Consider the following 288,358-nt stretch of genomic DNA (forward strand, 5'->3'; position numbering starts at 1 on the left):
CTCGGGTGAATGCAACCCAAAGCATATTTTTATTGTTTAGATCATGGTCTGTGAGGCTGAGGAGCATTTTCATGATTTCCGACCGCTCGATCACCGCTTGTCAAGTATATTTAATATTTTAGTGAAATCTGATTGTACTGGAATAGCGAATATTACTAAATACAATATGTTACTTTTGATTAACGTATAATTGTTTATTATTGACGGCATAACATTTCTCTAAAAACGTTTGAATTCTAAGTGGCCTATAACTAGTATTGCTTCTAATGCCCAGTCACTTTGGTGTTATTACTTGTATACCTTTGTGTAACCTTGTTTGGTACGTAGGCAATTCTGGCAAATGTTAAGGCTGGGCCTGAAGTGCATAAACATATTTAAGACTGCCTTCTGTACAAACTTGGCATTCCCGTTCTTCTCGCTCGCTCGTAATCTGCACAATGTAAAGACCATATTTAGATTCTTGCTTGTTAAATTTTGATTCAGTCAACATATAAAAAGTCTCTCATCTTGTGGAGTATTTATATTTCTCCCACCTCAGATAAGTAGATCCAATTATTTAACTAGGCTAGAAATTCTTATCTTGCCCACTGGCGAAGATAAAATGCCCGTATGGAATTCCTTTTTAACGGTCAACACAATGTAATTACCTCCCTTGTTGAAGACTGTCGTCATGGAAACCTGGTCTTGTGGCAATATTTAGAACGCTAGTTAACTATTTCTCGCTTCAAATGTCACCATAAAACAGTTTTCACGCACCTTTCAAGAAATAATGCGTCACTCTCATTAGAACTATTTAAACACCGATTTGACTATTAACATAATCGGAATCACTGCGCGCATATCCATGACGACCACGAATTATCGCATATCCATACGCAATTATTTTTACTAAGCACAAAAGAGTTCAAGCAAAAAATACTTTTTTACTTAATTTTGTTTAACTGAGGTGGGAGAAAAGCATCTACCATAGCCGCTCGTGTAAGATGGGTTCATCCTGACCCTCGCGCAGGGTGTTTTGCGGACACTCGCAAAACACCCTACGCTCGGGTCGGAATGAGCCTATCTTACACTCTCGGCCATGGAAGATACTTATACTCTACCAAGTTCTATGATGAATTTATTGTTTGATCAGTTAAGTATAGCAGAAACAATTTCATATTTAATTTAATTTCCAGATGTAGGTACCTTTCTGTATTTAGAATTGTTTGGTATTGTTTATAATTGTGCCACTTTGAAGAATTACTCACATTGTTATGCCAGTTTTGACGAAACAGACAATTAGTCGTTGTTTAAAAGTGTATATAGATCTATATTTCCTACATCTTGTGCAATCCAAATGTACCCAAAACCGTAAATAAATTTCAAAGATTTAGTATCGGATGCCCATCAATTTTTCCCGGCGTCATCTAGCGAGTTATTACATTTTGTAGCAGTGTTTAGGGTATCTATGATAAGACATACTAAATAGCTTACACCAGTATTTAATGCAATAAACAAAGTAAGTAACACACAGGGATATATACATATATATATTTACTGATAGTTGTTTCAGACAGAGAGTTTACAATTTCTTACTCAAAATAAAACTTATCAAGCGATTATATACGATAACAAGGACGTTTCGAATACAATGTTTAATTGCAATCGCATCACTGTTATTCCGCATTTACTCATAAAAACGTACAATGGTTCTGAAGGAAAGTGCAGATCAAATAAGTTTCGAAAGCAAAGCTTTCAGGAAATAGTAAGCGGAAATGATGTGTCCAAGGTCCATTAGGACGAATGTGAAGCCGACTGTAAACATGACTGCCATTCCAACGGTCCCAATGACCTTGGATGAGGTCCTTTCGTCCGGTGCAGATGTCTTGGTGCGCTTAAAGGCCGACGTTTCAGATTTTACAACGGTAAGATGTTTTACAATTTCTTTAAGAACAATGCCAAGTTCCGTCTCAGTAAGGTTTTTCATAGATTGAAAACATGGACAGCATCCGGCAGCCACAGACGCTCCTGTCTGATTGGTCGAATTTGATGAGGTCTTTACAACTACTGGTGACGTATGGACATGAGTAGTTATCTGATTTGTTGGTGTCGGATTTGACGACGTGTGCAGTGTTGTTAGTGATGATGATTGACCAGGCGTCGCTGTCGGATTTGTTGGTGTCGGATTTGACGACGTGTGTAGTGTTGTTAGTGATGATGATTGACCAGGCGTCGCTGTCGGATTTGTTGGTGTCGGATTTGACGACGCGTGTAGTGTTGTAAGTGATGATGATTGAACAGGCGTCGCTGTCGGATTTGTTGGTGTCGGATTTGATGACGTGTGTAGTAGTGTTGTTAGTGATGATGATTGACCGGGGGTCGCTGTCGGATATGTTGGTGTCGGATTTGACGACGTGTGTAGGGTTGTAAGTGACGATGATTGACCAGGCGTCGCTGTCGAATATGTTGGTGTCGGATTTGACGACGTGTGTAATGTTGTTAGTGATGATGATTGACCAGGCGTCGCTGTCGGATTTGTTGGTGTCGGATTTGACGACGTGTGTAGTGTTGTTAGTGACGATGATTGAACAGGCGTCACTGTCGGATTTGTTGGTGTCAGATTTGACGACGCGTGTAGTGTTGTTAGTGACGATGATTGAACAGGCGTCGCTGTCGGATTTGTTGGTGTCGGATTTAACGACGTGTGTATTGTTGATGACGTTTGAACTGGCGTCGTTATTTCAGTTGTTGATGTGCTTGTATCTGAAAATAGAGTTTTGTATCCATTAAAATCAATTCCAGAAAATCGTTTATCTCAATCACGGAAACTCCTGGATTCCTGGACATATAAGTAGTATTCATAAACTAGCATACTAAGTATTATAATTAAAATACTACTGACTTTATTCAGTACTCGTTTTTAAACTTACTAGATGAAAGTTGCAAACGAATATCCAACATACTGTTTGCCATACACATATGCCTACTGCACATGTATATACTAATATAAATTTGGCATCAAGACAATTTGAAAATGAAAATTTAAACCAAGTTTTATTTTAATTAGGAAACTATTTTATATTAAGGTTATTATCAGCATATGAATTTTCCATTTTATTATAAAAAGTGGCATAGCTCTGGAAAAGGTGGGGAAACTCAACAATCAATGCAGACCAATGTCTATAAAAATACCACAATGGTTGGTAATGATAAACATTATAATGAATTAATGTTTGCAAATATGTATTGGACATGAGCTTCCCCGCTGCCACCATCAACAGTTACGTCCGCGCCAAACATAATACCTATTTGTCGCCTTTTCAGACGACGCAAAAAGTGAACAGAAAACTACTAGTTTAAAAGCTGGCCATGGAGGCAATGGTAGATAGTGTGTCAATTGTTACCTTGGATACAGGCGATAATTTCAACGGTTATCAAAATATATTTATCCGCCGTGTTTTTAACCAGTCCGGAAATGTTGACAGCGTCTCCAACGATGCCATCGAACACCATCTCCAAGGTACCAGTTTGGGACGTCGTCTGCGATTGGGGTGTCCTGCTCGCCCCTCCAAACGTCACTTCTGCCCATCCCACGTTACCTTAGAAACATGTTTTAAAGAAGTAAGGTTTCCATTGTTCTTATAAGACGATATCTAAATTAAATAAATGGAATTGCATTTGTTCTAAATCTGGCACATGTATTTGTAAACTGAATTAATAATGTAGATATACGTACCAATGACCAGAACTTTCTGGAGATGCACGTCAGGGTGCGTCATCGGAATCAGGAGCCACGTGTCGGGCGTGTTGGCGAACTGGATCCCCGGACCATTCAGTAAGCGTATGGATGCCACTTCCGGACGCAACCACCAGGAGACCGAGACAATCTCCGCGCTTACGAGGTTCTGTCCTGGTGTGCATTCAGCTGAAGATGGCGCTTGTCCTGTTTTAAATGCATAAGATTAGAACATGTGCGGACGGCATGGCTAGAAGCACAAGAACAGGTCAGTAATTAAGCTACATTTCGTTCACTACGCGGATGGAACAAACACCGCAATATGCAACATTGTTTGGTCAGAAAGGATGTTTAAAGTCATTTTGAATTTATGACTGACACAAGATTTGACATTACGCTGGTCACAAATACCTATCAGTGTTTAAGGAGGAGTGCTTCAGACATTCACCAACTCCGATTAGGCTACTTCGATGTCAGTGCATGAAGCTGGCGCACAATCAATTCTCTTAAGAACTATAAACAACAGTGGCTCGAATTTTGGAAATGAAACAGTATTATAGATAACAAAAGTTGTGTTAATTGTTACCATGGTCGAAGCCATTGTTAATTATTGTTCATTATTCCACCCACAAACTAATAATTAATTATGCAATATAAAACATGTGTACCAGATAAAAAAAGCTTTAAAAGTGTGTATACTTATACATGTCACTTACGTGTGGGTTCAAGTTCCAAGACCGGTAGAGAGCATATATTGTTTGAACACTCTACTAATCCTAAGCCTTGAATATTATTTCCACAGGCGTCTGAATCATTGTTTGTCTCTAAAATGTTGATTAAAAGAAGAAACAAAACAAAGGTATGTAACTCAAACTTACCGGATTTCACGGAAGAGTCCAGTTTCTTTCTTGTATGTGTATATCAAAGGCACTAAATATGTTAAGATCTGTTGTTTATCTCATTATATGTACCCAAAATGATATTAATCAACATTTTAGAGAAAAACAATGATTTAGACGCCTGTGGTTAATTCTATTTTAAAATTCGAGGCACTGTGATGTATACAACACTATGCACTTCTTATACAAAATGTCACGAAATTAAATAAGAAGCAAGGTTTTCGTGTAAGAAATGGACACATAATTTTGTCAAAACATGTTGTTTTGGTCGGTTTTTCATCTCGATATAAGTTTCAAAACACCATTTTAGACCAAACAATAAGACATATTCCTGTGGGAACGATTACTACGGAAACAAATCGAATTTAGGAAATACAATTTTTTTTTGCTCTAGCCTGACTAGTGTCTATGGGTTCCGGTCGAACCCAGGACTGGGTAAATCAATTAAAGAAAAGATAATATTATATTACTGAAAAACAATTATTTTGATATCTCAGACGAAGACTGACCTCTGTCAAACATACAGCCCATTATGTAAGCCCGGATACCGTACTCCTCAATGCTAACATTCAGAGCGGCGTCTAATTCTAATGAGAATTCAATCGAGAAGCGATGTCCACAGAACACCGGCGCATCTTGAGTCAGAGTACTCAGCGGCACGTTCACTGGTCCCTTAACGGTATATCCGTTGACGTTCACACTATTGGTCACATGCTCGATTTTGGTCGGAGCAATGGCAAAGTCAACGGGATCTGTACAGGTTTTGTCCGTCAGAACGTGCACAGACACACTGACGTTGCTGTCCGATCTGACCATAACTCTTGATACCCAAACGTCCTAACGATAACAAGCAAAAGTTTCAATACAGTCGGTATTTTTGTTGTTGTTTTTTCCCTCGCCAACCATGGCCACGCTGCTACAACCAGTGTGTCATCACGGGTCGACAGTATAATAATAAATAAGTATGGATACACATTTAATTTGTGAAAGTATGAATATTCCTAGATCGGTTTACATGTTACTTAATGGAATTACTTTTAGCGAAAACTGCATAAAACGTCTTGACGTAACATAAATATGACGGGCTTTTAATAGTACCATGTCGGTATTCTTGCTGAAGTTCACCATGAGGACCCCTGTGGCACCAGACGGCACGTTCACGTAGGCGTATGGTTCATAAGCCGTCGTCTCGGGATTGTTGAGGTAGGCCGAGGCGTTTGCTAGGTTCACCACTGTGGGGTCGTCCATCGCGGGCCTCCCGATACACGCGCCTGACGGCACATAGGTACTGCTGGACGAGGTTGGAGGAGTTTCTGAAATTACGTTATAATATATTGATAAGAATCCGGTAAACAAGTTCAAGGTCTCTGATCCTGTAATCTGTGTAAGTTTTAAATGCCTTGTATTTTTGAAAGAATGTAGAAGTACAGAATCGACGTTTTATCTAGACTTCCAAACGTTTTGACTAATTGTAATTTGAGAATCGGTATCAGGGGCCATCTTTTTACCTCTCCCACACACCTTTCTCTATAACTTCTAGACAAGTCCTTTATGTTTTAACACTGCAATTCAGTATACATCAGACATAACTTATATTATATTTGCCTATAAATCACTTAGTATATATATATATATATATGTGTTTCGCGAGAAGGGACGTAACTGATGTTTGAAAAGCACGTGCCCCCCCACACGCCCCCTGCATGTTTGATTTTAAATTAGTTTCAAATATTGTATTTCACTTTACATTGATATTCTCATTGTAATATTTGTGTCCATGCAATGCAGCATCATTAAATAAAATAAGTCTGTAACTCATTATAAATCATTTTGTAAAACTAGTACCAAAACTAATAAAACAATTAAGCAAGTTGTTTTGTCCTTCAAAGATGGCAACATAAGTCTTTTACGTTCCATTTCAGTCGAAAAACAAGGGTATATAAACAAACTGTAGTTACTTGATGTTAAAAATATTAATGAACATGTTAGCAATTAGCAAACAAATGCCTTTCAAATGATACGAGATTGATATGGGGCTACCAAACATCAACATTGTCAATGACCATTAATGCAAAAGTCAATTGCAACCACGGCCCCCAAGGTCCGGGGGTATACCGAGGAAATGGGCCGTGTATTTACCTTCCCGGTGGCCCCGCAGTGCCGTGTGAATGCGATGGTTTTGTATTCGCGCCAAAGTTAACGAGGAATATGTCTTACTTAGGGTCCCTGGAGTGCGGGGGCATTTGGTGGGGATTTAACCATCAGTTCGTCCCCGCAGGGCGGGTTTTTTACCTGGGCTTGGCTGGACCGAAAGTCAAAGTCCCCGCTATTCCCGGACCTGGAGGGGCCGTGGTTACAATTGACTGGTGCATAATGAGAGAACTATCTAATTTGTGGATGGAAGTCTTCGAGTATTTAAAAATAGGAATGGTTCGTAGTTTATATACGTTTACAACTACGAGGAACAGCCACATAAAAGAATGGCACTGAAAATCTGCATTTTATCACATGCTTACCCTTGTTTTCTGTGTAATATACCCATTACGAATATTTTTATCTTACACATGTGTAAGATAACATATCAGACATTTCTATTGGCTAGACTAATCACACGCGACCTAGATATCCCTCCGCATTGTTTGTAAACAAAATGGTTTAAACGCCAACAAATACTAACCTCAATAATGAAGCGGAAGGACTTCCGGGAGACAAATGGCTTACGAATCATAGTGCCAGAAAGCATCTTGTTCGAAAACTTTCTGATAACAATGTTCCGCCAACCAGATAATGCAGATTACTAGTCACAGAAATATCCAGTCAGTCAACAAATACAGCCATATTAGTGACAAACAACACGAGAACATTTCAAACATCTCCATCTTAACAGGCAATATGCGACCAATGCCATAAAATTTGCTTGCCAGTTTAATCAGCTGTCGGTTACCAAAACACAAATACGAATTCCGCAGCACAGGTTTCTCATCACACGTACGTCCAAAGACGGTAAGAACAGCTTGTTCTCTGGAAACATTCTTGATGGAACTTTTTCAACATCAACATCCATGCAGTGCAGAGTAAGGCTTCGTCGTAATCATCTGCATGTTGTGAAAATCCATGTCCACTAAGAAAACGCTTTGAAGTCATCGTAGAAAGCGACAGCGAATAACTTTTAAATCCGTGCACACAGTAAAACTTGACAGACGATGTAGGTCACATAAACCGCGTAAAAGCATGTACTCTCAGTGTGACGTCATCAAGTTGTGTACTTATTGTGTTTTAATGGTTAAAATTGTTCGTTATTCATGTTGTTCGATATTTTACTGCACATGTTTATACTTGTGACTTGTTCAGCGCTTTATCAGAATTAAAACTTGATAACTGCTAGCTGTTTTTGTCATTTTCATTTGGAACTATTTATATGGCGCATCGTTGACATTCCACTCAGTGTACTTTGGCTGTCAAACAATGGGTTTAGAAAGTGGAACGTGGAACTAAATTGGTAATAAAAACACCGTTTTAAGCATGTGATAAAAAAGACCTGACACTCGTTGTCATTTTATACAAGATTTTTATTAAACTCGTCCATGAAAGTTGTTAGTAAGCTCGCCAGAGGCTCGCTTACTAAAAAAATTCATGAACTCGTTTAATAAAATCTTGTATTAAATGACAACTCGTGTCAGATCCTATATATAAATGGTAAGTACTTAGAATGACACGTTTAAATGAATATTATCACAAAGTGATGCCAACCTGATGTTGAGGATACTCCACCAATCCAGGAGGCGAACACGGCTAAATATTCCGCGAACACGAAACTGTCTGGAAAATAGTCACCTCAGGGTCAAAATAGCCATCGTTAGTGTTCGAATGCTTTATATGTATGTATTTGTATTTAAACGTGTTGTTTCATCTCTGATGGATTGGTTACATTGGATCACTTATTGTCGAGTCAGAATATACATTGTGTGCAAAAATGTATACTTGTGGACAGTATGATTTTTTCGAATGTCGATCATCTTATTTCATTTACATTTTTATCAATAAATGTGTGTCATGTGAGCAAACGCAAATAAAAGAGCGTACTGTCAGTCTGGTACAACTGGACGGAATACAGTCCTGTTTGGGAGAAGTTCATCTGAAGACAGTCGGCGTATACTGGCGATATCGCGTGCTCCATCCCGTTAAGAAACTCCTGGCAAGAACATAAAACAATTCTTTCAGTTCAACTAATGGGGAATTATTATCTAAATTATTAAACATTATCACAATGTGATACGTGTAAGTACCTAAACTTTTGCTACCGCTGTTTCACGAACTTCTAACAGTTGCGTACCTGAACTTGTGCTACCGCTGTTTAACGAACTTTTAACAGTTGCGTACCTGAACTTGTGCTACCGCTGTTTCATGAACTTTTAACAGTTGCGTACCTGAACTTGTGCTACCGCTGTTTCACAAACTTCTAACAGTTGCGTACCTGAACTTGTGCTACCGCTGTTTAACGAACTTTTAACAGTTGCGTACCTGAACTTGTGCTACCGCTGTTTCACGAACTTCTTACAGTTGCGTACGTGAACTTGTGCTATCGCTGTTTCACGAACTTCTACCAGTTGCGTACCTAATTTTGTGCTACCGCTGCTTCACAAATTTCTAACAGTTGCGTACCTGCACTTGTGCTACCGCTAATTCACGAACTTCTGACAGTTGCGTACCTGAACTTGTGCTACCGCTGTTTCACGAGCTCCTAAAAGTTGCGTACTTGAACTTGAGCTACGGCTGCTTCACGAACTCCTAAAAGTTGTGTACCCGAACTTGAGCTACGGCTGTTTCACGAACTCCTAAAAGTTGCGTACCTGAACTTGTGCTACCGCTGTTTCACGAACTTTTAATAGTTGTGGACCTGAACTTGTGTTACCGCTGTTTCACGAACTTCTAAAAGTTGCGTACCTGAACTTGAGCTACTGCTGTTTCACGAACTTCTAAAAGTTGCGTACCTGAACTTGTGTAACCGCTTTTTCACGAACTTCTAACAGTTGCATACTTGAACTTGTGTAACCGCTGTTTCACGAACTTTTAACAGTTGCGTACCTGAACTTGTGCTACCGCAATTGCACGAACTTCTAACAGTTGCGTACCTGAACTTGTGTAACCGCTGTTTCATGAACTTCTAACAGTTGCGTACCTGCACTTGTGCTACCGCTGTTTCATGAACTGCTAACAGTTGCGTACCTGAACTTGTGTAACCGCTGTTTCATGAACTTCTAACAGTTGCGTACCTGCACTTGTGCTACCGCTGTTTCATGAACTTCTAACAGTTGCGTACCTGAACTTGTGCTACCGCTGTTTCACGAACTTCTTACAGTTGCATACCTGAACTCGCCCGGTGTTGTCGCCGATCACCTCGTCCAGACTGCTAGTAAATTCGGAACATGGATCCTGGCTGACCGCCAACGTGAAGTATCCCGCGTTAGCGTCCACTTTGATACCCGCCAGGTACAAAGGCGTCGTTAGTGGCACCTGAGGAGTGCCGTTTATTGTAGCTAAGCATACATGTCTATGGATCTTAAACCACAAATTCATTGATTCTTAAACATCCCACAACAAGCGATTTGCAACCTTTCTCTATTTTCTATGCAAAATAGGGCAGCATATTAGGAAGGTAGCTGCCAAGCAAGGTACGACCGAATTCGTCCAAGCAGTTGTGTAAGGGAAGGGCAGCAATGTCATCATATATAAATATATGCATTTCGACAATCAGACCACACCCTTTGTTGAGCGAATTACAATGTATATCAATCGCGTGCAAGTACCACTGCTACTTACCAGAACGGGTGTTCCACTGACGGCGGTCACCTTAACCACAGTGGGTGGACCGCCAGTGCGCACTGTCTGCATCTCCATGAGCGCTGTGCGCATGTCATCTGAAAACAATAAGCAATGATTGAAACGTTCGTTTAGGGGTGTCACTAAATAGTGTTTATTTGTTAAATTAGATCATTTCAAAATAAGTTATAGTTTGAAGACTTTCCAAAGTTAATCAAAATCTATATAAGCGATCTCATGTCAACTTTACGGTAGCCTTTAACGACTTCCGATGTTCAAAATGGGATTTTTGTAATGGTAGGTACAGCTTACCGGCATACAAACTAAATTATTTTTCCCTGTGTACTGACTTTTTTCCAGTCAGATGTGATTTAAATGATTTTAAAAATGCGGACCAATATGATTTCAATTCTATTAAACAATGGTGACGAAAAATATTGTGTATATTTAGCTTGAGAAACTCACGTGATAAGTACAGAAACATAAAACGATTCTATTTTTTAAACTAAGTGCAATTTAAGTGGTGGACAAACCCAGTGAATTTCGAATTGGAAAGTACGCAAAATGTGCGAAAGATACGTGTTGTAAGCGATGCGATACATTAGTAAGATTTAATGCATGGTACACAACGATATAAATTTTGTGGCGGTTTTGAGAAATTTCTTTTCTTTTTTGAATCAGGTGTCTAGTCCCTTTAACGCGATGTGATCCTTATTGCAACTAATCATGTCTTCTTGTTTTTTAAGAAAAAAAGGATTAATTTCGTGTTCAGCAACAGTTTTGTATTCTGCAAGGAATCATGGTTAATACTTTTTTAGTTCTTGTTTTCTTTTCTTTTCAGCTTGTCTTTTAAAATAACAAGTATCCGCTATTATGGGACGATCATTGTCTAATTCTAAACACAGTAATTCCTGTTTATATCGTTTATTGTATTTACTGATAATGGCATTATGCCGAAACGTTTACAATAAATAAACTTTACAAGTTAGTGCGATCTTATTTTTATTAAACTACTCACACACGGTGTAGACAGACATGAACGCCTCCGCGGCATTCGGGGCCGCCTCCCCTCCGCACTCCCCAAGGGGGTCCCCACTCGGACAGGCGAGATTGCAGTCCTGCATTGGGTACATCTGCGGCACCTCTGGCAGCGGCAGACACTGTGCGCCGATGACGAAAAGTAAGATGACTTAACATATCTTACTATTTCGAACATTGGTATATAACAGTCTAATTCGAAACACATAATTATGAACTATTGTAGAAATGTTAGAGCAATTGTACTTTCTTATAAAGCTATATTTTCAAAACACTTAATATGATTTAAAGATTCATTAATAAACAAAAATACTACATGTATATAAATATATACCTAGAACCACTGGAACATCTGAATTTAGTTCGCAAAAACGGAGCACTCGTTGTTGTTTTTTTTGTTGCTGTTGTTTTTTACTCGATACATTTTAAGTTAGACTCTTTTGCAAGACTCAATGCGTTTACTTTTCAAATTTCTGTCAGCCCGATCTTACATTTATCTAATGATGTGTCACTGTTTTACAGCGGTTCTAATAATGGAATCATTCAGCTTATATCAGTAAATTAAACACATTTGATGACAATGTCTAAAGCCAAACTATTTCTTCCTTTTCCAACGAGGATTTATAACGAATATTAAAAATGTACCTTGAATGTCCCGTTCTGGCGGAAGATGCCAACGGCGTTACAATCCGTTACCCCCAGACAGTGGTACACACACTCGCTCCCAGACTCCACGGGTTGTACGGGGGCGATACCCAACGTGAAGGGGATCAAGTAACACTCCCAATAGCCTGATCATGTGGTATAAAGTCGTTTGTATTTTATCACTAAAATAATTAAGGCATATACAGAGGATATTTGTTAAATGTCGGCGCAATATCGAAATTTAAGTTACCTAGTGAAAACAGAAAGTACGAGTCATTCCTGAACATTTGCTTTCTGTTATCATTCGGTGAAATAAATTTTAAAATTGCACAGATATTCCACAGATTTTACGTTCCTTTTGCGCTAGAAAAATGTTAAAACGTTAGTAAAACTGTTACACACTTAACCCGGTTAGTGAACGTTACGTGATTTTAATAAAAACAACGCGAAAAGCACATCAGTGAAAATGATATAAATTAATATAAATAAAATAAAATGGAAGCATATAACTGCGTTTTGATCCACGTGGTTATATTCGACTCGAGTGGATTTTTGCAGATTCGGATTACACGAGGCGCAAGCCACCAAAAAGTTTTTTTACGATTTCACAATCGCATTTACACACCGAGCTCGACATGATACAGGTCGCCAGAAAAGCGTACTGTCATATTACCCCCTATTTATATCGGTACGGCAATGCATCTGTACCAAACGGCGAGTTTACCTGGTGCAGGCATGTTGCTGGTGTCGCCGCCAACCGCTACGAGGAACTGCTGCCCTGTTACACCCGTACTGTGTGTGTTGATGATCATAGCAGCCACTTCCGACAGGTTAAATTTGTTGTACAGCCATAATGTCGGCTCATAATCGCTGAAAATGATGTATTAAACACTTTTACGTATATCATCATTACCAGCAGCAGCAGATGCAGCAGTATTGGCATCACCAACACCATTGTCAGCATTATGAGCAGCATGGTCTTACACTGTATACGTGAATTGTACTATAAAAGTAAACATTATCATTATCATTATCATAGATAAATTCAGAATGTTAGGTCCGTCCTCGTAAACGCATACAACATACCTGTAGGTACTGGTTGTGTTTGGTTCCATTACAATGTCGTCTGAATTGAGGACCTCGCTCATGTTGCTACTGACGGCAGCGCTGTATTCGAACCGTCTAAGAAACAGTCCGTCCTGGTTGTAGAATTCCAGCTCCACCTGTCCAAATGATAGCATCTATCGAAGCAGTTTCGTAAATATTTATGAAGCTTTTCTTGAACTCAAAAGTCAAACACAATTGTGTGCATTACAACTGAAGGTACAGTCACCTTCCTGGTTCCCTCATTGTGGCCACAACATTAAGTCATAACATGCAACCCTATGTATAAAACTGGTGTATTTTTAGTTTGGTTAAAATCACTCCAAATGTTATTGATTTGTCTATAATTGTCAAATATTTATTTTTCAACAACCAAATTGCTTTTATTTGCAAATCTAGAAAAATTGATGATAACATAGACAGTGTTATACACTAGGGTGCTGTAATTTAAAGTACAGCACATAGTCATTAGGAATAGTAAGTTATTATTGACAACGAAAAACACAAACCAAACGATACATCTAGGGAGCAAATATAGAGGGTGTGAAAATACAAGTCAACAAAGGAATTTTCTCTTCAAAGAACGCGTTTACAATCCTTCTCGAATAAGACAGGAATATAATTCTATTCTCACCCAGTAGAGGCCTAATGTATCCCACTGGTCGATGAGGGGACTGCGAAAGTTTGTAACATTCATCAGCTCCGCGATGGTGCGCTGGTGTCCGTACATGTCCGTGTCGGCCGCTAGGGTCGCGTCTTCCCAAAGATCATTGGCGCTTGCCTCACTCCCCGCTTGCACAAACAGCAGACACCCTCCCTCTTCATAAGGCCAACTGTTCGGTTGACCTTGATAAATATAACATATAATGAATAAGTCGCACTGTTCCGAATTCAGGAATATAGTTTAACAGCCTATAAAACGAAACAATTCTGATACATTAGTTTAAAAATTACGAATTGTAGCGATATTTACCAATCACATAGGTAAGCAAGAAAACGCCACAACATATTTTAAGCATGCTTAAAAAATAATGTCGATGAAGTGAAACCTTACAGAGAGGGTAGATGATGTTTTTATTAAAATTAGCATGAAGTTATTTAGAGGTCAGTTTACGTACTGACTCGACACTATCAAAAATATTTAATCACTTGTTATTTGTAGCCATAAGTGATGTTGTCACTTTAATGGATTCCTCTAAACAAATAAATTGACTTTTTACATTTCTGCAATAATATTTTAAATCATTGTTATTTTATTGGATGAGGAACAAACCTGCTACAGTTGCTAAGAGCGTCACGTGTCAGGATGCTTGTGTTAGTTTACTAAATTGATAAATGAAACGGTTAACATTTCAACCTATTGAAAGAGGAATTTATCCCGAAGCCCCATAAACCGCATTCAATTTCCGCTTTTGTCGCAAAATGCATTCGCCAACTACATGCAAGGAAATTAAAACGGTAGATTTTTTACGGAATCTTCTGAGATTAACCACATACCTTAACCCTGAGATTTACCAAATACATCAACCCTGAGATTTACCACAAATCTTAACACTGAGATTTACCACATACCTTAACCCTGAGATTTACCACATATCTTAACCCTGAGATTTACCACATACCTCAACCCTGAGATTTACCACATATCTTAACCCTGAGATTAAACACATACCCTCATCCTGAGATTTACAACATACCTTAACCCTGAGATTTACCACATACCTCAACCCTGAGATTTACCACATACCTTAACCCTGAGATTTACCACATACCTCAACCCTGAGATTTACCACATACATCAACCCTGAGATTTACCACATACCTCAACCCTGAGATTTACCACATACCTCAACCCTGAGATTTACCACATACCTCAACCCTGAGATTTACCACATACCTCAACCCTGAGATTTACCACATACCTCAACCCTGAGATTTACCACATACCTCAACCCTGAGATTTACCACATACATCAACCCTGAGATTTACCACATACATCAACCCTGAGATTTACCACATACCTCAACCCTGAGATTTACCACATACCTCAACCCTGAGATTTACCACATACCTCAACCCTGAGATTTACCACATACCTCAACCCTGAGATTTACCACATACCTTAACCCTGAGATTTACCACATACCTCAACCCTGAGATTTACCACATACCTCAACCCTGAGATTTACCACATACATCAACCCTGAGATTTACCACATACATCAACCCTGAGATTTACCACATACCTCAACCCTGAGATTTACCACATACCTCAACCCTGAGATTTACCACATACCTCAACCCTGAGATTTACCACATACCTTAACCCTGAGATTTACCTCATACCTCAACCCTGAGATTTACCACATACCTCAACCCTGAGATTTACCACATACCTCAACCCTGAGATTTACCACATACCTCAACCCTGAGATTTACCACATACATCAACCCTGAGATTTACCACATATCTTAACCCTGAGATTTACCACATACATCAACCCTGAGATTTACCACATATCTTAACCCTGAGATTAAACACATACCCTCACCATGAGATTTACAACATACCTTAACCCTGAGATTTACCACATACATCAACCCTGAGATTTACCACATATCTTAACACTGAGATTAAACACATACCCTCACCCTGAGATTTACAACATACCTTAACCCTGAGATTTACCACATACATCAACCCTGAGATTTACCACATATCTTAACCCTGAGATTAAACACATACCCTCACCATGAGATTTACAACATACCTTAACCCTGAGATTTACCACATACATCAACCCTGAGATTTACCACATATCTTAACCCTGAGATTTACCACATATCTTAACCCTGAGATTAAACACATACCCTCATCCTGAGATTTACAACATACCTTAATCCTGAGATTTACCACATACCTAAACCCTGAATATTACCGCATACATCAACACTGAGAATTACCACATATCTCAACCCTGAGATTTACCGCATACCTTAACCCTGCGATTAACCACATACCGTATCCCTGAGATTTACCGCATACCTCATCCCTAGAATTACCGCATGCATCAACCCTGATATTTACCACATACCTCAACCCTGAGATTTACCACATACCTTATCCCTGAGATTTACCGCATACCTTAACCCTGAGATTTACCGCATACCTTAACCCTGAGATTTGCCACACACCTTAACCCTGAGATTCGCCACACCCTTTAACCCTGAGATTTACCACATACCTTAACCCGAAGATTTACCACATACCTCAACCCTGAGATTTACCACATATCTAAACCCTGAGATTTACCACATACATTAACCCTGAGATTTTCCACATACCTTATCCCTGAGATTTACCACATAAATCAATTCTGAGATTTACCACATACCTCAACCCTGATATTAACCGCATACCTTATCCCTGAGATTTACCACAAACCTTATCCTCGAGATTTACCACATAGCTTAACCCTGAGATTAACCGCATACTTTATCCTCGAGATTTACCACATATCTAAACCCTGAGATTTACCACATACCTTAAGCCTGAGATTTACCACATACATTAACCCTGAGATTTACCACATACCTTAACCCTGAGATTTACCACATACCTCAACCCTGAGATTTACCACATACCTTAACCCTGAGATTTACCACATACCTTAACCCGAAGATTTACCACATACCTCAACCCTGAGATTTACCACATATCTAAACCCTGAGATTTACCACATACCTTAACCCTGAGATTTACCACATACCTCAACCCTGAGATTTACCACATACCTTAACCCTGAGATTTACCGCATACATCAACCCTGAGATTTACCACATACCTTAACCATGAGATTTACCACATACCTTAACCCTGAGATTTACCACATACATCAACCCTGAGATTTACCACATACCTCAACCCTGAGATTTACCACATACCTCAACCCTGAGATTTACCACATACCTCAACCCTGAGATTTACCACATACCTCAACCCTGAGATTTACCACATACCTTAACCCTGAGATTTACCACATACCTTAACCCTGAGATTTACCACATACCTCAACCCTGAGATTTACCACATACCTCAACCCTGAGATTTACCACATACCTTAACCCTGAGATTTACCACATACATCAACCCTGAGATTTACCACATACCTCAACCCTGAGATTTACCACATACCTCAACCCTGAGATTTACCACATACCTCAACCATGAGATTTACCACATACCTCAACCATGAGATTTACCACATACCTTAACCCTGAGATTTACCACATACCTTAACCCTGAGATTTACCACATACCTCAACCCTGAGATTTACCACATACCTCAACCCTGAGATTTACCGCATACATCAACCCTGAGATTTACCACATACCTTAACCCTGAGATTTACCACATACCTTAACCCTGAGATTTACCTCATACCTCAACCCTGAGAGTTACCACATACCTCAACCCTGAGATTAACCACATACCTTAACCCTGAGATTTACCACATACCTTAACCCGAAGATTTACCACATACCTTAACCCGAAGATTTACCACATACCTCAACCCTGAGATTAACCACATACATCAATTCTGAGATTTACCACATACCTTAACCCGAAGATTTACCACATACCTCAACCCTGAGATTTACCACATATCTAAACCCTGAGATTTACCACATACCTTAACCCTGAGATTTACCACATACCTTAACCCTGAGATTTACCACATACATCAATTCTGAGATTTACCACATACCTTAACCCTGGGATTTACCAAATACCTTAACCCTGATATTTACCGCATACCTTATCCTCGAGATTTACTACATAAATCAATTCTGAGATTTACCACATACCTCAACCCTGAGATTTACCGCATACCTCAACCCTGAGATTTACTTCATACCTCAACCCTGAGATTAACCACATACCTTAAGCCTGAGATTTACCACATACCTTAACCCTGAGATTTACCACATACCTCAACCCTGAGATTTACCACATACATCAATTCTGAGATTTACCACATACCTTAACCCTGGGATTTACCAAATACCTTAACCCTGAGATTTACCGCATACTTTATCCCTGAGATTAACCGCATACCTTATCCCTGAGATTTACCACAAACCTTATCCTCGAGATTTACCACATAGCTTAACCCTGAGATTAACCGCATACTTTATCCTCGAGATTTACCACATAGCTTAACCCTGAGATTAACCGCATACCTTATCCTCGAGATTTACTACATAGCTTAACCCTGAGATTAACCGCATACTTTATCCCTGAGATTAACCGCATACCTTATCCCTGAGATTTACCACAAACCTTATCCTCGAGATTTACCACATAGCTTAACCCTGAGATTAACCGCATACCTTATCCTCGAGATTTACCACATAGTTTAACCCTGAGATTCACCACATCCCGTATCCCTGAGATTAACCGCATACCTTAACCCTGAGATTAACCGCATACCTTAAACCTGAGATTTACCACATACCTTAACCCTGCGATTAACCACATACCTTATCCCTGAGATTTACCGCATACCTCATCCCTGAGATTTACCGCATACATCAACCCTGAGATTTACCGCATACATCAACCCTGAGATTTACCACATACCTCAACCCTGAGATTTGCCACACACCTTAACCCTGAGATTTGCCACACCCTTTAACCCTGAGATTTACCACATACCTTAACCCGAAGATTTACCACATACCTTAACCCTGAGATTGACCACATATCTAAACCCTGAGATTTACCACATACATAAACCCTGAGATTTTCCACATACCTTATCCCTAAGATTTACCACATAAATCAATTCTGAGATTTACCACTTACCTTATCCTCGAGATTTACCGCATAGCTTAACCCTGAGATTTACCACATACCTTAACCCCGAGATTTACCACATACCTTAACCCTGAGATTTACCACATATCTAAACCCTGAGATTTACCACATACCTTAACCCTGAGATTTACCACATACCTCAACCCCGAGATTTACCACATACCTCAACCCCGAGATTTACCACATACCTTAACCCTGAGATTTACCACATACCTTAACCCCGAGATTTACCACATACCTCAACCCCGAGATTTACCACATACCTTAACCCTGAGATTTACCGCATACCTTAACCCTGAGATTTACCACATACCTTAACCCTGAGATTTACCTCATACCTCAACCCTGAGATTTACCGCATACCTCAACCCTGAGATTTACCACATACCTTAACCCTGAGATTTACCACATACCTTAACCCTGAGATTTACCTCATACCTCAACCCTGAGATTTACCGCATACCTCAACCCTGAGATTTACCACATACCTCAACCCTGAGATTTACCACATACCTCAACCCCGAGATTTACCACATAACTTAATTATCCCTGAGATTTACCGCATACCTTAACCCTGAGGTTTATAACATAGCTTATCCCTGAGGTTTACCACATAGCTTAAATTAACCCTGAGATTTACCACATAGCTTAACCCCGAGATTTACCACCTAGCTTAACCCTGAGATTTACCACATACCTTATCCCTGAGGTTTACCACATAGCTTATCCCTGAGATTTACCACATAGCTTAACCCTGAGATTTACCACATAGCTTACTTTAACCCTGAGATTCACCACATAGCTTAACCCTGAGATTAACCGCATACCTTATTCTCGAGATTTACCACATAGCATAACCCTGAGATTAACCGCATAGCTTAACCCTGAGATTTACCACATACCTTAACCCTGAGATTTACCACATACCTTAACCCTGAGATTTACCACATACCTAAACCCTGAGAATGACCTCATAGTAATATCGTATTTTGTTGTATGTATTTTTCAAGTGTTACAGTGACTTGATACATCATTTTAAAGGTTAAGTCATTACACACTCAAGTATGTCATTGCATATATTCTGTTTTCATTCCGTCAATGATTAGTATCGTTTGTGCGCTTATGTTATGTTCAACACCTGGTCCGCGAACAGGATGCATAATTACTGTGAATAGATTGTAGTTATAGATCTGACTAATGCAGTTTTATAGAGTTCAATATCTGCTTGCGGGTGAGGCGTTCAAGGAGTAACCGAACCATGTTTATCATTCAAAACAGCGGTTGCGTAACGAGAGTGTGAGAGGTTCAGCCTGATTGAAAGCCGTCAGACATTTGAAGACATGTACCTTCAATACCTAGAACTCTAAATTGATAAGTAAATGTCAGAGTATATAATAGTATATAATATATTCCACAAGTGCCATTCGGTTCAACCGTGCACAATAGGGGACTGCCACTTATTTGCCACAAGCATACGTGCGAAAAAAAGCTGAACTTGGAATCCTAGCAGGGACACGCCGGTCTTGTCCATCGCTCCTTGAAATGACAAAAGGACAAACAGGAGATTTGTTTACAACATTTTCACATATTGTCTGTTCCTTTTATACAGGAAACCTATCAGTGTATTCCTGAAATCCTGGAAAAAAGATGCGTTTTTTATGCAATATTATGATTACTGTTAAGGTTGTCGGTAAACTGGAAAAGCCCTTGATGAGAACAAATATGTAGTTGCAGTTCTAATGGAACTCTCAAAAGCATTTGACTGCCTGCCCCCCTGATCTCATCTTAGTTAATTTTAATGTACATGGTTTCTCAGCTCATGTAAACTAATGCACAGGTAGCTTCCAAACAGAAAACAACGGATCAAACTTGGTCAAATTACCAGTGAGAGGGACTCCATCCTGAAAGCGTGCCACAAGGACTGTCGGAAAGGGCCCCAGATCTGGCCCCAATATTACGAAAATACTTAACTCAAATCTCAATCTCAGTCTCAACTCATTTTTCCACATTACAGTATGACATTATTAAAAAAAATACTAATGTTTAACTATATTCAAAAGCACATTCTCACCTACATTATGCTGATTAACATGATTGCTCAATATTCTAAAAAAATCTTTCTACAGCACAAAATTTACTTCAGTAAAACTCAAAAATTAATAAATTGAACTCAAGTATAATTTTTGCTCTCAATTTTGTTTTCTATAAAATATTGACCAAATTTTTTTTATCAACATAATGAATGAGAGAATGTGACTTTAAAAAGGGTAAAACATTTACAATTTTGAATCATGTGATGCTGTAATTTGATAAAAAGAGTTGAGACTGAGATTGAGATTTGACTTGAGTATTTTCGTGTTATTGGGGCCAGTTGAATTGTGAAAAATTGTCGTGGATGTAACACAATTCTGAGGAGACATAGAAGCAAGCTAGTAGTTAGCAGTAAAATGTGCATGGTTCTTTGTCACAATATAATTTGAATAACCACGAATAAAATATGTTTTGTCATGTATTTGTTACGCGTCCGACACGATTTCATTAGATGTTCACCGCTTATTCTACAGTTTAGATGTGTCCTAGCTTGATCTACAACGACCATTATATTGAATTAACCCATGATCAACAATGATCCAATGGTAACACTGCCTGAACGGAGAATGCACCTAATACAATGATCAATACACATAATATAATGAAATGTGCACAAAATGAAATATAGAACGTACCTAACATATTGATCAGTAGAGGTGACAATTTGAAGTATGCACATAAAAAAAACGAAACGGAGAATGCACCCAATGCATTGATCAGTGCATATATAACGAAACGGAGAATGCACCTAATGCATTGATCAGTGCACATATAACGAAACGGAGAATGCACCCAATGCATTGATCAGTGCACATATAACGAAACGGAGAATGCACCCAATGCATTGATCAGTGCACATATAACGAAACGGAGAATGCACCCAATGCATTGATCAGTGCACATATAACGAAACGGAGAATGCACCCAATGCATTGATCAGTGCACATATAACGAAACGGAGAATGCACCCAATGCATTGATCAGTGCACATATAACGAAACGGAGAATGCACCCAATGCATTGATCAGTGCACATATAACGAAACGGAGAATGCACCCAATGCATTGATCAGTGCACATATAACGAAACGGAGAATGCACCCAATGCATTGATCAGTGCACATATAACGAAACGGAGAATGCACCGAATGCATTGATCAGTGCATTGATCAGTGCACATATAACGAAACGGAGAATGCACCTAATGCATTGATCAGTGCACATATAACGAAACGGAGAATGCACCCAATGCATTGATCAGTGCACATATAACGAAACGGAGATTGCACCTAATGCATTGATCAGTGCACATATAACGAAACGGAGAATGCATCCAATGCATTGATCAGCGCACATATAACGAAACGGAGAATGCACCCAATGCATTGATCAGTGCATTGATCAGTGCACATATAACGAAACGGAAAATGCACCTAATGCATTGATCAGCGCACATATAACGAAACGGAAAATGCACCTAATGCATTGATCAGCGCACATATAACGAAACGGAGAATGCACCCAATGCATTGATCAATGCATTGATCAGCGCACATATAACGAAACGGAGAATACACCTAATGCATTGATCAGTGCACTTATATAAAAACGGAGAATGCACCTAATGCATTGATCAGCGCACATATAACAAAACAGAGAATGCACCTAATGCATTGATCAGCGCACCTATATCGAAACGGAGAATGCACCTAATGCATTGATCAGTGCACTTATATAAAAACGGAGAATGCACCTTATGCATTGATCAGTGCACATATAACAAAACAGAGAATGCACCTCATGCTTTGATCAGTGCACATATAACGAAACAGAGAATGCACCTAATGCATTGATCAGTGCACATATAACAAAACAGAGAATGCACCTAATGCATTGATCAGTGCACATATAACGAAACGGAGAATGCACCTAATACATTGATCAGTGCACATATATTATGAATTGTGCACGAAATAAAGAACGTACGTAACATAACAATCAGTACTCATAACATAACGAGTTTGCACGTAACGAACTGGAGAACGCACCTAACATGTTGATAAGTATGTACATAGCAGAATGGGATAGCACATGATAGTACGTAGACCATTACACTGAAGCAGCAAAGGCGTTTCATCACAGTAATTTGATAAATATGAAGAAAAAAGTAAGGATTTCAGGTTAAATTTCACTAAATGTTGTACAGGTCAAATGACATCAAAGCAGGAGTTCATTCCCATCAAATCACTGTGCGTTCCATAGGCCCACATAGCTACAAATCCACTACGCTTGTACTTCTGTGCGGGTAACGTCATCTAATGTCGAGTAGCTGCAATGTGTAGTGTGTTGTTAGACTACTCAGGATAATTGTCGCAGCAGCTAAATGCATTGCAAAATGTAAATTGTTCATTTTCGAAAATATATTCTATTTATATTGCGACAAACCTTAACTTATTGATTTTAGTGAGAATATATCATGTTGTTTCTGTGTAGATATTAATATATTTAATAATATTATAAAATAACATAATGAAAATCAAAAATGAATTCAAAGTAGCATAGTTATGAAGTCTTAAATCAAATCAGGTATTAGATCATTGAACTTATTTTTTTTTTTAACCATCAACACAAAGTTCATACCGAAAATGCCAAATCGGGGGCATTTGGTACGTGTGTGTGACACTTTTTGGTCGAAATGTCAATTGACATTATACCTCGACGTTTAGTATAAACAACCGTCTGGTAAGTTATGAAGTTTAGTCCATAATTTTCAGAATGTGACCAAATTCAAGTTTCCTCTCCGAAACTTTTTTATGTTCACACAATTGTGGAAGGTATACCGATCTGCTCATTTTATGCCCATGCAAATGTTTTGGGTATATAAATATTACATTCCCAAAGGCTACCCCCAAGATAAACCCATGTCAATCCCAAAGGTTACCCCTAAGCTACGCCCATGACATTCCCAAAGGTGGCCATCAAGATACGCCCATGACATTCCCAAAGGTTACCCCAAGATACGCCAATGCCATTCCCAAAAGTTACCCCCAAGATACACCTATGTCGATCCCAAAGATAACCCCCAAGATACGCCCATGACATTCCCAAAGGTGGCCCCCCAAGATACGCACATGACATTCCCAAAGGTTAACCCTAATATACGCTATAGATCGAGTTAAAGCCAGTAACTACATTTGGACTTTTGATAAGAGTTTGAGTTAAAGTAACAACATTAGGTCTTTTGACATAGTTTGAGTTAAAGCCACTAACAATACTAAGTCTTTTGTAACAGATTCAGTTAAACAGGTTACAACATTCAGTCTTCTGATACAGTTTCAGTTAAAGCCAGTAACTACATTGGGTCTTTTGAAACAGTTTCAGTTCAAGATATTAGATACATTGGGTCTTTTGAGCCAATTTTAGTTAGTTTTAGCCAGTTGCCAGACTAAAGTTTGAAATAGAGAAACACAGAGACAAAACGGAGACAGGGTTTCAAACAGTGAAAGTCAGTGACTTCAGAGTGTCTTTGGGCAGGGTGTCAAACAGTGAAAGTCAGTGACTTCAGAGTGTCTTTGGGCAGGGTGTCAAACAGTGAAAGTCAGTGACTTCAGTGTGTCTTTGGGCGGGGTGTCAAACAGTGAAAGTCAGTGACTTCAGAGTGTCTTTGGGCGGGGTGTCAAACAGTGAAAGTCAGTGACTTCAGAGTGTCTTTGGGCAGGGTGTCAAACAGTCAAAGTCAGTGACTTCAGCGTGTCTTTGGGCAGGGTGTCAAACAGTGAAAGTCAGTGACTTTAGAGTGTCTTTGGGCAGGGTGTCAAACAGTGAAAGTCAGTGACTTCAGAGTGTCTTTGGGCAGGGTGTCAAACAGTGAAAGTCATTGACTTCAGAGTGTCTTTGGGCAGAGTGTCAAACAGTGAGTCAGTGACTTCAGAGTGTCTTTGGGAAGGGTGTCAAACAGTGAAAGTCAGTGACTTCAGTGTGTCTTTGGGCAGGGTGTCAAACAGTGAAAGTCAGTGACTTCAGAGTGTCTTTGGGCAGGGTGTCAAACAGTGAAAGTCAGTGACTTCAGAATGTCTTTAGACAGGGTGTCAAACAGTGAAAGTCATTGACTTCAGAGTGTCTTTGGGCAGGGTGTCAAACAGTGAAAGTCAGTGACTTCAGAGTGTCTTTAGGCAGGGTGTCAAACAGTGAAAGTCAGTGACTTCAGAGTGTCTTTGGGCAGGGTGTCAAACAGTGAAAGTCAGTGACTTCAGAGTGTCTTTGGGAAGGGTGTCAAACAGTGAAAGTCAGTGACTTCAGAGTGTCTTTGGGCAGGATGTCAAACAGTGAAAGTCTGTGACTTCAGAGTGTCTTTGGGCAGGGTGTCAAACAGTGAAAGTCAGTGACTTCAGAGTGTCTTTGGGCAGGGTGTCAAACAGTGAAAGTCAGTGACTTCAGAGTGTCTTTGGGCAGGGTGTCAAACAGTGAAAGTCAGTGACTTCAGAGTGTCTTTGGGCAGGGTGTCAAACAGTGAAAGTCAGTGACTTCAGAGTGTCTTTGGGCAGGGTGTCAAACAGTGAAAGTCAGTGACTTCAGAGTGTCTTTGGGCAGGGTGTCAAACAGTGAGTCAGTGACTTCAGAGTGTCTTTGGGAAGGGTGTCAAACAGTGAAAGTCAGTGACTTCAGTGTGTCTTTGGGCAGGGTGTCAAACAGTGAAAGTCAGTGACTTCAGAGTGTCTTTGGGCGGGGTGTCAAACAGTGAAAGTCAGTGACTTCAGAATGTCTTTAGACAGGGTGTCAAACAGTGAAAGTCATTGACTTCAGAGTGTCTTTGGGCAGGGTGTCAAACAGTGAAAGTCAGTGACTTCAGAGTGTCTTTGGGCGGGGTGTCAAACAGTGAAAGTCAGTGACTTCAGAATGTCTTTAGACAGGGTGTCAAACAGTGAAAGTCATTGACTTCAGAGTGTCTTTGGGCAGGGTGTCAAACAGTGAAAGTCAGTGACTTCAGAGTGTCTTTGGGCAGGGTGTCAAACAGTGAAAGTCAGTGACTTCAGAGTGTCTTTGGGAAGGGTGTCAAACAGTGAAAGTCAGTGACTTCAGAGTGTCTTTGGGCGGGGTGTCAAACAGTGAAAGTCTGTGACTTCAGAGTGTCTTTGGGCAGGGTGTCAAACAGTGAAAGTCAGTGACTTCAGAGTGTCTTTGGGCAGGGTGTCAAACAGTGAAAGTCAGTGACTTCAGAGTGTCTTTGGGCAGGGTGTCAAACAGTGAAAGTCAGTGACTTCAGAGTGTCTTTGGGAAGGGTGTCAAACAGTGAAAGTCAGTGACTTCAGAGTGTCTTTGGGCAGGGTGTCAAACAGTGAAAGTCAGTGACTTCAGAGTGTCTTTGGGCAGAGTGTCAAACAGTGAGTCAGTGACTTCAGAGTGTCTTTGGGAAGGGTGTCAAACAGTGAAAGTCAGTGACTTCAGTGTGTCTTTGGGCAGGGTGTCAAACAGTGAAAGTCAGTGACTTCAGAGTGTCTTTGGGCAGGGTGTCAAACAGTGAAAGTCAGTGACTTCAGAATGTCTTTAGACAGGGTGTCAAACAGTGAAAGTCATTGACTTCAGAGTGTCTTTGGGCAGGGTGTCAAACAGTGAAAGTCAGTGACTTCAGAGTGTCTTTGGGTGGGGTGTCAAACAGTGAAAGTCAGTGACTTCAGAATGTCTTTAGACAGGGTGTCAAACAGTGAAAGTCATTGACTTCAGAGTGTCTTTGGGCAGGGTGTCAAACAGTGAAAGTCAGTGACTTCAGAGTGTCTTTAGGCAGGGTGTCAAACAGTGAAAGTCAGTGACTTCAGAGTGTCTTTGGGCAGGGTGTCAAACAGTGAAAGTCAGTGACTTCAGAGTGTCTTTGGGAAGGGTGTCAAACAGTGAAAGTCAGTGACTTCAGAGTGTCTTTGGGCAGGGTGTCAAACAGTGAAAGTCTGTGACTTCAGAGTGTCTTTGGGCAGGGTGTCAAACAGTGAAAGTCAGTGACTTCAGAGTGTCTTTGGGAAGGGTGTCAAACAGTGAAAGTCAGTGACTTCAGAGTGTCTTTGGGAAGGGTGTCAAACAGTGAAAGTCAGTGACTTCAGAGTGTCTTTGGGCAGGGTGTCAAGCAATGAAAGTCAGTGACTTCAGTGTCTTTGGGAAGGGTGTCAAACAGTGAAAGTCAGTGACTTCAGAGTGTCTTTGGGAAGGGTGTCAAACAGTGAAAGTCAGTGACTTCAGAGTGTCTTCGGGCAGGGTGTCAAACAGTGAAAGTCAGTGACTTCAGTGTTTTTGGGCAGGGTGTCAAACAGTGAAAGTCAGTGACTTCAGAGTGTCTTTGGGAAGGGTGTCAAACAGTGAAAGTCAGTGACTTCTGAGTATCTTTGGGCAGAGTGTCAAACAGTGAAAGTCAGTGACTACAGTGTGTCTTCGGGAAGGGTTTTAAACAGTGAATGTCAGTGACTTCTGGGTATCTTCGGACAGGGTGTCAAACAGTGAAAGTCAGTGACTTCAGTGTCTTTGGGAAGGGTGTCAAACAGTGAAAGTCAGTGACTTCAGAGTGTCTTTGGGAAGGGTGTCAACAGTGAAAGTCTGTGACTTCAGAGTGTCTTTGGGCAGGGTGTCAAACAGTGAAAGTCAGTGACTTCAGAGTGTCTTTGGGCAGGGTGTCAAACAGTGAAAGTCAGTGACTTCAGAGTGTCTTTGGGCAGGGTGTCAAACAGTGAAAGTCAGTGACTTCAGAGTGTCTTTGGGCAGGGTGTCAAACAGTGAAAGTCAGTGACTTCAGTGTCTTTGGGAAGGGTGTCAAACAGTGAAAGTCAGTGACTTCAGAGTGTCTTTGGGAAGGGTGTCAAACAGTGAAAGTCAGTGACTTCAGAGTGTCTTTGGGCAGGGTGTCAAACAATGAAAGTCAGTGACTTCAGAGTGTCTTTGGGCAGGGTGTCAAACAGTGAGTCAGTGACTTCAGTGTCTTTGGGCAGGGTGTCAAACAGTGAAAGTCAGTGACTTCAGAGTGTCTTTGGGCAGGGTGTCAAACAGTGAAAGTCAGTGACTTCTGAGTATCTTTGGGCAGGGTGTCAAACAGTGAAAGTCAGTGACTTCAGAGTGTCTTTGGGCAGGGTGTCAAACAGTGAAAGTCAGTGACTTCAGAGTGTCTTTGGGTAGGGTGTCAAACAGTGAGTCAGTGACTTCTGAGTATCTTTGGGCAGGGTGTCAAACAGTGAAAGTCAGTGACTTCAGTGTCTTTGGGCAGGGTGTCAAACAGTGAAAGTCAGTGACTTCAGAGTGTCTTTGGGTAGGGTGTCAAACAGTGAAAGTCAGTGACTACAGTGTGTCTTCGGACAGGGTGTCAAACAGTGAAAGTCAGTGACTTCGTGTCTTTGGGAAGGGTGTCAAACAGTGAAAGTCAGTGACTTCAGAGTGTCTTTGGGAAGGGTGTCAAACAGTGAAAGTCAGTGACTTCAGAGTCTTTTTGGGCAGGGTGTCAAACAGTCAAAGTCAGTGACTTCAGAGTGTCTTCGGGCAGGGTGTCAAACAGTGAAAGTCAGTGACTTTGGGCAGGGTGTCAAACAGTGAAAGTCAGTGACTTCAGAGTGTCTTTGGGCAGGGTGTCAAACAGTGAAAGTCAGTGACTTCTGGGTATCTTTGGGCAGGGTGTCAAACAGTGAAAGTCAGTGACTACAGTGTGTCTTCGGGAAGGGTTTTAAACAGTGAATGTCAGTGACTTCTGATTATCTTCGGACAGGGTGTCAAACAGTGAAAGTCAGTGACTTCAGTGTCTTTGGGCAGGGTGTCAAACAGTGAAAGTCAGTGACTTCAGAGTGTCTTTGGGTAGGGTGTCAAACAGTGAAAGTCAGTGACTTCTGAGTATCTTTGGGCAGGGTGTCAAACAGTGAAAGTCAGTGACTTCAGTGTCTTTGGGCAGGGTGTCAAACAGTGAAAGTCAGTGACTTTAGTGTTTTTGGGTAGGGTGTCAAACAGTGAAAGTCAGTGACTTCAGAGTGTCTTTGGGTAGGGTGTTAAACAGTGAAAGTCAGTGACTTCAGTGTCTTTGGGCAGGGTGTCAAACAGTGAAAGTCGGTGACTTCAGAGTGTCTTTGGGTAGGGTGTCAAACAGTGAAAGTCAGTGACTTCAGAGTGTCTTTGGGTAGGGTGTCAAACAGTGAAAGTCAGTGACTTCTGAGTATCTTTGGGCAGGGTGTCATACAGTGAAAGTCAGTGACTTCAGAGTGTCTTTGGGCAGGGTGTCAAACAGTGAAAGTCAGTGACTTCTGAGTATCTTTGGGCAGGGTGTCAAACAGTGAAAGTCAGTGACTTCAGAGTGTCTTTGGGCAGGGTGTCAAACAGTGAAAGTCAGTGACTTCAGAGTGTCTTTGGGTAGGGTGTCAAACAGTGAAAGTCAGTGACTTCAGAGTGTCTTTGGGTAGGGTGTCAAACAGTGAAAGTCAGTGACTTCAGAGTGTCTTTGGGTAGGGTGTCAAACAGTGAAAGTCAGTGACTTCAGAGTGTCTTTGGGCAGGGTGTCAAACAGTGAAAGTCAGTGACTTCCGAGTATCTTTGGGCAGGGTGTCAAACACTGAAAGTCAGCGACTACAGTGTGTCTTCGGGAAGGGGTTCAAACAGTGAATGCCAGTGCCTAAAGCTTTCTTTTGGCAGCGTTTCAACAGTTAACAGTCAAGGATCAATTTAGAACAGAGATATGATACACAGCATCTTTATTACCTAGATCTACATATTCATAATAATTTTTCATATGCATGAAATATCATATGTAAAGTTAACAAATACTTATATTTAATTTAAACTTCATTTCATTTGTATCACAAGACTGCTTCTTTAATATTCTCAACATTATACAAACACAATTTAAATACTTTCTCGTCAGTTAAAATCATTAAATACTAAAAGGTTTAAACAGGAATCAAGATTTTCATAATTGTAAGGTACTAGAATTACTTTAAATATATGTGTAACTAAAACAATACAAAATTATGATTCATTGTAAGGCGAGGGTTATAAAAACACTCAAACCGCACTAAAATACATACATCTTTAAATTTTATTGTTATTATCCCCAAAAATAAAATAAAAATACATACAGTAGTCATAAAAGCATTGCTTAATAAGACAAGCATTTCAAAATGAACTGCATAAAAACGTGTTCAAGGTAAAAATGACAAGATAACAAAGATAACAATTGTCATTAATCATAGTTTTATGCTTATATTTAAATCACAACAAGGTCAATTATTTATCAATTATAGTGCAACTTTTCACAAGGACCAGGAAGTAATGCCATATATAAAGATCACAATAAACTTTTTGAAAGTCAAGATATGTTATGGAATGTTTGATTTTTTTTAAAGAATTTACAACAGGAGAACATTATTGAACAGTTTCAATTTATTTTAAGCTCCCCATGTCTTAGGATAAACATGCATATTGTAAAACTAGATACAATATATTCTATAATAATATCATATTCAAGACAAAAAAGAACAACCTATATGACCTTCAATAGAAATTAATGAACAAGTCTTAACCCATGATTTGAAACAAAAGATTACCTTACAGCAATAGTTATATATCCAATAATTAATACAAATGGTCATATCATTCCAACCCTTGCAATAATATCCAAATAAGTTTACCTGAAATGTCACTTATATGTACCTCTGAGAACAAGACTAGGCTATAACTATGAGTATTTCAAACAATCTTTATCTTACAATTCAAATCAATATAGGGTAACAAAATAGATCTCTGTAAATGCCACTTGAAACATACATCATGGCCATAATTGACCTCTAATGAATACAACTCATATGCCCTTATAAAGCTAAAACTTTACAATGTTAAATGCTTATATAGCTGAACCATGTGACTAATGTGTATATGACATTTTATGAACACTTGTTCTAACTCAAACATTTGGTTGAACATTTCAAAGCTATCATTTGTATAATAACAAGAGCTGTTGAAGAAAAGCGAGCTGGACTATACACCACTTTGTTGTTGAAATGTATGCAATAATGATGATATATGTAAAAAAAAGAGTAAAAGGAGCTGTCACTGTATGTGATGAATGCCCCCCAAAAGGTACTCAAGTGTGATCAAAGGTCATTTGGAAATGGAAATAAGTAGCAATGAAATGTGTGGATTAAGAAAGGAATGTGAAATGCTGTCTTGATGTGTCCAACACATGTGACAAGTTATTTTAACAACTGTCAATACAAAAGAAAGTTGCAGTTCAGACAGTGGAAATTGAACTGAACACACAACGGATAGTGCGATTTTGATATGCCCACCTTCTGGGGGAATAAAAAAAATCAATAAAGGCTATAACTTGTATTTGTGATGATATGAAGTAATGTAACTTAATTGTGTGACGGCTATGAACAACAGTGCCTTTGTAAAGTATGAAGTTCAGTGAATGACCCTGATTTGAGAGCAGAGTTAAAAAACCCCAAGTTCTCTTAAACTTAAACAAAACTTTCAAGAAATAATTTGTATTTAGGATAACATGGAGTTATGTAACCTAAAAGTATAACGGCCATAACAGTTGTGTGTGGTATGAAGTGAATTGAATGAAGGGTAGAGGATTTATTAGTGAATATCACAATTTGCTCTTAAACTTAAATCTGACACACTGTGCCATGAAACTTTAACATAAGTTCCTAATTAAATCAGGGGCCATAATTTGTATTTAGGATGATATGCAGTTATGGAATCTAATTGTATGAAACTCCTGATCAAATGTATAAAGTATTAAGCTAATTGAGTAAACAGTATTGATTTTATAAGTGAAAATAAGCTTAAAAATAAACCTTAAACTTTAACTGGACGCAGACTGCAATGCCGTCACTAGGGTGAGTATAATAGCTCTCCTTATTCTTCGAAAAGTCAAGCTTAAAATACTGAACGCATGAAAAACCTTTAATGTTAAAACTTACACTGAAACTCTCCAGTGTAACAATAATAAGCTCATGCCAAAACAAACATGACATTAAATAGTTTCAAATACCACAGTAATGTGATCATTTTTTTTGGTAAAATAGGTAAATCTGCATTGAACACAGAATGTTTTTAAGGTGACCATATTTCCATTGTTGGATACCTGTGGTACAATATATTGCCCTGCTTCATTCAGTACAGTGAAGCATTTTATTTTCCTTCACTACCTCATTATTATTCATGAAAACAAATAATTTGTCAGTTAATTTTCCAAAGGCACTAATTAATGTAATGAGGATAAAGAGCCAGGGTTGCGCACAATGCATCATTCCAAAAAGTATCAATCTTTACATTATACGAATAAGCTTTAAGTCGGCAAGATAAGAATACTGTTACCAATTTTCACAATAACAAGTGTCAACAGGACACATGAAATGATCATTTTTGTTAACTGTTCCATGGCAGTTGTGACTGTGGAGTAGCACAGTAGACCTGTTCATAGTGAGGACTTCAGGAGCATGACCCTGGAGCCCAGCGGTGAGGCATCTACTACCGTCCAGCGGTGGCTTGGCTCAAACTTGTGCTGGGGGATCTCACCGAGCAAATTATCAAGGTCGCGAATCACGTCGTCCACATTCTGCTTGGTGAAACACATCGGAGGCTTGAACTTGAGGACATTGTCGTACGGCCCGTCTGTACTCAACAACACCTTGTAGTCAGACTTCATCCTGAAAACACACATCACAATTCCTTCAAATTAACAAAGCACATTCCTTCAACTTAATCCCAGGCCATATATAAAAACATGTTAACACACAGTGATTGGAATTGGTACACATACTACGGTACTTGTCATTGTTATGCTTAAGACAAAAGCTCAGGATTCACAGGATGTGAATATCATTCTGAATATGGTCATGTTAATTGATTTTGTGCAATACATAATGAAGAATTGCACTTGTGCTATTTTCTATAATAGAGAATAGAACATTCTACATATTCAGTTTATGAAAATACTAAGGACGAAAAATAGAATGTGCATCATGTGATAAAATTACCGCTGAGAAAGAATAACTCAATACAGAGAAAACACTATTATATATTATTGGATTATCTCCCTTCACCAGAGGTTAGCATCAGCTCATACTATCACTAACAGCTCATGAAGCACAATATCCCCCATACAGGCCTCGGAGAATATATCTGAATTGTGTTTTAGAAGACCAATACCCCTGGACGTACTTTTTTGCTTTTATCTTGAAAATCACATCATTAACATTTAAATCTCAGGTTAGCAATGAATAAGTACCTTTGCACCACAAACTTGGCTTCCTCTGTTGCCGGTTCCCGTGTCTTCCTATTCCTAACAAGATCGAAACCTACGAATAAGCCAAACCCACGAATATTTCCGATCATCTCATGTTTCTCCATGAGCGCACTGCCCCGGGCCATGAGATAGTTGCCCACCTCAAGGGCGTTCTTCTGCAGGTGCTCCCTCTCTATGACGTCAAGAACAGACAGTGCTATTGCACACGAGACAGGGTTCCCTCCGAACTAAAATGCATAAGCAGAAATGAAGTTAATATTAATTTTTTTAAGATGAATCGTGAAGAGATCATTAAGCTGAAATGAGGTCAGCTTCTTAGGTTACTGGGTCTGATATCCTCTTTGAGGGCCCTGGAAAATGCGTATGTGAATCTCCTGACACCTTGGCCAACCCACAGCTCTTTTTAAATGACGGCCATTTTGCACATTGTAAAATGTTATGATGGAATAGGTTCAGTTGACCTGCATCAATTATTTTTTTCCAACAGGCAATTACATTGGACTCTTTGTAAAACAACCTATTGCATATGTCAACAAACATTTATCAAGCATTGATTAATAATATCACTTTGATATTTTGTAAGGGCTTTAATTAGAATGGTAATTACATAAAATGTAAATAAGTGTAAAATTGGTGTACCAATATTAATTGGTGAAGCATAGAAAAATTCATTCAATGATACCGGGGTAGTTGTATATCAGTAACAAGCAATAACCATCTAAAGATGACAACAAATGATATGATGGAGAAAACTTACAGTGTTAAAGTAAGTCATGCCGCAGTCTTTGAAGGCAGCTGAAATTGCCTTGGTTGTAACAACCGCTGACACTGGGTGTCCGTTACCCATCGGCTTACCCATAGTCACAATATCTGGGATCACACCTAGATACGAGAGAGAAAAGAATAATATATAAGGAGATAAAACATATGTATTGAACATCTCATTCTAAACTGTTGAAATAATGTAAAGTATGACATAATTGTTTTGTAAGAATTTTGAACTTTTGCCTCCTTTTAATTCCTACAGATATTGTTAATAGTTCAGAATCAGTTCAAAACTATAATACAGTGACAAGAATAAAACATTATTGATGCCTTGATGTGTTGGCTATGTGAGAATAAAAATAATAAAGAACAGTTCACATGACTGCAGCATGATACAAAATAACTTCACAAAAGTCTAATTATAGGCTCATGACTGGCTTAAAACCTTGAAGTGCTGTGTTTTCACAACCAGCTAGTTTATTCCAGATGAATACAACATCAATATCAACTTCAAGGTCACTGCCTTTTACTTCAAGGTCATTAAGGCCATCTTATCAATGAGTGTAGGACTACATATTGTGAGATCAGGAGAATCAGATAAAGATGCGTTCTTACTACCAAATAATATTTACCACGATTAATACAATTGTTTCATTATACCAAAACATGATAAATAAATGTCAAAAACAATGGTTCATATTGAGGATACCAAATTTAATTTGAAAGAAAGGTGCAGAAAAACATGAGATTTCTACCTTATGAGACTGTAGTAGAACACAGTAAATCTTTAAGCATTCACCAATAATTTAATATTTTTGGGCTTATTGCTATTAAATACACAGTAACAATCTGATCAGTAATTAATATTTTCCATAAGGCCACACCAAATTGATATTTCGTTCCGCGGATTTACCGCTCCTATTTTTTTGAAAATGTAAAAAATGTGTATTTTTTTTGTGCGCCCGCACCTCCATTTTGATCGCCAAGCAGATTTTTTCAGGTAATAATTTATTAAAAGACTAAAAATAATCAAGTATAATTTTTCTACGCTAGTTTTCGTGTTTTAATAAAGGGAAGTTACCGATGCGTAGGTTTTCACACTGTATATTGATCGGTTAAACATGGGTTTCAATAAATTCAATCAAAATGGCGGCTTCCCGTATAAACAATGCGGCTCGAAGTTTGGAAATTAAATCTTATTTTCGACAATAAATATGTTTTGAGCATGCTTGAAATCATTGTTAATCGTCTCATGCACTAAAGGATCATTATTTAAAGCAATCATTATGCAATAAAGAGTGTGTATCTGAGACTGGTAGCGATTATATTGCGTAATTAGTGACTCGTTTTAAATGGAAATCGGAATGATCAACTTAGTACTATTTTATTCAAGTCATAATACAAGGGACCAAAATTAGACCTCGTTACGATGATGCTGAAGATGACAGGTCAACTTAACTGGAACATGAGTCATTGTTTGGTCCAAATTGATGTATCAAGCTCATTTTTTATCAAATTCTGACAAAACAACAGTTTTGAACAAATATCTTTTCACAAATAGCGATATAAACACTGGTCTGGATATACCTCAACATAAGTAAGCCTAAGTTTATCACCTTATATTTTGTTTTTATTTGCAGCATAATCCGGGATTGTAATGCACTTGTCAATTGTAACCACTGCCTCGCCCACCCCTCGCCCTTGTTCCAGGTGTATACCGGGGACAGCAGAGGCAATGGGCTGCGTATTTACCTTTCAGGTGGCCCCGCAGTGCCTAGTGAATGTGGTTTTGTCTTCATATTGAAAATAGTCGGGAATGGGCCTCACATAGGTATTAGGGGTTGAGGGGCCATTTGGCAGGGATTTTACCAGCAGTGTGTCCCTGCAGTATTTTACCAAAAAATCTGAGGAACTAAACATTAATTTGGTGTGGCCTAACTGCATTATTGAGTAAGTAGTTAAAGGTTTATCACTCAAAATTTATGTTTGTTATACAAGTGTATGTATTAAATTTGATTAAGAGTGTCACTTTGAATACTAAGGGAGTATAAGAAATGAGATTAAGATTTCTTCTTCTAAATTCAAATCCAGATGCATATAACAATACATGTTATATCCAATTCTTCAAATCAATTGACTGTCCTGTTGAATTATTAAAGTCATAAACTTATTACATGAGCTTTTAAATTATTCTACAAATGCATGTTCTGAATAATCATTACTGTTAAAAATAGAGTATTATCTAAATACAAGTAAGACCTCTCCAGCCTAGCTATTTGTTTCAACATCTGTCTCATTACAACAAAGAATAAACAATTCTAATAATCACATATATGTTGCAATTGATGGTAAAATGGTCCTATTGCTTTCACTGTGTTCAAGACAAGTGCATTCATTTAACATTAAACCTAATAGGGCAAAAACAGTTCCATTGATCATTGAAAAAAGTGGATTCATCATATTGTATTGAAAATGCAAATTATAAAATTGCTTGGCTGGTTGATTTCAAAATTGATGTAAGTTTAATACAGGATGATGTCTAACTGATCACTGTATGGATATAAGATGGGAGAAGGTGGTCATGGGCTTGTCTGTTTCTATAAGATACAAAACCAGGAGAAATAATCAATGCTCCCCATAATTGACAGTGTTTTTCCCAATAATCCAATAACATTGAATGAAACCAGGCACTGATTCTAAGTAAGAGGTAGCAGCCTTATATTAAGTGATCATATATTTCAGGGTCACCTGATTCCAGACAAACAGCCCTACCAATACTAGTGGTATAATTACTTTAAAAACTACTTAAGAACAGATAAAAAGTGTTCCAATAGTCAAATCAATTTCATCTCACAATAAACTATCCACAATAATCAAGGAGACAAATATCTTAATTGGTTTAATGAGACATCCATTATAGATGTCATTAGACAAAGACAGAACCATATAATACACTGATGTTACCTCTCTTCTCATGTCATCTAACAACACTTGACAACACACTTAAAACCTCAAGCATTCTTAAACCAATGTAAACACTTGTGTGTTTTGTAAACAGCTAAATGTAACAACATCACATCCATATTTAGAGTGAAATCAGATACCAAACTTTGGAGATATAAAGCCTCTCAGAAGTATGGCATCATCATGCAGCATGTATGACTGCTAGTCAACACCAACACTGACCTAAATCACTTGTAAGGCAATGCAATTGTACCATTACTTTATGTGCAAACCCTGCAGGAGCTTCATTACTGTGGCCACTTACCCTGTGTTTGGAAGGCCCAGAAGTGGGAACCCACACGCCCAAAACCCACCTGGACTTCGTCTGCAATGCACACCCCACCAGCTGCCCGCACATGACTGGAACAATGTGTATATATACAATATACACTGTGTGTGTGCTTGGCTTCAAACTATTAACTATCAAATTGCCACCAAGAAACACTGAATACCAAAATCTGCAACAATTTCAAAACTGCAATTTTCATTTCTATGTTCATGTCTAACATGCCTATTATGTTGTTGTTTTTACTATATACTGAGATGTTCATGATAACTTAATCAACTTCTTTCAATTATCAAATAATGTAAGTTGTGCCAGTGACAACAATATTTGTGTTCATTCAACTAATCATATCATAATAGCCTTATGAAAGATTTTGCATTCTGCCATTTTTTTGCTACCCAGGTAAAAAATCCCCTTTAGCATAAAAACTATGTTTATACAGAGGAGCATTAACGTCTTAACATTAAGCAAATGTAGCAATATAGTGCCATGCATGAAAATGTTGATAGGTTTGTTGAATAAAAGATTTGAAATCAAGTCGTGCAGTATATGAATCATGTTAGTATTCTCCCCCTTTTTGCAAATACAATGCTATTTTTCCCCTATCAAATGGCCCCACATAAAAACCCCATAAAAATTGAAGAAAACACTGAGGTTAGTATTTACAAGTTTTACATGTTTCAATAAAGAGTTTTCTAAAGCCTGCAGAGTGGTGAGTGTTTTAACCTTTCAATGCCCCACAGCAAAGTGTTGACTTGATCAGTTCTATTCAATATTGTCCAGGACAAAGCCATAGCAATACAAAAAGGAAATCCAATGACTAACCACCAGCTTCTTAATTATGAACGTTCAGTGTCTAAGTTAAAAATATGGTATCTTGAATGCATTGACATTTTACTTTCATTAAATGTTTAATTACCATTTTTTTCTTCATTAAATGTTTGAAATTTGCATAAACTTTTGAAGCACTTTGGAGTGGAGCAATCTGTCTTTTTGTCAGGCCATCTTAATTAAAATGCATAACAGGCATGACTGAAAACCTCAAATATAGAAAAGAGTGAAGATAAAATATGAGGTCAAATTATTTAAGGCATAACATTGATCAACTTTTATCTGCCTTTGCAATAACTTGGCTCAAGCCTTGACCAAAATCTAGTTTAAGAAGGTTGACCTCCCAAGGTCAGGTAAATATACTCAATAAACATGTGCCACAGGTTATTATTTATGTATTTGTCTTCAGTCAACATTAACGTAAGAGAATATTTAATACTTTATTAAAGACACTTCTACATTTTAACAGGCCTGGAATTCCCCGTTTTCCCTACCATGGGTAAGACACCTCATGTGTCACACCACACGATCTCCGAATAATATTCTAACAGATACATGATACACTCTTGAATATTAGCAATGCTTTATCTTTAAAACATAGTATATAATAAAATAATAATAATGATAATTAACAACAAATATTAAAAAGATTATCTTGGACATTTCTTGAAAACTTTTAAACATTGAATCGAAGAGTTTCCTGGAATTTATGTCAGTTAAAAACTACACACATCATTTTGTGAAATGTACAAAAACTACATAAATTATACCATGCCAAATATTAATGGAGGTGAAATTTAATGCAAAACAAAGTTAACATTCAGGTGTATTTAGTGTGAATTGAAATTTCTGAACTCCGTGCTGCTTAATTAGCTGGAAACAAGACTTGTAAGCAAGAAAAACTATGAAGCTATGAAATTATGGGATAAAACCTGGACATATGCCAGTCCATCCAAACTATGGGATAAAACATGGACATATGCCAGTCCATCCAAATTATGGGATAAAACGTGGACATATGCCAGTCCATCCAAATTATGGGATAAAACGTGGACATATGCCAGTCCATCCAAATTATGGGATAAAACGTGGACATATGCCAGTCCATCCAAATTATGGGATAAAACGTGGACATATACCAGTCCATCCATTTAGAAGTTGTTTAAGTGTTAACTACATACAACACACTTACAGCGCAGAAATAAAAAGAACTGCTTAGTTTACCTGTATACTTTCTGCAAGTAGCCAGGTGGAAAAACGATCTGTCCTCCGCAGCTCTGCATAGATTCTGCGATGAAGCCACACACTCCTCTACCTTTGGCATGCACAACCTTGCAGATGTCCCGCACTTCATCAGCATACAGTTTCCCCAGATCCTCACCTGGGTAATCACAGTCAACAAACTTCCCTCTGTATGTGTCTGGGCAGGGTGCCTGGGAGCGCGTAAATATTAAGTAATCAATTCTAACATGACTAATACTATGACCTGATATGAAACAAAGGAGAGTTACAAAATCAAGAGTAATCATTTACTTTACTTAAGACAATGTGAACACTCATCTCACACTTTTTTCAGACCATAATTCAGACAATGTGAACACTCATCTCATACCAGTTTCACACAATAATTAAGACAATGTGAACACACATCTCACACTAGTTTTACACAATTATTTAGACAATTGATGTGAACACTCATCTCACAATAGTTTCACACAATATTTCAGAATACACGAACGCTTATGTCACACTAGATTCACACTTTACTGCAGACAATGTGAACACTCATCTCACACTAGATTCAAACCATAATTCAGACAATGTGACCACTCATCTTATACAAGTTTTACACAATAATTTAGACAATGTGAACACTCATCTCACACAAGTTTCACACAAGAATTCGCACAATGTGAACACTCATCTCACACAAGTTTCACACAATAATTTTGACAGTGTGAACACTTATCTCAAACTAGATTCACACCATAATTCAGACAATGTGCACACTTATCTCACACTGGTTTCACATCATAATTCAGACAATGTGAACACTCATCTCACACTGTACTTCAGACAATGTGAACACTCATCTCACACTGTACTTCATTATCTCACACTATACTTCAGACAATGTGAACACTTATCTAACATCATAGTTTAGGCAATGTGAACACTTATCTCACACTAGTTTCACACTATTCAAGGAAAAATGTTATCTGTACAAAGTTTAATTAGCTGTAAGGTTGACTTTTTTGGTAATCGGTTGTTTTTTGTAAGCCAGTTGATCTTAGCAATTCAACAGAAAACTATCAAGTGTTGTATTACATCATTTGTTTCCATTTAGGAGATGCTGAATCTAATTATCTTTTACATGCACTAAAAAATGAATATATATATATATATTTTTTGATCCAGGAGGTTTTATTCGACTCGAGTGGATTTTACAGATTTCACGAGGCGCTAGCAAAAAATCTGCAAAAATCCACCAGAGTCGAATATGACGTTCCCGATCACAACGCAGTACTAATAACCCTTTTATTGAATACATAACTGGTAATATCACTTAAAAGCCACATGTTTTCATAATAAATATCATTTTAGTAACTAGGCACTATTTTGTTTTATGACGTCATTTTAACATTGCACAACATTACTTGTTATGACGTGACGTCACAAGAGTGGACTACGATTTTGTATTGCGTGTGAATTTATGATGGATATATAATAAATATATATCTCTATCATAATCCTTTAAGTGTCTTTTTAAAGAATGCCTTGAATACAATTGACCGATTGTTCTGAGCAATTGTTTCGAGTGTTGTTAACATCATCATCATTATTTAACATTAAAATCTTACTGTTCTGGAAGTTTAATAAATACATTTGTGATCTGCAATATTTGTAACAAGATTTCTATTTCAGTTACAGTTTTCTGTTACATGTTATTTAAATATATAAGCATATCACAAACTAGTTCTCCTTTTCAAGTTAACGACGTGTCCTTAACAACGCCCATAACTTTAACAAAGCTCTGAACAATCATTCCAACATTTCAGCAAAGGACATGAAAGCAAAGTGAAAGTATTCAGGCAAGGCAAAAATAATATTAAGGCTAGACAAAAAAATATATAATATTTTGGTAACGGTGACATCTGGTCCAGAAACAGGTAAGGAAGATAGGTAGACTTGTTTTTGTTTGTTTCATATTAGGCTATATGTAACAATGTTATTGTCATCAATGAGGAATACATACTGTTTAAGTTATCTTTGGTATAAAGCTTCAAATGTTTTTAAACAACATATTAAAACACACACTAACAATTTTTTATTTGTTTTTACACATGGACAATAAAAACATTAGGGTCGGCACCTATTTCACAGGCATGGTCGAGTAACCCAAACCAGAATTATTTTTTAGGCCCTATTTTGATAACATCTCCCATCTGCTTGGCTAGCTAATAAACACAATCCATCAAGGTTGTTTACAAATATTGCAGCTTGTTACAAAATGCTACTGAAGGTTGCCAAATTTACATATTTCAAATTATGACCTTTAATATAAAAATCTGCTCAAAATATTTGAAAGCAACACAGGGAGCTTTATAACACTTTCAAAAATAGAAGGACACAGATATCCAATTGATATAATAACAGTTTGAATGTTTAGTTGGCTTTTAAATATCATTTGACCTTTATTCATAATGTGAAAACAATGACATTCATTACAACAAGCTTTGAATTTTCAACCTGGGCAAATACTAAGATGAAGATAATTTTATTAAGGAGATTGGTGACTTACCACATAGACATTTGAGGGACAAGTGTGCACACCGTCCCTCTGAACTTTGAGTTTGTATGGGCTGATGTCAATACAGGACATTATGTGACCATGGTACGCACTGAAATGGCCAACACAAAACACTGCATCAATTTTAATAACTACAACTTATTCAACCTTTTTCTTAGTCTTGCCAATACAACTAATTTGCCTAAATGTATTAATGTCTAAAATGAACAGATTTGTTGACGTCATGTATCAAATAAAACAGAAATCGAGATATGTATTTTATGGCCATTTCATACAATTTCTCAAAAGATAGCACGAAAACAACCACCAAAAAACAAAATCAGGAGATACATTAGTTATATGCCTGAGATCAAGCAACATAATAAATAATTCAACACTTATGCTTCATGCAATTTCTCACTGATGACAAATAAGATAAAAACAGAATGGCTTAATTCAGGCAATCTTCCCTATCATTTAAAGCTGGGCTTTTATCTACTTACTGGTCCATTGTTATCATCTCTGTGTTTTTGGTGTAATGTCTGGCCAGCCTCAAGGCAAGGTCATTGGCTTCTGACCTGAAATAACAAGAATTAACCACTTTGCATTAAGCCATATATTTTAAAGCTGCACTCACACAGATATACCAGTTTTACAACTTTTTTTATTTTTTTGTGTTGGAAAGAGCAGACTTTTGCATAAATATCTGCAAACCAATGATATAGGATTGCTTACATAAAATCAGATCGTAGATTTTCATAAATTATTTCCGTTCGAAAATTCATGTTTTATGGCTTAAACCGTTACTAACATTTTAAGAAAAATGCTCATAACATAAATTTTTGAGCTTAAATATAAAAATCTGCGATCTAATTTTTTGTCAGCAGTCTTATATAACTGGTTTTCATAGATTTTCGCAAAGATTGGCTCGTTCCAAGACAAAAAGGTTGCCAAAACGTCCAATTTGTGAGAGTGCAGCTTTAAGTATCTTATATAAAGGTTATTTGATATACTGTATCTCATATCTCAGAAATTTGTGTCTAACATCATCATCAGCAATAACACGGCAAATTATTGAATTTTAAATTTTAATCTCTATTTCATTAGCATGGTTATTATTATATTTATTATGAAGAGTGTTAAACTTGGTTATTATACAGTATAATCTACATGTACTGCCACAAAAAAGGTACCATATTCTGACTTCTGTTTTATATCAGGAATGCTATTAAATAATTAATTTATTTCATAATTATGGTTGTGTACTGACCCTGAATTACACAGATAGACAACACAAAGCTCCTCCGGCATGGTGGCTGTGATTTTCTCCGCGAGTCTCCCAATGTTGTCATGTAGGAACCGGCTGTTTGTGTTCAACTTCTTCATCTGATGATAGCCAGCCTCCACTACATCCTTGTGACAGTGACCAACTGAGAGCAGGAAAAACACTTCTTCTATCATAACATTCTTTGTTCATAAATGGTATTTTATTAATACTGTAGCAGATTTTGACATAAATGTGCACACTCATGTTTAAAGGCACACATGTGTTAATTTTAAAAGTATAAAAAAGATACCTTTGGGATGATAATGTACAAAAACTCACCAAAAATTACATTTGGGACAAAAATGTATGAAAACTCACAAAAATTACATTTGGGACAAAAATGTATGAAAACTCACAAAAATAACAAATCAAATTTGAAAAGAGCAAAATTTCACTACTTGAATTAAAGAAAATGGTTGTTTTTAATTTCTAGGTATCATAAATATTCTATATTTTAAGACTTATTAGGTTCTAATGCACATAGTTAATGCAGCATTTCCATTCCAGAAATTAAACTGCACATTTTGTATGGAGTTAAATCTATCCAAATGTGTTTCATTTCTCTCACTTTATTTTGCAATTTTCTTTCAATTCAAGCACTGATTATGTTATCAAAAGTACATTTAATACTGTCTATTTCAAGGAATGAGTTTTTACCCAATTATAACTCTCTTTTTTTTTTATAGTTTTTGCAGTTAGGCCAAATAAAAAAATAGGTGCGTTTCAGGTAACGCTGCCAAAAAAAATAGGGTAGGTAGGTCGGAATATTTTTATATTGTTTTTATATATATATATCGATTTCAGTAACTGTTGACTCAGACTGTACCAAAAATAAAAGTCATCAGGTTTATCAGCAGTGTTTAAACATGTTCCATGCTTCAAAGGAAACAATCTTTATTTGTCTGGTTAAATACTTTGACAATGATGGTTGGATTTCAACTAAGTTATGGTACACCACTCTTTCCACGAACGGTTTTACTTTTCTTTATGCACCCTTTTGCTTTCAATGACCCGCTGTAGTTACGCTAACCTGCCTGTTACATAATTACATGGAGAGTGGGACAGCAAATTTACCATATAAGCCATCAGCCAAGGAAACCTCAATGCTGTCAAGAGGACCTGGGGGTTCAGGTTTGAAGAACAAGTAACATGCAGGTTTTATTGCCAAAATTGCATACTTAAGTCTGACATATCAATCCGAAAGTCAGTATCTGACACATTTGTATCTGACAAGAAAATAAAGTTCAAGAATTGAAATATATCTGTCACACAAGCACAAACTACCCGTAATTCACCTTAGAGTTTGGACACTCTAAACATTCGGACACCCATTATTAATTTCAAAAATAATTTATTTTGCGTAGTGACTATATATATATACCTAATTTTCGGACAGCCAAAGGACATCGATTATGACTTATACAGTTACTAAGTCTCACAGACAAAGATAATTGATCTTTATCCATAGAATGTATTTGCCTGGCTAGATTACCTAACCGTATACATCACTGTGACAAGTTAATTAGTAACTACCCATCCTAAACGATTTATTGCCTGTTGAAAAGGAAGTGTGATATATATAATGGAGGATTAAAGAAACAACAAGGGCAATCAAGGGATTAAGAAAACACAGACATGACATGTTTGTAAAACGATCTGCCAATAAACTTTGAAACTTGTACCACACTTTTAATATAGACTTTATGAAGCAACAATCGTACAGTAATACTCATTGAAACATCAATAGAACAATAAAAAACAACACATTCAATGATACAGGTAACCATTGAATGTGATGAATTAAAGTTAGAAATGCAATACTTAAGTTACAATCGAAAACACCACCCAGACACATTAATCCTGCATAACTATATCCATGCTCTTCACGAGATCCTCGTGGGTATAACTGTGAGTTATGTGACGTCACACAGTGTGACTGTTTGATCTGAAGCCGATAGAAGGTGTTTATTCATTTCAATGCATGTATGAAATGGTGTTGAATGGGATTTTAATTAACTTGATGAAGGAGTTACACTTAAAGGCGTTATAACCATCGATAACTACGGATAAATTAATAAGTGGTAAAATGCAGACATGAAGAAACAAGAGGGCCAAATGGCCCTGAATCGCTCACCTGTGATATACTGCACATTGGTATTGTGTTCATAAGGTTTTTCTAATATCTGACCTAGTGACCTAGTTATTGACTGCGGATGACCCAATATCGAACATGACCCAGATTTTATAGAGATGATCATTCTGACCAAGTTGCATTAACATTAGGCTAAAATTGTGACCTCTATTGTGTTCACAAGGTTTTTCTACTAATTGACCTATTGACCTAGTTATTGACGGTAAATGACCCAATATCGAACTTGACCTAGATTTTATAGAGATGATCATTCTGACAAAGTTACATTTAGATTAGGCTTAAGCTGTGACCTCTATTGTGTTCACAAGGTTTTTATACTAATTGACCTAGTGACCAAGTTATTGACCGCGAATGACCCAATATCGAACTTGACCTATATTTTTCTAGAGATGATCATTCTGACCAAGTTGAATTGAGTTAAGCCTAAAATTGTGACCTCTATTGTGTTCACAAGGTTTTTCTACTAATTGACCTAGTGACCTAGTTTTTGACCTGGGTTGACCCAATATGGAACTTGACCTAGCTTATGTTAAGATGATCATTCTGACCAAGTTTTATTAAGATAAGGCTAAAATTGTGACCTCTATTTTGTTCACAAGGTTTTTCTAATAATTGACCTAGTGACCTAGTTATTGACTGCGTATGACCCAATATCGAACTTGACCCAGATTTTATAGAGATGATCATTCTGACCAAGTTGCATTAAGATTAGCCTAAAATTGTGACCTCTATTGTGTTCACAAGGTTTTTGTACTAATTGACCTAGTGACCTAGTTATTGACCGCAGATGACCCAATATCGAACTTGACCTAGATTTTATAGAGATGATCATTCTGACCAAGTTGCATTGAGATTAGGCTAAAATTGTGACCTCTATTGTGTTCACAAGGTTTTTGTACTAATTGACCTAGTGACCTAGTTATTGACCGTGAATGACCCAATATCAAACTTGACCTACATTTTATAGAGATGATCATTCTGACCAAGTTGCATTGAGATTAGGCTAAAATTGTGACCTCTATTGTGTTCACAAGGTTTTTCTACTAATTGACCTAGTGACCTAGTTATTGACCGCGGATGACCCAATATCGAACTTGATCTAAATTTTATAGAGATGATCATTCTGACCAAGTTGCATTGAGATTAGGCTAAAATTGTGACCTCTAATGTGTTCACAAGGTATTTCTACTAATTGACCTACTGACCTAGTTTTTGACCACAGATGACCCAATATCGAACTTGACCTAGATTTCATAGAGATGATCATTCTGACCAAGTTTCATAAAGATTAGGTCAAAATTGTGACCTCTGTTGTGTTCACAAGGTTTTTCTAATAATTGACCTAGTGACCTAGTTATTGACTGCGGATGACCCAATATCGAACTTGACCTAGATTTTATAGAGATGATCATTCTGACCAACTTGCATTGAGATTAGGCTAAAATTGTGACCTCTATTGTGTTCACAAGGTTTTTGTACTAATTGACCTAGTGACCTAGTTGTTGACCGCGGATGACCCAATATCGAACTTGACCTACATTTTATAGAGATGATCATTCTGACCAAGTTGCATTGAGATTAGGCTAAAATTGTGACCTCTATTGTGTTCACAAGGTTTTTCTACTAATTGACCTAGTGACCTAGTTTTTGACCTGGGTTGACCCAATATGGAACTTGACCTAGCTTATGTTAAGATGATCATTCTGACCAAGTTTCATTAAGATAAGGCTAAAATTGTGACCTCTATTTTGTTCACAAGGTTTTTCTAATAATTGACCTAGTGACCTAGTTATTGACTGCGTATGACCCAATATCGAACTTGACCCACATTTTATAGAGATGATCATTCTGACCAAGTTGCATTAAGATTAGCCTAAAATTGTGACCTCTATTGTGTTCACAAGGTTTTTGTACTAATTGACCTAGTGACCTAGTTATTGACCGCGGATGACCCAATATCGAACTTGACCTAGATTTTATAGAGATGATCATTCTGACCAAGTTGCATTGAGATTAGGCTAAAATTGTGACCTCTGTTGTGTTCACAAGGTTTTTGTACTAATTGACCTAGTGACCTAGTTATTGACCGTGAATGACCCAATATCAAACTTGACCTACATTTTACAATGATGATCATTCTGACCAATTTGCATTGAGATTAGGCTAAAATTGTGACCTCTATTGTGTTCACAAGGTTTTTCTACTAATTGACCTAGTGACCTAGTTATTGACCGCGGATGACCCAATATCGAACTTGACCTAGATTTTATAGAGATGATCATTCTGACCAAGTTGCATTGAGATTAGGCTAAAATTGTGACCTCTAATGTGTTCACAAGGTATTTCTACTAATTGACCTACTGACCTAGTTTTTGACCCCAGATGACCCAATATCGAACTTGACCTAGATTTCATAGAGATGATCAGTCTGACCAAGTTTCATAAAGATTAGGTCAAAATTGTGACCTCTGTTGTGTTCACAAGGTTTTTCTAATAATTGACCTAGTGACCTAGTTATTGACTGCGGATGACCCAATATCGAACTTGACCTAGATTTTATAGAGATGATTATTCTGACCAACTTGCATTGAGATTAGGCTAAAATTGTGACCTCTAATGTGTTCACAAGGTATTTCTACTAATTGACCTACTGACCTAGTTTTTGACCCCGGATGACCCAATATCGAACTTGACCTAGATTTCATAGAGATGATCAGTCTGACCAAGTTTCATAAAGATTAGGTCAAAATTGTGACCTCTGTTGTGTTCACAAGGTTTTTCTAATAATTGACCTAGTGACCTAGTTATTGACTGCGGATGACCCAATATCGAACTTGACCTAGATTTTATAGAGATGACCATTCTGACCAAGTTGCATTGAGATTAGGCTAAAATTGTGACCTCTATTGTGTTCACAAGGTTTTTCTACTAATTGACCTAGTGACCTAGTTTTTGACCCCAGATGACCCAATATCGAACTTGACCTAGATTTTATAGAGATGATCAGTCTGACCAAGTTTCATAAAGATTAGGTCAAAATTGTGACCTCTATTGTGTTGACAAGCAATTGTGAACGGACGGACGGACGGACGGACGGACGGACGACGGACGAAGAGTGATCACAAAAGCTCACCTTGTCACTACGTGACAGGTGAGCTAAAAAGGCAGGTTTAACATACATGGAGATAAAATGTAAAAATGGTTATTTTCAATGAATTCGGACAGCGGAAAAAAAATATTATTTTTAAGGTGTCCGAACTCTATGGTGAATTACGGTAAATACAATCAGAAATCCAAGTCTAATATTGTCAACTTTTCGTATACATTTCATAACAAATGCTTTTCGTACCCAAATCAATTTTTTTCAGTGAAAATAGGTAAGGGTCGGCGGGAAAAAATAGGGTCGGTTGGGTAACCTGAAACGGACCTATTTTTTTATTTTGCCTTATGTACCATTGAAAGATTATTCCATAACTCATGTAAGATTATTAAAGATAAGCTTTGCTCACAGTATAGGATCCAGTCTAAATGTCAACATAAAATTAAAAGTGATTTTCAGACTCTTCAATATTATGAGTTAAAGGGTTTAGGGTTATCATGAAATAATAATTTACTAAAAACAAACAGATTATTTTAGCCCCGCCCCCCCCCCCCCCCCCCAAAAAAATAAAAAAAAAATAAATAAAATAATGCATAGCAGAAAGCTTAAGGAGTTCAAGGACCACCAGAAGGTCTTTAGAAGCATATATCTTTTGTATGCTAAGTTCATTAATTAATACAATATTTAACATAATATTCTTTCATTAAAAACAACACTGGAATATTCCAATTCATTTCCTATAAGACACATTAAGAAACATTCTTGAATGATATGTGAATGTCTCAAAAACAATATGAATAACTTTATACTTACAAATGTAAAATTCAAAGTAAATAGAAAAACTAAAGAGTTTGCCCTGTCACTGTTTAAATATTGAATTTCATGAATGAACATGCAAATACATAGGCCTAAACAAAATGGTTTGGTTAGGGTTACATCCTTTTCATAATAGGTAGGCTATTTATTTATTAGTCTTTATATAAGAATGTTATTTTCATCATTGAAAAATGATGTTAAAGTAATATTCTGTATAAAGCGCAGGTTTTTTTTAGTTTTTAAGAAGCTGACTATAAAAACAGTTGGATCAGCGTCTATTTCGTCTATTTCGAAGGTAGGGTCAGGTAACCCTAACCAAATGAATTTTTTTAAAGGCCATATGATCATATCATATTTAATGTCTCATGTACAGCTCTTTACATATTTCATGCATTGAAATGTAGTTATTCAATACAAACAAGTCCTAAAAAAAATCCTTTTGGTTGAGTGTTTAAATCTAATAAAACAATATGGATATTTCATGATATTTATAAGGTAACATTCTATTCTGCAGACATATTCTCATTCTCTTTTAACATTAGTTATATATCAGTTATACACTTTAAGTTAATGACCACAAAACACTTCATTTTAAATAAAATGCTAACAGTGCACTTAAAGGGGCTGTACTCTGTATGATAAAATAGCGAAAAAAAGAAGAAAATTGTCGAAAACTGACATAAACTTGGCATCGATGTGTACAATGCATTGAAACTTACTAACTGAAGTACTACATAGTTTACAATATATTTAAGATTAGCAAATATTTCGTATTTTACAATTAAAAAAGATTACTGGGTATGTCTACCAGGTAGAATTCATTCCTTATGCGTGATTGGCTAGTCGGTGTTATCACGTGATATTACCGAAGTAGGTGTATAGCTTAATTATGTCACCGGATTAGAGTAAGCCGTCGTAGCTCAGTAGATACGACGCTGGACTGAAATTTTGGCAACACCGGTTCGAACCCGGTCTCCGAACATTTTTTTTTTTACATTTTGGTACTTTTTTTTTACAATTATGATATCAAAGCGTAACACATTCTATTAGATAATTGTCCTGAGATTTGTTACAGAAAAAAAAAATTGGTGCCACTCTGGTGTACAGTCCCTTTAATAATGAGGTGTGTGAAACTTTAACTTACCATGGCAAACATTGTTGATGCAATCCAAGTACTGATTGCCATTTTCATCATACATGTACTGGCCTTTGGCTTTTGTTATTTTCAGAGGGTCACTTGCGAAAAACAACTGGCATGCTTCCCTACAAAAAGTTATTCAGATATATGATAATATAAAATTGAAACAAGAGCACCCCAAGAAGATTCCAATGCCCTTCTGTTTTTGCCAGTTGATAAATACTTAAGCCTGAGATATGTGTACTAGCAGCTTTGTACTCATATGTACATTTATTTTTTATCATTGTTAACATGCATACCAAGTTTCATTACAATACCAAAGCTGTTACAATACAATGTACCTTAATTTCTTTTCTTACAATTTGCATATTTATTTATAGCAATCGGTTTTCCAAAAACAACCAAATGTATTGCCAGCATTGTATCAATCTTTGTGTGACAAACTCCATAAATGGTTTTTCATTAAATATAAAGCTTCATTGAAAACAGGCATAAATGCAACACCAATGTCCACATCCTGATTACAAAAATAATGCACCAATCAATTGTAACCACGGCCTCCCCAGGTCTGGGGATAGCCGGGGAAAAGGGCTGTGTTTTTACCATTCGGGTTTCCTCGCAGTGCCGGGTGAATGCGGTGGTTTTGTCTTTGCGCAAAATATAGCGGGGAATGGGCCTTCTTAGGGTTCCTGGGGTGCGGGGGCATTTGGCGGGGATTTTACCATCAGTTCGTCCCTGCAGGGCGGGGTTTTACCCGGGGTTGGCTGGACCGAAAGTCAAAGTCCCCGCTATTCCCCGGACCTGGGGGGCCGTGGTTACAACTGACTGGTGCATAAGCTTGATTTCATTTGTTAATTTCATATATCAAGCAAGAACTCGTAAAAACATATGCTCGCCTAGTTTTTTCTTGGCAAGGTTTCTCAGGAGTAAAATTGTTGCTTAATTCCCAGAAGTACTTCTTTGAGAAATAAGTGCTGAATTTTGTATGTATAAAAGGAAATCGGCAGAATTTTGATAGAAATTGACCTTCATGTGCTCTATTCCTTCACTATTAGATTATTGAATTTACACTTAAACACTCTTTGATCATCTCGTTTTTACTATGAATTAAACATGTTGTTTATTAGAGCTTCTATTGAGATAGCATTCAATTCAAAATGACAATTAAATATTTATTGGGTTCTACATGAGTATGTTTACAAAAATGCCTTATTAATTGCCCCCTTTGCTGCCCTGATTTTACGCGAGATACACGATGCCACAAATTTTATGTACATGTAACTATAAGTTTTACTCTGTCAATACCTGTTCTAGTAAGAAAATCTTTCAAAAACCAGTCAAAACTGGCGGACACTGCTCACTGTTTTAACACTCCTTATGGTTTGCACACTTTATTTACTCATAAAAAATGCATTTTACAAGAAATAAGTGAGACCCTTGAGTGAAAGTGGCAGTGACCAGCGTACTGAATTTAATACTAATACACGTTATTATTTAAAAGAACGAATTGGCAAATATTTTATAAATAGTCATTAAAAGTCAATCAAAATATGTATATGGATTCACACAAATATTACGTGTTGTTCTGATTTAACTGTGAATAACACTGTAAATGACCTTCACCTTGTTAAACGTTATTATTAGTATTACCTACCAGCATCCATGCTACTGCCCGCCAAACCAGTACCATAGACGCATTAAACAATGCTGTATACCAAATGACAACTCGAAATAGGCTGATTATTAAATACTTTACATACCCAATGAACTTATCCCTGAGTTTAGCCGTTTTATCTTTTGATAGTTCTTCCATATTCACGAATGGAACTAATACAAGCGTGTGCTGTCAATACTCCAAACGAGAACTTTCAACTGCGGCAACGACCAAAGCTATCCGTAATTTGTAAACCAACCAATGAGACACTCACAATCTAAATATGACACAATACCGCAAAAGTCACGCCTACTTTCCCGCATTTACCCCTTGCATGAATATTTTTTATCGGATTAAGATCATTTCACCGAGATTAACTTTATTCCATGACTGTTTAAATACTTAAATTGATATCTAGTTGAACAATAGTGTTTAACTGGTAATACAGTAATCAATTCATGTCTGGCCACTGACGTAAATTTATAAACATAAGATAGTTTAACACGGAAGAAAATATCTTCTAACATTGTCAAATTTAGTTCTATTACAAAATGCGAACAACTTGTAAACAAAGTGATAAGTATTGTGGGTGATGTCGTGATAATTTTGTTAATATTGGCCACCTACAGTTAGATAGTTATGCCAATATTAATTAATTGCTAATTTTGTACCCATTTTTTTGTAAATGGGTGCAGTCGTGACATTTTTATTATTTTTCATTATTTTCTTAGATGACTATTCCACCGTAAATATGTGTCCATGCTATTTTTTTTTTTTTTTTTTTGGGGGGGGTAATGGACCATATGCATGTGTTTCAAGACGAACCACGAACATGATCTCCTATTTGTGACATGTATAATTTTATGTTGTACATCGACACGTACCGTAGGTCTGAAGAAACGTCGTTCCGGCCGGACAATACCGGGGGTGGTGGGGGGGGGGGGGGGTCCAGGAATTGACATTACAGGGGCATAACTAAGGGGCGCAGCCTTTTGACATGCGCCCTCCCACAAAAGCGAAAGTGTATGGCATAAACTGTTTGCATCGTGATTTGGGGTTACTTCCTCAAGACAGTTTAACAATTTGTAGTCAGAAATGGTGCATTATGAGCATATTTTATTGCCTTTTTCCTCCCAAAATTGATATCAAAAAAAAATTGGACGATGTTAGAAACCGCGAGTGAGTACCGGAACCTAAACGCAGAAACAGACCATAGTTCAAGATTGTTTTTAGAGTCAATAAAAGTTAAGGCGCGGCGGTAAAAAAGAGGCCGGCGCGGGCAGGTATGAAAACCTAGCAATTAATTTATAGTCGCCTTAGATAAAAAAAAAATCGAAGCCCTCTGTGTTAGGACATACTAAAATATGTACTGTACATGTAAGATTATATCCGTGTGTGAAATAGTATATTATTTTAGAAATCATTAATGTTACACGATCAAACACGGTAATTGTTTATCTTGTTCACTGGCGTGTCCATCCACCTGCTAGAACCATTTTTTATTGTCTCTTGTACTAAAATTATGCGTCGCCTGCATCATTTGGCCGGAAATTACATCTCGAATTTATACTTTGATCGCAGGTGATCGTAACAGTTTAGCAAGACCAGGGTTCGAGATGTAGCATTTATATTTCTTTGTGTTATTAATTATCCTAGAATGCTTTAACTAACAAAAGGATACCGTAGGACCAATCTAAATGCCGAATAAATGGCCTCTGCATTGCGAAATATTTTCGACTACTAGTAATTGATTTCAAATAAGTGCACAAACTTAACTTGTATAATTTACATTTAAGTTCATTTCATTAATTCAGTAAATCTCTGGGGACGATTACATATGAAAAAGTTAACTTAGTGAACACTTCCTAAAATTTGACAATATTTTTTTAAAACTCATCTACTTTTAATTAAACGTATTCATATGAATTCATAATCTAGACCACTTTATTTTATATTTTTGTACTGCATGTAGCCTAGAAAAAATATACTAAATCAGAAATGTTACATATTAAACATTTATTAGGGAAACTCGAAAACGCACTAGCAAATCTTAGAACTTAGGTAGTGTTTTATACCTCGCCACGGCTGTTTAGATTGCACATATGATATGTGCAGCATCCCTCGTATATTGTCGGTAACTGTATTTTTGACCATAGTCAAAAATAAATACAATGAGCGAAGATCTGAGCTGAGTTTTCTATTGTATACTTGTTTGGAAAACACCATTTGACACCAACACTAACCAAAATTATGACATGGGAGCTCCCAAAACCTACTTTACACTATCATCTGATTACCTATTCTTTCGGTTCCGAGGCAGATGCGTCCCCTCTACTGACGTCATACTCAAGTCGTTCAGATAATCAAAGAAGAAGTCTCACTTTCATTTTTTCGAATGATTCGGTCGTTATTGCTTCGCAAGGCTCAAAAACACACGTTTTAAGAACGACACAAATTGCAGAGATGGCTTAGTATAAAACTATGAAATTCACGCCCTTGTTTTCAAACGGTTATCATATTTCCTATGAATCACTTTGGTACAATGAATATGCTGAAAGTTCTGCTATTATGGTGTTTTCATGTAGTAATGACCGAACACAATAGCAGTTCAACATCCGTACCCAACAACAAAACAGCAATTGGGGATATAACTGCTGAAGGATATATTACAACAACAACCGGCACAAACGAAAGTGATGGACCCATAACTGTTACCTTATTCGACGAAGCAACATCTGTTGCGGATAACAACGGCACTACGACGAACCGAACCGATACATCAACACAACACAGGAATGGTTCGACAGCTTTACACATTACATCAACGGCCGCCGAAAATGAAGACATTGCGTCAACATGGGGAGAAAAAGGTACCAAATCGTTGTATGATCAAGCTTCTTCCTTTGTCAATAAACATACCACGTCGACGTCAGATAGCGCAATCAACACTTTAGGATATCAAAATAGTACCTCACGGTCTTACGACACAACTACAATGTCTATTAGCAAACAAGCTACATCGGCGTTGGATGGCACATTAACTGAGATAAATACACCAACGTATGCAGACACAGTTACAGTGCCAGGTGATGTTAAAACAACGTTTAATGACAACGGAGTTACACCGTTAGATCATAAAGCAACAACAACGTTAAATGACGAGGCAACAACATCAATATATGACAAAGCGAATGCAGCATTCCAAGACAAAGCAGGTACAACGATAGATAATAAAGCAACTACAACGTTCTATGGTAAAGAAAAGGCAACCTTAAATGGCAAAGCAACAGCGTCGTTAGATGACAAAGCAACCACTATGTTAGATGACAAAGCAATTACAACGTTAGATGACAAAGCAATTACAACGTTAGATGACAAAGCAACAACGACGTTCGAAAACAAATCAAAAACAACGTTATATGACAAAGCAATTACAACGGTATATAACAAAGCAACAACGACGTTCGAAAACAAAGCAAAAACAACGTTAGATGACAAAGCAAAAACAACGTTAGATGACAAAACAACTACACCGTTGGATGACAAAGCAAAAACAACGTTCGATGACAAAACAGCTACACCGTTAGATGACAAAGCAAAAACAACGTTCGATGACAAAACAGCTACACCGTTAGATGACAAAGCAAAAACAACGTTAGATGACAAAACAACTACACCGTTATATGACAAAGCAAAAACAACGTTATATGACAAAGCAATTACAACGGTTTATGGCAAAGCAACAACGACGTTCGAAAACAAAGCAAAAACTACGTTAGATGACAAAACAACTACACCGTTAGATGACAAATCGAAATCAACAGCCTATGGCAAAGCGACTGCAGCGTTAGATGGCAAAACAACAACATCGTTTGCTGACAAGGCAGTTACTACGTTAAATAACAAAGCAAATACAACGCTATATGATAATGCAACAACAACACTAGGAAGCAGAACAACACCAAAGTTAGATGAAAAACCAGTATCAACGTTAGACGAAAAACCAGTATCAACGTTAGACGAGAAAGGGACTGAAGCGTTTGACAACCAAACAACTACAACGTTTTATGAAAAAGCAGCCTCAAGATTTGATGACAATAGAACACAAACGTTAGATGAAAAAACAGCGGCAACCTTAGATGGCAAGGAAACAGCATCGGCACGATACAAAATAACTACAACATTAGAAAATAAAGACACTTTAATGCTAGATAAAATAGCAGCAACAACGTTAGACGACAAGATAACAACAACGTTAGATGGCAAAACAAAAGCAACACCATATTACAAAGGAACTACAGTGGTAGACGACAAAGTACTAGCAACGTTAAATGACAAAAGCAGAACAACGCTAGATGACGTAACTATAACGCTTGATGAACAAATAACAGCAACATTTTATGGCAAAGGAACTACAGCGTTAGATGACAAAATAACAGTAACGTTTGATGACAAAGTGTCTACAGCGGTAGACAACATAGAACTTACAACGTTAAATGACAAAGCAGTACCATCACCAAATGACAAAGTAACATCAACGTTAGATAGCAAAGCAACAGTTACGTTTGGCTTTAAAGCCACATCAACGTTAAAAGACAAGGAAACAACATCAGCGCTTGACGGCAAAGCTACATCAACGTTTGGCGACAAAGTAACACAGACGCTAGACGAAAAAGCAACATCAACTTCAGATGGCAAAAACACTGTATCAACGGTAAACAATACAGAAACAACAACAATATACGACAAAGCAACTAGGACGTTAGATGGTGTCGATTCATCAACGTTAGACACCACAGTTACGGAAACAATAGATGGCGTCGCTACACCCACGTTAGACGACAAAACTACTATAAAGGGTGAGAACAAATTCACTGCAACGTTAGACGACAAAGCAGTTTCAGCGTTTGATAGAAAATCCGAAGGATCAACTACGTCAAACGGCAAAGCTACACAGACGTTAAAAGTTACAGGGACTTTAGAAGACAAACTCACAGCAGCTCCAGAGCGCAATTCTACAATAGTGTTTGATGACAACGCTACAAAAGCTTTTGACAGCAACGTTTCAGAAGGAACTAAAAATACATATCCAGCAACGGTAGTAAGTGTTACTGAAACCGTTGAAGAGAGCTTTTCCACAAACCATTTCACTAACAGAGAAGAGACAGCTTATAAAACACAAAATAGTGAACGTTTTGTGTTTGCAACTGAGCAAAGCTCAACAGGAAATACTGAAAGAAGGCAGTCACCGACAGTCGGAGAGATGTCAGGTAGGAAGGTTTTCACTTCAATAATTTCATGGTCACTATGTTTTATGCTAGTAGGGAAACAACAGTCAGATAACATATGACTGTTCTTATAATTTTAATGTAAACATTTTGATGCAAACTAGTGAAACATATTTACAAAATTCGAAGTTAAAGATACATACATGAAGTGTAGCGTTGAGACATTTTACAATGATTGTATTAACGACAAACTGGAGATTGAGAGAGATATATAACCAAGCATTTTCTTCAGAGGATTAAAGGCGCTTTCTTGAGAGGATTAAAAGTCCACCTCTTTAAAGCTGCACTCTCACAGATTGAACGTTTTGACAACTTTTTTTGTCTTGGAACGAGCCATTTTTTGCAAAAATCCATGGAAAACACGTGATAAGACTGCTGACAAAAAATAAATCGCAGATTTTTATATTGCAGTTCAAAAATTAATGTTTTATATAAATGCAGTTTTCTTAAACCGTTAGTAACGGTTTAAGCCATTAAACATTAATTTCCGAACGGCAATATGCAAATCTGCGATCTGATCTTTTGTTAGCAATGTTTTATCATTGGTTTGCAGATATTTCGCAAAAATTGCTCTTTCCGAGACAAAAAATAAAAAAAAGTTGTAAAAGCGGTAAATCTGCGAGAGTGCAGCTTTAAAGCCTACATATTTCTTAAACAACATTAAAGCCACACTTGTATACATAAAACACAACAAGGAATACTTGATTGAACGTTTTTTTCGACAACGAAAAGTGTTGACAAATATGATAACGTTGCCCAAAAGTATGTTCAACATGTAATACGTAAACAAAAACATCGAAATATCATAAATAGTGTTTATAGTATAACAAAGCACACGTTACACATCGATGCCTACGTGGACCATCGGTTAAGATCATGTCTTCAAGTACGGAGGTCCCGGGAATGAATGCTACTGCCGATCTTGATGTTATATGTTTATTTCTTGCGTGTTACGGTACCATATGTTAATTGCACCATACGTAAAACGCTTTACCATCTGTCATAAACACTACACCGTATGGAAAATATTTTTAAATCATCTCTGTACTACATATAGAAAATCAGCATCATATGTGAATTACATCTGCAGTGCATCATGAAAAACAATACTATTCTATATATATGTAAAATATGGGGAAAAAAATCCGAATTTTGATTCGGGGTTCTTTCATCTCGTGTTAGGGTATACCTAAAAATCCATGGTCGTATTTGGTTGAAACTTCACAGTAGTGTTTGGTATAAGGCAATTTGGTATATGCCGTCCCTTTGCTATTTTTTTTTTTTTTTCAATAAAGTGAACATGGATATCGCTGTGAGCACTTTATCTCCAAAACACCTTGACCTGATCTGGATGTAACTTATCATGTAACATGGAGTTTATTGTCTTGTGTCCAAGCTGTGTATGTGGGGAATGATAGTCCTGTTGATTTTTGTAGAAGTTTCTGCCCGAATAAGTAACATCCTGTGTCATGCTGCGTGCCTGGTTCATCCATCCTGGGATACCTGTAGTTATCATTTTTCTTCATCTTTATATTTTCTTCTCGTTTTTCTTCTTCTTAAACCATTCTTTCCAAAGCAGATTTTCGAAACTACTTCAAGAATTTGGATCTAACCTGGAGTAAATATAGATGGCATGTTTAAGTTGAGCACCTTGCAAAAATCATAACTCTTTGTTACTTTGCAGCAAAGTAATATCCCATGTTCATTTCAATTTAACAATTTGTCTTGGGCATTACTCAAAACTATTTTAAGGAATTAATAGAGACTTTGAACAGTAAACGATGTCAATTTGACGTTTTATACAACATAAGACTTATAAGTGTTTTATAACTTTTGTTCTAATTGTTGCAGAGTAATCTCCCCTTGTTATTTTATATTCTTAAAAAGTTCGTTCAAAGCATAACTTGCAAACTACGAGTACTTGCAGATATAGAATAACAATTTGGTTATTTATAGACAGTCATTTGACCTTGTTCACAGCGAAGTAAATTTAACTCTCCGTTATTCTCTGGCAAAGTTATTCGCTCTTTCTTCAAACAATTCTTTTTCTGAGACATAACACTATTGAAATAAAGTTAATTGAACTTTGAGCATTCATATACAACAATGAGATATTTTGCAGAGCATATGCATTTTACCTCTTGGGAACGTTTTTGCGAAGTTTTCTTCCCTTGAACTTTGATTTTTTTCCCAAATAATGATTTTCGAAAAGTTGCCTAAAGCCTAACTTAGTACATTGTAACTACTTGAAGGATGGTAATGGAACTTTGGATTTTGATTGTGACAACATGTAGCTGTGAACAATACAAAAATGTCAATTATTTGGCTTTTTTGCTCTTTTTGCAATCCAAAGCTACGAAAAAGAATTCAACGGCAATTTTGACATTAATTGATAACAGTGTTAAAAGTGACCTGTTGCAATGTTATCTACCAGTTTCCATTGCTTTACCTCAAAATTATTGTCTTAAATAGTCCTCTGAAACTACGTGAAGGAATTTGCTATAAATCTTAACTTTGTACTGCATTGTTATCTGCCCTTGAATGATCTGTTTACTTTGATTTGGGGTGCTAAGAAAAAACAATAACATGTTATAGTTCCTTTTTAGTTTCTCACTTATTTAATTAGTTTTGAACACAAAAAATGTCCAAGATCGTAGTTGCAATTGCGTCTGTTAAATGGTTTGCAAAAACATAATGTATGTTGAATAGAAGTAAATAAAACGTAGAAGATGATTATGGTGGTGCTGCTGCTCCTGATAACGACGATCAAAATGCTGCTTATGTTGATGTTGTTGCTGCTGCTGCTGCTGCTGGCACAACTAATTTCACATATGGTGTATGGCACAACTTATTTCACATATGGTGCATGACACAACTAATTTCACATATGGTGCATGGCACAACTAATTTCACATATGGTACAGATTTGTTTACATATGGTGCATGGCGCAAACATATCACAAAAGGTGTAGATTATCTACATGTGGTGCAGGCCTTGTTTTAAAATAGTTCCCACATGGTGCAGTTTTTATAACAAATGGTGCAGGTCTTACATATGGTACCGCAACACTTTTTATAGGTTACCTTTGTTTTTATTAGAGTTATAAGATTTTTTTGTTTATACTTTTATGTTTATAAATATATTTCAACATATCTAAATTGTTTATTATTTGATTACTTAAATACCACAGTTTAAGGCCCTTGTACGTATCAGTGAAAAGAAATATATATATTTTTACATTTATTATTTATGTTTAAGGCATGCATTGGCAATTATTGCGTTTTTTATTTTATTCTAAATGTTATACATTTTCCAGCAACTACTCGAACAGTTTCTGGTGCACCAGAGTATCATACCACACAAACAAACTCGGTTAGAACCACTAGAACCACATCAATGTTTTGGGAAAGCACAGTTGACGATACAGTTATAACACCAGAAAAGAATTCAAAACTAAACACCGAAGCAAATGTTATGAAAACTATTCGAAAATCAACACAGAACCCCATACTGGAAACACCAATTATCGATGACATCAGTATTACAACACATGGCAAAGTCAATTTATACGAAGGAACTATGGACTTAAGTGAACAATATGCATCCACTCATTCAAGTACGGCATTAGAAGTTGATACGCAAAGCGACACTGAAATGCATAGTGTACCTATTTCTGCCCATACTATGGAAACATCGATAATTGACCGAAAGGGCCAAACTGCAATACCTGGAACCTCAGTAGGGGAAAGTATCTATAAGCAAGGGACAACCCAAAACGCGAACAGTGAGGGATCGACCTATCATAACATGAAAGATACCCCCGCCAACAACGAGACTACTCCGCAATATCATGGAAAGAAACCACAGGTGCAAAACACGTCTACGGAACACCCTCGTGCTGACACTGACAGTCAAGTCGGCATAACATCAGTGAGTGAAACAATGAGTTATTTCATATCTAACAAAGATCTGTCCCAGCCAGTGAATACCCAAACATCATCGGATTATTTAACTAATGGTTTTCCAATGACTTACCAAACTAAAGATGGAACCCCACATACTACACGTGAAAACTCAGACGGAACAATACCTTTGACAATGCCTGCAAGGTCTACAACGCTTTTGCCAACACAAGAAAAAGTAAGTAAAGAAACATTTTCTACACAATCAGAAAACATTCCATACGACACCACACAATTTATTGAACAATCTACTGATATTGATGTCGAAAACAATACTATGAATATTTCAAATAATACATATGTCAATGATAGTTTGATCAATGACTTTAAAACCACAACCAATGAAGCAACCTCTGTTACGTCTTCACATTCCGTTATTTCCACCAGTAAAATTTCCCCTTACGATGAGAAACACGTCGGCGATATTCAATTAACAGACAGTGGTGATAGTTTTCCTTCGAACGGTATTTTGTCAACCAGAACTAAACAAACGGAAACGAAAAATAAAAATGGCGAATTATTAAGTACAGCAACTATGTATCAAACTAGTTCATTAGAATCTGTTTTGGGATATAACGTTCGTTCACCTGAACGCAAACTACTTTCAACAGATGATACAAGTACAGAACAGGCAGCTCTTTTTACAAATAATATCGAGCTGAATTCAACAACCGATGAGGAAATAACACCCGCAACAGACGTGCTCGAAACAAAGCCGCATACTCTATGGAATACAAGACAAATTCAAAGACACACTGAAACGAACAGTTTGTTCAATTCAATGTTACCAACAACTAAACAAGAACCTACTATGTTGAATATAGAACATGCCGTCAGCACGACAACAGTGATGGGGTTTGTAGGTAAAGACGCTAATGCCGACCTAAACAATGCAACAAGCTTACATGCGGCCGATTCGACTGTGCGATCGCCCACAATAAGTCCACGCACTTCACAACACACTTCACAACATACCCAAAACTCAAAACAGAAACCAACAGAAAACTCAACTGAAGAATTCGTTCAAACCACTCAGAAGACATTAATTCTTGCAGACCAAGCACCAAACTTGTCAACGAAGTCATCAAATACGCACATCGATATCCTGGACGCAAAACAGACAACGTCGGAGGATTCATCTAAATTTGACCTTCAAACTGCCCAAACGCCACCAGCAATTACATATAACGAAAGTGCACCAGCGAAGCAGAAAACATCGCCTTCTGTTGTAAATCCAAACGATGAACATTCACATGATACAAGCGAAACAACAACGAGTGCATCGATCTTACCAATATTCAACGATTCCACGCAAATCACGTCGAAGACATATTCATCTGTAGCGACAACCTTGGATAATAATATTACACATAGAGCTACATCTGAAGCAATAGTGAGCGAAAACACAGCTTCTGATGTAAAGGCCTCAACGTCTGCGGCTTCTGGTACAATGTCAACAACTAAAGAATTTTCTGATTTTGAAAAAGAAGAAAAATTTTCTTTCGAAGCAGAGTTTTTTACAAAACAAGCATCCGCAAATTCATCCCCGATATTGGACACACATATGTTTGAAACGCCAGTACGTCCAAAAGATCCTGACACGACAACGAATACAACTGAAGCTTCGACGAGTAAGGTGTTGTCCGAGGTAACTTCAGATATAGACGAAACTATATTATTCAGCACGAGAATCAATGAAATATACAGCGAAAGTGGACAGAATAAACAACAAAGCAAAGAAACGTTAACGCAAACAGTTACATTAAATGATGTTACACATACAGATCAAACTAAGCCAAGCATAGCTGTGAACGATCCGGTAGCAGAAATCACAAACATAGTAGAAACATTCAGTTATACAAACTTGACGACCAGGCCTTTATCGTCTTCAAGAGAGATTGTACCAGATAGTAAAAGCAACATTCGAAACACGTTTTCATCATTGAGTGAAGGTGCTGGTTTAACAACATCATTTACTACAGGTAAAATAACTTCAAATATAACTGAACAGACAACCTCAAATTCTGAAAATAATACAACAAAGAAAACAAACAACGAAACAACCGCAAATAGTTTCACAGAAAGTGAACATGTAAAAATAATTGCACAGACAACTTTAAATCCGGAAAAGAATATAACAAAGAAAACACACAATGGTTTAATTGAGCATAGCGTCACAGAAAGTGGACGTTTGGATATAACTGAACAGGCAACATTGACTTCTGAAAATAATTTAACAAAGAAAACAAACTATATATCAACCGTAAATAGTTTCGTACAAAAAGAGATCAAAGGCACGCAAACGACAAATGGCAAAACTGACGATTCTGACAGTTCTTATTACACATATCAAACTACTATGATTCTGAACACCAATACGCCATCGGTAGTTTCAACGGAGCCGAACTCACCATATCCGAGGACCGTACCTAACAAAACAATTGAGAATACTGGCAGTTCTTATATCATAACTCCTACTACTTCACTCATCAACACTAAAGTGCTACCGGTAGTTTCAACAGAGCCTATTGCTGAACCTCCGAGCACGGTTCATGACCAAAAAAGTCAGAACACTGGCATAAATTATAACAAAGTTCCAACAACTTTACTCATTAGCACCAACACCCCATCGGTGGTTCAAACAGAGACAAAGATACCACCTCTGAGCACCGTTCCGGGGCAAGCATCGGGAAATAATGGCATATCTTATAACACAAGTCCAACTGTTATACTCCCGAGCAAAGGAACGACATCGGTATATTCAACAGAGCCAAATGAACAGAATCCGAGCACCATTCTTGACCATGAAACTGAAGATAATGGCAAAATTGATAACAAAGGTCAGACTACTTTAATTCTTAGCACCGAAACTCCATTGGAAGTCTCATCAGAGCCAAATGTACCTTCTCCGGGAATTGTTCCTGCCCAAGGAACTAATAATAGTGCCAATTCATATATCGGAAGTCCGTCCTCTTTACTCCTGAGCACCGAAACTGCATCGGTAATTTCACCAAATACAAAGTTTCCAATCACTTCTCCTGATCTTCAAGGTGAGAATTCCGCAAGTTCTCATAACACAGGTCAAACCACTATACAACTGAGCACCGAAACTCCATCGGTAGTGTCAACTGAGTCTAATGAACAATCTCCGAGTACCGTTCTTGGCCAAGAAACTGAGAATTTTGGCACTTCTTATAACGGCAACGCAAGTCCGAAAGATATACTACTGAGCACCGAAACGCCTTTGGTAGTTTCATCAGTGCAGACTCCGGGAACCGTTCCTGCCCAAGGAACTGATAACACTGTCAGTTCTGGTAACGCTCATTTGACTACTAAGATCCTTGGCAACGAAAATACAGTATTTTCAACAGAGCCGATTAATCCAACTCCGAACACCGATTCTAAGCAAGAAAATGATAATAGTGGCATTTCTCATAGCATAAGTTCGACCACAATATTCCTGAGCACCGAAACTCCATTGGTAGTTTCACCAGAGCGGAATGCACCACCGAGAACCATTCCTGGCCAGGAAACTGAGATAAGTGTCAGTTCTAATAGCGGAAGTCCGACTACCTTGCTCCTGAGCACCGAAGCTCAATCGGTAGTTTCAACAGAACCGAATCTATGGAATCAATTAACAGCTCTTGACCAAGAAACGGAGAATACAGGCATTTCTGAAAACACAATGCCAACAACTATTCTTCTCGGCAACGAGACTCCATCGGCAGTTCAAACAGGGACGAATAAACCACATCCGACTTCCATTCCTGAGCAAAATGAGAACACTGGCAGTTCTTTATACACTAGTCAAACAACCAAACAACTCATCTCCGAAACACCATCAGTAGTTCCAACACACCCGAGTACATCACATGAAAGAACCATTCCTGACCATGACACTAATAGTTCTGACAGTTCATATAACAAAAGTCCAACCATTGTATTCATAAACAACAAAACTCCTCTGAAAGTTTCAACAGATCCGAACCAACCCTGTAGCAGCACCATTCCTGACCTAGGAACTGAGAATACAAACAGTTTTGATAACACACGCCCTACTACTATACGCATGAGTAACAAAACGCCATCGGTAGTTTCAACAAAGATGAATGCACTACCTCCGAGCACCGTTCCTGATCAAAATACTGAATTTGGCAGTTCTTATCACATAAAACCGACTACTATTCTCAAGAGCACGATACCTCCATCGGTAATTTCAACACAAGCACTGCATGCACAGAATCCAGTCATAACTCCTGACCAACAAACTGAGAATACTGACATTTCTTATAACACAAGTCAAACAACTATATTCATGAGCATGGAAACTCCATCGGTAGTTTCAAATAAATCCGATAAGCAATCTCCTAGCACCGTTCCGGGCCAAGAAGCTGAGAACAATGGCAGCTTTTATAACACAAGTCCGACAGATATACTCCTGAGTACCGAAACGCCATCGGTAGATATAACAGGACCGAATGCGAAGACACCGAGCACGGTTCCAGCCCAAAACACTGAGAATACGGGCAGTTCTGGTAACAAACACTTGACTACTATTATCCTTGGTACCAAAACTATAGAAGTTTCACCAGAGCCGAATAAACCACCCCCGAGCACCGTTTCTCAGCAAATGAATGAGAACAGTGACAGTTTTCATTACATACATTCGAGCACTATATTCATGAGCACCAAAACTCCATTGGTAGTTTCATCAGAGCGGAATGCACCACCGAGAACCATTCCTGGCCAGGAAACTGAGATAAGTATCAGTTCTAACAGCAGACGTCCGACTAACTTGCTCCTGAGCACCGAAACTCGATCAGTGATTTCAACAGAACCGAATGCAATGAATCTGTTCACAGGTCTTGATCAAGAATCGGAGAATACTGGCATTTCTGATAACACAATCCCAACTATTATTCTTCTGGGCAACGCAACTCCATCTGAAGTTCCAACATACTCGAATGCACCTACTCCAAAAAAAATTCCTGACCAAGAAAATGAAAATACTGGAAGTTCTTTTGACAGAAGTCCTTTTATATTTATGAGCACTAAAACTCCATCCGTAATTTCAACAGGGACGAATAAACCACATCCGACTTCCATTCCTGACCAAACTGAGAACACCGGCATTTCTTTAAAAACAAGTCAAACAACTAAACATCTAATGTCCGGAACACCATCGGTTGTTCCAATAGACCCCAGTACATCACACGAAAGCAACGTTCCTCACCAAGTTACTGATAATACAGGCAGTTCATACAGCAAAAGTTTAGCTGCTGTATTCCTAAACAACAAAACTCCTTTAGTAGTTTCAACAGATCCGACCCAACCCCCCAGGAGCACCATTCATGGCCAAGGAACTGAGAATACAGGAAGTTTTAATAACGCAAGTCCTACTACTATACGGATAAGTAGCAACACGCCATTTGTAATTTCAACAAACCTGTATGCACCAAACCCGAGCACCATTCCTGATCAAGATAATAATAATAATACTGACAGTTTTTATCACATAAGTCAGACAACTATTCTCAAGAGCCTTGAACCTCCATCGGAAATTTCAACACATGAACCGAATGCACAAAATCAAATCACAGCTCACAAAACTGAGAATACTGACAGTTCTCATAACGCTGGTCAAACTATTGAGCTACTGAGCACCGAAACGCCACCGGTAGTTTCAACTGAGGTCAATGAACAATTTCCGAGCACCATTCCGGACCAAGAAACTGAGAATAATGGAAGTTCTTATAACACAGATATACAGATAAGTTCGACAGATATACTCCTGAGCACCGAAAAACCATCGGTAGTTTCATCTGAGTCCAACGAACATTTTCAGAGCACCGTTCCGGACCATGAAACTGAGAATAATGGCAGTTCTGGTAACAAACATTTGAATACTTTAATCCTTGGCATCGAAACTGCAACGCACCCGAATAAACCAACTCCGAGCACCGTTTCTGAGCAAGAAAAGGCTGATAGCATTTCTATTAACACAATCCAAACTACTTTTCTACAGAACAACGAAACTCCATCGGTAGTCTCAACAGAGAAAAATGCACCTACTCCAAACAGCGTTCCTAAGCAAGAAAATGAAAATACTAGCAGTTATTTTTACCTAAATTTGTCAACGATACTCATAAGCGCTAAAACTTTATCGGTAGTTTCAACAGAGACGAATGATCGACATCCGACCAACGTTCCAGACCAAACTGAAAAGACCGTTAGTTCTTTTAACAGAAGTCAAACTACCAAACAACTTATCTCCGAAACACCAGAAGGAGTTCCAACAGGCCATGAACAGAGTTCATCACATGAAAGAATCGTTCCTGACCAAGAAACTGATCATACTGGCAGTGCATATAACAAAAGTCCAACCGCTGCATTTATAAACAACAAAACTCCTTTGGTATTTTTAACAGATTCGAACCAAACCCCTAGGACCGACGTTCCTGACAAAGGAACGCAGAACACAGGCAGTTTTTATAACACAAGTCTAACTTCTATACGCATGAGTAACAAAATGCCTTCGGTTGTTTCAACAAAGCTAAATGAACAACCTCCGAGCACCGTTTCTAATCAAGATACTGATAATATTGGCACTTATTATAAAATGAGTTCGACTACTATACTCAAGAGCACGGAACCTGCAGCGGTAGTTTCCACACAGCCGAATGTACAGACACTGAAGACAGTTGATGACCACGAATTAGAGGATACTAGCAGTTATTTTAACACATATCTAAATACTATATTTCAGATCACCGAAACTCAATCGATACGTTCAACAGAGCCAAATGAAAAATATCCGAACATCGTTCCTGAACAAAACACAGACAATAGCAGTTCTTACAACACACAACCAACTACAATATTCCTGAGTACCAAAATACCTTCGGAAGTTTTAACACAGCATAAGTCAACACCTTCGAGCACTGTTCATGGCCGGGAAACAGACAATACTGGCGATCACTACAAAACAAGTCCAACAATTATATCCTTGGACACCGAACCTACACCGATATTCTCAACAGAATCAAATGAGCCATATTCGAGCACCGTTCCTGCTCATGAAACTGAGAAAACCGACAGTTTTAATAACAAAAGTCCGACAAATAATCGCCTGAGCAACAAACTTCAATCGGTAACATCAGCAGATCTCAATGCATATCCTTCTAGTACCGTTCATGACCAGGAAACTGAGAAAGCTGGCCGTTTCTATAACACAAGTCCAACAACTATACTCCTGAGCGCCGAGACGACAGAGGTAGTTTCTAAAGAGCGTAATACACCGACTCAGAATACGGTTTCTGATCAAGCAACGGAGAAGAGTGTGGGTTCTTATAACGCAAAACCTCCGAGCACCACTCCTGACCAAGAAACTGAGATTTCTGACAGTTATTATGACACAAATCCAACAGGAACACTCCTAAGCACTAAAACATCTTCGGTAATATCCGCAGATCCGAATTTATATCTACCGAGAACTATTTCTCAAGAAACTGAGAATATTGGTAATCCTGATAGCACAAGTCCAACTTCTTTACTCCTGAGCACCGAAACCCCATTGGAAGTTTCAACAGAGCCGACTGTCCCGACTCCGGGCACCATTCCCGACCGAGAAACTGTGAATACTGCCAGGTATGATAACAAACGTCCGAGTTCCACTCTTTTCGGTACAGAAACCCCACCGGCAGTTTTAAACGAGACAAAGGCACCAAATCCAGGGACAGTTTCTGAGCAAAGAAATGAGACCAGTGGCAGCTCTTACAACACGAGTCCACATTCATCACTCTTAAGCACCGAAACCCCATTGAAACTTACATCAAAGCTGAATGGATCTTCTTCAAGCGCAGTTCCTGACGAAATAGCTGAGAATAGTGCGAGTGTTAAAAGCAAAGGTCCGACTACAATACTCCTGAAAACCGAAACTCCATCATTGGGATCGACAATGTCTAATGGTCCGACAACGAATACTGTTCCTGACCAACAAACTGAGAATACTAAACGCTCGTACAACACAAGACCAGCACAAATTCTCCTGAACACCCAGATTCCATCAGTTATTTCAACACAGTCGAATGCATTACCTCCAAACACCGACCAAGAAACGAAGACTAGTGGTAGTCTAAATAGCATAAACCCAAGTACTATACTTCCGAGCATCGATACTCTATCTGTGGTTTCATCAGAAACGAATGCACAGACTCCGAATACCGCTTCTGGTCAAGAAACGCATAATACTGGCACCGTTCAGGACCAAGAGACTGAAAGTACTGACAGTATTTATAACACAAGTCATAACACAAGTCAAGGAACTATATTCATGAGCACCGAAATGCCATCGGATTTGTTAACAGAGCCCAATGTACCACCTCCGAGCACCATTTCTGACCAAGAAACTGAGATTCCTGTCCCTTCCTATAACACGATTTCGACTGCTATACTCTTGAGCACCGGAGCTCTATCGGATGTTCCAACAAAGTTGAACGCACCGCCTACGAACGACGCACCGAACAAAGAAACTGAGACAACTAGAAGTTCTCCAACTTCTTTACTCCTGAGCACCAAGATCCCATCAGTAGATTCAACAGATCTCAATGAATCACCTACGAGAACCGTTCCTGGCCAAACAACTGGAAACTCTGGCATTACTGGTAACACAAGACTAATTTCAAAACACCTAGGTACCGAAATTTCATCGGTTGTTCCAACTGACCCGTTTGCACCGTCTCCGACATCGCCCGAACATGCAACTGATAAACTTGTTAGTTCTGATAACCCTCATTGGGCTACTCTACTGCTGAGCAACAAAACTGCATTGGGGTTTTCAACAGAGCAAACTGCTGTAGCTCCTAGCATCGTTCCTGAGCAAGAAACTGATAGTAGTTACAGTTTTTATAATACACATCCTACTGCTTTACCCCTGAGCACCAACACGCCATCGGTAAGTTCAACAGAATCAAACGTACTACCTACGGGATCCTTTCCAGAAGAAGAAACTGAGAGAACAATTGTGCCTGTTATATTCTTGAGCACAGAAACACCATCGGGTGTTTCAACAGAGTCGAATGCACTTTATTCGAACATTGCTACAAACCAGGAAACTGAGAAAACTGGAAGTTTTGAAAATACAGTTCCAACTACTATACGTCTGAGCACTAGAACACCACGAGAGGTCTCAACATATTCGAATGCACCACATACGAGCACCGTTTCTGACCAAGCGACTGAGAAAAATGGCAATTCAGATAGCAAACAAAGTCAAACAATAATGCACCTGAGAACCAAATCTGCATCGGTAGTTTCACGTCCAAGCACCATTCCTGACCAAAAAACTGCAACTTCTGTCAGTTTGTTTAACACAAGTGCGACTACTACACTCTTAAGCAACGAAACACCATCGGGTGGTTCAACAGAGACCAAAGGACATCCTACGAACACCGCTCCCGACCAAGATACTGAGAAAGCGGGAATTTCTGATAACACAACTCCAACTATTCTAATGCTAAGCACCGTTATTTCATCAGTAGCTTCAACAGAGTCGAATACTTCCCCTCTTAACATTTTTTCTGACCAAGCGACTGAGAATACTGGCAGTTCAGATAATTCAAGTATAATTACTTTACACATGAGCAACAAAAACCTTTCGGTAGTTTCATCAGAGCCGAATACGCCTTCACCGAGCACCGGTTCAGACAAAGCAACTGAGAATACTCACATTTCCGATACCATTAGTATAACTATATTACAGATGAACACCGACACGCCAACGGTAGTTTCAAAAAGGCCGAATTCACCACCACCGAGCACGGTACCTGGTTACGGAACTGAAAGCACAGACAGTTTTTTTAAAACAAATCCAACTTCTACACCTTTGAACCCTAAAACGCCACCAGTAGCTTTAACAGAGCCGAATGAATCAAATAAGAACACCCATACTGACCAAGAATCTCAAAAAACAAGAACAAAAACTATACATCAGAGCAGCGGAACTTCATCGGTAGTTCCAACAGAGTCAAAAGCACCTCATTCGAGCACCACTCCCGACGAAGAAAGTGAGAAAACCAAAAGTTTTTATACCACATCTCTGACTTCTTTACTGCCGAGCACCGAAATTCCATTAGTAGTTACAACAGATTCGAATCCACATCCTCCTGGCACCGTTTCTGACCAAGCAACTGGCAGTTCTGATAACACACGTCTTACTTCTATACAACTAAAGAGCGAAACACAATCGCTAGATTCAACAGTCAAGAATGGACCCTCTCTCAGCACTTTGCCGAGCGTAGAAACTGCGACTTCTGTCAGTTCTTATTACACAGATGCGACAACTCTATCCTTTAGCACTGAAACATCATCTGATGTTTCACTAGAGTGGAATGCACCTCATAGGAAAACCGCCCCCAAACAAGAAACTGATAAAAACGGAGGTACTGATTACACAACCCCAACAAATATACTTCTTAGCACCGAAATTCCACCGGCTATTTCAACAGAGCCGAATGCACCTCCACCGAGCACCGTATCTGACCAAGAAACTAAAACTACTGGCAGCTTTTATATAACAAGGCCAACCACTATACTACTGAACAACGAAACGTCACCGGTGGTTTCAACAAAACCGAGCAATGTTGGTGGCAAAGAAACTAAGACTACTGACAGTTCTTATATCACTAGTTCAAAACCTATACTCCTCAATACCGTAACATCATCGGTAATGTCAGCAGATTCGAGTAATGTTCCTGAAAAAGAAACTGAGACTTCTGGCAGTTCTAATAACACATTTCGATCATCTTTTCCCCCTAACATCGAAGCTCCATTGGTAGTTTCAATGCAGTCAAATGCACCATCTACGAGTACCGTTGGCGATCATGCAACTGATAATGCTAGTAGTTCTTATAACCCAAGTACGGCTATTATACTGATGAGCAACGATTATACATCGGTAGTTTTATCAGAGTCCAATGCATCAGCTCCAAGCATCGTCCCAAAGCAGGATATTGAGAGTTCTGACAGTATTTATACCACAAATCCAACTTCTAAACACCATAGCACCGAAACGCCAGGGCTGTTTTCACCAGAGTCGAATAAACAATCTACGATCTCCCATCCAGAACAAGCAACTCAGAATACTGGCAGTTCTTATACCACAAGTTCAAAAACTATACTACTCACCACCGAAACGTCATCGTTAATTTCAGCAGATCCGAGCAATTTTCATCAAAAAGAAACCGAGACTTCTGACAGTTCTTATAACACAATTCGAACAACTTTTTCCCCTAGCACCGAAACTCCATTGTTGGTTTCAATAAAGCCAAATACGCCATCTACAAGTACCGTTACTGATCATACAACTGATAATGCTGGTAGTTCTTATAACCCAAGTCCGTCTACTGTACAGCTGAGCAACGATAATACATCTGTAGTTTCTTCCGAGCTCAATGCATCAGCTCCAACCATCGTTCCAAAGCGAGATATTGAGAGTTCTGACAGTTTTTATAACACAAATCCAGCTTCTATACCCATGAGCACCGAAACGCCAGCGCTGTTTTCAACTGAGTCGAATGAACCATCTACGAAATCCAATACTGAGCAAGCAACTCAGAACACTGGCAGTTCTTATATCACAAGTTCAAAAACTATACTCTTCAGCACCGAAACGTCATCGGAAGTTTCAGCAGATCCAAGCAATGTTCCTGAAAAAGAAATTGAAACTTCTGGCAAATTTTATAACACGATTCCAACAATTTTAGCCCTGAACTCCGAAACTCCATTTGCAGATTTAAAAGAGCCCAATGCATCATCTACGAGTATCGTTACTGACCATGCAACTCATAATGTTGCCAGTTCTGAAGATATAAGTCCGACTACTATTTCGCTGAGCAACGGTAATACATCGGTTCCATCAGAGCCAAATGCATCAACTGCAAGCATCGTTCCAAAGAAAGATACTGAGAGTTCTGACAGTATTTATAACACAAGACCAACTTCTATACCTGTGAGCACCGACACGCAATTTGTAGTTTTAACAGAGGCGAATGCACCTCCTTCGAGCACCTTGTCTGATTTAGAAACAGAGACTACTGTCAGTTCTATTAACACAACTATGACTTCTGTACTCGTGAGCACTGATAAACTATCGGGTGTTTCAAAAGTGTCGAATGCACCTCATACGAACACCATCCCCGACCAGGAAACTGAAAAAACGGGAAGTTCTGATAACACGAATCCAACTTCTTTACAGCTGAGCACAGAAATTCCACCATTAGGTTCAACAGAGTCAAATGCACCACATCCAAACACCGTGACTTCCAAAGTAACTGAAAATACTGGCAGTTCAGATAAGACAAGTCTAATAAGTGTATCCCTGAGAACCGAAAACACATTGGTTGTTTCAATAGAGCCCAATATAACATTTCCGAGTACCGTTCCCGACCATGGAACTGATAATACTGGTAGTTCTAATGACCAAAGTCCGATAACTATACCACTGAGCAACGAATCTACATCGGTTAATTCAACAGAGACTCGTGTACAAGCTAAAAGTACCATTCATGGGCAAGAAATTGAGAGCACTGACTTTATTTATTACACTCATCCAAATTCTTTTCCCCTGAGCACCGAAACACCATCGGTAGTCTCAAACGAACCGAAAGCATCACCTACAAGCATACTTGTTGAACCAGATACTGAATCTAACGAAACCAATCTGACTGGTAATCTAATGAGCACCGAAACACCTTCGGGTGTTCCGACAGAGTCGAATGCACCTCCTCGCAACACTGCTCCCAAAAAAGAAACTGAGAAAACAAGTAGTGATGATACCACAACTCTGACTACTTTGCTGCCGTTCACAGAAATTCCAACTTTAGTTTCAACTAATTCGAATGCATTACCTCCGAGCAACGTTTCTGATCAACCGACTGAGAACATTGGCAGTTCTGATATCCCAAGTCTCACTACTATGCACCTGAACACCAAAACTACATCGGTAGCTTCAACAACCCTGAATGAACCACGTCCGAGCACGTTGCCTGCACTAGAAACTGAGACTACTGTCAGTTCTTACATGACAAATGCGACTACTATACTCTTGAGCACAGAACATACAGCTGTTTCAAAAGTGTCGAATGAACCTTATACGATCACTGCTTTCGACCAAGAATCTGAGAAACCTGGAAGTACTCATAACACAACTCCAATTACTAAACTACTAAACACCGAAATACCATCTATATTTTCAACTAATTCGAATGCATTACCTCCGAGCAACGTTTCTGATCAACCGACTGAGAACATTGGCAGTTCAGATATCACAAGTCTAACTTCTATGCACCTGAGCACCAAAACTACATCGGTAGATTCAACAAACCTGAATGAACCACGTCCCAGCACCTTGCCTGAACTACAAACTGAGACTACTGTCAGTTCTAACAAGACAAATGCGACTACTATACTCTTGAGCACAGAACATACAGCTGTTTCAAAAGTGTCGAATGAACCTTATACGATCACTGCTTTCGACCAAGAATCTGAGAAACCTGGAAGTACTCATAACACAACTCCAATTACTAAACTACTAAACACCGAAATTCCATCTCTAGTTTCAACTAATTCGAATGCATTACCGACGAGCAACGATTCTGATCAAGTGACAGAGAACATTGGCAGTTCAGATTACACAAGTCTAACTTCTATGCACCTGAGCACCCAAACTACATCGTTAGATTCAACAATCCCGAATGAACCACGCCCGAGCACCTTGCCTGAACTAGAAAATGAGACTACTGTCAGTTCTTATATGACAAATGCGACTACTATACTCTTGAAAACCGAAACTATTGCTGTTTCAAAAGTGTCAAATGCATCTTATACGAACAATGCTTCCGACCAAGAAAATAAGAAAACTGAATGTACTGATAACACAACTCCAACTACTGATCTGCTCAGCACCGGAATTCCATTAGTAGTTTTAACAGAGTCGAATAAACCACTTCCAAACACCGTGTCTGACCTAGTGACTGAGAACACTGCCATTTCAGATAAGACAGGTCTTATAACTATTCAACTGAGCACCGAAATGCCGTCGGAGGTTACAGCAGAGCCGAATGTATCATCACATAGCACTGTTCCTAACGAAGCAACTGAGAAAACTCGCATTTCAGATAACACAAGTCAAACTTTTATTCACTTGAGCACCGAAACGCAATCAGAAGCTTCAACAAAGCCGAGTGCACGACCACCGAGCACCATTCCTAAGAATGGAACTGAACGCACAGTTAGTTTTTATAAAAACAATCTAACTTCTATACCCTTTAGTCCCGAAACGCCAACAGTAGTTTCAACACTTCCGAATGAACCATCTACGAACTCCCATCCTGACCAAGCAACTCAGAACACTGGCAGTGATTATATCACAAGTTCAAAAACTATACTCTTCAGTAACGAAACGTCATCGGTAGTTTCAGCAGATCCGAGCAATGTTTCTGAAAATGAAAGTGAGACTACTGGCAAATCTTATAACACAATTCAAACAACTCCAGCCCTGAGTACCGAAACACCATTGGAAGTTTCAATAGAGACCATTGCACCATCTCCGAATACCGTTACTGACCATGCAACATATAATGCTGATGGTTCTGATGACCGAAGTCCGACTTCTATTTTGCTGGGCAACAATACTACATCGTTAGTTTCAACAAAACCCAATTCAACAGCTCCAAGCACATTGCCTGATTTTGAAACTGAGACTACTGTCAGTTCTTTAAACGCAACTATGCCTACAATATTCTTTAGAACCGATACACCATCGGGTATTTCAACAGTGACGAATGCACATCATACACCATTGAGTCCCAAAACGCCATCAGTAGGTTCAATAGAGCAGAATACACCACCATCGAGCACCGTTCCTGACCAAGGAAATGAAAGCACAGGCAGTTCTTACAATCTAACTTCTATACCCTTGAGCACCGGAACGCCAACGGTAGTTTCAATGGATTCGAATGAACCATCTACGAACTCCATTCCTGACCAAAATACTGGCAGTTTTTATATCACAAGTTCAGAACCTATACTCTTCAGCAACGAAACGTCATCGGTGGTTTCAGCAGATCCGAGCAATGTTTCTGACCAAGAAACTGAGACTGCTGGCAAATCTTATAACACAATTCAAACAACTATAGCCCTGAGTACCAAAACTCCATTGGAAGTTTCAATAGACACCATTGCACCATATCCGAGTACCGTTACTGACCATGCAACTAATAATGCTGATGGTTCTGATAACCAAAGTCCGACTTCTATTTTGCTGAGCAACAATACTACATCGCTTGTTTCAACAAAACCAAATGCATCAGCTCCAAGCACATTGCCTGATTTAGAAACTGAGACTACTGTCAGTTCTTTAAACACAACTATGCCTACTATATCTTTGAGAACCGATACACCATCGGGTATTTCAACAGTGACGAGTGCACATCATACACCATTGAGTCCCGAAACGGCATCAGTAGGTTTAATAGAGCAGAATGCACCACCATCGAGCACCGTTCCTGACCAAGGAAATGAAAGCACAGGCAGTTCATACAATCTAACGTCTATACCCTTGAGCACCGGAACGCCAACGGTAGTTTCAACGGAATCGAATGAACAATCTACGAACTCCATTCCTGACCAAGAAACTCAAAATACTGGCAGTTTTTATATCACAAGTTCAAAAACTATACTCTTCAGCAACAAAACGTCATCGGTGATTTCAGCAGATCCGAGCAATGTTTTTGGCGAAGAAACTGAGACTGCTAGCAAATCTTATAATACAATTCAAACAACTTTAGCCCTGAGTACCGAAACTCCATTGGAAGTTTCAATAGAGACCATTGCACCATATCCGAGTACCGTTACTGACCATGCAACTAATAATGCTGATGGTTCTGATAACCCAAGTCCGACTTCTATTTTGTTGAGCAACAATACTACATCGCTAGTTTCAACAAAACCAAATGCATCAGCCCAAAGTACATTGTCTGATTTAGAAACAGAGACTTCTGTCAGTTCTTTAAACACAACTATGCCTACTATATCTTTGAGAACCGATACACCATCGGGTATTTCAACAGTGACGAGTGCACATCATACACCATTGAGTCCCGAAACGGCATCAGTAGGTTTAATAGAGCAGAATGCACCACCATCAAGCACCGTTCCTGACCAAGGAAATGAAAGCACAGGCAGTTCTTACAATCTAACGTCTATACCCTTGAGCACCGGAACGCCAACGGTAGTTTCAACGGAATCGAATGAACAATCTACGAACTCCATTCCTGACCAAGAAACTCAAAATACTGGCAGTTTTTATATCACAAGTTCAAAAACTATACTCTTCAGCAACAAAACGTCATCGGTGATTTCAGCAGATCCGAGCAATGTTTTTGACGAAGAAACTGAGAATGCTAGCAAATCTTATAATACAATTCAAACAACTTTAGCCCTGAGTACCGAAACTCCATTGGAAGTTTCAATAGACACCATTGCACCATATCCGAGTATCGTTACTGACCATGCAACTAATAATGCTGATGGTTCTGATAACCCAAGTCCGACTTCTATTTTGCTGAGCAACAATACTACATCGCTAGTTTCAACAAAACCCAATGCATCAGCCCAAAGTACATTGTCTGATTTAGAAACAGAGACTTCTGTCAGTTCTTTAAACACAACTATGGATACTATATTCTTGAGAACCGATACACCATCGGGTATTTCAACAGTGACGAGTGCACATCATACACCATTGAGTCCCGAAACGCCATCAATAGGTTCAATAGAGCAGAATGCACCACCATCGAGCACCGTTCCTGACCAAGGAAATGAAAGCACAGGCAGTTCTTACAATCTAACGTCTATACCCTTGAGCACCGGAACGCCAACGGTAGTTTCAACGGAATCGAATGAACAATCTACGAACTCCATTCCTGACCAAGAAACTCAAAATACTGGCAGTTTTTATATCACAAGTTCAAAAACTATACTCTTCAGCAACGAAACGTCATCGATGATTTCAGCAGATACGAGCAATGTTTCTGACCAAGAAACTGACACTGCTAGCAAATCTTATAACACAATTCAAACGACTTTAGCCCTGAGTACCGAAACTCCATTGGAAGTTTCAATAGAGACCATTGCACCATCTCCGAGTACCGTTACTGACCATGCAACTAATAATGCTGATGGTTCTGATAACCCAAGTCCGACTTCTATTTTGCTGAGCAACAATACTACATCGCTAGTTTCAACAAAACCCAATGCATCAGCCCAAGGTACATTGTCTGATTTAGAAGCAGAGACTACTGTCAGTTCTTTAAACACAACTATGCCTACAATATTCTTGAGAACCGATACACCATCGAGTATTTCAACAGTGACGAATGCACATCATACACCATTGAGTCCCGAAACGCCATCAATAGGTTCAATAGAGCAGAATGCACCTACATCGAGCACCGTTCCTGACCAAGGAAATGAAAGCACAGGCAGTTCTTACAATCTAACTTCTATACCCTTGAGCACCGGAACGCCAATGGTAGTTTCAACGGAATCGAATGAACAATCTACGAACTCCATTCCTGACCAAGAAACTCAAAATACTGGCAGTTTTTATATCACAAGTTCAAAAACTATACTCTTCAGCAACGAAACGTCATCGGTGATTTCAGCAGATCCGAGCAATGTTTCTGACCAAGAAACTGACACTGCTAGCAAATCTTATAATACAATTCAAACAACTTTAGCCCTGAGTACCGAAACTCCATTGGAAGTTTCAATAGAGACCATTGCACCATATCCGAGTACCGTTACTGACCATGCAGCTAATAATGCTGATGGTTCTAATAACCCAAGTCCAACTTCTATTTTGCTGAGCAACAATACTACATCGCTAGTTTCAACAAAACCCAATGCATCAGCTCCAAGCTCATTGCCTGATTTAGAAACTGAGACTACTGTCAGTTCTTCAAACACAACTATGCCTACAATATTCTTGAGAACCGATACACCATCGAGTATTTCAACAGTGACGAATGCACTTCATACACCATCGAGTCCCGAAACGCCATCAGTAGGTTCAATAGAGCAGAGTACACCACCATCGAGCACCGTTGCTGGCCAAGGAGATGAAAGCACAGGCAGTTTTTACAATCTAACTTCTATACCCTTGAGCACCGGAACGCCAACGGTAGTTTCAACGGAATCGAATGAACAATCTACGAACTCCATTCCTGACCAAGAAACTCAAAATACTGGCAGTTTTTATATCACAAGTTCAAAAACCATACTCTTCAGCAACGAAACGTCATCGGTGATTTCAGCAGATCCGAGCAATGTTTCTGACCAAGAAACTGAGACTGCTAGCAAATCTTATAATACAATTCAAACAACTTTAGCCCTGAATACCGAAACTCCATTGGAAGTTTCAATAGAGACCATTGCACCATATCCGAGTACCGTTACTGACCATGCAACTAATAATGCTGATGGTTCTGATAACCCAAGTCCGACTTCTATTTTGCTGAGCAACAATACTACATCGCTAGTTTCAACAAAACCAAATGCATCAGCTCGAAGCACATTGCCTGATTTAGAAACTGAGACTACTGTCAGTTCTTCAAACACAACTATGCCTACAATATTCTTGAAAACCGATACACCATCGAGTATTTCAACAGTGACGAGTACACATCATACACCATTGAGTCCCGAAACGCCATCAGTGGGTTCAATAGAGCAGAATGCACCACCATCGAGCACGGTTCCTGACCAAGGAAATGAAAGCACAGGCAGTTCTTACAATCTAACTTCTATACCCTTGAGCACCGGAACGCCAACGGTAGTTTCAACGGAATCGAATGAACCATCTACGAACTCCATTCCTGACCAAGAAACTCAAAATACTGGCAGTTTTTATATCACAAGTTCAAAATCTATACTCTTCAGCAACGAAACGTCATCGGTGGTTTCAGCAGATACGAGCAATGTTTTTGACCAAGAAACTGAGACTGCTAGCAAATCTTATAACACAATTCAAACGACTTTAGCCCTGAGTACCGAAACACCATTGGAAGTTTCAATAGAGACCATTGCACCATCTCCGAGTACCGTTACTGACTTTGCAACTAATAATGCTGATGGTTCTGATAACCCAAGTCCGACTTCTATTTTGCTGAGTAACAATACTACATCGCTAGTTTCAACAAAACCCAATGCATCAGCTTCAAGCACATTGCCTGATTTGGAAACTGAGACTACTGTCAGTTCTGTAAACACAACTATGCCTACTATATCTTTGAGAACCGATACACCATCGGGTATTTCAACAGTTACGAGTGCACATCATACACCACTGAGTCCCGAAACGCCATCAGTAGGCTCAATAGAGCAGAATGCACCACCATCGAGCACCGTTCCTGACCAAGGAAATGAAAGCACAGGCAGTTCTTACAATCTAACTTCTATACCCTTGAGCACCGGACAACCAACGGTAGTTTCAACGGAATCGAATGAACTTTCTACAAACTCCTTTTCTGACCAAGAAACTCAAAATACTGGCAGTTTTTATATCACAAGTTCAAAAACTATTCTTGTCAGCACCGAAACGTCATCGGTGGTTTCAGCAGATCCGAGCAATGTTTCTGACCAAGAAACTGAGACTACTAGCAAATCATATAACACAAGTCGAGCAACGTTAGACCTGAACACCGAAAATCCATTGGTAGTTTCAATAAAGCCAAATTCACCACTTCCGAGAACTGACAATGCAACTGATAAAACTGGTAGTTCTAATAATCCTAGTCCGACAACAATACAACTGAGCAACAATACTACATCGTCAGTTTCATTACAGCCCAATGCAACAGCTCCGAGTACCATTCATGAGCAACATATTGAGAGTACTGACACTAATACAACTACCATAACCATGAGCACCGACACCAAATTGGCAGTTTCAACAGAGTCGAATACCTCTCCTACAAGCATCCATCCTGAAATAGAAACTGAGACTACTGTCAGTTCTTATAACAACAGTTATACTGCCAAGCTGCTGAGCACCGAAACACCATTAGTTGTTCAAACAGAGTGGAAAGCACCTCCTACGAAGATCGCTCCTGACAAAGAAACTGAGAAAACCGAAAGTTCTGATACCACAACTCTGACTTTTACACTGCCGAGCACCGAAATTCCATTGGTAGATACAACAGATCCGAGCACCGTACCAGTCCAAACAACGGTGAATATTGGCAGTTCTGATAACACAAGTCTTTTTAATATACACATAAAGACTGAAACTCAATCGGTAGATTCAACAGTCCAGAATGAACCCTTTCCGAGCACCTTGTCGAACCTAGAAACTGGGTCTTTTGCCAGTTCTCGTCACACAAATATGACTACTATACTCATGAGCACCGAAACACAATCAGTTGTTTCAACAGAGTCAAATGAACCTCCTACGTACACATCTCCCAAAGAAGAAACTGAGAAAACTGATAGTTCTAATAAGACAATTCCAAATTATATACTGCTTCGTACCGATATTCCATCAGCAGTTTCAACAGAGTTGAATGCACTTCTTCCAAACACCGTTTCCGGCCAAGTAAATGAGAATACTGGCAGTTCAGGTAGGACAGGTCTAACTTCTACACACCTGAGCATCGAAAGTTCATCGGTAATTTCAACCGAGTCGAATGCAACTTCACCTAGCACCGTCCCTGACCAAGCAACTGAGAATAATCGCAGTAAAGATAGCACAAATCTAACTAGTATGCACCTGAGCACCGACACACCATCGGTAGGCTCAACAGAGCCGAATGCACCACAACAGAGCACCGTTTCTGATCAAGGATCTGAAAGCACAGACAGGTTTTATAAAAACAATTTAACTTCTTTATCACTGAGTCCCGAAACGCCAGCGGTAGTTTCAACAGAATCGGGTGCACCACCACTGAGCACCTTTCTTGATCAAGTAACTGAAAAAACAGACAGTCTTTATGAAAAAAGTCCGACTTCTTTACCCTTGAGTCCCGAAACGCCATCGGTAATTTCAACAGAGCAGAATGAACCATCTACGAACTCTCAACCTGACCAAGAAACTCAGAATACTGGAAGTTTTTATATCACAAATTCAAAAACTATACTACTGAGTACCGAAAGGTCATCGGTTATTTCAGTAGTTCCGAGCAATGTTCCTGGCTCAGAAACTGGGAGTTCTGGCAAATCTTATAACACTATTCCAACAACTAAGGCCCTGAGCACCGAAACTCCATTTAAAGCTTCAAAAGGGCCCAGTGCATCCTCTATACGTACCGTTACTGACCATGCAACTTATAATACTGGTAGTTCTTATAAAACAAGTTCGACTAGTATACAACTGAGCAACGAGACTACATTGTCAGTATTAACAGAGTCCAATGAACCATCTCAAAGTACCATTCAGCAAGAAATTGAGAGTACCGACAGTTTTAAGAACAGAAATCCAACTTATTTACCCTCGAGCACTGAAACGTCATCGGTAGTTTTAACGGAGTCGATTACACCTCCTACGAGCATCCGTGCTGAAATAGAAATTGAGACTACTGTTAGTTCTTATAACAACGATTATACTGCTACTATGCTGGGAACTGAAGCACCATCGGGTGTTCCAACTGAGTCGAATGCACCTTCTCCGAACACCGCTCCCGACAAAGAAACTGAGAAAACTGGAAGCTCTGATACCACAACTCTTACTTCTTCACTGCTGAGCACCGAAATTCCATCAGCAGTTTCAACAGATTGGACAGCACGTCCTCTGATCACCGTTCCTGACCAAGCAACTGTGAATACTAGTAGTTCTGATAGTACAAGTCTAACTACTATACACCTGAGCACCGAAGCTCCATTGGTAGGTTCAACAGACACGTATGGACCAGCTACAAGCACCTTGCCTGACATAGAAACTAAAACGTATGTAAGTAATTTTAACACAAATATGACTACAATGCTCATAAGCACCAGAACACCATCGGTTGTTTCAACAAAGTCGAATGCTGCTCCAACGAAGACCGCTACCAACCTAGAAACTGAACAAAGTAAAAGTTCTGATAACAAAACTCCAACTACTATACTGCTGAACACCGAAAGTCCATCAGTTATTTCAACAGATTCGAATGCAACACTTCCGAATGGAAATGACAGCACAGACAGTGTTAATAAAACAAAACCAACTTCTATACCATCGAGCGCCGAAACGCCGTTAGTAGTTTCAACAGAGCCGAATGTACCACCAACAAACACCGCTTCTGACCAAGAAAATGAGAATACTGGGAGTTCTTATACCACAAGTCCTTATAATGTTCTCCTGAGCACCGAAACGTCATCAGTAGTCACAACAGCGCCGAAAGTGCAACCTCCGAACACCACTCCTGAACAAGACGACACCACTTTACGATATACTACCAAAATAGGTAAAACACTAACTCAATTAAATCAACATACATTTTAAGTGTCAGAATCGTCTGGCTTACCATTTTTTCTTGTGCTGTTAAGAGACATGCTACAGTAGTATGGTTAATGATGTTTTCGATTTGATGGGTTTTACAGATTGGTGTACACAACAGGACATTTGCCCACAACGGTCTGATTGTGTGATGAAGGGTAACACCTTTGAATGCATCTGCAAATTTGGATTTGAAATGGAAAACAGTCTGTGTCAGGGTAAACGAGTTGTCTTTGTTGTTAATTTTAATTTGATTTTCACAATTTGACAGTAAATATATTATTTTTGACAGCAGCTAAAGAAAATGATGTTTGTAAGTTCTACAATCGTATTACACTGTTCTTTAACAAACCTGTCCTTATTGCCAACTTCAGATATCGACGAGTGTGTCTCGGAAGAAACCATTTGCATATCGAATTTGAATTCTGAATGTTCAAACACTTTTGGTGGATATGAATGCATCTGTCAACCAGGATTTCATCTTTCTGCAGACAATGAGTGTATAGGTAGAACCTATTATGAGTTCGTGTTTACCGTTATTGGAAACATGATTTTGCAAAAGTATCTGTATTCCTTTCAATAATATGTTTTTGTAATTTCCTTTAAGACGAGTTTAATGTTTTGATAACTTATAGTTCTTTTGCAGATGTGAACGAATGCAACAATAATGTATGCATGGTTGATTCTACCTGCAACAACACAGTCGGCAGCTACGAGTGTGTCTGTGATTCCGGCTTCCAATTTGACCAGGGACTGTGCATCGGTAACATTTATATCGGCATCAAATTGATAAAATAATGTGTCGTTAATGCGTTAACAAGCGTGCATTCTTGCTTTTACTTGCGTGGGATTATGAATTATATAACCTTATTGCATCTACAAGATCCTAAATCTGAAATGTCTTACCTTGGAAAATAGAAAATTAAGAGAAACATTTTACGATTTTAATTGTTAGGCTACTGTGCTCTTCTCTGTATATTTCATTGTGTTATTTATATGTCCGCTGCTATAAGCAAACATACATCATACAATGTAAAAACAGGCCCAAACCCAGAAGGAGAAAATTCAAAAATAAACCATTTTTAGGGGCAAATTGAGGCAAGGGCCCATACGACAAAGTACTATAGACATAAATATATCAACATCACATGAACAAACACTAAAAACAAACTTACATCACATTCACAAATACAAACACCACAAACAAACTATAAAGCCATGCTTTCTTTTGTTTTAGATACAGACGAGTGTGAAGATGCATATATTTGCTGGGCCAACTCAGATTGTATCAACTCTGTGGGCAGTTACAGTTGCCAGTGCCACGACGGCTTCGAAGCATCAGGGGCTTATTGTGAAGGTACAAGATGACAAGAAAGACTACTGATACCAGTTAATATATGTGACACGCACTGTCTAGCTATGATATGGTATGAGCACCATACAAGACTTTTGTAGCCTCGGCAAAGAAGTGTTATTGGCCATGATTGCTTTAATATGAAAAAATGGTAATTCACTTTAAAGTATTCCTCTAAGGACGTATAATCATGAGTACTTTTTAACAGATGTGTTATTTTCAACAGACGTTGACGAATGCCATGTGTTTGATGTTTGTCAAACCAACTCGATATGTAACAACAATATTGGATCGTACCTGTGCAGTTGTCAGGAAGGTTTCATCAACATCGCTGGCGCATGTCAAGGTACCATCTGCTGTCCTTATATCTAAAACTTTTATTTTCAAACATGACTTTTCGAAATGAGTTAACTTTTAAAATGCTCTCTCTGAGCTTTGAACAAAACTATTTTAGTGAAACAAGTCATTTTTTAATATTAGTTTTACACTCCAGTGTCGAATCAGTTTAATTTTATTAATTTTATGGCCTAACAAATCCATGTGTTTGGAATTTATTTCACATATTATTAGACTAATCCTTATAACACTCCTGTTATGTATTCATATATTTGTCTTGTTTTTTTCCAGATATTGATGAATGCGAGACTTACAATTGTCAGGAAAATTCCGTCTGTGTAAACTCGCCAGGGTCATTCCATTGCCAGTGTTTGGATGGGTTTGCATTCAAATCACCATCTTTTTGTGAAGGTACATGTATTTAGCGATGTACATTACAGATAAAACAAGACAAATTGACATATAGTAGTACAAAATTTGTACTTTTACTTTCTCGAGTCTCCCTTTTGCCCTTTTGATGGAATAGTGTTAAGAAATACCAGTGTAAACCCTCCGATAGTTAGTTCACTTGAGGCCACCTTTGTCCTTTTTCAGATTATTTTAATTTGATGCAGGACCGTTGAAATAAGTGGAAATTCCCTGCATGTCCTGACCAGTTTCGAGTTGTTTTTTCTTGAACAAGTTTCTTTATGGTATCATCTACTAAATTCCTCAATTAGTTTGTTAAATATTAGCCGACTGGAGAATCGGATATGTATTGCCTGTCAAGACTGTACTGGACAGTTTAAAAAATCTTTTTCAATAAAACCTCGGCATGGTTTCGAAATGAATTTAAAGACATGCTCTTTATGTGATCCTCTTTCTAATTCCTTCCAGCCATGTTCATTGCTTACGCAAGCATGGTTTCCATGGACCTTGCTGGGTTTCCTTATACAATTGTAGTAAAATATTCTCTAAAACAACTGTTCTCATTAAAAATAAGTTCACATAATTTGTAATGTGTCCTGGGTGAGAACTTTTTGAAGCTATAGCAGTGAAAATTGGACCATGTGTAACTGTCTTTCCATGTATAACCATGACATTGAGCAATTTTTATATTTCTGCTGCAGCAATGACATTTTGACTTTGAGTACAGTTTTGCTAAAGAATACACATGTATCAAAATTGTCATCGTATGATCATGACCACTTCCTTTCACTGACTTTAGTTTTGATATCATTTAAAGCAGTTCAATTTGGAAAATGTTTACGGCAATACAATATTTCAGTATTGCCCGCAGTCTTTGATCCCTTTCTTATTTCTGGATCCACAACAATAAACAGTACTTGACTGGTAAAAGAATTATCATCGCAGTTCTAAGGTACTGCTTGTGTCTAACAAAATGCAGCAGATTTTCTTTAATTTCAAACAAAACTAAAATTTTACTCATGCCATCCCAACACTGTTGTTTTGTTTTCTATTTAGTTTTATATACAATATAACATGTAGTTTAGAGAGTTGCCCGCATTTCATATCACGCTGTTTGGACATAGATATAGATGAGTGTAGCACCCTCACGTGTAGCGAGAGGGAAACATGTCGAAACTTACCGGGTTCCTTTGTGTGCGACTGTGAACCAGGATTCTACAGAAGCTCAAACCAGTGCGAAGGTAGACAGTTTATTGTTGTTTTATTTCAAAGAAGAATCTTAAACAGTACAAAAAGAAAAGAAAAATACAATTGTCTATTTATATAAATTGATAATAAGTGCGGAGAAACCATTAGACCTTACCCTAAATACAATGTACATGTATATCAGCTTCTTTTTCTTTGTTTTTCTGGAAAGACATCAATGAGTGTGAGAAAAGACCTTGTCCTCCTAACGCCTCTTGCAGTAACACATTGGGAAGCTTTGAATGTCACTGTTTGCCAGATTTCTACATGACTGAAAATGGACTATGTAAAGGTACATGTATGTTTGTATTACAAGTAGCCGAAGTACCATTGAGTTATTTCCCTTACTTAGAAGTACGCCATTGCTATCACGCTTTATCATAAGACATTGGTAAATGTTGTCATTTTATGTACTGGTAGAGTACCTAAATCGGAACACTTTCGGCACTATTTTTGAAATATTTTTAGTTAGACTTGCACCACAACCACAAAATTTTCCATCAGCATACTAGGATTCAAGACCAATTGGTTGATATAAATGGCATTTTTCAAGATACTACCAATCTGCTTGAAAAGTACTTCATTAACCGCACAATTAAGGACTGCCATTTTCGTCCTCGGAGTACCTAAATATGGAACAGCTTTAATTTGTTATTTATTTTTATGTATTCTTTAAAAAATATTGCTCCATGATTTGTTTAGGTAAATTAATAATTTATGTTATTTCCAACTTGTTTTTTTCTGTCATTTTTGTCAGTAAAATTTAATGGTTTCAATAAAATACAGGCTGTACCAGTACGTTGTGATTGTGGCAAGCATGAAGTTTTTTCCCCGCAGGCCATGTATTGACATTTGAACATGAACATCTTTAAATGATAGCAGTATTTGAAATACTTACCGGAAAATTGTGTTCTTTGGAATTTGTATCTAAGACAAATGTCTTTATTGATTAAAATCGTAAATAAACTGATCTCGATTGGAAAAAACACTTTTATAATGGGTGTTCCATATTAAGGTACTGTTCCGATTTAGGTACTCGCCCAGTAAGGGTAACGTTTTTAAAGATTATCAAAGAAATTTCTAGTTATAAACTTCATTATAAAGTGTAGTTTTATTTTTGTTACTATACAAATTGGGTGGGGGAGGCAAAACTTAAAACAAATCAGAATCATGTTGATCATGTTGTGTTATTTATATTCGTTAGATTTGAGGTACACTCTAATATAAGAAATACATCCTTTGCAACATGTTTTGGTGTAAGGAGTTTGAGGAAATTGAACAAAGCAATATCTAACCGCAAATATTCTTATATGTTTGTATATAAACAGAATTATTTTGTTGTTTTTCCAAAAGATTTGAAACATTATTCTGGCATTTTGATGATACATTTTCAAATAAGAGACAAATCTAATATATCTAAGAGTAAAAAGTGATGTCACACACACGCACGCACACATGCATGCACACTTTTACACTGAGAGAAAAACTTTGTTTATCTATATTTCATTTTCGATTGTGTTGTTTGTTTTAGAAGTATCAGTGTACAGCTGCAGTGTCCATATGGTAGCAATGAATGGCAGTGAAGTTCACTTTGAAAACTTGAGTGAGGACCAGATTATTTACAGCACCACTGTTGTGGGCGCTGCGGTTAGTTTGTCTTGCATAACACAAGCTGTAGATTCATTTGAATGTTCTTTTACAAATGTTGACATATTGTATATTGTGGTATTTTCCTAACTTCCTATAACAGTGTGTGTATACCATGTGATAAATTACGTCATAAATGCTATGTCAGAAGGCAATATTTTGCTTTGATTGAAGACTTAAAACAATGATAACTTTTCATTTTCTTTACCATTTTAAATGAAACATAGCGCAGTCTATGCCGCTTACGGGGCCCCGCCTTCGGTCTTCTACCAAATTTTGATTGAGAGTTTAGTTTCTTATAACACTTCGACAAACCTTTTCACAATACGGCCGTCTGACAGAGCACTGTCAAAACATTGTTTTGAAAACAGGTTTGTCAAAGTGTTTGATGAAACTAATCACCTTATCAAACTCCGGTTAAAATTAAAGGTGGGGCTCTTTAAGTGGCACAGACTCGCCTTTGTTTCATTTAAAATGGTGTAGTAAGCGAAAAGTTATCTTTGATTTAAGTCTTTATTTTAAGCAAACCATTCCCTTCCGACGTAGCATATATATGACGTAATTTATCACGTGGTATACTCACACTGAATAACCATACAGTTACTTTCAATGTGCCACATTTAATATATTTTTAAATAAGAATAAAAAAACAGCCGAAGTGTAAATAAACATATTTTACACTATAGTGATTCTTTGGTTTGATGATGATCTCAATTTGAACAGTTATTGTGTTTCTTGTTTTCATATTTCATCATTATTAATAGTTTATAATGATGACACTATTTTGAAATTGTTTTTTGAAATATGTTTATATAGTTTTTTGAAATACGTATTTATATATATATATATATATATATATATATATAGTTTACTTTATCCCTTTTCAGATGTCCAACTATGTTGCATCTCTAGGGCTTCCTTTATATGGCCTCAAGGTTACTGTAGTTACTTCGGGCAGTCTACTAGTAAACTTGACTGTTTTCTTCCCAGCCAACCACACATATGACACAGAGAACACGACTAATTTGCTGATGAGCAACCTGTCTTTCTGGACACAGTTTGATATGGATGTCACATATATCATAATTCAGGGTAAGTGTTATCTGTAAACAAAAGCTAAAACAGTACTCATATGTATTAAACTTTAAATTTAACTTATTTTATGAATTAATTAAAAAAAAATTTTAAATACTTACCAACATGAAATGACTTGTGTGTACAAAAGTCTCTTGCTAGTCAGGCAAAACTTGTAATGATGTCAATGTTGAATAAGAACTTTTACATTTTAAAGACCTCGATGAGTGTTCAGATCCAGCCCTGAATGAATGTTCCGAGTTTGCTGTATGTGAGAACCTGCCTGGCTCATACACATGTCAGTGTCAGCCAGGTTACCTGGACATATCCACCTTCAGACCAGGCCGTTTGTGTGCTGGTAGGGCTAGTTCATTGTGATCTTATACATGCTTGCATGAAATAATAAGCAAACTCTTTTAAATGTATCTGTGACTTGATATTGTTCTTAATAAAAAATATACTGAATATATTATTGAATATATTCAACTAACAAATACTGTTTTATCACATGCTATACCTTGTTTCCGGTTCAATATAGCCATCACACATTTTTCTGTATTATACATACATGTGTAATATAACATTGCTCTATTTCTATTAATTGGTCAGAAAAATATATCACTCCACATGTTTGTAAACAAATTATTGAAGATCATTACTTAGTGTATTGAAACTGGAAATTACGTCATGAACATATCACAAATTATGACGTCATCGTGCCGGATATGACGTTTAAAGTGAAGTGTTTTTTGTTGTTATTCTTATTGGATATCATCTTTAGTATGAATTCTACTTATAAACATAGTTAAAATGATTGGATGTACATGTGGTTTTAAATTATTACTCGTAACTGGTACTACATTTCTGGAATGCATGTAGCGCGGGAAATTGCATTGCTTTGTGGTATTCAGCTCATCACTAGAGCAAGTTACACAAGTAGCTTACTAACATATTTCCTGAAGTCCTTGAATAAAATTGTGTATTATATGACGACTCATGACAGATCATATATATCTTTTGGAATTTCATTACAATGCTGAATAAAATATTGATTTAATAACTCATTTTTGTAGCAATATCTGATGAAAATCAAGACCCTATCCATGGTCTGAAAATCAGCCAATCGTATGTTGCCATTCCTGCTGGTACCATGGCAACCTGGGTCGTCACTATGGTGAGAGGGTCACATGTCACCTACAGGGTGCAGTATGGGGATGGGCAGGCCTGGACGCACACAGCTATGGAGATGCTTGCATTTCAACACCCTCTCCAACTGGAACATAAGTAAGATGATCATTTAAAAAATACTTAGACAAGAGGTGAGTTAAGGCCTATTTTAATTAGTCAATAAGAGTAGTGTCAGCACAAAATTTTAATGATGGCCAACTCAATTTTTATGATAACATAAGCATTTTTTTAAAGGAAATAAATCTAAAATTTAAAAAGCATTGTCTTAAGAGACATATTATGTGAACTTGTTTGCTTAGCTAAAGGTTTTGATAAAGACATAGTTTATACTGTTATACAGTTCCATTCAATATATATTTTTTTTTTTTTATATACTACTTCAAAAAACAGTTTAATTTGTATTTTATTAAACTGTATTACCTATAACAAATTTCAATATGGAAAAGCCAATCATCAGTTAGGTTCTTTTCCAAACAGTTACATGATGGCTGGTAACTACACAGTGACCATCACAGTGACGAACCGAGAGAGTGAAGCCACTGTGTCTACCTACATCATAGTTGAGAAGGTGTTGACCTCTCTGACCTTGGATGTCCTTCACCCTGACCCACTCTACACAGGGGAGGTTCGCTTTGAGGTGCGATCATACAGCACTTTCAACAATTTACATCTACAGTGGACATTTGGTGATGGCGATCTAACACATTACGACTTGGATGAAATAAGTGAATATGTACCGACATATGTAGAGCATTCATTTCCAGTTGGAAAGTATGAAGTGAAAGTCAATGTTTCCAATGTGATAAGCTGGATGTTGTTAGAGCATGAGATTACCTCAGATGAGAAAATAAGTGGTGTCAGTGTCATGGTGGGGAAACAAGCCATAAAACCTGGGGACTACTTGAACCTGTCTGTGAACACTACAACAGGAAGCAGCATCGTCATAGAACTAAACTATGGGAATGGCAGGCAGGATGTCATTGACAAAAACAACAAAGTGAGAGGTTTCACAAACTCAATGTTCTTCATTTTGTATGACAGCCCTGGAATATTTTATTTGAATATTACATTGAGAAATTCAATTTCACTCATTTACAAGTCAGTAGGGCCCATATATGTCGAACACCCCTTGAAGAGAGTGCAGGTTTCCGTTGCCCCGGTAACAGCATCTCCACCAGGTGTTATATCAACTACAGTTGCTTATAAGGCTGATTCCTCTCCTCCCACTGCTGTCATTTGTGAGGCCCTTGTTGCAGACACATGGACAAATACTGCTGATGTGGCACAACTTGAGAAAGACCATCCTTTAACTGTTGATGTCAGAATAGATGAATCTTTATTCGGATGGGTGGACATTTTTGTAAATTGTAGCAACCATGTTTCTTTTTTGACGTTTGAAACAGGTACCTTTGTACAGGCTGTTGTAACAGATGTCAAAGTAGAGACTGACAAATCATACTTAGAAGTCGGTGATGCATTACATGTCTCCTTTACCATTGGTAAAGCGTCTTATGCTGAGTATTACTACAATTTTGGCTTTGGTCAGAATAAAACTGGACAGTTTCTTTTGGAACTAATTGAAAACAAAACCATTCTTGACACTGTTGTTTATGCTCATCCAGGGGAATATAAACTGGAGTTTTTTGTTTGGAATGCTGTTTCAAGTCAAAAAGCTTTAAGGACTATTTGGATCTTGGAGGAAATATCTGGGGTGAATATGTCTCGATTTTACCAGCAAAGTGCCACTGTCGGGGTTTTCAACTTTGGCCATGGTGACTTGGGCAATATATTTCCATTACAAAGGCCTGTGATCTTCAAAATAAAAACATCGACAGGGAATAAATTACAGTATAAGTTGGAATTTAATGATGGAAATACAACTGTCACTTCTGCTTCACAGATCGAACACAATTTTCAATATGAAGGTATGTATACAGTGACCTTGACGGTTTATAACGAGCTCTATTCAAGACAACGTTCAGTTGACATTGAAATGTATGAAATTGTCTACCCCCACAAACTGAATAATAATGGACCATTGAAAGCCTACACGACCATGGTCTTTACCCTTTATATGAGCTACAAAGGCACAAGGTCCTGCTATCTCTGGGATGTCACGGGGAGTCGGACACTTTATGGAGGAGACTATTGCCTTGGACATATTCATTCTCAAAATGGGATAAAGTTCATATCCAGTAGTGTTTCAGATGGCATGCACCATCAGCACATGTTCACATCAGAAGGAATGTTTTCTGTATCTGTATTTATATTCAATGAAGTTTCAAGTGCAAACATTTCAAGCATTGCAATTGTACGTGGTGTAAGCTGCTTCTATCCAAAAGTAAACATAATTGGTGGAAAAAACACAGTCAATTTACCACTGAAAAGGCTTGTTTCAGAATTGATTGTCACAAGCAGTACAGCGGTTATAAATTGTGAATCCTCAAATGCTGCAGTTTATGATTGGCATGTGTATAAGGTTGTGCCAGGAGAAACATATCTGGACTATTTGCTGAAGCCATATAACATCAGTATAGCTAAAACTGACAAACTTAAGATTTACTTCCAACCAAGGTCATTTGACCCTGGAGTTTATAAAATTACGTTAAATGTTTCCATGAAAGGCATCCCTGGCCTATTTTCAGATGATTATACATTTCTACAAGTATCACCATCACCTTTAGTTGCCGCAATCAAAGGTGGCAGTGCTCGATCAGTTAGTTACAGTAAAGTTATCAAAATAGATGGAATGTCAATGTCTTCTGATCCAGATAATCCAGTAGGCTCCAAAGCACATTTACAATATGAATGGTGGTGCAGACAGGAGCATGAACAATTTGATGAAACTTCTCCTATTACAATCTATATACCTTCAATTGAAGAGCGAAAGAACTCTTCTGATGATTCATTAGGAGGTTGCTTTGGTACTGGTGTAGGAAAGATTAATGTTACATCAGGGAGTTTTGAAATATCTACACTGCTGCTGAACCCAACATCTGTGAATGTGTTCAGACTTGTAGTAATTGATAAAGAAAGGAGAAGTATGTTTGAACAACATGTCCATGTGGTGGAAGGCGACCCTCCTCAAGTCTTAATCAGGTAGGCCATAGTTTAACCCGTTTCTTTTCATGTCATGGGAAAGGCATTTAATTTTTACATCAAACTATTATACCTTGCAATGTTAAAGATGGAACCAAACACATAAAATAAAAAGAAATCCAAGTGTGCTGGAAAACACAGTTTTAAGTAAATGATTAAAAGCTGTATGTCATTCAAATCACTGCATATCTTGTGAGCTCTAAAAAAAGAGCATTGTTGGCAAATACTATTCTGTGCAAGAAACTAAAAATAATCCAGATTCACATTTGCTTAACCGTTCTTAGTTTACAAGATTTTTATTGCAGTGCACTTTAATTGATGTTTTAGGTGCATGGTGAATTGTAAGGTGAAGATGAACCCATCGAGTGAGTTTAGCCTGCTGGCTGTGTGTGAGACATGTCACTACTGGGACACCATAGATTTCCACTGGTCACTGTACTTACATGATCACCATGACAATGTGTTAAAACATGACCTTGAAAACATTACCTCCACAGGTTAACTCTTTACTGCACTTTAAAAGCTCTTAAAAGGTTATTTGTAGGATAAAAATATGATAAAAATTATTACCTTATTTCCCTTTTATGATGACTGATCTTGGACTGCTACAATCTTTTATTTCTGTATGGTATACTAGCTGTCTCATACAAACAGTTGTTTCCCACTATAAGAAAGCATTGAATGTCAGAGGAAAAGTGTCATTGCCCAAAACGTATTCAGGCTTCACATTAATCTCCATTCTTCTATGTTTCAGACCTGGTGAGTGCTGGTCTAGCCCTGGTTGGGGGGGTGCTTAAAGGGGGCCGCAGGTACCATCTCCGTCTAGATGTTAAAGTGCATGGCTACACTGCAACATTTACTGAGTACGCCTTCATCACTAACCTGCCACCCTACGGGGGAAACTGCTCCATAGAACCTCTCTCAGGTAAGCTTAAATTATATTTAAGGGTTGATACTGGTATCGCTTTGCAAAAAGACTAGTCTGGTTGAGCTGTAAAGATGTAAAAAAAATGTTTGGGTCATTATGAAATATATATACTTGTGTTGTGCACATCTGCAAACTAGAATGGAAATGTTATAGATACATCTTTCCATTAGTAAGTATAGAAATTGCTTGAAACTATTACATGTATATGTTCTTCAAATTAAGTACTTCAACTTTGTGTCACATTGTCATGTTTCATTTTACATAATGCTTTTTAATATTTTTAATAAATCGTCTGGCATTGGATATATTTGCCAGATCTTTTTAATCCAAGCTGTCTGACCTTGTAACATAAATGAAACTTCAGAGGCTTGGATGTGCAAATATAAATATATTTTAAATTCAGTACCTCATTGTTTAAAATTTAGTTCCATTGTTAGGTGTTCTAGATTGATTAAGTCAACTATATTTTTCTCCACTTTTTAGAATGCATTAATATCAGGATTTATTTAGAGTTTCTAGAATTTTCTATTAATGTATGGTATAAATTGATGTTTTAGAATTAGATTCTTAATGAAATAGAGAGAAGGCTCTCGAGGAGTTTTTTAAGGGCAAATGTCTCTAGTGATTGGTCTTTTGGTAAAAATAAAGTTTCTAAAAAAGTTTCAGCAGTGCTAGAACATCTCTAAAATCTCAAATTTAATTAAATTAATCTAAAAAAAAATCAGTAAAGATATTTTTAATTTTTTGTCTTCAGACAATTTATTCTATATTCTAGATTCAAATTTAGAATTACTATTAGTTAGTTAGTTTTTGTAAATCAATTTTGTTGTTGTTTAAAGCTTATTTCAGTTCTTTTTCTGTTGCTTTTGTTGGTCTTTACAAATAAAAACAACAACAAAAAATAGCTGGAAGTAACTTTTCAGGTTATGCCCTGAGCACAGTGTTTGAGATCTCATGTCGTGGTTGGTTGAACCCTGGGGAGGAGCAGTTCAGGGGGGAGGGGCTGCTGTACCAATTCTGGACACGAGTGAGAGGGGGCTCTGATACCCAGCTCCTCTACTATGGCACAGACCCCTTCACAGCACCCTCCAAGTTTCCGCTTGGAAGAAAGGAAATGGAGTATGCACATGACATTGTTGTCCGAATCTCAAATGCTATTGGAGAATATGTGGAGACTACTCTTGAATCAAAGGTCAGCTAAAGCTAGAAATCAATATTAAATGAACATTAGAACATTCATTAGAACTTAAATTCTTAGCAAGTAAAATTTCAAACTAGGTGAAATTTCTGTTAAATTTGGTTGAAATTACCCTTACGGTTTATGGGAGTCTTTTAAGCTACACACAAAACTATCTTAACAGATCATTAGAGTCTTTGTGCCTGGGCATCTTAAATAAGAAAGATTCTCAAAACATTTGTCATTCAGTATATTGGATAATTTCAGGTACTACCGAAGCCACAGCATGATCTTGCAGAAGTGCGTTCCCTGGCAGAGGACAGGTCTGGCCCTCTGTTCACGATGAAAGAAGCTGGACAGGACCAAGAATACAAACAGCTCATAGTTGCCATGGCATCTGTCCTCAACAACAAGGTAAGGGAGACAGTCAGTGCATTGTTATCATGGTGTCTGTCCTCAACAACAAGGAAAGGGCAAAAAAACAGCTCATTGTTGTCATGGCCTCTGTCCACAAGTTCAAGGTAAGGGAGACAAAACAGATCATTGTTGCCATGGCGTCTGTCCTCAACTACAAGGTATGGGAGAAAAACAGCTACTTGCTGCCATGGCGTCTTTCCTCAACTACAATGTAATGGTGACAAATGGCTTATTGCTGCCATGGTGTCTGTCCTAAACTGCAAGGTAAAGGAGACAAATGGCTTATTGCTGCCATGGTGTCTGTCCTCAACTACAATGTACTGTTGACAAATGGCTTATTGCTGTCATGGTGTCTGTCCTCAACTGCAAGGTAAAGGAGACAAATGGCTTATTGCTGCCATGGTGTCTGTCCTCAACTGCAAGGTAAAGGAGACAAATGGCTTATTGCTGCCATGGTGTCTGTCCTCAACTGCAAGGTAAAGGAGACAAACGGCTCATTGCTGCCATGGTGTCTGTCCTCAACTGCAAGGTAAAGGAGACAAATGGCTTATTGCTGCCATGGTGTCTGTCCTCAACTACAATGTAAAGGTGACAAATTGCTCATTGCTGCCATGGTGTCTGTCCTCAACTACAATGTAAAGGAGACAAATGGCTTATTGCTGCATTGTCATCCATTCTTAGCTTCAAGGCAATGGATAAAGGTAACAGCTCATAGTTGCCATGGTGTTTATCCTCAACTAAAGGTGAGTGAAAATTTGGAGAGACAGACCTAAGAAAGAAGGAAAAACTGGTTAGAAGACACAACTAAACTAAAACTTAACCTTAGCTGGAGTAATATGAGTTCTAGTAATGAGCAAATTTAGTGATAGGAACAGACATAAAAAGGATGCTATAAGTTAAACAAGTGCCTTCTGTAAAACTATTTTCATTTATTTGTGAGTATGGAATTATTTTTCTAAGATAATGATGTATGTTTTATACAAGGACTCTGGTGAAGACATCCCATCTGTAGTAACCAGTACCAGTGAGACTCCCAACATTGATGTAGATGACAATGAAGACGCAGTTGAGACACAAGGCCTAGAAGATGTTGAAAAGCAAAAGAACATTGTGGTTTGTGCATATATATGAAAGATAAATTTTTATCATATTGGGGTATGTTGTTTGTCTGACTGGTGGCCTGCTGCCGGTCGAGAGGTTGGTCATGAAACATGGCTTCCACTCTATTACATGAGTTCGCTTGGAATAATCATGATTGAATTTCTTGTGTAAGTAACTTATGTGAAGGCGTACCCTGGCCAAGGTCAAGGCACAGTCACTGAAAAAAGGACAATGGTTTCTGTTAAATTCAACTAGCAGTAATGTATATTGTTGAAACTTTGTGTGTAGATGTAGCTAGCTTGTGTGAAGACATATCTTTAGGTTGCTTTTGGACTTTTGGGGCTTGTTGTATCAAAGTCACTGTTACTTTAAATAGAAAATGGTCTTCATTTAATAATTCAGCTAGCATCGATGGATAGTGATAAAGCTTAGCATTTAGGTAGCTTATATTAAGGCTTAGCCTCAGATTACTTTTAAGATTAAGGGCAAGGTAGCCAAAGATAAAAAAGTGGGTATTCTATAATAATGTTTTGTAGGAAGTGTTTGTGAAGACCTACCTTGGGATTGTTTTTGGTCAGTAGGGTCAATGTCAAGAAACAAGAGGGATGATTTTTGCCAAATAACTTAAATTAGGAATAACATGTTGAAACTTGGTATAAAGCAAGGTTGTGTGAAGATGTATATTGAGATTGCATTTGGGATCAAGGTCAATGTTGCTGTAACTGAAAATAGAAAAATTGGTTTATCTCAGTGAAGAATTTGTTATGACAAAACTTGTTATGCTGAATGCTTATACGAAGATTTTATAGATAAAATTAAGAAATTACTATAAGAAAAGGTTGTGTGAAAAGAACACAATATTTTTCTTTAATAGCAATTGCAATGTTTTTCAGATCCGTTCCACAATTGTCGAGCACCTGTCGGGCACTGACCATGTGACTTTGGATGCCCTTCAACAGACTGCTCTGTGTTTCAAGGTCATTACTGTACAGACAGACGAACTGACAGCTGATACACAGGTAACAAAGCTATTTCAGTATATATGTTTGCAGAAATATGAAACTGCAATATTATATTTATTAAAATATTGATTGTTAATCATAAAGCCAATAAACAACAAAACAATACGGCTATTGTTGAACAAATCTTTTTTTCAATAATTCATTGTTATAATCATTTTAAATCTGAAATTTGTACTTATTAATCAGTCCCAAGCAATGACAGCTATAACAAAGATGTCAGGGGAGTTTGAAACCATCATGTCTGAGCCATCCAAGCTGCAGTCCACAGACCAGGTCATCCTTGCTGCCAAAGGTGCGCTTGATTCATCATAGCTCATTGTCCCACTAAGCCCAGTAGAAGAATGTTAAGAGTCTGAAATCATTCAAAATAAATGCAAATAATGTGATGTAAGGCTTTTTGAGGTTCAATTGATGGATAAATGAATTATGCATTAAGTTTTATCAACTCCTGATGTACATTATGGTGGTTGGGTGTAAAGTTGAGAAATATGCAGTCTGTTGAAAAAAGCATTTTTAACTCAGCTATTTAAAGAATGATGAGAGTTATACTACTCACTGTACCCCCCCCCCCCGCCCCCCCAGTAATACTGATTTGAATATAATGCAAGTTATGGGCCTTTTTTGACATAGAAATTATGTTTAAGGTTTTTCATGTAACCACATTTAAGTCAAGAATCTGTATGTAAAAAAAAAAAAAAAAATACATTTTTACAATGTTTTGTTGAGCTGAGGTAGACGAAAAAGCATCTACCATGGCTGCTTGTGTAAGTTAGGTTCATCCCAAATTGCGCAGTTTGTTCTATTGTAACTCAGTAAACCTCGTTTCCGCAAAACAGCCTATTTTGTATGCTCGGGGTTAGGGTGAACCTATCTTACACTATACACTATATTTGGAAGATATTAATAATCTTGCATATACATGTAATGCAAATAATTATCCCTTTATTATGGGCTTAAAAATTCTGGTTAAGGTTTTACATGTAAGCACATATAAGGCACTCAGCAACTACTAGATATATTGCATTAAAACTTTTAAACAATCAAGTATGATAACTCTATCTTACATATAATGCAAATTTTGCCCCTTTGTTATTTGAAATTCTGGTATAGGTTTTGCATTTAACTTAATTTGGCAGTGATCCATGCATGGTTCACTTAAACTTTGCAATCATTAAACTAAAAAGTGGCGGAATAATCAAGCGCGCTGTGTCAGTGACAGTTCTTGTAATTTGGAGTTTTTGTTAGTAACAATGAAAACTTATATGATGTTCTATATTTCTATAGAGATGCTATCAAGTGTGGGAAATGTGATGCTGGCTGCTCGGCATTCTGCCTCCAGTACACTGGAAACCATGGCGGTGGATACAGAGCTCATATCGGAGGTTACAGCTGCAGATGGAACAGAGGCTGGACTAGAGCAGCTGGAGCAACAGGAGCAGGCTACTGCAAACTCTGATGTCTTAAGCAAGGTATTGTATGCATAATGTGCTGTTTTTGTTATAAAAAAATAGCAAAATAAAAAAATAAATGTTTTTATGTCATTGAAAAAAAGACCCAATTTGCTCAAAACAAGATTGGATGTTTATGGTAAAATTAATGTACATTTCTTTCTCAACTATAATTTTCTGAATAAATGAACAGAAATTAGTACCAAGTGTCTGTTTTAAATATTTAGTAATAGTGTATGCTGCCATTCACTATACGCATTTGAATGCAGGCGAAGAAGGTGATAACTGCGGTGTTTGCAGTAAAAGACCGTATAGTGGAGACGCTGGTGAAGACACAGACACCTGGCCAGGAGCTCGACCTGTACACCGACGCATTCACCATACTCACTCGCAGGCAAGAGATCAACAAGATAGGTCTGTACACTTCAGTATTAGAATATGTTGGATTACATTACAAACAGTGAGGTATTTTCATAAGATGATATAATCCATAGTTGTTTGGAATTTCAATTTCAAAAATTAGATAAATGTCACTTAGTGTAAAACTTATTGATAATATTTCTAAAATAAAGCCCTTTTAAAGTTCATTATCAATTTGACAATTGTTAAAGGTCAAGACGGAGGACTGTATTATTTTTTTTGACAGGAGAAGGCAATATGGAGACAAGTTCTGGGAAGTTTGTGTTGCCAAGAGCTGATGTCCTGCTACCCAATGATTCACTCTCAGATCCCTATGTAGATGTGAATGTGAGCATCTACTACAATCATTTCAGTATTTAATGTTAGCTGATGTATACTTACTTTGCTATCAAGTTTTTTTAGCTCACCTGTGTGAGCTATTGTGCCAGGGTGATAGTCTGTCATAGTTCGACGTCCATCCTGCCATCATCATTTCCCTTCAAACAACTTCACCTTCTCCTAAACTACTGGGATAGTTTCAACCAAACTTCACAGGACTGTTCCTTTGGCGATCCTTTTTCAGATTCCTTCAATATAAGTGGTTCCATGCAGAACTCTTGTCGCCATGGCAACCAAATGTAACGATTTAAAAATCTTCATCTCAGAATTTGTTGGCTCGATTTCAAAAAAATGTCACAGAAATCTTCCTTAGCATAGGTAACCCTGTATCAAATTCCTTCACCCCATTTTAATTTGTTAATAAAAATGGCCACTAGGGGGCAGAAGTACTTTTCACTATATATCTCGTTATGGAAAACTTTGAAAATCTTCTCCTCAGAATCAGCTGGCCCGATTTAGAAAATAATTTCACAGAAGTGTTTCTTAGCCTACCATATATCAAATTCCTTCACCCAATTGTGATTCATAAAGAAAACATTGCCGCCAGGGGTGGGTCTAGTATTTACTATATATATGTTGTCCGAAGCCTTTGTCCATTAATAACCAAATTTGGTCAGAATGTATATTGGCATAATTTGTAGGACAAGTACCATAACCAGCCATATCACTTTAGTCACCCAAGAGTTATCACCCTTTATTTATAGAAATTAACTTAAATTGGTCCTGTCTGATCAATAACTTTAAAAGCCTTTGTCCAATCAGAACATGTATAGGCATCATATCTTGGACAGGATCAATAACAAGCCATATTGTTGTAGTCATCTAAGAGTTATTGCCCTTTAACTATGATAATTACCTAAATTTGGTCTTGTCCAATTAATAACTTTAAAAGCCTTTGTCCAATCATCACTAAATATGTTAAGAATGTGTAGTGGCATTATACATCAGACAAGTTTGATAGCTAGCCAAATTGCTGCAGTCACCAGAGAGTCATTGCCCTTTAATTATAGAAATGTCTAGAGCACTGTCAAAGCCTTTAATCAGGTGAGCGGTGTTATTAGTTACGGGGTGAGTAGGTGAACCGATATGGGACATACGAGGCAAAGGAAACCATATCGAGTGAGAGCGAAGTTTGAACCTTAATATGGTTTCCTGTGCCCTGTATATCTGATATCTGGTCACTACTAACCCCGTAACATATATCACGTTGACAACCATTTATTCATCAGAATATTCATCGGAATCGGAAAATAGATGCCATTTTTTGGTACAATATAAACTTGGTCACCCAATATGGAAAAATATGGGGTCACGGTGTGACCAGTCCTCGACCAATGACGTTGCATCATTTATGTTGGAGGCGTAATATAAGACTATATTTGCCCTCTTGTTTATCTTTTAACAAAGATAAAATTGCATGCTTTTATTAACATTTTATGTTCTTTTAACATTCTCTGCCTATTCCAGTTAGTGGAGTTTCCCATGAACCCATACCTTTGGAGTCACAGTGCCCAGTTCATCCACTCCCCAGTAGTCAGTCTAAATCTTGTGGACAGCAGTGGACATGACATTCCCGTGGTCAACCTCTCACACAGCATACAACTGGACATCACACTGGACCCTGCCCAGATCTCTACTCACCATGTAGAGGTGAGGCTTAAGTTATCGCCAGTGTGCACCTTGTCCATAATAATTAACTGTAAAACTTTTATCAAAGGCAGTATTTAATCAGTTTGGAATAATATATTTATTTTTTTCAGCCAATTGACCAGTTGCCAAAGCAATTGCAACAAATTGTTGAGATTATTTGGCGAGGTTTTCAGTTAATTCATTGGGTGATGGAATCATGTGCTTTTGCTTACTCATTAGATATTATCCTGTTATTGGGCATATGATTGTTCCATTGACAACTTGCAACTGGTCAATTGACCGGGGTTGCATTAAAGATGTTCACTTCTCTACATGTAAAATTAATTGTTAGACTTACCAAATGTAAATAGATGGAGAGTTGTCTAGTGGTATAAATGTCTGCCTCTCATCAAAAGGTCATGTGTTTGAGCCAAACCAGTGTCATATTATTACAGGCATACTTGGAAGACCGTTCAGACATGGATGTGCACAGTTTCTGGGTGAACTCGAACACCAGCAGTATTCACATAATTGTGTTGCCAGAAAACACCAGCGTCCCACTGGAGGTGTTCGTACAACATGGTGAAAATCCTACTGCTTTGAAATATTTGCAGCATGGTAAGTTTCCAAAATTTGGTAGATTTATTTCTTATCTTTTAATTTTTATTAAGTTTTCGGATTAGTTAAAGAGAGACAACTTCAGTTGGTGTCGACTTTCAATTGCCCTTATATCAGTTATTTCCCTTGGTCAAATATTGCTAAATGTTTTTTTCTTGTAGAATTCTTGTAAGCTGATCCTTGTTTCTAAGCAACGAGAAACCTCAAAATGATGTCAAATACTTTTTATAGATTAGTTAACAGTTTATTTATTGTTACATGAAGATATGAATTATTTAGAGCCATATTTCTAATTAATTTATATCTACATTTACCAATAACTGAACTGTTCACTAGTCTACAAAAAGTAGATTATAGTCTATAATTTATTTATGGTATTAATGCTGCGATTGACAATGCATGAATAAAGTTTGCAACGTCCAAATGCAAGACATTCAGTTGCTCAACATTTCTGGAGAAGTTCCATTAGTGGCTGTTGGTGGTGAGATGGTGGTTTGATAACACCCACTCCACCCTGCAGGTGATCATGTACATGTATGTCTTGTCAATGATTACTGGCCAGACATTCATTGCTTGTATCCACCTCAGTTTGGGAAAATGGTGTGATAAATGGAATGACTATAATGTTTTTTGATCATTTTTTTTAAATGTAAAAACTTTCTTGGACCTTCCAAGTACTTGTGAAATATTGCCATGGAGAGTCTTTTAGTACATGCAAACATTAAGACCTTTTGAGGTTATGTGTCTTTTATTAACTCTCAGAGACTCTACCCAAATCAGTGGACAATATAGAAGGTGTGACAGATTTACCCGAGGCGATCAAGTTGGAATTGAGGTACACGCTTACCGTGACAGCAGACCTCATACAGCTACATGGGACAGGCTGGTGGTATGTGGCCATCAGAAATTATGGTAAGATTCATTCACTTATTTGGGACACTAGAGTACATTCAAATTGATAATAGTGTTTAAAAGCTCATCACCTTTTAATAAGTTGTGTCAGGCTTTGACAGCTGATGTTAAATGCTGAGATGTATTACAAATGAAATATATTCCAAACAAAATTTCAGCTTAAGTTCATTACTAGCAAACTTATTTATTTTACTGTTTGTAGAGCAAATTTTGTCCACAAAAAAACTTAAACAATTTCTTTTTATCTTGTTTTCAGATGAAAATGCCTTTGAACCCAACAGTTATGAGGACCTGTCTGTATACTATGACAATGACCTTGAGCAAGGAGTGACCATCACTTATGACCTTCAGCTCGTGACCTCAGGATGTTATTACTGGAACGTAAAAGCTGACTCATGGACAAGCGACGGATGTGTGGTATTTGCTATACTTTCATCCAATTTTTAATTCTTTATGCAAAGGAATTCAAGCGCATCCAGTTTTAGAAAAAAATATCCCAAAACATAATGATTATAATTATACTTGTAGTTCAAGACAAAATTATGTTGTTGTTTTTTCAGGAAATCAGGAAATCAAAGTCAGTACATGTTCATTTATTTACTCTGAAAACTAGGTCTAATTACATAAACCTTCCTTCAGACGAGCCAGTTGTCAAACACCAACTTCACACGCTGTCTATGTAACCACCTGACATCATTCGGCTCAGAGTTCTATGTACCACCTAACCATATCAACTTTGAGCGTGTGTTCAGCACAATGGAATCAGATCTCCGTGACAACCATGCGGTGCTAGCCCTGCTGTGTACCGTCACAGTGCTGTACGTGGTCGGTGTTGTGTGGGCTTGGAGACAGGATAAGAAGGACATACAAAAGGTATATCATGATACAGTGTCAATAAAGTGTTGTTATGATCTGATATGATGTTTATTTTTTTAATTTTGTAACAAATTTTCGGTTTCCCTTTTCTGCATGATTTAATTAAAAAGAATCATTTGTTAAAAAATCGGCGATTCCCTTTAGATTGTTAAAGACTTACTTGAAGTGTTTGACAAAGTTATCTTTACCATATGTTCACCCCTTGTTTACAGTGGGGTGAGTTGCCACCAGATGCAGTGTTTGACACAGTTATCTTTTCCATATTTTCACCTGTTGTTGTCAGTAGGGTGTGTTGACCACCAGATTACAGAATTTAACTCGGTCATCTTTTCCATATTTCCAGCCCTTGTTTACAGTGGGGTGTGTTGCCCACCAAAGACAGTGTTTGACTCAGTTATCTTTTCCATATTTCCAACCCTTGTTTACAGTGGGGTGAGTTGCCCACCAGATACAGTGTTTGACACAGTTATCTTTACCATATTTCCACCCCTTGTTTACAGTAGGGTGAGTTGCCCACCAGATACAGTGTTTGACACAGTTATCTTTACCATATTTCCACCCCTTGTTTACAGTGGGGTGTGTTGCCCACCAGATACAGTGTTTGACACAGTTATCTTTACCATATTTCCACCCCTTGTTTACAGTGGGGTGTGTTGCGTGCCAGATACAGTGTTTGACTCAGTTATCTTTTCCATATTTCCACCCCTTGTTTACAGTGGGGTGAGTTGCCCACCAGATACAGAGTTTGACTCAGTTATCTTTACCATATTTCCACCCCTTGTTTACAGTGGGTTGAGTTGCCCACCAGATACAGAGTTTGACACAGTTATCTTTTCCATATTTCCACCCCTTGTTTACAGTGGAGTGAGTTGCCCACCAGATACAGAGTTTGACTCAGTTATCTTTTCCATATTTCCACCCCTTGTTTACAGTGGGGTGTGTTGCGTGCCAGATACAGTGTTTGACACAGTTATCTTTTCCATATTTCCAACCTTTGTTTACAGTGGAGTGAGTTGCCCACCAGATACAGTGTTTGACACGGTTATCATTACCATATTTTTACCCCTTGTTTACAGTGGGGGTGTGTTGTCCACAAGATACAGTGTTTGACTCAGTTATCTTTACCATATTTTCACCTGTTGTTTACAGTGGGGTGTGTTGCCCACAAGATAAGTCTTTGGCTCAGTTATTTTTACCATATTTCCAACCCTTGTGTTCAGTGGGGTGTGTTGCCCACCAGATACAGTGTTTGACACAGTTATCTTTACCATTTTCCACCCCTTGTTTACAGTGGGGAGTGTTGCCCACCAGATGCAGTGTTTGACTCAGTTATCCTTACCTATTTTTTCACCCCTTGTTTACAGTGGGGAGTGTTGCCCTTGGTTGACAATATTGTGAGTGACAGCTACTTCTATGAGATGACTGTGTACACAGGGATGCGGCAGGGGGCAGGAACAGCCTCTAATATCAGCTTCGTGCTGGCAGGGGACCACATTGACACAGGTGTTAGACAGCTTCGGGATGAGAAGCGTTTAAAGGTTTGCCAATGTTCATCCTCATGCCAGATTAAATATTAACCAATCCCACACCGCATAACAAAAGTCCACTTGTTTAGAATGCGGAAACCACGGGTCATTTTGTGGCATGCATGCTTAATATGCGGATCAAATCGAATTTTTGCGGTTTCTGTGTCAAATCGAATTGGCGAGTCTTGAACCGTTTTTTTCAATACATCAAAGCAAATTGTTGCACCTTTAATTCTTATAGTCAGACATTCCTATTGTTCACTTGGTAAATTAAACAACAAACAACAACAAAGATCTTGGTCTTCAAGAACAAGTGCTATAACCATGTATGTTACATAAATGCTTGAATCCCACGCAGACCCTATATACATGTACACACATATTTTCAGGAGTTCAACCGAGGGAGCATTAATAATTTTGTGTTGAGTGCAGACGAGCAGCTGGGTTCCCTTGTGTTCCTGAGAGTTTGGCACGATAACTCAGGTGCTGGGAGTCGCCAGGGATGGTACCTCAGCAGGGTCGTTGTACGAGAACTCTTCGGACATGAAAATGTGTACGTAGGACATGGGTTTCAATAACTTTATAACTTAACTACAGATTCTTTTCATTAAGAAAAAAACTTTTTCTTTATGTAAAAAATGAACTATTTTGAACTGACTGAAAACCATGCAAAGTGTGTTTGATTCAATAACTGTTCAGTTTGTTTTATAAGAACAGGTTTATATCAATGTTTGTCATGGAATATCAGTCTTCTCACCTCTACTGGTTTGTTGTTTGCTGTGAATAAGTTTTTCACAACTATCGGGTTTTAACTTTTGAAGAGAGCTTGTGGGTTGGTTGGTTGTTCGGTTTTGTCTGAATGATAACTCATGAAAGGGGTGACAGATTTAAATAATTTTTAGTACACATGTTCAATACCTTAAAATACAGATATTTGGTTACAAACCCCAATAATTTTGACAGGGTTATGTCCCCATTCAAACTTAGAATTTGCAATACATGCCTTGTCCAGTGGAAAGCTTATTACAATGGATTTGAATACTATTTAGTACTCTGGTTTAATACTATGTAATGCAGGTCAAATTTGATTCTGGTTACAAACAACAAATTAGTGGCAGAGTTGTGACAGAGTTCAGTCCCCTTTGCAACTTAGAATTTAGCAAAAATTTGGTGTCCAGACACTTATGAAAGCGTTGACAGATTTCAATAACTTATGGTATACATGTTTAACACCATAAACTAAAAGATATTTCGACTTTGGTTACATGGAGTATTTTCCCATTTTCAATGAAGAATTTGCAAAAATAACAGCATCAATATGATAACTTGTGACAGGTCCAGCGGAATTAAATAAATTTTGGTACACAGGTCTTACACTATAAAATACAGATCAAGATCGACTTTTGTTACAATCCACCAATGTAAGAGAGAGTAAGGCTCCTTTTTATATTAGTTTACAAAACAAAAATTGCAAAAAAAGTTGATGAAAGGCCAATCAGGGAACAGTTTACAATTGTAGTGTCAAGACTGCGAGTGGGCATATTATTCACATATGTGACTGCTTTTGTGAATACATGTACCTTGTTTATACTAAAATTAGCATGAAAATAATTTACAAATCCCAGACAATATTTTCAAGGAAGGTTAATAGAAAGGAAGGACAAGGAATGACAACATAATATCAATTGACGTATTACATACATAATACATTCAGTATCACAGATGTCAATACAACATTTCTCAAGGTCAGCAAAATCATTGACAATAAAAAGGCTTGAAAAACAATGTGTTGTTGTATGCTAAGCACAAAAGTTCACCTTTAACAGATACCTGAATTGTCTTTTTCCCAGTACTACCCTTATAAAAATATAATGACAGGCACCAGTAAGGGGATGTACTGTTGCCATCATAGCAGCTTTGGTATGACATGCCGTGCCATTGAACCAGCAACCTGCTGCTCCCCAGGCATATGCTCTACCACTAGGCTATTGGCCTGGTTTAATGCCTTAAAAGTAATTGGTGATATATCTTTACATACTACAAACTTCACCCTTTAATATTGCACAAAGAACACATACCTAAATGAAAAAGAAGAAAAATATGTAGAAAGAAGAAATTTCTTGAAGTTGAATCAAAATGTAGTGTTTGTATACATGAAGTCAAAACAAAAAACTACCAATTTAGTAAAAGGTAAATGATTTACAATTTCTGGGTATTGATTGTTAACATAGAAAGCAACATGTTTCTCATGGATTTCTTTGGTTGATGCAAATTATCCGCATATTTATTTTTTGTCACATTTGCTCTAAATCTTAGAGAGCAAATTAAGTATCTTTTCACTATATGGTAAATTTGGGCACGAACATAGCAAAGTTTTCTTCGTGCAAATTTTTGCAGTTTGCCTTTATTACTTGTTTGTTGTGAATAAGTTGTTCACAGCTATCCCGTATGTTGTTTGCAGTGAATAAGTTGTTCACAGCTATCCCGTATGTTGTTTGCAGTGAATAAGTTGTTCACAGCTATCCCGTATGTTGTTTGCAGTGAATAAGTTGTTCACAGCTATCCTGTACGTTGTTTACAGTGAATAAGTTTATTCACAAGGAAGCACAGAAAATTAAATGAACAGACGTGATGCATAGTATTTATTACTGTAATACATAGAATGTTTAACATCTGTTAATATTTTTTGTGTTTTCTTGTATCTACTGCGTCCATTTGAAAAAAAGAATGTTTATTTTGATGAATCTTAAAAATGTAAATTTCACAGAACGCAAATAACATTGAAATTAGAGAAATTTCAACACACATATGTCATCGCAATAGCTGAACATGTAAAGGTTGCAGTTGGCCTTCAGATAAAGATAAAAAAATAATGATAAAAGATAAAGAATCCTTATTATCATTCCTTTTCAGAAACAGGTAACATCACTGTATTTTGACACATCAGGTACCCACAGAATTATTCACTGATACCTACCTGAATTATTAGCTTGACTATTCCAAGAATAAGGAGGGCTATACTACTCAACTCAGCCTGTGTATCAATGGCCAGTTAAAGTTTAAATACAGGTTGGCATTTTCATTATAACACCTAGTACCTTTCACATCATACTTAAAACAAATTATGACCCCTGATTGACAGAGGAACTTAGGTTAGTTTAAGGGCAGGTTGTGTCAGGTTTTTAGTTTTAGCATATTGTGTTTCTGGTTCAAGTTCTAGTTGGGAGTATCACTTACAACTCCCAAGCCCTTTATTCCATTAACTTCATACTTTACAAAATTCTTTACGGCCATCACAATCATAATAAGTTTACATAATCCATATTATACTTAATACAAATTATGGCCCTTGATTGAAAGTTTGGTTCAAGTTTTAGGGCATCTTTGGGTTTTAACTCAGATCTCCAATACCATTCATTCAAAGGACTTCTTACTTCAGACAGTGGCTCAGGGCCATCACACAGTTAAGTTTGTCAATGTTGTATGACACTCAATACAGATAATGGCCCTTCAATAACTTCCTCCATCAGATGTAGGGCATGTTGTGACTTGAACTTATATCTTGAATACCATTGATCCAAATTAGTTTAATACACTTCACAATTGTTCGTTGATGTCGCAAAATTATGTTACATATTTCAATATCATCCTACAACTTATGGCCCTTGATTGACTTAAACTGTTTGGTTAGTTTTATGGCAACCTGAGGTAAATTTTAACTCAGATATCAAATACCATTCATTCAATGGACTTCATACTTTACACAATTGGTAACATAACTCCATATTATCCAATATACAAGTTATGACCCTTGATGACAAAGGAAGTTTATTTAAAATTTTATCAATTATGAATACTGTCTAGTTAAGTACCTCATACAATGCAGCATTATAGTCGCACTGTTTGACAAATCTCTTGATGCTGTTAATTCAAGTGACATGATACCTAACACTGACGAGAGTTTTTCACAGATACATCTTTATTTTATTCATTTCAAAGGCGTTAAGTCAAATCCTCTGTTTTACGACAGCTCTGGTTTTCTTCCAGTACTACCCTTTTAATGCCAAGCACCAGGCTAGAGGGCCTACTGTTACCAATGTACCATTGTTTACATTCTTTGTTATGACAAAGCAAGGGATCAGACCAGCAACCTTCTCCTCCCATGCGTAAACTCTACAATTAAGCTATTGGTGCAGTTTAATGCCTTTAAAGTCATTTGCAGTATCTTTTTATGCCCCCACAAAGTGGCGGCATATAGGGTTGCCCTTGTCCGTACGTACGTCTGTCCGTACGTACGTCTGTCCGTACGTACGTACGTCCCGAAGATTGTTTCCGATCTAATTCTTGAAAACCGTTTGTCCAATCCTCACCAAACTTTAAACACATGTTTGTGACCATAATATCTTGATCAAGTTCGATAGTCATGGAAATCGCTTTAGTCATTTAGGAGTTACGGCCCTTTTTTGCCAAAAATACTTCAAAAATGATTGTTTCCGATCTAATTCTTGAAAACCGTTTGTCCAATCCTCACCAAACTTTAAACACATGTTTGTGACCATAATATCTTGATCAAGTTCGATAGTCATGGAAATCGCTTTAGTCGTTTAGGAGTTACGGCCCTTTTTTGCCAAAAATACTTCAAAAATATATGTTTCCAATCTAATTCTTGAAAAGTATGTGTCCAATCCTCACCAAACTTTACATACATGATTGTGACCATAATATCTTGATCAAGTTCGATAGCCATGGAAATCGCTTTTGTCATTTAGGAGTTACGGCCCTTTATTTGCAAAAAAAGACTTGAAAAATACGTCCCGAAGATTGTTTCCGATCTAATTCTTGAAAACTGTTTGTCCAATCCTCACCAAACTTTAAACACATGTTTGTGACCATAATATCTTGATCAAGTTCGATAGTCATGGAAATCGCTTTAGTCATTTAGGAGTTACGGCCCTTTTTTGCCAAAAATACTTCAAAAATCATTATGGCTTATTTTCTGTGACAAAAAACCGAAGTGGGGGCATCCGTGTCCTATGGACACATTTCTAGTTCCATCTGTTATGGTAGGCTCTCCAGTTCTTTCATTAAATGCTTCCTCGATAACTTTGTACATGTGATTACCATTGACATTTCACAGCTTACCCATAAAAACCTGTATGATTATACCATAAATTTTCCATGTGTCCTGGATATCAACTACACAATTTCATCTTGCACACATACCTGTATAAAAAAAAAAGCTGTTCATACTTGTATGTAGTACTATGTACAGTAACAACATAATTTTTACAAGTATCAATTTTGATAATTTTTCTCTATCTGAAGTAACTGAAATTTATTAAAGTTTGATCTGTTGGACTGTAGAGTTTGTCATTAACAAATTCACAACACATTGGGACATAGTTGTCACAATGGCTCATGGGTTTATGTGCCTGTGTGCATAAGTTTGTCGTCTGTCCATCTTATTTCGTCTTGTTTAGTCTGTAACTTGGCCCTGCATTGGGAGGTATTAAAGTAACTTTACAGTAAATGTTCACAGTATGTCTTGTGTGAGACCATGTCTGTAGGTCAAAGTTCAAGGTCACACTCTCGGGTCTTTGGTTAAAATTCCTTGATATTTTGCATGTATTGATATTTTAAAATAACTTGGTAAAAATGTTAACAACGCGAAGACAATGTGCATGCAAGGTCCATGTCTGTAGGTCAAAGGTCAAGTTCACACTCAAGAGTCATTGGTCAACATCCCTTGTGCTTTGGCTCTTTTGAGCTGAAACTTGGCCATGCATCAGCGTTTTAAAATAACATCGCACAAATGTTCACCATGAGAAGACGGCATGTTTGGTTTTAGACCAATGTTTGTATGCTAAGGTTACACTCAAGGGTCATTGCTCAAAATTCCTTGTATATGGGCTTATCCGAGCAGCTGTAACTTGGCCATGCATCAAGGGATTTTTAAAGAACTTGGTACAAATGTTCACCATGACAAGATGGTATGTCATGTGCATGACCCATGTCTGTAGGAAAAATGTCAAGGTCACATTCAAGGTTAGTTAGTCAAAATCTCTTGAATTTTTGCTTCTCTTGACTAAATGGGACATGCATGGAGTGTTAAAATAACATTGTACAAATATTCATCATGAGAAGATGGCATGTCTGGTGATAGACCCATGTCTGTAGGTTGAAAGTCATGAGTCATTGGTCAAAATTCCTTGTATTTAGGCTTGTCCAGACTGTAACTTGGCAATGCATGGGGGATTTTAAATGTTCACAAATGCTGTGTCGTCTGCTTGACCTTTTTCTTTCTGTAGGTCAACGGTCAAGGTCATACTCAGAGGTCAGATATATTGTTGTTTTGTTTTGCTTTTTTTACATCACTGCAATCAGTTTTACAACAATTACAAATCAAGGTCAAAGAGTAATCTTTCTCAGAACTGTTCCATGTTTCATTCACCAATAAACATTTAGTTCATTTAACAGATAAGAGGTGAGCATAAATTACTGGGTATTGATTTCCTTCATAAAAGCAACATGGTTACAGTTGATTTATTTGATTTATGGAAATTTGGTGGTTGAGTCTCACATGCTAGTTACAATGTTTTCGTTGACTAGGATCCTTGTTTCTAGTCAGAGTGGTTGATGGTCTACCAAGTCTACTGGTGTTCTACTGTTCCTAAATGTTTTATCCCACTTGTAGACAAAGTCCTCCCCCAATTCTACAAGCATTAGACTCCTCAATAAACTGAATAATGCCTACGCTGAAGATTTTTTTTAGAATAGATCTATAAAAAACTCATCATACTTCAATGTTGGCAACTGCCGACAATAAAGGAAAAATTCAGTAAACAGTTGTTTACAATTTCTTGCTTAAGATGGTGTCTTGAAATTTTCAGGACATGGTGTCAAGACTTCAACACTTTCATCACATATTTTAATGCAAAATTATTTGATCAAAATATGGTATGATCATATTGTCAATATTTTACCTTTTTCACAAATGTTGGGCTAGTGTAATTTGTGTCAAGTGCACATATGTTTGTTTTCATAGATATTACAGCGCCAAATTATTTGATCAAAGTATGGTATTATTATATTATTGAGATTATACCCATACTCACAAATGTTGGGCTAGTGTAACATGTGTCAAGTGCACATATGTTTGTTTTCATAGATATTACAGCGCCAAATTATTTGATCAAAGTATGGTATTATTATATTATTGAGATTATACCCATACTCGCAAATGTTGGGCTAGTGTAACATGTGTCAAGTGCACATATGTTTGTTTTCGTAGATACGAGAAATCTAAATATCGCTGTTGAAAAACAATACACCATACCCTTACCATCAATGTGGGTGCATTGAAATTCATTTGTACCATTTTACATGCAATTTCAACAGAATATGTTATCTTAATGTAAAACTTCTGCAAACTTCCCGATATTTGTGGCAAAGCAAGCAAATTTAGTTCAAAGCAATGACAAATTCCTTTTTAAAGTTGCCTATGTGTTTTACTGACAACAGTTAGGAATTACCCACCATTAATGTTTCAGGTATGTGTTCCTGTGTAACAGGTGGCTGGCAGTGGAAGAGGATGATGGAATGGTGGACCGTCTGCTTCCCGTTGCCGCTCATGAGGACATCGCTTCCTTTGGCAACATCTTCTACTCCGATACGCGAAAAAGACTCACAGACTCGCACCTGTGGATATCAGTGTTTGCTAGGCCTAACAGGAGTAATTTTACACGAGTCCAGAGGGTTTCTTGCCTCTTCTCACTTCTCATGATGTCTATGTTGGCCAGTGCCATGTTCTATCGCGCTGAAGACAATTTACGGAATGCTCAGGGGTACACACTTGGACCTTTTAAGTTTACTCTTCAAGAAATATACACTAGTGTAGTAACAAGTATTCTCGTGTTCCCAGTCACCATATTGATAGATCAGTTTTTTCGCAGAAGCAAACCAAAGGAAAGACAAAAAGAGCAGGCATTTCGTCCTCATAGACCAGCATCAAGTTTCACACAGAACTTTTACAATATATTTAGACCTCAAACACGAACTCAAGTATCTCCTATCTCTGAAAATGTATCCAGTCCAAAGCATAGATCATACAGGCCAAGTAAAAAAGTTTCCGTTACATTTCAAGACGTTGCTTCTGAAGAATCCCCTCCATGCACTCCTAGCAATCTAGACTTGCTGACCCCTACAGAAACCCCTGCCCCAGCTGTTTTTGTATCCAGCAAGAACAATGCCTCACCACCCTCTGTACCTGTGGCCCGGCACCACCACACTCCAGCCCCACCCCTCCACCTCAATACTGCAAATGAAACTTCTCAAGCATGGAGGTTTAAACAAAATGTGGAATTACATTCAAATGAAGAACAAGAAAAATTGCCATTTAAATTACCACAAAGACATTTAACTCCAAGGCGTTCAATGTCCTTCACCAATTCACCAGCCATCTCACCGAGGGCTGAGCCCAGGTCACCAACTGAATCCATATTTTCCTTTGACTCTGTTTCACCCGAGATAGAAGACATTACCATGAAAAACAACCCTGCAAGGGGGACAACTGCAAGGCAAGGGAAGCTACTCCTACCCCACTGGTGTGTGTACATTGCCTGGACTATGGTGTTTCTGACATCCTCTATATCTGCTGGAATAACATTTCTGTACAGTATCGAGTGGGGGAAAGAAAAGTCTCTTGCCTGGCTTACCTCCATGCTCCTGACCATCGTGGAATCTGTCTCGATTATACAGCCGGCTAAGGTAATTTAGTGTTTAAATATAATACCTTTTTACAGCATGAGGTTGGTTTTGTTTGTTGTTTCATAAAGAAGTGGCTTAACTCGTCTGTAATTAAAGTCAAAGTTAAAGGCTATGGTGGACTGCTCCATATTGTCACTGGCAACATGTTTACATGAAAATTTCTTTTGTATGATGGCCAAAGCTAAATATGGCACTGATGTTAACAATGCTATGAGTTGTTGTTTTTTCTTTTAAAACAGACATGCTATAAATGAATTTATAAGACTATTAAAAGAAGCTGAAAACAATTAAGAATATCAAGTGTGTTTCTGTCATTATTGTGTGTGACTTGATATTACATCAATACACAAGTCTTGTTCTAATAGCTGTGTACTACTTCCCTTATCCAACTTTCTCCAGATCCTGTTGGTTGGTATATTTGTGGCCGCAATATTACGTAAGACAGAGGAGGTATCTGCAACGGAAGAGATCTCTGACCTACCTGACCTTCACCCCAGGGACATCAGCAGGACAGCCACACCCACAAGGAGTATGCTTAAGATTTGTTTTATTTTAGTTACATTTTTCTTTCAGTTTATTTTAATCACTTAATTGGGGTGAGGTCAATTTTAAATGTTTTGGATGCATAGGTTTACATACTTCTTATTATAGTCTGTGACATGAATTGTTCCCAAAGCAAATTATCTTAAGAAAGTTTCACTCCTTATCTATTTAAAAATGGAAAAATTCACCTGTATATTACAGCAAAAAGGTTGAGTCTAAAAGTTGAACCTCCAAATGAGAAGAAGCTTGCGGCCGTGAGAAGCAAGCGTTTAAATGAGTTGAAGATGTTCCGAGTGGTCCAGGAGATTGGCTTTTACATGATGTACCTGGTCATCTTGATTCTAGTTGCCTCCCACAACAGGGACCACAACTCATACAGGTCCAAGGAGACACTGCTAAGCATGATCTCACCAAAGAAGAATCTCTCTAGGGTGAATATTCATTAAAAGCGTTTTTTTGCAAATTCAACTTAAATTGAGGCATACAGGGAGCTTCATTGAAGTTAGTAATACTTTCAGTGTTGAACCAGATCAGTTATTAGGTTTTTACATGTTTAGGTAAATATTTAGAAAAAACCTATATTAAGGTGTAACTTGCAAATAATTGATTTCCTTATGAAAGTTATGGTCTAAAAGTTGTTATTCGTAGTTTCTTTATTTAGAATAAATAACAAACAAATATTTAGTAAAAATACAAAATAATACCTGCTGGCACTAACTATATCATGATAGCAAGAAATGATTGAATAAAAAAGCTCTTCATATGATTTGAAGAGTTCCTTAATTGATTTAAAGAGCTCTCCAATTAATTAAAGATATCTTCAAATATTTGGGTTTTTGTATATTAGGCGTAGACTGTCCATTTGCTTAACAGCATCTTACCAGAGACAATAATGAAAATGGTACCAGTTGATCCCTGTTCTGATGCTCAGCTTCGAGGGTATTGAGTACTGGTTAATCTAAATAAAGTTGCCTCCCATCGGTGCTTTACATTAGAAGTGCTTTAAGAATGAAGAGTTCTATTCGAAATAAAAGCTAAATTATTTATCCTGGACTCCCTTGTGCACTATCGCTTTCCCTCATCTGTATCTTTAGCAGCAACCAAAGGACACCATCGGAAATAAGTAGTATACTCCTAGAATTCAATTTTGAATGTCATATCATAAACCTTTTGAAACTTGCATCAGTACTGTTCTGTTCTAGGTGCATGACATTGGTGACCTTTGGGATTGGGTGGACACATTGTTGGTTCCAGCCCTTTACCCTGCCCAAGACTGGAATGGGGCCACCCTAGTACCAGGGTCAAGACTGATTGCCACACAGGCTGCATACAGGATTGGGCCCCTCAGGCTGCGACAACACAGAGTGGAAAAAGGTTGGTACTCAAATTTAACTGTACTTAAATCACATAGCCTAGGTTTATGAATATTATGTTTCTTTGTAACCCATAGATGTAATTGAGTGTTTCTTGATTAAACTTTAAACCACATCTTTTACAAATATGAAAAAAAAAATGTATGTCAATTGTTATCTTTGTATTCAATTCTTATCATTAGATACATGCAACAGAGCACACCAGATGATTCCTTATATAGAGGCTTGCAGCTTTGACCTGTCTGAAGGTCATGACAGTACAAGGTCATATAGTGAAGGATGGGGACCAGTGACAAATCAGTCTGTGGCGGATCACATGACTGCAAGTCACTGGGTCTACAAGTCTACAATGGAGCTGAATGGGGTACCATATGCTGGTCAGGTAGGAACTTAACCTTGAAACAAAGAATTGATTGAGGATGCTTCATGCCATGGTAATGGTAGGCATCATTCCAATTATTGGTCTGTCTGTTGTTCTACATGGATGTCCTTTCATTACTCTTTTGTCCACACCATATCATCACACAATAATAGTAAACAGTCTGAACCATTCCTATGCACAGATCCTAGATATTTGAATTATTTAATACATATTCTAAATATTATGTGAAAACAATGCTACTTTTACCGACAAAGCTTGTATTTTTTCCAAATAGAATACTAGGTTGGGGATTTCACCATGTTTAATGACTCTGATTCATTTTCAGCTGGGTATTTACAATGGTGGAGGCTATGTGGCTGATCTTATTGGTCCTCGTAGTCATGTGACCAACATGGTTGCTACTTTGAAAATGAATAACTGGATTGACAGGTACACAAGACTGGTGATGCTAGAGTTTACAACCTATAACCCGAACACCAACTTATTCACTGTGGGTCAAGTGTCATTTGAACTACCAACAACAGGGCTTATTCTTTCACAGGCGCAAATCTACACATTCAGACTCTTTTCATACCTTGGGGGATACGGCATTTTTGTCATCATCAGTGAGTTATGCGCTTTTGCTTGTGTCGTCTATTTCATAGCTTTGGAGTTGAAGCAGATCAGGACGGATGGGAGAAAACATTTTCGTAGCTTCTGGAATATGATGCAGTTTTTGACATTACTCATCTCAGTCATATGTGTGGTCATGTACTTGCTGAGACATGCCATGACAGCCATTGCAGTGGAAAGTGTCACAAAACTAAAAGGTTGTATGTTTCATTGGTAGTATAATGTGTTTGAAATGTATGATTTATTTCTTCAATACTTTGATGTGTTTTTTTTTAATGCTGTTACTTATACTTAATGTTCATTGTTAAACATTTGCTTGTTTCATAAACGTAATTTCTGCTACTTTAACACACGCTTTCCAGTGATTAATTAAAAATAATGGTGCATTATATATCATCGTTTGAAAAAGTGAGTTTATCAAAATAATATTTTACAGTTTCTCTCATTTTTTAAAGCCCATTTCAATTAAAAAAAGAACATAAATGCACACATTGCTGGGGAAAAATCAATTATGTCACTTCCAGAAAGACATCATTTTGCTTGAATATGGCATGATTTCCAATTAAAAATCAATTATAATCATATTTTTTTTATGAATTTTAGGCATGAAATAAAAATAAGAGTTGTTTGAGTGTAGGATTGCAATATATTTTACCTCGTGAACACTAAAAGTAAATAATTCATTAGTATACTTATTCTGAAACATACAATTATCCTCTTTATATTCTAATTCTTAAACATCTTTCACCACAATATTTTTTCTGATTTACAATGATGGAAGAAATGTTTAGCAGTAATGGTCATGGAAATTCTGTTTTAAGATCACCATTATCAATGTTGACTTTAATTACACTTGTCAGTGGCAGTAGAGATGGTGAAATTATTTTTTTAAGTGTAATTATACTGACTGATGCTGCTAGCTATGATTCTCATTACATTTATGAGTAAATGTCTATGCAATGCCTCTAAGTCTGCTAAGCATCTGCTAATAAGTTGATTACAAATTTCATGATCATGTACGTTACATAGCCATGCATGGTTACTGACTGTTAAGTAGTTTGGCATTGAATAACATTTTTTGTTTGTTTGTTATATCTAAGATAACAATTGTTGTTCTACTCTTTCAGACAAGTTCTACAACTTCCAGCGTATATCATCGTGGGATGAATTATTTCAGACGCTGCTCGCTGTTGCCATTTTCTCCTCCATTCTGAAGCTGATTCACATTCTCCGCTTCAATCGCCGCATGTCCATGCTTGCTGGCACCCTGAAGCTCGCCGCAAAGGAACTGTCCGCATTCACCCTCATACTGGCCATTTTGCTGTTTGCGTTTGTTGCATGTGGACATTTTCTCTTCGGCTCCACCACTGGTGGATTTAAGAACATCATTCAGGGATTTGAGACTCTCCTTTCCTTTTCCCTAGGCTCTTTCAACTTTCAAAACATCATAGATACTCACCGTGTTTTCGGACCAATATACTTCTTCCTGTTTTTCATGTTTGTTATGTTTGTGCTTCTGAATATGTTTGTTACTATCCTTAATGAAGCTTTTTCCATGGTTCACCGGGATGTGACCCAACAGAAAAATGAGTACGAAATTCTGGAATTCCTGTGGGGACATTTAAAGACCTGGGTTGGCTTTGATCTTGACAAAGTCCTGGCAGAGGTTAAACACAAGTTCAAAAAAGGTTTGCTCATATTTTCATGTTGTTATCATGTTCATGGCAGCAAAGAGATCCTTGGAATAAAACAAAATAAGAACTTCTTAAATGAAACAGCTATGGGCAGTAATTTGTATTTTAATTGATTGATAGAAAATTCAGTGTTTTTTATTAAGTAGTATTTGATCAATATATATTTGTGTCAAAGAAGTAAAAAGCTTAAAAAAAGCCTATAAAAATATGAGTAACTGCTGTCATTCAGATTCAAACAAGATGGCTCGGAATGCTGATAAGTACACAATGTCTGATGTTGACAACAGGCTTGACCTGCTGCTTGCTTCCCTTGACCACATGTGGATCGGACCTAACTCAACCGGGGAGCAGCCTGTGGGAACTTCTCAGACTGGGGCAGGCGAGGGCTACACCGGCACGGAGCTGGGTAACAGGGTGCAGTACTGGGATCTCACTGGGGACACTGATGAGGATGGTTGGAATTGTGAAACTCCATATGGCTTTTATTCTGAATATGAAGGTGGAGAGATTGTTTACGGCTTTGGTGATGAAACTGATGGTTATAGATCATCTAGTCCCAGTTATGTGTAAAATATGATAATGATACGGACACTACATACTGATTATGTATAACTATTCAGAATTTTGAGAGGGATTGCACCTTGGATTGGAAAACAAATATTAAGCATTGATACAGATCTATAGATGATAAAGTGCCTTGTTTAAACATAAGATAATTTGGATTCTATACCATCATGTAATAATGATTCTTGAACGAAAATGATAACCATTACATTTATTTACCAGTTGTCAGTGTTCCATCATAACTTCAAGAAGTAGAACTTGGACCTATTGAAGTAAAATTACTGAATTCATTGAATATAAAATTAATGTGAAATGATTTCCTTTTAAAATTAGGTTCAATATGAAATGACTTGTATGTCAAAGATGGCATCAAATAAAGGTATAAACAAGCTAAACCTATTTATGTTATATATTATATTTTGATATGATGGTGTTAGTTAACAACTGTTTAATGTCATAAGCCAGTTGGCATGAACTGTTTTCATGTCATAGCCGGTTGACAGGTACTTACTGTTTTATGGTATAAGCAGTTGGTATGTACTGTTTTATGCCATGAGCAGTTGGTATGATGCTGTTAGCAGCTGGCATTTAGCAATTTAACTGTTTTATGCCATAAGCAGTTGGCATTTAGTAACTGTTTTATGCCATAAGAAGTTGGCACTAATAACTGTTCACCCATTATACCTATATCTTGCTTCAATGAAACATGAAAAAATTCATTTAAGGAGTGATGATGCTTTAGTTAAATCCCTCGGCCATGGTTAAAGCCACACCGGTCCTGCAAGTACAACCCCCTGGGTGATAGCAACAGTTGTATTTATGCCTTGAGGGTCATATTTCTCTCTAATTCTATTGGCTTAGTCGTTTTTGATCAAAATTGTGGTTGCTTGTTAATATCACTGTGGCACAGTTGCAATCTTGAATAAGAAAACTAGTGACTATTTTGCCATGAACTGTCCAATATTGCAATTATCAATGGTTAATGGCCTGAAAAGGCGCGGATAAAAATGGTTGCATCACTGTCAATCATGAACAATGTTTGTGACCGCAAATCTTAGGCAACTTGTTGAAAGTGTTGAAACTGGGATTTAACAAGGGCATTGCAAATGAATGCTAATGCTCATCCATTTTATTTGGTCTAGGAGCACCATTCATGAAGTATTTTAGCCAGAATTAAGATACTTGGTCATATATATATATGCCCAAGACATTGTAAACATGCAAACCAAGTTTCATGCATATCTTGCGAGTTAAAGCTCAATGTTTAAGCACACACCAATTTCATCACAGCCTAGAGTAAATTCTTAAAAAGAAGATAAAAACAAATTCTCATGATCTTGACCAAGTGACCTACCTATCGAGTCAAGGTCAGATGTACATATCAATCAAAAAATACAGTCCAATAAAACTTTTCTTCAGGGCAAACATATATAAACCATCTTTGTAGCAGTTCTTTATCCTATAACACTTGTTTTTGAAGATGATCAAGGCGCATAATTCGACAATGACTAAAGCCGGTGCTATAGACCTTGTTACATATGTATTGTCATTGTAACTTTGTGAACTAAGTTTCTTGTGAATATTTGGACAGTTATTATGTCCAAGTTGTTCCAAAACGCTGACACCAGATGAACTACCATTCTATGACATGTACGAGTATGCAAAAAACAAGAACAGATATCAAGTATATTTTGTTTTTATTAGATAAATAATGATCACATGAAAGGGACTAAGATATATAGTAACTGGTGCAAACAATGTCCGCTGGTCGCAGCAGGCAAATTGCACGGCTTTGTACACAAGTCTTCTACACTTTCACATTTTGTAACTGTACAGAAACATAAAATTTACATCCAGTATTCAAAAAGAAAATACCTCAAAAGGGAGATTTTGTAGAAAAAAAAGATGATAATTGTCTAGACACTTTGAACTTGCCGAGACTGATGTTTAATCAAATGTACACCTGACAATAGTCAATTAAAATGTGAACATAATTTATAAACGATATGAATGAGTTTATTTCTTACAGAAACATTCAATATTGCATTTTGTAAGCAAATCAAAATGTTCACCAAAATGTTTAGTCAAAAATAATTTTGTTGTATGTTTAAAACATTAAAGTATCAGATGCATTTTAGAAATCCTTTTGAACATATCTTATTGAACCTACTGTCATGAACATGAGCTTAATACATTCATGTTTGATGATGGAGAGAAGTTCGACATTTGAAGCAACTTGTTGCGGTCTTAAATATTTTGAACAATCAAACATTATGCAGATAAGAAACAGAGCAAGATTATACAGGAGTGAGCAGAGGGTCAGAATTTGAGCGAATGTACATAAAATCATAGATGACGTGTAAAGTTAATGGGTAACAATCTTCGGTCCACTTTATGAATTTGTTCCTGATCAATTTAAATGCTTGCAATGAAACAACGTACTGGACAAGTCAAAAGAATGGAAGACGTATAAACAGACTTGTTAAAATAGCATCAGAGTTTGCCGACATCCACAAAGAAAAAATAAGTTCCTTTGTAAAAAATGCAACAATCTTTGCAAATATTTCGCTTTAAGTTTGATATAGCAGTAAATGAGTGAAATTGCACTTTAAAAGCCATTTTGAAACAATGATGATAATGCATTCTTTATTTTGGTTTGAAAGAGTCCCTTCTCAGAAGGGTTTGAACAATGGGAGGGACAGAGACTCAAATGGGAGATTATCACTTATGTCTTACAAATATTCTGATCATAAATACCATCTTGTCATGTCATTTGTCTGAAGTAGTGAAATGTATTGCAAAAGTGACAGGTTGACACTTAATGCTTCGTGACAGTGAGGCAACCCTTTGTGACAGTGAGGCAAACCCACATGACCATGAGGCGACCCCTTCATGACAATGAGGCAACCGCTTGTGACATCGAGGCAACCCCTTGTGACAGTTACCTTGTAACAATAAGGCAACCGGTCGTGACAGTGAGGCAACACCTCATGATAGTTTTCTAGTGTTAATGAGGCTACCACTCATGACCACGAGGCAACCCCTTGTGAGTGAGGCAACCCCTTGTGACAGTGAGGCAAACCCTTGTGACAGTGAGGTAACCCCTTGTGACAGTGAGGCAAACCCTTGTGACAGTGAGGTAACCCCTTGTGACAGTGAGGCAAACCCTTGTGACAGTGAGGTAACCCCTTGTGACAGTGAGGCAAACCCTTGTGACAGTGAGGTAACCCCTTGTGACAGTGAGGTAACCCCTTGTGACAGTGAGGTAACCCCTTGTGACAAGTGAGGCAAACCCTTGTGACAGTGAGGTAACCCCTTGTGACAGTGAGGCAAACCCTTGTGACAGTGAGGTAACCCCTTGTGACAGTGAGGCAAACCCTTGTGACAGTGAGGTAACCCCTTGTGACAGTGAGGTAAACCCCTTGTGACAGTGAGGCAAACCCTTGTGACAGTGAGGTAACCCCTTGTGACAGTGAGGCAAACCCTTGTGACAGTGAGGTAACCCCTTGTGACAGTGAGGTAACCCTTTGTAAACCCCATGTGACAGTTTTCTAGTGTTAATGAGGCTACCACCCATAACCATGAGGCTACCCCTTGTGAAAGTGAGGCAACCCCTCGTTAAAGTGAGGCAAACCCTTGTGAAAGTAAGGTAACCCCTCATGACAGTGAGGCAAACCCTTGTGACGATAAGACAACCCCTGCGTGACAGTGACCATGAAGCAGCCCCTTGTTACAGTACGGCAACCCCATGTGACAGTGAGGCAACCCCTCATGGTAAGGTAACCCCTCGTCACAGTAAAGCAATCCCTTGACAATTCCAAGTGATCTAGTCCATTTGAGATAACAGTAAGAGAGCAGATGTGTACCATCACAGGAAAGGGTTCTGTTAATAAATTCACAACCAGATTCTAAATGTGTGGTAATGAGAAGAAGATTCTTAACAAGAGAGATTGTACCAAGCAATGTAATGAGAGTGTTTCGTGCTAACACTGGTCAGACCTTGGAAATATGACACCATACATTTGTACACATATCCCTTAGTTTTATAATCCAAATTACTTATTAGTCGCAACTCATTATGGAGTTTTCTTTGACATTTCTTTGTCATCCAAGAAACAGACTGCTAAACGAACTAGGTTTGAGATTTGTTATAAAAGCTTTCCTTTTTTGTATCTATTAGTTACAGGGAACACATCAAAAGCCATTTGAAAGATTGAATGCGTTTGTTGGTTTTAAAGCTCCATTTACAAAATACTGGTACACAAACTCCGATTTTACTGGCCACTGAATGTAAAATACACAAAAAATACTGACACAGACAGTCCCATGTAACTAACAGATTTTTGACATTACTTTGGTTTAATAAAAGTTTACATATATATTGTTGATTCAAAACATAACATTGCCTTAGTTTTAAACACTTGACATGGTATCTGTATGGACATCTATGTTTCCAGCCAGTTCAGCCCAAATTGCTAGTCAGTATGTGTCAGAAATATTTTGTTCAAAATATTTAAATATAATAATATGGACATATATACAGCAACAACTATCTACCACTGTTGTCTAAAAATACAGAAACAATAATATATAAACAAAACTTTGTACAGTAATATGCATCATACATTAACATAAATAACAATGGAAAAATATACAAAAGGTCATATTTCAACCAACATACAAGATTTGTCCAGAAAATAATAATTAAAACATGTTTCAATAAATATAACATCAAATAAGTCATAAATTGCTGTTATGTGTAAAATTAATGATGAATTTACATTCAAATGATATAACATGGTATGATGAGAATTGCCAATTATCAATATATATTGCGTCATTCATTCAAAAATATGTTTAATGTACCAGAAACCACAATTTTTGTTCCAGTTTGCACAAATAACAGTAAAACTAGTTGTGTAGTCATTATGATATATTTTATGGTGCAAAAAGACAATCTGTGTAACCTGTCATTAAAAAATATATATATATATATTAACTGCCCTACAGGAATTCACATAAAACAAAAAAAATTAAGCATCCAACTTTTAAGCTTTGTGTAGCACATACATTGCTAGCAAAATTATAAATACGAAAGCGAAAGTTCAATTAATACACTATCTGATCCAAGCAAATGGTAATTATTTGATTTAAAACCTGTTTTATATTGCTTACAACATGCACATTGATAAAAAAATGTTATCTGATAGACAAGACTTGTATTTTCTTTACCCCCATAAACATTTCTCTGGTCATCATGATTCTTCCATTTACCCCAAACTTTACCCTTATGATTTGTGGATTCAAGCTTTTTCTGAGATATTAAGTGTATCAATTATTCTATCGAAAAGAAGAAATTTTTGTACTAAAAAAATAGAAACTAAGGTCATCAACAGCATCATAAAGAAGTTTCTTCCTGAGAATAATGAAGAGGTATTAACAGAAAATTTAATAAGTTTGGTCATTTAGTACATTGTAAAGCCATATCCATTTTTTCAGAATTCTGTCAAGATAGTATTAAAATTTGTTCGTCTTGGAACTTGTCAACACTTGTGTGACTTGCATTTGCCACAGAGTGTAGACAACGATAAGATCAGGTGTGAAATGTATTGTTAAAGGGTTTGTAATGCTAAATGCTTCTGATGAACATTATTTAGTATTACTTATAAGCAACGTAGGCACACACACCTAATTTTAGTTCTATTGCATCAAAGTTTTAATATTGCTATTTATCTGTACATTAACAAGTAGCCACCAAATTGACATTAAATGAATCCAAGATGACAAAACATGTACAATCTTCAACAAGAATAACAATTTGCCAGACAAAAATGAGAACAATGTTCTGTTGCTTTGCTGAGTTTGAACAATTCTTAACAACAAGGATAAAATATTCGCTTTGCGAGAACTTTATATATAGTTAAATACAATTATTGTCATTCGAGACTTGAGATGCTTTTTCATTGTTATAATGATACCATGGTCAACACATTTATAGTACTCTCTGCTGCCTATCAAAAGTAAATTAACTATAATATATCTCCTTTACACAAACACATCTCTCTTAAAACCATACAAATTGAGTTGCCGTAGGATGGCAACCCTTCCCACAATGTTGTTTGGAAACATTTCAGTTTCCAGTCATAGTTTGTACTACATCAACAACCTCCCAGGGATTCCAGTAGTCTTCTGATATTGTAAGTACATACTTAACTACACTTAACTGAGTAACACAGGCACAAAGTTAATAATATTTTGGGCACAATACTGTCTTGGCTTTCAAATAAATAAACACACCGTCAATTTAAAGATCACAATAAGCACGGTAGTTAAGTTTTGCAACCACTTTATTTCAAAATTAACACCTTTCGCGTATGTTTTGAGATCACTCATCCTCGACTGAGAATCCTTTGCTGTTTTCAGAACTTCATTATTTGTTGCATCCAGTACACATGGTGAGGTCAGCAATCAACAGGAGATTGGTTTTGGTTTCACTGACCAATGTCTTACCATTATGCACCCTCTATCCAACAACTCCGGTAACCATGCCATTTTCATCTTGCACCATTTCGGTTGAACAAATCTAAATAACACCTAAAAGTAAAACGTAACAAATACCAACGAAGCACTGCCCCGCAATCACTGGCCTATAGCACATTGTTTATGCTTTACAGCATTATCACGAAGTATAGAGACATTCCAGCTGCTGTCTCAGTTAGCACTGCTAGTCCATTGTACGACATCGGAGATGCCCGCTGTACACTCACGCCCTTAATACTGCCGTCATGTTCAGCAACAACATGTCCCTCTGACGTCATCACACCAATGCTGCAAGTATCACTGAATTTACAGCAAATTCCAGTTTGCCATTTTCACACTTCTAACCCTTCATCACAGCATTATTCTTCAATTTCCTGCCACAATTGCGTAAGTGTACGTTTTGATTTGAATAAATAAACAATGACATGTTGTCATGCCGTAGCTATGAGTCAAACAGAGAAAGAATGTCCTCGTTATTTGAGGCTGTAGTGTTTGTGACATTGGAACTGTTTGGAGGGTTGTCCGAGTCGTCTGTTGGCCCGAGATATGATAACAACTCCAGGGGATCTCCTCCCAACGTGTCAAGCTGAAAAGAAAAATGGAACATTTTGCAAGAATTCTGAATTATAACTCCACAGTATGTGTAATCTTGGAAAAGATTGCAGGTCTACTTTTTTAAAAGGTTTTATTAAGAACTGATACATTAAAGTTGAAACAGCTTGTTTTTGTTGTCAAACAGATGTTTATACAAAATAATGCAACTTACACAACTTACATCGAGGGTAGGACCTGAACCATCATCGTCAATGATGGCGGTGGGGTCAAAATTAAGGTCATCGCCTACAGAGGTGTTTGGTTGGCTGCAGGGTGTGACTTGCTGTGGAGGGAGGGACGTCCCATTGGACGAGACATGGTTATTCATGGACTGTGGTTGGCTCGTGTTGGTAGAGGTGACTGTATTGTTATTCATGACTTGGTCTGTGTGACGGACGAGTGGGGAGTTGGCGGGTGGTGAGAGTGGGTATTGACCTTGACTTTGGCTCGATGGATTCATGCCTTTGTTCATCATATCACCACCACTGTTCATAGTCAAGTTTGCCATGGTATTGTTCATGGGTGACATGGGAAGCATGTTAAAGCTGCCATTCTGGGGGCTGGGAACGTTCTGTGGGTAAGAGCCTGGTGTGCCTGGACCGCCTGACTGACCTCCTGTGAAGTTTCCTGATGAGTATGGTGGACCTGCAATTCACAAAATTTCTCTTTCAGAAAGAGTGCAGGAGGACTGTAGAAAGGATGCAAGCAGTTTCTTCTTCTGAGTTTAACATTATTACAGACATTACTCATTTGTAAATTGAGTCTTTAACATGACAAACAATAAGAGCAGTGTAACAATATGAACAAACAATATTTGCAAAAACCTTTCATACCTGAAGAAGTGTTCATGTTATTGTATGGCGAGTGTTGGGGTCCCATGTCCCAGTTGTTCATGGTGGGGAGCTGCATGCTTGCTGGTGACATTGCCTTCAACCATCGCGCACATGAATCAGCTGAAATACAACACACCATGAATGAACAAAAGTTGTTTTTTTAAATGGTAAAGACAGTCTTTCACTCATAAAATTCAAGCCATATCAAGTACAAAGAATTATATTTTAAGTTATTATAGAACTAGTAGACAGTGCAGATTAAATAGGACACCTTTTAAAAAAATCAAAGTGAAATATTTGAATGAGAATATGTTAATTTTCAAGTTAATTTATGTAAGATTGACATACGAGTAGCATCCTCCTCCTTTATGTTTTTCATCGGTACAGGTTTCCAGCTGGCAGTGGGGTCGATGGTCACCTCCTCAAACTCTGTGTTATTCAGGTTGGTAAGGATGCCCCAGATATACTGGTCAATCTCAAGACCCTCCAGCAACGCAGGCTTACTAAAAAACACAGGAGAGGACATTATAAGGGCTGAAGATGGCAACACAGTCTTATCATAATGGGCATCCATATAAGTGAATGTAAATAATCCAAAGCTAACATTTTTCACTAGTTGTGATAAACAGAAAATTAGGCCAATGCCTAATCAATGTTTTGCTTCATTTATGTGTATATAGACATCTGATCAATAAATAATTTAATCAACAATGCGTACAAAAATGACTATTTTGCCGGACTTCACCATCTGACTACCTTATTAACAGGGATTTACCACTACCAACAATGGTGGCATAATTATAGTTAAACTGGATGTTTGGTTGGCAAGAGTGTTAACTCAATAATAAAGGGATCAAACATGATGTTGTACACTCACTTGCAGACGGGACACCGCCACTGGCCTCGCTCACAGTTCAACTGCAGATACGACTCCAGGTCAAAACACTGCAACAGAATTATCAACATTTAAAATCACCAAATATAAATGTCTCAAGAACTTGTTTATAAAAACATGACATTGTTATAGTGTTATATAACTATGTTTTATGTGTGTGCCATTTACTTTGATCTAAAAATTGTTTTTCATATCTTGAAGTTTCTTGTACTTCTTTTCAGGGGATAAACAAATTTATCTGAAAAAAATTAGTATTTATTTACAAAAGCAAGAACCTTCGCCCTACGCATATTATCACTCATGTCAGCAGTTTGACAACCAGAAAAAAAACAATTAAATAACATTGAGAGAAATATGCCCTTCCTTTGATGGAAAACTTCTGGGCAACTGATAGTAGAAAAAAAGCAACCAACCAGGTGAATGTGATTTTGTCTGAGTTCGTACAAACTGTATAGGTTAGTTAAAGGCAATTATATTGATAGCTAGATCAGCTTTATATTTATATTACAACATGATGCTCTGCACTGGATGTGGAAGAAAAAAAATATGTTTGAAAAAAATCAATCCTCACAAAACATGACTAATGTTCTTTTGATTGTAAAACTAATATATTGAATGGTGTTTGTACCTGTATGTGTTTACAGTCATGGCCACGTGCAGGTAGGGCTATCCGTCGGAAAGTGATCGGACATTTAAGCGAGATTTTGATGCCTGTCTGTTCCACCCCATCATCTCCGTTTGCCATGCCGTTGTTCGACGCAGCACTTGTAAAATTTCTTTTGACTGAAAAACATTGAATCCATATTAACATATCTCCAGCATATTCATCATAAAATATATCTGAACTTTGAAAACGCATATGCATCTAAATTTGGCTATTAAGCATCCTTTCGTAAGGAAATGTTCACATAATGACCTTTCAAATGCAAATAAAATAAATAACCTGAAAAAGACCAGACCATGGGTTCAGGTCCATCTCTTCCTTACTATATTCAACAACATATGGGTACAAGGAACTAGCAGAGGTCCCATTCTGCATTAACCATTAATAATCCATCTTTTCATGCTTTATGCACCAGAAACATTATTGACATTTTGCTTTTTTTCTATTACAATTTTACTTAACAATCTTTGTTTATTATGAAATGATTAACATTGTTCCTTATTCTTTAAAAGCAAAACAGAAACGAGCGCATACAATAATACTACTGATTGACAATCTTTAAAGCTATTTATGACACATGTTGCATGTTTTAAGGACTAAACTTGCTGAAAAACTAGGTATATTCAACAAAGACCTGCCTTTAAATGATTATTTACAACATTACATGTGACAGCTGCTTCCATGTTTTTCTATGAGTTCAATACAAGTAAAGCTAAATGAATGTGTTATTTTCACAATATCTCAGTATATGTACCGGGTATTGTATTCAAAGTCAAATAACAATTTCTTGATTTCTTCTTTCTTGTAATTTTTGATAAATTAATCACAAAAGGAAATCTACTCATAACTATTTAACTGAAAGAAAGGTGTCAATAAATATCCAGAACAAGTTTTCTTTTTTTACAAATCAAATGGGGTTGGATACATTTAGGAAATATTGTTTTGTTTTTCCTGCCAAATTTTCAAATTTATTGGTAAAGAAAACAAAAACAAAGTTTAGACAAGTGAAAAAAAAAAAACTTCATTAACATCAGCGATATGACAAAATCATTGTTAAAAACGTTCACATTTATATAGACGGTCTTACTTTTAGTGATGCAGTGTTCCGCAGGCAACAATCTCTTACGTAACAGACCCTGCAGAACAGACCTCACGCTCGGCCGATGTACCAGTTGTAACACAAACAGGTGTGACTGGAAGAAAAAAGATATTGTTGTGGGAATAGGTGAAACATGCATACAAGTTTAAAGTGAATGAAACTCACTTCAGTTTCACATAAGTTAATGAATTGTGAAGCTGTTCAAAAATTTAACAGAAAAAAAATAAGCATTACAATTTGTTCTTATTTGGCCACTATTAAAGGCTTGTGAAATTCTACTTACAAGTTCATCCTAACAATTAATCATTCTTGTTACTTAACTGCACAGTACAATGTGCCTGCCAATATCTTTTCTCAGTTTCAGATTGTTTAATTATAGCTTATTTTGAAAGAGTCTGGTTCATGAAATAGATATGAATCAGCCAATACATACACAGCAGCATGCAGTCACGGTGATCTGTATGGTGTTGCGACCGGGTCGACACACTTCCTTCAGGTATAGTGGTCGGTGGGCGGTCTTGTGTTCCCCACGTTCTATCTGAAGGGGCGTGGCATTTACACTCACTGTCACCGAGGCTGGCCAGTTTGTGTTCATCTGTCTGTCTTCATGGTGAAAACACTTCAACTGTAGCTCCAGGTCAGATCTGAAATCAATGGCAATGGTCATCAGGCCAAACATGACATAAATCAAGGGATATTACGGGCTTAAAAACAAAAGTAAAACTAACAAAGTAAACAAGTGAATCCAATTACAAACTTTTTGGTAAGAAAGCTGTTTCCATAGATGCATCTGATTTGTTTAATTATGCACATTATCTGAATAACATTTCTTTAATGTAATTTAATCACCCATCATCTCTTATAAACACCTTGCCTACGACTCATAAATATTTAACTGCCATTAAGTCATTACAACTGGGTTGTCTCCCTTCGGTTTATAAAGCTTGTAATGTTTGTAATTATATCGGGAATGTTTGTCACTGATAATGGGTTAAAGTCACAATCAGTTAAACAATGCAAGGCTGAAACTACAAGGAAGTTGGTAAATTTAATTTAAATGAAATTAGATCTTGATTTGCTTGATTTTTTTCTTCTTCCGGAAATGTCTCATTATCTTTAAGGAAACAAAACTTGGGTTTAAAAACTTTACATTCAAGTCGAGAATTGACTAATATTTCTCTGACACCACAAATACTTTAGAGATTAGTAACAACTAACAATACTGATCTGTCAACATTTACAGCTTATGCTTTAATTTTCTTTCATTTATCAAAATATATTTTTAGCTGAATAGAACATCTGTTACAAAATCTTATATGTATGTGCAGGAAGAGATGTATTCATTCCTGATAATTTAACATAAAAAACTGGTTCATCATTTAATCTATTTGTATTTCACAAACATATCCTACAAAATAAGATTCCTTCAGGATGATACTGCAAACCAATGTAAAAAGTTGATCATTCTAACTCTTATATCTTCAAGTTCACAACGACACAATAAGTGCTGTGGAACATTATGAGGACAGATAAAGTTAACCCATAAATCACATAGTTCACAAATACACATTAATTATCATGCAACATATTGCAGACAGCACAAACCTCCACATGAGTGTTTGGTAGACAGACTCTCGGAGGTGGAAGACATGGTTGCTCACTGCCAGGTTGTGTTCCAGTCTGAATGGTGGGAGCACGACACCATCACGCACTGGGAACGTTAAACGTAACTCATCCACGTCTGAAACACAAAACTGCTGGTTAAAGGCTCACTGTTGTGTGGTATGTATGCGAGGTGCAAAAAACTGCTGGTTAAAGGGTCGCTGTTGTGTGGTATGTATGTGAGAGGCAAAAAACTGCTGGTTAAAGGCTCGCTGTTGTATGGTTTATTTTTGAGATGCATCTAACTGCTTGCTAAAGGCTTGCTGTTGTGTAGTACATTTGTGAGATGCAAAAAACTGCTTGTTAAAGGCTAACTGTTGCGTGGTATATTTGTGAGATGCAAAAAACTGCTCATTTAAGGCTAACTGTTGTGTGGTATATTTGTGAGATGCAAAAAACTGCTCGTTAAAGGCTCGCTGTTGTGTGGTATATTTGTGAAATGCAAAAAACTGCTCATTTAAGGCTAACTGTTGCGTGGTATATTTGTGAGATGCAAAAAACTGCTCATTTAAGGCTAACTGTTGCGTGGTATATTTGTGAGATGCAAAAAACTGCTCATTTAAGGCTAACTGTTGCGTGGTATATTTGTGAGATGCAAAAAACTGCTCATTTAAGGCTAACTGTTGCGTGGTATATTTGTGAGATGCAAAAAACTGCTCGTTAAAGGCTCGCTGTTGTGTGGTATATTTGTGAAATGCACAGAACTGCATGTTAAAGGCTCGCTGTTGTGTGGTATATTTGTGAAATGCACAGAACTCCTAGTTAAAGGATCGCTATTTTAAGGCATATATGTGTGCTGAGACATCACATGATATCAAGGTATCTGATGCACATACAAGCATTTCATTTAAAAGGACAAACCAGTCGAGAACTGATTTCATTTATTATACTTGTAATGTCAAATAGCTTTGAATGCAAGGAAGACACATGATTTAAAGCACTATATACCCCTTAAGATAACAAATTGCACATAACTAAGGCCGAATGACAATAAAAAAAACCCAATATCTGAGGTCAATAATCACCATTAAGGAAGATTTGCTAAATAACAGTACAATATGTAGGCAAAGCAATAAGTACATGTCTATCATGCATTAACATTATTGTTAGAAGGTTTATACTGCTTTATTTATGTCTGCAGTATTTACATGGTGAATACCACACTTGGTGTTAACTCCACTTACTTAAACTGTTTCAACAAAATGTCAACAAAATGCAAAGGGCCTTTCTCCTAAATTTATGTAACAGGGGCAAATATAAGACCAATCACAAAAGATGACAACAATTTCCAAATCTGCAAATTTAAACTTCCCTATGTTGAGCATATATTCTTACTAAATTGACATCATTACATGTTAATTCATGAACAGAGGGGTCAATATTACTTTATTGAAATGTCAACATAAAAGTAGTAAGTAATGTAGCACTAACCCTTTCTTCACCTTTGTTCATTATCGGTATTGGGCACATTCTGATTCCTTACATATTTTCATAGAAAGACTACGACTTTTCCAATTCATTTTTCACGTTTCATTGCAAAGGGCATTATCATCATCTACACCCAAATGCACAGCAGTGTGCTGATAAGCCCTATGAATATAAATGTTTCCAGCTTTACCTTTCTTTATAGCCACCGGTGCTATCATGTTGGGTTTCACATCTGGTGGGTAGGGGACACTGTTAGGGGTCATTGGTGGGGTCGGGTTGCCTGACAACGGAGAATGTGGGTAGTTCATGTTGTTGTTTGGCTGAAAGAGTGAAACAGATAAACTGCAAACTGATATCTTGCAAAATGATATTCATTATTTAAAAGGAACAGACGAATCATCAAGTTTTGTTCAATTGCGTGTCATAAATAGCCTAGCATAAACATTATGATTTCATTCATAATTTTGCAACTTACTAGTTATTTAAAGCCTTAAGCAAACAAAGATGATAATTAACCTCCCAGTTAACAGGTGGCCTAATTAGCGAAAGTAATTTATCTTCAGTTTCTTGAAAGCAGACCATAATACATGTTTGATTACTGTTTCAGGCAAGACATCTTAATCAGACGTTCATGACAACTATGCTTTATAATCTGCACAAGCCTCATATTACCTAACAGTAACGCGCATATAAAGTGACACAAACAAAGCCCATACATAGAGAAAATAATAACCTTATAACAAGTGGTTACATGTTGAAATGTTATAGGTTTCTTAATAAAAATCAATTGACAGAAAGACAGCTGTTACTGTATATACACAATAATCATTTATGAAGAGCAAAAATTGCAGTTAAATGAATATATATTAATGAATACTTAAGAAAAATTTAAGCATGCTCAGTAAATCGGGGATTGAAATATGGTTGTTGATTGTGAAGGATGAGTATAACATGAATCCTCAACCTCCACAAAGGCAATGACATTTCAACCTCTCTCAGTGTAATGACCTCATTTGAGTTTCTAATTATAGAGAACTCCAAGGAAGAGAAATTATTCATATGAAATCTGAAAAGCAAGAAGTATTTTTAAAGATAATGAGTTAAAGACACAGTCATGAATAAAGTCAAGTGTTCTATTTCAACAAGTGTTTATCTGACATAATCATGCTGATCATTGCACTAGTGCAGTCAGCTGCTATCAACGCATATAATCATTTTAATATTTGATGCGTTATTCCTTCATCTCCACTTCACTTAGGTAACATCTCTTTTCATCACCTACCTGGAAGTTGTTTTGTGTAGGACTGGAGCTGAAGTGGTTGTATGTCTGACCGTTCATAGTTGGCCGTGTTGGCGGGAACTGACCCTGGTTCATGTATGGGTTCTGGCCATTAGGATAGGGTCCATTTGGCCGCATGGCACCCGGGTTTGGGGGGCCGTAGGTGGGGCTGGGCAGGGGCTGCTGGCTCGGGTATGCAGGCTTCCCAGGGAACTGGGTGTAGGGTACCTGAGGCCCATACTGAAACACAACACTAAAGTTTTACACATCCTGGTAAAAACATATGGACGTAACACCACAGAATAAAAATTGTCTAATTATAACACCTTGTAATATAAAAAGCATTAATGATTAACCAAGTTCTGATAATATTATATTCATCGCTCATCTCTTCACTAAACTGCCTCACACTCAGCGCAATGTAAATGATAAAAAAATAAAATCCATAAAAAACTTTTCAAACTGTTAAAATGAAAAACCTTATTTTTTTTATAAATTAAACAAGAGTCTTCTTGAACTTCAATGAAGCCAGCAATGCGAAAAATATTTATATTCATGTCCATTTAACAACAGATTAGTGGGATGATGCCTAACCAGCTGCTGGTACAATTAAAATTTTAAATGAGTTTGGAAAATGTTATCACCAGAAATATTTAATTAACAATAAGAAATTTGATACTGTCTGACATTTCGATGCTAAAAGGTTATTCGATTTTCCCTCATAAATGATTATGATTATTTTAGATTTATAGAAACTGAACATAATATATAGAAGGGCTGCTAGTATTGATGTTTCAGTATAGGCCTTAAATAATGATTCCAACAAGATCCCCATAACTGTTAATTCTATGGTAACCCACGTACCTGTGCCCCATTTGGTGGAGCCCCATACTGTGACATAGGGCGGGTGTTGGGCATGCCCTGCATCTTGTTCATCATCTGTGGGGGATAGGGAGCAGAGGCAGACCGCCGCTGGTACATGCCCCCAATCATATTGTTCTTGATGGGTCCTGGGCCCGGACCAGGCGTGCGACCCATCCCCATGGGATTTGGGTGGCGTTGAGGCATCCCCCCATACCCCTGGCTATTGTACTGTGGGGGCTGGCTTCCTGGTCCCATCTGGAAATGAAAACATGTCTTGTTACTAAACTGCCAAAACTCTATACAGTAAACATGTTACATAACTGTTTCATTATCCATAACAGTCATCTATTAAAGGCTGACACAGCTAAAATTATCTAGAAGATCTAGATGATATACTGATGCCTATTATTGGAAACTGATAGGAAGGAATTTATCTATAGGTAGTTTTGCAGTTTAAATTCATTTTCCAGATTAGTTCAATTATAACCCTACCAAAATCAATGACTCCAGGTACTGACCAAAAAATATGAAACATTTGTATAAAAAATAATATATATATATATATATATTGCCCACTGAAACACTCCAGAGGAAGTTATATATGTTTTTTTTTAAGAATGAAAGGGGAATACTATCACATCAAAAACCCGGATGATTTTACTTTATCAGTATATGGGCCAAACATAACATTCAATTACAAACTTTTGAAATTATAGTAGTTATAAATACAATACAATATTGACCCCCGAATTAATCCCAGCAAATTTGCCAGATGCTTTTGCTTCTTTTACTTCAGTAGAAATCTGAGTAAAGTAGAATTAATCTTCCAACAATTCATTCCAATAATTAGTGCTTTCAGATTCGTCAGAGCGATTACACCCACTGGTGTTCTATATTTGAGACAATGGGGGAAATATGATTGGTAAATTGAAATTACATCCATGACGTTTTACAAATAAACAGTGCCATATTTAGATTAATAGAAAATGATTAAACGTAAGGATGGACATAAAGTACATGTATTATCAGAATAACCTACGCTGATGTTATAGATTAGGAGTGACAGGTTTTGTAAAGTTTAAACTAAGTCTCTTTCATGTCTATTAAATCTAACAATACAACTACAAGAAACACAACCCATATACTATGAATATTTAAATCAAGCAATTTAGTCGACATCTTATCTTATAACCTTAAGGCATAGTAGTAACAATCGAAAAGGCAAGCAAATTTATTTATGAAGCACAGATAGCCGGTATGTTAATGTCAGTATTAAGTAGCTTACTAAATATCAGCACATTTATTGAATTGTAAAGTGTCAACATTATCACTACACACAAGCTTCATATTGTGTGACCTTTAAGTTATAACAAACATTAAACACAAACAATCTTGAAACTGTTGACTGTTGAAAACTGATAATGCTTACTTCTCTTACATAAAGAAAAACAGTCTGTTTAGACTTTGTCAAGATACAAGAACATTGATCATCTGTCTTATGTAATGGTGCACTAGAGTTGGTTCAACTTTTTTTCTTTTATTATTTTACTGGTTATATAAAAGCCTCCCACATAAATGAATGCTGTTTTTCCACACAAAAGTACTTCGAGTTAATATTAAACCACAAATTTACAAAAATATATTATGAACAGAAACCCTATCTATTAAATTTTAATATTGAGAACAATGTCTTTATGTATACTATTCTCTTGACAGTGTATACATTGGAAAATGATGACACTGATTCATGTAATAGAACTTTGATCAATTGTCTTCAGAGAGAACTGAAGCATTACTGGCCACAAATAGCATTTGGTATTTGCTACTGTAAAGCTGACATTTCATTAACTGGAGTGACCTTTACAAAATCATGAATAAACCTTCGGCATTTAGTGGGTTTAAGAAATAAACTTTCATTTCTTCTTAGTTTTGACATGCTGAGGTCTCATGTTATCTTTATGGGAATTTAGAGCATGATTAAGTGTTTAAACCATTTTGAAGAGTTAAAAACCATTCTTATTTGTATCATTTCACAAGTTCATTTGCAGCTTTCATAAACTTAGCTCAAGAAGCTAACTGATCACAAAGACTTGATACATTGACTCAACCATAAGCTTCAATACATACATTAATACAAGTTTACACCCAACCAAGCATTGATTCTTTCAACAAAGAATGTGCCTCTTTAAACTTTCTTCATACCCGTTTTTCACTTTTAAACACTTGATATCAGCAACTGTTCTCATACACAATTCAAAAACGTATTATCTTATAGGCCACTCATTATCAGATAAACTAATATTGTTGTAACTATTTAATGGAGGCATTTTGCGGTCTTTTCCACACTACTACCATGAAACATCAATTGAAATCAGATATAAACGGGACAAATCTTTAAATAGACACAAGCGAAGAGGTCAATTTACAATCGTCAGGTGATAGCTGTAAACAAAGCATTCAAAAAGGAAAATCAATAATCTGCTGGCAAAATAGCATAAAATTTGTTGAAAAGCTGAAAAGCTATACAAGCCATATCAGGAGATTAGCCATTAAATCACTTTAATTTTGAATCAATATGTTTACTTTTGTACAGATATAAAGCAAATTCACTTTCAAGTTAACACTGAAGTGAAACTCTCATTTTCTTTTCATAAATTTAATGGGCTTCAGAAGTTTAACAAATCTTTATGCCATTGCTCAATAAATAACATAACAGCATAAAATATTTCATTGATAACGGGACTGAATAAATTAATTCATAATATTTGATTTGGATCGTTACATGTCAAAAGAATTAACATCATTTTAATGTCTAATCTCTGTAGTTGATATTAATGATGTGCATCAAAATAAATAATCGAACAGGCAACCATGAAATTATCACAACCTAGCAAAATAGGCTTTAATGCAATAACCAGAAAATTTGTTTTGCTAAACAATAAACAAACACTTTAAATAAAGATTAAAAAAAAATATTAGAACAATGTTTAAGAAAATTCAGATTAACATTGTTTGAAAAAATGGTAGAAAATGATTCATTAAACATGAGCTTATTTACTGTCAAATAACACTATCCACTGAAAGAAAACGGTCATTCACAAGATAGGAAACACACATCAAAAATGGGAGTGTTATATTCAGTTATTGTTTTGTGACTGTGAATGGGACATTTTCGCTCTGCAAGTTTCCATTGAGGCAATGTAGCAAGTGAGCAGTTGATGGTTTGTATTGATTTCCGCCCCTCAAGCCACAAAACAGGGATTCTGATGCCCACTTTACCAGACAAGTTCATTTACAAATTAAGTACTGTGTAATAAAATGTGTTCATCTTAATGCATTTCATATCACATTGTTGACCAAGGTATACATTTTGTCCCTCAAAAAAGCAATACTTTCATTTAAAGAGATCAAAACTTCACAATCCTACAGAGCATTTCACTCAAAAGGGCAAAAGGAATCGATTCAAGTCTGGATAGAAACCTCACTCAGATTATTTCTTAATGAATTATCATGACAAGTTGCTCTTTGTTTTCTTAGTCTGTGAATAATGGAACAGATGGCAGAACTATTGACAAAGGATTTCCGCAATGTTTTTCAGGATTTCATATAAAACAGCCATTTGGTCAACAGAAATTGTGATCATTTCAAATCTGTCTGACAGGAACAACTGCTTCGCTGACATAAGAAACATAATTTGCAACATTGCAGAACTGGTTTTGTTGTAATTAAGAAATAAACAACGTTCAAGTACTTCTAAAAATTAACCAATTACTTAACTTTTTATTTAAAAAAAAAAAAGTACACTTCACTAACATGCCTTTGGGTTTATATCTTAATTCATCACCTTACCACAAATACCTCAAGTATCGCATTTAAAATATTTCAGTCTTACAAATAAAACTATCAAACATTTAAATCATGCTATATCAATCAAATATGACCTAATCATACTAGACTCGTTGATTTGAGATTAAAGTGATCTGTAATTTCGCTCACTAATTTATCTTTGTAAGATATGCATTAAAACCATCTGGATGCAAAAAAATAAAAAATAAATCAGTATTGTATAACAGGCCTTTTCTATAGTTCCCACAAGGCAGACCCATTCCCCTAGCAAAATATATGATTTTTTCCCAATCTGGAGAAAAAAGTGCCAATCAAAAGTACAAATAAAATAAAATCATACTTTTTTATGGAAGTCTTTTTACTGGTAATGGTTCATTCAACATCCTAATTAATTGTTTTATGTCAAGTTTTGTGGATCCTTGAATTCAGAAATTGTTGATTTTCATCACATTCAGAGATCAGTATGTTATTTTAACTGTCATGATTTATTGCAATAGAAATTTATACTCACACAGATTGATATTCAAGCTATTTCAGGTCTTTTGAAAGGGAAAAGAAACTAATATTCCAATAATTTCCTCATTTGCAGGAGACAGAAAACTTTGTTTAACTGTAAAATTTCCCATTTTTATGTAAAGCGATTATTTTTTCTCCAAATAGCATATTTCGTGACACATATTTTGCCAATATGGGCAGAAAAAAGGCATGATATATATTTCAAACTCTTTACGCTATTAACTACATTAAGTATTGATCGTATATTGTAATAGTAATAATAATGAGCCTATTTGACTCAGAATATATCTTTGGACTACAAACTTCATTATTTGTCAAGCTTTCCAAGTGAATTTGGCCTTTGTGTTTACCTGCATCTGAGAGTTGTATTGATTGTTGTACTGCATATCATATTGCTGTTGGTTCTGCTGCTCCTGTATCAAGGTGGCTGTTGCTGTCGCTGTTGCAGTGGCTGTTGCTGCTACGAGGGCAGCCGCAGAGAGGGCTGCTTGAGGGGCGTGGTAGTTGTCATTCTTTGGCATGGAAACAGGGTTGTTGGACCCAGGAGTGTTTGGAGTTGGAGGATAACCACTGCAAGGTTTAAATGTTTATAGTTTGGATTTGGATTATAGTATTATCTTAAAGGTTTTTAGTACTTGTTTCACTCTGTGGTATGATTTAACTCTGATCACTGTGATTATCACATAAGTAGCTACAATAACACCTTAAAGCATCTTTGTCAACTGTTATTGGCAAATACTTCCATAAAAATTTGATTTGCAGTTGTATTTTCTTTATAAATCTATATTTAAAAAAAAAAAAAGGAAAAAAGATATTGTGTGTCACACCTTTTTCATACAGGGCATAAAAAAGTTACAAAAAAAAAACATTTGTAAAAACATGGCATTGGTTTGATGATCAATACAGACCAACTACCCTGTGTTATCCATGGTAACCAACCTCTGACATGGGTATGAGTTGCTGCGGTGGTAAAGTGCCGTGTTGCTCTCGTAACCAGCTTTCTGCATTTGGTTGCCCGGAAATCCCTGGAACAGTATCGAACAGCATCAGTAAAATATCGTACAACCATCAATCTTAATATCCACAGTCAGACAACTTGTTGGGACTCTTCAGTGAATTGAGCATCTGTATGTTTGTCAGGACTGTTTACTTATTGTCAAACTTTTCATTTGAGAGTAAATAAATCTTTGCCAACTAGTAATTTTGATGTTAAAAGTGGTTTTGCAAGACTTGGTGCAATTACTGCTATAAGGATATCCTCACTATTAAGATTGTTATTGTCCGACTCCCTATGAAAACTTCTGCTGATATAAAATACCGTAAGTACCTGAGGTGGTTGTGTGTAGTTAGTGTTGGACATGGTAGTGCTTGTGTGGTTGTAGCCACTAGGGGTGCTGTGGTTGTAGGGCGTCGTCTGTGTGGTGGGCGTCACCCCCCACACCGTGGTTACCACGGACAATGACTGCTGAGGGCCCGCCCCGCCCTGGCCTTGCCATCCAACATTCGGGTCACTGAAAATAAAACACACAAGTTATTTACACTGCTGCCATTATCATTAACATTTTCATGGAATTATTCAGTCTTTAAGATTTTATTTCAGATACTACGAAGCTGAAAAAAATTGTGATGATTGCATATTTGATGGTTAAACCGTGCATTGGAACAACTGTAAGCAGCATCGTCATCTTTCATTAGAAACCACTGAATGCAAACTTGAGATTGTATTTTAAAGAGTAACAGGATACAGCAATAAACAAAACAACACAAATATTTTCAAAAGCAATGTTTCCTGTTCAGAGAATCTAATGATGAATTCAAATACTTGAGACCAATTCATCTAGCCAAGAATGTAATACACCAGCCAAGAAAACGGCAATGTTTTACAATTAATTTCACACCAAATCATCTGCTAAAATATGTGAAACCAGTCTCAGATTATCTGAAAATAACCTAGCAGTAAAGGCTCTTCAACTTTCCAAGATAAGAATCAGCAAGCATTTAATATTGTTTGAGACTTGAAGTGGGGCAGGGAAACCGAGATAGACAACTTGCATTTTATAGCCAACCACTTCCTGTTTATGTGTTATACAATAATTATAATGCTTTTGTTCTGTGCCTTTTCAGCGTCAAGCTGCATGCAAAAATAATTGTAACAAATCTGGCAAATACACTCATCTCTTGGATTAATAGAACAACATCGGAAATATACACTCCAGCGCCCTTGTGCAGGCTGACAACATGATCAGTTCCCTATGAATATGTAACAGCTTAGTGAGCACTTGTGATGTCCACTTGACAGATAGAAAACATTCAAAAAAAACTTCAAGCGTTATATATCAATGTTTAGTCACTTAGTTAGTATAACACAACAATAATTGATGCTTTGGTAATTAAAGCATCGTTAAAAAAAATTCATGATCATTTAAATCATTAATAATATACCAGGGTAATGTCACTTGAGTTTGTTTCATTTTTGACAAGCTTTGTAAAAAGGCAAATGAATTATACCGCACATTATCCATAATATAAATATATTTAAAAGCGTTATTAGAGCGACAATAATTTGAATATATCATTTCAACAATACAATGTACTCAGTTAACAATCATGAAATATTACATTCTTTAAACCTCTAAGCATTGTAACATTGGAGTGTGCACCATGTCACTTATCAATTTCAGCTGTCATTCAAAATGTTAAACCCTTGTATGCTTAAACTTTATGTATTACTTACAAGCTGACAAAATGACATGTTCAGCAAGAGCAAGTATTGTGTTCCACTGAAAATCATATCACAGGTTGTAGTTATTTACATCACAATGAAGACATTTAGTAAGTGTTTGAATGTTGTGAAAACACGCTGCTTGTTCATTGATTAAATCACTGTTCACCTTACTATATGGTAATTACCATAAGTGACTGAATTTTGCCAGTGATTTTTGCCGGTCAGCCTACACAGATAGGATGTTTCCCAGTATTTCTTGGGGAAAACAACTGCAATTATTTCAATGAGCTAACCTTTATCATGTATTAGGCAATCCTTCTCATACATTGCCCACAATATTTTTTATTGATTGACTAAATAAGGAATGTTGGATGTGGTAGGAGGTGACATGTCCTAGACAGATTTAGAAATGGTATTGTACAAACCAAAGGTCAACTTCTAGAAAACTGAAAAGGTGTCAATACATAATGACAGAATGTGAGATGAACCTATTATTAATATTCCAAAATATAATTATTTCAGCATCTCATGTAAATATGTACATCAAATAAAGCAATGCCAGTAGTGCTATGCAACCTTAACTTCAAAAAATTGTCTCCCTTGTTAGCAAATTTGCCACTTTGTAATTTACTGCAAATCAATGCAAAAAGAATTCAAAACCCATATTTATTTCAATTGTAAATTCAAAAACAGATAACGCTTAAGTGCAATTTACTCAATTCAAATTTTCACAACAAAGTCATGATTATCAGAGCTGTTACACTATCAACAATGCTGAACTCCACATACCAATATCAATGTTTATCACTTCTCATATATGTACACAAGATAAATTGCAATGAAATCTTTTTCCACACAAACCCTGTTTATTGTCAACACAAATAAGTCAGCACCTAATTGAAAAGTATTATTCATCTTGACTCTTGATGTATACAGTTCTAGTATGCCTGCATCATTTTATGTCCTTCAAGGATTACTAATAAACAGGCGCAAGTTGTCAATCATACATATAGGAGAGTCTGAGACCAATAACATGTTATTCTGTTCTGTTATTTTTTGCATATAAGGAAATGGCACACTTGTTTCAAACCCTTTGTGTTTCTGCCCATGCCTCCAGTCCACCTATTGGATCACTGGCAGGATTCACATTTAATCATATGGGAAAGCCTCTGACTAAGATTACTGCCACATATCCATTTAGTTATTAATTGGCTTTATTAAGTGATTATCTTGAAGTTTGCACATACACACTCACTAGTATAGATCTATGCATTGGCAGTCACACTATTAACTTATTTATTTTTGCTCTACCAAACAGTTCATGCTGCAGACAGGCTGCAACCTCCTTATGCCAAAATAATGATTTAGTAAAGAAAATAAACAATTCATATATTACTTATTTAAAGACAAAAAGAAGGCATGATTATTTGAACAAATTGTTCAAATGGTTCACTTTTGAGTTAATTATAAAAAATATATCTTCTAATATTGAAATAAAAAAATAAGCTTGGGTGCTTTTGTTAATATACAAAACTGTTATCATGAATGTCCAACTGCATTGTTACATGTTCAGTTCCTGTCATATGACAGAGGCAATGTATTGTTTGTGTATATTGTAAATAACCTTATGCTTTATATGTGTCCATAATGTTTGTGTGTTTGTTTGTTTTTTGTTGTTATTTTTCTATGTTTATACTTTGTATTGTATTGTATATATTTGTGTATGTGTATATAAACTATACTTCTCTTCACATTTGGAGGATAAACAGAATAAACTAAACTAAACTAAGCTATTTGGAGGGCATGTATGCAGCTAGATGAAAATTGTGTAAATGTACCCTCAGTGATATCTCTTATGCACCACTTTGTTACTAATTATATCACCCAGAAACAGTTAGGCTGCCTACCTGACAGAGATTGCTGTTCATGACCCTAGGGCTAAACTACCTGTCACTTATCTATAATCAGCCACAAGATAAGGTGTACTGCAAACAGGTATATCAAATCTACAAACGGAACCTATATAACAATCACAACCAACTAATTGATTTTTACTGATTGATTAATTGCTGTAGTATGGTATCTATATAGTATGATCAAGTACAGAAGAACAATAGTCAATGACTGACATGGTCTTCACTGCACCATGTACTTATCAGGGTTTTTTGGTTTTAACATGCTTTTAGGAAGTTTTTGTACTTTATAATTTACAAGTTTAGTGAAATGATTTTCTATAAATTCTTGCATGCATTGAGCCAATTAGGAATTTTATTGAATAACCAGTGATAATAAGGGACAAAGTAATGACAAGATTATTTGTTATAGTAGTACCGGTACTGTAAGTCCTTTGCGTGTTTTAACATTATTTCATTGCTGTTGTTTTTTTGTGAAGATAATGCAAGTATAATCAATTTGCAAGCCCAGTTTTTAGACAATAAGAAAAACAAGAACAAAAATGATTTTTTCAAATGAAAATGTTTTAATAAATTACTATAAACTTAACAGGGTAAGGGTTTTCACAATCAATGATGAGAAAACGTCAACAAGCATAAAATTTCTTGAAATCATCTGAATAATTAACATGAAGATGCTGCAGAAATTGATTTGACTATCTCATATTTGATTTCTGTATAAATTCATGCCCGCCTAATAACTGCTCAGATGTAGGGTATTATATATTAAAGGTACACCATACTATATATGGTTGTGAAAAAAAAGTTTGAAAAACAGCCTAATCCAGTATATACAGAAACATCAGGAGCATTTATATCAAATTTGAGGAAATGTCAGAGGAGGCATGGTTCTAGACTGCCTGTATCACACACAAATGTGACCATAAAGAACTTTCAGGCCATAAGAACTAAGCAAGCTCTATATTGATGTTTTAATGATAACTTAATATTAGACTATAATTTATCTTTAATATACATGTATACACCATTAGCGGGATGGATCTCAGACAGGGGTAAAACTTTGACAGTCACAATGTTTGCTTTGTTGTTTTAAAAAAAACGTTCCAAGTGCCTGTTGTAAACCAATCAGGTTTTTGTGCTTAATCTTTTCAGAAAAAAAACACTTTTATTGCCTTTTCTAGCTTTGTTTTGTACATGCAACAAACAAGGTATGTCATATATCACAGAACATCAATTTAGGACACAGAGCGGTATAATATTCTGGCAATCTGCTGAATAAAATTTGGCAATATAAAGCTTGAAAATTAATTAATTGATCGAAATATTCCAATATCAAACAGAAATATATAGATTAACTATGATGTAATTTTTAGCAAAAACTACAACTGCCATAATAAAATTTGAACCCAGTCATCTTATTCTATTTCGGAACCATAAGAAAAAAAGATATATTGTTTAATTTCAACTAATTCCATATGTTTTTAACTAAAAGAGCTGAAAATAAACTGTTAAGAGAGTATATATCGACAGCTCAGGATGGTATCTTGAAAAAAAGGTATCTGAGATGTTATCTTCAACAGGTATAATATATACATATATTTATTTAATTATATAATATATATATATTTACAACATTGCTTTATGTTTGAATAGTATTTAGGCAGCAATATCTTACATACAAAACAAGAGCAAATGCCAACACTTTACATATTTTGTTCTTTTTTCAACATGATATTAGACAGAAATATGGGCCTTGCCATACATGGTCATGTGTGTACTGACTCGCGCCACACATGTACAAAGTTTCATTTAAATCCCTAAAACCTTTTCATGTTATGGCCAAAGGAATCACTTAAATTTTGTAAAATGCTCTTTTTTTATATGACAATATAGTGTGGCAAATCATAAGGAGTGTTAAAACAAAGATACCAAAAAGCTGGAAGCCTACAGCAAATGTTGATATTTGCTCAAAAATCGTCTTTGAAGACCACAGTTTTCATATGGTCACTTAATTACAGCTTTATACTGGTGAATGATTGATTGACATTATCACATGATATTATCAATGTATTGTTTAAAGGTCAAATTATCCATCACTTCTGTTTAAGTCCTGGTGGCCTAGTGGTGAAGGTGTCACGTTTTCCATTTTTGCTTGACTTAATATACCAGCATGGGATCGCACTCAACTAAAACTAAAATATTTTATACTATAATTGTATTTTATCTGCAATTTCAATACCACACTCATAGAGTAAAATGATGATTAAATAAGTGTTTTCAAATTCATTCCAGGAAAAACTAATTTTTGTTCCAAAAACCTTAGCGAGTACCTTTTTGCACTAAAGTGATGCTGACAAGTTGACAGACGATAACACGAAGGCTTTAATGAAAACATCTATATGTCTTAGTTGAAAAACAAACTAGCCACAAATCATGAATGCTATGCATACTTTCAGAAGATGAGCAATCTATCTTTAACTGCAATGAACTAGAATTATCACCCAATTATAGGTCTAGATCATGCCGATATTTACAGGTAGGATAAGTATATCAGTGCATTGTTCAAACAAGAACAGGAAATTCTAACATCCATCTGTACCTCCCTTTCTCCACTTTAGAAATCCGTTATCAGGTTATGATAAAGTTTGCATGCTTAGTAGAGTTGGTTACAACAAGATAAACAATGCTTCAGGGCAGAATGTTCGACTTTTCAGGCATAAGCAGCTCAACTATTTACAAATAAAGTGGAGAAAGGTTGAACTCAAGTGTCCACTATTGACCTATCAGTATGTCCATCATGGGCAAATATCAAGTAACATACAGTATTTGTGAAGTTACAAAGGTATTTATTGGTCCATATGATCAATTCAACATATTGTTCTAGCTATTTAATATTAGTACCCTGTCAGAGATTTTGCTTAAATAATGCAAAGTTGACATTGTTTGCAAAATATTTTGGCAAACATATTTTTAAAATAAAATTTTAACTTATAATTAACCCTTAAAAACTTAAGTATTCCATTCCCAAAACAGGTGTTTTTCAGTTTACGGGGCGGGAGATCATTCTAATGAAAAATATATATAATGGTAATAAACTTGTTTCATGGACATGACCCCTGGGTTAGGATGCTTCATGGACATGGCCCTTAAGTCAGGCCAGGGTAAAGATGTTACATGGATATGGTCCCTGGGTTAGGATGTTTCATGGACATGGCCCATGGGTAAGGATGCTTCATGGACATCATCACATGGCCCTGAAGTCAGGCCAGAGTAAGGGTGTTTCATGGATATGGCCCCTGGGTTAAGATGCTTCATGGATATGTCCACTGAGATAGTGTTACAATGCTAGATATGACCCCTTGTAGTTCTACTTGCAAAGTTATTAAAGCACTGGTCAGAGTACTCAAGACAAGAGTGTTATTTAAAGAGTTCAAGATCTTTCAACAATACATAATAAGTTCCTACCGTTAGGCAGAAATGCATGCACCAGTCATTTGTTATGCACCAGTCAATTGTAACCACGCCCCCCCCCCCAGGTCCGGGGGTATACCTGGAAAATGGGCCTTCCAGGTGGCCCAGCAGTGCTGGGTGAATGAGGTGGTTTTGTCTTCACAAAAATATAGCGGGAATGGGCCTAACATAGGGTCCCTGGGGTGCGGGGGCATTTGGCGGGGATTTTACCATCTGTTCGTCCCCGCAGGATGGGGATTTTACCCGGGGTTGGCTAAACCGAAAGTCAAAGTCCCCGCTATTCCCCGGATCTAGGGGGGGGGGGGGGGGGGTTACAGTTGACTGGTGCATTTAGTCAGCATGGACAATGCAATTTATGTCTCTAAAAATGTCTTCATGTCCATAAATTGATCTGCTACCATAATCTATGACAGCAGTTGAGGTAGACAGACATTTGTAAATATTGAATGACCTTGTCCAATAGGTGCAATATTACAGCATAAAACCAAACATTGCAAACATACAGATTTATCATGCTTTTTAATTTGCATCTATTTTCTTCAAATAATGATGTAATAATAGTGCTAGAATGTGTTTCAAATCATGTGATGCTAGTGTGTAACAGAATAATGCACATTAAGGTAACTTTTTTAACATTCATTTTGTTCCCTAACTGGCCTTAGTTGAAAAAGTCAAAAATTGTCTGACTTGATGGAGTATGGACTAATGCAAGTGTAGATTACTAGTAACCAGTACTTATATTTTGGTATTGTACCCTTCAACATATGTTAAAATGTCTAAAATGCCATTATGAACATTAACTTAATTGATACCTAAACTGGAATACATAAAGAAATGGCCCCACCCCCTCCCCCACAAAACAGCTATTAATTCTTTAAGTAAACATCCTCTTACGTGTACAGTACAGTATGTAATTTGTATTATGTTACAGTCACCTTGTACCTGTGGCTATAAATGAAACATATCAGTACCAACAAAAAGGCTAGTCAGGGCACTTCGGTGTAAAAATGATTCAAAATGCCAGACTTGATGACCTCATGTACTGATTGTTTAACTACCCATCATATATATCATCTTAAAAACAATATATATAGCATTGATCAACACAGCACAATCTTGTATCAATTGTTTGATCTAAGATTAACACACAGAACAGAAGATTGAATATCAGAACAATAACAACCACTTGACAAAAAGATCTCATTTAAAACCTATGAAGCATTTCAATATCAGATACAAATTAACTGTCAATTATCTGTGTTGTCTCCCTTTAACTGTTAAGCTGATCTCAGCTGTAAACATTATACATGTTGGGTAAAGTGAAACTACTTCTCTAATGATCTATTTTCACAACAGTCAACAGAGAAAAAGGATTTACCTTTTCAGTCCAGCTTCTGTTTGTACCGATATCTGAAAATCTGTGGCCAAATTAGACCAGTTGTAATCCATAGGTCAGAATAAAATAAAATAATTAATGTCCAACTTTTATCGTCTGCTTCCAATAGTTTTTCTTTCTTTTTCAAAGTTTAAAATCCAGTCCAGTCACTCTATCCTTCTTTGGTTTCTTTTTCTTAACTGATGAATGAAAAAATGTCACTACGATAGTATATTACCAAATTATTAATTGATATAATTAATTTGACATCTCATTGTCTAATAATCACTGTTAAATGATACCTGTTACCCTATCAATCTATCCTAACAGCTAACTATGCGAGATGTCTCAATATCAGCGTGTAAACACAATGCCTTTGCTGTAAACATGCTGATACAGTCAAATGTTACTGTATAAATAACAACCAATAAAAACTCTTCAAAGGCCAGTCACTCTTGTTGACTGCTGCAAACTTGAGCAGAAGATATTGGACAAAGCAAACAGATGAAATAGCAAATAGTTTATCAATACCAAAGTCATACTGTACATGATTTTTAAGTTATTTAATAACAGATTTTAACAGTTTACTGCTTAGGCCAACAGTAGATTATATACAGTAACTGATAATTCCAACTATAATTGTTTGACTTAATAAGAGAACCATGGACTGCTTTGGTGTCATTGATAAGACGGTATAATTACAGTACCCGGTATATCATATCGCCGCGCTCCCCTAGTTTCATGTAGAATTTGTAAAAATGATGCATTGCAATGCATTTATTTTGTAAAAATTGTTTGTTTGTTTTTTTCAAAAGAAAATAAAACTATTTAATTACTTACAAAATCAGCGTGTGAAAGTCATATTTAAATCGGATCCAGGCAGGGGATGGTACAGGTAATGATTTGACATTAAAGGGGGCTGACTTAAAAGTCACACCTTTAGAGGCATGTGTCCCCTTCCCAAGGTACCCCAAATATTGAAATGAAATGTACAACACTTGGATTAACTGGGGGGGGGGGGGCAGTTGCCCCCTTTCCTATCTTATGCATATATTTAGATCTAACATGTATATAGGATTTATTTCATACTTTTATATTGTCAAGGTATGTAGTGTAGAAGTGGGTAAGAAGCAGCCATCAGGTGAGCTTAGTTGGTAAGAGTTGATCTGTTCCAGTGATCAAGTGCACTTGAGTTAGAAGTTCGAGCCCCACACCAGGGGCACTTTTCAACCAATACTTACTTAACTAGGAGTGTAGAGTGTTTGGGTAAGAACCAGCCACCCAGCTAGCTCAGTTGGTTAGAGTGACATGCTGGTGTCCCGGCGGTAATGGGTTACCGCCATACACCAGGAGCACTTTTTTTCCAGGTTTAGTTTACTGATGTCAGAAGCATACACCAAAAAGGCATGGATTTGCCTTAATGGTTGAATGGAGAGGATGATGGTGTGTGAGGGTAAAAACTAGCCACCTGGTTAACTTTGTTACTTAGAGTGCCAAGATAGTATTCTGGTTGTCACTATATCTTTGAAAAGGTTTTTGCATTAGGTACTCTGAATTGTATTCTGCAAGTAGAGTTGGGATCCCTAATCATGAAGTACTTGGGGTTTCCTTATTAGTCTATTACTATTTGTTTTATTTTAAGTTTCCTCAAGTTAATGCATACTTTGATAAGATTTACCTTTTATGTTTTTACTTTATTCAGGATTGTTGGGATGAATTACGGACAATACGGACCATGGTTATTACGGACCAGACATTACGGACCAGATTTAGGGACACTACGGACCAGATTTAGGGACATTACGGACCAGATTTAGGGACATTACGGACCATCTTCGGAAACTTACGGACCATGATTTAAACATATTTTTTTTTTAAATTATTCACTCATTATTCACTCATTAGTTTTTAATTTGTTCATTAATACTTGAATATGAGTGCTCAGTATGACGTTATATCTTCCATATTAAAAATACATTGATGTTTAACATTGGAATTTCATGGGATTTTTCAGTTACATTAAAGATAATTGTCATACTGAGCACTCATATTGAAGTATTTGTTAACAAATTTAAGACCAATGAGTGAATAAATTAAAAAAAAATGTTTAAAAACATTATAAATCATGGTCCGTAAGTTTCTGAAGATGGTCCGTAATATCCCTAAATCTGGTCCGTAGTGTCCCTAAATCTGGTCCGTAATGTCTGGTCCGTAATGTCCATGGTCCGTAATGTCCGTGACCCGTTGGGATAAGACTGAGGTTTGTGCACGTAAACTGGTTTAAACCCCCAGTAAATTAAATTTTACTGACTTCCAAGGCGGTACCTAACAATCCTTGATAAACATACCTATATTTTTATATAATATATAAAATAAATATGCACTGTGTTGTTTGTGGAGTTTTGTGCTGTTGTTCCATGTTCCTTGTTTGTGATTTTTTGTTTGTGTTCTATGTCTTTGGCGTTTACCCAGTGCCATTAAGCAGGGTTTATGTTTAAACTTTTGGCTACTGAGCTTGTTTCTGTAGTTTTTCACATTAATATAGTTTTTCTCATAAATATGGGTTTGAGCCCCACACTGGGCAAACTTTTCCCCAAGGCTTACCAAGTGCATGACCAAGGTCTGAACCCTGAAGGTCACAGTTATACCAAAGGTCAAGGTATCACTTAAAACATTGTGTGTCAATCATTTACACACACTCTAATTGAAATGTTTAAGTATGTAAAAAAAATACTGTTTTATGTAAAAAATACTGTTCTTTTTTATGTATTGCTTTGTCAAAATATCTCTAGTTATTTCAGTTTATTGTCCAAACAACAACTAATAATATTCTGATACACTGCTGAAGCAATAAAGACATGTATATTTTTATCTTTACAAGTGTTTGACCTCGAATTAATACTAATGATACTGAAGCTCTGTAGTATACACTGCCATCATACTTTTAATTAGCACTTGGAAATTTCCTAATAAATGTATCAGGCAAGAGAATATTTAAGTCAAAGAGCAACCTTGACCTTAGGTAAACATAAATAAGACACACATTATATTTTTGCCTTTAAAGTGAAATAAAATACAACATGCTTTAAAGTTTTGAAGGTGCCCATAACATTCATAAGAACATTCTGTAGAACAAGACCTTGTACATAGCAGAAACCTGAACTAGATTTGTGACTGACTGCAAGCTTAGTGAAAGAAAAAAACAGACGGCTAGGCAGGCATACTTATTAGTATGTAATAATGTATACATATTAGTATAGGTTTGATTTTCAAATTTCAGTTATTTATTATCGGTTTCCTCTTTCCAATGGTGCATACCTAACACACATTATTATTCAAGAAAGGTTTGGCAAACATCAAGTGGTTAAATATGAAAGTGCTATTGATCATGTATCCCAGCACAATATTATTTGCGTCAAACAAGTGTCAGTATGAAATATTTTCTCTCTATTGGAAATCCTAATCACGACAAAATACATCTCTTTGGTAACAGGCTCTCTTGCGGACAGTGTCTACGGAACAATATACACTATATGATTCTCATCAATAATGCATCGAGTAATCGTTTGCCTACAACATGTAATAGATTTCAATCAGACTGCAAGTCTTAGAGTCCGTCTTTCACTCCTGTCATATAGAAAACAATTGATTTTTCGCGTTTGTCAGTCCTCAAGGAGAATTGCTGATCTACAGTGCTCGGAGAATGTGAGATTTCCAGGCAGTTTAAATCATAGCAATAAGGTCTCTTAGATGGAGACATATCAAAATTGCCCTATGACATGCGATTAAGCAATTGCTCAAGACAATATTGTAATAGTGACTTCTCTATCCCAATATTAACCATTAGCCTGATCTGAAACACATAATCAAAGTCCACGTCCTTGTTCAAATTAATGAACATTAGGAACTGGCAGAATTATCCAACTGTTTTTTCTCTAATATAAACTGCCCTGCCCAGCTGAGGTATGGATGAACAAATCATTTTATAGGCCAGCAATAGAAGGAAATACTTGTATTGGGATTGAAATTGTAAATAAAGCTATCTGAAAGCAGCATAACAGTTCAAAATTCTTCCCCCTAAATCTCCCTTATGTCCCCATTTTTTTAAAAAAATCTTTCTTTCTTGTCTTTAACTTAAATTTTGGTTTATTATCAGGTATACAGAATGAATTTAGTGAAGAAATTGTTTTGTATCAAATGGTCTACAATACAGCGACAATTTCTGGAGAGTCTTGTTTTGAACTGGAGTTTATATTTATGGCAATTTCCATAGAACAGTAAGAGTTTGATAGAATTATGAAATTGTTGTATTAAATACACTGAGTAAAGAGCTTATAATACACAAGACTAGCAAAGCACTTGCCAAATTTGTGCACCAAGTTGCAACAACACATCTTGTAAATGTGATTACAAGCATTAGTGTTAAGTTACAATAACATTATGTGAACATCATAGCAAACATGGAATCAATGTTGCAACAGCTGATGTTTTGTAAGCAGCAATATTTGATGTTTTACTTCTTCCATCCAAGGATAATAATGTAATTATTGCTATTAAGAGGGAAATCATTAAATGACACAAAACAATACAGGAAAGTTAGGGCAAGGCAGTTCTTTGTTTCTGCTAATAACCTATCCTCTGATTATGGAGGATAGTTAAGGAGTATAATTCTATTTTGGCAATTTTTAAACAAAATCACTGAAACCTTATTATAATGAAAATGAATAATTATGCTCTTAATACAATTATTTTCATAATCACAAGTTTTACAAGCCTTATTGAACTTAAATAGTAATATTATTTTAAAGATCCACGCAAAGATGCTTACTGGTTATGCAATGGATTTGAAAGAATAATGGGACATCTAGCTTTGATGATTACTGGAGGCAAAGTTGGCATAAATGATAATTTAGTATTATCGAAAATCAATCATTTAAAAAAGCAGGGGCAGATCCAGGGATTGACACAAAACCTTTTGATGTGCACCCATCCCTCAGAACTGAAATGTATATGACATAAAATGTTTGCATAATATTATGGGCTTAGAATGGATGATGTTTGATTTACACATGAACATATTTATGTTTTAACACTTGCCAAAATAGCCAACAATTACATTAATTATTTTTCTTTTTGCATGATTCTGTTTTGATTATGAAATCGAAGATTGATAGAGATGACAGCTCCAATTATTGCTGATAATCAAAAACTTTTTTGTCTGATTTTCAATCGAAAAAAGTGAAAGTTGGCAGAAACAATGGTAAGTCGATTACCAGTATGTGGAACCAAACTTCTTGTTGTACCTGCAATGTCAAAATGTTTTGTTTTTCTGAAACAGCCATCTCTTGTCCTAAAACTTTCAAGTTTATGCACTTACCCTGGCATTATCTGAATTATTTAATTGTTGTTGTTTTTTTAAATCAGTTCAATCTTTAAGCTCAGCACGTTACATAACAGGATAATGAAATGATATCACTTGGGCACCTTTTAATGTCTTAATGTCAATTTTCTATTTCATTAAATCGAACTCAAAGAAACTCCATACAATGTGCTGACAAAAGGATATGATATGTAGCTACACTGGTGATATGAATATTAATAAATGGCATAAGGCATTGATTTCTGATTGATGTTTCTCTGTCAAGGATTACTTCTTCAAACATATAATACATAAAAGCCTTTGAAAAAGAGCTTCAGGAATAAATAAAGATATCAATGGCAATTTGACAGTATAAATTTGCCGTTTTGACCTATAATTTATTTGTCCTTAAGTAAACAATGTGTTTTAATGTACATTTAGGCAGTATATTTTTGTCTTAAAAAGTTAAAAAAATTGAAAGCCAAATACCAAAAAGCTACTTTTTCATATGAGTCTGAACAATTTTAATATATGGTAGTTTAATAAGAAATTAAATAAAAATTCTTGCTTAAACAGTCAAGTGTTCTACTTTTTATACAAAATTGGGGGGGGGGGGGCGGTTGCACAGAACAAATTACATCTTTTTTTAATAAAGTTTTACAAGTATTAGTAAGACAAATGAAATTGGAAGGCAACCACATTATCAAACATTAAGCTTAATTTATTTGGTTTGGAGGGAGCACAATTGAAATTGCGCCTCAATTTACACCCACAACCATAAAGTCCCCCCCCTCCCCCTAAAAACAACAAAAAACCCTAAATCCTGAAGCTGCACTAGAACATTCATTTTTACGAAATGGCTATTTTAGCTTAAAAGATATTTGAACATGCAAACAAAATGAATGTAATTCAATGTACTTCATGCGAGAAGGATGAAACATGTTTAAAAAAGACGTCAATGTGATATTCTAGCTTTTCTTTGACAAAACATTAAAATCTGTCCCAGTATTCACTAGACCAGTTAATACCTGTTAAATTTGTGACCTTTACAATAAACTTCTTTACACAGAAGCATTCAAATAATTGACTAGCGCATTACAATGGTTTAATATAATGTTATTATTTAGCTTTAGGGTAAAACCGAGACAAAATTAAACAGAATGTAGCTTTTCACTTTGATTTAAACAAATATTCTGTTTATTTACGAAAACAGTGGAGAATATTATAACTGAAACATCGTATAACAGTCCAATCGGGTAGAAAAATACAGTATTGAACCTAATTATGAACAATGTTCTTTTACTTTAAAACTGCAGTAAGAAATCAAAACTCATCATGTTTTTAAAACAACAACAACAACAAATATACTTAACATAATAATAAAACAAAACTCTTGTCATAAAGCCATTGGAAGAAAATAATAATTAACTCATTGTCAGTTACCAAAATCAGCCCTTTGTGGTGTTTTGTTTTTGTTCCCATATATATAGCCTTTGCATTAACCTTGCCATTTACATGGCCTAATCATGTAACAAAGATAACTCATTGTCATTTTATTTGAATAACTGAAGCTTCTATACGTTGACAATTAGGCACATGAGTATCAACTGCCTATCGGATTTAATAAAACTTAAACGCCATTTATGAGTGAGGTAGTGCACAGGTATGACTCCTATCGCACTATCGTATCCCTCCACACACGAACGATAAAGACGGTAAGTGTGTCAGATATTAATGTCATCATAACAAATCTATTCGTGTTGGCTACATGATAAATTACCAGCGGTCTTGTTATTTGTGACTGATATTCAGCCACGCATCACTTCTCTTTTTATTATCTCCATCAAAACTCAGTTAACAGTTATGTAAATAATCTTGGGGTTTATTTGCTGTGAACACATATATTAAATATGCATGAAAAGGTAGTGTTAAATTGCTACTTTTAAATTAAAATAAAGAATAGCAAGTGTAACTATTCGACATGCAAATTTGTACGAATTAGCAAAATATAAAGTATTTACTTTTCTTTAATGTGCTCAGCTTTCTATGCCTAACTTGAACCATTCATTTTCATACATATGGCCATGAAATAAAATAACAAATACTCTTAAGTAACCATGCTTTTAAAACAAATGCAGTATATCTAACTTCTGCCGAAAATTACATATAACAATAAGCATTTCTTAAAGATGTACCCTTACTCCCCAAAAAGATGTACCACAATTAATGCAAATGTTTTAATTTACCGAAAAAAGATGAATAAATATCGAAAACAATGGTTATTACGAAGAAGGATGCTGTGTTTAATTTGAAAAAAAAGTTGCAGAAAACACGGTATTTCGACATTTTGAGATGATTGTCTATCACTGTAAATCTTTTAGCACTCACCTTTCGTTTTATATCTGTGCGTTTTCAGCTATTTATACACGGTTAAAATATTTTTATCAGTAATTCATATTTTCCATTAATGCATTAATTAGTAAGTAGTTTTATTATAAAGGGTTATCACTCAAAATATATGTTTGTCAGACATGTGTATTCATGTATTGATTTTAAAAACGAGCGTCACTTTAAATATTATGGAACATGGGACAATATTTACATCATTTACATTAATGTCACAATATAAAACTTCTCCATTACAACTGTGGTCTGTTTCAATTAAGATCTTGGTCGATCTTGGTAGCGAATTGAAATTATCAGAGCAGAAAAGTTCTGTTCTTTGCAATAACAAATGAACACAGAATAAAAGAAACACAAAACATCATTTCCCAGCAAACATTTGACGTCGCTTCGACGTCGAAATCCGACGTGGGGTTACCACCATGCCACAGTGGACTTTACGCGCTGTACCACGCAAAGATGCGGGTATGAAGCTCAACAATATAATTATATTTACATGAACATATTTATAAATGTCAAATTATATACAGTTATAATATTTGTTTTCATAAATTACTTTATTTTATCATATTCGGGATATCTAAAATGGAAGTTTCAAACAAATCAACGCAAAAAGAAGTTAATTAAAAGAGGTAATACTTTTTTTAAGAAGAATGATTTTTATCACGGTCCGTTAGCGTTTTCGATATCAATCTAATATTGAAAACATATATCAGTCCTATATTGGACCTCTATCTGTTCCGATCGGCTCAAATATTCATGTATTTTGTATTGTTAACCGAGATTACTGTATTACTGTATCAAGTGCGATTCAGTTTTATTGAAATCATTTCTGTCAGATGAAAATTCATTTAGACAGGCACTGGACGAGTATCACGCGTCGAGACGACGTCGTAAATCCTCCTCACAAGGACGTCAGGGTTTCCACGTCGCCTCGACGGGGGTTTTGGACGGCAACACCAGAATTCCAGGTCTTACCGACGTCGGAAGTTTGCTAGGTTGTGATATTCAAACAGATTTAAGATTATTGAAGTAACGACTAAGATTCTAAAATGAAATAGGACCCTGGCGTATAACTAGCAAGAAGAACACCATAACATATTCTTTAACCTAAGCCTTTGTTGACCTGACACTTTCAAGACGTACTAATTGTATTAAGCATTGTAGTTATTACAACAAAAGTTATTAACGTATATAGCTGTCTATTAATAAAAACTTCTGTTTTAACCTTAACCCCAGTTTTATGACAAGAGCTGTCATATTCACTAATCATGATGGTACTTAACACTTAATGTGTACACTTCGTTATAATGTGCATCAAAACATTGTTGTCAGGTTCTCATGATATATTCTTCCCTTTAATGTAGGTATGAAGGTAAAAACTATTTCTGCACTGCACTGAAAAGGCTTGCAATTAACTCATCTATCTTCAACACCTATACATCGATCATACCATTCTGGCGAAAAATGTTCATTTCAGATGAGATCTCCTTTAAAAATTAGGACAGATTTAAAATGTCAAGAATTATTATGCAAGTCTAGCAGTTAAACAGCACTGGTAAATAAAAACAACACAGTATGTTTAGTTGAACAGTAACGTTTGTAAATATAATAAAATGAAGATTCTATTTGGAAGAATACTAACACATTAGAAGTAAAAGCTTATAACTACTAAATGCATACCATACTCCCATTGCCCCCATTGGTTTCTGGAGGTGGGGGTGCATGTCCCCGGGACCGTTTGTCCGTCTGTCTGGTGGGCTGGATTGTTCGTGCCGCACCAGCAACTGTTGACCTAGCTCCTCACACCATGTAGACAGAAGACCTGCAAGTGCAATAATTTATTGGTTGTTAGAGACAATGGACCTTAATTCACCATCGAAAATATTTCTCTTTGGATACTTCCTTACATCATCTTGGAGGGGATGGGGCGTGGCTGTGACTCTGAACATTAAAGATGGATTAGAGATTTAATTACAAAATATCCCGAAGGTCATGGTTAATGTGGCCTAAAAGTACTAAAAACATTGATTTCAGATAAATCAATGCCTACTTGTAATGCAGATTTCAGATAAATCAATGCCTATATGTAATGCAGATTTCAGATAAATCAATGCCTATATGTAATGCAGATTTCAGATAAATCAATGCCTATATGTAATGCAGATTTCAGATAAACCAATGCCTATATGTAATGCAGATTTCAGATAAATCAATGCCTATATGTAATGCAGAATTCGACCATCAACCAAACATTAGAAGTAATCAACTCAAAATGTTTAATACGCAATATTCTTTTATTATTTCACAGTTCAAATCTAAGTAAACGCACGTGAAAACACTATTATTTCATGTGAACAGAGTATACATATAAAGAGTTGGGTTATAATCATGATGCATAGATAATATATATATATATAATGTATTTGTGGCTGCATTATTTGCTAGATACGATACTTTTTACTTTGAATCGAGCCATTCACAACCGTTGCTTTATGAGGGGCTAATATCGGCAGCTAAATACTTAATAATTTCCAATGTAATTTGTCAGGGCTTTATAAAATATTACAATATAGTCTACCATAGTCCTCGTCGGAAATCATCTGGAAATATTTTATCGGTCGTTTTCAACAAATGCAGAAAGGTTACATACAGTTATTACTTTTCTTAAAATAAAAGCATGTGTTTTGTTCCTGCAAATCTAACTGTTTATGATACCAGACATTGAAATTTATTGGCAGAGATCCCACAATTAGCTAGGCGCAAAAATGAAACGGTGTGTACGGGAGTCAACTTTGGAGGAATTACTTTTTGTTTAACAACATATATATATATAGGAAAACGATTCTATGCATTTGTTTACTCGGACGAATATGCTCCAGTAAACATGTGACTAAAACTGTTTGCTTTACAAACAAGAGGATACAAGAAGGAGAACATGAGCTCAAAGTGCACAGTACAGACTAAGATAACTACTTAACAACATATTCCACAAAGAAGCAATGTGAACCCTCAAAACACCCTAGAATTCATACATTTGTCAACTTGTGAGGAAATAGATACATTAACACCAAGTTCCAATAAAATGCATACTCTTCCAAAACATAATGACAATGTATTTGCATATGCAACACGTTACATGGAACGGTATCTTTCCAACATGTAACAATTAATAAGCAAACACATTATTGTAATGAAATAGATACATTTCTTACACGTAACAAAGAAAATGCATACATTTCCAACGCGTAACAATGCAAATGGATTAACGTTCTAAGTGTTAAGACATGTCTATTGCAGCACAGACGATAAAACAATTGATGGAAACCACCTGCAGTAAGGAGCAGCACAGAATTAGGTGCTCAACCGAGCTCTCCATAAATTCCTGCCACCTCAGATCGAGGATTGGCATCAGAACGACCTGATCTCTGCCAATATATTGTTCATGCTCCTTTCAACCTTTTGATAACATGTTTGCAAACCACACCACTTGATTAATGCACATTTGAATAAAAAAATACAATAGTGTTTGTTATGATGCAACAGCAGATTACTAGATGGCATTGGAGGAAAAATATAGTTCAATTGAGAACCCTTGCTTTATGAAAACGAGTTTCAACATGTTCAATATTTAATAGATAATACGGCTCCATATAATGTTTCAATGATACTAAAAAAGGTTCACATAGTGACCTACTTTTTGACCGGACGTGACCTATACTCGACTAGTTGTATGTATTGTTTGTACAATTTGGTTCTGATAATAATAAGACAAATATTTTTATCAAGTGCCATGAACATTTTGAAGAAAATATGGCAGCTTTAAATGTTTATAAGGTATTCATACATATTGCCTAATGACCAACTTTGAACAGGACATCGATAATAAATTATTGACATATATATCTTCAGTTCAATGAAACATTCTTAATAAGTAAATGTATCTTAAAATATGGTAAAATGTGCCTCTAGAATACAAGTTTGTATCATTTAACCTTTTGCCCTACTTTTGGATCGGTCTTGACCTGATAGATTGTATAATAGCAGACATGACAAGGTTTCATAGAAATTTGAATAAAATGGGCTTTGTAAGTGTTACAAGACTTTTGAACGATTCGTTAAGTTACCTACATGTCTGACCTAATAAAACTCATAACCTAACTTAATATATTATATAGACACGCTTTCCGGGCAGTTTGGAGGGAAAATGGTCAGTATTATTAATTCAATCTCATGATATACTCTTTGACAGGAATTGTACATTAAATACTCGGGTAAAGAATGTAGCCTTTTAATGTATTAATAAGACTTTTCGAAAGTTTGACCTATTGACCTGAATTTTATCCGAAATCTGTTTTCAAGCATGGCCTGGATTTTGTTGAGACACACATACTGACGGTTTCATGAAGATTGGAAAGAAATTTGGCGTCTAATGTCAACTGATTTTCCCTAATGTTAGTCTTACTTTTACACCAGCGGTTTTTATTTAAATTAAACATGTAGTATGCTCAGTTATGTCTGTTTATTCTAGTTCTAAAATTATGGTATTATCTCCAGCTACTAACATCACAATGCTGGTCACCGTTATTTTGCAAATTCTGAAAACAACTCTCTAAACTGGCCATACAATACTGCAATAACAAGCACTTAATTTCGTCATGATTAATCAAACTTGAAGACAACAACAATATGCCGTGCACAATTTCTCTATATGAATTTTGATGATCAATATTGATGTCCTGATCTGGAAATAATGAAGAGGCCAACCATGGGTCTCAAATCTGCCACTTTTCCAATTCTCTGCCCACTCCGGCCATCACTTCACAATGGCGGAGTTGCCGGGCCATAAGATAATTAAACGCTCTTTGTCAGCGCTCATTTTAACAGTGATAATGTCGTGTTTTCCTCCATTTGTCACCAAGGAAACAGAAAAGGTGCTATGTCTAAACTAATACAGGAGAAATGAAGCTCATAATAATTGACTGCGATCACGTTGTTAATGTTATCAATGCAACAGAGGTATCAGATACCTCTTCATTATAATTCTCAACAAAAACGTTTAACATTAACATTTAAAATGCTTTTAATTTTCCTTTGCGCCTGAATGAAACCAAAGAACCACATTAACAACGATTAAAAAAAACTGTGATAGAACTGTATATGTATTTACTTCAACTGTTTAATGACTGCAGACACTGCACACATATAACGGAAACCGAAGCTCAAACTTATCTTGCAATTATCTTCATTGTCTGATAAATCATTGATTCTTCAACAGACGATCAGCCCCGTAATTGGAAAATAGCAAAAGACAAATACATCACAACTGCATCGATTGGTTGACATAATATTCCAATTATTTTAGTCTCCAATTGACATTTTAAAGTCTGAAATTCAATCCTCTATCAGGCTTGCTGAACGATTGTAAAGAGTTATAACAAACAACAAATGAAACAAATTTAAAAGCACGACCACTAAAATGTCGAATCATCAATTATGGTGTAAACAAGAATTAGATGACCATGAAGGTCATACTTTTTACTCATTTTTGTACCATATATTTTTTTAAAGCCTTTAAAGGGACTCGCTCATGTTTTTTAGTAAATTGTATGACAAAATAAAAGGTGGCAAATTATACTAAGATATTGATAGATTGAACCCTTAAACAAATGTTAATATAATATTATGTTCAGATATTGTCTTTGAAGTCCAAGATTTTGAATAGCGTTAGAGGACGTGAGGTATTGTTGTCAGTTTTCAAATATTCCTTGAATATACCGGCGTGGGTTCGCACCCCACCGAAATCTGAATAGGTTGTTATAATTTTAATGTATTTTTTCAGCAATTACGGTATCAATATGAATAATTTAATATAAGTGTTTTCAGAACACAAGACCACACTCGCGCAACATCTTGCCAATGAGAGTGACTTAGTGTAAGCCATCATTGCTTTCTTAAACAATCGAGGTAAAATATATAGTGTTTAAATTAAGTGTTTTCAGATTCATTTCCGAAAAAAAACATATTTTGGTGTCAAAACATGAGCGGGTCCCTTTAAGGTGAAAATAAGCATTCGAACGAAGTTAAAAAATAATTGGTACAGAAGATTAACAAACTAGTTGAAACGCCAAATGTGCAAGTGCCAATCATAAACACATGGGACATGAGGTAAAAAGGTGATAACGGCGTGTGTGTGTTTTTTTTTAAACAAAACATGAAATGCCATAATAGTTTCATGAATACATCCAGTATTGCAAAGCAAACGTTGCACACGTGGAGTGTTAACAATACTGTTTGTTTTTTACGCGACATCTTGACCCGTAACTCTAAGTATTTTACCCCTCTTGTTTTAAATGAAGTGGTAGAAGCACAGAGATGTTGCGTAAAACATGTTCATAATTCTCAGCATTAAGTTCAACTAAATGTGGATAAACCACTGGAAAATTCTGACAGAAAAAATCAAAAATGAAGTTGTCTTTTCCCCAGATATCTAATCTAGCTGCCAGCATAATAAAACAGATATTTATTTCATTGCCAGTGTAATGATGAAGTTATCTCCCTGCCTCTAAAAAACCTCAGAATGTTTCTACAGTCCATATTGGATGTATACAGGCTGTTTCTGCGCTGACACAAAAATGAATACAATTGATTTTCCGCACAAGCGCAAAGGTCTTCAAGTATTATCCATCAATTTGAGTTAGGACAATAAATGCGATACTGCTTTAAATCTGGCTTCACTGCCGCAGGCTATTGGTCCGATTTTTGAACGCGAGTCATGAAATTTGTGTAAAATGCACGCAGGCCAATTCTGACAACTCCAGCACTGTTCTTCTCAATAAATGTGTCCTGCGGAAGCACTCTGTGGCTTTTATTTGCATTTCTTCGGTATGCATTCAATAAACTTTGTCTTCAATCAAATTAGAGTTAAATAACACAATCTGTAGTTTGCTTCCAATTGATGTCAATTACTATAATCAAACACGCTTAAATAAGGATTTGCTTCTAGATTACTCCATGTTTTTGGAAGACAATTGTGCCACTTCCGCAACATAACACTAATTAAACATTATATCTGAGCCAAGTAAAATATAAAAAAAGAACAATCAGTAGGCCTAATAGGCAGATGCAGTTGCCAAACAGTAGTAATAACCAAAAGTATACATTACGTTTAATTTCTATTATTCATGATAACCTTCCCCAATGCCAACTTTGATCCACACCTAATCAAGAACACTTTATAGTGGTTTGCAATTCCATTAATAAATCACAAAACAGTCGATGGTAGAAACAAATCTACTAGAAAACTAATGCCAGTCGAGTGTCTTGGAAATCACAAATCTATAATTAACAGTATTCCACCTCCTTGTGAACTGTTTACTTTCCCACAAAAACAGAAGAATGAACTTTATGAAGAGAGGTCAAGACTGACCAGGAAGCGCCTCAAAACCAAGAGATTATGCAATTTCCATGATAAACACCCTTCATCCCATCATCAGATACCCGGAACACACTTGAGACACTGCAAATCTAAACATGCACAATTTTATATTGGTCTCTTCGAAATGTACATGCATGTGCTATTTATATTAACTCACAGACACGTTACCATCTTAAAATTAAAAATAATAACCTTTTCATTATTCGTGAGTGTATAATATACCCTTAAAATAATGATTCGGTGCTGCTTTGCTCACTGATCATTTGTCGCAGGAATATAATATCTTCACCAATATCACGTTCCTATTATATTTTAACCCTGGATTTTACTTACCTGTAGACCTCGTTATTAATCTCAATTTTGTTCTCAAGTTTTTCTTCGCAAATTACAAAACCTACAAGAGATGATAGTGTGTTTACCATTCGACCTCTTTCCCCCACTGTGTTATTATTTTTCCGCTGCGACTGGCAACATCTACCCAGGTCTCTTTATCTAGACCTAATAGATACACATGTCAATCATACAAAGAAGCCATCATATTGCCGACAGTTTCTCGGTCTTCGCTACCTGGCACTAGAGAACAACAGGTGTGTTCCTGGAATCTGTGGAATCGCTCGAACAGTTGGAAGGCCAAGAAAACAGTGGTCATTGTGTGAAAACAAACCATCCATTTTGTACATAATACGAAAGTTACTACACATTTGGTCACCTTTTTAATGCTCCCCGATGAAACCAATAAAATAAATGATTCATGCAATCGGTACAGATACAAAAAGATAATTCGTCCAAATGTATAGACATCAAAAACACAAGAACCTAAAAGTATAGCACTGATATCATTTTTGATATCTGTTGTGACCTTTTTTCTGTGTTTGATATCAAATTGAATATTGGTGTATGTTGTGCGCTGTCCTTTGTGTTTGAAATCAATTTGTTTATATGAATTCGTGTATGTTTCGCCCTGTCTTCTGTGTTTGATATCAATTGTTTATATTCTTATGTTTTGCCCTGTCTTCTGTGTTTGATATCAATATGTTTATTCCCTGTATTCTATGTGTCCGTTGTCATTTGCTCTTTGTCCTGTATTATCTATCTGTATTGGCTATTCCTTGAGTTGAATTATATTGAATTATGATTGGTTGTAAATTAAACTCCGTTTATTATAAGTATTTTTATAGACATATTCAATTAATTATAAATGTCAGACATGTTGATGTTACAATGTTGATTTAGAATTAAAAAAAAAATATTGACTCAGTAGCTGCACGAATGTTCGTGGATATTTCTGTTGTACATTGTTTGTATACTTTAGACTAAACGCCAATCAAGTGCTAAGTATTCTGTGAACAGCCCATAGCAAGCTGAAGAGTAACACACCGGCGCTAAAAGAAGACAATTTCGTCCATTTTGGAATACCCCTCACTTGTATGGGTGTTTTGATTTTTATACATTTCGGACGAGAGATCCCTCGGGAGCACAAATCGTATCCAAAGTGAGAACAGCAAATTGGGTTGGATTGAACATTGACGGTTGTCCACTACAGCAGCGATACGTGCAACACTGTCAACGTCCCATAGCCAGGGCTTGAACAGTATTCTGTTTTTAGCGAACGCTAAGACATAGTAATCAATGGCCCCGAAAGACATTAAAATATAACTGTCGATATTGTTTTTCGTTTATTTATATTTGCATTACTAGTTCAAGTAATTTCCTATAGTATAGGTACATGTGACCTCTTAGTTGTCGTTTCAATGTACACACACACAACGGAACTCACAGTCTACTACTTATGAAATTAAAAAAAAAAACAATCATGCATTTCAATATGTTTTTTCAATATAACATTTGTATACTAGTTTATTGCATTTCTCTATGACATGGTAACTCATTACTTTATGACATGTTTACTAGTATAGTTTCGATATCTTTCCAATCGCCCTCAAAGTGTTTTTGAGAAGTTCCTGTAGCTGTTTCATTTCAAGTTTTTCAAACTATAACCTTTACCTTTCCAAACTGTAGATAATTCTTTCTGTAAGCAATCGCCGCTTATGCTGAAGGTCCGGGTTCGGACCCCGAATGCGTCACATCAAAAGACGTTAAAATAGTTGGGAGCTACTTCCTTCCGTTCGGCAGTAAGCATATATATACGAGGGTAGCAATGTGATGCATGGCGGAACAAGTGAGGGGTATAAATGCGCATATGAAGGAGTTAAACTCCCCAGTAAGCTCTAGTTCCAGAAAACTCTTGTTTCTCTGACCGTTCCAATGCGGTCATTCGATAATTTACTGATAAAGCTATTTTGATGCGCTCTTGATCTATTTGTAGGGTTGCATCTCCTATTCAGTTTCGCTTTGGTAATCATCTTGTGCTTCTAAGCAGGGTTTATATTTGATTGTTGTACTACTTGATGTTGTCTATGTAGTTTCCATTGTATTATGAAAATCCTTCATAGATGTAATGTGTTAGAGGTAAAACATATTTGTTCCTTTAGTGCAACAATAACTTTGTTTTATTTTCTGAAGTATCTAGCACAATTTTTAAAAACTGGTATTGGATTTAAAAAAACAAAAACGCTACGAATGTTGTTGTTTTTATTAACGTCATTGCCTGATCTTGTCCGATTGACGAAAAATGCATGCATGCATATCATGGAGCAGTTTTTATGCTTCCTAGCTAAATTACATATGGCAGTTGTTTCTTTAATTGTTTTGTTAGAATTTATTCTCAGTAATTCATGTTTCCCTTTAACACCATCCTTTTTCAAATAATTCTTGCAACATTTTTCAATACAATCATGTTTTAGCATACACGCACCATTAGCTACGGTGACCACAATTTCTTCTTAATATTTACATCCAAAGATACAGAAAAAAACAAAACAAATAAATACCACTCTTATTCTGATTTATATCTCTTCAGATTTAACATTGCAAAGAAGAGGCTGTGATGTCAGGTAATAATACAGCTTCACATAACAACTCTTATAATACTAGTATTACGGTGTCAAAATGCATACCATTATACCGATGCTTAATATCAACTCTAAATCAACGTCAATCTGACGTATGATTCTAATTCAATATTCAATTTAGTTTCAGATAATGACGATGGTCTCTGTCACATTAAAGCCCAACTTTAGCATCAATTTATTTTTAATTTGAACCAACGGCAGTTAAACAACAAACATCCGACATCAGGATACAACGTCAGTCTGATGTCACACGGACGTAATGTGTCGGCCTACGTTCGTTCGATAAAAAATACAGACAGACATTTGATGTGCAATCCGGTCATTGGCAAATCAAAATAGCAGAAACCAATAGAGACATTTGAACCTCGTGGAAACAATCACGTATCATGTTTACGACAAATAAACAAGACAAGTAATAATAACTTTTACACTTCATGTTTTCAAGTGATTAGCAGATTTTCTTCCAATTATGACCTTACATCAATCTTAACAATGACAACACAATTAACAGGCAGCACGATAATAACGATATCATCATTATCAATGACAGCTAACCCACCATCGTTTGCATGCTATACACCATCGTTTAAATGCTATCGGTCACATACTTGACACAGCAGCTATTCTACATCATCGTTTTCACTTAGCACACCGCTATTATCTATGTGATTATAAAAATTGTTTTACAATGCAACTTGGTTAAAAATTGGAGCAACTGAAGTGTTTGAGAAGCCTATTAGATAGTTATTGACCTCCTCACGTCATTACCGCATCTGTAGGACACAGTATCAAGCTACTTGTACACTGCTTCAGCTCAATCAGCAATAACTATCGCTGCTGCAGACGCATAAAATATTAATACTCAAAAGCCAATACAACGGGAATAAATTGTTCAGATTGGAGAACGTAGAATAATGATCCGCTTTCAGGTTAATTATTCCTAGCTAGTGACAATATTATCAATCTTGGAGAAACATTTAAACAGATCACATCAACCGGAGTTCCAAACATAAAACAATAATCAATACATAACATCTCAAAATACCATTCGCCCACAGAGGGAAAGGCTCTGTTCCGATATTTGACGGGCTAATGGAGCAATCTAATAGAGCTATGATTCAGATCTCCGCAGCTTATTTTATGTCCTTCTATCACTCGGGGACACCTCCGTCACCGACAATTTGTCCTTGGCCCCAAGTGTGTACAAACAAGACGGCGAAAGGACCCTACCACATGCCTTCTCTATTTTGAAGCAGAAAATCAATGGTTGTAAAATAACCCAATGAAGAATGGGAAGAAAGAATCCGTCACCCATTTAACGTCCCGATAGAGATCATCAAATTGTTCAAGTGGCTCAATCGTGTCATAGTCATTGAATTAAGCAGCTTGAAACAGTTGACGACGCGAACACCGGTTAGATATTGACAATTGTAGGGGAGTGGATGATTAAAACAGTAGCAGGTTTGATTGTCATCATTACAAATAAGATTGCACGGTTATCAGTACTAAGTCAATAATCCTTTAACACAATGGTATGATTTTGGGGAATTATATTTATAAACAAAACGAATTCATGGTCTTATTTACACCAAATCCCAAAGTATTTGAAAACAAATGATACCAATCGCAATGCTTTTCGGGTACTGAAAACAGCATTCTGGCCGTTTAATAGATCACGGTTTATCATACAGATAGTCGACACATGTAATAAATCATTGTAAACAAGAGTAGCTCCCCCAAATGTGTTTTCTTCCTGATTATCACGCGCTGCCCAGCTTCAAACATATTGAGATGATTATACGGTGGATATATTTTGATAGCGATAAAGCAGTATCACGAATACAAAATATAGAACATTAAACCCAATTACACACAGGCAAGAAACAAGTCGTTAAAGTATTAAACGGTAAGTAGTCTGCAATAAATATAAGGGCCTTTGTAAATCTGAAACTCTATCTTACTTTGGCATGGTTTCATATTAATCTAATTTAGAATTACATCTAAGAGCATATTTTAAACAGTGATAACATTACAAGTAAATTTATAAATTGAACCCATTACTTTACGACCACACCGCATCATTTAACGTTTCATTTACTCTGAATCAGCAGACGGATAAATATATTACCGTATCTATGAAGAAATATATTTATCAACATACAAACATACTTCACGCTCAACAGGTATGCTCTCTAAACAGAGATTTTGTAGTCAGGTCGCAGTAAGTACACCAGTGTTGTATATGTGTTAGGCTAATAAGCATACAGAGACGGTATTTGATACAAATAATTTGCGGGTTTGATAGCTAACTTATTGTCAGTATGGGATATGAATCAAGTGTTTAGATATGCTCGACTCGGGGCCCAAGGGAAAGAGTTTTGACGGGTCAGAACAAGGTGAAAGGTTAGAGAACAAATCCCAGTCCAGAAATTTGAAACATTTATCTTGGAGAAAATAGCGGCTCACAATAAAGTGTAAAGTGAGATCGTATGCGCAGTGATTAGCATATTGAGCACATCCATCACACACTGTTAGTGCTCACATGTTACAGGGGAGTTTCGGCACACGAAGAGTTTCCAGAAAATAAACTGACACGCAGTCTTTCAACAGTCAGCGTTTTCAGTAATAATTGCTTATGTTTGGAAACACATTACCTTGCTATCTCCGCATGTATAATGCAGCATTATTCTAACTAACTAATCAGTATTTAAAATACAGAGATAACGAAGTATGGTCAATGGATAAAAAGTATGGTTAATAGAATTTGCTTTTAAGTATTTAAAGAAAATGATTCAATTAAAATGAAAAGCAACGTGCATGAGCATCGGTTCAACAATCTTTTTTTTCTTAGTTGGTCCATGGACATAACTCAATACATATATAGTGATAACATGAACGGTGACCTCACTGGTCCGAAAATCACAGATGCGTTCAACAGTCATTCTTTGCAAGATCACAACGCCCCCAACGACACTAAGACGAAGACGATACAGTCGGCATTTCCTTGGACAAAATTAAACAGCAACATATGAGCTAATAAAGTATAAATGAGTAATGTTGGGACGTTTTTCTTCTTACTTATTTCAACGACATTGGCGTGCGAATTACTAGAGCAAATTTCTAGGTCATATATAAACATTTGGTACCAAAGCACTGACCTTGACTTTTGGGTTCCATAAAGTTTTCAACAATTTAACCAGAATATGCATCATATGAAAACCTCATCAAATTTAATAGCAAACAATCTTCATATGTTACAAAAGGAATTGATAAGAGTTTTCAGGTATTGCCATTTATAATGATTCAAATGTTTTTTTCGTTACAAATCAATTTTATTCGGCCTTGCCACGTGCATTCCTAAATACAATCCCACTTTCACCCACCCCCCCCCCATAAAGATTGTCCAAGCGAACATTTCATGTCAATATAGTCGAAAAATAAAACATAGTTTACACCAAAAAGCGCCATTTTTTTACTTAACTGTATTGATGGAGGATCCCCTCACCTCACTCGACATGATTATAACCTATCAAGTTCGGGGGCTCCTGGTGCGCCCCTCTTACGTCCAATCCTGGACCCGTCCCTGCTTTTATTTTCATCATAGTTCTTTATTATTTTTATTTTATTATTATTATTATTATTATTTTATTATTATTATTAGTATTGTTGTTGTTGTTATTATCTTAATGAAACCTTCTGTATGTGTTATATTAGCATCCAATGATCAGCGCATATAAAGTATGCTTCACATTTCTCTCCCTTGGACTAGAAACCTAAGCCATGATCCGATTAACTAAAGGTACAACGACTTACGACGAGACACACAATACCCCGAGACAAAAAACACAAATTTTACAAATATTAGAATATCGTTATAAATATATATATATATATTAAACGTAGCAATCTGAAAGCCAGCAGTAATTTTGTCTAAATGCTAAAGTAGAAGTCAATATAAACGAAATGTCTCTAGTCATACACAAAACGTTTTTCTTTTTTGTCATATCCGGATATATAAATTAGATAAAAGATAAATGTATAATGTTTAAAGTAGGATTTTAAGTTCAAAGTGTTGATAACTCAAGAAGCAAAATATTGGTCGATGAGGCAAACCATTTTGTATTTGGCAAAACTCCAGCTGAATACATTTTCGACCGATCTAGGTATGATACACCTATCCTGCTAATAACATAAAATATTGAAAATTATACTTCTGTTTTCCACTTTCTCAGCAAAGAAGTGTAGAAGAAAAATGTGCAATAGGTCGAAGACATACATGAGCACATTACAATGTACGATTACATCATAATATATAAATACTCGTGTATATATCGTCGTATAGTCAATCGTACACAAATCATTAATTAATTAATGAAGTTAATAAATAAATAAATAAAGGGTGTTTGAATATCTTAAATGTTTTGATATATCCAAACCTGACCAAATTGTTTGTGTTACTACTTAAAATACAGAAGAATTTATAAAACAACGATTGAACGACAAGAATAGCAAATTGCATTAGAAAACGATATTTTGTCAAACAATTCCATAGATCATTGATACATTATGACGTTAGAAATTACCCGAGTTCATTTAAGCTATAATGCAAATTCCCAATGTCAACAAAATTCTTATCAAAAGACGTTGCACATTTCGGCTTAAATGTTTGTATTATTTGATCGTCTTATTCAAGACTGTTAACTTTCACAAAGAAAAAGCTTTATCATGATTTGTGTAAAATCAAGATTATGATGTTTAAAACGTTATCAATATACATCAAATAGCGGTTTAGGGTTACAACAAAAACCTCATTCGTGCAATAGGCAAGTATGTTTTGATTACAATAAATAAGTCTTACAGCAGTTTAGACTCAATTAATAAACGTTTTCTGTATTAACGAAATGTTTTCACTTATGATTTTGCCTTTCAATTTGTCATTCTTTCATTTCATTTTTTTCTGAAGCATTCAGACAAAGCTTCTGAGGTGCTAAAAAACATAAAATATTTACGTTATTAATTCAAAACAGTAGACCAAGACAATTTTATTATACGAAAATAAACACATAATCATAACAATTGAAACAACTGGAACAAATCCAGGAGCGGTACTATGTCATTATTTCAAGGCACACAAACAGAGACGATTTACATACATAATCAGAAATTTAACCCTAGGGTGACAAAACTTATATAAATTTGACTAGAAATACAACTTAGAAGTTTTCCAATCGTACAGCCATCGTTTAAAACGAATTTGATTAGAATACGCATCATACAAAATTAACTCTTTTTTAATTTATTTAAGTACACCATAAACATTTACATTTGCAATAATATATATGAGTTCTGTCCAGATATCAGCTTACACAGTATTTGTCGTCGATCATTTAAAATAGTTTTAAATTTATAACGTTACATTGACGTTACATTGGAATAATTATAATTGTTTGTTTCATGTTCCTGCCTCAAATAAGACAACTATTCTTAAAAAAGTGTAATCCATTGGCATTTCTAGATCCGAAAATGGCTTATTATGGTACCCAAGTGGTGGTCACATTGTGAAAACCTGTCAAAAGTAATAAAAAGGTCAATCAAGTGCCATAATTTATATTTAACGTAGAGTTATGTAACCTATTTCTGTGTGGGCTACTGTGTAAAATATGAAGGTCGTTGACTGAGCAGTATTTGAGATCCAAGTTAAAACCTTAAATTGCCCCAAAAAACCCAATCCTTTTAAGTCGATCAAGGGCCATAATTTGTATTCAGGATAATATGGAGTAATAGTGTGATAGCCGTTAACCACTGTGTGAAGTATGTAGTTAATTGAGTGAAAATCCCAACTTGATCTTAAACTTTAAACGAACGCAATGTGTTCTTAAACTTTAACGTAAGTTCCTAAGTCATTCATAGGCCATGTTTTGTATTAATGATGAAATTGTGTCATGTAATCTAATTAGATGGTCGTCCATAATTGTGTGAAGTATTAAGTCAATTGAATGAAGGGTATATAACTTTTTAGTTAAAATCCCAACTTTCAACCCTAAACTTTAACCTAACACAATGTGCCCTAAAACTTTGACCCAAGTTCGTAAGTCGATCAAGGGCCTAAATTTGTATAAAGGATAATATGGAGTTATGTAACCTCATTGTGTTATGATCCTGGACATATATGCGTTAAATATTAAGTGAACTGAATGATGGGAATGGAGTTTTAAGTGAAAACGCCAACTTGCTATAAAACTTGAACCGAACGCCGACGCAGACGCAGACGCCGGGGCGAGTAGTATAGCCTCATACCTCATTCTCTGAATAGTCGAGCTAAAAAATGATATGACTCTAACATCAAATTAGAAACCGTTCATTCATATACTCAATGTTTTTTTTCCTGCCTATTTGGGTTTAATGTGTAAAATTAAATTACTGTTATAGTATATCTAATATGATCTTTAATTGTTAAAATACATTATAGGATGAAAATAGATGCTATATCTAAACACATTGACTTTTTAAACTTGTGTGAATAAGTAAAAACTTATGAGTAGCGTTTAACATTAGCTAAATTAGCTTCTCCGAAAGAAAATCTCGATTACAGTATTTCAAAAGTGACATTTGAGAGCACACAATAAATAACGACAATACATAACTCTTTACATACACAATAACAATTTATGTTACGCCAAACTGATTTTCAATAAAAGTAAAGGTGCTCAATTAAATCATTAAAAGAGGCACAACTTTATCAAACTCGCTAACAAACTCGCTAACATATAAAGCGGTGTTTTTGATAGTTTCAATTAATTATATTTCAATGCCTAAATCAATCAAAACAACACAAGTTCGTGTAATATTAAACGAAGTATCATAAATTTACAATCAATTTTCCAACATCACTACAATGAAGTCGATGAATATTTGAACCTCCCGCCATTCAAACTATCTTTAACACCAGTAAATTATACCCGTGCTGTTATCAATGATCCGTACATAAACAGGATAAAACACCAATATATATTGTTTAGATCGCAAAGCAACACTTACAGCCACTGTCATGCAGACGAAACAATCCGTTATAACAATAAATGAAAGCTGGATTCACAAACTTAAATTTATTTTTCTAATTGATAATTTAATTAGCATTAAGACGCTAACAATGATCACAACGTGTCTTTTGCCACTTAGCATTGTAACCGTTTACAAATGATCAGTTGATACACAGCAGACACAATAGCAAGCACCGACAATGAATATTCATTTGGGGGCTCTGGTAACGCATATGTAAAATTCTTCTATAGCAGACGATCGCTTTACTCGAGTTGATGGACAGCATTGAGATGATTTGAAGAAAAGGTCAAACATACCAATAAACCTCGATTTGAAAAGATCATCACTCCAGGTGAAAATTTATTGATTTAGTACACTAAATAAGATAGACTGTTAATACATTATAAGTTAAATACAATGTATGGTAGCATTTATACAAAGGACACTGCCGGTTTTGACTTTAATAACGTATCTACTGATCTAATTGATTAATTCTTAATGAATGATTTGCTGTCATATGAACACTGGTTTAAAACGCATAATGTGTATTTTTAGTCCGCCCAGGAAGAGCAAATTGGATAAACAGAGAAAACTAAATCGATTATTTTTAAGAGCAGTATTGTTGACTGCTTCAGGATTTTTCCATCAGAAGTTGTGATCAATATTAATTGTCCCATGCTACAAAATAGAACCACACATTGTAATGAATGCCAAGAAAGATCGCTTTTCATCGGGTATTAATTGCTTTAGGAGTTGATTAGCCCGTCTGCTTTCTTGAACGTTACTTGATGCGACGATCTCTCCTTGCTTAACTTAAATGGCAGAGGTTTCATGAAAAAATGGTATTTTGATGCGATGAATTCAACCGAAACGGTTACAATGCTATTAATGGTCTCAACTATATGCCCATTCATAAACAACATTTCACGAAATGTACATATAAATAGTTCATTTTAACAGCATGTTTCTCTCAGAGCATGCCAAAGCAGTCCAGTATTATACTATTTTGCTTAATTCGTGTTCACGTTTAATTCGTGGTCACTTTGATTGTGTAGCCTTTTATTGCTTTTTAATGTATGAACTGTTTTGTGCTGCATGTCTGTTATACATATATACACCATGATTATTGACCAATGGAACTTCAAATGTTTGTTTTTTACATTTGTATAAGGACTTCAAGATCATGGGCACATAACCCATTTTACGTTCATGGCGCTGAAGAGTACTCTCCCTTGAATGAATAGGATTTGCTACGCTTGGCCGCACCGCTCAAATACCCATCGTGTTTCTAGTTCAAACGAGACATATTGTTTATTGAATGTGTTCGGGCCTCAAGAGTATATACATTGTGACGCTGTGTATCTCTCGTTGTGTGTCTGTAAGCCTCTAAGCGGGGTCATCGTTACTTTGTTGGATACTGGACTAGCCTGTCCCTTACTTCCATATTGTTCATGAAAATAATTTAAATGAAACCTTAAAAAGGGTACAAAGATTATTTAAAAGTTATACGTTTTGCAACATCTAAGTAATCTATTGGTCCCGCATTCTATACCTACTTTAAACACATATTTTTTCAATTTATTTATATACTGTATTTCATTCAAATAGAACTATGTATTTCATTCAAATAGAACTATGCATTTCATTCAAATAGACCTAGGTGCCCCGATCTCCTTTAGATGGAGCTACACTCACAAGACTAATTTATAAAAGAGGACAAGAATGGCCCTATATCACACACACACACACACACACACACACACAGACACACACATGCGTACCAGAGTTTATTTAGTATGGTGGTATATTACTGCCATAAGATAACCTGATAGCGTTCGCGAATTGTTTCGTGTTAACCTCTTAATTTTCGCGATAATTATCTAGCTATCTAGTTAATATTCGCGATATTTTTTGGTAAGATAAATATCATAAGACTAACGTTAACAGGTTATCTTACGGCAGTTATATGCCACCATAATCTAGTATCCAGAACAATGGCTATAAAGATATAACTTAAAACCCGTCATGCTACGAGATTGGTTTATAGGTTTTTAGAGACTAACAATTTATCAGATGCATGATGATTTACAATAAAAATGTGGTAGCAGCCACTGTGTCAACGAGGATTTTGTAATATTTGACCTAATGACCTATTTTTAGAATATTTTTCGAACATTGGACATCATTACTTTTAACTCGAACTGACCAACAATCGAGCTTGACGTAGATTCGTAAAAACTTCATGATGTTTAGGTAAAATGTGGCTGTTGATGGAGAGTAAACATGACAATCGTTGTCGATGCACAACGGTCGGATAACGGACAAAACTATTTCACAATAGCTCACAACACGCACTTTTAGAACTTATTTGAATTACTTCGGAGGAGAACCATACGCGTATACTAATTAATACATAATGTTTCTAGTTTCGTACGAAATATGTTCGAATATTACCAACTTTATGTGGGGTTACCAGCCATTACAACTTCAAACTGGGACAAAGGATATCTGAGCGTAATGATGGAACGACAGGAATAATAGTGTACTTGCAAAATGGTTAAGTTCTAAACACTGGTATTTCGATAGAAATTAGTTATTTTTCCATAACCCAATCCCACAAATATCTAGGTTTTCATATTAATTCGATTTTTTTTTCATATTTACTTGGCAACGTATTTTTGTACATGCTTTAAAGCATAGAATATTCCACCAATCATAAAGCTCTAAATTTTTTGCTATCATTCGAAAGCATATTCTATATGTTAATATATACACATATATATATGATATACGAGTGAAATAATAACTGAGCCATTCCTCATGACTTTTTATATTAGGTAAACAAAAAAACTACTTGTTTACAATCCCTAAAAGTAATCGCCCTTGGAGCAAATAACTCAATCCCAACTCCTTGGCAACGCCTGGATACCGGTTGTTAGGCAACTGAAATTGATTCGTTGGACCTCCCCGTCAACGGCACACTCTAGTTCATCTAAACCATCATTACAGATTCCAATAACAACATCCTCTTGGGACGGTTCTGACTTCGGCGGAAGTTTACCGGTCTTGGCGATTTTTTGTTGTGCCATTCGCTACTCGCTTCAGTTAAGGTTCAAAGGATCGCATCCAAGTTTCATCAATAGCTTCAATTCTTTGCAGCAATTCATCGCCTTCTTCATCGAACCTTTGTAGGAGTGACCGAGCGATATTCACACGTTGGTGTTTTTCCGTTTCTAAGAGAATGTTGGGTACCCAGCGACCGGTGATTTTCTTCATTTGCAAACGTTCAGTCAGAATGTGATATGCCGACCCGTGATTTAACTCATGAGCTATCTCATCGCATAATCATCGTCTATCAGTGTTACACAGTTTTGCTAGATTTTCAACATTTTCATTATTCGTCGCAGGCAAAGTCCTTCCGCACAGGTGCTTGTTGCTAACAATCTTTCGAGCAATATTAAATTATCGCACTCATCGCTTATATCCGGGTAGAGACTCTGAGCCAACTTCCTCAAGAGCTTTTAGAATTTCAGATGCATTTTTCCTCGTCTAGCAATTTGTTCAGCGTGAACGTTTCCTCCGCCATGGCGTTAGGAAAATAGACGTCACGTAACTCTATGCGAGTTTTTCCCGCGCAAAATATGCACCACAAAATATTGGTCAACAATCGTTTTAAATATTTTTACCGTGAATTAAATAATGAAAAAAATCATGAGCTAGGGCTCAGTTATTTTTTTACTAATCCTCATATATATATATATATATATACCAACATACCAGAATGATATAAAGTTAAAAGTGGGTGGCATATTCTAGCTAAAAACATGTGCATAAAAACGTTGCCGAGTTAAGCATGCACACGTCAAAAACGTAGCTGTTAAAGAGCGTATATAAATGGTCCGGGTTTGTTAAATTGCGAAAATCGCAATCAAAACAACGTGGCGAACTAAAACTACATCAAATGTATATCAATACTAAAATTAGTTTACTGTTGCAATGTTCATTTCAGTGATTAAACACCAGGCCCCAATTTCTCGAAACTTCTTAAGTCCATTATAACAGGATTAAGCTAATCTCACTATTTTTATTGTTCTATAAAATGTGTTATATTCACTTCTTCAAGATTTTTTAGAAATTATGTAGGAATAATCTGTATGATTATCAGAACAAACCATTTTTCATTTATCAAAATCCATTTTCAGTATGTATTTTGGCTAATTGAAATAAGCGACTTAAGCCTGTTAAGCTTAAAAAGTTTCGAGAAATTGGGCCCAGTCGCTTAAAAGCCGTGCGCAAGAAACACAAATATAAACATGAAATAAAACACCAATGTTAAGCGATTAAATGAGTCATTCTGTCTCAGTTGAGGTCTATTCTTATATCTTGATCAATGACAAATATCATTACCATTTTACTTACAAAAAGAGTTTGGCCTACATTAAGCCTCCGTAAATGGAGTCTGATGATTTACGAGTGTCCTTGCCATACGGAGACATCCCTTCTAGCACGTAATCAATATTGGCAAATAATATATAGCGCCCCGAAAGCTATATCAGATTTTGATTGTGCTCGAATAATTTTATCTAGCTCCTGCTACGAGTCATTCACTCGAGTTAAACGTTTTCATTAAGCTTATTACCGAGAAAACCGAGAAAGCGACATCCATTTGTGGACTATTTTACAGCTTAAATGTATTTCTGTCATAGCTACAATACGCAGAATTTCAAATGTTATATTTTGGATCCTTTTATTGGAGATTATTTCACTATTAAAGATAGTGACCAAAACTAAATAAAGAAATAAGTTGCCACGAACTTGTCAAAATAAAAGTTCTCCCACGACAGTCAATAAAAGTATTTTCTCCCACAAATCGTATTCAACTTCGTTTAAGGCGTAATAATTCTTCTGTGCATTTCCCTACGACAATAGAATGTTCTTCATCTAATTAAGGGCATATCTGATATAGAAACATAGTATGACGCGATTTATGGAGAAATGTCAATATTTAGGAGTGACAAAACTCATAATAGAAATGAACCCAGGAACTGTTTCGCAGACAGCCAGAACAGAGCACATAATGAAATTGATTAAATTGCGAGATACTGTATCAACACTGGCTGGAAGTATTGTGTTTCTGTGATCACTATGTATTTGCTCGTTTCAAGCGTTTCCTAGAAGCCCATGCAAAATCGCGGCTAATGTCAGACTAATAGATCTTTAGACGAATGCTATAATACAGTGAAAAATACAGGGACAAGCCCAGTAGTCGAAAATTCAAGAATAATTCCGGTTTATGGGCACAAGGCAAAAACCAAAACGACTTGATGTTTGGTTGATTCTTTCGGTCCCTTTCCAAAAGCAAAAATGTTGATTTTAGCATATTTGGTAGAGACCACCCTATCATTTGTTGAACAGTTCCACTCTGGTCTCACATAATGTGTTAAGAGATTTTTTATATTGTTTTTGATACATTTAACACCAACAAAATGAAGCGTATTAAAATAACTGAAAATAAGCCTGAGTCGTCAAATTGTACTTGTTGGACGCCTACATCAAAATTGTTCGTGTGATGTGTCGGCATCATGTTTGTTGAAGGTCTGGTATTGGTATTTAAAATGTTGTGTTTTCCTAGAAGCAGTGTCTGGGTGTCAAATTGTGCTACCAGGTTTGTTTCTGCAGTGTCATTGTGGTGATATTCATCATTTTCAATTTCAAAATCTGATACTAGCAGAAGTATGCAACGTCATCTTTGAGTGATGCGCCGCTGGACCCATGGTCAAGTGTGTCTCCTTTTCAACATGTCTAATATTGCCGTGAATTAAGACCTTGATAATGGAATCATTCACTACGATGAAAGCGCAGCCTGGATTTTTTTGTGATATATGTTATGGTAGTTGCAATGTTAAATTTTCAATTTCATGTATTATGTTATTGTCGTACAATGACTTAAATATTTAGATTTATGACGTTCTGTCAATTGCAACTAACTGGATTATTATGTGTATACCAATTTCAATCAGGTCCGGTCCGAATATCGTTTTTAAAATGCAACGGTTCCCTTTGCAACGATGTTCTCTTGCGGTAGCGTTTCTCTCTTCTTCTTCTTTTTTATTAATTATCTATTGTTATATCCATTGGATAGTAAAGTTTATCAATGTATAACGTATTGGCTAGTATAATTGGTTTTAATTATAAATTAATCAAGTTTAATAATTTTAAAATATATATGCTACTTTACTTTTTGATCACTCAATTTATATGTTTTGCTCTAATATGAAAGTTCTTGAGATACAAAACCAATACAATATACAATAAATTGTACTATTGTTGTCTGTTTAAACTCATATATTCAAAATTGATTGTGAATCAAGTTATTACAACATTATATTAATCAGTCTCGTTAGCACGATGTTACATCAGAATATGGTCTTGTATTTTTGTTGTTGTTATAAATTGTATCATTTTTTCATTGGACACTGTAAGTAATTATTGGTCTTAATAAAACTATATGTAAGAAAATGTAAGTAATTTTAAATAAAGTAGCTAGGTTACTTTTTGAAAGTTCTTGGTTGCGGAGATACAAATGCTTATAAATGGTGTTGTTGATGTTAAGGGAGTCATCTATGGGTGTGTAGCTTTCGATTATCTTTGGAATATATGAAAAATTAACAAATGGACAGTACAACTGTATTAGAAATAGAAATGGAAACGATGTGGCCTCAATGACGTCAAATGATGTCATCTAAATAGTATTTGATGCCTTTTTTGACGGGATCGGGTTGAATAACTTCCTTTCACATACAATCAAACTTATTTGAAAGGATATGTTTTAATACATGTACATGTGGTTCCTTCTTAAAATTCATGTTTTTATTATTCCAAAATATTATTAGTACTAAAAAGTTTGGTTGTATTGTTTTTTTCTTTATATATGAGAAAAAAGTGAGTATTAATATTTTAGAATAAAAAAAATATGAAAATGAATATTTGTCTTCTTTGTGGTTTTTTAAAATATTATTCATGTTGAAGTCATATTCTCAGGTAAACTTAATAAGGACTCCCTCCTAATAGAGATAATAAATATTTTTCGATTACGCGTAAATGTGCACTGCTCTTTGTACGCTACGTCATCAAAGTATGTGTATATTGTATAAGTTTATAATGACAATACAAGGATAATGATTGACATGAGTATCAAAGAACCATTCAAATGCAAGTTTAAGGAGAGTTCGCAATCGACTATAAATTCAACTGCAACGTTTACATGTACATGTTGTTGAACTATTAATATTGTTAAAACTTACAGTAAAAACCATCTGGCGGCACATTATGCTCCAACAATATGCCCTGTGTTCTTGGACCATTGTAATTGATGGGTCTTCAGACATACAACTTTATTTTGATTATGAGGAAACGTGGACACAATCTCGGTCAAAGTAGGAAATGTTATTACCTGCCGCTTTCTGAGAAAACTTTTCCCTGTTTGATGCACAAACTGCCAACAACCTGTACCCAAGATCTAAATCAAACCCTGGCTGAGCTGCAACACGACTCACGACCTGAAACATAAAAGAAATTCATCGTCAAGTCTTTTTAAACAACATCGCATAGTTGTTTCTTTGTAAACCTATCTCATATAGCACATGCAGACCTAGGATCATCCTTCTCCAGCATTCTTGTCGTTAGCGATCTCGTATGTTGTCCTCGAGATTCTCGGCAGGGTCAACAATACTCTGTTTTCCCATTAATTGGACAATTATTGTCCACAGTGAATAAATCTCATCCTGTTCTGACAGATATTGATTCGAATCAAAGCCTTACAAAACTCAATTACCACTTCAGCCTGCCTTTAACGGATTTTCAGAATTACCATATTAATTCGCAAGAACCTTACTAGTACCTCTTAATTTGATATTAATTTGACCTAGATCAACATCAAACCTATGTTGTTGTTTTTGTGTTGTTGTTTTTGTGTTTTGTTTTGTTTTTAAATTATATTAATTGATATCCATGACAGTGTTAAACATGAATCAAAATTTCCTTTTCAGTATTTCTTAGCAAAAGGCGAAGAATAATGCAACTAAAATGTTTACAACGTATGTTCTTCTTCATTTCTGAGAAATTTGTTATTGCGAATCTGTAAAACGTGGGGGCATATATATTGCATTAAATCAACCTGTGACATTTATTGTCTCTTCCACTTGTACAGAATGGCATTTCAATACATTTTGTGTCGCGAGTCCCATTAAGCGCTATCGGTCTTTTTCATCCACAGATATTATGTGTTGATGCATTCTGGTCCACTGCTGTTGAATTAAGGAAGTATGTGAATATATACTAGTTTGCTGACATATCTACATTCAGGAATAAGTAAACTTTGGCAGTTACATAGAATTGAATGAGCACAAGAAATGATTTACTGCAACCTGCCTTGCCTCAGAGTTTTTAAACATTGTGTTTCGATCTCTTTTGTATCAGTGTTTTATCTTCGGAAAGGACATCAATCACCACATAAAAGTTACTATCAAAAGGAAAACCTCAAATTCACCACCGATACTAAAAGAACGTATATTTCATCATAACGGCTAAATATCTCATAATTGAGAAAAGGATTAGAACGTTTAATCAGAGAAATATGAATGCCAATGTTTATGCGAGAATCCTTGAAGTCGTAACCTCTCAATGACCAGTCAATCAACTTATGACCATCTTCATATTTTTCTCATTAATGACTCTGCTGGAACCTTTAGAAAATAAGAAGTATATTTTCCTCCGGAACATTTACGTCATAAGAGTGGTCGTACTTTATGGCTTAAAGCTGCACTCTCACAGATCGAAGGTTTTGACGATTTTTTTTTTGTCTTGAAACAAGCCAATTTTTGTGAAAATCCATGGAAACCAGCATTTTGCTTAAACCGTTGTTTAAAGCTGCACTCTCACAGATTTACCGTTTTTACAACTTTTTTATTTTTTGTCTTGGAAAGAGCATTTTTTTCGTGAATATCTGCAAACCTATGATAAAAGAATGCTGACAATAGATCAGAACGCAGATTTGCATAATTCCGTTCAAAAATCAATGTTTTATGGCTTAAACCGTTACTAACGGTTTAAGAAAAATGCATAAAACATTATTTTTTGAACTTAAATATAAAAATCTGCGATCTAAATTTTTGTCAGCAGTCTTATATCACTGGTTTCCATGGATTTTCGCAAAAACTGGCTAGTTCCAAGACAAAAATAAAAAAAATCGTCAAAACCTTCGATCTGTGAGAGTGCAGCTTTAAGCCATAAAAAAATATTTTTTTCGAACAGATATATGAAAATCTGCGATCTGATTTTTTAGTCAGCAATCTTTTATCATTTGTTTGCAGAAATTTACGCAAAAGTTTGCTCTTTTTAAGACAAAAAATAAAAAAGTTGTAAAAATGGTATAAATGTGGGAGTGCAGCTTTAAAGAACTCTTACAATTACAAGAAATAATTGAATTATCTTGAGAAATTCGGTTTCTTATCATAGATAAAATGCAGCTAAATATCTATTTGTTCGTAAAACTGCAACTGCTTTACCTATTCGTTTAAAAAAAGATCAATGACCCGAAAAATCATATCATACACAGTTTTTATACTCATTGACGTACACTAAAGAACTCCTATCTGATTTACAAGGATTTAAACAATGTAAACAAAGTAGATCGGTCAGCTTTTATAAAATCATTGTGATGTTGAAGTTTTATTGAAGGAAGTGTTTAAAATAATTCGTTTAACTTGTCATTTAAAACTGAATCACGTTCGCTTGAAAATGCATTGATTTATCACAAAATTCAATATCAATATACATTAAGCAAGTTTCGACAATAAGAAAACACTGAAAACCGTACTTTGTTATAAATTATCGGAGCAGTAAAATTTTGTCATAAGTTGCTATCATCATTTTATGAAGTCCAATCTACAATACAATATGCTTATTGTGGTATATCAAGCTATCAATTACATCTTATTTTTGCAATAAGCTTTTTGCGTGTTCCAAATGTAATTCTAAATCTGTACCATCGCAATAACGATCCACGCCCTGAATGAAATTGTATAAAAATATTTGGTCGTCCAGAGTTTCTATTTGAACAAAACGTGGGCCTAGATTTCAATATGATACAATTCAATAGACTTAGGATAATACTGTCAATGGTAAACTTCACTAACTGACTGATCTTTGCAAATATTAGCGAATTATTGTGAAACCTCAAGTCAATAAGTATTTCTCTCCCTTTCATTATAATAGATACAGTCTCCCTTGTACGCATATCAAAACATGAATGATGAAACCTTTTTTTAATGATTTTGTAATAAACCGCTTATGAAATAAGCATTCTTAGAAAGCTGAATCGCATCAAATTTGTTGATAGTTTTTGTTTATGATATGATTTAAATGGATATCGTTATTAATTTTTGAGTTTGAATCATGGATCGGAATTTTGGGGTTAATTCATTTGTAATAGAGTCCTTATGGACTAAATATAAATATTGGAGCAGAATGTCCACAGCCAGCATCAGATTGTGGAATGATTTGGGTAAGCTTGTTTAAATATGGGAACACACATAATTATGATATAAATATGTTTTGGTGCCGGTTATAAGACCAAAAAAAATGAAACGGAGGGTCTCATCTGTTACAAATTGATTCGTTAATATTCAATAATACAATGAAAACTATAGACATTGTCTAGAACTCCGGGTAAAAATAATTTCATTACACGGGTTTCTCTAAAAGAGCTGTCACTAAAGCAAACGCGTTTATTGGCGGTCGTAAAAAAAGGTCGCCATATACTTCGGGTAGTTATTCTATTATATTTTTTTCGGGATCATGATTCGTTAAAAAAAATACCGCTAAAATCAATGCCAGGTGTTGTTGAAAGTGTTATACATTCAACTGCAGTCGGTGAATGATCTCAATAAAATGGTTTCAAACGTTGATAGCTCTCTTCCAGGACATGTTAATTCCCAGTGTGGGGAAAAAAGTTGTCACATGACACACAAATGTTAACGTACAAACACGAAGTAGGGCAAAAAAAGAACAACTCAGGTCAGTTATTTGCATAATTCCACATTCTTTACTCGCTCCTAAGTTTGAAACCTAGCCTTTCGACTGCACCAATTCATAAGCTTTCCGAAAATGTGTATATTGTCTTCCAGAACGTTTTACTTTTTGAAAACATTCAAACAATATTTGCCAACGTACATATATTTGACAAATTTGATATGAAAACTCAAAAAATTAATAGAATAGTTAAAATAAGAAATAAAAGGTATTTTGTCTTAACATTAAGACACTCGCGACAAAGTAATATACTTATGTTTTTAACTTAATAACAAATAGTGTAACATCTTATTTTCTCTAGTTCTTTAAAAAGCAATGTATACGTTAATATCTTTGGAATATACCAAATATACCCATGTTTAATGAACGTTTTACAAATACCAAATGGGGAGGAAATGATCGAACGACAATGACCGATACTTACATACAATAATCGACTGTTTTATCTTGGGGCCGAATACTTACGGTAAGACAAGCTATGAGAATGTTTTCAAACTGTCCCTGAAAGGCTCTGACATCGGAACACCACTCGAGCAGTTCCCGTGCTGCATTCTGGAACCCCCCTGGAGTTTGAAGTTGCTGAAACAACAATTTCTTTGAAATAATACAATGTCCTTCCCTTAACACAATGAGTACTTATTTCAGAATGTTCAATCAGCAAAAGATTGTTTCAACTGTTTTGGGCTGAAATCATTAGAAATGTATTGGATTAATCGGTAATGTAAATGAATCAATTAATACGCTTTAAAACGACAAAATTCACGTCGGATTGACTACTCATATTTTGTATAATCAGATACAACATAATCACATAAACACCGATTTCTGAATAAATCTGTTTCCTTTAAAACACTCAGCACAGCATGTGTCCTGGATTATTGCTGCAACAATTTTAACATGTGTATTTCATCTGAACATGCAATTATAAATTGCAAAGAAACTTAACAAAACACTTTACCAACTTCATCGTTTCCTAGATCTGAGATGTAGATCAGACCCATTTTGCATTTTTCCAGATTTTATATCCTTTCACCAACTCGTAAAACAAATGATATTCCAGGAAACTGTAGAAAAGAAACTTAATGAGTCATTTTATGCTACAAATATTTTTAAATGCCATGCCACCACGGAAGGAGGTCCATCTTTTGTTAAAGCTGTGTAAAATTAGTATTTTATCAACGCAATAAGTTATGCAACAACAAATTCAAACAAAAACAAACGATACTCTACCCAATTAAGCATTTTGCTGGGAGTGAAAAAATGTGCGTCAACCCTATTGGTATGACATAAATTTTACAGTGACACTTACCTTCGAATTTTGTTATCGTTTTAACACGTGTTTCGTGTTTTACTTTAACAGTCAATATTCTTAATCAATAATTTAATGAAAAAAATGAAATAGAAGTAAACAAAATTCCTAAACGCACATGTAACATAGCACTATGTATTTTATATTAAACTTTTAAAAATTCCAAGCTGTAATATTTTTTTTATCCCTAATGTGGACCAAATCCAAATTTAAGGATCAGCTTTATGAATAAAATACTGGTATTATCAAATATAAGTAGTTCGATAAAATGTGTATTCACCTTTTCCAGAAAACTGTTCATGCAGGTCAACGCACGTTTTTCTCAGCTGACAAGAATAAGGAAAATAATTCGAGAAATGCTGTAACCATGGTATTTGGACGACCCAAGAATGCGTATACGTTCAGTGTCATTGTGAAAAGGGTAGCCATACTTTACATCTTAACCTGAAGATTTATTTCTCATAAGGTATAGATAAAAATAGCGATATTTTGGCGCCATTTTAACCGGATAAATTTTGGCCACGTAGCTGGTAATTAAAAACCATGTGTAAAGGCTAATATGTTTTATATGTACACACTTCATATGTTGTTGTTTTTTGTTTGATCATTAAAATGAGTTAAATATGAATATGCATTAAAATTAAAAAATGTGCGGCTTCAACCCCAAACTATGTTAACGATATTATTTCCGAAAACGTGAAAAGTTTAACAGTGCCAAGAAACAGAATGTTAAAATGATTAAACTTATATAGTTATCGCATGTGTTGAAGTCTCCAAGGTGAACATGGAATAACAATTATTGCAAGGTGTTGAAATCACAAGCTTCAAGCTTAATGTAGCAATAACCTCAGCAAAATCTTTCACATTGTATCTTTATGACTCTTAATTAGTCTCTGGAAAGTACATACATCCAACAAAGTAAATCAACACCCTTCTGATGAGAGGACCAGCTATGATGATCTGCATACTCTACTCGCCCATTTCGTCTGCAAATCTCTATTATTGTTAGTGAATTTCAGCCTTTATGGTGCACAATAGCGACAAAACATTTCTTATATATTTTTCATTATTTATTTTGCTCATCAAAGATATGATAAAGGTGATACATATAATGTTTTATCAGAAACTCTTCAAGAGCAAGGAGACACCCTTAAACCCAGTTATAACTTGTATCATTAAATTTGAATGTATTTATCTTTCGATGATATTCTCGAAAAAAAAAAGATATTCCACTTAAACAAATAGTTTGTTCTTTTTTACAAATAATGTTTTCCTCAAACACTTCTATTTACAAATCAGTCCTCATACAAATGATAATTAACAGGTCTGTGAATACATGGTATGCTGACTGTACCTGTCTAATACAATGTAGTCTGTCATTGGTCTGTTTGATGTGTTTGTCCATATCAGTCATGGCTGACACATGGTGGGTGGGGCAGGGACCCGGGCCGCTCCCCCAACATCACAAACAAACATGTGTCACCAGGCCAACTGAAAAATACAGGACATGATTTATGATTCAGATGCTAGTAACATTAAAATATAAATGAAGAAATATTAAGTTGGGCACTCCAGGCATCTTAAAAGGAAACATAACCAAATTGACATAAAATTACAAGTTTGTAATCATTCCAACATATTTAAACGCAAACTGAGTACACAATTAGTCTCTATTTTAACACAAACATAAATTAGTTCGTAAAAACACTTCAAATTTTGAGTTAAATAATGCTTAAAAATCACATCTGACAATTGTTGTATTTAACCCCAATGATAAATCATCGGAATGCAAGAGGATCCCGGTGTGATACATATGTTATAATGCTGGTTTTACAACCTGTCATTATATCATAATACTTCTGTATCTTAGCAATTCACATAAATCAGATGAGGTCTTAACATGTAAACACACTGATTTTCAGCTAGGTCGCCTTGTTATCTTATAATTTCTTCAAAAGGATGAAAATTGATTTCCTTAACTGTGACCCCCTACCCCCAGATATTTTATTCAGAGGGTTACTCAAAGAATTTATCAAAATTCATGCAACCGACTTAAAGATAAATATCAAAAAAACGAAGATTAGGATTCAACAATCTCTAAACATGGTATACAGTTTTGCATTCAGTGAAGACGCATAGGAGTTAGTGGGTGGCAAAAAATGGGCAGTGACGTCTTTATAAACTGAGGAAGCTCAGCAAATAAGTCTTCATGGTGTTAGTGCAAGCATTACTGTCTTTCAAATGTCATTTATCTTAAAATATTCCAGTTAAACAATAAACTAACAATCCCTTCTCTGCAGTTGTTTTGGTGTTAAATTTGTTTGCCCTGTGGAGAAATGAAAGTCGAAGAACAACAATAAGATTCATTTTCTCCTTGCAACCAACAAAATGTCAATCATTTACATTAGCATGTCTTAACAATAAAACAAGTTATCATTTAAAACTACTATGTGCAGAATAAGTCATACACGAAATTAACATGAATCATACCTTACCTAACACAGTACATCAAATAGTTTGCTAAATGAACAATTAACTCATTCAGAAAGAATGTAAAGTAAATTATCATATTTCACATCGTAACTTTCACACAATGAAGACATTTGGTTAAGATCTATGTTTATTGTCCCACTCCATACAATTCGCAAACAAGCACTTTTTATTTACAAGCAAATACATTTTTTAAATATATAAGTTAAATGAAAAATAAAACGCTCCAAAAATAACTGCATTGAGAACATAATATTGCACCACAATAAACCACAGCACATTGATAGAGCATATGACAACAATTAACCTCAACGTAGCCTTTCAGGTCAATGGCCAAAACTTTCAAAGAATGTCTATGCAACCCTGGGCGATCTTAAAACATACAGAACCAAACAGTTGGCACAACAACTGCAAGTTTTTTGCTGCACTGTACATTAGAATAATATTTTATGCAGGGTAATATGACCTTTAATTCTAAACATACTTTCTAAGATATTAGGTCGGAGAAGTTATAACCTACATACTGAGCATTGCAGAAGTGCAGACAAGGAGATGGCATCATCTTAATCTCTTCCGTGACCTGTCAACATAAACAATCTCACAGCCCTCGGTGTTACATACCAGGGCTCGTTAAAAATGCATACGACATGGCAACTCATGTGCATACTTACATCAAACTTGGAGAAGACACCAGTTATAGACAATTTGTTCTTAAATATTTATAAAAATATTGATTGTCCGGTAGTTACAGAGGCAATGATGGAAACAGGCATTAGTCTGGGCCATGATGATCATTCAGCTTGTTTTTCCTCATAAATGGCTGAATACGGCATGAACGACGTCCCAAATGTGACAAGATAATTTTTGCGAGAAAATCAGTTTCCTGAGACAGCAGAAGATGTAAGATCATGTCGAAAACTGTTAGCCGTGTGTGTCTTGTGCTCATTGAAAGCAACATATTTAGTCTAGAATAAAATAGGGATACAGCGAATACTTAGATGTGAGGCGAACCTTTTTAAAAGAGTCTGGAGTTAAATTAGTTCAAACGACATTTTTCATTCATTATATTTTACTTAATCTGTAAAACAATACAATTTCATTTGTAAAACATTCTTTAGAGCAAATTTCCTTATGAAGCACAAACTACCATTTTGCTAACAAATTTCACTATTAACCATCACAGGAGACCCATTCCAATAACTGTAGCCAGCCTATAACAGTTTAAAGGAGATCTTGATTAAAAGCCAAACCAATGAATTATTAATTTGATTTTCTTGTCTCATCAATCAACACTGCTTTAAGTGATTAGATAATAACATTCCTGTCCTTGTTTTATAGCCACCATGTTGTGGCCAAATGCCTAACTATATAAATTACATTTAAATTCATTACGCAAAGCTACTAGCCATCGACACGTTGAAAAAAAAACAATCTGCTTTTATACGAAGAAAATTATCTTGATAAATATTAAAAAACATTTTTTTTTATCTTATATATTGTTTAATTGACAAAGTTAAATTTACAGGACAGGGTGGCATATTTTTATTTGGTAACATGACAGTTAAGATATAATAGAATTATTGAAACATTGTCAATTAATTAATTAACATGACTACTTTATTAAAATCTTTATAAAATTTAAGCAAATGCCATGAAAACGTTATAATTGTAACTGTATTTGTTTTCCTGTTGTTTTTGTTATAGTTGTTTTTCTCCAAAAAATATTAGACAATGGAGGTGCTGTTCAAATAAATGTACAAGCGGTGACCGCTGAAGGTGGTACAGTAAATATGCTAAAGTATAGCAGCCACATAAATAAATTTATACCTTGACATGAGTAGGTAACATACACAAATTACAATCATAATCTAGTAAATGTCAACTCAACAAAATAATTCAATAAACAAAAGCTCAAAATATTTAACATGTCATGGCTGAGCTCAAACAATTAACAAAAAGATCAACATTTAGTTCATTTAATATAACATCATGGTTAATTTCTTCATTTTCGACTTCATTAAACATGAGTAGGATATCATCACATAATATTTACATAATTACGAGATGTTTGTGAATATTTTTATTATGATTTCTTTAACAGGAAATGATATTCATAGTAATAGATATCAGATTAGGTACATTTGTTTATTGTCATATAAAATGTACGCTTATTTTAAAAATCAAAACAATAATGAATCATCACTAAATAAATGGTGAAAAAAGTACATGAATGAACAAGAATGCAATGATAACATGTATGATCTATCTCTTTTTTATATATACAAAGTATTGCAAGCAGTTCTTGTTTTTAGCAAAGTCGTCTGACATTAAAATTGCACTTATTCTGCAAACTGCAAAAACTCCGTTGTATTTACTCATGGTTTCTAGGTGACTACGCTGGCAATTTGGCAGAAATTGTCTTCCTTATTATTCTATTTTTTTGCAAAATGAATCCTTCTACCACCAGCTGAACCTTGTTCAGGAGATGACATTATGCTTCAAAGTGCTGCATTACTGTCATAACATTATTGAACCCGAAGGCTGTTGTAGGAACGTCTGTCAAACACAAATAACTTGGAGCAAAACTGAAGCATGATGCATAGCATAGGTGCCTTTCATTCGCCTTTACCTTCAAATAATATACGGTAGACCAGTTGTGCTTCAACATTTTTAACTTAAATACCACGAAATTCATGTAATTATTCCCAATTAATGTTGATGATTTACAAAAGTACATACTTTGTAAAAACTACTGGCAAAAACATGTTATAGACGCACCATTCAGTGCTTCCTTATTTTGTTCCATGATCATTTGTTTCAATTATCATATCAGTCTTTACACTCAAAGATTGCTTGATTATTTTCTTACAATACAACTTTCAAACCAGTCTCTAGAACTTCTGCAACCAGCCTGTAATTCAACAGTGACATCTCTTTTTTCTACATAATTTACTGCCAGGCAGGCAATGCTGACATGTGTTTCCAGCAATTGGAAGGAAAGCTATTTCCCAAATTACCCATGCACTTGTCAATTTCCTGTGCAAACCTGTCCCTAGCTTGTGTTATCTTTAGTGTTTTTCTATTATCACTTACTGTGCATTTGACAATAAGCTGGGGAATTCTACAATCACTCAGTGCATGGAAATGAATCTGCAACAAGAGAAATAGAACCTTGTGTATACCAATGCTCGTTCACAATTGATACCAAATTACCCCTTAACATGCTCTTTATATCAGATTAAGAGTTAGGGATGTATGGTGCAGAACCTGTAATAGTGAAAAAAAAGTCTTCAGTAAACAAATTGTTTGCAAAAACTACAAAACTAAATCACTCGTAGTAATAATTGTTTTGATTTTTTTCAGCATTAGAAATTTGATGATGTCCTTTTGTCCTGCAAGTCTAACAAGAGGCAAAACTAATAATTTTCATTCTAGTGTATTGAGAAAAATATATATCTATTGGCACTTTTCTCCCGGCAGACAACAATACACAGCAGCACGAGAGTATTATTGGCATACAATTACTCCCTAATCCGCACCATTATAATCAACAAGCCACCACTTCCAGAAAGCCTGGTGTAGATGAGGGATGAAGTTTGCCAAGGAATGTCTACAATTAATATTTATGCCTGCTTACCTATCAGGAAATGATAAAAATATGTTAACTGTTTTGTTTCAATAGAGAAACACAAGTTGAGAACAAATATTGGCCAGGATTTACCTGATCCATTTATGATAATGATTTATGAGCGTGCTGAGATGCTCAAAGGGAGACAAATAACACAGTTTGAGAATAACAAGGACTGGGAAATAGTGGAAAATGAAAAGCAATAAGAGGGTTTAAACAATCATTTACAGCAACATTAATTTGCACAGCGAGAGCTGTAAAACCAATTGCAGACCTTTATGACAGCGTTGCAAAGATGTATGATGCTAAGATGTTACAGAATTTCGCCAGAAGCAAAATTTATAGAAGACATAATATGATAGAAGTAATTACTTGCATGCCATTTAAAAGTCCAGATGCAGCAATGATAAACTAAGTAGAAGTTTCTGGAAGATATGCAAAGCTTATGTAATTAGAGAAGCAAAATAATGTTGTCACAAAAAGAGCATTATGTGTCGTGTGTACTTCTTTGTTTTTCGTCCTGTTTATGTATGTATCATTGCGCCATAAAATAGGGTCATGTTAAAAACAAGTGGCAACCGGACTTGTCCCAGTACTTACCTTTGCAGTAGTGTTATGATTCTATTACTAGAACATTTTATTATTTCACAACTGAATATAAGCTTTTATAAGCCTAAACATACATGATTGTTAGAATTTTGAAATTAGAATTACAATTAGGATACCCAAACAGTCCAGCTTGGTGATCTCCAATCAAATTCAAAATGATCAATTTTAAATTTTATTAGCAAACCAACACATGCTTTTACATTGAAAGGTGAAAGATTGATCTAATGGAACAGGTGTCCACCTCGCATCCAAAAGGTTGTGGGTTCGATCCCCGCTTAGGAAACTTTCTCATTACCTCCTAAATGGACATCAGAACTGGTTTCTACACAGGAATACTTCTATTCGAGTGCGATTCTATATGAGCTTTTGTCACAAACGAGCCGAAAAAATAAGTATAAACTAAAACGGTAAAGTATTTTGATTCAATTAATTCATGTAGCGTGTAAATCAGACTGTTGCATATCCCAAATCCTTCTGCATACCGGGCCATGTCACACAAGGCCCTGGGCACAGCAGAATGTTCCATGAATTGCTACCATCATCATGTTTTGCTTCGAACTGTGGTGAGCACTGCTGTTCCTTTGATTCGCCAATGTAATAATGTCATGCTTATCTATTCCGTCAATGCTTTGAAACTAAGATTATTTTTTGTTAGATTTATTAAATCCATTCCATTGTAAAATTGTTAATGATATGCCAAAATGAACATTTCAGACAATTTATCAAACAGTTATCCGGTTATATTGTTCTTGAATGAGCGGTACTTCTTGGAATTCGTAGGTGTTCTGTTTGAGGATTTATTAAGTTGTGTTTATCCATCAACTGAAACTTTTAGTATATTACATTAAACAATTACTAATAACATAAAATGTTGAAAGCAATGATATTTATTGTATATGTTAAAGCAATTATTTTGTCATTGCCCCAAAACTGCATGAAATTAATGGAAATATGTCAACCTTACACATCGGTTACAAGTTAAATGACAAATATCATATGTGAAAAAAGGTCAAACAGAATACAGAGCGATAAACGAAGCAACTCTTTTTTGAATATAAACTAGCAGGTACAGTATGAAGGTAACTTGTTCTTTTCAAGGGAAATCACCTGACCTCTACAAAACGTACGTACTTGTCAGCTATTACCAAAAAAGTCATTTACTCTCCGACTTTAATAGAAACAAAGCAATTTATGTGTTCTACATAAAGTACCAATTTAATGATGTTAAAAATAACATAACAAATTACATTCAAAATATATTTTTTGATGAATAGGACATCAAAAGATTTTCAATTAAACAAGAAATATACGATTTGCTCTACATGATGAGAATCCCGTTATCTAAGCTGGAGGTATAAAAACCATAACTATAAATGTTTTTATCCAACAGTGACAAGGTGAAGATGCTTGGAAAAAACAAACAATTACTCTGCCACAGGAAACAAAGGTGGCTCCAGATGAGGGTAGTTTGTTTTTGCCATCGGAAACAAGACAGGCTCTAGCATTCCAGTGTCAAATGTGTCGAAATGAGTTGGGAGAGGCAAGTGTTAATTCCTCCGTCCAGGTAATGCACTCAAGACAGCTGCAATCTGTACTCTAAACTGCAGAGACTAAGTATTGTACTTATAACAAAACAATGAAATTGTTTTTTCTTGGATTTCTCAGCAGTATCATGAATTACAGAGCCAAATAAAACATAAGCATAAACCACTACAATGTGTGTTGTTAAAGGAAGAGTAAACATCTTCATAACATGCCATAATATATAATACTGAGACATCAACACATTTAGAATAGATACTTGACATTGAATAAAAGGCTTTCTTTGTCAAATCAACAGATATTGTTCATATAATTGATATGTACAATACTTCAAGTTTAATTCTAATTATTGCTTGAAATAAAACTTGTCAACTGCTGATATAAAGTGCAAAACTAGGTGTTTTTAAGCCATCCTTAAAATTGTCATAATATAACTGTATCGCTGATCATTTTCAAAGACTATATTTACTTAACGACGTGGATCAATTCTCTTGATGTTTAGAGAAGGAACTTAACTCGAATCACTTTCATGCACTGTAACAAAAAATATAAAGTGACAAAGACTTACAACTTGTAAGTACAAAATTAACAAAACAGAAGACCACTTATTTGGTCTAGCTATTAAAATATAAAGTATATTACATATTTTCGATCTTTGATTGCTTTGTTGTCATCACAAATTGGCATAGTGACTTCCAATAATTGAAAAGGACTAATTCAATATTTACCTACGTCGTTTTAATATTGACATTATACTAACATTTAAACCATATTTATTAATAAGTTCTTTCAATAGAATACAATACGAATAACAAAAACGTCATGATTTTACAACTGGTTTTATTTGCAAATAGAAGTGAACACTTGAAAAATATAATTGCAGAATGATATTGCTAAGTCCCGAACACAGTCTTTATTTTGATATGATAATTATTAAACTATAAACTAAAAACACAAACTTTATAGTAATAACTGTAGTTTTACAAAGACTAATTATGTTACTTCCAACAAAATCAGATATAAAAGAAATGCTTGGTCTTAATTGTTTAAGCGATTTCACAACAAGAGACATAAAATGCAAATTCATAAAACGATAATATCGTTCAAAAACTTTTTTTTTTAAAGCTTTAATTGTTATCTATCTATTGTGCTCAAATTTTCGTGTGAGATTTTACTTAAAAATAACCATTCTTAAACAATGTACTTAATATATCTATAAATATTTCAATTGTAAATGCTAATAAAATTGTATAATTTTAAGACCTTCGTCTAAAATTACTCCTTTACAATTTCCTAAATACATTTGTCCAAGATGAGGATTCTGACAAAAAAATAAAAATAAAGATATGGCATTGAGCTTGAACTTTCAATTTCTTTAAATACCTACATACAAAAAGTAACCTAATAACACCATTTTTCATACTTATCAATCCTCTTCAACTTGCTGCAAACAATGTATTATTCTAGATTAAGATAAAGCAAACATATCAACAACATGTGTAGACACAATGTGACCGGAACATGAAACATAACTGACAGATTGCAAAGAATTCAGACCGCATGGGACACTGGCAACATGATTCCAATACTGCAGTGTTCTGATATGCAGCCTTTACCAAGCCAATAACTTACTCTATCTTTTCTAACCTCAGACGAAACAAATGATATAATTTCAAAATTTACTTTTCTTCTTCATTCATTTGTTCTCAATAATGCTTGTACCCCAAAACAATTGTTAACAGCAGGAACCAAATACTTGGTGTATTTTGTTTCAACCTTTACACTAATTCATCAGTAAAATTAACTTGTGGGTATAACATACCATGTCTGTACCATTGTAGTGGTATACATATTCAATTGAATGACAACAATTAAAGCCGGTTTCCATCTCAAACAACATCAACAATTTCAGAAGCCTTAAAACAATTGTATGTCATAATAGCCACGGAATGTTGTTAAATGGTGCTGTAACAAGTCTATCAATAAACCATCTCTTTTTTATGAAGCACCGAGAAACCCTGATAGAAGACACAGGAGAGACGACCCAATCCCGTGATCTGTAAATTAGCGTAGATGCGCACCATTTACATTGATCTTGAGCAGCCTCGGCTTTCACCACTGTGTATTCATTGTTATCAATTTATGAGGATTTCTTTTTTCCAATTTATAATATTATTTCCTGGAAAGTAATCTAGTCTGTAGAGGTCTCCTCTCTCTTGGGAATGCTGCAATAGATTAATCTAATGTCAGAGAAATCCTAGGAGGGCTGATCACAGTGTCTGGGACATTTGCTTTTATTGGAAAATTAGATGAGCATTTAAATGTGTCCTAACAGTATGGGTTGTGCTAAAGCTACAAATGAGAATTAAAAAAGCTGTTGAACTTCATTGGCATCATTAGCGTGGCAAGAAAATAAAATTTGCGGATAAATAATGCAAAATGCACTCAAAATGAGATGAAAGTTTCAGGACACATAATTTATTAAAATTAGTATGTAGCAATGTTCCGTTATTTTTTTTTAAAATAAAACAAATTTATGTAGCTAGTAGTATAATATCTGTAACTTCTGTTTTCATAAAAAAATACAAAATAAAGGCAATTAAATGATGTATATAATGACACTGTGGTAACTCACTTTCCCGATATCCTCATAAATATGTTTTTACGCTTCTGATAGACTCAGCAAATTTTCGATCAGCCCTCACATTTGTATTGCTCTCTGGCTGACTATGTATCATTCTTCTAATGTTTCCATGACAATATATGGCCCAACCTGTATAAATAAACATTTTCTCCACAATTTTCCCTCACAAGGTTATATTCTCTGACAGGTTTATTGAAGCAATGTGATCATGCAATGAATTAATGACATCTTAACAGAAACATGGTGTCAGAACAAAGCACAGTATAATTTACATCAGTTTTAAGACCATTGAAACTTGTATTGTTAATATCCATATAACAGCCTGTAGTGTTACATTAAATGCTAAAGAATACAATAAAGTTAAGAATAAAATCAACAATGCAAAATTAGGGTATGCACAATTTCAAAAATATAACTAATTCTGACCTTGCACGCTGTTTTATCAAAACAAATAAAAAGATTATTTGACACTAGCTTTGTTAATGATTTCACAACATTTTATAAAGCACCAGTTTACCTTGTACTTAGAACATATAACTCTTCTATGACAAGATAATGAAATAGGATACAGTAACTGTTGACTGTGCCTTAGAACATATAACTCTTCTATGACAAGATAATGAAATAGGATACAGTAACTGTTGACTGTGCCAAAAATAACTGCAAGATGAATTACATAAACATGTTTAAAATAAAATTTATCAAATTTAATATCGATATGTATACACCAAATATCTTTTGTACAATTGATGACAATAAAATAAGTCTAAAGAAGTTGTTTTGATACTCCCCAGTTCAGTCTGTCACATTTCCCTACAAGTATCTTCAAGACAATAAAGCTGGATCTTTATCACTTTCATTGGAATAAAATTGTGGCTTTTTATTGTATTACTTAACAATTGATTTTTCTTTGGCAATTTTATTTTTCCTGGAGTTTTCGAGATAATGGAATGCATTTAAGAACACGCACGTCATGATGTTTGTCCTCTTGGAGCCATGATCATAACTGGGCACTGTCCACAAAGGTGTCAAAAGTTCAAAAAAACAGGAGCCATTATAATATACTTATCAGACTACAATATATAAGAAAATTAAAAGGATTTCCAACAAGAACAAATATTTCTACCAAACATTCCAACTGTCATTATTTTCTTTAAAATGTAAAACAATATTTAATAACTTTGAAACTACAAAAAAACTGTTAAATTTCAAGTATGTAGAAGTAAACAAGCATATACTGTCTAATCTTTAAATAAGAAAAAATGAAAACATCTCAATTTATAAAGATTCAATTTCTGTGAAACAGGTAACATAATCTCTAAGCAACCACCATAGTTAACCTATCCAATCATTAATCATCATAGCATCATTCCCTGACAGTTTAACAAGACAAACAGTTCATGCATTATGCACATACCTACAGTCATGAATGCACCTAGCTGTGCTTATTTATTCATTTGAATGGAAACAATATCCCTTTTGCTCACATTCTTTTTCAGATTTCAACCCCATTACTACATAGTGGTATGATTTGCAGTAAACATGCATACATGAAGTAATAACTATCTTCTGCAAAAATGTTGATTCAAAGGGCCAAAGAAATGAAACTGCCATACATGTAAACATTTACTTCCATAAAGATATTGTTTTATGCAAAAAACATATATGTAAAATGGCAACATATCAGGCCTCTGCATTATGATTAATTTGTTGCATTTCAGAAGAAATTAAATAGCTGTTGGCTTTCAATTTCTAGAGTAATACACTGTTAAAAATATTGAGAAAATCAGGAGTTTTCAATTCATTCTCTGTTGATAAGTACAAAAAAAACAACAAGTAAATATAGCCATTCACTTGAGATAAAAAAAATAATGATAAAAATATCATTAAAAATAACAATGCAAAAAAATGTATTTGCAAAAACTTAAAGACCAGATTCTATAAATAGATAAACAATGAAACAGACATTACCCTGTAAATAGTTTAACAATTGAACAGATTCAGCATTTCACAAACTAATTGTGTTGATTTAATTAAAATGTGTACTAAAATTCTAAAATAAAAGATTTGTTTGATCTTGCGCTATTGTTGTCTTCCTTATGACACATTTTTTTACTTTATACAGAATAAAAAAAACAATGCTTCCTTTCTTTTTTCTCTAATATATCACAAGCATCATTTATCTTTGCACAGCCCAGCACTGATAAACATCATAATCTGGATTCTCCTCCCCTAAACTTCTTAAAACAAGAAACTTTACCATCATACAAATTGCACCTACTTTTCCGCCAGTGTAGCATAGCACAGGCTAAAATAAACAGTTTAACTTGATTTTGACAACTATGATATGTGTTGAACAGCTGTATGGTTCCCTCCACATACATCAAAGTTTTTAATGATTTTCTCCCCATGAAATCTAGATACATATTTATGCATGTTTCTGTAATTAAGAAACTTTCAAGTAATTGGCAGGAAGTCTAAATCCAAGTAAAAAGTTGCATAACATAGATGGGGGGTATAGTTTGAGGTGGAATGAAAAAAATGCTTCAGTTGTTGTTGTTTTTGTAACAAAGATGATTTAGTTTCTGTCATATAATCAATGATTTCGTTGGAATGTTGATAAGGATGGTATGAATGCAACATTTAGATTGAAGCATGAAGTGCATGTTAAAAAAACACAAGTTGTAAAGAGACAAGATGTTACATCCACAACAGCAAATCTAATGACCAATGAAACTTAAAAGAAGGAAGCACTCTCACTCTGTCCCCTATCTGTGACAATGTTCAAATTACTTTTTCAGGAATAAATGATAGAAGTGTCTATCTTTCCTGCAAAATATCTTTCAAAACCTATTTAAAAGCATATTGCAACTATCAATAAAATTAAGCAAAACCCAGATGACCATACATTCATTCTAGATAATTTGGAGTGATGGATGTTTTTATGTGGACTTGAGAGTCTTTTATTTTATAAAACTGCATCCAATGACACTAAAATAAACTGAAACTCATCTTTATGTCACTTAACAAGCCAACCTATGACCTCAAGTGTAGTGGGAATTCCTCCACATGTGATAAATAAATTGCTTATTTCATAATACCTGTCAGATAAAGGTATTACTTCTTCTCCATTCCCTCAAGTGGTTTATAGATATATCATCAAATCATCCACACACAGGAAAGCGTCCTCTGTTGTGTGTGTTAGGACTTAAATATATTTTGTTTATGAGGTTGGTTTGACATTTGCTACTGAGCCCAATGTCCAAGGAAGGTCCATAATTTGCAGGCTTTTGTTTGACATTTTTTTCTGGTATTGTCTTACTTAAAATTGGTCTCTGTATTAATGCTGTTTACTCAGCAGTCCACTTTTGCTTTCAAGTAGTTTACTTGCAAAACAAACAAAAACCACAAGATGAACAAAAAAAGAAAATAATGTTTTTACAACATTATGTTACAGTGACCAAATATATGTTTACAATATTCATTAAACATTTGTTGACAATGATGGATAATAGAAATAAATTTTCAGAAGGTTTCTTTCTCATTCCAGAGCTCAAGTATTAACAAAAATCAGTTTTCACTCTTTGGATATTGTCCAAGTCAACAATGTGCATAATAATTGTTATCTCTGATAGTCTTGCCAAAGTTTGAACCAGAAATAAACATCACAAAGTGCAAGATAAAGGCTTCTGCTTGGATTTAATTTTTTTACATAATACAGCACATCTGATAGTTAGAACAAAACTATGCCAACTATGAAATATGCATAACGACAATCAATTATGCCTAACTGTAGCAAATAAACCAATCTGAGTCCTTAGGGATCTGAAAATTCAACTTTATTCCTACTTAAAATTATATCAAACATGGTTATTAAATCGCCTGTAGAGAAGTCCTATCATCTCATGAAGGCACTGGATGGTCTGGTTAACAATCTCCTCTGACAGCAGAACAGTTAGTCTTTGTCTTGACACTGGAAAACAGAATCCCTGACACAAAATGGAGAGGGATTCAACTTGGAGTGTGGAAGAGGGTTTGATTGTACACAATGGTCTATGTGACAGAAAGTTTTTTGTCTGCAAGCCACACAATGCTATAGATGACACAGGGTTGTTCTTTACTAGCCACAAAATAGCATAGGCAAAACAGCATTGTTAATTGTTAAATAATAAAATAAAACATAAAATAGCATAAGTGACACAGGGTTGATGTTTACTAGCGACAAAATAGCAAAGGTGACACAGGTGACACACCACTGTTGATTATTAGACATAAAATAGCATAGATGACACAGGTTGGTTGTTAATTTAAGCTACAATATGGCAAAGGTGCCACAGGTTTGTTATTTACTGGCTACAAAATAGCATAGGTGTCACAGGTTTGTTGTTTACTGGCTACAAAATAGCATAGGTGTCACAAGTTTGTTGTTTATTTGCTACAAAATAGCATAGGTGTCACAGGTTTGTTGTTGACTGGCTACAAAATAGCATGGGTGCCACAGGTTTGTTGTTTACTGGCTACAAAATAGCATAGGTGCCACAGGTTTGTTGTTTACTAGCTACAAAGTAGCATGGGTGCCACAGATTTGTTGTTTACTGGCTACAAAATAGCATAGGTGTCACAGGTTTGTTGTTTACTAGCTACAAAATAGCATAGGTGACACAGCATTGTTGTTTATTAGCTTCAAAATAACATCTAGGTGTCACACGTTCATTGTTTATTAGACATAAAATAGCATATGTGTCACATGTTTGTTGTTTATTAGTTATAAAATAGCATAGGGGACACAGCATTGTTGTTTATTAGACTTCAAATAGCATAAGTGTCACAGGTTTTTTGTTTATTATCCAAAAAGAAATTCCAGGTGGTAAAAGGTTGTTTTTTTCTTAGCCATAAAATGTGATAGGTGGCAAAAGATTGTGTATAAAAACAAAATAATATAGATGACCCACATGGTTATTCTTTTTAAGAACATATTGGTCCAGATGTTACAGGGTTGTTGTCTTTTAGGCATATAGACACCTAGGTGATACTTGACTCTTGCCTATGATTTGGGAGCTAACAGACTCCAGACCATAAACTGAGTGAACAAAAATAAAGTAAGACTTAGTTTTGGCATCATATTAAATAAATATGTTTAGAACATTATCAAAAAAAACAATATACCATAAAAGTGATTATGGCATAAGCCTCTCACACTATAGAAACCACTTCTATATTTTTAGTCACAAGATCCTATGCTGTTAATTGTTTTTACTGCCTATTGTGTACTTTACTACAAGTTGTATTTCTGCTTGTTGGGGGTCAAATTCTGCTTGTTGGGGTTCCTGTTAACCGAGTTACAATTTGCCAAATGTTATGTAAATGATCACAGTGGCTAAATTCTGTATCAGATAATCTTTCATAATTCTAGGTGTTGCACAAAGTTTCCATTTCTTGGCTGATAAAGTACTGATATAAAAGGTTTAATGCCTCTTATCTGAAAATGTGAAACCACTTAATTTAGGCTTAATTTTGATACTGTTAAGACAATGGATCATGATTTTCAAAATTGATATATACTCCTAATACAAACATTTACCTTGGGGTGATGGATTTGACGTGAGAGGGGGCATAACTTTTTATTGTGTTTAAAGTTTTTAACTGGTGCCCTTCACCTTCACGCAGAAGGGAAATTTATTTGGTTTAAAGTGTTGGCAGGGGGGATTGGGGTCTGAAATTGTACATTTAGAGAATAATTAATTTCTTATGGTTACCTACGGTATATTGAAATAAAAAGTAAACTTGGATATGTTTGGGGGGGGGGGGGGCGCTGAGTGCGGCTCCCCCTTCCCCTTGATCCTCTAGTGTTTACACTACGATGACAAAGCTTTTGCTTTCACTCTCAAGATTCACATTACAAGAACAAACAAATGTGTCACAAAAGCATGCTGCTTAATGGTTAAAATATATACAACTGTGATCTACTTTTGATGTAATAATATCTGTACTGTGACTTGTGCACCAGAATACCTACACCCTCACAAAGAAACTTCTAAGCCTGATAACAGCCACTCTATTGTGGCTATATCAAGTCATCTTGGTGATGGAACTATTTACTTTATCAAGGCTCTTGTAAATCATCACACTATCAAAGCTGGGGTAAAAATTATTCCGCTAACATAATCAGCCTATTTGTAGTACTCAAACACTCAGCGTTAAATAGCTGTTAATAAATGAAAGTTTTTTCTGCTCAAAGGGAGAAAAATCTTACAATTATGTATAAACTACTACACAGGATCTTGTAATAATGTTTAAAGTAAAAAAAAAATATATGACTGTTAATAAAAAAAACTATTCATTTAAGTATTTTTTATAACATTTTTTGAAAAATGGGAATATGCAAAGCTTTATGATTTAATATAATGGAAGCAAGAAACTCATGGAAGACAAAGTAAGTTTCCCTCAAAGCCCTCTATATTTATTCATTTTCCTTGAATATTTCACAGACATTTCCTCTTTCCCATTTACAAAAACCTACAGCACATATAAATGACAAAAGTAGGATATTATTTGGTTCAATATCAATTCTGCTAATGGCTAACAGAGGCTAGGCTGGAATAAACTATAAATATGGCACTATTATCTTCTGGTATCTAAAATGTTCATTTCTAAAGGATGCTATTCTATGTATTGAAGAAAAAGTTTTGATCTCTAGTGTGGTTTAGTTTATATTGTCTTCTTCTAGATTGGTTGTATCAAGAACTGGTAGCTTAAAGAAACATGTTTAAGTCCATTTCCATCTAAAAATCACTGAACTGGTTTTCATTATGAGCAGCAATGAGGATGTTCCCCCTATGAGGTTTGAACCCATGGCCACTTGGGTTCGAGGCCTTGATGATGTTCCCCCTGTGAGTTTTGAACCCATGACCACTTGGATGAGAGACCATGATGATGTTCCCCCAGTGAGGTTTGAACCAATGACAACTTGGGTGAGAGACCATAATGATGTTACCCCTGTGAGGTTTGAACCCATGACCACTTGGACTAGAGGCCATGCCAATGTTCGCCAAGTGAGGTTTGAACCCATGACCACTTGGGTGAGAGACCATGATGATGTTTGCCCAGTGAGGTTGGGACCCATGACCACTTGGACTAGAGGCCATGCCAATGTTCGCCCAGTGAGGTTTGAACCCATGACCACTTGAGTGAGAGGCCATGAGGATGTTCGCCCAGTGAGGTTTGAACCCATGACCACTTGGGTGAGAGGCCATGATGGTGTTTGCCCAGTGAAGTTTGAACCCATGACCACTTGGGTGAGAGCCTATGATGATGTTCCCCCTATGAGGTTTGAGCCCATGACCTTTTGGGTGAGAGCCCATGATGATGTTCCCCCTGTGAGGGTTGAACCCATGACCTTTTGGGTGAGAGGCCATGATGAAGTTCGCCCAGTGAGGTTGGAACCCATGACCACTTGGGTGAGAGGCCATGATGATGTTTGCCCAGTGAGGTTGGAACCCATGACCACTTGGGTGAGAGGCCATGATGATGTTCGCCCAGTGAGGTTTGAACCCATGACCACTTGGGTGAGAGGCCATGATGGTGTTTGCCCAGTGAGTTTGGAACCCATGACCACTTGGGTGAGAGGCCATGATGATGTTCGCCCAGTGAGGTTGGAACCCATGACCACTTGGGTGAGAGGCCATGATGATGTTCGCCCAGTGAGGTTGGAACCCATGACCACTTGGGTGAGAGGCCATGATGATGTTTGCCCAGTGAGGTTTGAACCAATGACCACTTGGGTGAGAGGCCATGATGATGTTTGCCCAGTGAGGTTGGAACCCATGACCACTTGGGTGAGAGGCCATGATGATGTTCGCCCAGTGAGGTTTGAACCCATGACCACTTGGGTGAGAGGCCATGATGGTGTTTGCCCAGTGAGTTTGGAACCCATGACCACTTGGGTGAGAGGCCATGATGATGTTCGCCCAGTGAGGTTGGAACCCATGACCACTTGGGTGAGAGGCCATGATGATGTTCGCCCAGTGAGGTTGGAACCCATGACCACTTGGGTGAGAGGCCATGATGATGTTTGCCCAGTGAGGTTTGGAACCTATGACCACTAGGGTGAGAGGCCATGATGATGTTTGCCCAGTGAGGTTGGAACCCATGACCACTTGGGTGAGAGGCCATGATGATGTTCGCCCAGTGAGGTTGGAACCCATGACCACTTGGGTGAGAGGCCATGATGATGTTCGCCCAGAGAGGTTTGAACCCATGACCACTTGGGTGAGAGGCCATGATGATGTTTGCCCAGTGCGGTTTGAACCCATGACCACTTGGGTTCGAGGCCTTGATGATGTTCCCCCTGTGAGGTTTGAACCAATGACAACTTGGGTTCGAGGCCCTGATGATGTTCCCCCTGTGAGCTTTGAACCAATGATCACTTGGGTGAGAAACCATGATGATGTTCCCCCAGTGAGGTTTGAACCCATGACCACTTGGGTGAGAGACCATGATGATGTTTGCCCAGTGAGGTTGGAACCCATGACCACTTGGTTGAGAGGCCATGATGATGTTCGCCCAGTGAGGTTGGAACCCATGACCACTTGGGTGAGAGGCCATGATGGTGTTTGCCCAGTGAAGTTTGAACCCATGACCACTTGGGTGAGAGCCCATGATGATGTTCCCCCTATGAGGTTTGAATCCATGACCTTTTGGGTGAGAGCCCATGATGATGTTCCCCCTGTGAGGTTTGAACCCTTGACCTTTTGGGTGAGAGGCCATGATGATGTTCCCCCTGTGAGGTTTGAACCCTTGACCTTTTGGGTGAGAGGCCATGATGATGTTCGCCCAGTGAGGTTGGAACCCATGACCACTAGGGTGAGAGGCCATGATGATGTTTGCCCAGTGAGGTTGGAACCCATGACCACTTGGGTGAGAGGCCATGATGATGTTTTCCCAGCGCGGTTTGAACCCATGACCACTTGGGTGAGAGGCCATGATGATGTCCCCCCTGTGAAGTATGAACCCATGACCACTTGGGTGAGAGGCCATGATGGTGTTTGCCCAGTGAAGTTTGAACCCATGACCACTTGGGTGAGAGGCCTTGATGATGTTCCCCCTGTGAGGTTTGAACCCATGACCACTTGGGTGAGAGGCCACGATGATGTTTCCCCTGTGAGGTTTGAACCCATGACCACTTGGGTGAAAGGTCATGAAAATGTTCGCCCAGTGAGGTTGGAATTTATGACTACTTGGGTGAGAGGCCATGATCATGTTTGCCCAGTGAGGTTGGAACCCATGACAACTTGGGTGAGAGGCCATGCTGATGTTTGTCCAATGAGATTTGAACCTATGACCACTTGGGTGAGTTGCCATGATAATGTTTGCCCAGTGAGGTTTAAACCTATGACCAATTGGGCAAGAGGCCATGCTGATGTTCACCCAGTGAGGCTAGGACCTATGACCACTTGGGTGAGAGGCTAAATATACCTTTACCACTACATCTCTCCCAACTTCATTAGGGTGTTAAGTACAGGGCAAACTTTCAGACAACACTACAGAGGAACTATTTGCAGTGGAATTTTTCCCAAATATGTAAAGAAACTTTCAAGCTGGTTAGTTCTCATACCAGGAGTATGTTTTTGGTTCTCTGCATGTTGTCATAGATGTTGTGGGATCAAAAGAAAACCTCTAATCCACTTTGGTGTTTCGGTAAAAAAGCAATTATACCAAAGAATGGCATCAGACAAAATACTCAAATCAAAGTCAGCTAGTACAATTGATTTGATCATCAACCTCGATCTCATGATTTTGATTTGAGCTATGGCATTAACCTATCTGGATTGTATCAAGGCCACAGGGACAGTGATAATGAATAAATATATTTGGCTGAAAACTGTCAAAAAGAGGTTGTCATAAGTTGTTGAAGCATAAAAAACATGACAGAAAACATTGTAGAGACAAGTTGAGTTTGTTTTCTTGACAGTAGTTTGCTTATGCAACTGTGGTGCATCTGTATGATATATGATGCATTAACCTTTATCTCTTGCAGCATTTTATAAGAGGATTCAGGCTGTTCATGTTTATAATAATGATGACAATGTTTTAAAACATTATATTTACAACTGAAGCTATAAAGTTTCATTCATTAACTTTTAAGGCCAAGACAATTTATAAGCTCTTTTTTCAGTGTCACTGTCAACAAATATGTTATTAAACAATAATGGAAATGGATTAATGTTAGCATTTTCATTTTTAAATTGCTTTACATTTTATTTACAAGATTATCAATTCAGTTACTAAATGAAACAATGCCAAAATGATTAAAACATAGCATCATACGTCTAACCCCGCTGGCAAACACTCGCTTGGCTCAAATTTCTCGTTGGTTCGAACTGGATGTAAAGGACCGATTCCTATATACTGAATGTAAGCATTTCTGCTTGGATTGATTTTTCCAAGGCTCCAGATATTTTTTTCCCGTCCCTAGGATTTCGAGCCAACGGGGTTTGATTGTATTTAAAGTTCATTGTTAAACAGACTATTGAAAAAAAAAATCAGTTTCTCAAAAGAAACGCAACTACATACTCACTCTTGCGCACAGTGGTCAGAAATTGGCTCAGTGTGAGCATTATTTGATAAGCATATAGAGAGCTGAATTTTCTACCTTCTGTACCCTGTGCATAGGAGTGTACTCAAATAAAGTTTCTGTCATAGCTCAAGTTTATTTACTTTTTCCTCCATAATGTTTTATCATTTGTTTTAAACACTTACCTCGTTACAATGTTATAAATTATCTCTCAACCACACAATATAAGTGAGCAAGGAAGGTGGAGATGACTTAATTAATTAATGAACAGCACACACCAGCAATTAACATGGAATTAAGGGACAGGCGGTCACTGTTTATCTGTCTTACATGTCACAAAAAAATACAACCTAATAATTGCATGTGCCTGTGCCCACGCAAATTAATAATAATCCCCAGATAAATGCCACAGTGAGAGTATGGGGAGACAGTATCAACACCTCAGTTTTTGCAGCTTGTTTCATGCTCAGGTAACTTGAAAACACACCTGACAACATGAAACCAGACAAGAAGTAATGGACACAAATGTGGCAATAAATTCCATCATCCATGAACCAATTAACAATATACTTGCCAGAATGCTGGGATTGTAATAGCATGATTAATTGTTCTTAGCATTTAACAAGGTAAAACAGCTTCTTAACACTGTTTACTGGCTTGTTATGGATCTATCAGCATTTGTGGCTTATCAGCAATGATTAGAGTCAACTTTGGCCTGAACACTGCCAGCTCTCATGGAAAACAAGCAGGCATAATGGGAATATTGACCCTTTCCTGACCCTTTCAGATCTGTTGATTTATGACTTGTTTTATATTCCAGAATTACTGACCAGTCTCCTGAATTCTCATGATTCTTCTATCAAAACTTTATGAACATATTCTGTGCATTGATATGTCTGGGCGGTAGAGTATAGGAAGAGTGCTGATGTTATAACATTTGACCCCTTTTGGCTGTGTCACCTTTTTGTTTAAAAAATCTTCTTTAGCAGTATCTTTGAAATAAAGTAATTCAGAACTAAAACATATGTAAGGGGTCAACAAAATCTTAAACCACATACAACAGGGGTCTACAAAAACTTAAACCATATACATCAGGGGTCAATAAAAACTCAAACCACATACATCACGGGTCAATAAAAACTAAAACCACATACATCAGGGGTCAATAAAAAACTTAAACTCCTTACATCAGGGGTTGATAAAAATCAAAACCACATACATTAACTCAACAAACTACATATATCAGGGGTCAACAAAAACTTAAACCACATACATTATGGGTCAACAAAAACTTAAACCACATACATTATGGGTCAACAAAAACTTAAACCACATACATTATGGGTCAACAAAAACTTAAACCACATACATTAAGGGTCAACAAAAACTTAAACCACATACATTATGGGTCAACAAAAACTTAAACCACATACATTATGGGTCAACAAAAACTTAAACCACATACATTAAGGGTCAACAAAAACTTAAACCACATACATTAAGGGTCAACAAAAACTTAAACCACACCATTAAGGGTCAACAAAAACTTAAACCACATACATTATGGGTCAACAAAAACTTAAACCACATACATTAAGGGTCAACAAAAACTTAAACCACATACATTAAGGGTCAACAAAAACTTAAACCACATACATTAAGGGTCAACAAAAACTTAAACCACATACATTATGGGTCAACAAAAACTTAAACCACATACATTATGGGTCAACAAAAACTTAAACCACATACATTATGGGTCAACAAAAACTTAAACCACATACATTTAGGGTCAACAAAAACTTAAACCACATACATTATGGGTCAACAAAAACTTAAACCACATACATAAAAAACTTTAACTACACAAATAAGGGGTGTGTAATGGGTAAAATAAAATAAAACTGCATGCCCGAGGGATCAACAAAAACTAAAAGCTGTTTACCCAAGTGGTAAAAAAACTTAAAACTAAATATGAAAGGGGCTATCAAATACCTAAATTTAATCATTAAATACTATACCTGCTTATTAATATATATATATTTCAAAGGGATATAAGAGGATTAGAAAAAGTGCCACAGATTGTGGCAATGTTATCAAGCATCAGTAGACATAATAATAATTCTGACAAGATCAGTATCCCAATAAACATCTATTACTCTGCTGCATCTCTAATGATATGTCAGTCTGTATGCCAATATTGTTCTGTTTTGACAAAGCCTGAGTGAATAATTATCCCCCAAAATATACAATATGTTCCACACAGATAAAGCTTAACTGGATCTTCCCCTCAATTTACAAATAACATATTACAGAATTATCCACCTAGAAACAAAATATATAACTTACATGAGAAATTTTCCAGGAATTAAATGCACACATCACCACACTGGAGAGTTTTGCTGAGCAGCATATAAAGCTGTTGGAAACATTGAAAGAACATGTAGCATATGTCAAATATTTCTGCAAGCAATGATAAAGACCTTGTCTTTACTCTCAGTTTGCTTTGTAATTGGACCCCAAGCTATGAGTAGGGTGCTACTTGAAACCAGCCAGTTTGTGGCTTATCAGCACTGCTTGTCAGAGAAGGGTGCAGGCTTTTAAAGAAAGTGCATTGCAGAACACAACCTTTTATCAACACAAATGACAGAAGGTTAAGCATATTAATAATAAATAATAGTAAGTATATATATATCTAGCATCTCTTAGATGTTATTATATCAAAGTTGTAATTTGTTTCTTTCTGAGCAAAAGGGATATGGCATTCTTAACCAAATGTAATAATTTATGTTTCGGTTGAGTATCTGCAAATCTTGAACATAATGCAAAAATGTTATCTGATAGGATACAAAATTGCTTGCTGGTTAAAAAGATCATAACATATTTTGCCAGCACCTGCAAGGAGTCAACAGAATCTGTTATTTGTGGGGTGGTACAGGATAATTTGCAGATTAATTAATGCTAAGCTCATGTGCCACAAATGAATCTAAGTAAATATATTACTCCCATGCTGCACGTGGCTGCACTGACAGATCAAAGTAGAGCTTACATTCACTCCCTCAAGACTATCTTTTACTGCATTTCTGGAGGCATTTCACACAACTCTGTCAACCAATACTCAATATTTCTATTTTTGCTGTTGTTTTTGCTTCAGTTATGGTGCTGTCAGACTTATTGTTGCTATTAAATACCCAATCAAATGTCTACAATTTTAACAACCGCAATGTGTTTGTGGCTAATATGTGCTTCTGTCATATGTTGATCAAGGGGCAAAATTCATTACACATTTTATTTGCAGTTCATAGCAGTTTTTCTAAGTTTTCAGTTAATAAGCAGCTTTTTTAATTTTTCTGATATTATTTTATAGTAGATAAGAATTTTGGCAGTAAATAAGTCTTGCATATGATGTTAATATTGGCAATCTTGACATATAAATACCTGTATTAATTTTTACTTATGGTCAACACATTAACTCCCTGACATTTGAATGATACCAAGTAGAATGACCAGAGCTTCCATTAAGAATTTGAAAATGTAAGTCTTAACTTCCTTACAATCCATATTGGAAGTTTTTCACTAAAATGTAGAAGTTAAAGTCTCTGTTGAACACCACAATTTGTTCCATTAATAGGTTAAAAATCAAATAATTTGCAACTATAACTTGTCAACTTCACCATTATATATCATAAATAATGATTTTACTTTATTTTTTTCTGCTTTGAAAGTGTGTGTATTCATAAAAGTAACATTGCCACCATTTTTTGACACTATTTTTTGGAAGTTTTTTCCAAAATGATGGAAATTTTTGCACTTCCTAAGAATCCATTTTGGAAGTTTTAGTTCATTTCTAGGGAGCAATATACTTCCAAAGTTCCTTTAATGGATGCCATGGAATTACCATAACCCTTCTATAACTTTTGGTCAGATAAGTTACAAAGCTATTCACTTATACTGCATTCTTTTTATTGAACGGTGGCCTTGAACAATATGGTACAAAACAGTTAACCCTTGTGATTGAAATAATAGACAGGGGCTATTTAAGCGCTAGCATGCTATTTTCCTGGGAATTTGGGTTGAGGGGGGCCATAACTATTACTTATTCTGCATAAGGCTGACAACAAGGACCAAACAAATTAAGGGTACAAGCCCATATCAGGTTTAACATTGTTTCCTTAATAAGCCTGGCTGCAAGCTATATTAAGTATTCATTTCCATAAAACACTTCTAATAAAACTATTGTGAGTAATAAAACCATCATAAATATAGTATATTTTACCAGGTAATTACATCTAGATCACAAAGTCTCAAAGAGAAAACACATATCCTCATCACTAAATTGAGGGAAAAAATCCCAGGAAAAAAACAACCCTCTTTACCTATGATGAATCAAGGTGTGATCTATCATTAGAAGCCGTATACCATATTTCATGTTTATGTGGAGTAAAAAGTAGATTTTGTGTTGAACAACAAAGCAATACAGATAAAAACACATCTAAGATTTGTCAGAAAAAAAGATAGATGAAAATTCCACCTGTGTTGAAACCTCACTCAGCATCATACCAACCACTCAAGAAATTGTTCTTCATGCCAAGCATTTTACATAACTTATCTCTTAATAATTATATAAACTAACACAATGTTCTTCCGAAAGCTTATGTAATATTTTCCAAATTTCCGATTGATGAGCAAAACAATGATCTCTATTTCCTTAAATGATTTGCACATATTCAAAGCAAAGAGAAATCCTGCAAAAAGAATTTGAAATCATGTCCAAAAATGTCTTGCAGAGAACACAGTTTTATGAGGGCCTGGTTGAGCAATGCGACCAATATTACAGTGTTTGCAAAAATTAAGTACCCTATTCATAAAACAAAAAGTTTTTTACATAGGCCACTTTCTTGCAGAGCGCAATGTTCCCTAGCACTTAGTCACCATGTATTTTCTGCCCAGATCCTGTCACATGAATTGTTGCCAATGCCAAGCCATGTACAGTGCTGCCTCACACCAAACACTGCCAAGTACAGTGTTGTCTAACCTCACACAATACACAGCCATGTACAGAGTTGCCTGACACCAAACTGTGCCATGTATAGTGTTGCCTCACACAAAACCCTGTCATGGACAGAGTTGGCTAACACAAAACCAAGCCATGTATAGTGTTGCCTAACCTCACACAATACTCAGCCATGTACAGTGTAAACTTACACCAAACACTGCCAAGTACAGCATTGTCTAACCTCACACAATACATAGCCATGTACAGAGTTGACTTACACAAAACCAAGCCATGTATAATGTTGCCTAACCTCACACATTATACACAGCCATGTACAGAGTTGGCTTATATGAAACCCAGCCATGGACAGAGTTTGCTTACACAAAACCAAGCTATGTATAGTCTTGCCTAACCTCACACAATACCCAGCCATGAACAGAGTTGGCTTGAACGAAACCCAGCCATGGATAGTGGTGGCTTACACAAAACCAAGCCATGTACAGTGTTGGCTTGAACGAAACCCAGCAGTGAAAGTGTTGGCCAACACAAAACCAAGTCATGTATAGTGCTGTCTAACGAAAAAAACCTACCATGTATAGTGTTGCCTAACCTCACACAAAACCCTGCCCTTCCTATGACAAACACCTGTAATAGTTTGTTTCCCAACAAAGACCTTTCATGAAGCATGTTGCAAAGGACTAAGAACCTCCATGAAGCCTGTTTGCTTAGGACAAGTACCTGTCATGAAACCTGTTGCCAAGGAAAGACATTTATGTACCATGATGCATTTTGCCTAGGATAAGGAACTACCATAAAGCCTGTTGCCAAGGACAAAATCTGGCCATAGGACAACTTCCTGTGATAAAGCCTGTTGCCAAGGACAAAGTCTGGCCATAGTACAACTTCCTGTCATGAAGCATGTTGCTTAGGACAAAGACCTGTCATAAAGCCTGTTGCAAAGCACATGTCATGCATTATTTGGCCATCTTCAAAACTCTACCATATATACTGTTGCTCAAGTAATGACATTTAGGCTGCTGCCATGACAACATCCTCCAATGTACAGACAATTGCAAATGCCTGCTCTGAAGACAATGTCCTGCCAATTACACTGTTACCTTTTTGTTTATAAAATTGCCAATAACAAGGCACTCTTATGTACAGTGATGCCTTGGACAAGGCCGGACATGTTATCTGTTGCCCATTCCAAAGTTGTATTTATAAACCTGTTGAATGCCGTGATTTTAGTTACAAATATGTGACAGTGCCTTAATCTATCATAATACTCCTTTTTATATCTCATTACTAGCAATGGGTCAGAAAAAGATCAAAATATTGAACTTGAGATGACGATGCGCTAGAGGACCATTTCATGCAAATTTTAATTTTGTATCTGTACAATTAAAAATATTGCATGTTCAATAATCATGCAAATTTTTATAGACACATTTTTGGTGATTTTTTTTTTTTTTAAGAATATCACTTATCAGTGATTGACAGATAAGTCACATATTTCTTCTCATGGTGGAAACACAGGGTGATCTATTATCCTCATTTTCTAACTCTTAACTGTTTCTCTAGTTAGTTTCAAAACTATTTCAACTGATTTGTAATCTACACAATGCAGTGAAGGGTTTTAATTTATCTCAACTTAAGCTCTCCTTGACAATTTTTATTTGGTTTGGACAAGACCGTAATATGTAAGTGTCCCTAAGTCTCCCTTTCTTTTTGTAACTTTCCATACCTCATAGGAAGCAGATAATGAAAAAGAATAATCTTCTGCAAACAAAACAATTTCAAAAATAAATATTACAGTATTAAATGGAACTATTCATCATTCAGACTTAAAAGTGAAATAACAAAAAAATATGCAATTGGAACAAGCAAATTCGAAAAATGATATACCTGCCAGATGAATCGTTTTCGAGAACATTTTGAAGACAGTTTAAGCAAAACTCTGCAAAGAGTGATTCAAATGACAAAAGAATTGTAATGGGAATGGAAAAAATTAAATTTTAAAATATTACCGTTATCAATGAAATAGTGAAAAAAAGCATGATACAATTGTATTTGTGTAATTAAAGGGCAATAACTCTTGTTTTACTGATCAAATCAAGACAAACCTTGTTCATGCACCATCACACTATAGTTATATACACATCACATCAACTTTATTAATTCCTGTAAGGTAATGATATATTAACATTTTTTATTTCATTTTTATTAATAAAAGGGCAATGACTCTTGTGTTACTGACCCGATCCTGACGAATCTTGTCTGTGCTCCAATGGTTGTACACACTTAACACATGTTTCATTAACTTATGTCAATAAATTCTGCAGCCAATGGCTTCAGATGTACAGAGGTAAAGACAGACGGACAGACAACGTCAGAACATATAAACCTAACGAAACCTTTCAGCGGGAGATAACATTACAGCTTATCAAAAAAAGATGTTGAATTATCTGAAAAGCTGTCGAGTGCCACCCAGAATAACAAGAATGTCTCTCTGAGACACATTCAAATATGCTGTTTAATATATTACATAAAAATAAAATAATTAAATTAACTCCATGACCTTGACAAATCGACTGCAACAGCAACTCTGGACTTGTTCTTGTTGCATGGCAGACCTTTCAGTTCTCTTATAAACATTATCAGGACCTACCACAGTATGAAGTATTCACATTAATAATTAATCTCATCATCTTAAGTGATATTACAAACGATGTAATTTATATCTTATGGTAATTAGTGACATTTATTCATTCATGTTGGTTTCCATTCAATGAGTCTGCTGAAATATGTGTGATTCAAACTGCATAAAAATTATTTAAAAGTCGCAAATCATAATTCTTACCACTGATTATTACTGTTGATTAACTCTGCTATTGATGCTACAAAGCATTTGACGTTATTAGGCGTTTTTTTTTCACATTCTGAATTTGATTATTATCTAACAAATCTATACACTGGGCTACAAATTTGTAAGACACCTTAATTCAAACATGGGTTGATAAATGTTTTCCTTTCCGTTTCAAATTGAAAAGAACGACAAAATATCAAAAGCGGTATGCTGCGTTTTATGTGTTTATAATTTTCCTATCACAAGTGTGAAACGGAATAAATTACTAAATCAGATATTAAATTCAAACGCTGTAAAGTAAATATATAGTACACTGAGATAGCCTCACTTCACTAGGTTTTATGTATGATTGGTATTACGAATATCATGAAGGCAATAAAATGTGGAAATGTCTCACTTTTACTTTGAGTTGTTTAAAAAAACCCATCAAGTTTCAATATTTCATGGCAGTTACTGCTGACAATGAATTTTGACTAGTCATTTAACATCCAAAAATAACATACACATTAACAAAAAAAAGCTTGTTAGAAATGAAAATCATTTATAAATTAGCAGTACGACCACATTTAGGTTAAAGAATTGCATTCTCATCTCATCCAGTCTTTACATAAAGGGACATTTTAAAATTTTACTCTTACCAGTTCAGTGCCTTTCTACATTTAGACCTATCAATGTAAGTATCTTTGACCTACCAATGTAAGTATCTTTGACCTACCAATGTAAGTATCTTTGACCTACCAATGTAAGTATCTTTGGCCTACCAATGTAAGTATCTTTGACCTACCAATGTAAGTATCTTTGACCTACCAATGTAAGTATCTTTGACCTACCAATGTAAGTATCTTTGACCTACCAATGTAAGTATCTTTGGCCTACCAATGTAAGTATCTTTGACCTACCAATGTAAGTATCTTTGGCCTACCATTTGTAAGTATCTTTGACCTACCAATGTAAGTATCTTTGGGAAAAGGCGTCCAGGACATTTTCAAATTTCAACTTAATTAAAATTAAAATTGAATATCTCTTTAAATTGACTGTTTTATCAATAAGAAACATGCTGCCAAATTGAATGATACGTCTTTAAATATAGCATCTTAGTGAGTTATCTATTTTAATTTGTTACTCAGTTCACATAATGTTGCTTTAAAAAATATTTCTATTCACCAGTCGAGGTGTTATATTTAATGCTTTAATTGAAAAACAAGCAAAACAATTAAAAACAAACTGTTACTCATTTATATAATGAAAAACATACAGAACTATGTTACTACTGTAGAAGATGGTGCTGTTCCTGTCAATGGTGCTGATTCTGATGTTGCTGTTTCTCTTATCTAAAGAGTATGTTCATATTATATATGTGTGTAAGCATAGTATGAAAATATCATCCCCATAACATTTTACTTACAAATCTCAATGACACTGTTTGTTTTTTCCATACCATATAAAACAGCGTATGCTACCAACCACGCATTTTTTTGCAGATTTTGCAGCAAATTTTTCTTAATGAGCACTTATTCTTTTCAATCTATTTTACCCACAATAATAACATACTGTACACGTGTTCATTTCTTTAATTTAACCGCATCCCTACCCCACATCAAGTCAACTCTATATGCAGCATTGTGAAGAGTTTATTAACAGTAACTAGAGTAGCTGATTTCAATTTTCTGAAGACCATTTTTTCACATTATTGTCACCTTACTCCCACTAATCTAAAATTTGAATGCCTGCGTTTAACTTGCGCGAATGTGAATATATGATATATTGAATACAATAAAGTATATCATTATATGATATTTATTGTTTGTTATTAAAAAAAAGCTAGTGATTTTAAAGGGAATTCTTCACATGAATATGAGGCAAAAAGTCTTTAAATGTGCTTTGAACTTTGAATGCGTGTTTGACCTCAGTCGCTTTTCAATTAATCATGATTTTCCAAAAACCTTAAAGTAACATACATAACAAATCACATTTAAACAAACACTTTGAGCAATGATAACTTTCTAAGTAAAAACTTATTTCATTATTGTTTAATCAGTTTTGACACTTACAAAAGCGTACAGTAACCTCTGCTTTTCCAAAATAGATGCGTGTAAAACTAAAATGAACGGAGCTACTGGTGCAATCTTCCTTAAGCGGTGAAAGCCCTATCTTAGGTATATTTTAGCATCAATTAACTATTTCCAAAAAGTCTTTAACAAACACTCAATATTCCAGCCACCTAATAATCACGTGTAGGGGACGACATTGTTTACCCTCGCAATTGTTTGAAAGGCATTCTGTAAGCAAGGTACCAATTACAATCTTCTTTTTGTACCCATGGCACCTATTAACATACCATATGTTGCCTTAAACCCCATCTCGCTGATATGCCGCATGCACGTATTCGGAAGGCATGTGCGCTAGCAGCAGATGAACATGGTGATACATGTACCACCACGTTGGCTACCGCAGTACTTACTTAGAATATCCCCACGATTTACAGCGATGACATAAATTCTCCCTCAACAGCAACCTGTTTTTGCAAAAGACTGTGGTTGGTACTGTATGCATAGTTTTCACTCTTTGATGCAGAAAAACCCTGAACATAATTGTGTCCACATAATGAGGCCCTGATGAAATATCTTACTGAAAAAACAATTTAGAAATCAAAGCATTGATTACATTTATCTGTTGATAAGTAATAGAAATCTGGACAAAGCAACTGCTAGGACCTTTAGATGATTAAAATTTCATTTTGAATGTGTTTGAAATATCAATTTAAGCATCAATATTTTATCATTGAGTATCTTGACTTGTGTGGAATTAATTACCAGACAAATTTCATTACGGGCAGTACATTTCCTGCAAAACATATCTCCTAGCACTGATGTCTGCTTAGCAAACCACTCTTTGTTTAAATGTATTGTAATATTGATTTTTATACAAATCAATTAAGTCATATTGCCCCATTGTGAATTGAAGACTGACATTTTCTGCTTTTCTCGTTTGATGACCAAAACTGATAACGTTAAGCCCTTCAACAAATTGCATAATAGTCATGCACAATGTTCCGAAGCTCTTATCCAGCATGTGAAATCAAATCTTTTATTTACTTTCAATGATTTAACATTGTAGATGTTTTCAAAAAATAACAAACTTTCTACGTTCATTTTTTATCGTTTCAATATGCCAACTCCAATAAAGACATTAGACGATAGATATTTTCTTTCTAATAGAAGTATCTATAAAGGTAATTGTAAGGATACTTAAGAGTTGATTTAAACACACTTCCTTAAGTTGTAAAGTTTCATTTATGTAATCTTGTGAATACAATAACCTATCTTCTCTCTGTCAAAATATACAACCCAATTTATTTTGATTAAGCAGTCTTGTCACATTATTTTAGTCTTTATGGTTAAAATCTACCATGGGGGCTTACTAAAGTACACTTATCTTTCACTAAAACAGTTTTTTCTTGTACATACAACATTAAAGTGATGTGCATAAATTTAATTTATAATTGTAACTTGTTTCCACAATGATATGTGAAAATGTGGTCTCATGGGGGTAACATGTCAGAAGATGTACAACCACCAACAAAAACATGCATACAGCCAGGTTGGGAATTGAACCCAAATACCTAGTTAACCCAACCACATCTGAAGAAAAGAACCAGGCCCGAATTTCGCGAAACTTCTTAAGCTTAACAGGCTTAAGTAGCTTATATCAATTAGCCAAAATACATACTTAAATTTAATTAATTAATTTAATTAATGAAAAATGGTTCAATGTAATAAACATACAGATAATTCCTATCTAAAGTATAAAAATTCTTAAAGAAGTAAATATTAAGCAAATTATTGAAAAACAAAAATAGAGAGTTTAGCTTAATCCTGTTATAAGAGACTTAAGAAGTTTCGAGAAATTGGTACCAGAAGTAGATATGCTGAGTGAATTATTTTGACCTTGACCTGTTGCAATTTCAGGTCTGTGCATTTATATAAAATGTATGGTATTGCTATATTGCTGGTATCTTGTCAAAACATCTGCTCTGGAAGACCACAATAAGTACTGTAACGCAGACTGTGGTGGCTCCTACTGAATGTGATGACACTCACAGTAACATTTACCTTGATGAGGCCAAGAAATCCTTGGTTTATGATACAGACTGATGGCTTTTGTTAAATGTCATGAGCACTGTAACAGTGACCATGACAAAGGATATAAATTCAAAGTTTATGATACAGACTGTGATGGCTTTGCTGAATGTCATGAGCACTAAAACAGTGACCTTGACAAAGGTTAATTTAGTCTAGGATTTATGAAACAGACTGTGATGGTTCTCACTGAATGCCATGAACGCTGTACAGTAGCCTTGACCTAGGCTATATAGTCCAAAAATTGTGATACAGAACGTGATGGCTCTTGCTGAATGCCATGAGCACTGTTACAGTGACCTTGACCTAGGCTATATAGTCCACACTTTGTGATACAGACTGTGATATGGCTCTCCCTGAATGCCATGAACATTGTTACAGTGACCTTGACCAGGGCTATTTAGTCCACACTTTGTGATACAGACTGTGATATGGCTCTCCCTGAATGCCATGGACACTGTTACAGTGACCTTGACCAAGGCTATTTGGTCCACAATTTGTGATACAGACTGTGATATGGCTCTCCCTGAATGCCATGAGCACTGTTACAGTGACCTTGACCTAGGCTATATAGTCCACACTTTGTGATACAGACTGTGATATGGCTCTCCCTGAATGCCATGAACACTGTTACAGTGACCTTGACCAAGGCTATTTGGTCCACAATTTGTGATACAGACTGTGATATGGCTCTCCCTGAATGCCATGAGCACTGTTACAGTGACCTTGACCAAGGCTATTTGGTCCACAATTTGTGATACAGACTGTGATATGGCTCTCCCTGAATACCATGAGCACTGTTACAATGACCTTGACCAGGTTTATTATACAGACTGTGTCTGTCCCTTCTGACTGGCATCAGCACTGTTACAATGACCTTGTTTTGACCAGCAGTTGGCATATTTTAAATACCACATGGCATGTTTAAGTTAATTCTTCCGAAATAGTAAATAGTTGTAATCATTATTGTGAAAATCTTGCAAACAAAGAATATTTCATATTAAGGAGCATCTTAAATCGAGGCGATAGTCAGTGTTCAGTGTTTGGTGTTTCTCTTCCTTGTTCCACCCCTATTTACTGTCCTTCACGGGTTTCCATAATATTTGTTGGACTCATCATTAAGATAAATCTGTTCAGCACCAGCAAATTGTGTGAAAAAATCTTCTGAGAGAGACAGAATTGTCCAGAAAATGTCTATCTGGAACTAGTTTCCCCATGCAATATGTCAGTCTTTTCCTCCCATTTACAATATCATCAATGGAGATTTATTATTGTGTTTATATTGATTAGACACTAAACTTGGCTGTCTACTGGATCCCAAGCAATTTTATTAATTAAAGTAGCTTATTTGTGTCAAAAAGCCTCTGCATTGTCATGGAGAAAGAATCAGAAATTGCAAGTTATTGAAAGCATAGTTACTCAGCTGAAGTAATCACTGTGACAAATATGGCTGTTTTAAGACCATCTGACAATTTTCCAATTATGTCCATCAAAGAAATAGTCCAATGACAATGTCATTAGCAATCAACAGTTTGTTTGCAATAAATGAATTATGAAAATAAAAAAGTAAGCTGTGTGCTCTTATCCCAAACAAATCTGAAATTCTAACATGTTGTGTGTTTCCAGGGTCCTAGTAGTCAGGCAGTACTCATGTACAAAGCCTCCAGTGTAGACATCTTGCAAATGGTATCTATATGATTCAACTCCTTTAAATCACCCTCATCATTGCTTCCATTTATAATAATTCATGTCATATTTATATTCCAGGTAACAGCATTTTAGAAGCAATATTTTCCCAAAATGTTGTTGTTGGATCAGTTTTATGAAATATAAAATATTGAATTTTGAAAAAATCTTTATTGTAACCATTTCACTGTGAAATCTTAATATGCTCATATTTCAATATTCCCTGTATTGTTAAAATAGTGTTTTATTTATGTTCATTGTGATCCACTATTTGGAAATAAGGCAGGCATATTTAAAACTTATCCAATAAAGACTTATTACCTCCCTTATTTATTAATTTAAAAAAACCTCTTCTTCATCACAAACATCACATATATACAAATATACAATTATAATATTGTATCTGTGGCAGTTTTGTTGTCTGTTGTCCTGTAAATGTGTTATTGATTTTATGTAAGCTAGTTATCTCCCTTTGTAAGATGTTCATAGTTTTTAAAAAAAATGCTTCCATTTTGTGAAGGCTATAACTGGAAAAAATTGGCGTTTAATTAAGAAAGATCAACATAATTTTGAAACAAGAGCTGTACTAGTAAGTGACAAATGCCCCCGGATTATGCAATTACTAATATGCCTACATTCAGGAAGAGCTATCATAACTGAAAACAGGTGTCAATTTATTTTAAGATCCATCTGTGCATGACAATGTCACAACCTGGACACGGCCAACTGACTATACTGTATATGCATATGCAGCATTCCATAATGATAATCCTGTAAGTGTGACCTTGACCTTTGTGGTAGAAATACGACTTGCATTTTACGAGTCATCTTTATCTACCAAACACATACGCCAAGTATTTTAAAAAGGGTCATGTAGGGAGGGATGTGGGTCTTGCACGTGACACATTGTCTTAATGTACTGGACATATGTGCTAAGTAATTTTAAAATCCCTCTCTACATGGCAAAGTTACAGCCTGGACACAACCAACTATACTCTATGCGCGTATAATTTATGCAGCATTCAATATTGATTAAACTCTAAGTGTGACCTTAAACTTTGCAGTAGGGTTGTGGGTCTGGCTCGCGACACCTTGTCTTTTTGTACAAACACATTTGCCAATTTTTTTAAAATCCCTCAGTGCATGACAAAGTTACATCCAGAACACGACCAACTATACTGTATATGTGAATAAGCAACATTCTGTATTGATAAGTCTGTATTTGTGACCTCGATCTTTGAGGTAGGGACATGGGTCTTGCATGCAACACATCACCTTTATGTACTTGACAAATGCGCCAATTAATTTAAAAATCTCTCCCTGCATGACAAAGTTACAGCCTTCAACATGAAAAACCCTAACCCGAACAACCTCTGACCGTCTTATTAAAAAAAAAAAACATTGCCCAATCTTGAGAGTGGGTCATCCAATATATATTTGTACGTTTATACTGGGCTGTATCAATACAATTTTTTATCCATTTTATGACACATTTGTCCGGAGTTTTAAACAAAATGATCTTCAGCATGCCATAATTTCCTCAATAGTTCGACATGAACAACAGTAATGTTGAAAAGTTGACAATAACATTAACGTTAATATGGTTTGAACAATTTCAAAGGACTTAAAGGGAAAGAATATGTACAAACAAATATGTTAAGTTGCGAATCATGTTGAATATACTCCAGTCGCTTATCAAGCGTTGGAAGGTTAAAGGTAATTCTGATTAGAAGTTTTTTAATGTTTAAAGGGCCATGTATTTGCACAAAAATTGTGTAGAATTATGCATATTGGTGAATATACTTTATTAATTGCCACTAAATAATGAAAATAGCTCATGTTATCGAGGAGAAAGGTATAAAACAAAACTCTGACAGACAAGCTCACCCTCCCATCCACGGAACTATTGCATTAGGCCCTCCTCCTTCCACAGCATAAAAAAATGATACATCAGTAATGCTGACACTTTTCTCCCACTTAAATGCAATGTTAATTGAATCAGCTTCATCATTACAGTATTTCAAATTTGTCCTTTAAATCATGCTAACAAAAACCAATTACATTATCAATTTTAAGGACTATCAATCAAATGAAACACTGTAATAAACTACAAATTAAATGCTCGTTTCAAAACGCACAGCCACTCAATCACTTTTCAATAACTACAATGTCAACATCAATTAAGAATCATTGTTGAGCTACAATATAATCTACAGACAAATATATCTAATATTGTCTTACCGCCAGTACAACATATAGCTATCAATAACAGTAATACCAAATTCCTAACTATCTAATATTTAAACAACTTCTTCTATTACTAAAATTATCCTTAAAACTCATCTCGTATTCTATTTGAATACATTAACCATATAACCCTTTTATTAGCAGTTAACAGTAAATAATACTGATAGTTAAGCTCAATTACCTTTAAGTAGGGATACTGCTCCTAATAAGCTTCAGTCACTCTCCTGTGCACATTCCAGCAGCTCCTCAAGTTTATTTATAGCACGATAAATTGTCCGTCTGCTGCTGCTAACAACTGTCCCTCCACTTTTTTCAACGATCACTTCAGATCTGCCACTTTCACTGAATTAAATAATCAAATTATCAAAATCACTGAATACTAGAAGATTTTCTCTGTTAAGTGTAAATAAATCGCTGTATTAAGGTCGCTGAAAAGAATAACAATGTTGAAAGATCCCAGAGTAGCAATTATTTAGCAGTCGATAATATTAGCAGACGACAAAATTTATTAAAAGCACACACACTATGTAAACGGTGCAATATCCCATATCAAAAGTTAACAGCGTACCTGCCGATGAAATGAATCGTTACTGAGGACACCTGGTTTTACTGTGTTAAACGAATAGCGAAAAACCCTTGAAAAGAGATTTTCCTCTTTATGTGATTATATCCGACAGATTACAAAGAAAATATTAGACATCGCTAGCTTCTTTATGCGATTACTGTAGAGTTCACGCCAAGGCGCATCACTTGATTTACCAATAAACTGTCACAGTGATTACCCCACAACAGATTCTCAAATTGATCAGGCTTCAGTTAGAGCGCCAATTCCGATGGCCCTTGTGTTCTTTATTTGAGAAAACAGATCCAACTTATCATTCATCTCATTAATATTTTAACAAATCACTTAAGAAACCAATATGACCAATGATAACTGATTGTCAATAATGTTGACAGCTTAACTTTATCAATTACTACTCCTCACTGCTTGTTAAACCCTTACTGGCATTAGCAACAGTGTTTAAATAATCATGCTCATTGTCCCTAATGATCTTCAACAAGAACTGTTAGCAGTGATCATCAGTCAGTCAGGAAAACGCACCTCCTGTGTTTGCTGTTCCAATCTTTCCATCATCATCACAACATCTTAACTTTATCCTCGGTGATTTGTAACCAATACGCCACATCAATTGCTCTCCTTTCCGTCTCTCCAGCAGCTAATGTATCAGAGTTGCCTCCCTTCCTGTTTTATAGCCTGCTCAGGTCTCAAATCTGTCATCTGCTAATATTGTAAACACAGATTTCTCCCCCTTTGTTACATAAAGTAATTATTTTGTCGTCTGCTGAATTGAATTACAAGATTATCTCCCTTTGAGGTCTTCCAGCCAATATCCATATTCCCTTCTGACTTGTGCTGTCAAGCACTTGATAATCTATAACAGCATTTCTAATTCTAAGACAAATGCCGGCTAATGCAAATATTTCCTCAGAATCCGTAGTTTTTAGACCATTATGTCTTGCAATACGATACTCTCTTTTAAACCCAATCAAAGGGTGAAAAGCAACTTTCCCCTGTGCTTAAATTATCAAGCAAAGGAAATCAATAGTCTTCTTTCAAACAACATATCTCTGGGATGAATTACAATCATATAAAAGACAGCCATAGTGACAAACCAGAGAGGGCTCAAAAGACTGATAACGCTTCCTTATAAGGCTAATTCAGTTAGGGATTGGGGTTTTCTCGATTTAGCATTTTATTAGGACAATGTCATTAGAGATCTTCACTTCTCTGAAGAATGATCTGGGAGACTGACAATTTCATATGGTGGATGGATTTTAATTTAACTGGGAAATCGCTCATACTTTTGAACACATTAAACCAATATTATAGTAACACAGGGTTAACATAATTATCTCAGAAACTTCACAAAATATCTTAGCAATTATCAATACACACAGCAAATCATAATTATGTATAGATTATGGTAAATCTTTTATAAATTCAACATATTTATACCAAGGGAGCAACAGCGACAGCCAAAATCAGGTGAGTAGATCAATAAGTATGACGTCGAGGCCAAATATATAAATTGTCTCATTCATGTACACCAATATACGGTATCGAGTGCACAAAATAGTTGGCTCTGGTTGGTCTGTTTGAAGCGATAAACTAATCAATTATAAGCGTGTGGATTTGAAAAAAAAAAAAAATTGTTTAAATACGTCCTGATAGGTCAATAATTTAGTTTTAATTATCATTTTATTTTTTACTTAAAAATTATTTTTTTTGAAGAAATGCAATCCTGATATTATGTCAGATTTTAATCCAGACTATTTGCAAGTTTCAATTCCATGCTGACTATTTCCCAGTTTCAATTCCAGACTGACTTTTTGCCAGTTTCAATTCCAGGCTGAATATTTGCCAGTTTCAATTCCGGGCTGGCTTTTTGTCAGTTTCAAGTTTGGGCTGCCTATTTGCAAGTTCCAAGTTCAGACTGATTATTTGCCAGTTTCAATTCAAGGCTGAATGTTTTTTTCAGTTTCATTTCCAGGCTTACTATTTGCCAGTTTCAATTCCAGGCTGACTATTTACCAGTTTCAATTTCAGGCTGGCTTTTTGCCAGTTAAAAGTTTGGGCTGACTATTTGCCAGTTTCCAGTTCGGGCTGATTATTTGCCAGTTTCAATTCTAGTCTGAATATTTGCAAGTTTTAAGTTCAGGCTGACTATTTCCCAGTTTCAAGTGAAGGCTGAATATTTCACCCAAGGCACACCTATACATCCTCACAATAAGCACATCTGTATTTGTTGATAATTATCTATTTCATTTCAAATTATTAGTATAGTTTCACCTAAGTTTTGACACCATCTAAAAGGATTCAAACCATAATCACTAGAAGAAGAAAGAGCTAACTTTGAAGACAGGTCATATCTTAGAACAGCATAACCTCTGGTTATACTCGTCACTGCATGGACAACTCTGGACCAGTTCCTCACACTGCCACCATCTGAAACACTTACTAGTATTTATATTACATGTAAAAAGAGTTGTCATGTCAAAACATTCATTTACATCAAATAAAAACTGAAAGTAAATATGAATAGCTACAAATGTCCATCACAACAATTTGATGCATAAAATTCTTGGAATACATTCATAAATAATCTACTTTGCACTCACTACTCATATAAAACTAGAACTGTCACAGGAGTGACGAATACCCCCAAATGCCGCCTGGACACAGGAATGGCAAACCATTCCTTTGAAAAGAGGCCATAACTCCAAGGTTACTGCACACTGCATCTTCTTTTATCATGCATGTATTGTTTTATTTAAATCTGTTGAGTAATTTAGACTGCTGACTGCTGACAAGACTAGCCTTTCATGAGTTATCGTCCGGAAACCGTTTTTCTATTTTTAGTAACAGTGACCTTGGCCTTGGCCCCACCAGCCCCAATATCGAACTTGACATATATCTACTGATGTTACACCTGTGTACCAAAAATTGTTCAAATCTGTCTAGCCTTTCATGAGTTATCGTCAGGAAACCGTTTTTCTATTTTTAGTAACAGTGACCTTGACCTTGGCCCCACCAGCCCCAATATCAAACTTGACCTATATCTTCTGATGTTACACCTGTGTACCAAAAATTGTTCAAATCTGTCAAGCCTTTCATGAGTTATCGTCCGGAAACCATTTTTCTATTTTTAGTAACAGTGACCTTGACTTTGGCCCAACCAGCCCCAATATCGAACTTGACCTGTATCTTCTGATGTTACACCTGTGTACCAAAAATTGTTCAAATCTGTCAAGCCTTTCATGAGTTATCGTCCGGAAACCGTTTTTCTATTTTTAGTAACAGTGACCTTGACCTTGGCCCCACCAGCCCCAATATCAAACTTGACCTATATCTTCTGATGTTAAACCTGTGTACCAAACTGTATCTTCTGATGTTACACCTGTGTACCAAAAATTGTTTAAATCTGTCTAGCCTTTCATGAGTTATCGTCCGGAAACCGTTTTTCTATTTATAGTAATTGTGACCTTGACCTTGGCCCCACCCGCCCCAATATCGAACTTGACCTGTATCTTCTGATGTTACACCTGTGTACCAAAAATTGTTTAAATCTGTCTAGCCTTTCATGAGTTATCGTCCAGAAACCGTTTTTCTATTTTTAGTAACAGTGACCTTGACCTTGGCCCCACCAACCCCAATATCGAACTTGACCTGTATCTTCTGATGTTACACCTGTGTACCAAAAAAATTTCAAATCTGTCTAGCCTTTCATGAGTTATCGTCCGGAAACCGTCTTTCTATTTTTAGTAACAGTGACCTTGACCTTGGCCCCACCAGCCCCAATATCGAACTTGACCTGTATCTTCTGATGTTACACCTGTGTTATTGTCCGGAAACCATGAAAACCGACAGACCGACCGACCGACCGACAGACAGACAGACCGACCGACCGACAGACCGACCGACCGACTGACAAGCTCACTCCTATATACCCCCTCAAACTTCGTTTGTGGGGGTATAATAAAAGGTCTTCTTGAAGTTACATTTTTGTAGCCATTAATAATGTCTTTTACTTATTTTACTTTAGTTGCCTATTATAACTTTTTCAGCAGGATAATTTACTACCTGTTTAATTTACAATTTCAAAAACAAATTTAGATTGAACAATAGAAATGTGTTCGAAGGACACAGATGACCGCACTTCCCACCTATGTCACAAAAGCAAGGGCCATTATTCTGCCAATAGTCTATGAAAGTGCATCAAAATTACCACTTGCACAACAAAACAGTGGGAACATAAAAAGGTTTCCCCAACAACACAAGACCACACTCCTGCACAACATCATGCCAATGACAGTGAACAAGTTGCAATAGCTTGTTTTACAATCCTTGTAAAAAAAAATAGGTTTAAACTAAACTAAAGGCAATAAATCTACCTTGAAATAACCAATATACAACATCATCACTATATTTAAACTGTAATTATGAAGTTAAGGCCTTTTCCAATATTAAGTAACAGTCACCTTGACCTTGACCCTAAGTGCACATTATTATTTGCAGATTAACTTTCCTATAAAGTTTCATTACTCTGCCTAATATGTGACACAGATGGCACCCTACATAGGCTATTTATTAGGGATGCAAACGAATATTCAATATTCGAATATTTGATCAAACGTTTGGTATTCAAATGTCAAAATCGGTATTAGAATATTCAATGTCTTTTGGTGTCAAATAAATATAATAATAAACCTTGAGCCTACAACTGTGTTATTGTGTTTAAAGTTTGTTTGTCTTTTTTTTACAACAACTGGCCAATACTGCCAGAGGTGTAAATGTGATACACTAAACACGCGTCATATGCCATTTAGGGGCATATCGTCAGATACCATAAAAAGACCCCGTATTTTTACACTAACTGGCTTAATAAAACAAGTGACACACAAAATTCAATAAGTTTCGGTAAATTTGAATGCCTTTGCCAATCAAGGAATAAACTAGTTCCGGAGTTGGTTTGGTTTTTCCATAGTTTTATTTAGTAGAGGTCAATCCCAGAACGAGGCTGCTCGTACTACAGAAAGACCATCCATTGGCGCATAACGCCATTTGACCAGAATCCATAAGTTTACGTTGTCTACAGATATGAAGGCAGAGGAGTATAAATTGAAATAATTTGTTGTTTCTTTGTTCATAATGTATTACTTTTTGTCTTTCTGAAATGAGGAATTTCCGAGGCTCATTTGGTGAAATTCATGGTCCGCCCCGCGTAGTGGTTATGACAAAGAAGGGCTAAAATGTAACACTATTACTTTAGCGAATATAACAAAAGTTTACTACAACTTTTAAAAGATGTATTTTGGCTATCGTATATTCGTTCAAAAAAATTACCGAATATTTGAATATCAATTTAGCCATCCGTTTGCATCCCTACTATTTATCAACTAAGTCAAAAGCCATAACTATTTAAATACTGAGTACAGCAACACATACAATACCAAGTGCACATTTTGACATTCTGCTTCAAATTCCTGCAAAGTTTCATCACGATGGCTATTATTTATTGGAGATATACACGACACAAGTTTTTGTGAGGTAAAAAGGGAAGGACAGTCTGACAGAAGGATAGACAGACAAGGGCAGATTTATATGTGACACCCCCCACCCCCCTTTAGTCGGGGCATAATAACACTTACCATCACAAATTCACAAATTATCTCAACTGGTCAACCATATTATTACAAATTATAAAACAGCAACATCACGGCTTCTTTACTTGTTCAATTCTGTCTAAATCAACTTTGTTGCCTTATTTAATGATAAAACAAGGAATAAAATGTGTCAAGTCAATGATTTAATGCTGGTCTTTAAAAATCATACTTTCATCGAACAGGAAGGCATGAAGTCCAATTCCAAAAATGTCAGAGGCCTTTGTATATGCAGAAAAAACACACGAAATCATCTGTACACACAATATAACTTCATTTTTTATTGGCTGCCTTTAACACTAAAAGTTTAGGCATGAAATCCAGATACACATGAAATAACTGTAATGAGTCTGAATCACACTAGATATTATGCCCTTACCAAATGCCAGTACATTCATCGATTCTGAAATACCCATAAGTTAACTGCCCTTACCCAATGCATGTTCTGGTGTCAATTCTGATATACACATTAGATTACTGCCCTTCCCTACTGCAAGCATATGCATGGTTACAACCCTTACCCGCCTCAGTACCAGTATGAATTCCGGACACAAATAAGATAAATGCAATAAGATAAATGCCTTTACTCACTACCAGTATCTACATGAATTGTGGATACACATTAGATAACTGTCTTTACCCACTACCATTATCTATATGAATTGTGGGTACACAAATTGTAACTGCTTTTACCCACAATGAATATCTGCATGGATTGTGGGCACACACAAATTATTATAACTGGCTTTACCCACAACCAGTGTCTGCATGGATTGTGGGTACATAGAAGATAACTGCCTTTACCCACTACCAGTACCTGCATGGATTGTGGGTACATAGAAGATAACTGCCTTTACCCACTACCAGTACCTGCATGGATTGTGGGTACATATAAGATAAATGCCCTTATCCACTACCAGTATCTAAAATGATTGTGGCTACACATTAGCAAAAACTTTCTTTACCCACTCTCATATATTTATTATTACTGGGAAGCACAAGGAGGTGATGCATTCTTAAAGACATTTAATACCAGACTGATTCATTCATGATCTTCTCAGAACAACAAGGTTATGAGAGGTCAAGAGGCATGGACCGTAGAGGACATAACTATACAGTTCACATGACATCTCCCTTCGACACCAACTACCAGTCCCGCATGGAGTGTGGATAATCATAAGATAACTGTCTTTACCCACTACCAGTATTGGCATGGAGTGTGGGTACACATTATATAATTGCCTTAACCCATTACCAGTATCTGCATGGATTGTGGATACACATTAGATAACTTTCTTTACCCACTACCAGTATCTCCATGGAGTGTGGATAATTATAAGATAACTGACTTTACCCACTACCAGTACCTGCATGGAGTGTGGATAATCATAAGATAACTGCCCATACCAACAACCAGTATATGCACGGATTGTGATACACATAAGATAACTGCCTCTACCCACTACCAGTATCTCCATGGAGTGTGGATAATTATAAGATAACTGACTTTACCCACTACCAGTACCTGCATGGAGTGTGGATAATCATAAGATAACTGCCCATACCAACAACCAGTATATGCACGGATTGTGATACACATTAGATAACTTTCTTTACCCACTACCAGTATCTCCATGGAGTGTGGATAATTATAAGATAACTGACTTTACCCACTACCAGTACCTGCATGGAGTGTGGATAATCATAAGATAACTGCCCATACCAACAACCAGTATATGCACGGATTGTGATACACATAAGATAACTGCCTTTACCCACTTCCAGTATCTGCATGGATTGTGGGTAATCATAAGATAACTGTCTTTACCCACAACCAGTATCTGCACAAATTGTGATACACATAAAATAACTGCCTTTACGCACTACCAGTATCTGCATGGATTGTGGGTAATCATTAGATAACTGCCCTTACCCACAACCAGTATCTAATAGATTGTTGGCATACTTTAGATAAATGCCGTTACCCACAACCAGTATCTTATAGATTGTTGGCACACTTTCGATAAATTCCCTTAATCACAGCCAGTCTCTTATAGATTGTTGGCACACTTTAGATAAATGCACCTACCCAAAACCAGTATCTTATAGATTGTTGGCACACTTTAGATAAATGCACTTACCCAAAACCTGAGCATCTTACAGATTGTTGGCACACTTTAGATAAATGCACTTACCCAAAACCAGTATCTTATAGATTGTTGGCACACTTTAGATAAATGCACTTACCCACAACCAGTATCTTATAGATTGTTGGCACACTTTAGATAAATGCACCTACCCAAAACCAGTATCTTATAGATTGATGGCACACTTTAGATGACTGCCGTTACCCACAACCAGTATCTTATAGATTGTTGGCACACTTTAGATGACTGCCGTTACCCACAACCAGTATCTTATAGATTGTTGGCATATTTTAGATAAATGCCCTTACCCACAGTCAGTATCTTATAGATTGTTGGCACACTTTAGATAACTGCCTTTACCCACAACCAGTATCTTATAGATTGTTGGCACACTTTAGATAACTGCCTTTACCCACAACCAGTATCTTAATAGATTGTTGGCACACTTTAGATAACTGCCTTTACCCACAACCAGTATCTTATAGATTGTTGGCACACTTTAGATAAATGCACCTACCCAAAACCAGTATCTTATAGATTGATGGCACACTTTAGATAAATGCACCTACCCAAAACAAGTATCTTATAGATTGTTGGCACACTTTAGATAAATGCACCTACCCAAAACAAGTATCTTATAGATTGTTGGCATATTTTAGATAAATGCCCTTACCCACAGCCAGTATCTTATAGATTGTTGGCACATTTAGATAACTGCCTTTACCCACAACCAGTATCTTATAGATTGTTGGCACATTTAGATAACTGCCTTTACCCACAACCAGTATCTTATAGATTGTTGGCACACTTTCGATAACTGCCTTTACCCACAACCAGTATCTTATAGCTTGTTGGCATATTTTAGATAACTGCCTTTACCCATAACCAGTATCTTATAGATTGTTGGCACACTTTAGATAACTGCCTTTACCCACAACCAGTATCTTATAGATTGTTGGCACACTTTAGATAAATGCTTTACCCACAGCCAGTATCTTATAGATTGTTGGCATATTTTAGATCAATGCCCTTACCCACAACCAGTATTTTAAAGATTGTTGGTACACTTTAACAATTTCAACAAGGGAGGTAATTACAATGTGGTGACCAACAAGGGAGGTAATTACAATGTGGTGACCATTAAAAAGGAGTTCCATACGAGCATTTTATCTTTGCCCCTGGGCAAGATAAGAATATCTAGCATGGTTAAATTATTGGATGTACTTATCTGAAGTGGGAGAAAAGTTGTATCCATAATACTTCACATAATAATATATCGACAGTAAATAAATAAAAATGTTAAACATCCTGATATTATATACACGACGTGTATATAATATCAGGATGTTTAACATTTTTATTTATTTATATATCAAACGTGATATTATTCATTAATCCTATATATATATATATATATATATATATCTTTAATTCATAAAAATAAAAACAGTTTGTCACATTTCAATTCCTCCATGCTTGTTTACAATATCAGTGATACAATCACATTACATAATTTGCAGTCCAGACGACAACCTTTATATGGAACTGCAACCTATCTCTTCAAAAATCGGAGCTGCAACCTATCATTTTCTTTTTGTGCTCATATCTTTTAAAATCATTAAAATATTCGTTGCCAAATGCATATGCCTGTTATGTTTAAACAAAACTTAAGTGTTTTTTGCGATTTTCCCAAATTACAACCTCATTTTCTGCTAAATCCAAGCCAAAATGATAAATGGAACTGTAACCTACCAGTCGGATTTCGTACATTTTGGAATCATTGCAGAAGTTTTCTCGAGAACGGTTAAAGTTTCAAGGAAAACATGGATATGCTAATACACACTAGGTAGGTGGGCATATGATAGGCTATGTTAAAAATTAAAGAAACTTTTATAATTATATGTATTGCCTTGATTTTTGGCTCGAGTCGAGCGTTTTGGTGACGCCATCTTGCACTGAAACCTACCATTTGGTCACGTGGATTCCCCGCCGTGTTTAGATAAATGTCCTTACTATGTGGACTCAAGAGACAGTCACACTTTAATTGAAAATGTAACTTACACAGACCAGGGTCCCCAAGGTGCCTGCAAAGACAATTTAACAATGTATGCGGAGTAGGCAAGACAATTACTGCACTCACTGCATTCATTTTTATGTTTATGGTATCTTTCAAATCAGAGACATTTAACACTGTAGTTTATAAACGTCTTCATCCAAAATACCCATCACCTGACTCACACAGTGTGTTACAAATTACTGAATTACATAACACTGTCATTTTACATGTAACAGTTAAACAGCAAAAGTAATGATTGAATGATTTGTTTTCACTCACTGAGGCTTTAAGCAAAGTGTCATATTTAAACTAGCCTCACTAGACTACTACCAAATTGTCTTGAAGTACAAAGGACGGCTTAGCATAACAGGACACTGATCAACTTTCATGATTTATCTAAATAAGATGGGGGACCTTAACTGATGGCAGCATTTTTTCTGAAACATTCAACATAAGGAGCCGCAGCGTTCTAAGGCCAAGGCTAAGTGAATCTGACGGGGAAGATCTAGTTAATCAAATCAATAAACCTCAAGAATATTGTACTATTGTCAGTTGATCTAAAACAATGTGAACTTACAAACATCATTATATCCATGTCAGGATAATTCTGCCAATGGTTTATGTTCTACAGAAATAGTATGGGACAATGTCCTGTAATACATAATGTTACATCCTGTTCATAGTATCCACCAATAGATATAGACTTGAATTGTTGCTTTTAAGTAAACAAGAGAGTATATAACCCCCTTCTATTCTTACATTACAAGATCTCCATTTACACCCGAATCCTGTGTAATGAATAATATTCAATGATTTTTCGAGTCTGTGCATGGACTTATGCCAACATTTCAGTTTCTATGTACAGCTATCCACCTTTTCTAGCACTCCTTAAAAAGCCCATTAGGCCTATATAAATAAATTGCTAGATTTTCATCCTTTTTTTTTAAATAGGGACGGGGTGACATTTTTTTTTTTTTTTTTTTTCCTAGCTGACTGTTACACTGTTGAATATGTGTTCATTCTCTTTGGTATAACATAAGGGGACCATATATACATGTGTTTCTATACGAACCACAAACATGATCGTAGCAATTCTCCTTTTTTTTTAAATGTGAATGTTTTACATCGACATCCACTGGCATGAATAAACACCATTCCCAGACAGTACTGGCCCCAATTTCTCGAAACTTCTTAAGTCCCTTATAACAGGATTAAGCTAATCTGACTATTTTTGTTGTTCTATAAAATGTGTTATATTTACTTCTTCAAGAATTTCTAAAAATTATATAGGAATAATTTTGTATGATTATCAGAATAAACCATTTTTCATTTATCAAAATCCATTTTTAGTATGTATTTCGGCTAATTGAAATAAGTGACTTAAGCCTGTTAAGCTTAAGAAGTTTCGAGAAATTGGGGCCTGGACTAATACGCAACTATGTTCAACATTCATATTTGAGTTAATAAAATTTAAGGGCGCAAAAAAGAAGGGGTGGGAGGGGATGAAAATCTAGCAACTAATTTATCTATAGTCACTGTAACACTACATACCAAAAAGGTGGGTTTCTTTCTTAAACTTGTTTAATGTAACAACTGCGAGTCAACTCCTTTTTCAAAGCACGCTATGATTGTCTTCCAATCACTTTTACTGTTTTTTTTCTTGGAATGCCCACATGATAATAAATAACAGAATTCATTTCCTGAATTAATCCAAACCATGTCGGAGTAATATAAAATGTTGCTTCCTTATACATGTGTATGTGAACCAATTCAAAATTAAGAGCATTTTTTTCTTATTAAGAACTTACTATTATAACAACATTTCATAACTTTCAATCTAGCACACCCTATTGTTGTTATATTTTTCATCAGGATTTTACCCAGCAAGTGCAAACAAGTTTATAAATAATACACCCATCTTGTTTGAAAACCCATAAGGAAGAACAATCAAAGAAGATCAAAGACTCTAGTCATCATTAAAAAGTTCTTGAAAGGTGAGTACATATCACTATTTTTAATTGCATTTCTGCCACAACAGAAGATTCTTGCACTGTTTGTCCTTTTGGGAAGCCATGAAGTATGTAAATTTAACATGTGAAAGTCACCGATGTTTCTTTTAATCTTACAGGGTAAACAAATCCAGCAGAATTCGAATAGGAAATATATGCAAAAATTGTGAAAGATAAATGTCTCCTAAGTGATGCGATAAATCAGTAGGTAAGATTCAATGAGTTTTAAACAACAATATCAATTTCTATGCAAGTTTTTGACAATTTTCATCTTTCTTGGTGTGTAGTCCCTTTAAAGCCATCATCTTTAGAAAGGTATATCTTCTGAAAGGTATTTATATTGTTAGAAAGGAGGTATCTCAATTAGTGTATTAACAAGTGTTTGTTCAACACAAAGAATACCTGTCAGTAGAGAAATGCTACAAATTACAGGTGGAAGTCAGAGACTGGGACTGTCAAAATTTATCTCCGGAAAATACATATGCAATACTAACCATAAAACTATACTTAACATTCCTGACTAAAACAGTTACTTACAAAGTACATCAAAATGTCATGAGTTCAGAAGAGTCACAAACATTATTGTATAATAAATTAGCCAAAAAGGGTTAAACAATCGTTGTTTTACAGCCGTTGCAAGCTTATGGCATGAGCTTATATCTGACAGTCACTGCATATTGCTTCACATCTTACACTGTCATAACAAGATTTCAAAACAAGATTGTTCATCAAGTATGTGATTGGCTTGTCCTACATCTGACAGTAATGCAAGGTTTGACTGGATTGTCCCACATCTGACATTCATGCAAGGTTTGATGGCATAGTCCCACATCTGACAGTCATGCAAGGTTTGGCTGGATTGTCCCAACATCTGACAGTCATGAAAGGTTTGACTGGATTGTCCAACATCTGACAGGCATGCAAGGTTTGACTAGATTGTCCTACATCTGACAGTCATGAAAGGTTTGACTGGATTGTCCCAACATCTGACAGTCATGGAAGGTTTGGCTGGATTGTCCCAACAGCTGACAGTAATGGAAGGTTTGACTGGATTGTCCCAACATCTGACAGCCATGCAAGGTTTGGCTGGATTGTCCTACATCTGGCGGCTGGATTGTCCAACATCTGACAGTCATGCAATGTTTGTCTGGATTGTCCTACATCTGACAGTCATGCAAGGTTTGGCTGGATTTCCCAATATCTGACAGCCATGCAAGGTTTGGCTGGATTGTCCAACATCTGACAGCCATGCAAGGGTGGCTGGATTGTCCTACATCTGACAGCCATGCAAGGTTTGGCTGGATTGTCCCACACCTGACAGCCATGCAAGGTTTGGTTGGATTGCCCAACATCTGACAGCCATGCAAGGTTTGGCTGGATTGCCCAATATCTGACAGTCATGCAAGGTTTGGCTGGATTGTCCAACAGCTGACAGTCATGCAAGGGTGGTTGGATTGTCCTACATCTGACAGCCATGCAAGGTTTGACTGGATTGCCCAATATCTGACAGTCATGCAAGGTTTGGCTGGATTGTCCAACATCTGACAGCCATGCAAGGTTTGGCTGGATTGTCCTACATCTGACAGCCATGCAAGGTTTGGCTGGATTGTCCCACACCTGACAGTCATGCAAGGTTTGGCTGGATTGTCCAACATCTGACAGTCAGTCAAGGTTTGGCTGGATTGTCCAACATCTGACAGTCATGCAAGGGTGGTTGGATTGTCCTACATCTGACAGCCATGCAAGGTTTGGCTGGATTGTCCAACATCTGACAGTCAGTCAAGGTTTGGCTGGATTGTCCAACATTTGACAGTCATGCAAGGTTTGGCTGGATTGTCCTACATCTGACAGCCATGCAAGGTTTGGCTGGATTGTCCAACATCTGACAGTCATGCAAGGTTTGGCTGGATTGTCCAACATCTGACAGCCATGCAAGGTTTGGCTGGATTGTCCTAAATCTGACAGTCATGCAAGGTTTGGCTGGATTGCCTAATATCCGACTGTCATGCAAGGGTGGTTGGATTGTCCCAACATCTGACAGTCATGCAAGGTTTGGCTAGATTGTCCTACATCTGACAGCCATGCAAGGGTGGTTGGATTGTCCCACATCTGACAGCCATGCAAGGTTTGGCTGGATTGTCCCACATCTGACAGTCATGCAAGGGTGGTTGGATTGTCCCACGCCTGACAGCCATGCAAGGTTTGGCTGGATTGTCCCACATCTGACAGTCATGCAAGGGTGGTTGGATTGTCCCACACCTGACAGCCATGCAAGGTTTGGCTGGATTGTCCAACATCTGACAGCCATGCAAGGTTTGGCTGGATTGTCCAACAGCTGACAGTCATGCAAGGGTGGTTGGATTGTCCAACATCTGACAGTCATGCAAGGTTTGGCTAGATTGTCCCACATCTGACAGTCAGTCAAGGTTTGGCTGGCTTGTCCCACATCTGACAGTCATGCAAGGTTTGGCTGGATTGTCCAACAGCTGACAGTCATGCAAGGGTGGTTGGATTGTCCTACATCTGACAGCCATGCAAGGTTTGGCTGGATTGCCCAATATCTGACAGTCATGCAAGGTTTGGCTGGATTGTCCAACATCTGACAGTCATGCAAGGTTTGGCTGGATTGTCCTACATCTGAAAGCCATGCAAGGTTTGGCTGGATTGTCCCACATCTGACAGTCATGCAAGGTTTGACTGGATTGTCCAACATCTGACAGTCAGTCAAGGTTTGGCTGGATTGTCCTACATCTGACAGCCATGCAAGGTTTGGCTGGATTGCCCAATATCTGACAGTCATGCAAGGTTTGGCTGGATTGTCCAACATCTGACAGTCAGTCAAGGTTTGGCTGGATTGTCCAACATCTGACAGTCATGCAAGGTTTGGCTGGATTGTCCTACATCTGACAGCCATGCAAGGTTTGGCTGGATTGTCCAACATCTGACAGTCATGCAAGGTTTGGCTGGATTGTCCAACATCTGACAGCCATGCAAGGTTTGGCTGGATTGTCCTACATCTGACAGTCATGCAAGGTTTGGCTGGATTGCCTAATATCTGACTGCCATGCAAGGGTGGTTGGATTGTCCCAATATTTGACAGTCATGCAAGGTTTGGCTGGATTGTCCCACATCTGACAGCCATGCAAGGGTGGTTGGATTGTCCCACATCTGACAGTCATGCAAGGGTGGTTGGATTGTCCCACATCTGACAGCCATGCAAGGTTTGGCTGGATTGTCCCACATCTGACAGTCATGCAAGGTTTGGCTGGATTGTCCAACATCTGACAGCCATGCAAGGTTTGGCTGGATTGTCCAACAGCTGACAGTCATGCAAGGATGGTTGGATTGTCCAACATCTCACAGTCATGCAAGGTTTGGCTGGATTGTCCCACATCTGACAGTCAGTCAAGGTTTGGCTGGCTTGTCTCACATCTGACAGTCATGCAAGGTTTGGCTGGATTGCCCCACATCTGACAGTCAGTCAAGGTTTGGCTGGATTGTCCCACATCTAACAGTTATGCAAGGTTTGGCAGGATTGTCCCACATCTGACAGCCATGCAAGGGTGGTTGGATTGTCCCACATCTGACAGTCATGCAAGGTTTGGCTGGATTGTCCCACATCTGACTGTCATGCAAAATCTGGCATAGTCCCACATCTGACAGGCATGCAAGGTTTGACAGGATAGTCATACATCTGATAATATTGCAAGGTTTGTCTGGATTGTCCTACATCTGACAGTTGGCCAATCAAAATTTGACTGGATTGTCAAACATCTGACAGTCATGCAAAGTTTGCCTGGATTGTCCTACATCTGACAGTCAGTCAAGCAAAGTTTAACTGAATTGTCCAACATCTGACATTCATGCAAAATTTGATTGGATAGTCTCAGATCTGACAGTCCTGCAATGTTTGACTGGAGAGTCCCACATCTGACAGTAATGCAAGGCTTGATTGGAAAGTCATATATCTGACAGTCATGCAAGGTTTGCTTGGATAATTCCCCATCTGACAGTCCTTGCATGTTTCTGTCTGGATTGCTTTTCATCTAAGTCTTTGCAAGCGTTTGACTAGATAGCCCTTCGCACATGTTACAGTTTGTGTCTGATAGATTGGCTTTGAATTAACAACCATAGCAATTTTTAACTGGACTTACATACATGTTTTAGTCACTGAAATGTTTGAACTGGACTGTCCTTCACATTTCAGCATTGCAAGGTTTTAGGTAAACTGCCCTTAATGTTTCAGATATTGCAATGTTTGAGATGGAGTTCCCTTCATGCAAAGTTTTAGCTGATCTGCTGTAAATGTTTCAGTCATTGCAAGTGCAACATTACTGTCCTTCATATTTTATTGCAAAGTTTTAAGCTTGACAGACCTTCATGTTTCAGTTGTTGCAAGGTTTTAGCTGGACTGCCCTTCATTTTTTAGTTATTGCAAGGTCTTAGCTGGACTGCCCTTCCTTTTTCAGTTAATGCAAGGTTTTATCTGGACTGCCCTTCATGTTTCAGTCATTGCATGGTGTAAACTGGACTGCCTTTCATGTTTCAGTCATTGCAAAGTTCTAACTGGACTGCCCTTCATGATTCAGTCATTGCAAGATTCTTACTGGACTGCCCTTCATGATTCAGTCATTGCAAAGTTCTTACTGGACTGCACTTCATGATTCAGTCATTGCAAAGTTCTTACTGGACTGCCCTTCATGATTCAGTAATTGCAAGGTTTTAACTGGACTGCCCTTCATGTTTCAGTCATTGCAAAGTTCTAACTGGACTGCACTTCATGATTCAGTCATTGCAAAGTTCTAACTGGACTGCCCTTCATGATTCAGTCATTGCAAAGTTCTAACTGGACTGCCCTTCATGATTCAGTCATTGCAAAGTTCTAACTGGACTGCCCTTCATGATTCAGTCATTGCAAGGTTTTAACTGGACTCTTCCCTTCATGATTCAGTCATTGCAAAGTTCTAACTGGACTGCCCTTCATGATTCAGTCATTGCAAGGTTTTAACTGGACTGCCCTTCATGATTCAGTCATTGCAAAGTTCTAACTGGACTGCCCTTCATGATTCAGTCATCGCAAGGTTGTAACTGGACTGCCCTTCATGATTCAGTCATCGCAAGGTTGTAACTGGACTGCCCTTCATGATTCAGTCATTGCAAAGTTCTAACTGGACTGCACTTCATGATTCAGTCATTGCAAAGTTCTAACTGGACTGCCCTTCATGATTCAGTCATTGCAAGGTTTTAACTGGACTGCACTTCATGATTCAGTCATTGCAAGGTTTTAACTGGACTGCACTTCATGATTCAGTCATTGCAAGGTTGTAACTGGACTGCCCTTCATGATTCAGTCATTGCAAAGTTCTAAACTGGACTGCCCTTCATGATTCAGTCATTGCAAAGTTCTAACTGGACTGCCCTTCATGATTCAGTCATTGCAAGGTTTTAACTGGACTGCACTTCATGATTCAGTCATTGCAAAGTTCTAACTGGACTGCACTTCATGATTCAGTCATTGCAAAGTTCTAACTGGACTGCACTTCATATTTCAGTCATCGCAAGGTTGTAACTGGACTGCCCATTCATGTTTTTAATCTTGTCACTGTAGAAAGCAAGGAATGTGACAAAGGATCAGGAATTTTTGTACTTTTAGTCGGTGCTTTAGAAAGAGTTATAAAGTCAGTTTTATAAAGTCAGTTTTATAACTGCCAGGAAATGCTGACTGAAATTTAAAAAACATTTTCAAAAGCAAGTTACTTACCCCAAAAAGTATTTACTACCTTTGCAGGATGGCACTCTCTATTTTGCAGGAAAGTTCTTTGGGTTTTTTATCTAGTTATTTTTTTTTAATACCTGATAGAAATAAAACTGGAAGGTTCATAAAGGCTTATCTAAAGGCTATATATAATGGTTCCCTTTTTTTTGGGGGGGGGGGAAATGGGGCAAGTTTGCAGTGCCCCCCCCCCCCCAAAAAAGGGAACCATTGTGGTGTTTTCACACATATGTTAAAACAAACTGTTAACCCTGAATACTGCAAAAAATAGATAAGGACTGTATAAAAGCGTCGCTTTGGCAATTTTTGATAATTTTTTTACCTGTTTTTGTTGCTTTTTCAAAGTGGCCTCATTCTGAACCAGATACATATGTTGCCTACATTTAAAAAAATTTGCAGGAAAGTTGGTCAATCATTAAAGCCTAATACTCAAACGATTAAGACATTTCTACTTTTTACTGCTTTATGTACCTAATTAAGTTTCTCTGATAACTGATTATGATGTAGACTGATTTGATCATCAAACCACAGTTAACTTTCTCAAAATAGCAGAATAGCTTTAACAATTGAGCAAAAAATAGGTACATTTACACCACTAAATATGAAACAAATTAACAGAAGGTGATGATTATCCTACATAAAACAATAACAAGAGCCAAGCATGCTATCTTGACTGTTTCAGAAATTCTTGGATCGGCAGTCTGATCTTGAGGAACATTTTTATATATTTTGGAATGCCATTTCCCCCTCAAACAGAGAAATCCAGGTGGGATGGCTGTAGGAAAGTGTATAAACATTACAGATACACATCTTTATAATTGAAAGATGCACACACAAAACACTACCTCTACATCATTTGCTACAGAAACATACAGTCATTAATTATAAGCTTTATTTCTGGGATCTTAGACAATCAAAGGGAAGTAACCATAAAACTTCTTGAAGTGGACTTGCAGGAGAGGTCAGTTAGGGTCAAGGTTACTTCCAACAAAGGTTATAGACACATGCATGTAACTTAATATTAATTAAGATGTTTTACTTAGACATACTGATTATCAGTTTATATCAATAATTTCTATTTAACATCATAACACTATATATTTCCAATCAATTACAATACAGTGAAACTACAATTAAGTAAAGCCTGACATGCTAGAGTGGCCCTAAGAACATTAATAAACAAGAGGGCCATGATGGCCCTGTATCGCTCACCTGTAGCTTTGCTAAATAAAGTGAACATTCTGACCTATTATAAAGATCCAATGAAAAGTATGGCCCCTAGAGGCCACTCTTTTATTTGTCCCACTGACCTAGTTTTTTACCCCACATGACCCTATCAGTAGGCAATGCTTCAAACCAAATATTTAAGACCTAGTCCTTGTGGCTTCAGACAAGAAAATTTTAAAGTTTTTTCCTATATAAGCCTATGTAAAACTTGTGACACCCAGGGTGAGGCCTCTTTTCACCACAGGTGCACAAATTGAACAATCTTGGTAGCGGACCACTAGGTTATGCCACATATAAAATGCCAATGTCTTGTTGGTTTAGACAAGAAGTTTTTTGTTCTATATAAGCCTATGCAAAACTTGTGACTCCCCCAGGATAGGGCCTCTTCTCCCCAGGGGCATAAATTGAACAATCTTGGTAGAGGACCACTTGGTTATGATACATACCAAATATTGAATGCGTAGGCCTTGCATTTTCAGACAAGAAGATTTTTAAACACTTTCCTTATATAAGCCTATGTAAAACTTGTGACCCCCTAGGTGGGGCCTCTTATCACTTCAGGGGCATAATTTGAATAATCTCGGTAGAGAACCACAAGGTAAAGCTACATACCATATATCAAATGCCTAGGCCTTGTGGTTTTAGACAAGATTTTAAGTTTTCACTAAATAAGCCTATGTAAAACTTGCGACCCCCGGGCAGGGCCTCTTATCACTCCAGAGGCATAATTAGAACAATCTTGGTAGATGTCCATAAAGTAATTATACATGCCAAATATCAAAGCCCTAGGACTTCTAGTTTTGGAGAAGATTTGTTAAGTTTTCCATATCTAAGTCTATGTAAACCACGTGACCCGGGGCGGGGTCATTTTTGACCCCAGGGGCATAATTTGAACAATCTTGGTAGAGGTCCATTAGGTGATGCTACATATCAAATATCAAAGCTCTAGGCCTTGTGGTTTTGGAGGAGAATTTTTTTTAAGTTTTTCTTACCGGTTACCATGGCAACCAGAGTTTCGCATGGAATCCATGTCTTTGAACAACTTTGGTAGAGCTTCATGCAAGGAACATCCCTGACCAAGTTCCATTGAGATTAGGCTAAAATTGTGACCTCTATTGTGTTCACAAGGTTTTTCTACTAATTGACCTAGTGACCTAGTTATTGACCGTGAATGACCCAATATCAAACTTGACCTACATTTTATAGAGATGATCATTCTGACCAAGTTGCATTGAGATTAGGCTAAAATTGTGACCTCTATTGTGTTCACAAGGTTTTTCTACTAATTGACCTAGTGACCTAGTTATTGACCGCGGATGACCCAATATCGAACTTGACCTAAATTTTATAGAGATGATCATTCTGACCAAGTTGCATTGAGATTAGGCTAAAATTGTGACCTCTAATGTGTTCACAAGGTATTTCTACTAATTGACCTACTGACCTAGTTTTTGACCCCAGATGACCCAATATCGAACTTGACCTAGATTTCATAGAGATGATCAGTCTGACCAAGTTTCATAAAGATTAGGTCAAAATTGTGACCTCTGTTGTGTTCACAAGGTTTTTCTAATAATTGACCTAGTGACCTAGTTATTGACTGCGGATGACCCAATATCGAACTTGACCTAGATTTTATAGAGATGATTATTCTGACCAACTTGCATTGAGATTAGGCTAAAATTGTGACCTCTATTGTGTTCACAAGGTTTTTGTACTAATTGACCTAGTGACCTAGTTGTTGACCGCAGATGACCCAATATCGAACTTGACCTACATTTTATAGAGATGATCATTCTGACCAAGTTGCATTGAGATTAGGCTAAAATTGTGACCTCTATTGTGTTCACAAGGTTTTTCTACTAATTGACCTAGTGACCTAGTTTTTGACCTGGGTTGACCCAATATGGAACTTGACCTAGCTTATGTTAAGATGATCATTCTGACCAAGTTTCATTAAGATAAGGCTAAAATTGTGACCTCTATTTTGTTCACAAGGTTTTTCTAATAATTGACCTAGTGACCTAGTTATTGACTGCGTATGACCCAATATCGAACTTGACCCAGATTTTATAGAGATGATCATTCTGACCAAGTTGCATTAAGATTAGCCTAAAATTGTGACCTCTATTGTGTTCACAAGGTTTTTGTACTAATTGACCTAGTTACCTAGTTATTGACCGCGGATGACCCAATATCGAACTTGACCTAGATTTTATAGAGATGATCATTCTGACCAAGTTGCATTGAGATTAGGCTAAAATTGTGACCTCTAATGTGTTCACAAGGTTTTTGTACTAATTGACCTAGTGACCTAGTTATTGACCGTGAATGACCCAATATCAAAGTTGACCTACATTTTACAGCGATGATCATTCTGACCAATTTGCATTGAGATTAGGCTAAAATTGTGACCTCTATTGTGTTCACAAGGTTTTTCTACTAATTGACCTAGTGACCTAGTTATTGACTGCGGATGACCCAATATCGAACTTGACCTAAATTTTATAGAGATGATCATTCTGACCAAGTTGCATTGAGATTAGGCTAAAATTGTGACCTCTAATGTGTTCACAAGGTATTTCTACTAATTGACCTACTGACCTAGTTTTTGACCCCAGATGACCCAATATCGAACTTGACCTAGATTTCATAGAGATGATCAGTCTGACCAAGTTTCATAAAGATTAGGTCAAAATTGTGACCTCTGTTGTGTTCACAAGGTTTTTCTAATAATTGACCTAGTGACCTAGTTATTGACTGCGGATGACCCAATATCGAACTTGACCTAGATTTTATAGAGATGATTATTCTGACCAACTTGCATTGAGATTAGGCTAAAATTGTGACCTCTATTGTGTTCACAAGGTTTTTGTACTAATTGACCTAGTGACCTAGTTGTTGACCGCGGATGACCCAATATAACACTTGACCTACATTTTATAGAGATGATCATTCTGACCAAGTTGCATTGAGATTAGGCTAAAATTGTGACCTCTATTGTGTTCACAAGGTTTTTCTACTAATTGACCTAGTGACCTAATTATTGACCACGGATGACCCAATATCGAACTTGACCTAGATTTTATAGAGATGACCATTCTGACCATGTTGCATTGAGATTAGGCTAAAATTGTGACCTCTATTGTGTTCACAAGGTTTTTCTACTAATTGACCTAGTGACCTAGTTTTTGACCCCAGATGACCCAATATCGAACTTGACCTAGATTTTATAGAGATGATCAGTCTGACCAAGTTTCATAAAGATTAGGTCAAAATTGTGACCTATATTGTGTTCACAAGCAATTGTGAACGGACGGACGGACGGACGGACGACGGACGAAGAGTGATCACAAAAGCTCACCTTGTCACTACGTGACAGGTGAGCTAAAAATGACTGCTAAAAGCAATGATGAATCAGTGATAACATTTGGAAACCAAAACCTACTTTTCAGGATAATTTATGGGAGGCATTGATTGTTCTGATGTGTTATTTTCATGCACTGTTGTTCTTACAAAAATGATCAGAGCAATAAATGAATGTTTTATTAATGTCAAGCTATATATGTTTCAATTAAATGTACTGGCAACATGGTTTTTGCATCAAGGGATAAATAACTGAAGACTTTCACAACGCTGTTTAAATAATTATTCTCCAGTCTATAAACATCGCTGATTTTAAATGACATCAAAATTACATAATTTTCTTAATCGCTCTCTGACATTTACTGTACATATTCTATAAATGACAGCAGAATATATTTAAGCCATGTAAATTGATGTTTTACAACCCAGATACCATTCTTTTTTAAGGGCGAAAAAAAGAAAAATGTCACATTAGTAATGTCTCTACAAAATGTCATTTAATTACTTCCAAGACTTATCTCCACCTATTACCACTTGGACTTTCAGGAATCATATTAGTTGAAATCATTTTTAACCAATTGAATGGCAGTGTTTTCAAACCATTTAACTTTTAAATTCCATATTGATCAACGTTTTACGTGCCATACTTATTGGTTGAATGGCTGATATATTGGCCGTTTACATTAAATTTAAAGCGAAATAGTTTTTCTGATTGTTTTATGACGCAAGTGTCTAACTTCCAAAACGGTGCTGTACAAAGTACATGGGTATTTGCCTTAACAGGGTTCTGCTTAATAGAATACACAATCTATCTTTTTTAAACTGACTTTCAATACTATGAATGAGCTTACAAATTACAAGAGCTTTGCATTTGGATGTCAATGCTTACTCAAGTCTGTTACTCAAGAATCACAGGTCAACATCTACTTTGGACTGATAAGTTATGATTAAACAACAAAAATGGTATTGTTAGTCTTCACATTCGTACTCAGGTATGGGAGTTGACATTGACAGCAATGCCAACGTGATTGTCATACATGAAAGAAATGCACTTGGAAGATTTTTTTGAAAGACAACAACAAACAACAAGAACACAATCTTAAATGTAGTATAGTAAGTTTTAATCTATCATTAAATTCAAAGACAAATTCGTTCAGCTTAATAAACAAAGAAGAATATATGTCAAAAACTAGACATGTTGAAATGTCAAAACATAGTTCCTGCATGTATTGATATGGCTCCATTTTCTGATAGGTACATATTTCATCCAAAGGGTTCCAGAAAAATCAAGAATCCCGAGCTGCACGCAGTGGCATCACAAGCTTCGATGTAGCAACACAGTGGCAAGGCCAGTGCATGCATTGGGATCACATAGAACGCCAAGTGACAGCACACACTTTGAGCATGCCCAAAACAAACACCATAGCTCGGCATTCTGATAAGAGCATAGTGGGATTGCTGTGAGGTCACCGTAGCAGCACAATAAGGTCTCCTACAATGCCACAGGATCGTAGCAGGCGTGCACAGAGGTTGCTGAGCGAATGCAATGGTTATCGGTGGCGCTTGCCTGGCGATAGTGTATAGAAAATATACATGTGCAAATAAACATTCATTCCACGATGACTGATGTGCAACAGCAAGAAGGGCTACAGCTTGCCTTTATGCTGGTCCAGCAGATTCAGGATGATGCAGACGCTTTGGATCTCATTCTGAGACGACGACGGAGGAGGGCCCCAAGGCATAAGAGGCTTTGGGTTCGAACATGAACGAAGGCAGCATGGTCTCAGACCGTTTGAGAGCAAATGGAAGAATGGAGAACTGATGTAGTTATCGTTTTTAGTAGGCATTGCAAAATGTGACAACTTGATGCATGCAGTGGAAGCGCTGTAAGAGAGAGAACAGACTATCCCCAACTAGAACTCAGTAGAACACCATGGAGCTCTGTATAAACACCAAGGGTGCCGTGAAACCCTGTGACATCGCCATTTTCATGAAAAATATATAATTTTCCAGCAATCTCTCGGCGCTCTTGGAAATTTAACAACGCCGTGCAATCTCAGTGGCAACGCGGCTAGGTGTTACAGGGGCATTATGTAGTCTTGATGAAAATTAAACATTTAACTAGCTGCTGTTGGCTTGAACATTTAATTTCCATAACAGTTTCCAAATTAGCATACCGGTAAGTAGCAGACTAATATGTTATTTGTATGTCATGCAATGAAAATGACAGCTTTAAAGGGGACCTCTGACCCTGAATTGTCATTACCACTGAAATAAAAGATTAAAAGTTGCCACTATTTCAGTCTGGTTTAAAAGATCAGTGAAAACCAACACCAATTACCTTAACTGGCTTAAGTCTTTTGGATTGCTAATGTTTCTAGAGTTAAAGAATATATTCAATTAGACTGACAGGTAAGGGTGCATTATACCTCCTTACAGGAGGACGTAATCAGTATTCAGAAATATACAATGGTTAAACAATCATACACATATCAAATGGCAATTGCATTGTCAGCATGGAGTTTTTTATGTTTTGGAAGATTTCTATCATTATGGTTTGTATTGAAAGTATATTCACTTTGATCTGTAAAACTTCTTCTATTGAATTCAGGTAATAAATCAAAAAAGGAATGTGACAATAACCAACCTAACTGTTCCCAATCATATAAATTTGTATAGTGCATTGAAATGTTTTGTTCGTTCTTACTATCTTTAATAATGAGTTTCTCTTCCAACAAATTAAACTGATTCCTTTTTTTTTATTAAATCTTCTTTAATGATAATTAAAACAAGAGCCATCACAGCATGTGCTAAGGGCCCCAAAATGATATCATATTTGACAAAGGCATTTTAATTCTTGAAGTGTATAACTATGCAAAGATGGGCTATGAATGTAAATTGTAAAAATGTTGCTACAACTTACAAGATCACAAACATTTTCTGCAAAATATTTTAATTTTGATTAAGTTATATATGTGTTATATAAGTTCTTCACAATAAACTTACCATGAGGATATTAACCAAGTGAGAAGATGGGATGGTCATCTACATACAAGTATGTTTAAAGGTGTGGCTCAAAGAATTTGAGTTCTTGCACCATGTAAAAAAAAAATCCATTGCCATCTGTTCCAAGTGAAAGTCAATATAAGTTTATTTTAAAATCATGCCCAAAGTTTATTAAAATTAAGATATGATTAATACTAAGTGAGGTAACTTTTGGACATATGAATCACAGAATTATGGTTCTTCAATCTTCAAATGGGTACAAATATATACTGCTATCAACCAATTTCCAAATGTCATTTTCTCCCATAAACAATTGTCATCAAACATCATTGTTTGTCAAGGGAGGGAACAATGGAACAATGGGACAGAGTGATGGTTTTTGAAATGTGTGCAAGTCGATAGAGCACTTAACCATGCTTTCAATAATTCACTTAAGCATATTTTCTCATGGGAAGCAATTTGGTATTAATGGGCAAATGAGTTATGATACCTGTACAACAAATAAGCTCACATTGCCATAATATTGATGATTAAAGTCTCATTCACTTAAAAAACTTGTCAAGTTCAAATAAAAAGTAAATTAATTTGCTAAAATACTTCAAGGCAATTTGGGATCAATGAGTTAAGGTTCTTGAAATGTGTATGTGTTAAACATATCGTTGCAATTAGTGAATGCTCATTGACTGAGAATTTTCACTGATTTCAGATATTGAATGCTCATTGACAAGAGCTCTGACCGAAAGCTTTCATTGCAGTTATTGAGTGTCTATTGACCAACAGCTTTCCCTGCAGTTATTGAGTGTCTATTGACCAACAGCTTTCACTGTAGTTATTGAGTGTCTATCAACCAACAGCTTTCACTGCAGTTATTGAGTGTCTATTGACCAACAGCTTTCATTGCATTTATTCAGTGACTATTGACCAACAGCTTTCACTGTAATTATTGAGTGTCTATTGACCAACAGCTTTCACTGCAGTTATTGAGTGTCTATTGACCAACAGCTTTCATTGCATTTATTCAGTGACTATTGACCAACAGCTTTCACTGTAATTATTGAGTGTCTATTGACCAACAGCTTTCACTGCAGTTATTGAGTGTCTATTGACCAACACCTTTCATTGCAGTTATTGACCAACAGCTTTCACCGCAGTTATTGAGTGTATACTGACCAACAGCTTTCACTGCAGTTATTGAGTGTCTATTGACAACAGTTTTCACTGCAGTTATTGAGTGTCTATTGAAAACAGTTTTCACTGCAGTTATTGAGTGTCTATTGACAACAGTTTTCACTGCAGTTATTGAGTGTCTATTGACCAACAGCTTTCACCACAGTTATTGAGTGTCTATTGACCAACAGCTTTCACCGCAGTTATTGAGTGTATATTGACCAACAGCTTTCACTGCAGTTATTGAGTGTCTATTGACAACAGTTTTCCCTGCAGTTATTGAGTGTCTATTGACCAACAGCTTTCCCTGCAGTTATTAAGTGTCTGTTGACCAACAGTTTCCCTGCAGTTATTGAGTGTCTATTGACCAACAGCTTTCCCTGCAGTTATTGAGTGTCTATTGACAAACAGCTTTTATTGAAGTTATTGAGTGTCTATTGACCAACAGCTTTCACTGCAGTTATTGAGTGTATATTGACCTACAGTTTTCACTGCAGTTATTGAGTGTCTATTGACCAACAGCTTTCCCTGCAGTTATTGAGTGTCTATTGACAAACAGCTTTTATTGAAGTTATTGAATGTTTATTGACAAACAGCTTTTATTGCAGTTATTGAGTGTCTATTGACCAACAGCTTTCATTGCAGTTATTAAATGTCTATTGACCAACAGCTTTCACTGCAGTTATTGGGTGTCTATTGACCAACAGCTTTCACTGCAGTTATTGATTGTTTATTGACCAACAGCTTTCACTGCAGTTATTGGGTGTCTATTGACCAACAGCTTTCACTGCAGTTATTGAGTGTCTATTGACCAACAGCTTTCACTGCAGTTATTGAGTGTCTGTTGACCAACACCTTTCACTGCAGTTATTGACCAACAGCTTTCACCGCAGTTATTGAGTGTCTATTGACCAACAGCTTTCACTGCAGTTATTGAGTGTCTATTGACCAACAACTTTCACTGCAGTTATTGAGTGTCTATTGACTAACAACTTTCACTGCAGTTAAACAGCTTTCACTGCAGTTATTGAGTGTCTATTGACCAACAACTTTCACTGCAGTTATTGAGTGTCTATTGACTAACAACTTTCACTGCAGTTATTGAGTGTCTATTGACTAACAACTTTCACTGCAGTTATTGATTGTCTATTGACCAACATCTTTCAATGCAGTTATTGAGTGTCTATTGACCAACAGCTTTCACTGCAGTTATTGAGTGTCTATTGACCTACAGTTTTCACTGCAGTTATTGAGTGTCTATTGACTAACAGCTTTCACTGCAGTTCTTGTTTGTCTATTGACCAACAGCTTTTACTGCAGTAATTGAGTGTCTTTTGACCAACAGCTTCCACTGCAGTTATTGACCAACAGCTTTCACTGCAGTAATTGATTGTTTATTGACCAACAGATTTTATTGCAGTTATTGATTGTTTATTGACCAACAGCTTTAATTGCAGTTATTGAGTGTCTTTTGACCAACACCTTTCATTGCAGTTATTGAATGCTCACTGACCAAGGCCTTTTATTGCAGTTATTGAACGCTCATTAACCAAGGACTATTATTGCAGTTATTGAACGCTCATTGACCAAGGCCTTTTATTGCAGTTATTGAACGCTCATTAACCAAGGACTATTATTGCAGTTATTGAACGCTCATTGACCAAGGCCTTTTATTGCAGTTATTGAAAGCAAATTGAACAAATGCTCATTGGAAATATTGAGCTCACTGCAGTTATTGAGCACTCATTGACCAAGAGCTTTTTTGATGTTATTAAATGCTCATCAACCAGAAGTTATTTTGCAGTTATTGAATGTCCCATGCTCAAGACCTTCATTGCAGTAATTGAATGGTAACTGATCAAGACATTGCATTGCAATTATAATGACCAACATGATTCTTGCACCATGAAAATTTCTTTTAAAAACTTGAAATATTAAAATTAAAGAACATTCAAGTTCAACAGAAAGGATTATTTTCAAATTAATTGAATGTGATTTCAATTGGCATCTCATACATTTGATATACGACTACATTCCATCTAAGAAAAAAATGAAGAAATTCTAGAAATAAGAAGGCTGGGGTGGTCTTGGTAGCCACCTCTTACCCAAGATGTCCTGAATTTGATTCCAGGCTCTCACTAAACTATTGACTTTTGTCATAAGGAAAATAAATGGTATTAACTAGCCATTTGCATTTTAAATGTGTCTATAAATCATTGTGCCCCCATACCTACCAAGTCCTACAATGAGGAGGAAGCTGGTTGGTCAGTTCATCAACTGTGTGCCTTTCCTACATGCAATACAAATAAAGCAGATAATTTATGTTAATGTTGTAATATCTGCTGGTTAGCAACAAAAACATCAAGCTCATCTCATGTTTTCCTGTGTTCACAGGTAAATATTTACAGAGAATATAGTTAATAGGCCCAGGGAGGGCAAACAGGAGCCTGTGTGAAAATATGTGTTTCTAATTTGACAGATAAGTGTATATTGGAAGCCTAGAAGCCTTTGTGCAGTTTTATTCTAGGTTAACAGTCTGGAAAGAGATTAATATGAACCTGTCTTATCGCAGGGCGCTATTTTTGTTGATGTCTTCAGTGAAACTTACATACTTCTTATCGTGATATGGAAAATATAATAAGGAGAAAGAATGGTACTCATCCACAAATCGTCTCAAGATATAGCCTACTTATTGATAATAAAACATTATTATTAGGATTAAAATATTTGAAGAGGACAATCTGTTTGAGTAGCTTTGTACATACTGTATCCTATAATTTAAAACCAATTCAAATGACAGTTCAAATTGTCAAGTTCATTTTATTCAGTCTTTGCAAACAGCTATGTAAATGAAATCGAAACCTGTACACAACCAAATAACTTGTAAGCCTTTTAATGTAAATTTATCATTTCAATACCCTACATGTTAAACATTAATACAAATTTTAATGCAAAAAGCATTTTATTTGATACTTAATAGGGAATAAAATGTTAGGGAGTAATTGATAAACCTGAGCAGTGTGTATTTCTGGTACAGTCAAAAGATCAGTCACCCGTGAGTATCGGAGCCCGCTCAATCACGCTGCCGCGATGTCTTTGTTCAGGCAAGTACGAGTGGAAAAATCTGGAAAGAAGCAAACACTCTTTGTGTCACATTCATTCAAATATTCAAATTACACAAAAAATACAAAATGAAAGCTGCAAACACATTTTTAATTGCTTTAAAAATGGTGTCTTGAAAATATCTTAGACAATTGGCAAAAAATGTTCGAAGATTTAATGATTAGATCAGAATCAGGACTTGTGAAGATTATTACTATTTTAAATGTATCAATAAATATTTATTTGAATTACAAAAGCCAAAACATTTATCAAAGTATAAACTATAAGATCTGTCTTATTTATTATCTATGTTAACTTTTTTTAAAGAGAAAAATTCTATTCAATCTTTTTGTTGAGATCTATTTACAATCCAGGGGATGCAACTCAATCAGTACGCTTGCCCTCCAAACTGAGCATGGTGAAACACCAAAGACATTTGTTTTCCAATGTATGACTGGAAAACAGTTTGAATGGAAATGTAATACAATTGTAATTAGATCAACAACAAAAAAAACTCTTATATGTCCAAAACTATTGTTAATGTCCAAGAAATATTCTGACAGAAAGCATGGAGTCAACCTCGACCTTCAACACAACAAATATAAAAGAACATGAACATAATATGTATTTATAACATTACTTTCAACAACTTGATCTCAACTTAACTTGGTTGCTTTTTTTCTTTAGAGATAGCAGGGCAAAAGAGACAGTTCCAATAACAAAGAGTCTGTACCAATATCAAGTTCTTTTACATGCTAATTATGAATTGGCGATATACATAAAACAAATGTTTTTTTTCATCAAATTTTCCAGTTTGACCCTCTAATGTCAAGGGTTAGATAGAACCCAAATTTCCCTCCATAACCTCTTATGTAGGCAGCTAGTCAGAGTACCCCAAATTTCCCCGTAAAAACCTATTATTTCGAGGACTAGGTAGAGTACTACTAGTTTCCCAGTATGACTCTCTAAATGTTGATGGTTAGGTAGAGTACCCCAAATTTCACTGTATAACCTCTTATGTCGAGAGTAAGATAGAGTATATAATTATACTGCTAGTTTTCCCAGTATAACCCTCTTATGTCGAGGGCTAAGCAGAGTTCCCAGTATTACCCTCAAATGGTGAGGGTTAGGCAGAATACCCCAAGTTGCCAAATATAACCATCTTATTTCAAGAGTACCCCAAGTTTCCCAATATAATCCTCTTATGGCATGGGCTATATAGAGTACCCCAAGTTGCCCAAAATAACCCTTTTATGTTGAGGGCTAGGCAGTGTACCCCAACCTTACAAGTATTACCCTCTTTTATCTTTTACCCTAGGTTTCCCAGTATTACCCTCTTAAGACAAGGCTAGGGATAGTACCCCCTAAGTTTCCCAGTATTGCCCTCTTAAGTCAAGGTTAAGGAGAGTACCCTAAGTTTCCCAGTATTACCCACTTAAGTCAAGGCTAGGGAGAGTACCCTAAGTTTCCCAGTATTGCCCTCTTAAGTCAAGGTTAAGGAGAGCACCCTAAGTTTCCCAGTATTACCCACTTAAGTCAAGGCTAGGGAGAGTACCCTAAGTTTCCCAGTATTACCCACTTAAGTCAAGGCTAGAAATGGTACCCCCTAAGTTTCCCAGTATTACCCTCTTAAGTCAAGGCTAGGGAGAGTACCCAAGGTTTACCAGTATTACCCTCTTAATTCAAAGCTTAGGAGAGTACCCAAGGTTTACCAGTATTACCCTCTTAAGTCAAGGATAGGGAGAGTACTTTAAGTTTCCCAGTATTACCCTCTTAAGTCAAGGCCACGGAGAGTACCCAAGGTTTACCAATATTACCCACTTAATTCAAGGCTTAGGAGAGTACCCAAGGTTTCCCAGTATTACCCTCAAGTCAAGGCTTAGGAGAGTACCCAAGGTTTACCAGTATTACCCTCTTAATTCAAGGCCTAGGAGAGTACCCAAGGTTTACCAGTATTACCCTCTTTAAGTCAAGGCTAGGTAGAGTACTCTAAGTTTCCCGGTATTACCCTCTTAAGTCAAGGCTTAGGACAGTACCCAAGGTTTACCAGTATTACCCTCTTATTTCAAGGCTTAGGAGAGTACCCAAGGTTAACCAGTATTACCCTCTTAAGTCAAGGCTAGGGAGAGTACTCTAGGTTTCCCAGTATTACCCACTTAAGTCAAGGCTAGGGAGAGTACTCTAAGTTTCCCAGTATTACCCTCTTAAGTCAAGGCCACAGAGAGTACCCTAAGTTTCCCAGTATTACCCTCTTAAGTCAAGGCTTAGGAGAGTACCCAAGGTTTACCAGTATTACCCTCTTAATTCAAGGCCTAGGAGAGTACCCAAGGTTTACCAGTATTACCCTCTTAAGTCAAGGCTAGGTAGAGTACTCTAAGTTTCCCGGTATTACCCTCTTATTTCAAGGCTTAGGAGAGTACCCAAGGTTAACCAGTATTACCCTCTTAAGTCAAGGCTAGGGAGAGTACTCTAAGTTTCCCAGTATTACCCACTTAAGTCAAGGCTAGGGAGAGTACTCTAAGTTTCCCAGTATTACCCTCTTAAGTCAAGGCCACAGAGAGTACCCTAAGTTTCCCAGTATTACCCTCTTAAGTCAAGGCTTAGGAGAGTACCCAAGGTTTACCAGTATTACCCTCTTAATTCAAGGCTTAGGAGAGTACCCAAGGTTTACCAGTATTACCCTCTTAATTCAAGGCTTAGGAGAGTACCCAAGGTTTACCCGTATTACCCTCTTAAGTCAAGGCTTAGGAGAGTACCCAAGGTTTACCAGTATTACCCTCTTAATTCAAGGCTTAGGAGAGTACCCAAGGTTTCCCAGTATTATCCTCTTAAGTCAAGGCTAGGGAGAGTACCCTAAGTTTCCCAATATTACCCTCTTAATTCAAGGCTTAGGAGAGTACCCAAGGTTTCTCAATATAACCCTCTAATGGCCAGGGCTAGGCATAGTACCCTTATTTCCCCAGTTTTATCCTTTTATGATGAGGGCTAGATGGAGTACCTCAGGTTTCCTTGTATTACTCTCCTATGCCAAGGGCTAGACAGAGTACCCCAAGTTTCCCAGCTTTACCCTCTCATGTAGAGGGCTTGCCAAGGGAGCTACCAAAGCATTTTTAACCTCTTTGGAATGACATTGCAGGAGATTGAAAATCAGAAGGTACTTACACAACAACAGCAATCATCTGAGAGTCATCCAAACAACCTGGACTTTTTATTAGGTTTACAGACATAACAACATTGGAAACCACTTCAGAAAATGATGAACTGGTTCTTCAGATGATGTGATCAAGACATTGAATGAAAAAAATAAATATGTATATATAACTGCCCCTGTTGTTGATAATTTTGTATTCAAACTTAGCAAAAATATTGCAACAAGAGCTTCATTTAACATGAAGTAGAGTTTTCAAATGTCAAGCATTTATGCCACTCATTGACATAATACAGTTTGTAAGAACTAATAATGGTTCACATTTAATTATAATAACTGTTGCAACATTTTATTTCACTTAAATTTCAATTTTGGACACAATTGACTGCACATGAACATTAAAACTTGAAATGCAATTATGTAATTTATTAGTTCATACTTAACATCAGTAGCTACAAATTCTGTCACTCCCAACAGTTTTGAAAAGATAAAATCTGTGTTTCAAATATTGTTATAAAACTTCATGTAATTTGTCTTGAAAAGTATACATTTATATATTAATTGTGTCACAGATAGAATAAAATAGAAAATCAGTTTGTTACTTTGTTGTCCCTAAGGTTTTTGTATCTTAATGTTGTTAAGGGGATTTATATAACAATGATTACGTCCTGGCCTTGATTTCTGGGGCAATAAAAGAAAAACATCCATAAAAAAGCCTGAAAATAACAAAATATACAGTAAAATACCAACATGTTCACAAAAATTGTTAAAACAATAACATTCGCATCCATTGAAACAAAGATGTCAAATGTTAATAGTATCACATGCCACATAGTCCTTACAATGAATCAGAGTATTTTTCTCTTGGGCTCAAGAGGGATAAAAGGGCAGTTAATTCAAAGACACGGTGAGAGAGAGATAATGACCAGATGCAACAAAAACAGAAACAAACAAACACCAAAGGACATTTTCAAATGATTTCAAGGGGATGATCTACAAGTAGGTGCATCGCCTAGATTAAGTGTTGTGCCGATGATCGATTGTAATCGAAAATTGATTGGAAAGGCCTACGTCGGAGACAATCGATATTGAAATTTGAACAATCGATTATAGAAACAAGGAACATAACCGCTACGGACTACCAGTAATTTTTTTGCCATGAAAATGATTTGGTTCTGGTTAATGCTAGTTAATATTGAAATGTTAAGGCGTTACAATGTTAAGTTATCTAGTCATATTCTTATCAAGTCACTACAGTACCTTATTACAAATTTTCTTTGTAATTCAACAGGTAAAGAATTCGTTCTCAACTTCTCATGTTTGTGGTTTAAAAGCAATTTTTAAAACATGTTACCGATTACTTCTTACCATGTAAGAATTTAGTTTCCTTAGATGTCTGAAAAAGAATGTCCTAGTAAAACATATAGAATATTCAACTGTTTGTTGTAGATGTTACAGACTAATTATCAAAAAGAAATTGATATCGTTCTTTCTGTTTATTTTACACATGTATACACTACTAAATGTAAGACAAAAATTGGAGCCTGTGGTCTCATGTTCTGTAATAGTAACTTGTTAACACTAAAAGATAGTTGCGTTCTGAAAAATAATGTAATTTATACAAAGAAATGTACAAACAATATTGTAAGGGAACATTGGTGCTTAAAACTGGTGCATGTACTGTAAATATAGTATTTTTTCAGTCCAATTCCCAACATTACCTAGATTGGCAGTACCGGAGTCTCCTGAGATGACTCTCGCAAAGCACATGTTTACTTAACAACTTGGAGATATTTTATAGCTGATTGTGAATGGACTTTTGTTTTATCAATACAAATGATATAACACCATGACAATTACAATACAAATTCATTATCATATCCTCATATTTCTCATATAAGTGTAATATGTGGGGGTTTCATGAGGATGTGATGCATGATCCGCATCCATGCATGCATCCTGCAAGATTGCTCCAGCAGACATCTGCACAGCTTTTCTATTCCACTTTAGTGTATGTTTCTGTGTCAGTGAAAAATAACATGCGATGTACATGTAAATAACTGTAGCGTAAAAAAGTCACCTGTAATGGTTTAAAGATCCCCAAAAACAAATAATTTCATACTAAATACAGTAGTTCAAATAAGTCAGGGCTGCAACTCAGTTGAAAACAACATTACTCCGCATTAAAATATTTATTTTTAATACAAGTTTGTATCTCTATCTTCAGTGGAGATGATCATTCATTGTTACAAAATGATTAGTCAGTTAATTTCTTTACTAAATCACTTTAGATTATAACCTACATTGTCAGCCAATTACGCTTTATCAGGCCTTCTAATTAGAACCATACTTATGGTTGTAAGGACTTGCACCTTTACAACTTATTACCTTAGACAGTTATGATCATTGTGATCAATCTTAATTACTAAAAAGGGCGCACCCTTCCAAATCATTATGATTTTAAACAATATTTGATAACTATAAAAAAATTAGTTGCTTAGTCAGCTGGATATTTCACCCTTGCTTTCAAACATTATCTGTGCAGATAAAGTAACAAAATCATCCCATGATAAACAAGCAGTGATGAGAAAAAAATAAATAAACCATCAAGTTTCAATCGGCTGCACTTAAAAAGGACACCTTAGGTTTAACAATGAAAACATTAAGACGAACTAACTGATGAAACCTTATCCTCCAATTACATCAATACGCAGGTAGAATCTAAAGTAATTTGATGTATAGAGGCAAAATGGGTTTTATGACTTGTTAGAAAATAATCTCTTTTCAATTATTTTTGTTAAGAGAAACAGATATGTTTAGCTATTTTGCAGAGAGAAACATTCTAAATAGAGTATTTCTACAAGCCATTAAGTATTTGGAATTAAGTTGCAGTATTAAGTTTGTATTTACTGCTCCTGTTCTGTTAAAGCCCCAAACTCTGATCTGGCTAATATATTTGTTTATATTTTTATGAATAACGAAATAATTAGCATCTTGGTAGTTTCTCATTACCCTACTACCTGAACTCAGAAACTGACAACAAAAATAACAGCTTTTTACTAAAGTATATTTATTTCAATCAAATCAAAAATAACTAGAGCTATCACAAAGCTGTTGAATACCTCCAATAATATATGTTTAAAGATAATATAGTAAGGGAAAATTCATATTTCCCACAAAACCAGCCATGCAAGTGACCTTGACCTAGAAATTGAAGAAACCGGGAGTGTTTTTTTATGGTAGTCACTCATGCCAAATAATTTAGGAATTCCACCATGCATGGAAGTTATGGACCGAACTCAAACCACTATTATCAGTAAGGCTTATGCTGCAAAACTGACAACGTTCAAGGCGTGCAGCATCCTTTCCATTGAAGCTACTACGGGGACCTGGTTGTGGTGTGTGACATATCATCATCTTGTGGTAGTCACTTCTGCCAAATTACTTTGAAAACCCACCATGAATGACTACCTTATGGACCGGACATGAACCACTATCATTTGTAAGGCTTTTACCTTGAAGCTAGAGAACGGGGTCTTCCGCAGGACATGTGATAACCTTATGGTGGTCACTATTTCATAATTCTCTTGAAATTTGAATATGTCTCTTTGATAAAAGTTTGGAACAAACATTAACCACTATAATCAGTAAGGCTTTTACAGTAAAGCACACAGTGGCCTTGACCTTGAAGTTTAAGACCTGTTTAGACCTTCATCATGGGGGCAAATATCATAATCTTATGGTGTTCACTGCTGCCATATTATTTCATGATTGACAAAGTTATGATCAGGACACGAATGCGGGACAGACGACACTGACAAGATGACATGTTTGATTCCTATATAGCTCCCACTTCTCTTTGCAAAGTGGGAGCTATGATTAACATTCAAATATCAACTTTCATTTTCAATGTTGACAAATTTTGAGACAATTTTAAGTTCTAATTAAAATAAATCTCCTTCAGAGTATTCTGTCTACCATATGTTGTAATGGATAAAATTGGATATGGTCCTTGACCTTAGACCTAGTGTTTGAATCCAGCTGCAGGCAGAATATATTTCCATATTTATTTTCTTATTTTCTTTTTTAAGTTTATATTTGATTACATCATAACAGAGGTTGGGTCTTTAACAATATACTTGTAATGAATTAGGTGAAAATTGCCACATTACTGAATGCTGAGTCTGTAAAAAAGAAAGTTACAAAGAATATAGACCAAAGCTGACAGGACAATATTCAGCCATACATACAAGTAGTTTTTATGCAAAAATTGGGATATTATGTCAATTCATACAATGCACAGCCCTTTTGCATTAGATGCAGCAGACAGTTATAAGGATCTGAGTGCATGTCACTTCACATTTCCAATGCTGTTTGTCTATTTTTTAATACAACAGACACTTTATGGACGCATTTCCTTCATGAGCATAGTGACAAAACTCTGCTACTTTCAATAGAAAATCTAAGCAAAACCTAAAAAAAAGCTAAAGTACAACATTCAAGTACATTCAAAAAAGCTATCAGTAAGATATGATATCATTGTTTTCTAAAGCAATTAAATGTCAATATAATCATGAACTAAATTAAGCAAGGGGAGAGTAAATCTACAATGTTACATTTACTGAAATCAATAAACAGTTATGAAACACTAAATGAAATTGGCATTACAATCTTAAATATGAAAGCTGCACTTAATGCGTGTCACAGTGGGTACAATTATTAATGGCTGGTAAAGATCGCTATCTTTGATATGACTTAAATTGCCTATATAGAGCTTTTGACAAAGGTATTGTTAACCAGGTTATATTAGTGATAAATTGTCTGCATTCACCACGAAAGTGTTAGATTTATGTAGTCAATATGAGAAATGTATCAAATTTAACTTAAAAAATTGGCATTAAAATCATTAGCAATTGAAGTTAAACTGCTCATTTACATGATCTCATTCAAGATATTTAAAAAAAAAAAAAGATTTTTAAATTGAGCAGTTTTAGGAAAGGAGGCCTTTCAAAATTTGAGTGGGTTTAAAAACAACTTTATGAGCAATCGTGACAAAAGTAAGGCAACCATTTACAATAATTAAAGCACACTGTCTGATCTTAAATGAAACAGCACATACTTAGCCTTAGGCGGTTGTTCTTGGAAACAAAAGCAGATGTCTCGCCCAATACTTGTCTCATTCTGTTCCATGACATTTGATGTTGGAAAATATGGAGCAGATTGTGGGTGTTATGTGATGAGCTGAGCATTTAACCCAAGTTTCATGAAATTCCTTCCAGTGGTTCAGGAGCAGATATAAAATCTATGCCTTGGACCTTTGACCTTGAACTTCGTTAGACCTTGAACTTATGATGGCTTGCCAGTTATGTGATTTCTGCAAGTCATCTGAAGATCCTTCAGAGGGTTGAGGAGATACAGAGCAGACTCTTAATTTATGGCTCAAACCTAAGACCTTGAACTGCTACCAATACCTTGAGCCAGCACACCTGGAATGTAGATTCTGCACTTCCTCTTGATGTGGTGAACATTTGATCCAAGTTTCATAAAGATAGGGAGCAGACACAAAATTTATGGCTCAAGCCATTAACATTGAACTGTTACTTAAACCGTCAGCTGCTGCCTGCTGCACCTTGAATGTTGGTGCTGCATGACATCTGGATGTGGTGAACTTTTAATCTAAGTTAAATTAAAAAACATTGAGGGGTTACCAGATATGGAGCAGACATGAAAGTGTGACAGACAGAGAGATGGACAGAAATCAACAGGCATCCACGCTAACAACTATATGTTGCCCCGTGCCTTACATGAACATAATTCAGGACCATTTATCCGCAGACTTTTCCAGCCTGTGGCATATTATATCCAGTTCCGTGCAAAATGGTCTCAAATACCTTGACAATTCAAGACTGTGGAAGTACATTATTGAAACTCAGGATTGGCAAGTCATAATAATGATCCAAAACATTCCAATCCTCTTCATATTGACAGATGTCTTTGCTGGTTTGACATGAATATCATGAATATCACTGACTTATGAGGCCAACTTAAAGTCATCAACTTTCTACATGCTTATAATAGTGGCATATCTCTGCCTGATCCGCTAGTCATGAAGGAAATACAAACTTTCCTCTTCATTCCTGGACTTCTTCAGCATTTCTTCTCATGTATGAGACAGGACCATTCTTATTAAGAAAATTATGAAAAACGATAATACTCAAATCTCAAAAGAAAGGGTAATTTAAGAAGAAACATTACAAAGGCATGAACACGGTTTTCCTCTGCAAGAATTACAAAACTTCTCTTGTCCATAACTAGACAGACTCTAAAGCAAGGACCAATCTGTGTACTAGATCATTACAAAGGCCAGGAAAACTTCTTTCCTCAATCACATTGCAAATTTCAATATTTTTTAGGTTCTCAACGAGATACTCGAAGAAAGAGCCATTTCCGGGAAGTTCATTACTCACACCATATACTCTGCCCCTTAATAATTCAAACACTATACATTTCCTCAATTAGGCAAACTCAATAGGAGATAATTCTTTGTAAAAGGCCATGCAACTGGTCTTCTGCAACATTGCAAATTACTGCACTACTTCTTTCGTAAATACTCTTCAGCTAGACAGTAAATAGGGAGAACTCTATGTTAGATCATTTCACAGATCATGAACACTTGTTCTCAGCAACAATGCCAATGCCAGGATCAATTATGTACTCTGGTAAATAATCTTAAAACTAGACACCAACAGGTGGCATGTTGAGCCTGGCAAAAGAGCCTTTGATACAGACATATCTCAACCTTTGACCTCTAAGAGCGACCTTGACCTTTGAGAAACAGACCTAGGTCTTGTGCGCCAGATGCCACCGCATCATGATGAACCTTTCTTGCAAGTGTTTTAGAAAATCTTATATGCATGGTCAAGATACAGCCAGGACACAGTTCAGTCTTGACAAAAAGAGATGCACTGCTGCATGCACATGTACAGAACTTTCATTGTGACAGCTCTGTCTCGGTCATGGTACACAGGCTCTACATTTATTTCTTCTGTCTTAAATATAAGGCCCGGGGAATGTACAGTGTTATCAACAGTAATCGTTTCAGGTATGGACCTGGTTCTTGCCCCCGACTTGCTGCCACATCATGGTGAACCTTCATAGCAAGTTTTTTCGAAAATCCATGGTCAAGATACAGCCGGGACATGATTCAGTCTGGTTGGGCCCACTACTGCACTGACATATGTCTCTCTCAACACACAGGATCGAAAAAAAGGACCATTCTCTGCTAGAAAGCTACAATGAACTGAACAGTCGTCATGCAACAACTCAGAAATTTATGATACACCTTTTTTCCCATGTGATACTGAATGCAAATTTCCATGAGGAAAAGGAAGAGGATTGACAGCCAAATGGTAATGTTGCATTTTGTTGATGTAACAAGAGTTGCTGAACACTTTCCGGTACACACTACAGGAACTTTTCTATTATGCGTTAAAAACATTCACTGTACCATTTAAGGCTATTTATCCATAGGAGGAAAATAATTTCCTCCTCAATAATACAGGCAAATAGTTTTCATGTTGATGTCTCCGTTTGAGAGGGCAACTCCTCAGGGAATAAATTGTTATTCAGTATATTTCCTCTAAGTAATGTCATAAATGTTTCTCAAATTACAAATGATTTTCCAGCATTCTAGACATTTTGTAATATGATAAAAATCATGTTCACACATTGGTTTCACAAAGAACATTTGCCAATCTTGAAATAATGCTTATGTAAAATAAATCTAATTCATTTAAACAACCTTAATGCTGCCTTATATCTATGTTCCTTAATAGGTCTTCTACGTTTATTTTTCTCTTGAATTATTTTTACAAGCATATTCAGGTGCGTAGCTAAATCCACATGATTCAGAAAAAAAAAATCATTTGCAGTATGCGTACTTGACTACATGGTTCTAACACTGTTCATTTTCCAGTACTAAATAAAGCACCTCAGAAAGCCCAGAATGCATCAGATTGCACCATGGTTTTCAAAATTTTCCAACGGGGCATGCGCCAAAACCTATTAGCACAATTAAGAATCCACGTAAATAGAGGGCTTAAGCTACGCCCCTGATATATATTTGATTAGTCAGTCAATTCAACTTAATGCTCATCCAAGTATTTTTGAAACTGCCATGATTGCTTTTTCTTGGACAAAGTTGTTATTTAAATTTAAGGTTTGTTCTTCACAGGAACTCTGAGTGGGGAAATCCACTGTAACCTGTACTGCCTTTAAAACAGCAAAATATTTGAACTGGCTCAAGCTACAAAGAGCTTATAAAAGGAGAAGAAAAGCAATGTTTCTCTAAGGAAATTTCCCCCATCTATATTAGCAAGTGGCTATCCGAATCTGGACTCAATCAAGAAGTCAAACGAGCTGCTACAATGTTTACAGATAAACTGGCCCCCATTTTTGGACTTGCTTACATTTAATGCTAGCTCTTAAACTGATCAATATGATATACAAAAATTTGACCGATTTGAGACTTTCATTGTAAGTTCTATTTACCGACAACTCTCTTTTCCATCTTTGGCGGATTCAAATCAATATTAATCTTTATCAAAATGATCCATGACCCCAAGAACAAATACAGTTTGTCTCTTGTATTTGTATTAGCTGACTTTACTGTAGACACATAATGGTACAAAGCCGCCTTATAACACTCCATGAGCGGGCAATATTTCATGATAGATGCAAGTTTACCCACTTCTTTAATTACCTCTTTGAAGAATTAGTGTGTGTGGCCATGTTAGTATATTTAGGAAACTATGATATTACAGGAAATGTAAACAAGAATTTCACTCCCAGTTCCGATTGTTTATCACTTCATGACAGAAACAAATATTATTATGTTGTTCTGTCTACATTTCTTTACTGAGTTGAATACAAAGGTAGCATAAATCACCCAGGTGATGAAGTACCTCCAATATCCATCCACCTAGCTCCATGGCGCCCAACAACTCACATCACGATTGGCTGCTACGGGTGTGGCTGACTGGTTCTTCTGCAAAACAAATCAATTATCCAAAACTATGTCAAAAACGAAGTGAAAATAAATAAATTATGTTCAGTTAGACTTTAAAATATATGTCAGATGGTAGGATCAAGGTTTCGGGTTCAATCTTAGCAGGAACATTTCCGTATGAATTTTCATTGCGGCTAAAAGCTGTTATATTAAAAAGAGCATACAACATACTCAAGTTGGACTAATAAATCATTATATTTAAACAGAAATTTGATTGCATCAAATGCATCCCATGCAAAGAATGAATTAAAATTGTATGCATGGTGACAACGGTGAGCCATTGGAGAACACTGCAGTTATTAATACTGAAAATAGGGTGCTATACAGGACAAAACATATAACACAGTAAGTGACATAGGGAAAAGCAACAGTCCCTCTGGAATTACAGGTTCAAGATTTGTAAACATAGTCTGTATACAATAAAACTTCATTGGGAACTTCATCTGCCTTTATTCCCATCACAGTCTAGGGGAGACAATGGGTGGGCTGAATGAACACATTGAGAATAGGCACTGCTATCAATCAATCAGGCAGCTCTTTACATTATTGATATTAGCATTATGATATGATTGCCAAGTTCTTGGAGATGTAGGGTTGTTTACTGTCCTTGTAAGTGGTGTACTGTGGCTTTTATTGGAGTTCAAGTTTCTTGTCACACTTCTCCAGTTCAAGCATGCCTTACATTTTTTTTCACTAAAGATGTTGTTGGTATTAATTATTAAGCCAAATATTCCAATTTAATACACTCTGCATGCAGAAGACAACTCAATAAAAAAAGATAATATCACATTTGTTTTAAGTAATTATTATAACATTAGTATGAGCCAAAGCAGGAACATTCCAACTATGATGATAATGAAAGCAATAATGCTGCTGCTGCGTCTTATTTTGCTGCTTCTGCTGCTGCGTCTTATTTTGCTGCTGCTGATGATGTTAATGCTGCTGCTGCTACTTTTGCTGCTGCTTCTACCGATGATGATGATGATGATGATGATGATGATGATGATGATGAAGATGATGATGATGTCAATAATATTGAAGCTGGTGATGATTATAATGATTCGGCTCCTGCTGCTTCTGATGATGATGATTATCATTATGATTACACTGCTACTGCTGCTGTTGCTGCTGCTGCTGAATTTGATGATCAAGAAATTGATGATATATTTACTGTAGTGCTGATGAGCTTTTAAACATTTGAAACCTTCAAGTTCCTTATCAAAGGAATGTCTTCCTCTTTGCTGCTTAATATCAATACATTTGGTAACAATCTTTGTTCAAAACCCTACTTTTGCTATGAAATTTGATATGCAGTTTATTACAATCTTTATCAAAACAAAATCAGAATAGTTTTATGAACAAAACCAATGTATTTAAACAACCATTATTCTATTTCACAAATAACCAATGTTTGCATTTCCTATGATTATCGGTGATTTATCACTTTATTGACTTCAGCAATTTATTATTTGCACAAGTTAAACCGGCTCTAATGTACCCATTGATAAAAAAGGTTCTATATAGGCAATACTTTGGAAAAAGTTCTACACAATGATATATTAATGTTTTACTTAAAGCTGTTCAAATATTTCAATTGGAATGCTTCATTCTTTTATGGTTTTACAATGTATACATACATTTTGTATTCTTTAAGCATTTAAACTTCAAACGAGACAAACACCAAAAAAACAACATTATCTTTTAAATCAAAATATCACTTTACAATATATCCTTTCCATAATGAACAGTTCATCCATAATAATTATGGTCACACTGATAATATTATAACACTTAAAGAACCATAAATAAATACAGATAACTTTTCTACAAATATTATGCCAAAAATTCTATATTATACTTAATGGCTGTGAAACAGTAGGCAAAACAAGAGTTGCAATTGACAGTCAAGCTGTTGTTTAAAAGAAAATTGTCTGTGCAGCAGAGGGCAGATGGTAGGTCCATCCTTCATATCGCATATTGTCTGCTAAGAACAGTTCATAATTCTCTGACCTCAAAGTAATACAATGACAATCCCACATTTTACACAGGGTTTCCATAGAAATCATTGCCTAGACTGTAAAGATACATTGCCTATTCACAAAGGAATAAAGTGTTACTGCAAGGGATACATTGCCTGAACACATCTACACTGCCTGTTCATGAAGGGTTTAAAGAGTCTGTCCTGGCTAGGATGCATTGCCTGTCTTGTAAGGGAGTAAGTGTCTATCCTGCATGGGATACATTGCCTGTCCTGTAATAAAGCAAGTGTCTATCCTGCATGGGATACATTGCCTGTCCTGTAAGGGAGTAAGTGTCTATCCTGCATGGTATACATTGCCTGTCCTGTAAGGGAGTAAGTGTCTATCCTGCATGGTATGCATTGCCTGTCCTGTAATAGAGCAAGTGTCTATCCTGCATGGGATACATTAACTGTCCTGTAAGGTAATAAATGTCTATCCTGCATGATATACATTGCCTGTCCTGTAAGGGAGTAAGAGTATGTCCTGCCTAGGATGCATCGCCTGTCCTGTAAGGGAGTATGTGTCTTTCTCACATGGTATACATTGCCTGTCCTGTAAAGAAATAAGTGCCTATCCTGCTTGAGATACATTGCCTGTCCTGTAAAGAGTAATTAATTGTCTATCCTGCATGGGAAACATTTCCTGTCCTAGGATGTAAGGGAGTAAGTGCCTATCCTGCATGGTATACATTGCCTGTCCTGTAAGAGAGCAAATGTCTATCCTGCATGGTATGCATTGCCTGTCATGTAAGGGAGTAAGTGTATATCCTTCATGGTATACATTAACTGTCCTATAAGGGGGTAAGAGTCTGTCCTGCCTGGGATGCTTTGCCTGTCTTTTAAGGGAGTAAGTGTCTATCCTGCATGGTATACATTAACTGTTCTGTAAGGGAGTAAGTGTCTACCCTGCATGGTATATACTGCCTGTCCTGTAAGGGAGTAAGTGTCTACCCTGCATGGTATACATTAACTGTCATGTAAGGGCGTAAGTGTCTATCCTGCATGGGATACATTGCCTGTCCTGTAAGAGAGTAATTAAGTGTCTATCCTGCATGGTATACATTGCCTGTCCTGTAAGAGAGTATGTGTCAATCCTGCATGGTATGAATTGCCTAACCTGTAAAAGAGCAAGTGTCTATCCTGCTTGAGATACATTGCCTGTCCTGTAAGAGAGTAATTAAGTGTCTATCCTGCATGGGATACATTGCCTGTCCTGTAAGAGAGTAATTAAGTGTCTTTCCTGCATGGGATATATTGCCTGTCCTTTAAGAGAGTAAGTGTCTATCCTGCATGGTATACATTGCCTGTCCTGTATGGGAATAAATCTCTATCCTGCATGGTATACATTGCCTGTCCTGTAAGAGAGTATGTGTCAATCCTGCATGGTATACATTGCCTGTCCTGTAAGAGAGTATGTGTCAATCCTGCATGGTATACATTAACTGTCCTGTAAGGGAGTAAGTATCCATCCTACATGGTATACATTGACTGTCCTGTAAGAGAGTATGTGTCAATCCTGCATGGTATTCATTGCCTGTCCTGTAAGAGAGTATGTTTCTACCCTGCATGGTATATATTGCCTGTCCTGTAAGGGAGTAAGTGTCTATCCTGCATGGGATACATTGCCTGTCCTGTAAGAGAGTAATTAAGTGTCTATCCTGCATGGTATACATTGCCTGTCCTGTAAGAGAGTATGTGTCAATCCTGCATGGTATGAATTGCCTAACCTGTAAAAGAGCAAGTGTCTATCCTGCATGGGATACATTGCCTGTCCTGTAAGGGAGTATGAATCTATCCCACATTGTAAACATTAACTGTCCTGTAAGGAAATAAGTGTCTATCCTGCTTGAGATACATTGCCTGTCCTGTAAAAGAGTAATTAAGTGTCTATCCTGCATGGGATACATTGCCTGTCCTGTAAGAGAGTAATTAAGTGTCTATCCTGCATGGGATACATTGCCTGTCCTGTACGGGAATAAATCTCTATCCTGCATGGTATACATTGCCTGTCCTGTAAGAGAGTATGTGTCAATCCTGCATGGTATACATTGCCTGTCCTGTAAGAGAGTATGTGTCTATCCTGCATGATATACATTGCCTGTCCTGTAAGGGAGTAAGAGTATGTCCTGCCTAGGATGCATCGCCTGTCCTGTAAGGGAGTATGTGTCTTTCTCGCATGGTATACATTAACTGTCCTGTAAAGAAATAAGTGCCTATCCTGCTTGAGATACATTGCCTGTCCTGTAAAGAGTAATTGTCTATCCTGCATGGGAAACATTTCCTGTCCTAGGATGTAAGGGAGTAAGTGCCTATGCTGCATGGTATACATTGCCTGTCCTGTAAGAGAGCAAGTGTCTATCCTGCATGGTATGCATTGCCTGTCATGTAAGGGAGTAAGTGTATATCCTTCATGGTATACATTAACTGTCCTATAAGGGGGTAAGAGTCTGTCCTGCTTAGGATGCTTTGCCTGTCTTTAAAGGGAGTAAGTGTCTATCCTGCATGGTATACATTAACTGTTCTGTAAGGGAGTAAGTGTCTACCCTGCATGGTATATATTGCCTGTCCTGTAAGGGAGTAAGTGTCTACCCTGCATGGTATACATTAACTGTCATGTAAGGGTGTAAGTGACTATCCTGCATGGGATACATTGCCTGTCCTGTAAGAGAGTAATTAAGTGTCTATCCTGCATGGTATACATTGCCTGTCCTGTAAGAGAGTATGTGTCAATCCTGCATGGTATGAATTGCCTAACCTGTAAAAGAGCAAGTGTCTATCCTGCATGGGATACATTGCCTGTCCTGTAAGGGAGTATGAATCTATCCCACATGGTAAACATTAACTGTCCTGTAAGGAAATAAGTGTCTATCCTGCTTGAGATACATTGCCTGTCCTGTAAGAGAGTAATTAAGTGTCTATCCTGCATGGGATACACTGCCTGTCCTGTAAGAGAGTAATTAAGTGTCTATCCTGCATGGGATACATTGCCTGTCCTTTAAGAGAGTAAGTGTCTATCCTGCATGGTATACATTGCCTGTCCTGTTTGGGAATAAATCTCTATCCTGCATGGTATACATTGCCTGTCCTGTAAGAGAGTATGTGTCAATCTTGCATGGTATACATTGCCTGTCCTGTAAGAGAGTATGTGTCTATCCTGCATGGTATACATTAACTGTCCTGTAAGGGAGTAAGTATCCATCCTACATGGTATACATTGCCTGTCCTGTAAGAGAGTATGTGTCAATCCTGCATGGTATACATTGCCTGTCCTGTAAGAGAGTATGTGTCTGTCCTGCCTAGGATGCTTTGCCTGTCTTTTAAGGGAGTAAGTGTCTATCCTGCATGGTATACATTAACTGTTCTGTAAGGGAGTAAGTGTCTATCCTGCATGGGATACATTGCCTGTCCTGTAAGAGAGTAATTAAGTGTCTATCCTGCATGGTATACATTGCCTGTCCTGTAAGAGAGTATGTGTCAATCCTGCATGGTATGAATTGCCTAACCTGTAAAAGAGCAAGTGTCTATCCTGCATGGGATACATTGCCTGTCCTGTAAGGGAGTATGAATCTATCCCACATGGTATACATTAACTGTCCTGTAAGGAAATAAGTGTCTGTCCTGTAAGAGAGTAATTAAGTGTCTATCCTGCATGGGATACATTGCCTGTCCTGTAAGAGAGTAATTAAGTGTCTATCCTGCATGGGATACATTGCCTGCCCTTTAAGAGAGTAAGTGTCTATCCTGCATGGTATACATTGCCTGTCCTGTACGGGAATAAATCTCTATCCTGCATGGTATACATTGCCTGTCCTGTAAGAGAGTATGTGTCAATCCTGCATGGTATACATTGCCTGTCCTGTAAGAGAGTATGTGTCTGTCCTGCATGGTATACATTAACTGTCCTGTAAGGGAGTAAGTATCTATCCTACATGGTATACATTGCCTGTCCTGTAAGAGAGTATGTGTCAATCCTGCATGGTATACATTGCCTGTCCTGTAAGAGAGTATGTGTCTATCCTGCATGGTATACATTGCCTGTCCTGTAAGGGAGTAAGTGTCTATCCTGCATGATATACATTGACTGTCCTGTAAGAGATTAAGTGTCTATCCTGCATGGTATGCATTGCCTGTCATGTAAGGGAGTAATTGTATATCCTTCATGGGATACATTAACTGTCCTATAAGGGGGTAAGAGTCTGTCCTGCCTAGGATGCTTTGCCTGTCTTTTAAGGAAGTAAGTGTCTATCCTGCATGGTATACATTGCCTGTCCTGTAAAGGAGTAAGTGTCTATCCTGTGTGGTATACATTTACTGTCCTGTAAGGGAGTATGTGTCTATCCTGCATGGTATACATTGGCTGTCCTGTAATGGAGTAAGTATTTATCCTGCATGGTATACATTAACTGTCCTGTAAGAGAGTATGTGTCTATCCTGCATGGTATACATTAACTGTCCTGTAAGGGAGTAAGTGTCTATCCTGCATGGTATACATTGTCTATCCTGTAAGGGAGTACGTGTCTATCCTGCATGATATACATTGCCTGTCCTGTAAGGGAGTGAGTGTCTATCCTGCATGGTATACATTGCCTATCCTGTAAGGGAGTAAGTGTCTTTCCTGCATGGTTTACATTGTCAGCCCTGTAAGGGAGTAAGTGTCTATCCTGCATGGTATACATTGTCAGTCCTGTAAGGGAGTAAGTGTCTATCCTGCATGGTATAAATTAACTGTCCTGTAAGGAAGTAAGTGTCTATCCTGCATAGTATACATTAACTGTCCTGTAAGGGAGTAAGTGTCTATCCTCCATAGTATACATTAACTGTCCTGTAAGGGAGTATGTGTCTATCCTGCATAATATACATTAACTGTCCTGTAAGGAAGTAAGTGTCTATCCTGCATAGTATACATTAACTGTCCTGTAAGGGAGTAAGTGTCTATCCTGCATGGTATACATTAACTGTCCTTTAAGAGAGTAAGTGTCTATCCTGCATGGTATACATTGCCTGTCCTGTACGGGAATAAATCTCTATCCTGCATGGTATACATTGCCTGTCCTGTAAGAGAGTATGTGTCAATTGCATGGGATACATTGCCTGTCCTGTAAGAGAGTATGTGTCTATCCTGCATGGTATACATTAACTGTCCTGTAAGGGAGTAAGTATCCATCCTACATGGTATACATTGCCTGTCCTGTAAGAGAGTATGTGTCAATCCTGCATGGTATACATTGCCTGTCCTGTAAGAGAGTATTTGTCTGTCCTGCCTAGGATGCTTTGCCTGTCTTTTAAGGGAGTAAGTGTCTATCCTGCATGGTATACATTAACTGTTCTGTAAGGGGGTAAGTGTCTACCCTGCATGGTATATATTGCCTGTCCTGTAAGGGAGTAAGTGTCTATCCTGCATGGGATACATTGCCTGTCCTGTAAGAGAGTAATTAAGTGTCTATCCTGCATGGTATACATTGCCTGTCCTGTAAGAGAGTATGTGTCAATCCTGCATGGTATGAATTGCCTAACCTGTAAAAGAGCAAGTGTCAATCCTGCATGGGATACATTGCCTGTCCTGTAATGGAGTATGAATCTATCCCACATGGTATACATTAACTGTCCTGTAAGGAAATAAGTGTCTGTCCTGTAAGAGAGTAATTAAGTGTCTATCCTGCATGGGATACATTGCCTGTCCTGTAAGAGAGTAATTAAGTGTATATCCTGCATGGGATACATTGCCTGTCCTTTAAGAGAGTAAGTGTCTATCCTGCATGGTATACATTGCCTGTCCTGTACGGGAATAAATCTCTATCCTGCATGGTATACATTGCCTGTCCTGTAAGAGAGTATGTGTCAATCCTGCATGGTATACATTGCCTGTCCTGTAAGAGAGTATGTGTCTATCCTGCATGGTATACATTAACTGTCCTGTAAGGGAGTAAGTATCTATCCTACATGGTATACATTGCCTGTCCTGTAAGAGAGTATGTGTCAATCCTGCATGGTATACATTGCCTGTCCTGTAAGAGAGTATGTGTCTATCCTGCATGGTATACATTGCCTGTCCTGTAAGGGAGTAAGTGTCTATCCTGCATGATATACATTGCCTGTCCTGTAAGAGATTAAGTGTCTATCCTGCATGGTATGCATTGCCTGTCATGTAAGGGAGTAATTGTATATCCTTCATGGGATACATTAACTGTCCTATAAGGGGGTAAGAGTCTGTCTTGCCTAGGATGCTTTGCCTGTCTTTTAAGGAAGTAAGTGTCTATCCTGCATGGTATACATTGCCTGTCCTGTAAAGGAGTAAGTGTCTATCCTGCGTGGTATACATTTACTGTCCTGTAAGGGAGTATGTGTCTATCCTGCATGGTATACATTGGCTGTCCTGTAATGGAGTAAGTATCTATCCTGCATGGTATACATTAACTGTCCTGTAAGAGAGTATGTGTCTATCCTGCATGGTATACATTAACTGTCCTGTAAGGGAGTAAGTGTCTATCCTTCATGGGATACATTAACTGTCCTATTAGGGGGTAAGAGTCTGTCTTGCCTAGGATGCTTTGCCTGTCTTTTAAGGAAGTAAGTGTCTATCCTGCATGGTATACATTGCCTGTCCTGTAAAGGAGTACGTGTCTATCCTGCATGGTATACATTGCCTGTCCTGTAAGGGAGTAAGTGTCTATCCTGCATGGTATACATTGCCTATCCTGTAAGGGAGTAAGTGTCTTTCCTGCATGGTTTACATTGTCAGTCCTGTAAGGGAGTAAGTGTCTATCCTGCATGGTATACATTGTCAGTCCTGTAAGGGAGTAAGTGTCTATCCTGCATGGTATACATTAACTGTCCTGTAGGAGAGTAATTCAGTGTCTATCCTGCATGGGATACATTAACTGTCCTGTAAGAGGGTAAGTGTCTTTCCTGCATGGGATACATTGCCTGTCCTGTAAGGGAGTAAGTGTCTATCCTGCATGGTATAGGAATGCAGTCTCTGTTCTGCAAGGGATGCAGTCTCTGTTCTGCATGGGATGCAGTCTCTGTTCTGCAAGTGATGCAGTATCTGTTCTGCAAGGGATGCAATATCTGTTCTGCAGGTGATGCAGTCTCTGTTCTGCAGGGGATGCACGCTCTGTACTGCAAGGAATGCAGTCTCTGTTCTGCAAGGGATGCAGGCTCTGTTCTGAAAGGGATGCAAGCTCTGTTCTGCAAGGGATGCTGGCTCTGTTCTGCAAGGGATGCAAGCTCTGTTCTAAAAGGGATGCTGGCTCTGTTCTGCAGGGGATGCAGTCTCTGTTCTGCAAGGGATGCAGTATCTGTTCTGCATGGGATGCAGGCTCTGTTCTGCAAGGGAAGCAGGCTCTGTTTTGCAAAGGATCAGGCTCTATTCTGCAATGGATGCAGTCTCTGTTCTGCAATGTATGCAGTCTCTGTTCTGTAGTGGATGCAGGCTCTGTTCTGCAATGATTACATTACTTGTAATGCATTGGCTACATGTGTATTACTGCAAAATGTGACATTGTGTGGCTTTCAAATAAAGGTATAGATGGGTTGAAAATTAAGTGGAAATGTTTTATTTTGTTCCACAAGAGTTGTGTTTTTGTCAACAAGTTAGATAAGTTCTCCTGAAAGGTATAATTTTCATCATTTTTTTCCGATCCAGATAGAAAAATCTGACACAAGGGCATGTGTAATGAGGCTTCCCAAACATTTGGTGCCCAAGGGCCTTTTTGTACATTTCACCAAATAGCATATTCAATGTTGTTTACTGATGTCATAATGCATACTACTTTTCACTTAATGTTAACGTCAAATAGTTTCGCCTAAATAACGTATTTAAAGACGATTTGTCATTTTGTGAACAGATTTATTATAGACATACAATGTATATGTTTCATCACTCTTTTCTTAATGAACTTTACAGTAAAATCATTAATAAGTTGTGCATTGATGATCATGACTAATATTGCATGGGAGATGGGGCAGACAGAAATTTCCAGCACAGCCAAATTCACTGGAAATGTCTGGGATGCAAAAAAATACTGTTTGACCTTGAAATTTCCCCGGAAATTTTCAAACCAATTTGATAGTAATTCTTTCTCCCAAATGTCACACTGATAATCCATGGTCCTGGAAGCCCAATACTAAATCTAATCTTGTATAATGGCAATGACAGTTAAAACCGAACAGACAATCAACAAGAGACACACAAGAGACACACAAGACCACAAACGCAGTTTAAACACATCTAATTCTATCCATTTTTTTTTAACTTACATGCAATAAAGACATGAAAAACTTAGTCTATCACATTGCCCTATGGAAAACCAAAATCATTTCTCAGGGACATGAAAATGACATCTTTAAAAGACCTACTGGAAATAGCTGATTATTGATTCATCTCAACAAAGCCAAGGCAGAGTAAAATATCTGGCCTTTCTAATCTAACAATGTGATTTAGACAGTAGTCAAGAATTAAGAGTAATGACATTTTACCAAGCAATCATTTTCCTCTCCTATGTGTTAGCCAAGTACAGAACTGTGGATAGAAGGAAATATGGGGAAATCAGGAGGATAACTAGAGCTGTGACATTTCCTGGAAAACTTGGCTCTTGGGACAAATTACTGGTATCTAACAGTAAATGAATACCTGTAAGAGTTTGATTGTAAAACAATTTATCTAACTACATGTATGTCATCTAATGGAATGTTCGTGAAATGTTAAGCTCTGATTGCTCTTACAATCCTAAAAGTCACCCCAATTCTCAAGCTCTAGATGCTCTTGCCAGTCTTAAAGTCACCCCAATTCTCAAGCTCTAGGTGCTATTGGCAGTCTAAAAGTCACTCCAATGTCAAACTCTGGGTGCTCTTGCCAGTCTGAGATCGCACACCAATGACAAGCACTAGGTGCTATTGGCAGTCCAAAAGTCACCCTAATGTCAAACTCTGGGTGCTCTTGCCAGTCTGAGAGTCACCCCGCAATGTCAAACTCTGGGTGCTATTACCAGTCTGAGAGTAACCCCTTATGTCAAGCTCTAGGTGATCTTGCTAGTCTAAAAGTCACCCCAATGTCAAGCTCTGGGTGCTTTTGTTAGTCTGAAAATCAACCCCAATGTCAAACTCTGGGTCCTCTTGCCAGTCTGAAGGTCACCCCAATGTTAAGCTCTGGGTGCTTTTGTCAGTCTGAAAATCAACCCCGATGTCAAACTCTGGGTCCTCTTGCCAGTCTGAAAGTCACCCCAATGTCAAGCTCTGGGTGCTATTGTCAGTCTGAAAGTTACCCCCAATGTCAAACTCTAGGTGCTATTGTCAGTCTTAAAAACAACCCAATGTCAAACTCTAGGTGCAATTGCCAGTCTGAAAGTCAGCCTAATGTCAAACTCTGGGTGCTCTTGCCAGTCTGAGAGTCACCACGCAATGTCAAACTCTGGGTGCTATTACCAGTCTGAGAGTAACCCCTTATGTCAAGCTCTAGGTGATCTTGCTAGTCTAAAAGTCACCCCAATGTAAAGCTCTGGATGGTCTTGTCAGTCTGAGAGTCACACCCCAATGTCAAGCTCTGGGTGCTTTTGCCAGTCTGAACGTCACCCCAATGTCAAACTCTGGGTCCTCCAACTTCATTCAGTTTTTTTTGTGCACATTATGGTCAAAATTTCAAACAAATACAGCCCTCTGAGGCTATTAATACCTGGTAAATCTAGGGCATAGTCAGGATGGACATATCCAAGGACTAAAGGTTTGCCAGGACCAGGACTGATGATGTGTCAAGATGATTAAGTAACTGCAAAAATAAAAATAAAAATTTAGTATATAAGCAGATAATTGAAGCTTTCTTCCAACTAAAAGATAAGGCAAAGTAACTTATTGTTGGGAGTCAAACAAGGAAAAGAGAAAACATATGGCAGAGCTTGTTTTGTTTTGCTTAATTGACTCCAATAAGTATAACTTATTATTGTTATTAAGCCAGAGATATGAAACTACACACACATGTGCATTTTTGTATTGACAATTTGTGTACATAATTGACTTTTTTCTCTTCAAGCTTTTACAATACCGGAAAAAAAAAATATGAAAGTATTTAAAGAAGAGCCTCAAAATAGGATACCTCCTATCTTATATGGTCTTTGTTAAAAAGGCTCGAAACAAGCTGTCTCAAAAGTAATCTTGTTTGTATCATTAAAAAAACATGTTATTTTTAAACACATTTCAGGTTTTTTCCTGGCTCAATCAAATATCAATTTAAGTATAATTACATAAGTTTTAATACTGTCAGCAGAAACCTATGTTCTGTTAAACATGTCAGGGGAATTAATTGGCTTTTTGAATCTTTTAAAATTCCCTCTAAAGGTCTTTCAACATTTAATTGAAGTTTCTTAATTTAAGCGACATAAAATGGAAAAGACAGGAAAAATATAATTACTAAACTCAACAAAGCCTTGCTTTTAATCAATAGCACTTATAATTTCCCTGAATTTTATTGAGAAGTTTGTGCTTTTTTTTATTCTTTTATGCTATTCTACCAAGTCAATTAACAGACAATCTCCTCAGAGCTCAGTTTTAGACAATTCCTATTATTTATAAGCTTTGTATATGTTTTCGAAATACCAATAAACGCTCTTGCAATATAGCTTGCACCTGTTAAATTAATTCATTTTAACAGATGCATTTCCTGCCTTTCTGTTGAAAGTTTTATGTGTTTTTCATTTTAACATTTGAAAATTTTGTCTCAAGTTATCCCACCCAAGAGTCTGTTGAAGCAACATGCAAAATGCCAAAGTCTGTAAACATCACCTTTGCGGCTCCAATGATATTTTTTTTACTCTCTCTCTCAAAACAATGCCATATATTTGTTCAAGTTAATTTTACATTGTTTTTTAGAACATAATCAAATATTTACATTCACCTAGTCTTGTATAGATAAAACTGGACGTTCATATTGTATAACACGCAAACAGTTATGACGTCATGGCTTACTTCAATATTGCGCTCTGATTGGATTAGCGCGACATCATTTAACCAATGATATAAGATGTTACAAAAATCAGCTATTCTTTTATACAAGCATATGTTGTCAGTTACACTTCCACTTACAAGAGAAAATACTCAATCATAGGAGGTACTGCTAATTTTTTAATCGCAATGATTATTTTTTGTAAGTTTAAATAGCTGGCGCGCTTCATGGAATTTGCTCGCGTGCCCGTCTACGTTCATAGAGCATAAATACAACAAAAATGTGATCAAACCTTAAATAAAGGCATATTATTTTCAATCTACTTGGGCATCATAAAAGATCTCATTTAACTAAAAAAATCTATTTTATACTAACTATGTATTATCAATTGACAACTGTTTTGAATTTAAAAAGAAATAACCTGAGCTCCACTTTGGTTCTAGACCCCATTCTAAAGTGGAAGATGCATGTGTCAATACCATTCATAAATTATGTAGACTTGGCTTTCTTATATTTCAAAATGAAATTAAATATCTATAAAAAGCTAATTTTTTGGCCTTAACCGTAGCCTTTGTTCAAACACATTACAACTGCAAAGAACAGTAACTTCTGTAACCAGAACAAGCTGACATGGATTCTTTCAAAGCTGTCTTTCTTATGATGAGAGAGATGAGCTAAGGGATGCCCTGACTTTAGAACAATCATGATTAGGTTTTGCAATTTCTGTAGCATAGAAAGTACAAATTAAAAAAAACCTGTACTATTGCAATAGGAAAAGTGCCAAGGAGCAAACTTGGCACATACTTACAGTAAAGTAATCTGCAGTATAAGCCTGGTCATACTATGGTCATTTCAATGGTCTCAGATCTGTTCTGTAGGTCTTCCCTGATTGTTCTGGGACAACCTCATCACTCACTGTAATGAAAATATATGGAAGCATTAGCAAGTCCTTCTGCTATTTTAACTGATTTATCATTAGATTAAATCATTAACTTACATTTCATTACACTCAATTGATGGCAATAATAACAAAATAAGGGAGAGACTTGAAATCCCTAGTATGTGTCTCAATGCTCTGTAAAGTTAGCAACAGACTGTTGCATACAGTACCCATGTCCTGGATCTGGCATTATTTAAGGAATGAATTGCGGGGTTGATGTCATTATCGGGGTACGAACGCAATTGGGCTGGTCAAAGTGTGTGGAGGACTCCACGCATACTTTGACCAGCCCAAGTGCGTTCATATCCCCGATAATTGGGCTGGTCAAAGTGTGTGGAGGACTCCACGCATACTTTGACCAGCCCAATTGCGTTCATATCCCCGATAATGACATCAATCCCGCAATTCATTACTTATACTTACACCAATAGTACATTATTTCATTCAAGAATTGTTAAAAAAATACTTCATTTCATTAAAGAAAACCTTTCAGTTATCCTTTCTTACCCATTCTGTAAATAGAACAACCCGAGTGTAACCGGAAATGTTTTTTTCAAATGACGTCACAATAACGCGGGAAAAGATCAACCACTTGAAATCACTTTTAAACGTAAAATTGAAACACTTATGGCAACAATACATTTAAAATATAATAAATTAACACTTTCTAAAATGTTGATTTATATTTTATGGGACCTGCTGACACAATACAAACAATAACAACATCAGTAGTTTTCATGTATATTGTTATGCCATTGCGATCCGAACATATCCGAAGATGTTGCATTCATCGTTTGATAAACACAATTGCCGAAAGGCAGTTCATTTAAGGAATGGAAGTTGAGGTGTAAATATTACATACACAAACTCATTCCCTATTAATTTCTTTTGTCCGCAAGCATTGGATTTCATTTGATATTGGATTTGTAAACTGTTGGTTTTGGGTGTTGTATATCTTTTTTCTAATAATCGTTTCCAGAAATCAACCTTTTTCTGATATGGGTTTCTGAAAGTGCTCAGCTTTTTTAGCTAAAAATACCAGTCATTAATGCAAACACATGTTTTCATAAGGAAGACTTTACACCCATTTTTTTGTATATTCCAAATTAGAATCAAATGATATCCCAAGAAATGACCTTACCAACTAAGAGGCTTTCCCACAGACTTGCAGCTGCTGATTTCATAGAACTTGTGAACTATTTTTTTGTTTTTTAAATTACCCGTTTGAAATGACAAATATAACCATTTGTTTGTGTTTGAAACATCATGTAATAAAAGTTATATCAAATTTACATGAAAATAAATACATCCGTTTGGTAATATTATTGTGCTCCCGATGTCACACAATTTTATGTTGCCCCAGAACTTGTGCAAATATTTTAATATAAATTAAAAAAATTAAAAATATACGAGTGATTGCAATAAACTTCGCAAAATTCTGCTCGTCAATCATTTAAATAAAGGCAAGATCACAATGTCATTTTGCAACAAACAGATGGTCAATTTGTACTGCCAAAATTGGCTTCACATTCAAAGAATTACCCATCTCCTGTTACATTCTTGCAAGCATAATTTAAATCCATACTAATGTTTCATTTATGGATGCTCTGCAGGGTTATAAGCAAGCCTCTTCAGTAGTTATTTCCTGGTGATATGTCAACATGCATAATATGCCACATTGCTGATGGCTGCAGTCATGGGATGTTATTTAACCATAGATATTGCACTTGATTTTAAATGCACTTGACAGATTGGATTGTATTTAAAACTATGATATCTTTATGCTTAAAAAAATGAAATGCTAAATTCATGTCCAAAAAGTATTAATAAAATTACAGAGTAATGCACCAGTCATTTTTGTAACCACGGCCCACCCAGGTCCGTGGAATAGCGGGGACTTTGACTTTCAGTCCAGCCAAGACTGGGCAAAGTCTCCGCCCTGCGGGGATGATCTGTTGGTAAAATCCCTGCCAAATGCCCCCGCACCCAAGGGACCCTAGATAAGGTCAATTTCCCGCTATATTTGGCGTGAAGACAAAACCACCGCAGTCACCAGGCACTGCGGGGCAACCTGGAAAGTAAAAACACGGCCCCTTTCCCCGACTATCCCCGGTATACCCCCCGGACCTGGGGGGGGGGGGGGGGGGGGGGGGGCGTGGTTACAATTGACTGGTGCATAACAAACACTATGGAAATAATAAAATTAGGACTGTTTGAAACAGTATACAATTCATGTAGGTGTAACTGTTATATCTAATACCAAACTCCTCCTTTTGAAAATGGCAAGTAGATATACATCATTTAATGAAAAGCAAAATTCCTACTACTCTTAGAATGTAATTCAATGGCAGACATCAAAGGAAGGGAGGCTACTTTTACACTTAAAATTGCCAGTATCTATGGAAGGGAAACAACTGCATCTGAGCTGTGGTATTCTCACTTAGAAAAAAGGAAACTCCAGTTGCTGACCTTTGTTGGCATCCTTCATCCAGGCACTGAAAGTCTTGATGGATAAGTGGTAAACATAAACCTAAAATATAAAGCTGTTTGGCATCCCAAACCTGGCTAACTTGTTGTTGATAATCAATTATCTAGTAAGAATTGTAGTTTTCAGAAATAGGTGGATTTTGAGAAAGATGATTCACAGAGAAAAGATGTTGCCCCGATCAATTTGTCATAATTGTTAGACAAAGTTTGACAAGTTCCCAGAACATTCTTTAGCACTTCTGTGAAAATATTTGTGGAGCATGTAGACAATACAGACACATGCATCTCTATAACTAGCTTTTTTTTTAGGTTTTTATTGTATAAAGATTTGTAATGTCCCTGAATGAAATGCAAACTTAGAAAATTATTGTCAAGTGTTTTCATACCTTTAAATGATTACAGAACTACCAAAAACACTTCAATATAGAAGTAAGTTTACATCTTAATACCTGGTGATTACTTCAAAATAGGAAATTACATCTAATTACATTTACGGAGACTCAGCTATGTGCCCCTTCAACTAATGTTTAGTTATGCCAATATCCCGGTGCTGGGAAATCTGTTGGTGCCCTGACAACAACCATTGACAAGATTGTTGTCTCAAAGCAATTCCCTCAAACAGGAAAGTGTGTCTCTAAGCATGGGACTGACCATAAAACTGACTAAAAGCTTCAGCAATAATTAATGCTTCATTCGAGACAGCATCTCGGCTAAATCATTGACACTGAGCGACGATACGGTATAGATTTTCCTGGAGAATCTGTTTTGTTACCAGTATTGATCCACACGAAATAAGCAACATTTCCCCTGTGACAAGTTTGTGAGGGCTAATATGACAATATCTTAAATGCAAACCAATTTAATCAGACTATAGGAGCGGAGAAATAGTCTGCCGCGTGGCAATTATGCTTGTCCTATAAACTGATGATTCAATTGGCCTGGCAAACAATTCCAAGATCAACACAAAATTGTTGTTTGCTAGAGGGATGAAGAGCTAACTAAAAAAGGGTTAAACCAAAAATGACAATTGTAATGGTTTATATCTAGTACAAATAAGGAACTACTGAACTTTTGTTCTGAACTAAAGTTTTGCAAAAAAAATAGCTACAATAGATTCAGGTGTAAGATAGGTTCTATTATACAAGTTTGTTAAATATATTATGTGACAACAGGAATGAATTTCCATTTACCAATAAACCACCCTTAGCAATGATGCCTACATTCAACCCACACTACAGTAGTATGAAACTCCAGCTAACATTCAGAGGGACTGCCTTTGTCATTTTATTTAAGGCATTTCCACGCTACCATAAGTTATACTTTTGAAAGTAATATACCACGAAATCTTAAATTTCAGTCCTACAAATGGAAGTCAACAAAGTGGACAACTTGAGATTGGACCAATTAATTCCGGAATATGAACACTCCTCATTTCCCATGGCATTGATCCCTGTACAAGAACCAGCAGCTCTTAGAAAATTACCATTCTTTATGAACTTTAAATCTGTGCAGTTATGTGTCAAATAACATTTCCTTACCAGGGAAAAACCAGTCTGGTAACAAGGTTTATCAATTAGTGTAACAACTAAAATATTTCTAGTTTATTCAAATTAGATGAAAACGGAAGCTATAGGCATTGTGGAGGGAGAATCAAATGGTCCTGAAAATTGCCTATCGGTTCTGGCTTGCATTTAATTGGTTAAAAGGACACAATCTTTTCTGTAATGTTCAAACTTGCTCTTTAATGTCTGCTTCATAGATAAAATTGTCTCATTTTTCATAGAAATAAATCTTTATGAAAATGCAACTGGCTAAATAAATATTCTTAATGCAACATGCAGATAAAAGTTGCATGCATGTTAACCGTTAAAAAAAACAAGTTCTTAATTATTTATTGCACTGAACAATCGCTTATAAGGTACAAAACAGACTATAGAACTTCTCCATTTTCAAAGTACAGCCTTATCAATGTGGACCATATCACAAAGAGTACTGAATCAATGGCAAATCACTACATCACTACTTTTTTTCTCTCACTCCCTGGTGATGTCTTAAGCTGTGTTGCTAAATTATCTAATTTCTCTTTCTTCTAATCTTAAATCTAAACAAATTAAGACAAGTGAAGAAATGACAAAACCTAAATTCCTCAGCTGCTGAGTAAACATGTTTGCACACTTGTCATGGCTGTTTCAAAATTTTGTTATCGGCTTATCAAGTTAGTCTTTTCAACACTGTAAAATCTTGACTGGCAAGAAGAAATGCTCACAGCCTAAGGGAGACAAATATGACAAACTTTCTCCAGAAAGGCCAATTGAATGCTTTACCCTGAAAGGTCATTTAATGTGAATATTAAAAGTAGGTTAATGTTGGAGAATCAGGGAGTGGTGGCAGGCTCAAAACATGGCCATGTTATACCAAAGATGATATAAATAAACTAAAATTGTATCAAGATGACACATATGTTTTGGTGTAATGTGGCTCATTTATATCAATGGAAAGTTCAGACAAAATCATTTATGCTGTTGTCGGAGAACTAGAATTTTTACACATAGAAACTGTAGCAATAGTGGCAATAACCATTTTTAAATAGTGAGTACCCGGTATTTGAAATATAAAAAAAAAAAAAACAAGTAAACTACATCCCACGGTCAACCAATATTTCTATTAAGTTTTATGAGTGAACCTGTCAGACATTTTGCGATCTATGTGACCCATGATTTATAAGACTATTTAAGACAAGGGCTGTAACTTTTGTCTACTATAAAACAAAGTTGTATGTGCATAGCCAGGAATTTCAAGAAGCAGACAGACACATAAATCTAAAAAAAAACACATTTAATTGGAATTTAACCCTTGGTGTTTTGAAAACTCATTTAAATTGCATGAAACATCATCACATATAAGCTTGTGATCTCTTAATTCCTTAATAATCTGTCAAATCCAAAAAAATCATTGTCTGGGATGCCCTCAACGATTTACACAAGTATGTATCAATTTCAAAGAAAATAGTTCCACAGTGATGTAATCTGAAAGGACAACCCACATTCAATTGCAGATGTCTCTTTTTGCAAAGACGAGATATCTCTTATTTTCAATCCAGTAATGTTCAAATAGATTTTATAAAGCTGTCATTATCAACGTAAATGATGGATGCAAGTATGAAACAACAGCACAAGACCGTCAAAAACTTGGTTCAACTGTTTGCAAATGAACTTTTGAGAAATTGAAGACTCTGGTGCATTAATGAGCGCGGTTTTCGCTCTGCCAAACTACACCAAGAGAATTTTCAATCATCTATAGCCTGCCGATCGCCCTCACACATGTCATCGTCAGCAACTGCACATATTATTTTACGTAACAATGTATCAACGCGGAATATTTACCTAAGGGGCTGGCTCGTACACCCACAAATCATCCCTACATGTACAGTTTACCAAGTGGTTTCACAACAACAAGCTGTTAACTTAAATTTAGCCTTAACTCACACTCATTTAAGTGCTGAAAACTGAGAAGTTCAAAATCGCTTTTAGGGCAGTAGAAAATGACCGGCTCTTCATTGCATAAAGGCATTATGGGCATGTTTTTAATATCTGATTGATGAGAACGCTAAGCTAAGTTTATTTGAAAACAGAAGTATAGCTAGCAGTTATTTACAACCTTAGTTATGTTCATTAATAATTGTTATTTAGGAAAAATTATGTTTTAATTTTCATATTATGATATTATAATTTAGCAAGATCGCTTTTGCGCTTTTTTGTCAACATTATATAAGAATTCATTAGATATTGCATATCCGGTCTTATGTTCTACTATACTGTGGCAGGGAAAACACAGGGTACATAATTATAGATCAAATACTATTTAGCAACATGTATCCAAGTAATCCATTCTGTATGAGGAACATGAAAAATGAGTATGGATATCTTATGTTGACTGTCAACCAACATTTTGACCATCTTTAACATTCAACAAAAATATGTTGAGATACCAAACATCATGACTTTACAATTGTACTACATTTATATCACAATGATGATAAATCAAAGACACATATAAATGATGGTTCATCTTCTAAAACATTGATTGGTGACTGAAAAAGCAACAGAGTAGA

General features: G+C 36.4%; 5 protein-coding genes across 11 annotated transcripts; 3 read left to right on the top strand and 2 right to left on the bottom strand.

Annotated features, from left to right (window-relative positions):
* Window positions 1–29,881: 29,881 nt before the first annotated feature.
* LOC128217835 (alanine--glyoxylate aminotransferase 2-like) lies at window positions 29,882–52,576 on the bottom strand. Of its 2 annotated transcripts, XM_052925243.1 has the most exons (10): window positions 52,428–52,576; window positions 50,674–50,792; window positions 43,405–43,564; window positions 42,638–42,712; window positions 42,147–42,246; window positions 39,569–39,777; window positions 37,493–37,587; window positions 34,217–34,341; window positions 33,442–33,686; window positions 29,882–32,860 (listed from the first exon to the last, which is right to left on the bottom strand). In XM_052925243.1, exons 1-10 carry the CDS (start codon window positions 52,478–52,480, stop codon window positions 32,629–32,631), a joined length of 1,413 nt encoding a protein of 470 aa, XP_052781203.1. In that variant the 5' UTR covers window positions 52,481–52,576; the 3' UTR covers window positions 29,882–32,628. The 2 variants fall into 2 exon arrangements, with proteins under 2 accessions (XP_052781203.1, XP_052781210.1); XM_052925250.1 differs by lacking the exon at window positions 50,674–50,792 and having other exon boundaries at window positions 52,428–52,542.
* Window positions 52,577–54,908: 2,332 nt separating this feature from the next.
* On the top strand, window positions 54,909–83,691 carry LOC128215557 (mucin-16-like). The gene is made up of 3 exons (XM_052922247.1): window positions 54,909–57,591; window positions 62,397–83,509; window positions 83,617–83,691. Exons 1-3 carry the CDS (start codon window positions 54,909–54,911, stop codon window positions 83,689–83,691), a joined length of 23,871 nt encoding a protein of 7,956 aa, XP_052778207.1.
* A 1,077-nt stretch (window positions 83,692–84,768) lies between these two features.
* On the top strand, window positions 84,769–86,204 carry LOC128206573 (uncharacterized). The gene is made up of 4 exons (XM_052909147.1): window positions 84,769–84,866; window positions 85,341–85,460; window positions 85,684–85,803; window positions 86,085–86,204. The coding sequence occupies exons 1-4, from the start codon at window positions 84,771–84,773 to the stop codon at window positions 86,133–86,135; spliced, it is 387 nt and encodes a 128-aa protein (XP_052765107.1). The 5' UTR covers window positions 84,769–84,770; the 3' UTR covers window positions 86,136–86,204.
* An 8,137-nt stretch (window positions 86,205–94,341) lies between these two features.
* LOC128219793 (polycystic kidney disease protein 1-like 2) lies at window positions 94,342–121,040 on the top strand. Its single transcript, XM_052927814.1, has 26 exons — window positions 94,342–94,454; window positions 94,782–94,951; window positions 95,209–95,379; window positions 96,306–96,574; window positions 96,827–96,973; window positions 97,961–98,089; window positions 98,971–99,096; window positions 99,286–99,391; window positions 100,384–100,568; window positions 100,817–100,961; window positions 101,194–101,294; window positions 102,813–102,995; window positions 103,430–103,592; window positions 104,355–104,504; window positions 104,761–104,921; window positions 105,144–105,377; window positions 106,745–106,918; window positions 107,296–107,459; window positions 114,457–115,672; window positions 116,072–116,201; window positions 116,417–116,646; window positions 117,418–117,589; window positions 117,771–117,970; window positions 118,296–118,779; window positions 119,710–120,270; window positions 120,506–121,040. The coding sequence occupies exons 1-26, from the start codon at window positions 94,399–94,401 to the stop codon at window positions 120,844–120,846; spliced, it is 6,168 nt and encodes a 2,055-aa protein (XP_052783774.1). The 5' UTR covers window positions 94,342–94,398; the 3' UTR covers window positions 120,847–121,040.
* Window positions 121,041–122,520: 1,480 nt separating this feature from the next.
* On the bottom strand, window positions 122,521–226,261 carry LOC128206369 (zinc finger MIZ domain-containing protein 1-like). 6 transcript variants are annotated; one of them, XM_052908788.1, is made up of 21 exons: window positions 226,146–226,261; window positions 225,759–225,919; window positions 189,512–189,648; window positions 187,314–187,427; window positions 183,211–183,316; window positions 159,990–160,131; window positions 142,388–142,571; window positions 142,000–142,085; window positions 141,411–141,630; window positions 136,699–136,953; window positions 135,838–136,074; window positions 134,746–134,875; window positions 133,071–133,206; window positions 131,899–132,109; window positions 131,454–131,559; window positions 130,331–130,485; window positions 129,685–129,752; window positions 129,156–129,310; window positions 128,808–128,927; window positions 128,156–128,619; window positions 122,521–127,966 (listed from the first exon to the last, which is right to left on the bottom strand). In XM_052908788.1, the coding sequence occupies exons 3-21, from the start codon at window positions 189,569–189,571 to the stop codon at window positions 127,823–127,825; spliced, it is 3,093 nt and encodes a 1,030-aa protein (XP_052764748.1). In that variant the 5' UTR covers window positions 189,572–189,648; window positions 225,759–225,919; window positions 226,146–226,261; the 3' UTR covers window positions 122,521–127,822. The 6 variants fall into 6 exon arrangements, with proteins under 6 accessions (XP_052764748.1, XP_052764728.1, XP_052764735.1 ...); XM_052908768.1 differs by having other exon boundaries at window positions 128,147–128,619; XM_052908775.1 differs by lacking the exon at window positions 226,146–226,261 and having other exon boundaries at window positions 128,147–128,619; window positions 225,759–225,996.
* Between the last annotated feature and the right edge of the window lie 62,097 nt (window positions 226,262–288,358).

The sequence above is a fragment of the Mya arenaria genome, chromosome 2, assembly GCF_026914265.1.
Source record: "Mya arenaria isolate MELC-2E11 chromosome 2, ASM2691426v1".
Taxonomy (NCBI): domain Eukaryota; kingdom Metazoa; phylum Mollusca; class Bivalvia; order Myida; family Myidae; genus Mya; species Mya arenaria.

Coding starts and splice junctions, on each gene's coding strand:
- LOC128217835 (XM_052925243.1), bottom strand. CDS start 52,480: ATGGAAGAACTATCAAAAGATAAAACGGCTAAACTCAGGGATAAGTTC. Junction 37,588..39,568: donor TACTTGCAGAAAGTATACAG/GTAAACTAAGCA, acceptor ACATTGTTCCAG/TCATGTGCGGGCAGCTGGTG. Junction 33,687..34,216: donor GCATGACTTACTTTAACACT/GTAAGTTTTCTC, acceptor TATGCATTTTAG/TTCGGAGGGAACCCTGTCTC.
- LOC128206573 (XM_052909147.1), top strand. CDS start 84,771: ATGTATGCATGGTTGATTCTACCTGCAACAACACAGTCGGCAGCTACG. Junction 85,461..85,683: donor ATCAGGGGCTTATTGTGAAG/GTACAAGATGAC, acceptor TATTTTCAACAG/ACGTTGACGAATGCCATGTG. Junction 85,804..86,084: donor CATCGCTGGCGCATGTCAAG/GTACCATCTGCT, acceptor GTTTTTTTCCAG/ATATTGATGAATGCGAGACT.
- LOC128215557 (XM_052922247.1), top strand. CDS start 54,909: ATGACCGAACACAATAGCAGTTCAACATCCGTACCCAACAACAAAACA. Junction 57,592..62,396: donor GACAGTCGGAGAGATGTCAG/GTAGGAAGGTTT, acceptor TGTTGAATATAG/AACATGCCGTCAGCACGACA. Junction 83,510..83,616: donor TGAGCACCGAAGCTCCATTG/GTAGGTTCAACA, acceptor AATGCTCATAAG/CACCAGAACACCATCGGTTG.
- LOC128219793 (XM_052927814.1), top strand. CDS start 94,399: ATGTTTGAACAACATGTCCATGTGGTGGAAGGCGACCCTCCTCAAGTC. Junction 99,392..100,383: donor GGTCATCCTTGCTGCCAAAG/GTGCGCTTGATT, acceptor ATATTTCTATAG/AGATGCTATCAAGTGTGGGA. Junction 117,590..117,770: donor ACAACACAGAGTGGAAAAAG/GTTGGTACTCAA, acceptor TCTTATCATTAG/ATACATGCAACAGAGCACAC.
- LOC128206369 (XM_052908768.1), bottom strand. CDS start 189,571: ATGACTGATATGGACAAACACATCAAACAGACCAATGACAGACTACAT. Junction 136,954..141,410: donor AATACAACTCTCAGATGCAG/GTAAACACAAAG, acceptor TTTCATTTCCAG/ATGGGACCAGGAAGCCAGCC. Junction 129,311..129,684: donor TGGCGGTGTCCCGTCTGCAA/GTGAGTGTACAA, acceptor TGTGTTTTTTAG/TAAGCCTGCGTTGCTGGAGG.